Source organism: Leuresthes tenuis, unplaced genomic scaffold, assembly GCF_036924035.1.
Source record: "Leuresthes tenuis unplaced genomic scaffold, fLeuTen1.0.hap1 SCAF_5, whole genome shotgun sequence".
Classification (NCBI taxonomy): domain Eukaryota; kingdom Metazoa; phylum Chordata; class Actinopteri; order Atheriniformes; family Atherinopsidae; genus Leuresthes; species Leuresthes tenuis.
The window spans coordinates 17,823,792-18,052,337 of record NW_027325359.1 but is presented as its reverse complement, the minus strand read 5'-3'; the positions used below and the strand labels follow the sequence as shown (position 1 = coordinate 18,052,337).

The 228,546-nt window shown below is 41.8% G+C and overlaps 7 protein-coding genes, 1 non-coding gene and 1 pseudogene across 15 annotated transcripts; 3 read left to right on the top strand and 6 right to left on the bottom strand.

Annotated features, from left to right (window-relative positions):
• The first annotated feature begins 3,142 nt into the window (after positions 1-3,142).
• On the top strand, positions 3,143-12,110 carry LOC140307467 (NLR family CARD domain-containing protein 3-like; annotated as a pseudogene).
• A 1,484-nt stretch (positions 12,111-13,594) lies between these two features.
• On the bottom strand, positions 13,595-140,484 carry plekha7a (pleckstrin homology domain containing, family A member 7a). 7 transcript variants are annotated; one of them, XM_072386367.1, is made up of 28 exons: positions 140,316-140,484; positions 140,104-140,180; positions 139,883-139,940; positions 81,615-81,698; positions 62,749-62,866; positions 52,888-52,992; positions 50,986-51,058; positions 46,333-46,433; positions 34,620-34,801; positions 32,700-33,215; positions 31,737-32,304; positions 30,556-30,639; positions 29,910-30,152; positions 28,309-28,362; positions 25,826-25,891; positions 24,399-24,479; positions 23,967-24,116; positions 23,579-23,680; positions 23,162-23,273; positions 22,833-22,966; positions 22,434-22,628; positions 22,160-22,256; positions 21,387-21,469; positions 19,826-20,089; positions 16,282-16,455; positions 15,822-15,955; positions 15,438-15,571; positions 13,595-13,972 (listed from the first exon to the last, which is right to left on the bottom strand). In XM_072386367.1, the coding sequence occupies exons 1-28, from the start codon at positions 140,396-140,398 to the stop codon at positions 13,950-13,952; spliced, it is 4,095 nt and encodes a 1,364-aa protein (XP_072242468.1). In that variant the 5' UTR covers positions 140,399-140,484; the 3' UTR covers positions 13,595-13,949. The 7 variants fall into 7 exon arrangements, with proteins under 7 accessions (XP_072242468.1, XP_072242467.1, XP_072242466.1 ...); XM_072386366.1 differs by having other exon boundaries at positions 31,737-32,307; positions 140,316-140,483; XM_072386365.1 differs by having other exon boundaries at positions 22,833-22,963; positions 31,737-32,292; positions 140,316-140,417.
• A 15,466-nt stretch (positions 140,485-155,950) lies between these two features.
• LOC140307464 (uncharacterized) lies at positions 155,951-159,776 on the bottom strand. Its single transcript, XM_072386364.1, has 3 exons — positions 159,297-159,776; positions 157,521-158,815; positions 155,951-156,902 (listed from the first exon to the last, which is right to left on the bottom strand). The coding sequence occupies exons 1-3, from the start codon at positions 159,457-159,459 to the stop codon at positions 156,663-156,665; spliced, it is 1,698 nt and encodes a 565-aa protein (XP_072242465.1). The 5' UTR covers positions 159,460-159,776; the 3' UTR covers positions 155,951-156,662.
• Positions 159,777-160,154: 378 nt separating this feature from the next.
• rps13 (ribosomal protein S13) lies at positions 160,155-164,052 on the bottom strand. Its single transcript, XM_072386363.1, has 6 exons — positions 163,977-164,052; positions 163,394-163,442; positions 163,214-163,292; positions 160,985-161,154; positions 160,671-160,771; positions 160,155-160,229 (listed from the first exon to the last, which is right to left on the bottom strand). The coding sequence occupies exons 1-6, from the start codon at positions 163,997-163,999 to the stop codon at positions 160,196-160,198; spliced, it is 456 nt and encodes a 151-aa protein (XP_072242464.1). The 5' UTR covers positions 164,000-164,052; the 3' UTR covers positions 160,155-160,195.
• Positions 160,412-160,542, bottom strand: LOC140307842 (small nucleolar RNA SNORA19). The gene has a single exon (XR_011915871.1). It is a non-coding gene; the product is annotated as a small nucleolar RNA SNORA19 (small nucleolar RNA).
• Positions 164,053-165,085: 1,033 nt separating the features above from the next.
• Positions 165,086-204,540, bottom strand: pik3c2a (phosphatidylinositol-4-phosphate 3-kinase, catalytic subunit type 2 alpha). Its single transcript, XM_072386358.1, has 33 exons — positions 204,441-204,540; positions 199,832-201,081; positions 189,066-189,163; positions 187,973-188,133; positions 182,836-182,956; positions 181,624-181,735; positions 181,303-181,382; positions 180,600-180,663; positions 179,914-180,060; positions 179,804-179,837; positions 179,423-179,657; positions 177,185-177,307; positions 176,911-177,078; positions 176,547-176,664; positions 175,565-175,707; positions 173,949-174,140; positions 173,691-173,784; positions 173,455-173,549; positions 172,772-172,952; positions 172,570-172,674; positions 171,894-171,986; positions 171,479-171,608; positions 171,095-171,231; positions 170,363-170,532; positions 169,850-170,006; positions 169,416-169,525; positions 168,738-168,945; positions 168,511-168,635; positions 168,098-168,215; positions 167,923-168,004; positions 167,484-167,590; positions 167,240-167,365; positions 165,086-167,049 (listed from the first exon to the last, which is right to left on the bottom strand). The coding sequence occupies exons 2-33, from the start codon at positions 200,996-200,998 to the stop codon at positions 166,867-166,869; spliced, it is 5,184 nt and encodes a 1,727-aa protein (XP_072242459.1). The 5' UTR covers positions 200,999-201,081; positions 204,441-204,540; the 3' UTR covers positions 165,086-166,866.
• Positions 204,541-205,375: 835 nt separating this feature from the next.
• Positions 205,376-213,457, top strand: LOC140307460 (nucleobindin-2-like). 2 transcript variants are annotated; one of them, XM_072386359.1, is made up of 13 exons: positions 205,376-205,510; positions 206,054-206,191; positions 206,409-206,516; positions 206,598-206,730; positions 207,297-207,400; positions 208,270-208,455; positions 209,380-209,470; positions 209,686-209,744; positions 209,861-209,953; positions 210,313-210,402; positions 211,291-211,461; positions 211,660-211,714; positions 212,203-213,457. In XM_072386359.1, the coding sequence occupies exons 2-13, from the start codon at positions 206,054-206,056 to the stop codon at positions 212,298-212,300; spliced, it is 1,326 nt and encodes a 441-aa protein (XP_072242460.1). In that variant the 5' UTR covers positions 205,376-205,510; the 3' UTR covers positions 212,301-213,457. The 2 variants fall into 2 exon arrangements, with proteins under 2 accessions (XP_072242460.1, XP_072242462.1); XM_072386361.1 differs by having other exon boundaries at positions 205,378-205,492.
• Positions 213,077-217,357, bottom strand: LOC140307462 (uncharacterized). The gene is made up of 7 exons (XM_072386362.1): positions 217,099-217,357; positions 216,885-217,009; positions 216,730-216,796; positions 216,200-216,356; positions 215,646-215,788; positions 215,255-215,365; positions 213,077-213,821 (listed from the first exon to the last, which is right to left on the bottom strand). Exons 1-7 carry the CDS (start codon positions 217,249-217,251, stop codon positions 213,642-213,644), a joined length of 936 nt encoding a protein of 311 aa, XP_072242463.1. The 5' UTR covers positions 217,252-217,357; the 3' UTR covers positions 213,077-213,641.
• A 4,105-nt stretch (positions 217,358-221,462) lies between these two features.
• Positions 221,463-228,131, top strand: LOC140306662 (patatin-like phospholipase domain-containing protein 2). The gene is made up of 8 exons (XM_072385264.1): positions 221,463-221,649; positions 223,405-223,637; positions 223,909-223,974; positions 224,231-224,440; positions 227,013-227,073; positions 227,258-227,458; positions 227,580-227,703; positions 228,026-228,131. Exons 1-8 carry the CDS (start codon positions 221,463-221,465, stop codon positions 228,129-228,131), a joined length of 1,188 nt encoding a protein of 395 aa, XP_072241365.1.
• The last annotated feature ends 415 nt before the right edge of the window (positions 228,132-228,546 follow it).

The window sequence follows — 228,546 nt, the reverse complement described above, 5'->3', positions numbered from 1 at the left end:
TCTAGCAATGAAGCATTATTTTACTCTAAAGAGAACAATAGGTTCACACACTGAACATCAAATTGAACTGAACACCTGAAACAAACAAGGTTTTTTGCAATCAATCAGAGGTGGGGCCACCTATTGTTTTTTTTGTTTGTTTTTTTTCAAGAGTAAAGGCGCTTTCAGACTGGCTTTACTTTATATATCTGCAGTCATCTTCCAGCTTTTACACACAGCCTTGTTGTTTTTCGTGGTAGCTGAAGCTGGCAGCTCGTGAAGCCCCACTGTGGTGTGGGATTGTTTTGCCTAGATGGTTATCCCTGATAGGAGGTGTCTCCCCTATCCACGGGAGCGCACATCGATTCATTCACTATTAGTGGAGCCATACTCTTCAATTTCACCCATGTAAATGGAAAAAGATTTCGTTTTTTCAATTGTTTGAGGGTTTTTCTATCAGTGGGGATTTGCAAAGTCATTTCATGCTTGTTGCAAAATGCATGCAACCAGGCTGAGAACACCAACTGCAACAGTAAGATGCACTTTTAGCCTCCTGCATTGCATTTAAAGCACTTTTGAGGCGTCAGAGAGTTGCATACGGACATGCATTCGTGTAGTCTGTCGCATCCTCTCTTTATTAAGCCCAATCTGTTCAAACACCAAGTGGTTTATTATGACCACTGAACTTGGGCTTCGACAATGAAGCAAGTTCAACGAGGGCCCCTTTGGCTGATCTGGTTTAACTAACCCTAACAATGGAGATCTCGCTGAGCAGTGAGAATTCTTTCATATTTCAGTGATGATCTAAAGTCTAATCTTTAAAAGTCTGTTTTGATTCCAGTCACAGATGGACAGACTCATTTTCTAAGAGAAGTGATTGGCACTAAGAGAGGCAGTGATTTTATGTGCATCACTCTCTTATCCGCTCCAAGGCAGGTGTGGTTCCCAGATATAGTTACCATGACGATACAACCTGGTAAGAAGTAACCCAGCTCTCGGATACCTGTATTTACATTTTTTAGCCACTAATCCTGCTTCATAGTTCTGGTCCCAGTCTGGCATCATTCCTACCCCTTCTCTATAATGTGCAGTGTGTTTTTAAACACAAAATGTTTTATTTTGCACATAATCCAGATCATTTTTAATATACTTTATACATCTGTAGATTAATTAATCTCCTTTATGTATTAGGAAAAGCGTTTCTGGCTTTATTTTCTTTCTGTCAGAAATAGTGTCCTCCTAAAATTAACAATGTGTGTCAAAACATTGTGTATTTAATTTCATACGTGTCAGATCATCTTTCATTACTCTAATAAACATGGCGAAGATTGCTTTCTTTACTTTAGTTGAAGGGGGATACAACTATCTATCTATCTAATCTATCTTATCTATCTATCTATCTACATCTGTGTAGCCTAAATGACGTCCCCTGTTTTATTTCTTTTGCATATTTCAGATCGTGCCTAATAACTGTGGTGAACTCTTAATAAAGTTGGAAGGAGATACAGATACAGAATCCCCCCCCCATCTTAAGCAAAGAGAGAGAAAACTTCTCTATTATTAATGTGTGTGAAAGAATGTCTGACATAAACTGGCGATCAAAATTATTCTGCAAAAAATTGTCCAAATTGGTTATGTGAAGTGGTTTACCTTAAGAAGTCGCATAATAATAATATTATTAAATTGAAATAAGGTCCACCTGTGTGTAATCAAACTGTCACATGACCTCAGTATATGTACACCTTTTCTGAAAGGCCCCAGAGTCTGCAACACAACTAAGAAAGGGATACCATGAGGAACATGCATCTCTCCAAATAGGTCAGTGATGAAGCTGTAGAGAAATACAAACCAGGGTTCGGCTGTAAAAAATATTTCCAAAACTTTGATGATCCCATGGAGCACCATAAAAATCAAACAAAGAAAATAATACAGCGCCATGGTTAAAGAGGGTCATCCGCCAACACTCACAGACTGGGAAAGAATGACATTTAACAGAGAGACCAAATGCAATCCTGAAGATATGAGACCTGTCCCCAGGACCGCTATAAACCGTTACACCTCACAGAACTGGGCTTTACAGAAAAGCAGCCAGAAAAAACCTATTGCTTCCAGAAAAAATGCCAAAGTGAATGTGGGAGACTTGCCTCACATGTGGAAGAAGGTCCCCTGGTCAGATGAGAATAAATTTGAACGTTTTGGCCATCAACCCAAAGATTGCATCTGGTGCAAACCCAACACCTGTCATCATCCTAAGAACACCATCCCCACAGTGAAGCATGGGGGTGCTGGCACCATGCTGTGGTATGTTTTTCAGCGACAGGGACGGGGAAACTGGTCGGAATTGAATATTCCAATACTGACTGGAATATCCCTTTAAAAGTGCAGACCTCAATCCAACTGAGAAATTGTGGCATGACTTCAAAAATTTTTTGTGAACCAGCACAGCCCATCCAACCTGAGGGAGCTGGAACATATTGGTTTGGAAGAATGGGCAAAAATTCCCAGTGGCTACATGTGGCAAACTCACGGAGTCATACTCCAAGAGACTTGTAGCTGTAAATGCTGCAAAAGGTGTACATAACCCCACATTTTTACCGTACATCTTTACTTAACTATAGAAGGAGGTTATTATTTCTGGCAAAGGGATAATACAGCACCACACATATTCATTAAAGTGATGAAACATGATCTTACTGATGTGTAAAATGAAACACCTGACGTTTGATCAGGTGCATTTGATCATAAATAAGTAAGATGAACAGTTAGGAATTAAAGAGGGACTTTTGCACGACTAGGAATAGGTGCATGTAAGATTTATTTAGAAAACTAAGAAAAAAACATTGACTATATTATATATTATAGCATGGATAATACAATATATGATATATATTGAAAATATTAACTATTTAAAAAGCCTGCCTGTTGGAAACTGTTCAAATCAACAAGGATGGTTTTGCTTCTTTAGTCAATGCCAGCACAGGGAGAAAAAAAGTAACTGAATAATCGATGAATGCGAATAATTATGGTCTTTTAAAGTGCACGGGTCAAAAAGTAGTTTTTGCAATTGTTACTTAAGCCCAGTTCGGATCTTTGCGATCACCCGACAGGGCTGAATACCACAGAGTCACGTGCTTTCAGAATGTATCCCGATCCTGAGCAGACAAGCAGCGGAGTGTGAAGCGAAAGATGAACCAGGAAAAGCAGGTAGGACATGTTTTGATGTTCCTGCAAGATTATTTTATGCGAATACTGAATTAACTTACTGATGTCGTAGGAATAACTCATTTGCTTGATAGTTTTCAGCTTGTCAAATGCAGGACGCTTGAGAATGTGGCAGCCGTTGTGTTACTTTCGAAATCTTAATTGTATGCGCCAGAGAAATGATCACATTACGCATATTTCATACTAATGAAAGCATAAGCAAACACTGTGCCGAAGATACACGAGAATCAAAACAGAAATAAATAAGAAAAAAACAAAGTATGAGCGGGTTGTGTCGGGAAGTCATGAGCTGACAGCTCGATGTACAATATGTTAAACTGTTACTGTTCGAAGACATATTAGACGGAAACTCTTGTGGTTGATTATGTTTCCTGCCGTATGCACACACCGAGCTTCACAGGAAGAATTCAATTGCAAAAGCGTAAAAATGAATAAGTAAATGAATGAGTAAAAATCCCTCTTTAAAAGTGTTGCTTAAGTTGTAGTGGAGGCAGTGTCATCGGAGCTTTTGGTGTGTTGGCACGGATGGGAAGAGTATCTGAAAGACGTGGGATGGTGCCAGCTGGGAGTCTGAGTCTGGTGACTTGCCTCGTTCTGGCTTCAGTGACTTTGTGGCCACAGAAGATCTGAAGATGTACTCTGATGTACGCAGTGAATCTCAAAGTAACACCTCCCGAGGAGTCAGTTGTTTCCTGTAAAGATCAGGGGATGCGCCTTATACAGTAACAGCTCCTGACTTTTGTTTCTTAATCATAATATCTTTATTCTCCCTGTTCTGACCACTGCGGCAGTTTGTAGCCTTAATCCTCAATGCTACTTATTCTCGATTTGTTGGTTTCTGTTCTCTTGTGAAATCATTGTAGTCACACTATACGTTTGCTGTGACAACTGAATGCAGGGATTCTGCCACTTAGGGCTGTGACCGAATCTCCCTTAGCAAAATGTAGTATACTTGAAGTTCATTTTATTAAGTATGCTTGAGTATAAGTTTAAGTATAGCAAGTATACTACGGACCATGTACTTGTAGTGTACAAGAAAGTATACTAATTTAATAGTTCTGACTAAATTGGAACATTTTAAGTTTACAAAAGTACACTTTCAAGTATACAAGTACACTCAACTATATACTTCTAGTTATACTAGTTATAAACTTTCACTCCACATTTTAGTTTATTGAAGTATACTTTAAGCATACTTTTATGAACTTAGAGTTACTAAAACTAAAAAGATACTTTTTTTCTGCTAGTTACTTAGCATGCCGTTTATATTTATACATTTGGCAGACGCTTTTATCCAAAGCAACTTACACTGGTAGGATAAGGGGGTCTTGCCTATGGAATCCTGCTGGAGGTAGCGCCTGTCATGCATGGGATTTGAACACAGGTCACCCACAGTAAAGGTGGCAATGATACCACTGCAAAAAGACATTTCAAAAGCAAGATCTATGAAATCAAGTCCTTCTTTGCTGAGTCAACAACTTGACCTTATTCTGTACTTGGATCAGGATAAATTAAGTATTAGTACTTTGTGGCAGAAAGAAGCAAGAAGTATACTAAAGTACAAGTATAAGCTTTAGTATTAAAGTATAAGTGTAAGTCTTAGTATTAATGTACTTAGTCTTAGACTTTTCTTTATACTTTTTACGGTAAGCTAAGTATACTTCACTATACTATTCTTAAGTATATAAAAAGTAAACGTCAAGTATACTGCCTCAGTTCTAGTATAAAATAAGTATACTCGTAGTACACTTGGATAAACTACATTTTGCTAAGGGCTGTCTTATTTTGTGCTTTCTTTGGTTCAAAGTTCTTTGGTTGGGTCAGTTATTTCATGTTGAATCTATAGTTCCACGATAATATAAGTTTATCATTATTCACATTATTAAGCCAAGCAACACTTAACGGAAAAAGGGTAACGGTAAAGTCACAGTTTTTTGAAAAAGAAAGTACAGTCCTCTCTCAGTTGGAAGGTGTTATATATATTAAGACGTATTGCATGTTTTCCTAATGTCATGCAGCCCAACTTAAAACCTTAGAATTGAAAGAGTGTGTACTTTCTCTTTTGTATGACTACATATTGTTAGCCCAACAATACTGCTGCATGAAAGTGTAAAAAACAACCATTTTACCTTGTGAACTGGTTAAAGAGGAACTAATATTTCACTTATCTGTGTTGGATGCCCATTATCATGATTGCACTTATAATACAATTATGTGACTGTTTCTGTTTCACAGAAAATAAAACAGAAAATGGATGCTTCTGAAGAGATCCAAAAGAGTCTCGATAGGCAACAGTATCCTGCTTCATCCTGCATATCCTTGAAAAGCGAGGCCTCCATTGGGATTGGTCCCAACTTTTCCAAAGAAACAGCTGACAGGTACATAGGATCTGTATGGTTTTTAAACATAGTTGCACATTTAAAACACCTTGATTTAGATAGTGTCTGCACTGCGATGGTTGCATTGTTAGATGAATGCAGTGTAGCTGTATGTTTAAACTGAGCTAAGAACAAAACAGTATGTCATCTGCTCAGTGAAAACATGACACTTTATACAAAAACCTGTTCTTCCAAGACAGTGGTGTAGGAGAGTCACATGCTGTTATTTTTCTTTGTACAGTTCAGTTGATTTTGAAAACTCAAATATGTTTTCCTCTTGTTGGTCTATAGCAAACAATTCCTCTATGAAAGCTCAACAGGTGATGTGGTTGTAGAGTCCCGGGTCTATTTTGCGTTGCTTGATGCACCAAATATTTTCCATTGGACTTCTTCTGCTACACACTGTAATAGATGCAGTGTGTGTTTTAACATTGTTCTGCTGATAATATGCACGGCCTTCCCTTAAAAGAAGATGTCATCTGGGTGGGAACATATGTCGCTCCAAAACCTGTATATACCTGAAGTGCTCCTGAGCCCAAGCAGTGATTTCTATGACAGAATAATGCCTGTTTTTTCATACAGTGCTGCTTGATGGCATCCAGTGCTGATTTTCAACCGCGTCCCTTGCAGAGATGTCTCCAGATTCTCTGAATCTTTGATGATATTCAAAGTCCTCACAATTTTACATTGAGGAACATTATTCTGAAATTGCTCCACAGTTTGTGGATACAGTTTTTTTTTTAAACAGATTACTGACCTTCTGCCCGTCTTTACTTCTGCCTTTAAGGCGCTCTTTTTATACCCAGTCGTGTTACTGACCTGTTTCCAGTTAACCTGATTAGTTGCAACAACTTTTCTTCAGCTGTTATTTTAATACCGCTTACTTTTCCAGCCTTCTGTCGACCTGTCCCAGCTTTTTCTTTTCTTTTTGGATGTATAGATTTCATCAAGATGGGATACTGCATATCGTGAAATAGTCAAATTTCTCACTTTTAACATTTGATGTGTTTTCAAGTTTCTATTGTGAACAAAATATTGGTTTATGAGCTTTACAAATCATTGTATTCTGTTTTGTTTTAAATTTATCTTTTTACATTGTCCCAACAAATCATCACGTCAGCCTCTTTTCTTTATTGGAATGCTGAATAAATCGGTCAACCAATGATTTTCCTTCACAACACAATTAAACTAACCCTCATCTCAATATTGATTTCAGACACCAGTATGACTGTCTAGAATCAACAGAGCTGGATGGAAATGCCATATTCAAGGTGGGTTATGTATAATAGAGCAGCAAGAGATTTCCAAGTCCTTTTAAATAAGATACTCAAACATATGTTTGTATGAAAGCTGCGTTAATTCTGCTGTCGTCATTACAGTTGGCGGAGGCCCAAAGTGTGAACATTCTTATCAGGGAAATTAGACGGTATAAAGAGATGCTGTTTCCACTCCCATCACCATCTTCTGAGAGGGAATACCACGGTGCACACAATTTGACTACTGACGATGAAAGACTAGACGTGGGTGCCAGTGAGGGGGCTCTGAAGATCACACTGCATGTCTTAAATGAATTAGGTCACAGAGAGCTTGCCAACAAACTGGAGAAATGTAAGTATGAGAAACAGTACAAAAGTCCAAGATGAACAGTCATATGGAAAAAACTGAAAGGATCATAAAATTAGATGAATAAAAGCACAGATGAACAACAAAACATGGTGTATCTCAATATTTATCAAACAAAAACTAAGTCAAAAGCATTCAGGTGTGTGTAAACACTACGCCAAGGAGGAAAGACATGAGCAGTGGTCTTAGAGAAGCAATTATTGCTGCCCATCAATCTGGGAAGGGTTATGAGGCGATTTACTAAGTAAGTCAAGTTTGTCATTCTACAGCGAAAACGATTATTCACAAGGGGAAAACATTCAAGACAGTTGGTGATCTCCCCAGGAGTTCACCACATGGTCAGACCATGCTGCAAATGAAAAAAAACGAAGAATTACATCTCAGAATCTACTGTATTTGGAGACCTACATCTTTATTAGAAACATGCTAACAATGCAATGGTGAAACACTGAGAGTGGTACATGGCATTCACAGTAGCAAACAAGAGTGAGGAGAGGACTGGTGATGTGGAAAACGCAACTTATCCACACAGCTGCGTTTTTTCTGAATTACAGCATGTAGCCGTTCAGTGAACAAAGTAATGGTGTAATAGCTAGAGCAAGACAAGTAAATGTCTAAATAAATAATCCCTCAGATACGTACATTTCCTTCGTCTTAAATTCAGACACTGAGAGTTGGAACTAACCCCTCTGTGTGGCACAGTTTCTTCACAAGTCCATTATTGGATTGTATGAAGCTATTAAAACAGTTGCTGCTAACCTTTCCTGGATCATTACCCTGAAATATGTTTTATCCACTGGCCTCTCATATCATCTGAGGCTGGTGGTAGATGTCAGATGCATGATCCTCAGTACAGCTGACAACAGAACATTTCCAAGCCAGGCTGGATTCATCGGTTCAGCACATTGAATGTGAGTGGGCAGGGCTCAGAGGCTAAGGCTTAGCAGAAGAGGCGGTGTTAGCACAACACGTTACACATGTTTACACTGCAGATTTGAACAGCTTATCGAGCAAGGTATTTTTTAACCTCAAAATAAATGCCGGAGTTGCGTCTTTTCTGAGTCTTTTAGCTGGTAGTGACACCAAAGTATATGCTCTTGATCAAAGAAGACCTCAAATAAGTCTCTTTTAAGGCCATTTCTCACTCAACTGTAATGCATGATTTTGAGGTTTCATCACTGAAGATCACCAACATTATGTTCTTGTTTTTTTTTTTATAGCCATCTATGGTGAGCTCGATGTCTGTCAGCGTAAACTCAGACAGAGATTGAAAAAGTTTGAATACATTTACGAGGGTGCAGCACAGCATGGGCACCAGACGCTTCTCAGCAAGGTTTACACTGAGCTCTACATCACAGAGGGAGTCGGTGGAACTATCAATAATGAACATGAGATCAGACAGATTGAGGCAAAAGCCAGGGCCGCATCAATAGAGGACAAGCCAATCAAATGTGAAGACATCTTTAAGCCTCTTTGTGGACAAGACAGAGTTGTCAGAATCATCCTGACGAAAGGAATTTCCGGCATTGGAAAAACTATCTCTGTGCAGAAGTTTAATCTGGAATGGGCAGAAGGAAGAGCCAACCAGGATATACAACTCCTTATTAATCTTCCATTTCGGCAGCTAAATCTGATGGAGGGCCTCTACACACTGACACAGCTCCTTCATCATTTTCTTGCAGAGGCTAAAGAGTCTGGAATTTCCAGTTTTGGCAAGTACAAACTCGTTCTGATATTCGATGGTCTCGACGAGTGCCGGCTTCACCTGGATTTTGCCAGCAACAAGCCATGTTGCTGTGACTCAGAGCGAGCGTCCGTGGATGTTCTCCTGACAAATCTCTTCAGAGGGAACCTGCTCCCCTCTGCCCACATCTGGATTACCTCCAGACCAGCAGCTGCCAATCGCATTCCAGTTGAACTCGTCGATCGCGTGACAGAGATACGAGGCTTCAACGACACCCAGAAGGAAGAGTACTTCAGGAAAAAAATCTCGGACCAGAACATGGCCAGTAGAGTCATCTCGCATGTTAAGTCCACCAGGAGCCTGCATATCATGTGTCACATACCAGTCTTCAGCTGGATATCTGCCACTGTGCTGCAGAGGATTTTGATAGAAATAGAAAGAAAGAGTGGGGAGAAGAATGAGTGCAAAGGAGAAATGCCCAACACGCTGACACAAATGTACACTCACTTCTTGGTGTACAACTCAGTGATCAGTAGTCGAAAGTATTCAGCAGGAGAGGAGGCATCGGAAACAGAGTCCAAGGTCAAAATCGACGAAGAGATGATCTTGAAGCTTGGAAAACTGGCCTTTGAGCACCTGATGAAGGGCAACATGATCTTCTATGAGAAAGAATTGTACAAGTACAACATCAACATCAGTGATGCTGCCATATATTCAGGAATGTTCACACAGATGTCCAAGATGGATTTTGGATTGCATCTGGAGAAGGTCTACTGCTTTGTGCATCTCAGCATTCAGGAGTATTTAGCTGCGGTGTACGTTTTTCACACATTCGTCTCCTCAAATCAAAACCTCCTGAATCCTCAAGAAGCCTCAACAGTCCAGGAGGTGTGCAGCGAGGTAACCGGCCTTCTCAAGAGTGCAGTGGATGAGGCCCTGCAGAGCGAGAACGGCCACCTTGATCTTTTTCTCCGCTTCCTTATTGGCCTCTCACAGACTTCCTGTCAGACTTTGTTGAAAAGTGTTCTCATCACTATGGGGAGCAGTTCAGAAAGAAAGGAGGAAATTATTGATTACATCAAGGAGAAGATCAAGCTAAATCCCCCCCGTAGAAAGATGCATCAACCTCTTTCACTGCCTAACTGAGCTCAATGATCTGTCTCTTTTGGAGGAAATCCAAAGGTACATGAGCTCTGGCTGTTTGCCAGAGACCGAGCTGTCAGCATCACAGTGGTCTGCTCTGGTCTGTGTCCTGCTGACGTCAAAGGAACCGCTGGATGAGTTTGACCTGAGGAAATTCTCGCGATCAGAGGAGGGTCTTCTGAGGCTGTTACCAGTGATTAAAGAAGCCAAAGTAGTCTTGTAAGTAAAGAAGAGCAATATACTAATGGTGATGTGCAGTACACTTAACTTTATTAAGTGCTTTAACAAATTTTATTGAGATGACGTTGCAAAAAAATATTCTCATATTCTTCAAGATGTTCTTGTTGTCTTGAATCTACACAACCAGCCACCTGAAATACAATATGGCTAAATTTGTAGTCGCATTGTTTCTCATTTTTGAAGGCTTAAAGAATGCAACCTGACAGAGAAATGCTGTGAAGCACTTGGATCACTTCTGAGTAGTTGAAGTCTCAAAGAGCTGGACCTGAGTGACAACGATCTGCAAGATGCAGGAGTGAGACTGCTGTCCGCCGGGCTGGCAAGTCTGACGTGCCCGCTGGAAAAGCTGAGGTTTGTGAAGCCGTGCAGGATAAATATATGACCGTTTAACTTAACCTATATCTTTTGAAAGACAACATTTGGGATCGCAGTTGGTGAATTCGAATGTATTTGCTTTGATTTCAGGCTACAGTTCTGTGGAATCACAGAGACTGGTTGTGACGTTTTGGCTACAGCTCTGAAGACCAACCCTGCTAGCTTAAAGGAGCTGGACCTGAGTTACAATCACCCAGGCCAAGTCGGGATGGAGCTGCTGTCCACTCTACAGAAGAACAATGACCGCCTCTCTGTTAGGTATTAAACATCCAAAGTTAGTTCAAAGACTATTTCTCACTTTAAAAAAAGGGAAAAAAAAAACCCAAAAACATCTTTTTGATTTTCCTAGGTTGGACAGCAATGGAGAGTGCTACTTAAAATCAGCTTTAAAGAAATGTAAGTTGTTGACTATTTCGCTATCGCATGCAGTCAAGCTGTTGATCCTTAAATATGTTAACCTTAAAGTTTGTGAAAAAGAACATGTTTATGTCACTTCCTGCTGCCAGATGCACGCGAGCTGACTCTAGAGCTGAACACGGCCGATTCACCCTTGTCTTTTTCTGAAGACAACAAAAAAATCACACGAATGGAAACCGCTCAGCCGTACCCCGACAACCCGGACAGATTCACCGACTGGGGACAAGTGCTTTGTAGAGAGGGCCTGCAGGACCGCTGCTACTGGGAAGTGGAGTGGAGCGGGGACTGGATAGGCATAGGAGTAGCTTATAAAGGAATCAGCAGGAAGGGAAAAGGTAACGAACCTGTCCTCGGCTGCAATGAAAAGTCCTGGAGTCTGCGCTACTGTCACGGCAAATACACTGCCTGGTACAATAAGAGCAATGCCCCCATATCTGTCCCCTACTTCAACTCCAGGAGGGTTGGAGTGTTTTTAGACTGGGCAGCTGGTACTCTGTCCTTTTATGCTGTGTCGTCGCAGTCTATGACTCACCTGCACACTTTCAACACCAAATTCTCTGAGCCTCTGTATCCAGGCTTCAGGCTTGGGTTTGCCGGTTCTATGTTAACGTTGCGCACCCCGAAATACCCCTTAATGGCTACGACCATGGAATAAATCATGGCTGAGAAAAAAAGACAAATGTAATGGAGAAAATGAGGGGATTTCAGGGGGCTTTGTGTCCAAAACTGTATGCTATAAACCAACAGAAGGTATACTTCATATCAAATTCTGGAGGTCAGTTTGTGTAGTGTAGATACATCAGGCCTGGTTATGTTCATGCACTCACATAGTGCTTATCTCATCCTGTAACCAAAACTTATGTAAGTTATTCGAGAAATATGGGCTTACAGTTGAGACTGTCATCTTAAAAGTGAGCGTATTCACACTCAAAGTGGGGAAAGAGAAGGAATTACAGCTCTTCATTATGTAGAACCTTCTTTCCAGGGACTCGAACGTGAAGCTTCATTCAGTCCGAGCAGACAGCTGAATCTGAGCAGACAGCATATCCAAACTTATACAGCTCAGTCTTAGTTGCATCTGTTCAAAGAATGCTGTTTCACTACTGTTGGGCCTTTTTAAGAATCTTTTTTCCAAGAATCAACCAAACTCCGGCGCTAGTAAGCGTATTTTCATTCGTGCGAATCAGGGGGTTTTAATTCGAATTATGGCATTTCCATCATAATTTTCCGATGCGATACTTCTCGATGCGCATCTAAACAGGCTGATGGAAACGCACCTGTAGTCATCTTCTGTGACCACTCCTAATGTCCCAACTCTCTTTGACTGATTTGTTTGACTTTTGCAGCCTAAAGATGGCCCGATTCAACTCGCAACTGCTGCTTTGACCTCATGCCATGGCTTCACAGAAACAGCTTCCAAATCCAAATGTCCCATTTGAAATCAGCTCCAGAACTTTAACCTGGTCAGTTACTGATGAAAGAGTATTCCGCATGCTGTAGATTGATGATGAGCTGTCATTTCTAATCTGATGCGAGTACCCACAAATTAAAGCTTAGAGTCTGCAACCTAAGCCCACATTGCTGAAATAACCTGAATGTAAATATACTTTGGAAAAAAGCTAAAATAGTTTTGAGTATCCGAATACACCCATGACCATCTGCGTGTTGTTAAACCTTCTCCATAGGCAGCTAATCGTTTGCTGGCAGGCATAATTTTTTACGTGAACTCGACGAGTCCTCCTTTGTGTTTGAGATTATATCAGCGATTTATTTTCTTTCCAATATCTTTCCATTTCCATCAAACAAAGCAAAATAAACTTTAATGGCTCCTACACCCCCTTGTTTTTTCTTCTTATAAATCAGGGCAACTGAATCAAAACTAGGATGTAGTTGAGTTGTAAATCTAATTACTATTAGCAGGATTTTGACAAAAGTTGACTTATTATTATTTCAGAGGACCAAACATGGAACTGTAAGTGTACAGCATGTACTTAAATGGCTGCCTGCAACTGTGGAAGTCTACTAAATGATATAAAGTGTTGTAAATATCTCTGTCAGAAATTAATTAAAAATAAACAGATAATATGAGGTTGTCAAGTAATGTTCCTTTAACTGATGAGGAATTATTTTGTTTGGCTCTTTTTCTCATGCTATAGTAAGTATTAGAGTATTAGTAGTTCCTCCACAGGCAGAATGTCAGTGGAAGTAATTATGTGTGACCAGATTTTTCATTTTAAAAGTCTTTGTAAATGTAAACGTTCAGTTTTTGTGCAGTGAAATTATGTATATGATATGAAGTAGAGTGTCTGTGTAGAAATCACAGATCAAAGATATATTAATAAATGTTCACTTTGAAAAAAGACTGACCCAAACATTTCAAGGAAGCAGAAATCAAACAGCAGATGTTCTGTATTCTCCATTTTTTTTATTTCAGTCACTTCAGATGATTTCATGGATTTTCAGGTGCGCTCGAGTTAACTGGCAGCAAATCTGTTAATTGGATGGCAGTGTTGAGAAAAATGACAGACGCATCTCAAGCCAAACTGTGTAATAAATAAGCGATTCCTGTCAAAACATTTCCACAGCAATCTGAGCGTGTTGATTCTGGCTTTCATCTCAAAACTACAGACCTAACTGCAGAGCAGGTAAAGGTGGATTTATATAAAAAAGAATTAATTCCAACTCACTCGCGTTATAAATTATTACTCAACTGTGCAATGTAAGTGCAGAAGCAAGAAAACTGGGTAGTATTTCAAAGCTATGAATCAAAAACTCTTAAAAATTGTGTCATGTGCTCTTTCATTAAAAAAAACAATTAGTTTTAAGTTAATTTGCTGAAAAGTGTTGCGATCCTTCCAACTGACGCTTCCGTTGGTCGCTCCTGTGTTTCAGTGCTCTGCGGCTGCTTTGGCTGAGGAGAAGAAAACAAAGTCCCTGCATCAGTAGAACTTACATATACGTACAAAGAAGACATTTTTAGTTTGCAGCTGTGGTGCTGATACAGATTAAATGTTTCATCTGAAAAAGATGTGATTTTCCTGTTTGAGCTCACAAAAATGGACTTAGTAACAGTTCATTTGAGTAGTTTTAGCCAAAGGGATGTGTGGAACAGACTTAGTTTCATTATTATTTGATTAAATGCGTAATAAAATAAACGATGACAGTGATTTGCTACAATGGTCTGACTTAGGTCAAACATTAGGCTGCTTCACAGCAGAGAAATGTTAGATTCCCAAGTAAGAAATGAAGTGCACAAATCACTCTGCATGTGTCCAAGTACTTTTCTTTTTTTTTTTTAAACACAGAAAGCACACACACACACACACACACACACACACACACACACACACACACACACACACACACACACACACACACACACACACACACACACACACACACACACACACACACACACACACACACACACACACACACACACACACACACACAACCTGCACCAAAACACCAGAAGGCCACATTTCAATAAAACAGCCTTTTTTGATACCTCACCCACTCGCTGGAACTGGTCTCACAAAGACTTATCTGAGGCTCAGCTCGAACAAACTACCTGCAGTTAGACATCTTAATGCGCCTCTAACTTGTTTAGTTCTTGAATATCTTGCGTAGGACTAATTTGCAATGGATCCTGGGTAAATTACTCCATAATGTTTAGGCCCTACGCACTGGATCAGTTATACTGTATATGTAACAATACTAACAGATCAATAAAAGCCATTGTACAACTTATTATTTAAGTCTAAATTAACCTGGACAAATATGGTGGGTTGTCTCTTTATTTTCGTGTCATAGTCTAAATTACATCAGTAATTATCTTTCAGGTGTATCCCTTGCAAAAGACTCCAAAAAAGAAAGAAAAAAAAGCTTCAGTTTAGGGTTTGAGACCACCCACCTGTGCGCTTTCCTTGAACAAACACACACACACACACAAATGAATACAATAAATCCTCCCAACAAAGGAGGAAGGTCATGGAAGGTGTACCTGAACCAGACATGCTCACCACCTCTCCAGCCACTCAGTCCCTGCACACCAGGGACAACAATATGCTCACACATTGCCAGTCTGAGATGTAGTTCAGAGATTTATTTTTGCTAAACATTCACCTCGGTACCACAAAAACCTTCTTTTGTGTTTCCTTGTCGATTCACTGTGTGATTTTGCTCTACCTAATAGAGGTTTTTCCACATTTACAGTGGAGGTGCACAATGTCAAACAGTTTTAACAGCTTTACTTAGTTATGGGCTTGTTTGACAGCTGATGTTCTCTGAATCGGTCAGGATTGTAAAAGTGCATCCAGAAGGCTCGTGCTTTTAACGACTGAAGAATGTAAAGTTTGTGTGAGTAACCAACTGACCTGCGACCAGTTTGCTCTTGCGTGAGGCCTCTGAGGCCAGCGCGTGGGACACACTCCTGATCTTCTCCTGCTGCTGCAGGACTGAATCCAGTTCGCTGAAGTCCAGCTGCGCCGATGGTCGAATGTTCTGAACACTGAAAAGACAAACACAACAATTAGGCCGGGAATTAATTCAGAGTTCATTCCTAATGTCCTAAAATAATTCCTGTGAAACGGTTTCTAATGTATTATCATGGTTTATATGGTTTTTTTTTGGTTATTCAGTCTTAACTAAAATATTGGCCTGTTTTCCATGTTAGAGCAGAGACAGTTTTGTACATGGGCGCACCCCCAGTGGACAAAAAAACACAGAAAACCTCTCTGGTACAGTTGAGTGTTGTGTACCTGGACTTGGCCAGAAGGGTCTTGATTCGCTCGGCCCGACGGGAGCGTTCCTCCAGCTCCTCAGGACTCAGAGGTTCCTCTGGGTCAGACTCTACGTACCGCTCTGGGATGAGAACCTTTTGCGGTTTGGACAGCTGCACATTGGACAGACAGAAGACCCCCCCCCCGCCCTTTTTTTTTAAAGACTGATTTTGGGTTACAGGCAGATAGTCAGAAGGTTTATATTTACTGTCCGTTACTCTTATTTCATGTACTCTAAACCCTTTCTTTCGTGAGAAAAAATGGATTTGAGGGACAAAACAAGACTGAAACAAGAACTACAAGCTTCAGATTTAACCTGAAATATTAGAGCAGTGAAACGTTTCAGAAGAAGAATGTCTCATATGCTGCCAACTCTATCCACAAACTGCCCGAGCAGCACTGTCATCTGTTTTTCACCACTAACGAGATGCGCTTCTACCTCTCGGCTGATGTCCAGGTCATAGTCGAAAGGTTCCACGTCCACCTCTTGCACGCGTGTGGCCGTTGCTATCACCCACCCGTCTGACAGCATCCTCTCCCTCTGTTTCAACTGATGCAAACCTTCATCGCTCTGACCTTCTGCTCCAGGTCTCTCCTCCCGCCAGTCAAACACCTTGCGAGGAGAAGTCAGGATTACAGAGTTAGCAAAAAATACATTTGCCTGCATCATCTCTGTTTTTCAGGAAAACAATTTAATCAAACATCATCTGTATTTCTGCAGTTATATCTGAGTGGTTTTGCATGTTTAACATTAAGTATGAAATGTGGGATCTTATGTTTCCTCCTAACGCTGTCAGATATCCTAGAATTTCTTAAAGAGCGCATTAAAACATCATTAGTTGATAAACTAATGTGAGAAGCTAAGGCTTTATTAGTTAATTATTCAGTTATTCAACTCATAGCAAATTAATTGGCATCAATTCTGGTCGTTCATAAAGGCTGAGAATTCTTTTCAAGCAAAAATGTTGAAGAATCTACTGTTTCCAGCCGCTTGTTTGAAATCCTTGTCACTTTGTTAACAAGTCCATGGGATGCTCCGTGAGTGACAAAACATAGGCGAAAAAATACGCACTTTAAAAAAAACGCTCAATCAGGAGGAGCACGGATGAGTTTTTAGGGGATTGAAAAAAAAATGCTTGAGTGGGACTTTAACATAAGTGGTCTTTGGCGAAGCTCGAACATACGGGGAGCAGCGGATGGGAAAGGAAGTGGTGATCTCTTTATAAAACAGGTTTTTTTTAAGGACACTTGAAAACTCATCATGGTATGTAGGATGAACAGGGTCGCCTCCACCATGGTCTCACTCGTCTGCAAAATCTATTCCAAGATGTTCTGAACATCTCTGCAGCATGTATCGGTGTATAATACAAGAGGTGGAGTAAGCTCTCTGTTGAGCATGTGTCACTGCAGTGAGTTGTAAGGCAGCCAGAGGGAGACAAATATCAGCAGCTGTACTAAACTATGAATAATTACAGAAAGAAGTTCATCAAAGTATTTCAAAGGATAATGTTTGATGTTATTACCACAGGGTAATATGATTGGTTTGTGCTTCTAGAGGCTGTAATTATACATCTTTTTCTCGAATGTCCATCAGCACATTTGTAAAAACTTACTGTCTGAAAAGCTGTTGTGTATGCGTGTTTGTGTGGTGATCGATACTTGGGTAATCATCCAAGGAGCATCAAAGCCATGCATGCATCCTTCCCGCTCCAGTAGCCTGCAGCAGGTCTGATGTGTCGGTTTGCTCACATGCTCTGAGAAACACTGCATCCCATGCCTTGTTGTGCTCGGGACAATCAATCGTATACAGAAGGATACAAGGAGAGAGAAAACCATGCAGACACGCATTCATCAAACCTCCACCAGATTAGGAAGAAAACAGCCAAGAGGTTCAGAAGCAAGAAACTCTTTATTGTCGAGTGCAAATCTCTACATGATAGAAAAGAAAAGGGAAAAGAGTTGTGTGTTGCTTCTTAATTACACAGAATTAGGTGGTGATTAACATTTCACTTCTCTAAGTTCCCTACGATATAATCAACTGAGCAACCCTCCTGCTGCTATGTCTGTCACTGTTTCTCGTTTTCGTCTGATTTTCATCTGATATACTGTACTGTGGTAAAATGAAAGCAACATGGCGGAATAGCTTTGGAGACAAATACCTGTCGGCAAAGAAGGAGCGGACAGCGGCGCCATGTAAGAGCAAGACACACAAACTTTCATCTGCATGTAAAGATTTTTGATTCGTCGATAGAAGATTTGTTGCCATTTCAGTCACTTTTATGTCATTGACCTAAATATGTCTTGGTTTTGAACCGCTAACCTGATGCATAAATGTTACAGAAAAAGCTGAATGACGAAGTCAGATGTTGCCACATGACTTGCACCGTCCCTTTTAAGCCTTCCTCTCAGATCTCCCATAACAGAGTTGTCCGCTCCTTGTTCACACTCATTTCTTTATTGCATTTCAGCCCAGTTCCTCGAACCTGCCCGGTATATATTTATGATGCATAAAACAGCGCAGCATAGGCCACTTAAAAGTACTCAGGCCTGAGTACACCTTCATACTCCAAATTCAAATGTGGCAATACAATTATCAACTGCTGTCAAACGATATTAGTTTAAATGGTGTAAACACATTAGATGCTGGTGGAGTACAGTACAAAATAAATATACTCTGGTGTCATCCATATAAAGAGATGTGAAGTAGTAGCAGAACATGACAAACTATGTATTGCTTAGTGTAACAGGAATAGTTGATTTAAAGGATTTATGGTGAATGTAGTTTACAGAAATGTAACTCACAGCAGTCTGGTTACTTGTGTGTGTTAGTGTGTAATCACAATACCAATCTGGAAGTCATAATGTTTGAGTTTTAACTTCAAGGAAGAGTTTAAAAATTTGAACTTTAATATGTTTTTTCCACCCAAGCATGTTAGCACTGCTAGCATTCCTAACTCAAATCAACTGAAATCAAGGGGCTCAGCTAGCTGTAAACCAGATTTAGTCTGAATGTCAGATTACTCCCTTCTGGATTAAAAACTGCAAGGCCCCCCGAATCTCCCTGACTAAAATCTGCAATTACACGTAAAAGCAGCCTTAAAAGTGGCTCTTGCATTGTTCCTATATGATTCTGTAGTGTGGGGACACATGCTTCAAACAAACCATGACTGAAGAAAATTGTGATTCAGGAGGTAAATTTGGGACAAAGGCAAAACGATCGTCAACAGAACAAGGCACTTAGAATTCATTTGAAGAAAAGAAAGCAGAGAGGTGTGATCATGATTTGTGCCACTAGCATTGCCTCTTTCTTCATATCATCAACCTGAAAACTTTGTTTTTACTTTTCCCAACATTCTTCCCACTCTTTCTATAAGCTCTATATACCAAATCTCTACAAAATAGAACTGTACAGCTGTATACTGAAAATATCACTCAGTAAATAAATAAAAGTGTACAAGTACACAGTATGTAAATGTACATAAATGGGCTCTTCTCTCTACTTTCTGTTGATTGAAACAGAGAAGGGAAGGCAGAGCGATGCCTTCCACTTCCTCCTCTTCTCAGTGGATTTACATTCAGAATTGTGTCAGTGAGATCCCACCGGGGGAGGGGGGGCAGTGGTAATAAAGTTCTCCTAAACCTCCGAACCTTTAAAAAAAAATAAAATAAACAGGGAGCCACTTTGTTCTTGTCCAAATATAGCCAAGTATTCTCCCAAATCCCCTTTGCTCATTTTGTCTCCCACTGTTCTTAAAGCGTTAACCAAGCTAGCTAGCTAGCTGTTTGAGTCCTGCTTTAGTTTGTTAGTTGCTAGCAGCTACAATCAACAACCACTGGTTACACAAGGCAGAGAGTGCTAGTGTGTTAGCATTCTCGCAAGGTTGTTATGTGGTTGGGGGCTGGAAAGTGGCATAGCAGCACGGGTGGTGAAGTTGGTGTTCCCTGTGTCTGCTGCTGCTGCGCGGGGGTGGGGGGTAACGTACGGAGGCCGCAGGATCGGAGGTGCTGGAAGGCAGCCTTGAGGAGGAGGAGGAGCGCTGGGTTGTGTTAGTGGAGGAGGAGAGGCCTGTGCAGGAGCGGTCGCCCTGACTGAGGTTCCTCTTGCGCTCGCGAACCAGCGCCCTCTGGTGGCGCTTCATCCGCTCCAGCTGTTCCTCCGCAGTCATCCGGCCCCGAGAATGGCCGCTCTGAAGCTGAGAGGCCTCAGTAGGTGATGACAGACGCTCCAAGGCACTCTTGGGTCTCTCCTAGAGAGACAAGGGCAGAGAGAAGATACAGGAAGAATGGCAGTAAGGATGGGACGTGCATCAGAGGATGGATGGTCAATAGGATATGAGAAGATGAAAGAGGGCAGAAAGTAAGACAGAGATTAAAGAGAAAACAGTGAAATAGCAGCACTAATCAAAAGGACAGACACAACAAATGCAAATTCACCTGAGTACGGATACAAAGATCCCAGTCAGGCTTCACATTTCAAACCCAAACACTACCATAAAACATAAGACTGAAACATGATTTCTAATAAAAAACAGACATTTACAAAACTAAGATATCTGGAGTTAACGGATTAGCAAGAGAACAATAAACCTAGAGTCAGAGTTGTCAGCGGCTGCGTTTACACAGACAACAATATTCTAATAATAACCCGGCTAAGATCTTTCCCTGAATAAAACTGCGACGTAAACAGCATGTTCTGATTACCTTAACCAGAATGAAAATATTCAGAGGAAACAATAACTGAAATAATCTTTGTGGAATACGCCCACCTTATCAGCACTTGCGACACAGATTTGCCCGGTGCACTTATCATAAGTGGCTTTGGGCTTGTTGTTTCAAGAATAACAATTAGTCTTCGGCTTATTTTTATAGATGGAGTTGTTTGTATCTGTCACAACAGGAAGGCTGCTGTAAAAAAAAAAAAAGTGAGGGTGAAACTCTGGGCGCAAACGTTGCACCTGCACAGGGGGAGGTAACGTGGCACAAGCCATCACTCAAACTTTGCTCTGTGACATATGAATATATGAATAGAATATCTGCAACTCATGTGAACATCAGAATCAAAGTCTTATTTAGCTTAAGGTCAAATGTCTGAAAATTGCTGTTCATGGACAAATGGCCAATGTGACAAAGGTGGCTCTTTGATAGCCTCGCTATGTGGATCACCATGGTAACTTCCGCTGTACACCTAACCTGTTCCAGTGGAGGTTATGTTCAGTTTCACCCTGGCATTTAAGCAGATTTAAAAAAAGCACCACAGTTGGACTGATTCTTCACCTAAAAATGTTCTCTATGAGTGATATTCTGACCTGAGGGGAAAAATTCAACATGGACACTTTAACACTGTTGATACTGCAGCAAACAGACCACAGATTTAAACACTGATATTCTTCACATCATAACAATCTGTTCCTCGTCCCTCACCAAAGCGCTCAGCATGTGATCGATGCGCTCAGCAGGAAAAGTTAGTTCATGTTAAGCTTGATTGGCAGCCCACCTCTCAGCTGATCACCTGCAGATAACTGAAGCCTGGTTGTCTTGACTCACCTTCGTCGCAGAGCTCCCTGGAGCTCTCCTTAGGGTGACATAGGACGAGATGGAGCTGGACTGGTTCAGTCGAGATGAGATGCCTGACAGACAGAGTCGATGACAACAGGAGACGAATTAACACGTCTGGTTGTATTTGATCTGCACAGTGAAAGCGTCTCGCAGCCTGATCAATTAGTAAAAAAATAACTGAAATATACCTTTACTTAACTGCAAAACTTTCAAATTATTAGGAGAAATTTGGTTCATTTCAGACAAAAATATCACATGATTTAAAAAAAAATCTCAACATTCCAGATGGATGAGCACCTCCAAACATTAGGCTCCTCTTGTGCTAATGATAAATTTCATAACTGAAGGATGATTTACTGGAGAGATCGTTACAGAATTTTATACATTTTCACTTATGAATCCACAAGTCAAGAGTTATTAAATTTCTTATCAAAATATGCATGTTCCCGAACACATGTACACTCATAAAAGCAAAGTTCAGATATTAATGTATTGCTTGCAGAGAACACGTAATTAAGTAACTTCATGTTTAACATCACACTAAGTATTAAAATCAGAAACAATCATCACATCTTTTGCAACCAGCTAAACCAGAATAAAGGGTTCTACTTAGTATGGATCCATCATTTCCATTCAAGCTAAGCTGTGATTAGGCTGCTGTAGAAATCACTGGCTGTCATAAAATTGGATGCTTAAAGTACCAAAAACTATTTCCAGTCAAATGAGCTGCATATCCATTCAACATGTTCCTCCTCAGATACCTTTGTTTGGGTAATACTGGTAGTCAGTGTCAGAGCCGGCACTGTGGTGGCCGATTCCTGGCAGCTCTGGCTCACTCAAGTACGATCTCAAGTCAGTCTGAAACGGAGATTAAACAGGAAGTTGGACTGGTGGCTCAAGTCAGCGGGTGTTTTACATGATGCTGATCACTAAACAACAAACCAAAGAGACTCAACAGAACATCTCTAAACCACAAATGATTTCTAAACCTTTCCACTGAACAAACACATCGTGATGGAATATATTACAGTATACCTTACAGTCTCCGTTGGCAACATACTGCCCGCCCTCCCTGTCCCTCTTCCTCTCATCTGATTGGCGTTTGAGACCTCGCACCGACGTGTGACGGATGACTGACGCCTCTTTGGGTAAAGGTGGCACCACAGGCGGCGTCTCCTCGTAGTCATACAGTTGAGGCAGCGGTGGCCTGGGGGGGGCGCTGTCCTCTGCCTGTGCACCAATCAAGTGGAGAAGGAATTAGTATTTTACAACTACTGCCGTATTGTTGATGAGCTTTATTGGTGAGGGTTGCTGATATTAGAACTCTTCGGCCCAATCAGGCTTCAGGTCAGCAGCAGCTGCTGAAATTGAACATGAAGGCAGCTCTGAAGATTGCACAACAGTGAGGTGAGACAGCAGTGAGGTGGCACTCACCCACTTTGGCACGGTGCTGTGAGGCAAAGTGTGGGAGAGGGTGTTGGGGATGGAGCTGCGAGGAGGAGGCTGAACATCTGTGCTGTGAGAAGGCACTGCAGAGTCTGACACCGAAGGCACTAGTTTCCTCTCTGCTGGGGCGTGTGAACACAGAAAAATCAAAGTTTAACTTTTTATTCTAAGCACATTTCTAAGCACATTTACAACGATCCTTTTAATCTAGTATGCGTTGTTTCAATCACAGAGCAGCTGTTTCCAGCTTTATGGAGCATGTACAAAACTGAGATCATTCGCTGGTAGCATATGTCTGGTTGCTGCATTCTTCCCACCTGGGTTCTGAACAGAGTCAATTGTGATCTTGTAGTTGGCTTTGCTGGCACTAAGTCCAGCCATCACATCCTCAATCCTCCACAGCTCACGCTTCATCTCAGACTTTTCATGCTGCACGATAAGACACGGACACAAATGCATATAAAAATTCCACTCCTACCCTTCATTTGTCCTCTTTACAACTGGCCGGGTGTCATTTAGTTGTATTTGAAGCACACTGGACTATTTATACTTTGCCTGAACATAGTTCATGTAAAAATGCATGTAAAAAAAAAATCTAAATAGGACTTTTTAGCCTTTATTAGATATAAATGGCAGGAACAGCAAACTAAATACAGTTCTTAAGTGACAAGATACATAAATGAAAATGCTCATTTTGTGGTGAACCTGCTCTTAACTGCAGTACCAGGTCTCACCTGAGGGGTGGCGCTGTGGTCCATGTGTGCCTGCAGTGCCGTCCTCAGCTGCTCTACTGATTCCTCAAGCCTGTTATACTCCTCCCAGCCCTGTGCCATCTCCTGCAAAACCCAAACACACACAACACAAAGTCTGAGGATAGATGTAGTTTTAATGGAAACGCTAATTATACAGTAATCTAATGTAGTGTGTAAACACACTATTCTTTTTTTACATATTTTCTGACATTCTTTTGGCATAAACAATAAGAAACATCAAACATCTTTACACTCAAAGATACAGCACATACCATCATGTAAACACAATGACAGGCATTAAGGCAATAATTCCACACTTCAGTGCTAGCTTCAGCCGCATGAGCCGATGTGCTTAAACAGACAAAGATACCGTTGAGAGGCGGGATATTTGTGCCATGATGGTCACCAGATCCTCCTGCAGCAGCCTCTGCTGGTAGGCAATCTTGTGGGCGTGAGCCGGCTGCTCCTGGTACTGCTCCATCTGCCGGTGGGACACGTCCAATACTCTCTCCAGCTTGTCCTGAAAAGGCAAGCGGTCGAACAACAGGAGCCAGCTTTATTTGATGGTTGCTTAATAAATAAGCATTTGATTCATTGAAAAAGGCCTCCCGAGTGGCCTGAAAGAACTCCACTTTCTGAATCACCGTATAGATTACAAAACTCTGCTGTAGCTACACTTTATCCTGAACTATGGCACCGTCAGTTGATATTTCTTTCAGTTCTCTAAGCTTTCAGCCTGTAAACTTAACAGACTGACTGAAATTAGAATAAAATGAGCCGGTACAATTGGCTCAGTGTGCACCTTGTCATCCTTCAGAGAGCTGATCCTCGCCTCCAGATCCTTGAGAATCTTGTCCTGCTCACATAACCGACTCAACTTCACCTGCAGGGGGAGACACAGACTTGAGCAGGAGGGGAGAAAAAGGGAGGACTGAAACAACTGCATGCTCTCACAGATTAAACACTTCCCAAGTGCTGATCAGAGTGCGTGTCTGTGCATTGACCTTTGACAATTAAGTGGCTCATTTACTTAATTAAAACGTCCCGCTGTCTTTGCAGCTGCAGAGTGCATGCATGCAAGTCTTGAACACCTTGTATCCACAGACCTTTAGCTTCTCTGGCCTTGGGCAGGTGTAAACCTGTTTACTGTGAGTGAACCCATTTAACAAAGTGGGTGCAACCCACCTGACACTTTGGATTACTGTGTCAGAGCCTTGTTACAGTAACTGATTCCCAATTCACCCCAGCCAACTTGAAGGCAAAGGTGGGAACATTTTCTCATGCTGTGGTAAATTGGCAACACCACAACATCTATGAATAAAGGTTAACTAAACAGCCTGATGTGAATTAGCTCCGTATCCGTGTAAATGTATACGTTCAACACTTGTTTATAGATTCCATCAAATAAATTATTAATCCACTTGCGTTCTCCGTGATGATGCTGTTGTGGATCTAATCAAATATTTATTGCAAACATTGTGCTCATAAATTGTTCAGGCAGTTGTGTGTGCAGCAAACACCGAGAAATATTTCCATATAAGAAAACAAGACTCTAAGACGCTTCAGGGAACCGTTTGGATCATCCAACTGAAAGAGTAGCAGCATCTACTAATTAACACTCGCTGGATGCCGTTGTTACCTTAAAGCGAGGAGTAAAAACTTACAACATCCTCCCACACTCTTTTATAATCCATATTTTGTTTTGCCTTCAGTTCCCTCACTTTGAACCCAACTGAATCATGACAGTCAGGGCTGCCAGCTAGAATTTCATGCTCCCTTGTCTGGAGGGCAGAAAAAAAACGAACTCAGAGAATTCATTCCTAGTACTTAGTTGATTTAATTAGTGCAAATGTACATCTATTTAAACTGCTACTGAATATGTGTTTCCATCAAATTCAAATAAAATCCCTGCAAATGTGTTGTAACAGCTATATTAGCTGATTGATTAGACTCTTTTTCAATTGAGCTGTGTAACATTTGGTATGGATTCTAAATTTCAGCTCTGAATCAGCCACCAAACGCCAACACTGGTTGGGTTCTATTTTTTTCATCATTAAACTGCAGCAGAAAATAAGACAAAATCCAGCCTTGTTCACTTCTATGAATCAACATCATAGACCAAAACCTTTTTTAACAGAAAGCCACGCTCTTTAAAGCTGTTGAGAAAGCCAATTAACCGACAACCAGTCATAAGTGGAACTGGTTTGCAGTTATGAATCTTATACTTACATCCACATCACTTTCTGCAACCTTGACAGGTTTCCCTGACTCCTTCAGTGTCTGACTTCCAGCTACCTGGAAATTTCAGGATAAACATTTCCAGATGTTAACTATGTGCTGAAACAAAGCGTCTGACTCCACGGTACATTAGTGTTGAAAGAAAGGAAGTACGGAACACAGAGAGCAGCTGTAAACTATTACAAGGCAAACTATCTGCGACACATTCTCTTGCCCTTATGAACATGACAATATGAGCGACTTCTGGCACACAAAATCAACTCTTGCCATGAACAACACAGTGGCTATGGAGACTTTGAAGCCCTGCACGAAATGACTTGCCCATAAAACGTCTATGTCCTTTAAAAAAAAAAAAAAGCAAGGTTAAACAACTTTAAAAAAAGATGCAACTTTATAAAAATCTGTTGTATCTTTTTCTAAAGGCAAACATTTTTCGGGGAACAGACTCGACTGCCAGAGCACAGGTGCTCGCTCAGGTCTTTTATTGGGTTCCACTTGCTGGTTTAACAGGGTGAGAAAGAAAAAAACAGCACCTGCGATTTTGAAAACAAGATAAATGATAAAAATTCACCGACAACAGCTCTTTCTTATGCTTGGATGCGATTAGTTTAGTAGTATATGAGCTACTTTACTGGATCAGTGTCAAGAAGGTGCAGCGTTTCAGAGGCGATGGTAGAAGCAGCTGGCTTTTCAACCACCGGGCCACAGCCACGGCCACAGCCACAACACATGCACTGCCGAGCCATCCCATGCCCAGTATTCAACAGCGTCGTCATCATCGCCACATGTTGGGAAGGTGGTCTGCAGGAATCTACTAATGCCATTTTCAGAAAAGTTGAGAAGTTTTCTAAAGTGCAAAAAAAAAAAAAAAAAACTGAAATCTGTAATTTGTTAAATTGTTTGAACCTTTATTTGGCAGATACCAGTACAAAAAGAGTGTCTTCACCATCCATCCATGTTCTGTACCCGCTTAACCCAGTTCAGGGGCTGGAGCCTGTCCCTGCTCGTCACTAACCAGCTTCATTGTATTTAGAAAATACTAAACATTGAAACTTTGATGCCAGCAACAGACTCTAAAAATTGTGAGAAAGCCAAATAAATACAGAAAAGTTGAGAGAATAAGTAACACTGTGATGGAAGATTCTGGTGAGGGTGTCAGGATTGGGTATAAAAGGAGCTTCCACCAAATGTCTTTCCATTTCCACTTTTTCACTCTCACTACTTCATGCAAAACGCCATCGCAAATGCAGAAATCTTTTTTTTCTTTTTTCAAATTGCAAAATTTTAAAGAAATCTGTATCTTTCCAGAAGTCCAGAAACTCCTGTTGGAAACATACAACCTTGAAGCCCTGATGAGGCACTACACAAGAAACCGTTATGCTGTCATGCTCAATAGAGCCACATGGGCTCAGGAGATCTTTGGAAAACCAATTTTACCCAACAGAGTCTGTGGCTGCATCCAGAAATGTCACTTAAGACTGCAATATACAAGGAGGAAGTTGTATATCAGCTCTGCACAGAAACACCAGAGTTCTCTGGGAAAAAGCTCACGTGAAATGGACAGAAACCATGGAGAAAGGGCAATTGAAAGGAAAGTCGATATGACAAAATGATAAATTACGTATAATGATGTATTTTCAAAAAAAATTGAAACGGTCCATTAAGACACTGAAAAATCCTTTCCTTTGCACTTGTGTCTTTTAAACAAAGGTTCAAACAACTTACCAAATTACAGATTGAAGTTTTGTTGCATTTTAGAGAACTACCATCACCTGGAGATGAGACATCTGGTGCCGTTCAAGCTACGAACAGAGTGCTGTGAAGCGATGGGATGGTCTTCTAAAACACAGACTCTCTAAACATGGGAACGCACACTCGCACACACACACGCAGACTATGAGCGTGCGTCCCTACTCTGACCACCGTACGAACATGCACAAGCAGAAATGCACACATATACAGACACTACAGCTCATTTTATACCTTTCAATTCAGTACAAGTACTAGATACAGACACACATACGTACGCACACACACACACACATAGAGCTTACGTTCATTAGAGGCCTGAGAGGCCCAGCAGTGCAGTGCAGTAGTAAACTGTGAACTGCGAGGATCAGGGGCTCTAGAGCTCTGATCTGGGAGTCAAAAATCACAGAGACACAGAGCCGCAGTCACATAATGGTGGCTGCTTTTGTGAGATGCTTCTAAAACCACAAGAGTTAGAAGATCGCTGGAAGTATCTGGGGATGTTTAGTACCACACGGACGCCCTAACGTCTCCAGTTAGCCACAGCCTTTGTAGCTGTCTCGGTTGGACCGCTCAGCCTCGGCCAGAGTGATTAAAGAGGTTGTCAGTAAGAAGCACCAAGTGTGTTAATTTGAGCAGGAGACATTTCAAACCAGAAAAGGTGCAGCAGAAGGAGAATGCACAAAAATCAGGGAATCAACTCAGTCTGACATCATCTACCTCACCTTTAGGTCCAGATACTCCAAGTCCTTCTTCAGCTGCATGTAGGTGTCATCAGCCTGAAAGGTGACATGTGAGGGCGGATTACTGATGGGTGTAGACAAGAGTGACACCATTTATAAAATCTGAAACATCAGCCACAATTCTTCTGGTCACATGGAGTGAGATTTGCATATCAAGTATGACACGTGGACTGGTGTTATGTGTCTGCGCCAACATGCATGATGACGAAACATGTACATACAATTAAAAAGGTAGTCATTGAATCAATCTTTGGAGAAGTTAACCACATGGACAACAACAGACAAAAGAGCAGCACAAACCAGACCAATTAGAGGCAGCGGATTTAGAAACATCCCTGAATTCAGCTTTGAATCCATCTTACGTCATTCAACAACAACAAACCTCATCACAGCCAGAAACAAGAGTCACGGATCAAAGGACCAAACTGACCGACACACCCACAGTCTGCCAGTAAGCTAAGCATGGGATGGTTTTGGGACGTCGAAAAGATAGAAACACAACATGCTATGGAGGGTTCACAGTAAGTAGAAGCACGATATGGAAACTGATCAGCCAAGAGGTTCACATGGGAAAGAGGCGGATGGTTCTCGGCAGCCAGGCCAGCGTTCGCTGACGACAAAGCAAAGGAGCTTTTTCATGAGAAATTGCCACTAATATACTGACATTCGGCTATTGGGGCTGCCGTTGTTTTTGTTTATTAAGTATTTGCAGTTGGGAACTATTAAGCACTGGATGAGGTAGCGATCAGGTTGGGCCAAGAGTTTATCTGTGAAAAGAACCCTCATGTTGTAATATTTGTTTAGTGAGTAATAAGAAATATTATTATTATTATTTTATCACAGAATATTGGAGACGATGTGTTTGCAACAACTAGACTGAAAACCTGGAGGGTCCAAGCATTGTTTGATCAGATCCATTGGTGTTGGTGTTTGGGGGCTGTGATAATGGAGATCAGCATGGGGCACCATCACTCTACAGTGTAACTGGCATTTTAGTGCAATATCTTTTAAATATGATATAGCATGATCTCTGTTAGGTTGTTAGGTCAATTGGTGTTTCTTAATTGACAGTAGGCGTGTCAGTGTTGCATGGCTGTTTGGCTCTCTGTGGCCTTGTGATATAGAAAATGGATGTTTGGATGATTTTATAATAAGGGAGCAAAAATGTTTTTCTAATATGATTTCAGGATTGTTGTAGACAGAAGATGGTGGCGTAGAAGGAAGTTTAAAGAATTTATATCTTACATATTATCATTTTATAGTAATCCGTGGGCATGTTTTGAGGCATTTTATGAAATTATCTACTTTTACTGACAGTGGTTCTAGAGGAAATGTTCATCCCGAGAACTACCAGCAGGAAATTTCAAGTAAACTTGAAAAATCATCTCAATAATTCAATTATCAATGCAAAAAAACCCAAAAACAATTAATCCATAAGATTAATCAAATGGCAGAATATGGATAATTTAGAAATCTTAATATCATGTATGTTTTTAATGTAATGCAGCCATACACAATATTTAGTGGCAACTTCTACCAGCACCTGAAAAACATGAGGGGCAGACGGGCAGGCACGCCCCCACCTGGGTGTTGCAAGTGCCAAGAGGAGCCAAGAGGCCCACGTGTCCGAAGTGGGACACAGGAGAGGGGCCGGCGCTGAGGAGGGGACTGGTGCTAGTGGTGGTAGTAGTGAAGAGGCGATTTTGGTGGTAGGACTCTTTGGGACCATTGAGCCGTTGGAGTTGGGCTATCGCTTGCTGGCGTGCGGAGGCCATCTTGGCCTGATGGCGGCGCAGCTGAATGAGGAGCAGAGTGAGCTCCTCAGGCTGTCACAGGCACCAAAGGACATTCAGTCTGACAGAGCTTAACACTAACCACACATGCTCAATAACACTTCTCCACTCTGTTAATAAGCGACTTTGCTTTCACGCCACTAGAAACCAAATTTTCTGCTGGGGAAGCAGAAGTGCGGCTACATTTAGGATCAGTGAGGTTGAAACAAAAGGCAGGCTCACAGAAACTTTATTTGACAGGCAAATTGGTAGCTTTTCCTCAAAAATCAGCATCCAACTGGTCATAGCAGAAAATTAATCCACATTTTAATCTCTTGCGACACTGAAGACTACCTCGAAAATATTTTCTTTTCCTAAAATGTTTTCTGCTTTCAAATAACTGAAAATAAATGTCATTTCAATAAGTTGTATGCTTGTGTTTACCACTGAAACATACCGTTTTGCCGTGAAGGCTGGGTGCACTGACTGTGTGCGTGATGTAGCCAGATGGAGGCATCGAACGTCTCTCAATAGTAGCGGCCTGAAACACACGAATAAACACATTTACAGAAATGATCTGACGAAAAATTGGATCAAAACATCACATTGAGTATTATGTGGCTACACAGACTCAATGGGGTCTTGCTGTGAACACAGCTACTGCAGCATAACAACACCAAGGTCTAAATAACCAAAGGCTACAAACGCTATTTCAGAAGATACAATGTAAAATACATGAGCGCCGCTGGAAAAATTCTGTTTGTTATCTATGGGCAAGGTGCCAGTGATTGTGTGTATGTGTGTGGGAGACTGGGAGATACATTTGCATAGTGTACCTTAAAGTCAAAAGTACTGTATTCACACACAACGGACAGCTGCTGTCTTTAATAATTTTAGATAAATGGGGCTAATGTGCTGATGCAAAAAAGTTTATGCAGGTTATCTATATTCAACTGAGTATAATGTAATCAACTCAGCACATTTGTGGTTTATTTTTTTGCCTGACTTTGTGCTGACTGGATTTCTTCAAGATAAGTATGCCATCATAACCAAAGTCACTTTAACCACAAACGCTGTCTGAATGCACAATATCTGACATTGTTGTCAATGACAGTGTAAAAAAAGCAAGCAAGATAGAGTAAATTCTACCAAATCCATGCAATAGAACATTGTGATTATAGGAAAAGATATCTGATACGTCATAAATATACCAAAAAAGTCATTGAATGCCACTCCATCAGTGGCAGTTTGTTGCAGCAGGTGGTGCTGATTTGGATGCTGTGTTACTTCAGGGATTACTGGTGGTTTTTAACATTCAAGAAGGTCTTACCTAAAGCATACATGCTATTCTTACAGGACCTGGACATCATTGCTTTATCACTGTGGATTTGGGAATTTGGGTTTTCGAGCATGCATCACCATAAGATGACTTTGACATTAGTGCAAACGCAGGCTTTGTCCATTTACAGAGAAGTTTCACTTCCACACTTTTCTGCCGTGAGAAAGCTGGCACTCCACTGTATTTTCATCTGAAACTCATTACTAATACATGAGAGTGAACCTGGACCGTGATGGACTACAAAAAAATAACAAGATGAAGCAGAGAGTTGGTTCTTTTTCTACCAGACATTACTTTACCTTCAACATCTGAGACTTGGTCCTGCGGGGGGAAACACTGAAGGGAATGTCCAGCACCGACATATCCCCCACAGGCCTGACTGTCACTCGTTCAGCTGGCGTGTGCGGCCTCCGTGTGGGTGACAGGGTTCGGCTGGAGCCGGGTGGAGGCCCTGGTGGTGGGATGTCTGCAGATGAAGGTGGAACTGATACACAGCGAGGAGGCCCCTCTGATCTGGGTGCTGAGGAAGAGGGAGGCACAGTGGACGGGGGACGGGCACCAAATGGGTACTCTGGGGCTGGGGTATAAAGCGGCGCTGTGGGGCTGCCATGACGGAACTGGTGGCGCTGCTGCCATTCGTATAGTTGCAAAACAGTTTTGGACCCTGGGCCTCCTTGATCTGGGGTGAGGCGGAAGTGGCTGAGGCGGTCCTGGGCGTACTTGTACTCGCCAAGTCGGCCGGCCGGAGGGCTCTGGTGAAGAGTTTTTGGCAAGGTCTGGTAGGAGTCCACGGAGGTGTACTTGTGCTGGGTCGGTGGCGTGCGACGGGGGAGGGTATTCTCTCTAGATGGAGGGCTGTTGAGTAAGCTGCTGTTTTGTTACCCCAAATACAGAAAATATGTATACATTTCAGAAAGCAGAACTGAAGCCTTTTTCTTTTATGAGCTTGTTTCTTGATAAACCTGCACTGACAGACTTTTTTGGTCATTTTTTTAGGCTATACAAGGCAAAATGAACCTATCCCTCATTACATTTACCTGCCCAAGAGTTGCAAAGAAGCAAATGTAAAATTTCCAAGAAATCTGTCCTCTATGTAACTCAGGGGAAATAGATCAGGTTCTTGAGTTTACCAGCTAGTTTCTCATTGCTTGTCTGCCACGTGAAGCTGTCATTTCTTATTCTACAGTTTAAAATGATGTGTCTGAAATCATAAAATTCTATTTTGAATCTTTCAAATGAAACTTTCCATGATAGTCACGTACCCTCTGTGCTCAGACTTCTGAACTTTGACCCAGTGCTCCACCTGCTCCAGAGCACTTCTCCTCTGCACCTGCTTGACTGTGGCAGTTGCTGGTGGCTCCGGGGCTCGTTGGTACGTCCCTGCAGCGATGCCGTTGGGCTCCAGGATGGGGCTGGGTGTGGAGACGAGGCCGTTCCTCGTGCAAATGCTGGAGGGCAACGTCGAGGCGGCTCGCGATGGAGCCCGGGACGGCACCCTGGACACAGGCGCTGAAGCCGAGACGTGGTCCGACCGTGGGAGGGTGGTGGCGAGAGGGTGGGATGGAAGGGAGGTGTGGGTGTCCATTTCCATGATGGCGCTCGGGGAGTCTTTGTGAAAGCTGCAGCGCTCCTCTAAGTTTCGGTGTACAGGCTCCAGGAGAACCTCGTGGATGATGGGCTTTGTGGCCTCAGAGTCTGAGGCTTTGGCCTTGTGGTGGTTTACGTGATTTGTCTGTGGGACAGCCTGCTGCAGAAACTTCTCGAAATTATCAGCAGGTCTGCAAAGAGAGAAGAGCGAGGATGAAAGTTGGTGGTGAGAATTTCAGATGATTATGAACTAAGGTTCTCCTCATAACCGTTTTGGTTCTCAGACTTCCCAAAGAATCTGATTGCCTTTCATTCGACAGGACTGGAATCATTTCTGTTTCATTCAGTTACCTCACTGGTATCATTTGGACACCATTCTAAGATGTCTGGTCTTTGATCCCTTTTCCTGAGCTGAATTTAAACTAGATGACGACTGTTACATGAAAGAGAAACTTTTAGCCTTATTTCTAACTTTAAGAATGGGGCTTTAATACACCACAGAGAGCATTTTCAAGCAGAGCAGATAACAAGCAAAACCTTGAAACCGCAAACTTTTATTCAAACTCATTAATGAGCTCTCATATGACATAAAGCACTCAGCCATGGGAAATAGTCAGGTTTCTGATAGCAAATGAACCACACAAAGTTTAATTGGTAAAGATAAACAAGAAAGCCTCAGGTGGTGACTTTTTTCCACTAAAATCTCATGTCTGGTGAAAAAAAATCAATACACACTAAATTGGGACAGCTGTCACAGGTCTGCCCACATTAGATTTGGTGCATTATATTCTAATTTAAAAGGAATGTGTAACTGGCTTTGTATTCTACCATAAGCATTAGAATATAAATACAGTAAAAGTCAAAGGAAACACAAAAGAAGTTCAACAAGCCAGTTAATAGTAATACTGCTGTCATAGCTTTTACAAACGAAAACAATGCAGGAAAAGAGGGAGAGAAAGTGGTTTAGAAAACTCCCAACTGGAAGCTGTCTGCAGCTCGGCTTCCTTTCTGTCATTCACTAACAACTGGCGTCGTCTTGTGGGATTTCCCTGGGCAAAAGCATAGAAATGAAAATGAAGTGTTGCATGCAGGAGGTGTTTGAGGCTGCCGGTGAATGATGGCACATATTTGATCTGCGCTACCTCCCATCGTCAACACATTAATAATGCATGGAGGGAACCGCTGCTGGTTGAAAAATACCAGCACGTTGTACTCTTTCAAAGCAAGTATCGGTACAATTGAGTGGGACTGTGCTCCAGAAATGTGTGACGTATAAAGTCATGTAAGAGACAATTAAATGTCAGAAGGCATGTTTTAATAAGATATACACACATATGTACTGCTAGGACACACAAGGGGGAGCTCAAGGTACAAAGAGGAGAAATCAAATGTTTTGTCAGTAAAAGAGACTACGGCCCTAATAACAATTAAACAATGAATAATTTTTACTTTAAAAAAAAAGCTGCATGTTTAGAGACAGTATATCATACGCTCACAGACCTTCCGGTTATGCTGAAACTCCACAGCTGACTGGTTTAGGGTAATGACCACTGATCAGGTGAGCTGAGATGTAATTATGACGTGTGTATCCCTACCTGACGAGTGTGTCGGCGCGGTTCTGCATCAGCGCAGCCTGGTTCATGGCTCTCAGCCAGGTGTTCATGTCCTCTTGGGTATCAGCACTGAAGTAATACGTCCGCATCCCAGAGTGCTCTGCCTGCGAGCCAATCACAGAGCTCTGCTTGTAAATGTACGAGCGCATACCAGTGTGGCTAGCCTACAGGAAGAGAGAAGAGGCAAGGTCAAGAGGCGGTCAGAGAGATGCGAGGAGAGCATGTAAGAGACGGTTTGGTGGTCGAAGACACAGGGAGACATCATGCTGTCCATCCAGAGAAACAACATCAAGGGCAACATAAGCACTGACCAATGCAAAGAGAGCCAATGAGGGAAATCACACCGTAGAAATACACAGACATTAATGCCAGCCAGTTACAACCAACACAGCCACAACTTTTCACCAATGAGAGGAAAGAGAGACTTTGGCACAATGGAAAATAAAAAAAGGCGAATATCAGAAAAAAGAATCCTGAAACCAACAATTCTGAAATGAACATTTCTCCTTTTATTATTTCCACTTACAAATCTACTACGAGAATGAAAAGCAAATACCAGCGTACGAACACACTCAAAAGTAAAAGTAGACTTTTTTTTTAAACATCAGCAGAACATGTTTTCAAGCACATATCTCTCAGGGTTTGGGTAATAACAGGAACGCAAAAACAGTCTTTCAAACAGGCAGTGTGAAATGCAGCAAGCCTGATTGATAATTCTACTGTACTTAAACTCTATACTTACACAGGTTTCAAGCTTATGGCAGGCATATTCAGACTGGATGGATGGGCATTTCTTTGTTTGCATGTCAGAAAGGGTTGTAAATCATTTCTGTTATCAGTGGATGAAATTACCATGTCAACGTGAGAAGTCAAAGAGTCAAGCAGAACCAATCACCAACCATCTCTGCGGCTTTTAAGGATCATTTTAATGTCTTTCAGCTAATTATTAGTTTTCAACTCTGCAAAAACTCAGTGAGTGAGACAGAGTCTTACAGATGCCAAGCACTGGACAGTAAAGTCAGGAAGAAGTTGATGAACATGCCGCAGTGGTCTTTTCACCAGATATTTCTATCAAACATAAATGGAGAAGTAAATGTTAATGTTGCTTAAAGGGAGACTCCGGTATTTTTAAACCTAGACCTTATTTCGGGCATGAAATACGTTTATCTACTCACCGAGAACAGTTTGGCGAAAGTCGGCGTCCTTCGGAAGCTAATTAGATAATTCGCGATTGGCGTATATCCATATAACGGAGTGAGCGGGGCAAAAAACAATGCAGCCTCTAAATAAGACATTATCTGTCTTTATTTCACCAATACTTTAAGACGAATGAACGAACGAACATGTACTATAGCTCTGTTAGCTCATAGGTGCTGTTATGTGGCTACTTGCGGCTATAGGAGAGCTAACGGAGGGATTTCTACACAGGCACTCTATTGGGACCACTTCATCCACACGCCCCCCAGAGCACAGTTTATTTACTCCTTGCTCTGTGACAGTCGGCTAACTTCACAAAGAGTTTGCTACTGCTAGTTTTGTGCAAGATGGCAGGATATTTATCAAATTTTGACAATGTGAAAGATGACTTTGAGTAAGTTGTTCTTACTGGAGTGAATGAGCTGTGCTGCAGCCATGCGTGTCGATGAAGTGGTCCCAGTAGAGGTGTCTGTAGAATTCCCTTTCCTATAGCTGCAAGTAGCTACATAACAGTAGCTATGTGCTAACAGAGAAATAGTACGCGTTCGTTCATTCATTCGTCTTAAAGTATTGGTGAAATAAAGACAGATAATGCCTTATTTAGAGGCTGCATCATCATTGCCCCGTTCACTCCGTTATATGGATATACACCGATCGCAAGTTATCTAAATGGCTTCCGAAGGACGCCGACTTTCACCAAACTGTTCTCGGTGAGTAGATAAAAGTACTTCATACCAGAAATAAGGTCTAGTTTTAAAAATACCGGAATTCCCCTTTAATGTCTTGTAAATAAGCATCACTTCCCAACATGTTCACTGTAACAGCTTTTTAAGGAGATAAATTTGGAAGTTGTGTAATTATCTTTTTCCACTGTGGCCCCAAAAAGTTATCTAATGCAGCTTAGATGCTCACAGCTGTCTTTTTTATTTCCCAGAGAACAATTTTCTGCAATGCAAAGAACCCACAAGGGGTGGTAATGCTCAAAAAGCTATTCAGTTTGTGTAGACTGCTGTAATACCAGACAGCACGGATTTGGGGTTCACTGGGACTTGCATCAGTATCAAAGCTGTATATTCAAATATAGATGCACTGCAAAAGCTTGTCCAGATAAGGGCCTTAAGGCAGATATCAAAACTAATGGATAATTCACTGATAATTAATATTGGCTGAGAGGATTACTGCTACAGAGCAGAAAATTATGCCAGTGGCATGCACTACTAGGTGAAAAAGAAAGTAAATTCTCTCTCAATTGGAAGGTTTTATGTATCAGGACACAATTCTTTAATAATAAGGAAACAAAAAAAAAAAATCTAGTCTTACCGAGTCTTAAAATTAGAGCAGTGTCCAGAATTACAGCATGTCATTATTCACCCAATAACACCTAAAAGTGATGTATGGAAAACATCCCCTCCACCCTTACAGCTTCCATAGAAATGAAGAGGCCAAGTTAATGTGGACACCTCTATAAAAGATGACGTTTTGACAGTTTGTTGGAGTCTTCGGGTGTGTGTTATAACAAAGCCGAGGAGGAAAGAAACCAGCTGGACTCGTTCTACAGTGAGAGAGATTATTTCCAGTTGGAAACCTTTCAAGACAATTGTTCATCTTCCCAGGAGCGGACGTCCCAGCAAGTTCACCCCAATATCTGACCGTGCAAAGAAAATTAAAAATTTAAAAACAAGAGCTACATCTGAACTCTACAGGCCTCAGATAGCCTCAGATAGCATGTTAAAGTTAACATGTCATAAAAAAGACTGAAACAGTATGGATTGTTTGGAAGGGTTGCAGGAGACAGCCTCTTCTCTCTAAAAACAGCATGGCAACCCAGATAAGGTTAGAAAAGTTACATCTGAACAAACTACAACAAAAAAAACCCCACGTCAGCACAAACACCTCATGGCCATCTGTCAAGCACGGTGGTGGAGGGCTGATAATTTGGACTTGCTTAGCAGCCACAGACAATGTCCAGACCTCAACCTGATTGAAATGCAGTGATGGGACATCAACAGAGCTGTGCATGAACAAAGGCTCCCAAAACCTCAATGACCCGAAGCAGTGTGTAGAGAAGAGTGGGCCAAAATTCCTCCTCAACAACATGAGAGACTGAGAACATCATAAAGCAATTTCATTTAGTTAGAACAGCTAAAGGTGGTTTTACAAGCTAGAGAATCATGGAGTGTACCAAGTTTATTACACACTGCTTCTGCATTTTGGTTTAGTGTTTTTGTAAATAAATAATTACATGATTCAATATGTGATGTGTTGTTGTAAATCTGAAGCTGAATATTCCTCATATTTTTTATCATGTCCTTAGAAATCCTTGGAAATGAAAGTGGGTACGTATTCTTTTTCATATCACTGTTACGTTCTCGCTGTCCTTAGTGAAAGGAGAACACACCACGAAGGAACTGGACCGGTCTGAAATCCAAGCAACAGTACATCAGTACCAGCTGCTCTTTAATCAATAGCCTCCAAGTGTTTTGTATCCCTAATAGAGATGTCCTTGTCGTGAATGTGGGGTTATTAGATCCCCTTTGAACGAGAGCTGCCCTCCATTGAGCGCAGCTCTATAAATGTCCCACTTTTCCTTTTCCTTCCTTCAGTGCATCAGGAGTTGGAAGTAGAAGACAAATGAGAGCGCCCACTCGACAACAGATGCATGTAAATGAAAAGTAATTAAACGCTAAATCTCCCCCTACCCTAATTCCTTCTCCGACTAATGACAGCAGAATAGTGAGTGTGTACAGAGGGTCTGCTGGGATCCACTTGGCAGCAGCACAAACGTTTCTCTGTGATTTCTTTACTTGGTTTAGAAAAATCTGAAAATTAATTTAGTTTAGAGAATAAACGTGATCCCTCTGCGGCTTGGCTGTCTTGTCTTCGGCATGACAGGAACACACAAAACATTACACCCACTGAGGCCGTTTAATGTACACACTAAATGCATTCATGAATAAAACAGACTGTCACCCCTGCTGTTCTGGCAATGAAACCGTAAACTCTGAATAAACCCCGTCGAATGAATACAAACATGAACACAAACTACACGGTAATTCACCATCTCTTTGAAAAGTCCTGCTGTCTGGCTGCTCAAACAAACAACAAGCTCATTTCAGTATCTACAACTAAGCATTAACACACACAAAAAGTATGTTAAAGCATGTGCTTGACCCTGATGCTGCTGCACATTTTAAGATCTGGGAGATGATTGCAGCGCTCACTTGACTCAACCAGGCCTCAAAAAGCTGGCATCACATCAGCTTTGCACTGCGGGACTTAGACCGAGTGGGGGTGACCAAAGGCTGACAATGTCAGCAGCAACCGTCTTATCTGCATAAGGAGTAAAAAAAAGTTTCTATCCATGTCAGCAGAGATGTTTCTAATGAATCTTTTTAAGCAAATTCAGATTTTCTTTTTCTGACATAAACTGACTATGTAGGGTAATCCTAAACCAGGACTAAGCTGCTTTCTATTTTAGGCAAGTACTACAATGACTTCCCTGACAAAGTCATTTTAGAGCTCAAACGAGTTGTTGATTTATAAGTCGGCCTATCAGAAGATCAGCAGCAGTGTGGGCCAATGGGGTAATTCCAGCCTACAGGGTCTGAAGCTGCGGGCACTTTTTGGCACTTTAACCTGAGGGTCAATAAAACAACACGTTTATTACTATTTCTGAGACTAATAAAGTGATAAGAATTCAATTGTAGGCTGTGCAAAAAAACATTTATTATCAAACTAGTGCTGGGATCAGGCTAAATAAGTGTTCAAATGAAAACTGATTGCAAGCGTTGCGTCCCGTCTCGTTCCATCATTGCTCTTCTCTCTAATCTTAACCATCTTTAGAAACTACTCTGCACGACACACTGTGGGTATGATAACTGCCAGAGAGAAATATTGGAGACCACAAATTCACCTGATCTCATAGGGAAGCACGTGTCAAGAAAATGGAAACTGCTGCGTAACAACTTGTGGTGAAATTAGTGACAGTTTGAAGTGTGAGAATGGTAATGGGATGCAGTCAGCGCAGACTGCGTATTCTTCAATGACAACTCAAGGGGAAACTGTGACTGCTGGATTTAATATTTGTCAACAGGATCTGGCCAACATCAGCCTTGAAGGAGGTCTATTTTTCCCAGGCTGACACGATTTCCTGACATCTTAATGAAATGTGTGTGACGCGCTTTGGTCAAAAATAACACAGACACAGAGCAGCAGCTCTTTTTTTGTTCCATTGATTTACACTCGCATTCAAGCATTTCCACAGGGTCTGCCTCTTATCAACCCTTAGAACAGCCTAACAGCTTACATCTCACACCAAACTGAAAGATAGTAGCAATAACCGACTGGAATGTCCCTTGTCTGCAGTTGGTGCCGCAGGTAGGACACTGATCCCGGTTGTAGGCACTATCCTGACACGAGTCATGTGTTGAATGGGCCCAAGTCAGACGGTTAATGAACCACTGAGAACTCCCGCTCTAATTCCTCTGTCACTTCTTGGATCTATAAACTCTGAACTTCTCTGTTGCTCCGCTCCTCTGTGTTTTGTTAATGTTTTTGACAAGTAATATGAAATAATGTTGCTTATATGGGCTGCTATAGTGCTGCACTGATGGTGCATTAAGCAACAAATGGGAGATTGGAATTTCCAACTTTAAGTGGTTAAAAAAAAATATTAAAGAATGCCATTTAGGAATAGGATATTTTTTGTTGGGATAAAAAAAATAAAAGTGAAACAAATAATAGTAGAACTCATTATACTCTAATGAAATTTAACTATATAACTAATGATGAGATTTGATGATAATAGCAAGAGCAAAAGGGTTTCAACTTGCATGCATCATGTGTGGTTGAATTTAGGCAGAGATCACAGACAAAAGCGGCTGGTAACCTTACAGAGTGACATATATTCCCCCTGAAAATCACAGAATGTCACATTTTCAGACATTCTGTGAGCCCTAAAACAAAATGGTCATGACTTCAGACACCCAAATAAAATGCTATTTTCCCACAATGTGTCCCTCTTAAGGGCTAAAATGTTTAAATGTCTGGTCCAAAATTCCTGTCTTCTCAGCGACCAAGACAAAGTTACAACATGATATATTCTCAAAAGATACATGCTCAGAAAACTGCCTTACTTACAACATGTCATCCATGTATGAGAACTCCGCATGTTGTCTTAGCACTTAGCATTTTCAGGAGGTCATTTTAATCTTGACCCTCTCTCCTTAAAGGCTCTTGTGATGAGTACAATCTTTTGGGTTGTTTGGCTAAAACCAGCTTCTGCAAACACTTCTGTCAGGATGCTACCCAGATGAAAATCCCCATTATGAAGCGTACTCCGGCCTCGGCTAGCCTGTCAGAAATGGTGATGGGCTGAGGTAAAGCAGAAGCCAGGAAAGTGGCGGGGAAACTAGTTTGCAACTACTCACCTCAAAAAGCGAGTACCGGATGTGTCCAAAAAATATCTTGACGAAAGCAAAATAGCATCCTCAGGAAACAGCTATCTGAGGCAATGCCTGCACACTCACCATTAGTACACAGCCTCTTTCAGCTAGAATCAGACAAGCAGCTTGATGACGGACAGAGGATAGTGCTGGTGGTCAGGTTTTTATGCATGTGCAGGAAGAATGGACTGTGCCATCCACAAGTACAGTAATATGTTGCATAAACTGCATTCCAACTACAAGCTGAAAACACGAAACTTTTACCAAAGCCTAAATCCACTTTTATTCCAAATCCTACTCCCGTGGCGGTTTGGAACAAAAATGCACACCCATGCAACCTTCACCAGGGTGTACACACACGCTTAAAAGCTCTATAACCAGCACCAAATTTGACCAAATTTAGTTACAACAGAACACAGTGAGAAGCACGCAGTAACGACACAATGCAACACACAACACGAACAGTCTAAAATAAAACTGGGAGTCTCTGCATGTCTTTAGCAGGAATGCTGAGAGGGTCATTCAGCTCCGAGTGCATGACCAACACGCCTCCACTCTGAAACCACACACTGTTAAGCCTCTTTTTCTCTCGGTTGTTTGGGTCTGTGTGGGAGTTGGTGGCACTTTTAAGGGTGTTTCTGATTATCTGCTTCCTGCACTATGTTTTTCCATCATGTTTTATGAGGAAAAAAAAATAAAAAAATCTCTCTGTCCTCACTGTTTCACAGCAACCACTCGCTATCACTTTGTCCTCTCCATCCTTTCTATCGCTTCCTCTCTTTATTTGCTTTATATTTTCCACTCTGAATCACTTCCTGCCTTTTCTGTGTTCTGGCTCTTTCAGCCTGAAAATATCACTTACTTCTCACACTCAGTAACGCTTACAATAGTGCCCGTCCAATGCCTGCAGACGGCCCCTCACAAACGCATACTCTTTTTGTCCAAGCGCTATTTAAAGAGACATTGTGCTCATACAGATAAGCCAGCAGCACAAAGCTCCTGATAATGTATCTTCTTCCAAACTTGCTGCTGTAGAAGCTGAAGTTAAGCTGAAAAACAACAAAATGGAGTCAGCAATAGGTTGTGTTTGTCTCTGCTCTGGAAATGAAATCCTGTTGGTTCATTTAAAAGGTTTCTCTACTTCCAAGTTTACTTTTCAGCAGCTGTTTTGAGAGGAAACAAACACACACACACAAAAAATTTAATATTTGGTGGATCGACTGTTTCCTGTAGCTTTTAAACACCCCACCCTCCCCCATTCTTCTGCACTAAAACAGCAGTGTGAGGAGTTGTGAGTCCCAAACAACAAAGTTTTTCTCACCGCCATCAATAAATCGTATACTGGTACAGCAGATGGAGGAAACACCGAGAGGGGAACAGAGATGAACAATAAGCCCAAAACCAGAAAAGGCAAATACAAAGACTCATAGTGTGATAACGAAGAGAGAAGGACAGCAAAAAACAAGACAGGGGGAATTAAATAATTAAATAAGAGAGGGAACACTGATGGAAAAATAAAACATGTCAGCCAAACAAAAACCCAAAACAAAGCATGTTATTCCAAAGACATGCATCAAAGATTAAAGGAATATACGCAGCTGCTGTATATTCAGTCACGTTCGAACCAAAAAGCCACATAAACGCGAGACAACAAGGATAATAAAGGTACATTTTGGCAAAGTGAGAGCACATGAGAGCAAAGAGTACCTATTTTAGGGAGGGCTTGCACTGGACGGCGCGACACACTCACAGGGAGGGAGGGAAGTCCCAGTCAGGCAGCCAGCCAATGGGAGCAAGAGAGGGAAGAGGAGTCGGTAAATAGGGGAAGGAGAGGGGAAGGGTGGGATTCTGAGGGTTTAATGCGGAGATGACTGTGGTCTTGCTGGAGGTGGATACAGACCTGTACAGACCTGAGCGTTCATTTAAATCAAACAGGAGTTTGTTTTCTATCTGCTTTGACTCCAGCTGCAGAGGAAGTGAATAACTTTAATAATTCAAGTCGCATTTAACACCAGACTGAAAAGCAGCAGGCCGCTGACTCCTCTGGCTGACAGTCTGACGGCATCCTGCATCAGTGGTGGGTGTGTTTGGATGTTCCGTTGTTCTCGGTGGTCTATTGTAACCACACCCAACGGTGAGGTCATCCTGTTCTGACCACACCCTGGTGCACACTTCTCCATCACTGATGCAAGGACAGAAATCAAACCATGAAGGGAAACCAACACTGAAGGATTTTAACCTGCTTTTCGGCTACTGAAGGCTATAAAGTCAGAAATAAGGAGAACTACAATTAACAGCCATCATTCATCTCATTCACATTCTTGTGAGGCTTCTGCTAAAGTACTTCAGTGCATACATCGATCAACATTAACATCACACAAACATTGATCAACTTGCTGCGATGCAAATGCTTTAATAGGAAAATTTGTGGCATATTTGTTGGACCTGAATAGTCAAATAGTCATTTCTGCATGAGGAGGTTCCGACCTGAGCGACATGACCCAGAAGTATCACAGTGGCTGCTATAATATGAGCTGCTTGAACTCTCTAAATGCTTTAATGCTTAATTTAGTATATCCTTGAGTGCAGGAAACATCAGCCGGATACAGTCTGTGAATGGATGAAACCTTTGACCTTTTGCACAACATAACCATGAAAAAGCCTAAATGTGAGGGGAAGAGGCTGCTTAAGACTAATGCTTAAGAAAACAACTACAGTATACTGTTGTTTAAGGATCAAAGTAAGCCTTCTCCTGCCAATTCAAAGGAATTTCACATGAAATTCCTTTGAATTGGCATCTAGAACATGGGGGTCGACCAGATGCTACGAGGTGCTCCAAGATCCAAACACAAAATCAGAAGTCATCCTAATCACTGCAACAACTAACTGATGCACAAGAGATCTAAAACCTAAGAAGCTGTTCCGATTTAAGACCCACCTTCTTCCAACTGACATCCAATTTCAGCCGAGCCTTAAATTTATCCATCGTGTTTGATTGTGTTTTAAATGGAAAGTTATTGAACTTTTTAGTACTGCAATTTGGTTTAGCAGTAAATACGTTTTCTTAGGCACTTGATCTAGCTTTGTTTTAATTCCTAAGTGGACAAAAGATAAATGATCACTCTTTTCATATGGAGACTAAGCTAATGAGCATGCTCTGCAATATATAATATAGACTTTTCATAGTTAAAATATATGGTATCATAGAGTCTATTAAAACCCGGCTTTCAGCTAACGCCTTCACAAGGAAGGTGACCGATATACTCGCATTATCAAACACACATATGCCATCTGAGCCGTTTAAATTTCACTCTGGTATCATAAACAACCCGAGAGTTTGGGCGAAATAGCTTTCTGGAGTGGAAACGAATGAGAAATCGCAGCTTCAGACAGGATGAAACATTTAGGAAAACAGCTGAAAAAGCCAAACAAGTCTAAATGCACCACATAACCAGAGGAGTTTGGCTGCTTTTATGCTCTGTTTCTACAACACGTATCAATGTGCACGACTTTACAGGAAGCTGTCGTATAAGCTAAGCTTACCAGCCACTGGAGAGGGAGGCTGAATGGGGAAGTTCAAGGTGTCACAGGGTTGCAAATTGGATTTACTGCCACCATACTCAGGGTTCAATACAGCGGCCTTTTGTCCCCTCTTTTTTTTTTCTTTCTTTCTTTCATTTTTTTTAAAATCTCTTTTTAATTCTCCAAGTCGACGCTGAGTGACCCGAGTGGTTTGACTTACAATGACTGATTGAACCATTCTGAATGAACCATAATTGTAAGCAGTGATAAGTTCAGGAGGGGAACTGTTTTTTTCCTGAAGTATAACTCTAGAGCATGGATAGTGGGCGGTTCGCAAGGCGGCTGCTTTAAAAACTAGGCACACAAATTTGAAGAAATAAATGTTTTCGAATTGAATGTCGCCTGCCGACGTCCTGACTAGAAAGAGCGAACAAAACTCCCTCCATATGTAGCACTCACTTGCTTATGTGGAATGTGTTTACTGAGAACGCTCGTATGTGCTCCCTGTACAGTAAGCCTGCCACTCAACTTTACACGTATTGGGCTCAACGGAAATATCAGCGCCTCGGGGAACGGAGAGGCTTCATGCCATTCCAGATGAGCTTGTCTGTCTCAATAGAGACGCTGACAGACAATCAGGAAATAGACCTTAATGCAACAGGTGGCGAGTGCTGCAGAGCGCTGAGAGACGGTTGGGTGGCAAGGCAAGGTTACAATTGTACTGCTCTATATTGTCATTTGGAAAAAGAATATAGAAAAATTTACCAACAGCTGATAAAAGCAAACATTTTGGATGGGGAGGAATAAACAAAACTGGACTGAAATTGTATTTTTTGCTTACAACCACAACGTGTTCCAAGTGCTGTGAGCCCGCTTTATGAATCTGTGACAAACACAGATTCTCGGTGCCTGAGGATGTAAGTCATAAATAGATTTAATGGGGGTTAATAGTTGGGTAGGACCAAACCTGGTGGTTGACATTCAGCAGGTGTTACATCGGCCCTCTGCAGCACAGCAGTTTGTAGCTGGAAAGGAATGCCAGTTTAATCTAATGAACTTCTCTGCCAGCAACGATATAAACCACTCAGTGGAAACCGCTTAGCTTTAAATAGCATGAAGTGTATACATTTTATCTCAAGTGGCTCCGGCGAGAATAAAGCCCATTATCTATGTCTGTCAAGTTGGAAAGTCTAAAACAAGATGCTTCAGTCAGTGGTCGTATACGACCGAACCGGAAAAAGCGTCTTTCATCCTGAAGTGAAAGAGAAGCTAGTTTTTCAGTAGTTTTCTACTCAGTTTTAACTTTGAGTTTGCTCTGATGTAATCTGACATGAACTTTGAAACCCTGTTAAACCAACATGGCTACAAATCATCAGCTGAGACATCTTTGCTGCTCGTTTTCATTGTACATTTTTTTTCCAAACAGACCATTCCTGGTGGCCAGAGGTAGTCACCAAATATATCGCAAGAAAAAAGGAAGTGAGAAACATTTGACTGCACAGGAATAGTTTGTAGAACAAAGGGAGGCGTACCTTAAAGGCATACTTGCGGCTGATATGATCCTCGGGTCCCACGGGTGAAATGACATAGCTGGGCAGAGGAATACTGCCTAAGACCGACTCCTCTCTGCTGTCTGGGGAGAGAAAGATGGTGGGAGGAAAGGGAAAGGAAAAGTGAGGGAGGGTGTGGTGAGTGAGGGGAGGTGGGGGAGTAGATAATCAGGGCGAGGAGGGTGAGAAAAGGAGCGACAGAGATACAGAGGAGAGGAAGGGGCAATAGAATAAATGTCACTCATCACCCACTAATTTCATCCCTGCCTGCCACCAGTATCATAATACTGACGCATGCACACATTTATGTGCCGTCACTCGTGCCAAAGTGCTGTGCCAAACAGTAAATGACCACTCTGGTATCCCAGTGTCACAGAGGAAATGCTCCCCTACTCCAGCTGGCAGGCTGTAGCAGCCTTTCGCTGCTGAGATCCCCCACATACACACACACACTTGTTTTTCCATCTTTGTGGTGATTCACATTGGCATAATGTTTTCTCCAGCCCCTTACCATTCTCTAACCATAACCTAAATGTAACTCGAACCATTAAAACCAAGCTCTGACACTTAAAAACGCCTCAAACATGTGAAGCCACGCATTTGGTCCCTGCAAAGGTATAACAAGTCCTTCACAGGAACTACACAAAGCGAGTTCCTCATTTATTTTTTAACTTAGGAATATAGACAAACAAGTACACGCATGCACATTTCCCCTCTATAATAAGACCCTCACTGACAGAGTGCAACAGTAACCTTAACCCTCGAGCCCTTTGAAGAACAACGTCCTCACCCTCTCAGGACGTCCTCAGCTCTCACGCTTTTCTCCATAAAAACCTCCAGTATTTGTATTTGATTGTTGTCGCAGAATGTTAAGAGTGTGAGCTTGTGTGTGTAATAATTGCCACTTTGTAACATTCAGGAACAATGTGAAAATGTGTGTGCCGGGCACCTGCGCATGTCCATGAGTGTTTGGCTGAGAGGTGATAAGGCGGCGCTGTGGATTAAAGGGGTAATTGGTTAAAAATAATACAAGGGCCTTTGAAGGAGACATTCCCTAAATGGCGGGAGAGACGGTGAGGTCTTTTTATCTGCTGCTTTGCCCCGTCCAGTCTCACTCACACGCTGAACAGACCTGACCGTGGAAAAAAAACGTTGAATACATACAATCAGCACATGGACATGCATGGTGAGAGGGTGCCTCTTTGTACCGAAAGCCTGAGGATGAAGGGTGTCATTTTCCAAGCCGTTTTCCAAGAGTTTTGTTATTGAGCTATAAAAATAAAGACGACTGAAAACAAGTAGCAAAAGAAACAAGAGGGAGAAATAAAAAGCCCAATTTATCTGCTATGGGTATGCAGAGTTTACCCAGAGCACTGCTTGTCTCCCATGCGCAGAATGTGATTTATCGGCGAGATTGTGTGCGAGTGTAAATTAGGAGGCACTTCTGTCTGTCTGTGTGCAGATTCCCCTCATGAAGGAGGTAACTACAGTGAGAAGTGGAAAAACGCAGACTGTCCACTCAGCATAACTGTTGGAATTATTGCCGAAATCATTCCTGAAATCAACAAAGTCCTAACTAATCAAATAAAGGTAGAATAAACACAGCCAATAGTTCACACATCAAAATGAGTTCAGGCTCATTAAGAAAACAAAACCCACCTGTATATTATCAGAAATAATATGGACAGACGCCGAGCCTGCCAAGGGGGTGTTAGAAACTGACGTCTGCACAGAGATCGCCTTTATGAGGACTGCAGGGACGCTCTTACGAAGACGTGTGAGTTTTTGTGAGTCAAAGCCAAACTAAGGAACAGCGCCATGAACTCGCTCCCCTTTCAGAAAGAGGCCAACAAGTGGAACAAAAGCCATTCCGCTGCACATGCAAGGCTTGTTGATGCTGGGTCTTCAGTATTAAAAAAAAAAAAGGGTTTGTGATTCATTTGTCATAGCATATGCCCACGGATACATAAAGGAAACAAATCTGATTTATAACTGTAGCCACTGAACCTTTTAAAGGTAAGTGTTTCTGAATACGTGATTGATTCTAGTGCATTTTTAAAGATTAAATGCATGCATAGGGAAAGAAAGCCCAAGTAATGACTGGAATGAGACCCCAAATATAGATGTCTTGAAGATGAGACAACAGGATGCAGTGCAGGAACAAAATGAAGAGAAAGAAGGAGGACATTTAAAGTATTTCTTCCCTTGATTGTCACTGAAGATGAGAAGAATATAAGATAAGAAGAAATCTCCAAGCGGGAATATCGGGAAGGCAGTTTTATTTGTTTCACCGAGACACGGCTGCAGGAAGAGCGCCAACACCTCTTCTTTCTGGCTTTCAGACTATAAGGGCAAAAGACAGAGAGAGAACAGTAACAGGTACCAGCTTCGGTGCTCGTCACCGACAGATGGTGCAATCCCGGACACGTCACTGAGTCTTTGCACCCTGGATGTTCAGCTGTTGGCTGAGAGTTCGTCTCGATGTCGTTTACTGAGCGAGTTCACCGATGTTACCTGCCAACGCTGTCTGTGACATCATCAGCTAAGTTGTTGCCAAGCAACAAAAACAACACCCCGATCCAAAAGTCGAAAAGAAGAGGCCGCGCTTCAACCATGGCCTCTATACCAAAAAATAAAAAATCGGGGAGACGGAAGTACTGACATCTCAGTTGCTTGTTCAGCTCATATCACAATGAAAAGCCTTTCGGCCTCCATCAGAGCCCTCCGATCCATTCACGCCAATCTCTCTGTCACCACACCCTTCTTTCTTTCTGCTACATTTAGTCTGCTACAAAAGTTTGTCAACTGATTCTTAGTCTTTATATGCGGTTATCTATCCACAACGATAGTTTTTTTACTTCCTCGTGCAGAGACCAGGTGTACAAGCATAGAGTAGAGCGCTCGAGCGCATCACAAGACAATCTTGCTGGGCTTCGATCCATTTCTTTGTGGCTACAAACATTCTGAATGAACTTAATTCTATACTGGAAGCTGCAGACTATTTTTAGGTGCAACGACAATCATGAAAGGTGGCACATATTCACGTATGACTTTGACAGACAGATGCGTCACCCAGTCACACGCTGAGAATGTGTTTTTTTTCCTTTTTTAACTGCCTCCCCTTTCACAGAACCACCTGGCATCGTGACACTGATTATTGATCTATGCTTATCTATACTTCACTTCATTAACATCTTTTAATCTAAACAACAATAAGGTCAGTTACTAAAAAAGACTTGACTTGACCTCTCTTGACAAATAGATATGATAAAGGAAATGAAATGAAAGACAGAGAGAAAATAAAGGTTTGCCTGTTCTGATGTAGCAACATGAGATGAAGGCAGGAGCTGAGCGATTCTGAGTTCAAATCAAGTGTTTTCATGTTGAGAAAGGAACCTTTGAACTGAGCAACAAGACGGAGAAGAGAGAGAGAAAATGAAACGACACAGAATTGATTTCATCCGCCTGTTGAGGCGAGCGGAGTGAGCAGCGACTCCCAAAAGGTTCTGTTAAAAAGATTGAGATGAAAAAGGAAGGCGTGGAGAGGCAGATTAAGATGGCAGGGGATGGAGCCCAATGGCGATGGAGCGTGTGATGTATGTGTGCGCTTGTCAATATGTGTGCCCATGTGTTTCAGTTGGAACGCGCTCAGAAAGCTCAGACTGCTGTACTGGCTGTTCATCTGCTGCACTTCACAGTATCATCAGCATCCGGTTTCAGCTTTTCTCTTTTCCTTTTACTGATTTTGTCCTTTTAAGGCAGTTTATATATCTTATTTCACTATGTAATGGCATAGGCTGCACCACATTGTTACAGTAGCACCTCATAGCCAGGTTCCTGATTTGAATCTCAGCTGGGGTCCTTCTGTGTGGAGTTCTCCCTGTGGGTCATCACTTTTTACTCTGGCTCCCATCAGGGAGTTTGGGGAGACTTTGCCCTGTCTGTCTTGTCATCACGGGCATGACACTCTGGATCCTCACAACGCCGTTGCTCATCTACTCATCGCCTCGCTACCACTGGACTGCTCTTTACTCTTCACCTGATCATTGTTATCGCAAGCTGAGTAACATCACAAAACATTTTACAAAATGGAAAAGTGCAGTTAGTCGTTGCAGCCCAATGCATTGATGGGTGGGCCTAATGACTGGATGGCCAACCAGCTCCTCTTCCCATCTACCTTATTGAAAGCAGACAGCGCAGTAATGACAGAGAAAAAGAGGAGCAACTTATCCCTTCAAGCACCACTGCAGGAGGCATGTAAAGAAAGACTGTTTCAGAAAAAGTTACAACTAGAACCATGTTTAGACAAAGAAAGATGTCAAATCACAGCTTTTCCACATTAACTACAACTCTTGGAATCACAGGGCCTAAGAACTAACACCATGGTTCTGTCTTTCTGCCGCTCGGGTGATGATTTGGTTGGTTTTGTGGGGAATTTGCTGCTTTCATTGCTGCACAAGTCGTACACCTCTGTAGCTACACTGTGTGCGAGTCACTGACTGTATCTGTCTCTCACCGTATCTGTTGTTATGATTTGATCTGTTTTATGAGGTGGCTCTGTTATGTCATCCAACCCGGAATGTTTGATCGTAGTGACTGTGCTTTCCAAAGTCCAGTCAACCCACAAACACTCACCTTTGTAATAGAACAGACAGAAATCAGCCAAGACAAACCACTTCCTCTTCCAAAGGCGCATCCCAGAGCTGTCCTGCAGAGCAAAAGAGAAGCAAAGACTTTAAGTAAAGTATCCATGAAGTAAGATGGAGCATTTTGCACAATCTGGAGGAGGTAACAAGAACCTCAAGACAGAGATCCTCAGTAAGAAGAGAGAGGGAGTAGATGAGAGAGAAGGCTGAGAATTAAAGAGACAGAAAGGGGTAGCGAGGGACCACAGACACAGCAAGAACACTGACATGAAGAAAAGAGGAGTGTGATGAGCATGAGAAGAGATAAAAAGACTGAACAGGAAGGAGAGGGAGGAAGAGAGTGATCATTTTACTTGTTTGCTGGCTTGCTGTGCCAGCCACCACAGCTCTGCAGCACACTTTGTCTTTTATGTTCTCTGGCTGAAAATGGGGCCATTTAAAGCACAGATGAAGCGCAGAAGGGATGAAATCACCTCAAACACAGGTCTATATTCCCATCCTTTGGCTAAAGATGTATGAAGCTACGACAATGTGACACTCGTACGAGGATGGATGAAAGGGGGAAATCAAACCAAAAAAAAACCCTGTCCATTTGGTCACAAGCCTGCTCGGTCTCCATAGCATGTAAAAAGCAGTTTGTTTCTATGAGCCACTGTGCTGGCGTGCGACTCTGTGATGCCATCTGACTACAACAGCCTTCCAGTGACATCGCTCACTGTTTGTCTTGTACAGAAGCCAGGCTTCTTCCACTGAGATGATGCCAGCGAAAGTTATTTTAAGTGTGACTTAAAATAAGAGAATAGTCTCCAGTAATAGCCTGTCTGTGATCAACAGCAGGTGCTCTATATTGCCAATGCAAAACGAATAAATCAGAAGAATAAAACTGGGCCGGAGGAAGTTGAACCTTCACAGGCGTTACTAGTGAGGGGGAAAGCACAGTAACTGCTTTCTTTCAAGCCAATAATATCATGTATTACTCGTGTGTCATTCCTTCTTTGATGTGAGATGCCTGCAATTATCTGGCTTCCCACAATACAGACTTTTCTGAATATGACTGGATTTTAATTAAGGCTTTCTGCTGCTTCATTGTTGATAATGATATAAAAGTCCGATAAATGCGGAGGAACAAACCCGTCCAAGATCAGCATTCCTGACTGTTAAGGACTTTGTGTGTCTGATATGTTGGCACTGAAAACGTGGGTCTCGGCTCGCTTGCAAGTCAGTCTTGGTGCGGTTGGCTTACAGTGGGAGATGCAAACCAACCATCCAGAGAACCAAAGAGAGGAAGTGACGTAGTCCCTCACTCACTCCATCTTTTATCCTGCATTCTTCTCGTGTACAGAGCAACACGCCGGATCGCTCGCCCGCTGCTCACACTGGGCAGCCTCTTGTGGAAAAGCAATTCGAGTCGGACACCAAACTAAAAGCAGAAACCCCAAGACTGCAGAAACTTGGCGCTGCTCCGTTGCTTGTTTTTATTGCGAACAAGCCGGCTGAAGGATTTCCATTCTCGGTCCAGGCCGATTGATGAGCCGGATTTTCTTCTTCTTCAATTTTCCGCCATTCCCCGCCCAATCGAACCGAGTCTCCCGGTCCATCCTGGTGGGGAGGCGCCTTTAGGGAATGTCTTTTAGTTTGCTTCCAGAGGGCTTAGTCAGCGCTTTGTGGGTTAAGATAGTTATTTTTCTTTGTTATTTTGGCGTTATGAAGTTATAGCTTCAAAGTTTTGTTGGATTTCACTTGTTGTCGATAAATCGTAGTTGAGTGTCAGATAGTTGTCTGACTTTGATTTGAGGGCTGGGATGGGAAAAGCTTTTTCTCCCAGGACAGGACTCGATGAGACAGGCATGTCAGAACCAACGTTGCTCATTCGTCTGCAGGTGTCCTTTACCTGTTTGTAGAGCCATCCTCGGACCACCACGGGGACATTGGGATTCCTCTTGATGGATTGCTCCCGCTTCCCGAAGCTGTGAACTCTGCCACTTGATCGGGAGGCCTGCAATACAAACAAAGAAGAGCAGAGGGCTTCCATGTGATACAAGAAAAACAAAGGGTTCGCATCAACGACAGCTAGGATTTCTTCTCTTAAAATGATTGCATTTCAATTTAATGGGTGAATTACACGCGTTTTTAAATCAAATCAAATTTATTTGTATAGCACATTTCATGTACAAAACAATTCAAAGTGCTTTACATAAAATAAAAGCTGCCTGGAGCAGAAGAAGCATTAAAAAATACGTAAAAGAATATAAATAGAAGGAAATAAAATAATTCAAATGAATAAAAACAAGCAACAATCTGGATAAGTTAAAAGATACAATGCAGATTTCATGCATAGACACATGAGAAAAGAAATGTTTTTAACCTGGATTTAAAAATGTCAACTTTTGGTGACAGTTTAATCTCCACTGGCAGTTTGTTCCGCTTGTTTGCAGCATAACAGCTAAATGCTGCTTCTCCATGTTTAGTCTGAGCTCTGGACTGGACCAGCTGACCGGAGTCCTTGGATCTAAGAGCTCTGCTGGGTTTATATTCTCTGAACATATCACACATGTACTTTAGGCCAAAACCGTTCTGGGATTTGCAAACCATCAGTAGGCTTTTAAAATCTATTCAGTGGCTGACTGGAAGCCAGTGTAAAGATTTTAAAACTGGTGTGAGGTGTTCAGATCTCTTAGTCCTGGTTAAAATTATAGCAGCAGCGTTCTGGATGAGCTGCAGATGTTTAATGCTCAGTTTGGGAAGTCCAGTTAAAAAACTATTACAGTAATCGAGTCTACTGGAGATGAATGCATGGATGAGTTTCTCCTGGTCTTTTTGGGAGAGAAAACCTTTTATTCTGCTGATGTTTCTGAGTTGGTAAAAAGCTGCCTTGGTGACAGCTTTGATGTGGCTGCTGAAAGTCAGATCTGAGTCTATCAACACTCCAAGGCTACCAACTTGGTCAGTGATTGTAAGGGCCCGAGTCTCAAGATATTTACCAATGCTGACTCTCTTCTCTTTGCTACCAAACAGAATTATCTCAGTTCTGTCTTCATTTAATTGTGGAAAATTCTCTCTCATTCATCTCATCTCTCACTTTACAGCTACTGTGTAGTTTACTCAAAACAGTGTGGCAAGTTGTTGCACTTAAACATTGATCGACTGCCAAGTTCAACTAGTTTAGTTTATTAATCATGACAACAACACAGGCAATCAGGTATATTTTCATTAAAATTACATGATGTCAGATCAGTGGTTCACTCTTTAATGCCCCCACTAAGAAAGAAGCTCATTGTATGTTTGTTTTCTTGAGATTTGAGAGATAACCAAGGCGGATTTTCTTTCACAAATCTTCATAGGATACAGAATAAAGTTCGAAATCTATTTTCTATGAAACGGTGGAGCACAACATTAAAGGGTTAAAAAGGCTGAGATGAAAAGTGAGACATTCTCTGGGCCACGGAGTCGTATATTTGAAAATAGGCCGCCTGTGCCTCGTCAGACCATTCAATCTTACTCATAACAGCACCGAACAGACCCACACACATCATTATCTTTCTTTCCTTTTTTTTTTTAAGGTACCTCTTTTTCTGCCCCAGTAGTTACCTAATTACAGCCATTATTTGAGCACAGACAATTTTCCACCTGATCACTGTGACAGTGACAGCTAACGTTGCCATAGCATTTGTCAGACATTGACGAAGAATCTGTAGATTGGCAGACGGGAGGTAGCCTGCGACCCGCAGGTCAGTGGTTTGATTGCCAGACACACCTGTTTGGAAAGCCTGAGCACTGAACCTGAACAGCTCTCATCAAAGGCAGTGAGTCGGCATACTTCACTATCAGCAGGAACAGACTGTGGTGGTGTGAATGCGAGCTTTGTATGCTAGAGGCCCAGCATCGACGGTTAAGCCAACGCTTTCTGCATAAGAAAGATGTGAACTGATGGCAGAAAAAAGGGCAGAATTTCGGTCCCCTAAACAGCGAGTGTATGGTAAAATGTCATGAGAATCTTTGCTCTTTCAATTTACCCCCAAGAATCATCACTAACTTTGAAAGTTTAGCTTTCAAGCCAAGACACTAATCCCCCTGACTGACTTCTACTCATTAGTAACAGCCTCGTTTGTGCCGGGTCATGGGCGGCCCGTCCCAGGTCACACATTGCATCTGCATCATTAATTATAGGCGGGAATTTTTTCCTCGTTACAAGATTCAACTCAATTTTGATTTACAAAACAAACAAAAAAAGTCTACTGTGTGCGAAGAGAGATTTTAGATTTAAAAAAGTTATATCAACTGATTACAATCCCAATGCAGCTTAAATAAATTAGTAGGCTTCGGAGTGTATGTGCTGCTTCAATTATAAGAAGTTTTCAATAGTTTAGCTCCACAAATAGCTCCTTGGTGTGCAGGACTGATTTCCATCCGTGGGAATGATGTACCTGACTTTCATTTTGCAAAGCTTGAATATCACATTATTCATATCAAGCTCCTTCTTACCCCGAACACTGGAGAGTCCAAAGTATACCCAGATGCTTGCTTTCATAAAAGATGGGATAAGTTGTCATTTGTTGCTGCTCATTAATAATTAAACTATCAATTCTGAGAGCTAACCTGGAAGAAAGCCCAGTCCATGAAATCCCAACCTAAAAATGCAAGCACAGAACCGGGCGCTCCAGGACACCCCAGGACACCCACAGTTCTTTATTCACACCCCGACTGAACGGAGCTCTTCTGGTCACATGACAAGGAGGTGTGTGGGAAGTCAACTTTGCCAAATGCTCAAAATGTGTCCAAAAATATATTTTCCAAAGTTGTGAATCAATTCTGAAGCTTAGGAAATAACGATCAAGATTCTTAGCTGAAGTGATTTTCTTCTCCATAGCCTGTAATAAAGGACGCACTGACGTCAGCAGAGGCAACTGCTGCTTCCGCTGCGCCTTAAATTCTGTCCATGTGCCGATTGTTAAAAGGAGATGTAAGTCTAGGATGGAGATGAAATGAAGCATGTCATTCAGGCGTGCTTCCAAAAAAATAATAAAAAAAATCAAATCAATTATTTCACTGGATTAACAACTCATTATTTCACATTGCTGGTAAACAAAGAAAAATCAAGCATGAAAACAGTGTAGCAGGCGGGCTTATCGGTGTGGCTGCTGTGAAACTATGTCTCCGATTGCCTTCAGACATTTGTTCGGTTAATACAGGAGGAAAATGCATTCCATTCCATTCCAGCAAACATACAGTACACTGTGCATAGATTCACGTAATCTCATGACACCACATCTTCTGTTCTAATTCTAAATATGTATTTTATCCTGATTCACAGAAGAATGACTATTCCCTTGGCAGTGCATGCAAACAAATAAGCATAACATCTCACAGGCACAAACATCCCATCAAGAGCCCGTCACCCAGCCCCCCCCCTCCCTCCGAATGATATAATGAAACATTTGATGTGATGGGGCTGCATGTGTGTGTGTACGTCTGGCAGCAGCACAGGGAGGATTCCGCAGCTGGAAAACATCTAATTAGAGTGAGGCTGGTTGGCCAAGCACGATGAAAATAAATGGAGCAACTCCAATACTGTCACTTTGGAGTCCCTTATCTGTAAATATACAATATGCGTGCGTCTGTGCATGCTGAATATGTGTGGCTGTGTCCACAAACATGCATGTGTGTCTCCAATGCAGCGGTCTATTTTTAGGCCGAGGGTAATTTTGCGGAACGAGCCGCGGTCCCTGCTGCACAGTAGCACTATTGTCCTGTAGGTGAGTGACTGAGAGTCAAACCAGCCACTTATTATGTGAGTGGCACACAATTAGACGACCTAAAAGCCATCAGAGTGCAGCCTGAGACCCGAAGGCTGCCCGTTCAAACCCCCCGACAGACCAGAATTATCTGGGCGGTTGCAGTAATTAAGCAAAAGCAATGCTTTTCCCCTCACTTTACAAATCTGTTTGGGACGCACTTACATTAGCAGACACCTAATCTCGGTCTGTATAAGTGAATCTGATCAGGGGTTTAGGGCAGTTCCCAGGAGTGAGTCTGGGTTCCTTTAATTGCTAAAGTGACTGGCCAGCTAAAGGATTGAGTGATTAACAAGTTGATTTCAAAACTTATCTTTGAACCTTCTTTTTTGGGAGACTCTCACAGATAGTTTTACTATCAGCCGTACCAAAAACAATCAACGGTGAAAGCAGCTGCAGTCCTGCACATTTCTCTTTATACGATGAATTAAACATTTGACCAGCTGGTGATGCTCCGTGAAAAGTCTAAAGCTCATGTAAGTCATTTGAATTCATCCTTTGGGCACCACGGATTTCTGGGCTTTTGACTATGGCTGAAAAAAAGAATAAATTAAATGTTAGGTATTGTTAACTGTTAAGTAAATGTTAGTCTAAGCAGAGATCTCCCTCTCCCCAGCCAGATGTAATCCAGATTTATAATCTCTCCTGCAAATCCAAGCTGCACCTAGTGCCTGCTGGAGGTCTCTGTGAGATGAAGTCAACGGGACCTCATCCTCATCATTTGCATCAAGTAAAGATCCTGAAACGACCGATCTGAAAACCCTCCATCCCTTTGAAATTCCATCCATAGAGGTTATGACCAGAATCTATGTCAAAGGGCAGCCCTGGCACGGTCCAACATGCAGTGAAAGCAAGTCTGATTTACTGCCAGTAATGGAAACTCTGTCCGGCGGTACAGGGCTGGAATGGCCTGTAACAAAAGGCCCATACTCCACACTTCCAAAGCACCACAGAATCTGTCCCTGACCAACACGCGAGGTTGCTCTGGCGTGTCAACCAAGACGACCCAACAACATCCAAGAGATTGAGGAACAAGTTTTAACCAGCCTTGCAGCCTTGCCACCGCAAACGTGTTTTCAGTGCTTCAGTGACCTCATTCCCACTGATAAAGGAGTGCCCCCCCCCAAACTCCCCCGCCTCTGCTACCATTATAGAATCTCATTTATTTGATTTTCTATTTACTTTTTCTCACAAAACACAACATTTGTCCCCAGTGAATAACGTGCAGGGTTTGCATGTGCATTTCAACAAATGAAAAATGAAGACTAAAGAAAAACAACGACCTGTAGACACAAGTCAGTTCATTCACCTCACCAGATATCTACTAAATAGCTTTTGATCATTTCCGACTCGTGCTCCTTGTGGGTCACCTGTGTCTGAGATGAATCTAACGGCGACCTCAGTGATCCTCACATCTCTTCGCCTTGGCCATCTACATGGAAAAAGGGATGAGTGGACCCTTCCTCCCCATGTGCAGCCTCCCTGCACTCCAACCCACTTCCCTGTGATGAAGCCGGCTCCTCGTCCGCTTACGCAGGAGGCGCTCTGCACACCGCCCTCCCCAAAGCGACATCAATGAAGGAGATAGTTTCACTGCTTTCAAAGCAGGGATGTCAAACTCCGGTCCTCAAGGGCCGTTGTCCTGCAGGTTTTAGATATTTCCCTGCTCCAACACACCTGATTGAGATCAATGCCTCATTAGCTGGTTTGTGCAGAATGTAACAATCTTTTGAAGAGATTCATTTAATCTGAATCAGGTGCGTCGAAGCAGGGAAACACCTAAAACCTGCAGGACAGCGGCCCTCGAGGACCGGAGTTTGACATCCCTGTTTTAAAGGAACAATAATGATAGCCCCTTTAAAAAAAAGGACCGTCAACATTCGTGTATCACAGAGAAAAGGATGTTTTTTCCAACATCTTGCAGTCCATGTTTCGACTAACAGCTGGATGTTGGCCAGCCCAAAATAGTTGTACCATTAGTTTGGCTTTAAATCAACTCAGTTCAAGAATTTCAAGCCTTTTAAGAGAAATTAAAAAGTGGAAATGAATATCTTACAAAGTAAAGATTTTGACATATGTACTTCTTAGCACAGTCCCTTAAAGTTGGTCTCCACCAGCTTTTCATTTGATAATTTAACCTTTTGAAACCGCAGCTCTCCAACATGAATCAAAGTGAATGTCAAGTGTTGGCCACTCTTTCTTTTTCCATTACTCTCCTAATGAACACAGGATCAATTCCGGCCCTTACCACTACAACGCTGAGGCTTACGATTTGTTTTGCGCCATGTGTTGTTTTTAACATTCAATGTAGCCGTTGAAGAGCCGACTTATTTTCAGACAGGAAGGCAGGGAAGTGATGAGCACAGAAAGGCACAATAATCCATCAAAATCAAACTGGGAAAAGCGGAAGCTGGTCAAGAACAGAACACTAAACAAGCATCCAGCAACACAGAAGACAAGTGCTTAAAAAAGGAATTGTGACAGATAACTAGCAGGGGGGAAAGGGGTGATTTGGTCTCCCTTTCACGCTCTGATGTTCTGTCAGAATGGATATAACTTATTTAAACTGTTGATTCATTTTATGATGGCTGCCGAAGGGAATACATATGACTCAGCTTTCCTCTGAGACGTAATTCTTTTTTTAAGACTTGCTCTTGTCAGATTGGGGCTTCTGTGCTATTTTGCTACTGTTGGATGGCAGGGGTGATGATCCAGAGCACCTGGGAGGGCTGCGGGCCAGGAAAACGTCGGGCGTGCACACTGAGGGGTGTCATGATGGATGCCCTGTCATCCCTGCGCCGCACTCGATGACACATGTTCAATCTTAGTCCCTCGGCACCTGTTGATGGGGCAGGATGAGATTTCATGCGAGTACGGAGCCGTGTACACGCATGGGTGTGAAGGAGTGGAAGGAAAAGTAAGGTATCGAGTGACGGGAACAAAAAGCAACAGGGGCGTCTTTCTGATGTAAAGATCTGATGGCCCAGAATATATATATATATACATATAATTAAATATTTTTAATGGTTGAATATCTGATGATGAATTTCTCTTTACTTCATAGAAATTTTGGCTCATTCCAAACAACAGCTGTTACTTCGAGTAAACTGCCGCTAGATTACAGCTAAAATCCTAATCATGATTATTTAAATCAGTGTCATGCTCGTGATTATCTATCAAAATCATTCAGAAACTTTCAAAACAACATTCATTTATTGGTCTTTTTTCCATTTAAATTCGACTTCCCAACATCGGATTTTCTTTAACTTTGAATAAGATTAAATAAAACTGCAAAGCACCAGAAAAACAAAAGAGGCGCCGAGGTGCGTTGGTGAGGCTGATGGGGGACACGCCGGCGGCCGTCCGTTAGGAGTGGTACAGAAAGGACGACGGAGTGTTTGTGATCATAAAGCGTGTCTTGCAAACTTGTGCAGGTGCAGACAGGAGGCCCAGGTCTACCTCTTCAGACCTGCACTAACCCTCTCCATCCCAGGGAATAAAGGTACAGTTTTATTTCTCCTAAGCAGCTTGTTAACACACTTTTTCCGTCTGTCGTGTTGACTCAAGCTGAACTAAAAGAATTAAAGTTTGGGCTTTAATGACCAAAGTGTCCCACGGTGAAAGGGCAAAAAACGGGAGCACTGATTTTTTTTTTATTAACCTTTATTTATACAGGTAAAATCTCATTGAGACCCAGGGTCTCATTTGCAAGAGAGACCTGTTTTAGGTAGGCAGCCGCAAAACACAAAGTTGCAGATTAACTGAAAGTACAAGAGACAAAACAAAACAGGAACATATGATGATTAGTAATAATAAAATTAAAGAAAAAGGGAACTAGTTAAGTACAGTACATGTGCAGACCCCCACTGACTGTCTCACCAGCCTTCCTACAAGTAATTTGAAGTCCTCTAGTGAAATAAAACTGGACAGCTTCAGCTTCTGTTGGAGCCTGTTCCGTGTTACAGGCGCAGCATAGGAGAACGCCTTTTTGCCAAGTTCAGTACGGACTGAGGGGATGGCAAATGTGATGCAATCCAAGGACCGGAGGCTATGGTCAGACTGTTTCCGTGTCAAGTATGTGGACAAATAGGAGGGGAGTAGTCCAATGATGGATTTGTAGATAAATAGATACCAGTGGGTGGTTCTGCGCATGGAAAGTGAAGACCAGTCAGTGAGAGAGTACAGAGTGCAGTGATGTGTAAGGGGTTTACAACCAGTTATGAATCTCAAAGATCCGTGATATGCAGCATCCAGTAGATGTAGGGAGTGAGCAGAGGCATTCATATAAACGACATCACCATAATCCAGGAGTGGCAAGAAAGTGGCTGCAACAATACGTTTTGTTGCATTAAAAGAAAAAACAGGCTCTATTTCTAAAGAAAAACCCCAGTTTTAATTTAAGTTTCTCCAGTAATTGGTCAATATGGCATTTAAAAGAAAGGCTATCGTCCAATGTTATGCCAAGGTATTTATAAGTGGCCACAGGCTCAATATGGGTACCCTGAGCAGACATAATACAGGGTAAAACAGCAGGCACCTTCTTTTTATTTGAAAAGAACAGAGACTTAGTTTTACCTGCATTTAGAACTAGCCTGAGATGAGACAATTGTGCCTGAATGGTGTCAAAAGCAGATATGAGATAGAACGCAGCACAATAATCGTTTAATATCAAAGGCCATAGTTGTGTATTTAATAAAAAAAAACATTTTATCACTTATGCATAAATAAAGTGAAACATGACCAAAGGTGACAGCTTCAGCTTACTAACAATCTGCATTTGCTAGCCTATACAGTGTTACTCGAGTTAACACCAAGTTTGCTTTAAACACAATAAAATAAGAACAAAATTACAACTCCCAGGTAATCAACAATCGAACAAAACTCACTGTAATAAATACTTGCAATAAATGCTGCTGTATCGTGGTTTTGAGGCCAAGAATGATTTTTGAGATGTTTGTGCACAGCAGGAAGCAATTTTCCTTTTGCAAAGAGTGCAGAGTTCTGTTTTATCACGTCTTTGTTTGAAAAATTCCCACACGCTGGCGGCCTCTTGCCCTAAAACTGTGCCGGAGAGTAGGAGCTCATATCTTATAGCTTTTCCCTGAACGTCTGTGGTTTAGAACAGCTTTACTCACCGTTATCATGCTCAGAAATCAGCCATATTCTAAAGCGTGTCCACCATTTTCAGCTGACTCTGATTCCCACATTTAAATGTTCTCTCTGATCAACGGCTGCAATGCTTTCACTATGAAGTTATATAATGTGTTTATCACAGAGTTAGCAGAGCCTCATGAACCGTTCAAGTCAGCGACTTTAGAAACAAGGAAGAGAAGGAAGAAAGTTGCACAGAAATATCTAAAAATGATGGGATTTGAAAAAGGACAAGAGTATTTTAAAGTTGCGAGCATCAGACGTGTTTTCCCACAAATAAGTAGTCTGACAGCAGGAAGCACACCTGTCAGCTTTGTCAACTTTAGATCATAAAGACCGTAGGAGGTAACCGGAGATCTCAGGCTGCCATCGGCTCATGAGGAAGTCTGCTGGGTTTAACACGTTAACGTCAATCAGCACATTAGTCAAGCTGATTTCATCCATCAAAACCATTTGTGTTAGCGAACAAGAGCATAGAGCTCAGTTCTTTGCTTGTTCCTGTTTGCTTTTTGCATTAAAAAAAAAAAAAAACTGTGTGGAGGCCAGCCAAGTACAGTACAAAACCTAACAAATAAACAAACAAGGCAGATCTCTCACAAATGAGAATTAAGGCACTAGACATGCTGTGAGAAAGGATTGGATTCAAAAAGTTACATAATGGAACATGACAAGGCCTCTCTGAGAACAAAAATGGCATTTTACAGCCTACGGTTTCAATCACAGAAAAATAAAGAAATAAAGAGATTTCCAACCACCAGAACAACCGTAAAACCAGAGAAGCTGACACGCAAACAGACATGCGCACTGACCTTGGAGGCAGAGGTTGTGTCCACAGTGGAGGAGGTGACGGCGGTGGAGGCCTCGCTGACGGTGGTGCTGGAGAGCAGCTCACCTGCAGGTTTGGACATCATGCGAGGACCCTGCGGTCTGCACACACACACAAAGGAAATGCAGTCAACACACTGCGCTGCCGTGGCCAGGAGAAGGCAGAGCGCAGCAACACCTCTCACGTGGTTCTAACATGGATTCCTGGGTGTTTAGAGTTTGCTTTTCTTTAAAAAAAGAAAAAAGGAGCGTACTTAGGCCTTTTATGTTGCACGATAAATTTGAAGGCGATGCTAAAATACACTTTTTTTTCTTTTCAATTACTTGGTAAAGTGGCAAAAATCATCTCCACTCAGCAGACCGTTTATCAAGGAGCTGCAGAATTACAGAGAGCGAGCCGGCGAGGCTGCGGCTCTTAGTTTGATTTGCTTGGCGACTCAAATGTATCTGTAGGGTTGGAAAAAAACTTAATTCATTGCAGTCTTCATAGCTGCATTTCAAACACTCAAGCAAAGCATGTGGAACACAGTGTGTGTGTGTGTTAAGCCTGAAACACCTAAAGACAGCACTTCCTGCATTTTTCGCTGTCCTTACAGCACATAACTTGGAGGACATTGATAGAAATTCTTCCATTTTCCTTGAGAAATTAAGATTCTTATATATCAAAGAGGCAGAAACATAAAGCTCATGAGTTGATCCACCAGAACAGTCTCATTAACATGCGGTCCTGATTTCAAGGTGCGTGATAACACAGCGATAGTGGAAAGAAGATTATGACTTGAATGAACTATACATAATCCCTGAGTCAGCTTTCTTGTCTCCCACCCACTGCCACTCTGACGTTTAATTTCCTAGATGGATCATACAAAATGACTGTATTATAATCTAATCTGTGGGATTACAGTGGATTATTTTTAACCTTCCAAGGAAAGTGATGCCTTTACTGCCACATGTTAAATCAGACACACAGAAATCTGATGAATAAAGCAGCCATGAGGAAGAACCAAACAACAGTTTGGATGCTGAGAGTAACACTAAATAATGTAGTGTTATAAATCCTGGTGCTCGAGCCTCTGAAGCATCCTGTGCAGCGGCCTCACGGCAGAAACAGAATCCAAGAAAAAAAAAAACAGATGCCAACGAGTCATAAATGCGATACTGACACTGATCTGTTTTTAATTCCTTCAGTTCAAGATCTCGATTTTCAGCCAAAGACTCCTTGTTCTCGGAGAGATGCTTACCAAACACACTGTTTTATTCACAAAGCTCAACTCACCTCAAACAGATCTGCTAACCTGCTGCAATATAAACAACAAAAAAAAAAGAAAATATTATCATAAAAAACTCTTTTTTTTTCTCTCTCTCCCTCCCATTTTACTGGCTATCGTTCTTTTCTAATCACAGTCATTTTCAACCGGATAAAATGGAGCACTCCCTTGAGCTTATGTTACTTATTTGAAAGCCAGCAGGGATACCAGTGCATCATAAACGTTATCCTCAGCAGCTACAGACTGTTGCTTGTGTCTGTTATTAAACAGTAACTTTTTTTCTTCCCCTCTCGTATGCTGAAATTCATTTGGAAACGCATCATTCACACCGTCTGACCAAGGGTCCCTCAAAACACGTCTGAATGTTCAATATTAATTCATTTTTTGAGCTGCTCGACTAATTTGAATTTCCCCCACTGGGGGAAGAATAAAATATTTTTCTATTCTATTTCTAACATCTTGCCCCTGACTACGACCACCACTCAAAGACACTGAATCAGAAAGACAGACACCAGAGTGTACTTACTTACTTACTTTTCTTTATTAAAATCACTTTTAATGAGCAAACGCCTGATCTGCGTTGCGTCAGAAATATGTGGACAGTGCAACGGATCACTGGATCAGCATATCCTCATTGCTTCGTGCTGATATTCATAGTCCCTGAGAAGCTGAGGCTCCACCCACCACCCCTCAGCAGTCATCTTTCTCCAGTGGGTTTGAATTCACACACGCAAGTTTTGCATCAGCCGCGAAGGACTACAAAGGCATCACATCTGTAACTTGTAGGTTTATTTGTTCAGCTGAAGAAAAAAAAAAAGGAAAAAAAAGACACACACACAAACAGCTGTCAACAAATCCTCTGTGCGTGACGCCAGCTCCCGTTCCTGCCGCCGTCTTTTTGCACAGAGACGGATTAAGGCTTCTGCTTGTTTGCTTTTTGCTGTCAACATGCGCGCGGCAGGCTGCGCATGTCCGTAAGTCTGTCTGATTAGTTTCAAAACGAGGAAAACAAAAAGCCATGTGACGCATCAGAGGTTTCAGGATGATTACCCACTGTTACATTTCTCCTCAGACTTCCTCAAATCTCCATTACCGCTTTATTTCTCTGCCCAGATCAGCCTGTCTGGGAGGCTCTACTCTCGCTAAAACTCTTTGGAAGAAAAAATGATGCTCTAATTATGTCTGACCTGAAAATATTTCGGGGACTATAACCAAATATTGGTCTGTGCGTCGGTTAATCTAATAAAAGGGATTTTCTCTTGAGGCAGCAGATTCTCTACGTTTCCAGCCTCGTTCTACATGTAACAGAGTCAATTATAAAGCAGTAATATGTAGATTTATAATTACACAAAATCTGTGTAAATAGTTATTACCTCACATGTCTGACCTCCTGAGTCAATATATGTGGAACGTTTGAGACTCAGTTTTTGTACCTCAACGTTCACTTTCGAGGGTCCTTCCTATATATGTGTCTCACACTTTTGCCTCTCCCCTTTTTGCTGTTGTACTCCTTGGGAGAGGGAAGCGACACTGTGGTAACAGAAATTTCAGAGTTTTAGCCTCTGTTAACTTGCTAGTGCGCTAAAATAGTTCTGTGTCATTTAATTTGTAGTTGCTCACAATTGACCGGAGGATTTTGTTGTTTTTTTACACCTTTCGTCAGGTATGTTTTCTGTGGTTTCATGTGTCGAATGCCCCTTTTTGCTGTTGTACTCCTTGGGAAAGTTGCTCACAATTGACCAGAGGATTTTGTTGTTTTCTACACCTTTCGTCAGAATAAAAGGAGAAAGATATCCTGGTCTGGGCCTGTTCATGTTCATAAAAACACAACGCAGACAACACTAGAACCTAACCGGTTCCATACAGACGCTGAGTGTAAGCCTTCTGAATGTCGTGAGGAAGGGTTAGAAAGAGAGATTTATCAAGCATTCTCAGTCTGCTGTCAAGTGAACTCCATCAAACTCTTAAAAGGTCAAAACCTTGAAAAAAATATATGAATAACTTTTCAAAAATGTCTGGGAAGGTCATTTTAGCTCCATTAAGAGTTAATGCTGGGCACACTTTAAGCGCTTCCAGGACAAAAAACATAACCACTGAGGGAGATCAACAGCGTCAACGTATTCGGTTCAGAGAAACTGTGAAGTTAGGGGAAAGCAGGACAGCACAACAGCATTGAACATATCATACAAACAGTTTTAGCACTGAAGACGTAAGCGTGTGCTTTACAGTGTAAGCTCAGTTAAATACAGTCATCCCACCAGCTGACATAAACTGATGGGCGACCTGCATTGTCCCATCACTGGTATATAAGAAATATCATAAATTTAAGCTGCATGTTGTCAGAAAACCACTAAAATATGGTAGCTCGCCTACTATGTAGGTTGATCTGCTTCCGTCAATGTATCAACACTGATTAAAACATACATTTTACAGGTTACTCATTAACCAGGTGGGGAGCCTCACCACAGCACACTTTCTGTGGTCAGACGCTGCACTTCCTTCCTTTTGTCACCTGACGTGAGCCATGCGATGCACTGCAGCAGACTGCTGCCGGTGTGTTTAGGCCTTCATATTTTATCCAATGAGAACACACAGTAGATTTTTAAAAATGCAATCCCAGTGCGGCAGCTTTGATTGAAGTGCCTCTACGAGAGGAAGCTGATTGCAGCGGCTGATGGGAGGAAATTGTATTTGCTTAATTTGCACACTTACTGTTCTCTCATAACTGTGACCTTTGAGCTTTGCACGGCCACACGAGCAAAGCCCAACATAGTGTGGTTTTTGCCATGTCACGCTGCATTAGGGGGGGTCACACACCTTTTGTGGGTTTTTAGGGTGTCAAATTTCAGATTAGAAATCAGCAGCAGCTTGAAGACTTAGCAGATCTGCCATAGGAAAAAGAAATCAGAATAAGGGGCCATCGACAAACCCAGTCGAACACATCAGGGGTAATGAATGAAACATGCAATATTTGAGCTTGAATTCCCCTGCACAGAGACCATGTAAACAATGACATGGGATCTATTGCTTTTCAAGTGGCGGTGCTCCATCTTGCTTGAAATATACATTGTGATAAAAGTTAATCATGACCGTGTTGCAGGGGAGCTGTATGCAAACCACGCACACGAAAGGACTCTGAATGAGCCACACACTGCATCCTGTCACATTACAACTGATGCAATGAAGGGGATAAACTGCGGGTGGTACTGACCTACTTTTGTGTTTTAGAAGCCCGACCTACACTGAAGAATAAAAGTCAGGATATTTCTAAGCCTGCTGATTCTCTTTTTACCTTTTTGATTTATCCGTTTGTTGTCCCTGAGCCCCCTGAGCCCCCCCCCATATCAATTTCCAACAATTAGTTTTAACAGCTGAAAGGATGTGGTGCTGGGATGCAACCTAATGGGGCGAAAGGAATCAACTCATCCATCCAAAATGGCCGGAGCCTAAAACAATTCTTTGAAGTGACTTCAAAAGCAAGAGGTTTAAAAATAAACCAACAGCCCCACGCTCACAGTCCATCTTTAAAACGTGGAAATAAGATTTCGCACTAATGACGGCTCAAACACAAAAGAGTGCAAGCGCAATGATCGGCTTCTGTGAAATCTTTCAGGGAATGCAAATGTGCCATTTTCCTCATGACCTGGCTGGAAACATACCTCCTCTGAAGCGGAGAAACAGCCGGGTCAAGAAAAGGAGGAGACCACGTTCAAAGGACCAAAAGCCTCTCCTCAGAAACATCCCCAGCAGCACAGGGGCACTGATCTAAGGCATGCTGCGTGGAAATCTCACGCTGCAACATTTCCATGAATCAACAGGGAGGTGAGCGTTTACAGTGTGCTCACCAGAGGAGCAGTTTGTGTCCACTTCTTGGATCTGTGAGAGAAAAGGTTACGATGTGAGCAGGGAGGCCGCGATTGAGATTTAATCACACGGGAAAAGCAATTATCATAAAGTTTCTGACATTTCACAAGAAGACGTTTGCTGCAGTTTAATGATTCCACTCAAAAAGAAAAGCCGGAAAAAAAAAAAAGAAGTCACTCTGCAAACTCCCACAGCCTCGGCAGCACAGAGAACACACATCCAGCAGGAAACGGAACGCGTCGGAAATCAACAGCGGCCCACGCAGACACGGCTGACATTTAAATATAGTCTCCTTCAGCTTGCATTCTGCAGACCGAAACTTTCAGAGACGCGACAAGAAATTATCTGAGAGAACAAAACATTTGCCCTTCATCTTCCTCCCTTCCAAACAAAAGAGTGGTGATCATTATTTCTGCACCACCACACCGTTCAACTCTCCAAATCTGATGGCAGGACAAAAAAAACAAAAAAACAACCGTCTTCTGAATGTGTTCCATCGGCTGGTTTCAGAAGAATTGAGAATAATATTTGTAAAAACAAGTCACCATCTTCCACTTTAAATGTTGCTTCCCTGACACTTCTGTCTAAACAAATCACTCAACCCAATCTTCTTCTGTGGTGATAATGAGTGTAAATTGCTGGCTTTAGCTGCAGCTTACGTGTTTTTTTTTGGTACTTTAGAATAGTCTCTGGCCTGGAGTGGCACAGACTGTTGGGCTGAGGGCTTATAGGAATTTATGTATTCTCATATGGACGTAAACCTTTTTACAGATGTAGAGAAAAACATTTAATATATATTTTTGATTCCCACTCGCAGCTTCCTTTGAACATGGTTACATGGTTACCCAGTTACTAAAATCTACGTGTTTACAGCTTACACGTTTTACAATTTATAGTTCATGATTCCCATAATGTCAAATGAACACTTTCCCACAGCAAACAACAGCCTTGGGATACTTTATCCTCACAGTTTACAACTATGGAAGTCATTGCCAGACATCTTTATATCAGACAAATGTGCATTTAACGCTTTTTGCTGGTGAGACTACGCTATCTAGTGACTTTATGCTTTGGACGTACTTTAACAGTCTCCCTGTTAAGACCTTAGGACCTTTACAAACTCACATCCACGTGTTATGGCATTTTGTTGCCACATTTGGGCATTCTCAGACAAAGCTGAGGTCTGGGCTGCTCCTGGTACTGTTGGTCCTTTAGCTTTGCTCTGCTGGGAAAAAAAAAACAGAAAATCACAGCGGACAAAGATCTGCTCTGCAGCAGATTAAAGTTAAGTGTCTGTTGATCAGCTTTGAAAAAGGGAACCCATCATGGAGGTATAAAACGCCTCTTGATCTAACTTAGCATCAAAATAGCTAACCCAGCATGAAGCATTCGTTCAATACAAATCTTGGGTCACATAAAGAAATTAATAGAGATGGAAACAATTCTCAATAACAAAAGCAGTTATTTACTGTGTTTTATCAGTGACCAGTTAGTTAGTTGCTAAGAAAAAGGCTAAATAACAATTAATAATATAAATATATCAATAACCATATAACAACAGCTGTAGCTGCCAACCCTTCAGAAAGGCATGCAGCTAAATTAATGGAGCTCAAATTTAGTTACATTGTTTTCAAAACTCAGCAGATAGTCTCTGTCTGATGACACATTCCATCCATAACTGTATCCCCCTGTTTCGATTCAACACTGCTGCTATGGCAACAGTCAAACAAAGTGTTGCTATGCTGCACTCCTCGCCAAACACTGTGGCTGCACTCATCCCTCCTCTGGCGTAGCTCCGCTGAAATCACCATGTCCAATATCAGAGAACAGCAAAACACTCAAAGACAGAAAAATGTGTGCAACGAGAAGGAGAAATGAAAACAAGAGATCATGTCGACAGACTGAGGGACGTGAGACAATAAAACGGTACGAGACAGGCCAAATCGCAGCCAAGAATTCTGTTTATGGAACCCGATAGGAGGCAGAATAATCAACCCGTTCCACTCTGGTTCAAGCTTTCACCTGGCATGCATGCTCAAACTTTACCACAAAGAAGAAAAATGGCTATTTTTCACCTTCTATCACCCAACCTTTTAAATTAAATTTGCTGTTTTATTTCAAAGGGAAAAGCAACAAAGTGACGTATTGATTGTAGAGAGAAAATCAATATAAAGGTAAAATATGGTATGGTAAAAGAATCAAGACCTTTTAATCTCAACCAATTTCTTTTAACATTGTATTTCACTAAAATGTATATCTATCAAGAAGGCCCTTAAAATATATTCATATATATAAATTAATTGTGTTTGTCTTAGTTTAATTAGTCTCTGTCACCATTCCACTGTGAACACACTGTGTCTGTATCTGTCAGATTCACTGGAACATTCAACCAGGCTCTTGGATTTAGAGAACAGCAGCTCTCTCTTCACAATAGGTATTACATTTCATTGTCTTTTGGCTTTATTGTGCAGGCTGATCAGGAGATTCCTGCCTCCGAGAAGCAGCCCGCAGACACACTGAATGCCGTGCTTTCCAAGTGTTTCCCTTTGAAAGTTTGTGATCAAGGCAGCAAATGAGATTACTTGAAAACTAACACGACAACGCTGGTGTTTCTGACTGGGGCCCAGACTCAGTATCCCCCGCTAATTAGCGTGTCATCTCAAATCAGAAGAAACGCCTGTGGGAGTGTCCGGCTCGGCAGGTGATGTCCCAAAACTGTAATTAACGCAGGCGCAACCAGCTCATTTCAGTAATGAGCACAAAGAGCAGCCACATCAGCACGGAGTCCAACACAAACATACCTGTTGGTGATCACAAGCCTGTAGTTCACAAACAGCTCAGGCACAACTTGTTTCTTGTTGCAACCCACAACATCCAAGAATGGACCTGTTTGATTGGTTACAATATTTACAATGACCTCTTTAGCTCATTCCGTGTATTGGGTCCATTTTGATAAACTTCAACTTCCACATGAGTCTTAAAAGGCTTCACTTTTTTTAAGACAAAAATTGTTACTTTTCTGTTAAAGTTCAGGATTGAACAGCACAAACAGGTGAGGAAGAGTCATTAAAGCCTATTGTGTTGCCGAATAAATCTTTTGGACTTATTTTTTACTTATGATGGTTATCGGTGCAGCCTGCTGTACAGCTCTGGGACATCTGTAAACAACCATCACTCCAGAAAATGAAAGCTTCTGTCCACAAACCTTCTGTCCACAAACCATTCAAAAATGCAAAACATGACATCCCAGATACAATGCAGCGAGGAATTAAACAATGAAGAGCTAGAAAAAGTTTTGTTTATGTGTTTATGTTTATGCATTTAGCAGACACTTTTATCCAAAGCTACTTACAGACAGGCAGATAGGGTAAGGGGGTCTTGCCTAAGGACCCCTACTGGAGACATGCAGGGGATTTGAACCTAGATCTCCCACATGAAATCATACCACTACACTATCCAGTCCCTACATCACATCATACCACTACACTATCCAGTCCCTACTACACATCACACCACTACACTATCCAGTCCCTACTACACATCATACCACTACACTATCCAGTCCCTACTACACATCATACCACTACACTATCCAGTCCCTACTACACATCATACCACTACACTATCCAGTCCCTACTACACATCATACCACTACACTATCCAGTCCCTACTACACATCATACCACTACACTATCCAGTCCCTACTACACATCATACCACTACACTATCCAGTCCCTACTACACATCATACCACTACACTATCCAGTCCCTACTACACATCATACCACTACACTATCCAGTCCCTACTACACATCATACCACTACACTATCCAGTCCCTACTACACATCATACCACTACACTATCCAGTCCCTACTACACATCATACCACTACACTATCCAGTCCCTACTACACATCATACCACTACACTATCCAGTCCCTACTACACATCATACCACTACACTATCCAGTCCCTACTACACATCATACCACTACACTATCCAGTCCCTACTACACATCATACCACTACACTATCCAGTCCCTACTACACATCATACCACTACACTATCCAGTCCCTACTACACATCATACCACTACACTATCCAGTCCCTACTACACATCATACCACTACACTATCCAGTCCCTACTACACATCATACCACTACACTATCCAGTCCCTACTACACATCACACCACTACACTATCCAGTCCCTACTACACATCACACCACTACACTATCCAGTCCCTACTACACATCATACCACTACACTATCAAGTCCCTACTACACATCATACCACTACACTATCCAGTCCCTACTACACATCATACCACTACACTATCCAGTCCCTACTACACATCATACCACTACACTATCCAGTCCAGTTTCGGTGCAAAGGGATGCTGTGTGACTCCATCTAGTTAGAGATTCCAGGTCATCTTAGTTCGGAATAATAAGGCTTGGCAGTAGTTCTCATAACGACAGCCATGTCAAGCGTAAAACTTCACATGTGCTTTGTTTTTCTCAGCGGTAAATAATAGCCCAATCGACGGTGAATTCCTGCCAAAAACTGAGCTTTTGCCAAGCCCAAAACAACAGTACGTCAACCAAAGAAGCCCTGCCAATTCCTCGCTTTGTCCTCCCCAGATATTTGGGATTGCACTTTTTGAATGAGAGGTGTGAAGGATTCTTTATGAAATTATTCTTTTAGAAATTAACCAACAGTTCTGAGTTAGCTTTCAGAGACTCTTTGGTGCCACTAATTACAAACAGTACCGTCTTTACAAAGAAGGTTAACAGATTTAACTAAACAGTTGCAGTCTGGAATCCTGCACCTGAGGACCTGACAGGAAGAAAAACGGCTGGATGTGGCTCTAACAGAGCTTCAGTACACACACCACTAACGCTAACTGGGACGTTATAAGACTTTTGTGGGGTCTGTTGTCTGCAGATTAACATTTAACTGGCAATTTGTTATGACTGTGCAGACCTGTCTGCTTACCCAACTCATTGCACACATGCCTCTTTTTGTCTTCCATGCCTACACTAGAACTGGAGCAACCACAGATCAGTGGTGCCTACAGCTGTCTGTGCGGGTGTGTAACAGAATATAAACCTGCTCTGAGACCTCAGCAGCCAGGCAGGTCCCATACCTGCCACTGCCAGAGTAAATTCCAATAAAGATCTCCTAGAAGCTGCAAAGTCCTGACAGTTAAGCCACTTTAATACGTGACTTTAATGCCGATGTTGGCATCAAACCTGCAACCTCCTCCTAAAATAAAAAAAATAGTGTGGCTGGTGCAAGTAGAGCTGATGGTGACACATATAAAAGATACTATGAGCTCTTGCTCATCCACAACTAGTGTGCCAGCATGAGGCGTCGACAAGGGTGGCAGCTTCTAAAGCTTAGCCGGGCTACAGCTGAGAGCCTCACTGGCCAACGGTAAAAGGCATGAGTCGGTGTGTAAGTGGTGAAAGTCGAGCAGGGGGGGTGCTGTAATAGACCCGCTTTGTTTGGCCCGCTTCGGAAAAAAAATGCCTCAGCGTCACTGAAGATAGGGAGAGCTTCACACAAGCTCATCAAAGCCTCAAACAGCAGCACAGTTAATGTTGTGTGTAGTGTGGTAACGATGTGCCAATTATCTAATTGCCTCAGAGAAATTATAGCAGGGTGAGGGAGGAAAAAAATGACTTTATAGTACACACTTAATACGCTATTCTTTACTCCGTGGTAGCCTATTTAGCTGACTCTATTGAGTAGTGCCACCTTTGTGATCAAATTGACAAGTAGCTCTGTGCAGTTTGGCAACAGCAAATGGGTGATAAAGACATGTGGCTGTTTGTAATATCCTTATTATGTTTCCGTGATCATTCTGTAGCGTTTGTGCTGCCGAAAATAAACCTTGCATCAAACCACCTGTGGAGCAAAACACATTTGGGGAGACATGAAGACAAGACAACAAGACACTGAATTCAATGATTATTTAGCACTGACGTGCTGCGATTGTTGTGAACTGATTCAAGGCCCACATGAGTTCTCCGATTGCATCTGACCTGGACGAGCGTGAGCTCCGCCGTCTCTTGGCTTTCTGTGAGAACTTCCAATCATGGTAACAGCCTTATTTCCAGTAGAGTCTAACAGTTTAGTTAAACATTCTGGGAATGCCAGATGGCAAAGCAAGCAAACAAATAAACAAACCTGAGTTTCATTTACAGGCTGGAGGCACAGCAAAGTCTGCGAGCTCGTCCCACTCCAAATGTAACCTCTAAAGTTCACTCATTTACACATCTATTAAATTTGTTTAAACAAATATAAAGATTATAAGTCCTTTTGAACACTTTTACTTCCTTTTTTTTCTTTTTTCTTTTGGCAATCTCTCCACCTGTTGCCTAGCAACTGCAAGGTGACAATAAGACCCCAGGAAGTCACTGCTCCTAGCTGTGTTTCCACCAAAAAGTTTCAGCACATAAATTCTCTTAAAAACCAACAACCGTTCACATTTCCGTTCGAGGAACGCGTCGTGGAGGTGGCGGGGAGCACATTTCTGATTTCAGGGGGGAAGCAAGGCCAGGAATATCCTCCCTTTTCTCACCTTTAATGACCCCTGCGAGGTTGGAGTCATCAGAGTCGGTCAGATCAACCGACATGATGAGCTTTGACGACCCTTTTACTCACAGGAGCTGAGGATAAAATAAGGCATCTTTTCAGTTCACAGACTCTTTGATTTAGCAGCCCATCCATGAGAAATTATTAGAAAATACTGCGTACAAAAACTAAGTCATTTAATTTGAGAAAAGTGGGATTTATGAGTTGCTTTCAGGGTGACAAGGTGACTGGTTAACAATCGCTATTTTCTCGAATTTTGTTCTAGAAATTTCTCCCGACAGTAAATGTAGGTTTATCTCACCTTTCAAAGCTTCAGCGCATGACATTTCAGCTCTATTTTGTTCACTGCAGGTATAAAGATGGTGCAACAGCAATGACTGATGTGACATTAAATGCAACATTACATCAACACATAAATAAAGCTATTTTCCTAAGTATAGACAGTAAAATTCCATCAGAAATGTGGTCAAAATCTAGTTTCATGGCCACTCGTATACGTGTGTGTGTGTGTGTGTGTGTGTGTGTGTGTGTGTGTGTGTATTGCACTGACACATTATGATAATGTTTTGGACAGGCCTGCTTCACACCTACACAGCTGCTAACAAGACAGATCTAGCAGAACATAACAGGGGAAAATGGAACCCGGTACTTTGTCATCTAGGATGGAGAGACAGAAAAAAGGATGGAGATGAACAGACATCGAGTGAGAGTGGGAGGAGAGGGACAGAAAAAGGCAACAAAGAAGAGATAGGAAGAGGGGCGGAGAGGGAAAGGAGAGAATCAGATGACAGAAGATTCAAAACAGAGGAGGAGGTATAAAGGAGTGACCGAGGAGGTGTGTGTCTGTGGCCAGGCCAGACAAGCGAGGCTGGCGAGGATACACTTCTTACCCACATGGGAAAAAAAATAAATCCTACTGTCAATGTGAAAGAAATAAAGGGAGGGAAAGAGTCATATTAGTATCGATTCTCTGGCAGCCTCTCTTCGCAGAGTCTGACCAGTTTTCACATGTTTAATGTAATGTAAAATGTCTGCTGCTCGAGAACCATATGAATCAAAATGAGAAGAAATTCCAAGATAGTAAGTTAATTCTATGATATTAATAGTGAAGTTAATTGACATTAACTGACAAATAGTAAATCAATTTAAAAAAGAGAGTTCTGGGAAAAAAGCTTCGACAGAGACTATAAGGAAGGAAAGTGAAACGGCAGCAACAGTGATCGGGGGGGACAGATAGATACGGAAAGAAGAGGAAATGAAAGAGCGACTGGGTGGTGACGGAGGGGAAAATGAAAAGAGAAAATAGACTGGCTCGAAAAGTGTACCTGTGCAGTGATACTTCATTTCATTTCAATGTGCCCCTTCATCAGATGAGCAGCAGGAAGTGCCCTGTTAACTGGTCTTTAGTTCATCAACGACTGAATTTGGCTCAGTCGTGTCCAAAAAAACAAATGTGTCTGTATATATCCAATATAGCGTTAAAAGTACCAGTGCAACCCCTGCCAATTCAAACACGTTCTAAGCACTGGGCTCGATGACTTCAGTCACCACAACAAAAACACGGATGGAACACCCTTTGACTGCTGGAGGTAAACAACATATGAGAGTCAGAGCCGACGATAATTCAGGAAAAATAACGAAGCGCCATCAAACAGGGATGAATGGATCAACTATGGAGCTAATTCTTCTCCATTCAATTCCGTTGTGCATTTGCTTTAAATAGCAGAATCAATCAATAGAATACAAAGACAACAGCAATCCCGACTGTCTAAGTTAGTTGCATAGTTGTAATGGATAACTGCACTTATACCGGGTGTTTTAGCTTCAGGTGAAGGCCTGAGCTGCATCTCCACTTCTTAGGTCTTAAATTCATCCAAAAGTGAAAGCAAGCTGGAACAGAGTCACATTAGAGGCTCCTCTGCGCTTCTTTTAAGAGTTACTTTATCAGAGGATAGCTGTTTGTCTCTTATACTGACCACCGCCATACATGTGAACAAAACCATGAGACTGTAAGTTGTTCCGAGGCCACACACATGTAACAAGCAAAAATGTGTTAATTCAGCCTCAAAGACATCAATAGCCGTGGTGCCTCAGAGCAAACTACACATACACAACGCCACAGCACGACTCAGACACATAAAATATTCATCACACACTCGGAGGCAACGATTAAAACAATTACAGATCTTAAGAGCAAGGAAGCGAAACTTGCCGCTGTGATAATTGTATCCGATTCAGAGAGGAGGACGAGGGAGATCTACGTCATCTTTTGAGTTTTTGTTTGGTATTTTTACCATTTGTTACCTGCACCTTCAAGAAATATTTCAGTATTAACAACACCCCGCTATATCAATCAGATTCTCCACTCCAAGGACATGAAATAATAATCACTTATGACCTGCGTGTATTTTGTGGTTCTGGAAGTTAGTTGTTGAGAAAAGGGCTGGAGGTCACCATGAAAAATTCACTGAAAGCTGCAGAAAGCCTGCTTTGTAGTGGTGTCAGGAGAAATGATGGTGCCGAAGATGGTGTGAGAAAACTGCAATGTTAAACAACACATTATTATTTATAGAAGGCATTCTGTTGTGATTTCCGCCACTGTTGCCTGAGAAGCTTTGGCAGAAAGAAAATCCTAATTGTCTCCTAAAGAGCTGTGAGTACTTATCCTGACAAGCTAATTCCACAGAGACCTGCCCTCACCAATTGTCCTAAAGAATTATAACTCTAATCAGGATATTTTGGGGTTATCACTGATTATTATTTAAAGCTGTATAAAGCAATACCAAGGGTAGGGATGGGAATTGTTAAGAATTTAGCAATTCCATTTCCATTATCGATTCAGATCCAGTTATATATAGTACAAAATTGGCTTTGGTTGCAGTAACACTTTAATTTCAAGTATGCACCAACATTTTATCTATTTTCACCTGACTTTTCCCCGCCTCGATGAACGGGGTAGCTACAGGTATGCGGGACCCTGCCTCACTCATGCAGTCCTTGTCAACTAAATGTTAATATCAGATGGAAAATATTCACACAGTATGTCGCTAACATGACAAACGATGGAAACGCGTGACCGTCACGTTCAATGCGTGAAACTTTAGAGCCCTGCATTACCTGGGACTTCTGAGACGGGAGACGCTGTGCCACAGCTCCTCTGCAAGAGTTACCGCCATTGCTTAGCAGCGTGTCTTTAGACTTTACATTCGTGCAAAGTAATTGCATGCAGTGTGGTCAAATGTTTTAGCATGTTGGAGGTATTTCCCCCCTTTGATGTGATCATCACGTATTGCAAATGGCCCCATTATTGTCCTTTTCTGGTGAAATATAACCAAACTTTTAAGCGCTTCTGCCTCGATGCCATGTTGGAAACATTCTGAGACAAAATGCGAAGTGTGATGTCATCGCGCAAATGCGTCAGAAGTTAGCAGGACCTATACACGGAATCGTTAGGCAGGCGAATTAACGATTCCACAGAATCGGAATACTGGGAACCATTTCTCGATTCCCATCCCTATCAAAGGAAATCTCTGAAATCTTTTTATTCAACTGTTCTTAATATGGCGCTGTCTATTAAGTAGTAACTTCATAAATGTAAGAGTATAACACATTGACAACAGTTGATTTACTGGCTGCTGATCTGTGCAGCACACTATACTCTCATTCTAATAGACATTTAATAGATAATTAAACTTTTACTTAAAAAACGTACTCTTGATTCAGAAGTGTTAGGCTGGATTAGGCTGGTTTAAGTCATATTTATCTGATAGATTCCAGTTTGTTCTTGTAAATGAAGAATCTTCCTCACACACCAGAGTAAGTCATGGAGTTCCTCAGGGTTCTGTGCTTGGACCAATTCTTTTTACTTTATACGTGCTTCCATTAGGTAACATTATTAGACAGTATGGCATAAATTTCCATTGTTATGCTGATGATGCTCAGCTGTACTTATCTATGAAACCAGATGAAACCAACAGGTTGGTCAGACTGCAAGCATGTCTTAAAGACATAAAGACCTGGATGATTCAGAACTGTCTGCTTCTAAATTCAGACAAAACTGAAGTTGTTCTCTTTGGACCTGAGCGCTTCAGGGAGAAATGATCTAGTTATATAGTTATTCTAGATGGTCCTTGGCTTCTAGTGCTACAGTGAGGCACCTTAGAGTTATTTTTGACCAGAATTTATCATTTGACTCGCATGTAAAACAGGTTTCTAGAACTGCCTTCTTTCACCTTCATAATATATTGCCAAAATCAGGAACATCCTGTCTCAGGGTGATGCAGGAAAACTAGTTCATGCATTTGTTACTTCAAGATTGGACTACTGTAATTCTTTATTATTGGGCTGTCCCACATATTCTCTGAAAAGCCTCCATCTGATCCAAAATGCTGCAGCCAGAATTCTGATGAGAACTAACAGGAGAGATCATGTTTCTCCAGTTTTAGCTTCTCTTCATTGGCTCCCTGTTAAATTCAGAATAGAATTTAAGATTCTTCTCCTCACATATAAAGCTCTTAATGACCGAGCTCCATCATATCTTAAAGATCTCATTGTAAGATATTTTCCTAACAGAGCACTTTGCTCCCAAACTGCAGGTTTAGTTGTGGATCCCAGAGTTTCTAAAAGGTAGAGCCTTCAGTTAACAGGCCCCTCTCTTGTGGAATAAGCTGCCAGTAAATGTCCGGGAGGCAGACACCCTTTCCACTTTTAAGATTAGGCTTAAAACTTTCCTTTTTGATAAAGCTTATAGTTAGGGATGGCTCAGGTAATCCTGAAACATCCCATAGTTATAGGCTTAGACTGCTGGGGGGCCTCATCTGTCATACCTTTCCTCACTTTGCTCTCTTTTTCCCCCCCGTTTAAATTCTCAAACGATATTATGTACATGTACATCATTAACTTGTCTTTACCTGTTCCAACAGGTATCCTTTGAATGGTGTTATGGTGTTTTTCCCCCCTCTTTTCCCTCTTTTCTGTCTTCTCAAACCCCAGCTGGTCGAGGTGGATGGCCACCCTTCCTGAGTCTGGTTCTGCCAGAGGTTTCTTCCTGTTAAAAGGGAGTCGTTCCTTTCCACAGTCGCCACAGACATGCTCAGGACGGGAGATTGGACTGAAGAGAAGTATCGGTGTAATCTGTTGGTTTCCTTAGCTAGGATATTGTTTTTTGAATTGGCTCTATATGAATGAACTGGATTATTTTTAAATCAATTCATTGGATTTCATTGGATTATGATTACAATGAATTGAACTCCAATTGGCTTGAATTGGACTATAAATATTGAATATGATTTCAACCGCACCTGAACACGGTTACTTAAAGAACAAAAAAATCCCAACTAGACAAACCGAACACAGAAAAGTAATTAAATAATGGTGTTTTGAACACTGTCTGAACCTAATAGCTGCTTCACTAAATGCTCCACTTCACTCCCACAATCCAAAGACACGCATGTTAGGCTGACTCTAAATTGCCCGTAGGCGTGCGCCTGCATTGTTTTCCGTCTCACTGCTTTCTGTCCTCCAACAGCAGAGCTTTTAGCCACTTCCCCGCTGCTTAGTAATGCATATATTTTGGTCCGACTTTAGGGTATCTGGGGTAAGCATCCATCCATATTTGGTTCAGGACAGCTTGTTTAACAGCCACCTTCATTTCAGCTGTCTCCTCTCTGCTCTGCATCCACACACAGTGACACAGACAGCACTATTTTCTCTTCAGCTAATGATAATCCTGAATCCAGGCTCATAGTTGATTGCTTAATTACAAACAGCTCCCGGCGCTTGTCATTTTCAGCTGAGGGCAGTTTCTTGTTAATATGCTTCACGGCTGAATCGATCTGGACATGAAGTGTCGGTAGCACAAAATAATATGACATTTGTTTGTTAGGAAATGAGACAGAGCCTTCTACTCCTCTGTTTTGTCTTGTCCTCTCCTCTATTGTCAACTTGGTCTGGTCCCACAATTAACCTTTCCAGAGATGAGCAATCAAACAATATCAACAGCCAATGGATGGGGCACTCTAACTTACTATCCAGTGCACGTAAAGACAAATATGAGTGGGCTGGGGGCGAAGGTTTGGTTACACTACAGTTTCAGGAACACACTGAACACTCCAAACTGTGGCATTAGGCCAAGCTAACACAGGAACTTGGTCAAGTTTAGGAGTGACTATGTATTTCAACAGATTGGGGATTATACCTACTGCCAAGAGACAGATTAACAGGACAGGGGCTCTCTCATGATATATGACGCTGCAGACAACAGTTGATGAGCTTAGTTTAGCAAGCCTGACTCTGTCTGAGGTCAGCGAAATCTACTTCCAGGCCACCAGAGATTTCTTTTTTTTAACTTTGGAAAAAGCAAGGCCAAATATTTTCCACAGCCGGCCTCCAGCTTTTAGGCTGAACCAACCCAGATGCTGGGTCACATTTAAAGGATTCTGAAAAATGGTACAGTGCAACATCTGGCAAGAAATGAAAAAGATTGTATCAAACAAAGAGTGCACTTTTTGTGCCAACTACTGGTCCAAACAGGAGGGAGCCGTGTTCGACTCATTTCTGCTACAGCACCAGCAGACAGTGGAAGTACTCCAACAGCATTGCTAGTCCTTGAGAAATCCATCAGAATGTTCTTCTTTCATGTCTCTGTTAAAAATGCAGCCCAGAAATTAAAGGAACAAGCTGATATGAAAACAAGGGTGTGCTTTTTATAGATACTGCTGTCAACCCACGCAACGCAGAAGCACATCCGGCTAAACCTAAAAAAAACGATTTCAATAAATCTACGACATGAGCAACGTACTTTCAAAGTCACTGTTAAGTAGAAAGTCAGCCGATTGTAAAATAAATCTTTAAAAAAAGAAAAGCATGAAACATTCCGAACACAGAAGTAAAAAAAGAAAGAGTTTCTTTTGCCTTCTCAACTCATTTTAGCATTTTAAAGAAAAAGTTTAAAGCATATCATTCATCCCAGAGAAAAAATATATATAAACATATATATATACAGTCGGAGAAAGTACTTGAGGCCTAAATTATTTCAGTTTCCGCAGCAGAAGTTTTCAGAGTTTCTTCTTCTGTGGTTGAAGCCGCAGAAAAACAACAAAGTCAGTCACTCACTGTTCTTGCAGGAGGAAGTCCACGTTCTCTGGGGAAATCTGTCCGGTCACAGGATGGAGAAACGACGTGCTCCTCTGGTTATGACTGAAGTGACAGAGGGAGGAGAGAAACGAGACAGAATTAGCAACCTCTGCTGGCGCTGTAAACTCGGAAGGCGTCACACCGGACTGTCACCCCTTCTCTGTTCACAACAACACCCGAGGAGAGGAGAAGAGGGCTTCGGAGCTCTGTCCAACCTCACCACCCTGACGGGCATTCGTCCCTGACTTTCCCAGCTCTGTGTAGAATGTGAGGGGTGACTGCAGGACCCCCGTCCCACCCGCTCACCCCACCCAAACCATCCACAGCTGCATGTGTGGAGCAAAGTGTTGGGCTCAGCACAATTGCTGGACAGTGCAGGCGTGGGCCTCCATCAGTTATAGACTCAGTCAGTCAGTCATTCAAAGCCTCAACTAGAGTAAACAACACTGGGTGGCATTATGTGTGAGCGGGGGTGTGTATCTTAGACGGCACAAAGCGGTCAGGAAATGATGTCATCGCCATTTGTGACCCAACAGCTCTTCTGCCATCATCTTTACATGAGTTGCATGTCTTTGGCCTGAAAGCTTCCATTTCGGTCTTCAAACCGTCTTCAGACATTTATTCTTTGACACTCAAATGCGAACGCTATCTACCGCTGAAAGTTATCAGGGAAACATAACCCGAAGTGACCAATGGACGATAACAGCCTCATTAAATACAGTGCGTTGGGCCTCAGAGTCACTGTTGCAAAACGATGAACGACATGAAAAGTTCTTGCCCCCAAAAGGCCTCCAGAAGAGCCGCCTGGCGGTAAACAACAAAGGCGCAAACTTGGTGAGCCGCACCACACACACACTCACACACACTCAGCAGCACAAACAAATGTGTTCCGGGCTCCAAACACAATCAATGCGTAGTATTACTGTTTTCATTTCAGTAGCAGCTCACATGACTCATGCTGTACATCTGCCAGCTTGATGCCGCAGAGCAACAAATCCACCAAGAGAGCAAGGTTTCCTCACATGGCAGCAGCCCACCCCGGAACAAGAACTCGGTGTCATTCTTAGCTCACGACGCGAGACCTAAACACCTCTTGTCATGGGAACCAATAACCACTCTCCTCAGCTCAAAATGACCGTTTACCTTTGTGTCAGGTACCCTTTATACTGCTATCACTGGAGGAAAATGAAAAGAAGTCCCGGAAAAACAGTCACTTAAAGGACTATTTTCCCTTAAATGACTGGAGTTGCGGATCTTATTCGAATATGTAAAGTTTTCTTGATGCCATCGTTTGTGCAGCTCAGAAGCAGAGCAGAGTGTTCTCTGCATGAACAACAATACTAATATAAGACACTTTTTCCCTTCATTTTAAGAAACAGCAACCTGACAACAACAGCTGTCAGGCTCCCTAGGAGATGCTCCCTAATTTTAAGATTAGGCCCCTCATTTTTCTGATAAAAGCTTGTAGTCATTGCTGGGTCAGCTGAACACGAACCCCCACTTAACTGCGCGTTTTTAGTACAAGGCTACTGTGGCATTTCACATGACACACAGGGATTTAATATACAACCCAGCCTTCACGGGTTACATCGAACTTTTGTTAGATTTTACTTTAGAGAGGTTTGTTCTTTTCACCTCCTGCAGGCTATGTCTTTAAACAAGATTATTAAGAACATCGTGCGATGGATTTGAAGGTTTCAAAAACCCAACAGACGCACCGACAGTGACCTACGGAGCTCACATTTACACACACGTTTGGCAGCTGGCCATAAAAAAAATGTCTACAGACAGACAGACAGAGGAGGAAGGCTGCACATGACTGGAGATGCTGTTGGCCACGCTGCTGGCGTCTCAAAGGACAAAAACACACAGCGACGGAGATCGCACCTCACAGGGGGGGGGGGTATGCTCATTGTGTCACCATAACAAGGAACCCTGCAACCGAGTCAGATAGACTGACTGATCATGATTGTCCAAACAGGAAGGAATTATCATCAATCAGTCATGGCATGAAAAGAGAAGCTGATCGTGCTGACAGGCCTCTGAGGGGTGAGCTATAACTGAGACACCCTCCAGGCAGGGCTGCGACAAATCCGACAGCCGATGCTAAACGGTAGTCGCAGTGTGAGAACTCTTTCCCCGAATGGTGCATTTGATGTCATGTTTGAGCGTGCGGTTACAAATCCGAAAGATTTTGCAAACCGATGGACGTGAACTTTAGGGGTAAAATCTAATCGAACCGTTTATTCACACCATGTCATAGAAATAATTTCCCTAAGAATGCCCAAACTGATGATTAAAAAAAAAAAAGTACTAATAACTGAGAGGAAACTGGTTGAAAGAAGGAGTTCTCATGTCATCTCAATGAAAACAAACAGGATTTAAATAATGACGCAATTTTGCTGTGATGACAGCTGTAAGAATGTCTTTCATTCGCACTAAAGTGTAAAAACTGATAGGCGCATTCAGAATTCATAATGACCCTCTGAAATTAAAAGCTACATGTTAAACCCATTAACTCTGTTTCCAGTCCATAAAAGAGTGAAGAAGCTGAGGCCAAAGTCACGTCAAATCCTCTCCGTCAACTCGGCGGTATATTTGGCTATTGACCGAGCACATTCACACAGAGGCTCTTTTACCTGGGAACTGACATATGATGCACTTCTCCAGGGACACTGCTAAATTCATGTCAGATTGCACACAGAACGCAAACTGGAACAGCATGCAAGCTTCCCGAGAGGTTGTTTATCAGCGGCTGTGAATTCATTCTGCAGCGAGCTTCAAAATACTACAAGACGTTATAGATGGTGATGGTGTCATTTCAGACGAATGCTGGCAGCGATGACCTCAGGCGCAGAGAAAAGATGTCGAAACCAGTGCTAAAAGGCTTTATATAGCACCCTTTAACAATGCCCTTCATCAGTGGAAACGAAAAACCTGTTCACAAAGTGCCTCACATCCCCGTGTCCTTCTGCTGTTAAGTGTGTTTACAGCATTTTTCTTTATCACTCGCGGTACCCTGAATCCAGCCTCAATAGAGCTCTGTGGCATGAAAATATCACTGGTCAAAACTTTAATGGCAATCGTTACATTTTGTGTAATTTACCAAAAATCGAAGTCTAAAGGCTTCCATTTGGCTTCGCTACTAAAATGAAAACTTGGCAACGAGTCAAGTGCAGTTAGATGGAGTTAGAAAATTTGAACATATACAACTTGTAAGCCTCTCTGCTGTGCTTCAGCTCTTCTTCCATGGTCCATTCCTGCAGAGGAGGCTCTCATACAAGCAAGTAGCCATGACAACTGGGGAAGTGACTGAGACCAGACTCTTTCTGGCTCTAATTGGTTGGTTTTTTTTGCTCAAACATGGTGGATTCTTGCAAACCACATTAGAAGTTTCAAGAGACGCACATCGGGAGCTGATATATATTTTCTTTTTACAGACTGTTTCATGTGCGATTGCCAGAACAGAGCGACGATCTTGGGAAATATGGGGGGAAAAAATTATTAAAGTCACCAAATTCTGTCTTTAGCTGCTACATGTAAGGGCTCAGCTTTCAGACAAAAAGAGAATAATCAATGAGCTGAAAATCATCAGACCAAACAGTGTAGACACTAAATCTACTTTAACACGGTACTGTAATGCATGTAGGTCATCACTGTTGCTTTACACCCTGCAAATGCACCACTCTGCTTCAGTCTCAGCACCCCAATCAAGCCCGTTTCCAGCTGCAGCCGACAGCTGTTCTCAGGTTGCAAGAAGGACAACTCTGCATAAATGTCTGTTTAACAGGGTTCATTTTAATTTCATAGGGCCATAACGTTGCACATCAAAGCTATGTGAAACTGATTATTACAGCTTCAACAACAGCATGTGATCAAATGAAAACATGACAGGCAGTGATGTTATATGGAAAAGTTAAAAGAGACAAGAGACCAAAATACGAGTTTTTCTTGTTTAAATAAATCGCCCCTATGACCCTGAATAGGATGCGGCGGGTACGGACAATAAATAACTGAATGAATGTGCATTTCTACAATAAACAAAGCAAAGCTGGACCTTACACAACATGTGGAAAGGAGTGCATCTCTGAGGCAGATCGTTTTATGATACTCAGTAATACTGAAATCAAGCCTCGTCAAAACTAGAGTATGAAGCGTTTCTGCCATCTGATTACTTCCCCCTTTAATTAAACTCACTGTATGAAGCACTATTCTGACTCAAACATAAGGTTTTTATGGTCCATGTTTCTGTGTCGCTTACCTAGAAGTGTGCTCTTGAGCATTTTGGGTGATAAGTGCTAATACGGTACATTTCATTCATTTCAGACAGGGGGAGCTACAAGTGAAAAGGTTAAGATCAACTTCTTTTTAACTGCATTGGTTGGGAAAGAAAAAAAAAGTGTGAGGACACTGATGACAGCACGGGCCCTTGATGCCTTCACATTCTGAGCATCTGCTCTTTCGTAGCTCGTATCATTTCCCTGCCCCTCAGCTTAAGGGTGCCGCAAGCTTCCTGGGGACACAATATCAGCTGATAGCGTACGCTAAAGCTAACATTCAACGAATCTTAATGTTTCTGTTCTTCCATAAACTTTCCACAGTGTCTAAATCTAAAGCTTTACCTTAATTCTGGGAGCTTTAATGAGGATGGGTTGTTGGTTTTTTTTTTTCCTCAGTACAAACATCTGGTTCCGGTGTAAAGGCAAGACTTTTAAGATACTTTAAACAAGTTTTAAGCAAGTTTTTCTATTTGACAAAGGAAGTGATAACGGCTTAGAAATTTGATTAAAACAACCCCAGTTCTTGATTATGCTTACCGTAGGCACATTTTTTCATAATCTGCATTTGAGTATATTGCAGTTCAAGAGTTGTTCTCAATGTAACTTGCAAATTTTTTATTTTTTTTTAAAAACCCACTGATTTAACTCTATCAGATCGACTATCATTTCAAATCTGATCTCTGTACAGTGACTTTCTTTGTGACTGAAACAGCCCGTTTGTTCGGTCGCACAGCCAAACCGACACAGCTTTTCTGCTCCGTTTTTTTAGCTAAAGCAGCTGCTCGAGAAACCTGAGAAACTATGTTACGGCCGATACTCACACGTGTGGTAAACAGATCAGAGCCCAGAATGATTCCACGCTCGAGGATTACATGAACGACTTTGTGAATAATCACTTCAATCCGATGAGGTTTAACCACAGAAAATTTCAATTGCCCACTTCAATATTCTTAAGGTAGCATTCATCCCACCTCCTCCCATGAAAAATGCAAGATTTATAAATGCACAAACACCTTCAACAACTCATAAATATTCAGTGCAGTCAAAAAACAAGCAAGACAAGATGGTGAGAGTTTGCTAAGAAGGAAAAATGAGCAGCTGTAGACTCCAGAAGACTCCATAAATATATATTTTATGAAGTATAGAAATGCCCTCAGTCATTAATATTGAAACTTGAGCAATTAAATAAGTCTGGCATGAGATCCCACACAAATGTCAGAGCGACTGATCAGTCTGTCATCATCTCAAGAGTATTCGCCCTCAGACAGAATTTGAGGTTTTTAATCGTGAGACTAGAATAAAGAAGAGAGGTGATAACCAAAGTCTGTAAAATTCGACCAAACGCAGTCACTGGGATCATCTGTTCAGACAAAATGACTCATCGCGTTATTGTCTGAGAAGACCCACAGATTCAAGGACAACTTTGTCTTTAATCCATGTCAGGTACTTTAACTTTTTCCTTTTTTTTTTTTTGTCTTCTATTGATCTTCACTCATCAGAGCGGCTCCCCTGCAGATGAGGCAGCCGCAGGAAAAAGCCAGGCTTGACATCAAGGAACCACACTGAGCCTCCCTCCTACAAGACGGTCACATTCAGGAGGGACGGGTGGAAAAGCTGCAACTGAGTTCAGCTGAATTCTGCAACTCAAAGCCATTACATGTGATCATACACGCCACACATGATCTCCCTCTCACTGACAGGCTGCACACTGCACCTGCTGTGTCGGATGACGGAGCACACAGGACCTCGGCTCATACAGCATACAGTACCTTACAACTAAGTGGTGCTTTAATGATTAGAAGATTAGCTATCAGAACATTTAGCGGCATAATACGCTGACAAATTTCACTGTTTCAATAACACATCAGTTAATCGGGGGAAAATGATTCACTTAAAAAGTAACAATCATTAGTTCTAAAAACCAAATTAAAATCCATTTCGGTTCCTTCCTCTCTGTGCTCCTGCCAAAAGGAGTTGGCACGTCTTGCTAATCGATGTCCCCTCTGAGTGAAACCGTGCCAACGCCTTCATAGTCACACGTCAAACTGTGACCGATTCTTTTCAGATGTTCGATCACTTAAACGCGATCAATGCTACATATAATAGGTGTTGGGAGGGACAGAGAGCGTCTATTTGGAACAAAGCGAGAACAATTTGCACAACATTCAGAATTTTTAGCTAAATAGGGCTTATAAAGACTTTTTACTTGTCGAAACAGGTCTAAATGTGGCACCTTGGCACCTCTTTTCACTGACGATGGACAGGTCGATGTGTTGCTATGAACAGGAAAGCCACACCTCCACCGAACTGCGGCTGTTGCTTCAAATAGCAGAGCAGTTGGCTTTGACCGCCACTCGGATAAACACATTTGTCTTCGTATCTTTTGGATTTCGCACCCTGCCTTTGTTTTAACAGATGTGTAACAGACAGAGTGTTTCACAAATGATGTGGCGAGTGGGTGTTCGCTCAGTCAAAGGTCATTTCTATTTAAAGGGATTTTTCCAGATGAAATGTGTTTGAAGTGCAGGGGGGGTGGGGGGGGGGTGCTTGCCTGTGCAGAATGGGGAAACACAGCAAGGTCATTCCATTGGGATCACAGTATGCAAGAGTGTGTGCGCGAGGTGCGAGGAGAGAGAGAACTAACGTGGGTGAGAGTGTGTGTCAGTGAAAAAGCAAAAGCCACCGTCCACATGTTGGTGGGACTGTGTCATCATCAAGTGCAGTTAAACAATATTTACATCCATTTTCTAATGCTCGGTAAGCAGCAGTCTTCTCAGACAAAATGCACAAGCAGAACTTGGCAATGTGCTGTGAGGCCCAGCTCCTCCTTTGTCTCCTGTGACTCCCAGAAGAGAATCTGATTAGGATTGTATCGATGGGCTCGCAGACTGACAGCACTTTAAAAACACACTCATGCACAGGAATTCACCCAGAGCAATGAAAAGTCGCACACACACACACACACACCGAGCGCTGCCAAGAGCTAAATGACACTTCGGTACAAAGCCTGGAGTTTAAATAAACCTCCCATAACCGAGCTGCACAATGCCACAGCTGCAAGAGAGGGCCTACAAATATAGGTTAAAACAGTTTCACTGTCGATTACACAGAATGCAGAGTGGGCCGCTGGCACCGCAAATCTGATTACTTAACAACCGCTGAGTGCACAAAGAGCCCCCTGGTAATGCTTTTGGCCTCTAACTCTGACCAACTTAATTATCGAAAAATTACACACAAAAGGAAAAAATAAATGCTGTAATGGTGTGTTTATTTGGTAAGTTGTTAATTGCCAACACATGTTGTCCATCTATGATTATCACCACACAGCATGCCCCCCCCCCCCCCCCCCCCCCCCCCCGTCAGTGCAGTACTGTTTTGTTTCACATTTTTTGATCTAATGCAACATTAGCACCTTTGGTTTTCTTTTTCTTTTCTTTTTTTGAAGCAATTTAAATCATTTCAGCCATTTATGAATCTTAAACACTGGCTAAATGTGTGGATTTGCTGGTCTTCGCCAGCTCATTGAACAGCTTCGGATCTTTTCAACACTGTACCGTAAAACTGGCGCCTCCACACCAGACTCCCAGAAGCAGCCTGCTACAGTAGCTCCGGTTCGATTGTGTCTTTGTTCGCAGGTTAACATTTCCTAATGAGTTTTGCTTCCTGATAATTCAAATTCTTATCTAAGCCGGTTTAGAAGCCATTTTGATTTTAGCTGACACCATTTATCTCATGAGCCACAAAGCCAGCGGCAAAGCTGTTTCCGACTGGAAACGGATAATTGAGCTTTTCAAAGACCCAAATCATCTCGAGAATAAGACATCTAATCCAGACAAGCTGAAGAGGTGGCATTGTGGATGTAGGGCTGGAGAGCGGGTTGTTAGAAGTTCAAACCTTTTCTTCACTCGACTGTCACAGAGAATGTAAAATCACCGGCAAATTAAGTGAACAAACTTGAAACGCTGGCCAGAACAATACAGGGAATGTAGTCCTATGTGTTTCCTATTTAGAACTTCAGTTGAACTACACAAGCAGACAGAGACTGCACACAGAATGGCAGGAGTAAAGGAGGAGGGACTGCGGTACTTCTCAACAACAGAAGGTGTGATGCCGGGCAAGTTACTGAGAAAATCCATGTTATCAGCTCCGTTGTTGCCAAGCTACAAACACAACACCCGAATGCATTCAGAGTGATATTTGGAGATTTGAACAACGCCTCTCTCTCTGCCACACAAGCAACTTTTTTTTTTAAACAGCATGTTAACCCATTTTTTTCTTATATTTTTATTCACCTATTTACTTATTTATCCTCAATCATTGATATCGCAGCTGTAGAATTTCCATTCTGGGTATAGAAAAAGTCCCATTCAATTCAATTCAATAGCAAAACTGTGCATATTTAAGGCAAAAACAAAGCTTCCACTCGGACTGGCATTGGATGAAAGGTGTAAATCATAGCGGCATGGTAGAGTATTGTATGTGCAACAGTCCATGTATCAAAATAAAAAGAAACAGGCAAGTAGGAGCACAAACAATAATGTTTAAAATCATTAAACATTTTTCAGAGTGAAATGTGAACGTTTTCACTTCAACACCACGGGCCGTGCCAAACATAACAGCGGTGAAATGAAGAGCCCACTATAGCACCCTGTCCAGAAACTCATCACCCACAGCCACAGAGTTGAAACCTTAATCAGCAGAGCTATTAAGCATGCTCACTGAAACAGTCCAACCAACGTATGCAGACACTTTGCCCTCCTGTTGGCTGGCAGTAAAGACGAAGTCGCCCTGCCAGCAGCTCACTTCTGTTGCAGTAACATAAGAGCCAACTTTCACCTTGTTCTACCGCTGGAGCTGCAAAAATACAACTGAGACCATGCAAGAAGCTTTTTTAGCACAATGCAAAATCGCACTGAGAAAAAAAGCCCACAGTGCTACATTTGTTTGACGTTTTTACCCTCTTTCTCTTTTTTACCTGCATCCAAGGTCACAGCTTCGGCTTCGTGACTTTTGCTCCCCTCCAAACATGTGAATACCACCAAATGCTGCTTGCACCACGCACTTCTCCTGACTATAACAAGGAGGCGGGAGTGTCAGCGTGCAAGCATGGCCGAGGGGTAAAGAGATGGAATACAATCTGAGCACTACAAACACGCAAAGTCATGTGCACATACACACACATAGAGGCACCCGGCTGAATTCTTAGCAGGCCGATGCCACCAGTAAATTCCTCCCTTGGCCTGGTGAGCATGAGGCAGAGATGTGTTCGGTTCAGCTTCGTGCTGCTGCTGCACTCACGGGCTCAGGCCATCTACCACCATCAACCAACCCACGCATCGCAACCACAAACAGCCTTTTTAATTTCATTTTCAGTCAATCTCTTCCTCGTGCTATCTCCTTCGCTCCACCCCGCACTCCCACTCAGGCTGAGAAGCATTCCGAATCGCTCCCTCATTTGATTTAATAAAAGGTGCAGCGATATCCACAAAGTATTTGGAAGGCAAGCAGAGAGCAGACATATCTGCTGTGCAATCGTGTGACGTGAATGGCATGAAAAACACAGATTATTATCCAACTAGTCTGTCATTTGGCCATCCTGTTTTTTTTAAGAGACAAGGGATAGAACTCAAAGATACTTAACATACAGATCAATATCAACTTGTTAGTTGTCACAGAACTCCCCCGTCACTCAAAGAGGTCACCCAGTGAGTTTCATTCTTAATATTTAAATAAGAGGGTTCTATAAAAATGAATGGTCTACACAGCTGTCATGAAATCAGTCATTAAGTGTTTATCAACTGTAAAATGGAGGCGGCTGAAAGCAACATTTCCCACATGTTTAAGCTTGTTGAACAGTGTCATATTCCTGAGGGTTTAATGGCACTACTTTAACAGTGTCAAGCAAAATGTGATCGTTTGTTTCCACCGAAGGACACCAACTGTGCACAGTCCCTGAAGAAAAAGCTGCACCGACAGAGACAGTTTTGCAAGTGCTTCCAGTGTTAAAATGTCGTTTTGCCATGAAAATAGACTTCAGGTTAGCAAACATTGTGTTAAAAGCCCCGGTGAATGGGTGTGAACACTTTCTCGGTTTAAAACAACAGCTCAGTGCTGCAGCTAATAATCAAAAGTGAAACCATGGAGGAGGAAAGTTTGGACAGCGCTGTTATTTCTTCTTTTTCTTTTCTTTTCTTTTTTTTTAACATGATCTCAGCCTCCTCCGAACAGCAGTCAAATGAACCGACCCCTTCTGGTCATGTCTGTTCATGTGACTACGGCAGTTCACGCTTGTGCTGTTTTGACATTTCTACTGTACTTCCGTACACGTTACAAAGTCTGACCGAGTCAGACTGCCGTCTGAAAATGTCACGAAAGGCAATTCATTCGCGATAGTAGGAAGTTCAGTTGCAAAAAGAGCAAAGATAGCAGGACACCTTTGTATATGAAAGGGGCCAAAGATGATCAAACACAAGAGGGCAGACAACAAGCTGGGAGGATGGATGGAAGTAAGCGCATTGTGTAACATTATCTTTAGTGGCAGGTGGGACGGTGAGTAAAAGTCAGAATTAGAGAATCAGAATGTTGAGTAGATGTGCAGCTTGCAAAAAAAACAAAAAACAGGCTCAATATTTTCTTCAGACTATGTTGCAGAGGAAAAGACACGAATCTGGGTTGCGGTTCACTTCTCCTGGATTGAAGAAATTCAGGACCAAATGCTCCTCTCCAGAGGAGGCTTGTCGGTCTGTCCCCACATAAAACAGACACAGGAAGTGACTCTTAAGTGTGCCATCTAATTTTTTGACTGTGACTTGATATTTTAGTCGCTTGGTTGATCCACATCCACAAGGTCGACGCGGCTGGCTGACGAGCAGGACTTGAAAGGATTACAAAAGACAGTATTTTGTGCCCTGAAAGCGTTAGACGCATTTACTCCTAACTGGTGACAACTTAGCTCGAAAATGACATAAAACTGCTTTTTTTGGGGGTGCTTTAGGTTACGGTAAAAAGGAAAAAAAAAAGATGCATCGAACTGGATTTTCTCCTGTCTATATACAGCAGGAATACAAAGGGCACTACACCAAGATGAATCTGCAACTTGTATAACCTCATCTCTCATTTATCTCATCACAGACTCAACTCCTGCTTCGTCTTGCACACACCGGGACGTCTTTGTCACGAGCCGCTGCTCATTTTTTCAGACAGGAAACTGCTCCAAGTCAGCGTATGACCTCAGGGGCCCTGCACCTGATATACAAAGCATCATTTTGTTTATTATATCACAGTGCTTTTATGTTGCCAGGCAGTTTCACCATCTCTGGTTTCAGTGTGACCCAGTAAAATACAGAGCATCTCTAGCAGCGTGGGGGGGGGGGGGGGTATGGTGGGGTGAGATGGGACTGGCAGAGGCAGGCCAGTAGCTCAGCAGTGCTGGCAGACTAAAAACAACATGGTGCCAGCAATAACTGAGGCAGACATGGCCATCGCTGTCATTACTGATATTGACACCTGCTGCTGAATCCCAGACTAGTGCAAGGAAGTGACCGTCCGTTATTTTATGCAGCTTTGAAGGAAGCTTTACTATGCTTTTAAGTCAAAAAGAGACAACTGAAAGATTACAGATAGCGAAACCCAATGAGGAAGTAAATTTTAGGCTTTCTCACTGAAATGACTTTAGTTCAATCCCTCTTACAGTAATAATAATTGATGGGGTGAATACACAGAGTCCGGAACTCGTGCTTTCGTTCAGGCTTCATTAAACCCAAAAGATTTTAACCATAAATGTGAATAAGGTGACTGACAAAACACGTTGTTTGGGTTAATGGTTCCATATAGTGAGCAGTATATCACATGTGAGGACGTGTGCAGAGCGTCTCGAATAAAATCTTTAATCAGAAATCCCTTCAGCAGCATTGGATTTTTATTGCACTCGGTGCATTTGGGAAATGGACTCGCATCACAGCCACTAATAAAACCGCATTTCTAATTTTGTAGGCGCCTTTTTGGAGAGTTACTGGATGTTGCAAAGAAATTATTTAAAAAAAAAAAATAGAAGAAATAAGCCCAACCTTCACCTTCACAATCTTATCATCCAAAAGCATTGACACGAAATGAAAGAATTCAGGCACAAATCATGAGAGATCTTTTTAAAAAGAAAAAACCTCTCATCAGCTGTTCCTCACAGAATCATTTCAGAATCACTCAGTCTGTTGAAAAGTTAGTCAATGAATAAGTACAAACATTCATTGAGAAAGCCATCACTTAGGGTCAAATGAAGATATTCTCGGTAATAAAATCGGAAAACATCCCTGCCTGTAGTAGGGATGTTAACAGTAAGTGTATCTGTTGCAGTATTGGTCTTCAAACATTAACCAGTGGAACATTTTTGAACGCCTTCACAGAGCAGCTGATAAGAAGACCTGCCGGCTGATTACAACATACAAGTCCTGGTGCTGTACAGAGAGAGACAAGGGTGCTTGTAATGATGCTAAAAGTTGTAATGAGCTGAAGTGACGAGGGGTTTTGAAAACTGAACGTTCTTTCACGTGTTCAAAACATGTTCTTGGCTGCAAATCCCAGCATGCATTCTGAGTTAGAGCAGAATAATGTCGATGAACGCTAAAACAGAGCAGAAACGAACAGACTGGAACAGATGCATCCACCAATATTAGTATTTTTTTCATTAAAAACCTCTCAACCTACAGTGGGGCCAATGCGTAGCAAACTGATATAATTTTCATCACGCGGTTGGTGAAGGAAAACATGACGACAAGCCCCGAATATCAGGGATTCAGCGCTGCCCCGGCTGCCATTTTCTTTTATTTTGTTTGAGATTACATCAAAATCATTTTCTTCCTTTTTGCTTTTTTTTTTTAGTCATCAGTGGGGGCTAAGCAGATGTAGCCTTTATTGTCCACTGCGCTAAAAGATACCCTCGTTTTCTGTCCACACAGGAGAGAGCTGCACAGGCTGTTTGCCACATTAGTGGGGTGACAGAGGGAAGGGCAGCTCGATCCGCCACTCTGCTCCTGAATGAAAACTCTCTCCAATTCAGACATTTGTGGTTCCCAGAGGATGAATCCTGTCGACCAAAGCGATAACTTGACTTCTCATCCAGCATAACCTGACATTTGTGGCTGACATTTGTAGTAAAAAGGGAAATATGTGTACAGCTTTGGATAGGAAAGCTGTAGTTTTAGCCTGGGATGACTTGTGTTAAACTATTTGACTCCTCTGTCTTTGTCTAATGAAAACTTCAAAAAGTACCATCCAACCAGCTACTGAGAGCCGTTTTATGCCTTAGAGAACGCATCCATCTCAGGCCGCGCAGGCAGACATGCACGTGTCCATTTGCTCTCTCAAATGGGCTTTTCTTTCTTCGTTGTAATCATCTCTTTTTCACATATTTCACTGCTCGTGATAGACGGACGGGGCAAGAATATTGTTTTCCCAAATGTCCGTTTACCGGGTTTCTGCCCGTATGATTGGCTGTCTGACATAAAACCAGCTGTGAAGACAAAAACGCCTTTCAGGAAATTCCAGAGATTGTCGACCTGAAGCACTCAAAGCATCTGCACAAAAAAAAAAGGCAAAATGTGAAAACTTTTCCTCAAGGCGACTGTATGCTGCTATGTTTGCTCGCTCCCCACGAGGAGCCATCTAAAAAAGTGCTGGAATTTGAACAAAAGAGCATAAAACATTTTTTTCTTCCGTAAACGCACTATGGGTGCAGCTCTGAGAAATCAAATTGTTTTCATAGTCAGTGAACGCACCACTCAGGCAGCATCAACCACATGTTTGCTGGCCTGCAGTTAATGCTGAATTGTTTGCAGTTTACACATTGTTTCACAACTGAATATTTTGTTATTGATGGTCAATGTTTTCTTTTCAGCTGAATGTTAAATCAAAAGGCAAATTACAAAAATTTGGATGTCGTTGATCATAGAAAGAATTTCAGAATCGGCCAAAAAGAATCGTTGTGTCACATCTTTAAGAAAATCGTAAAATTGGAACTGGCCAAAGAAATTGAAATGAATGCATCTCTACACTAAAGCCTCATTTTGTCTGCTAAAACCAAAAAAAAAAAAAACTGGGACTACTATATCCATCATGTCTTGAGGCTCACCTTAAAAACACAACAATTTAGCATTCAAAATGAGGTCCGCACAAGCAAATCAGGATAAATACGAGTGTTTACAATGACTTCAACATGACGCAGCTCGTATCTCTGCTGCTGGTCTTCAGCGTTCATCATCCTATAAGATTGAATCCATAGTAATTACCCAGGCCACTTGCAGGAGCATTTCCTGATAGCTGCAAATCAGATCACTCTTTGTTCGACACTTGTCCACATTCAAATCAGCTGTGACGTTTGGCCCCCTGCCTCAGCGTCTGAGTCTAATAAGAGCCACTCTTCTCCGGGCTGAAGAGTGCCTATTAAATGTCTTATTGCAGAAATGATTAAAATAGTTTTCATGGCAGGGATGGCAGTAGAATGAAGCCCCCTGATTGGGGAAGAGTATTTAGATGAGCGAACGGTGCTTAGGCTCATTGCGACAGCGCCTGCACTGAATAAAAATGAGAGTTTGCACTGAAGTTTGTGCCTCCAAGACAAATAAAATTCACTGTGAGCACAGAGAGAAGCTGCTTGAGGGAAAGCTATTTAGGGGCCAGAAAAATGTTGCAAAAGAAGTCTTTTTTATGGATTTATACAGTAATTAGTTCCAAATGAACTGCTGTACAAGTCAAACATATTATCAGCTTTTTGAGACAAAGCCACGGCCGCGAGAGAATAATAACATGACCCGATGAAAAGAATGTGGGACACACACCGATTGCAACGTTAACATAATCAGCATAGTAATGAGGCCCCTCATCTACTGGCAGCTCTTCAGCTGTGGCTGGGCTACGTGGGCGCAGGTCAACATCAAGAGGTAAAGTGGAGGAAAAATGTGTCACCGGTGCCGTATCCATAGCTCGAGCGGCCGCCTGCAGCATGCCGTGCTCATAATCTGACGCATTACCTGCGAGAAAACTGGTGTTTTTGTTGTGCTCACCGTAAAGAACAACTCGGCTGCAGTGGGCTGGAATTCAAGGGCTCTTGAATGGCCATTCAATGGGTTTAATGTTTGAAATTCAATCCAAGTCCATCTGAATACGTTAAACAAACAAGTTTGAGTTTTTCTTTGCCCACTGACAGAAAGAGATCACATGTCCCACCTGTAAAATGATAGTTCGGACACCACAAATCAACGGCAGCACTCGTGCGTGTGCCTTTCCTCTGTGCCCCCCACATCTGTATCTGTGCAAACCTCAGAGCATCAGTGCAGGGCAGACTCATCAGCACAGACTCAAGTTTGGAAATCAAACGCTATAAATCAGGCGTAATGAGTAAGAAACCTGAAAGAGAAAGAGACGCCAGCCACACTTACCTTTCTGACACAACTTCCTTTACATTGGACTCCTCAGTCATTCGGTCTCTAAGGCAGAATGACTCCAATGTTTTCCCAGAAGATGAATTCTTGTTTCTGTGTCGACAGACTGATGCAGAATTTGACTGAGGACAGAACAAGACCTTCAGCGATGAGATCTAGTTCAAATCTTTCAAATGTTCCTTGCTTTCTGGCACATCTGGGACCGAAGGGTTGAGCTTCCCTCCAAGATTCCATGTCTGGTTTTCATGAGGGCAAATTTGAAGAATTATGACTGACACGTCTCTCCGTCAGTCTCCCTGATCTGTTCAACTATGAAAAATGCTAACATTGATTTATGAATTCACTTTTATATTCTTAAGACAGCTGTCTTATGAATAATATATCCTCGTCTCGTAAATTATTCCTAGAATTACAAATCAATCTTCATTTTTCAAAGTCAAAGGTTCCTCTTTTTGTGGAGTTACTCAATTACCAGATGCAGGCCGTCTCAACTTGGGCTGTTTTTTGCTGTTGTTGTCACATCTGCAGTAACTAGCTTGAGCACTCCTGTAGGGATCGTATAGAAGCCGCAAACCTACAGCAGAGCAGCAACCCGTGACGCTGCTGCCAACATTGTCAAGGAGGGCGATTACTTTTAAATCAAGCTCTTAGTTGTGGTTCAGCACTTTCAGGATGATCGACGTAAAGTGAAACCGCTTTTCAGTTATGATAACGCTAAGGTTGAAATGTGTCCCTTTCTCTGCTCCTCTCAGAAGCATTAAAAGGATTACAGACGAGGCCTTTGTCAGCCGCACAATAATCGGGTGGAAAAGCAGCAAAAGAAATGGACAACATCCTTTGGACAAGTATCCTTTCAAGACACATTAATTAAATCTCGTTCCACATGAGTCACTAATGTTGCCCTTCACTTTGATGTGATCATGTTTCCATTGATTCCATGAAAATCAACCTTTGTGCCCATCAAAAGTACACTGGCAGGACTGTATCCAGAGCATTTGATTGGTTTGACAGGATAAGCTATAAGCAGCCTCACTCCTCGTCGCTCTCTCATAAGTCTACTTCTTCCTCTTTTTCTCATAACCCTGAATTAAACAAACTTTGTAATCATTTCCTAAACATCCTGCTGTTATAAACAGGGTTTGTTAGATTTAAAATATATATATTTATGACCCACTGCTGCCATTGATTTCATTATCTCCATTTTTTCTCCTTTCCCAGCTCATTCCCAGTAATATTGCGAGTGCTGTCTCCTCAGATGAACCCACTGGTCATAAAGCAGCCCTGAGAGTTAATTGCAGCTCCATTAAGGAGTGGGATCGGGATTCTTGAGCCCTGATGAGCCATTCTATCTTGATTGTAGCTATATTTCAGGAGGGAGGGAAGGAGAGATGGTGGCGTGTGAAATTGAGACGTCCATCACAACCAATCGGAGACAGCAGACGGAGCGGCGTCCACCTCTGTTGCTAATGGTGATGCCGAGGTCGAGGCAATCCCTCCACCCCCGAGCACTCAAGAGAATGCTTTGAGACATTTTGTTGCCATGGCAATGTCGAGATGGGGCCATCTTTGGTTTTAGATTAGTTCCCACTCTTGTCTATAGCAGTAAATATTGCCAAATAGCAGTGACATTTTGCAGAAAAATCAAGAGATTACAATTTTTACTGCAAGGAAAACACCACTTCTGAAAGGGTTTGTGGACAACAGTGGAAAAGCTTTAAGATGGACAGAGAGGGAGTCAGCGAGGAGACTGACAGCCTGGCATGCTAATGGCTGAAAGGTCTGCACTGCATCCACATTGGAAACACTTCAGTGTCCTGGTGGGCCTGTCTAAAAACAGGAAGGTTTCTGTAGCGTGCGTGTGTGTGCATACAAGCATGTGCGTTAAAGTCTCCACGGAAGCCGAGTAAAAGAAAAAGGAAGGAAAGAAAGTATCCAACTATTTAAAGTAACACAAGAGAATCTGGCTTTTTTGGGGGAGGGGGCGCTTTGGCTCCCCCTACAGTTGAGAGGAGGTAAAAACAAACAGCTATGCACGTGAATTTGTTGTCATGTTGAAGAGGCTGTGAAGACGCTCACAAAAATGTCACAAGAAAACCTCCAGGCACTTCAGGGCAAAACAAAAGGTGAATGCACTTCAAAAGCTTCTTACATTCTGTGTGACGTGATGAAGTAAAAAGGTAAATTCAGTCTGTGATATCTTGGTGCCGAAGAATTATTGACCAAATGGTATTAAACGTGAATATTTACAGATAGAAAAACTAGTTTAGTTCCTTCTCAGGGATGTACACAAGCTTGCAAAAGTACTGCTGTGGAGAGTTTTCTGGCGACTCCATGACAATAGCTGTTCCTCGTTTTTTTCTCAAATGGGGCTGCACGAGATGAGGAAAACGTACCGGATGCATTAACAATACTGTGACGATATGCGATACCATGAACAAATATTTCAATGTATGTTGCTAATCTCACGTGTATTAATGGGACTGCATTCCACTTCTGGGCCTGTGCATGTTAATGAGTTGTTGAACGCTGCAAACGTTCCTCTATGTGGAACGCAGCCTTCAATAACACACCTGTGATTGTTCATGTTTCAAGTCCAAATGTCGTGCTTTTGTGCATGTTGACACTGACCCTTTTTTTTTAAATTTATAGTGCAATCCTCTTCTCAAATTCTATGTTACAGGTGACTCTAAAGAGTGAAACAACGTATCTGGTCATTAAGGCATATCCACTGACAAGGATTAGGGATGGGTATAGAGACCTGGAACTTAATTAGATAATCAAATCGTTTAATTTGGTCAGTGCCAAATTGATAAGCTGAGATAAAATGATGCCACGTGACACAGAAACAATGTAACACAATGTCTTTTTAATGTCTAAACTTTGATCTCTTTAATACCATACCCACACAAATGTTTTTTTAATCAGCTAGAGGCTGACAGATGGACAATTGACAGGTTCAGCTAATAACAAATGCCTCTAACTGCCATGCAGCAACACCAAATTACCCCCTGACCATCCATCGCAGCACCCTTTGATACTCAGCGTGACTGAGTCAAACCCCCGGCTCCCACGTTTAATTTAAGTAATGAACCGCATTAATCTTTGTGATTAAACATCTCTGAGCAAGACCAAATCAAATATAAAGTACGCTAAGACACAAGCCCAATGCTCAGTCCTTGATCATTGGTAAGCTTCCCCTTAGTCCCGGCATAAAAGACATTACTCTCCAACTTGCAGGAAGCAGATGGACTGTTACAATGTTAATATGAATGAGTTGTACATCCACTCCCAGCAGCATCAGGTTAAACCTTCAAAGAGCTGATAAATCCAGACCCCTTCAAGAGAAATTCCAATCTGAGAGAGGCTTGAGATAGAAGTTTGTAGCGATTACAGATGTGCAGGAGCAGCATAAAGCAGGCAGACACAACATGGATTTCACCTTTTAGTTTTAAACTATGTTTTTTGGTTGTTTTTTTTTTATAGTCAGGCCAAACCTCTGTCATTTCAGCACCTTGAGAGGGAAATCAATTGCCCAAATGATCAAAAATCCCACAACTGGGCAATCAGGTAGATTTCTTTCAATGCCCGACCTTTAAGGCCCTTTTCTGGAAATTTGAGTCATTCCAAAAAAAGAGAGAAAGATTCTTAGCTGAATGTACTGAAATACAGTAAAACTGAGTTTATTCTGACGGTTCAGCCTTAAAAAAAAACACTAAGACAAACAACAGGCCATAATCATGTCATTAAGATGTGAAAAAGAAAGCCAAAAGACAATGAGATATATCTTTCCATTAAAAGCTAACTTAAATACAGATCAGTGCATAGCTGGACTTGCAAATGCCACTGAGAGTGAAGCAGCGAGTCAAATTTGGCTTGACAGACGTGAACAATCCAGCCCCACAAGAGATGCACTGAAATATAACTACTTTTATTAATACCCACAATGTGGCTATTAATAAAAGTCAAACGTGCCCATGAAATAAAAACGCTTCAGAGCACAGCGGAAATATTCAGGCACTAAAAATAATGTCCGTCCTTCCTTTGATTCTCAAGTTGCACATGAGCTCCTTTTTAATTTTCTTGATGCACGAGCCAAAATCTATTTCAGAAGCAACTGCTGCTGAAATATTCAAAGTCTGGACCTCGGCGGCAAAACACAGGTATAAAATGGCACTTTAGGCCCCATTAGAGGGTGGAGGGAGAAAAGCAGTGTATCCACTGACACTAAAGGAGAATGATTCCCATTCTGCTGCAGCCTACGCATCCCTGGCTGAGTCCACTGAAACTGGAGTGAGACAGACTTTCTTCTTGTTTGGAGTTGCCAGGGTGGGAAGTGAAATATATGCACTGCAAATGTGTTGAGATTGGCCCATTTATACTTATTTATGGCGTGCCACAATTACTCTGCTGCGCTTCCCAAATAAAAGCGCAAGTATAAGTAAATATTACGTGGAGCATATCCACCCCACCAGAATTCAGCACCACCTTCAAAGTTTTAAATCTGTAAAACCTGTTTTCTGTGTCCCCTTCATCAACTCCGCCCCATAAAGCCCGATATCTTTTTATTTAAATGATAGGATTTTACTCTTAGAGAAATAATAAGCACGGCCGTATAGTTCCCCCCCACACACACACAGCTCCACCTCCTCATACATGTACAGTGGATTCTTTGAGTGCACACAAAGCTGTCTCAGATTAGGCAGGGATTAAAGCTCTGCTGCCCACATGGGCTCAACCAGCTGGGGCGTAATGTGAAACTTTAGAGACTGGCGAGCTCAGTGGGTCTCAGTGGCAAACAGATGGCGAAGGGGTCGCAGACTGGTAGAAAATAAACCTGCACATCCATCGCTGGAATTAAAGTACGGGGTTGGGACTTCTGCTGAACCGCATCTCACATTTAAGCGCCGCTTGAAACAAACTGAAAACTCCATCTCATGTCTCAACGTTTTTCCATTGAACACAATCTAGAATATTTAGAATATTTGGCACCGAATTGAACAAAGATTCAAACAATGCATTCCGTGACCTCACTGACTTTAGTAAAAGCACGAATGATACCACGAGTCACCATTCAAAAATGCTGTAATATCACTGTGCTGTTTCAGGTAAAGCTCCTGGATAGCCAGAAGGCTGGAAAAGCAAAAGAAAAAACGCCTTGTACCTTATAATATGAAAGTGGATTCACCGAAAACCCCAAAGCTCTGGGCAGTGATGTGAGCAGAGTTGCGTGGCTGCGGTTAGCTGATTAATCAGCCATGTTATCTGTCGCAACAGTGAGCCTGTAGAAGGCTATTTGTTTTAGTAGATGGCTACAAACACCTCGAATTTCACAAAGATTTTTGAGATGTGCTCCCGTAGATGTGAAATCATAAGCATTTCCTCCTCCCAGGCCTGTTGTTTTCAATCCAAAATATTTCCCAAACAGCAGACTCTGCTTATCTGCTTCTTTCTTTTTTTTTTTTTAAAATTCATTATGCAGTAGTTCTTTTCAGCAGGGGTTGTTTTCCTCCTTCAGCTGTCTCAAAGTCATAAAGAACAGCTCATAACGCAGTTCATTTTTCTCTTTTGTTGTTGCTGTTGTCGGTAAACCTTGAAACTGGAAATCGGCCCATCCCTAAAGACAATGTAGATGTTTGGCAGTTTGTTCGGCTTAAAAGGAGACAGGATAAAGGAGATTAAGGAGTTTGTCCTCTGATCCTCATGCAACTGATGCAGGTTTGGGACCCATCCCAAAGTTTCTCCGTGCTTCTCTACTTTGCCTCCACTCGCAAATGGTTCAGGTTAGGAAATACATGGTTACGGTGAGAATCTAAGTATATGGATATTAAGGGATACATATTCAGCCTTGGTGCTAGGTACTGCTCAAACTGAACACTGGAAAGATAAAGAGCACGCTTCTGATGGAGTGATGTGGCTCAATGACATGAGTGACTCTCATTCTTTCCACCTTCCAAAGAGCAGCCCAGCACAGAGCTCCACACTTCCCCAGCAAGTGCTCTCCATCTCTGCTTCTCTCCAGTTCAGCTGACACCAACAGTGGGGAGGCCTTTTAAGTTAGTGCAATTTTAGAGGCGCTCCAGGCTACCGTCCCTCCATCTGTATAGTACCTTTTGATCCTAATAAACCCATAACCAGCAGGATTTCAAACATAATGTTATGGTGTCGTAGAGATATCACCCCGTCCTACTGGAACGCATGCTGATCATTTTCCACAGCTGTTTTCTAACCTCGAAGCCCTGATCCTTTCAATTTATTTCCACAGAAGACACCGTATGAACGATTCCAACATACACAAAACATAAAAACAGATTACAGTCGCCACGAGCTGTTGTCTGTGAAGGACTTCCAGTGAAAGCTCAGTGGCCCGCCTGCTTTAAGAAGTAAACAAATAAGCCGTTGCTGTCTTTTGCTTTACTCAGGCCTCATGAATGCAGGTTGGAACAGGTGGAGAATCGTAAGAAGGGTGACATTTGCACTCCGGGTCGCACCTAAGAATGTGAAATGAGCTTGTAGGGGTTGAACTTCATGCTAATTTACCATCCTGTGCGAGGCGGAAAGTACAGCCGAGTTCATCAGGACAATGAAAGCGACTTTTTTTATTTGCTACATATTGCTCAACTGTATGAGGATGAAAACTTGTAGAATTTTCAGAAACAAATTGTCGAAAAGAAATGACAACAATCTGGGATTTAGACTTCAGTGAAATTAATTAAGATAAATAAATGCGAAGGCAAGGGAAAAGGCTCGTTCTTAAGATAAGCTTCGACAATGAGCCACATTACGAGACAATCCCACGCTAAAAGCCCCGCGATATGAATTCACTCGGATTATACACTGATCAAAATCTTCAGATGCTGTTTGATGTGCTTCTTGGTATCTGAGGCGTTTGCTGGGCATCAATAGCAAGCCTTTGATATTGTTTAAGATGTCGTTAGACTTCAGCAATGAAAAGTCTTGTTTGGGTTTTTTCTTTGCTTGATGCGTGACTTGAATATCAAAGTAATCTTATTAATCTTAAGTCTTTCGTAACGCAAACCGACTCAAACTTAAGACAAACAGAACCAACCTCTGATCCATTACAACACACCACTGTAACAGGGATGTTTGGCATCAGTTCAGCCACGGTCCCTTAACCACATCATCAATGCCACAGAACAAAGCCACGATATCAAAGACACGGCGGCAATGACAGCTCCCTCTTTGGTGCTGCCCCTTTCCGAGGCAGCTGCCGTGACAGCCCGACACTTTGTGACACGAGGCAGGCCCTCCCTGAGAGAGACTCGCCGGAAATTCATTCTGTCAAAACGTCGGCTTGCGTCGCGCATCCCGCCGAAGCAGCGTGTCACGACTCAGGAGGAGGGGACAGCAAGGTCCTCACACCAGAGGATCCCTCAAGCTGCACACCCACCAATTCAAGAAGTCATTTCAGACTGCATTTACCAGGATCACTGAGCAGCTTTTGCACATATCTAATCAGAGCTATGACTCTTTGGTCACCCCACCTCACTACATTCCCCTGCAGTGTGTTCAGTTGAAGCAGGTTAGAAATGAGAGGCCGACACCCTTTAGTGCCTGGATGCACTACACAAACATTCAAAGCTCCCCAGGCCATATATTCATATAATTAATATAATTACTAAGCCATCTCTCTTGACTGGTCACCTACTGTACTTTACAAGGGTATTTAAAAGAAGCAGTAACAATAATATCCAACAGTTCTGAGTAAAGAAAAAATCCAAAATGATCAGATATTATTGTTATCTTATAATCCAATGATGCATCATTAGGTTTTTGCCTCTGGCCATGTCTATACACTGGTCTTTTTTTGCTAAACACTCCCCTTAAAACCTCTGGCAGCATTCTAGAGTCTGATTCCCTGTCCATTCCACATTCCTAAAAGGAAGTGCTCCGATCAACTCGAACAGGAAAAGCTCGTCGTCATTTCTCCACCAGCGAGGGATTCTTGAATGCAAACGCATTTAGTGAGCTAAAGCGAAGATGACAGGGATAGCGGCCTGTAATAAAAGGTCCTCCTGCTGGCGCTCATTATTCCCGCCAACGTCTGCGATTAGAAGACAATCCTGATGCCGTGCAGAGGTTAGGGTTTGCTCTCAAGTTAAAACAGAGTCAATTCAGCAGTTGTTGGGAGATGCTGGTTGTAACAAGTGCAGGAGAGTCCATGTGTGTTCGTGTGCAGGATCAAGACCTGCAGACAATCTGCTCGGTTCACCTCCTGCTGGGCCACCAGCCCAAATCCATTTATATCTCTGAGCAGTGAGGCTGATAAATGCGCACAAACATACACTCACACACACGGAGCAGCAGAAAATCCTTACGAAGCAGACAAGTGCATAACTCTTGGGTTTTAGTAACTCAGCACGAGCAGGGTTTTGAGAGAGAATCTGCCACGACCTTTGCCACATGTCACACCCTGCGGTGTGGTGGGTTTTTTTTCCCTGCTCACGCCTGACAGACTCTCTGTAAACTCAGCAAAAAGACAAATACCGCCAAAGTCAGTTATCTCTGACATAACATCAGCCTGTAAAGTCTTCGCACTTATCAAAAAATAACTAGCTTATTGACTCCTTTTATGAACACACGTGGACTCGGAAAACACACAAATCAACACACACACGTGCGCACGCACACAACTGCAATCAATACTCTGAGGCAAACGCATGTAGATCCTCATTAAGCTTTCGAGCTCACCTCAAGCCTCCGTGGCTGACTGATGCCGCTGGCTTATGATGGATTAGTGGACCAAACAACAGAGTCTGGCTGAGGACTTTCTCAAACAGCGCATGAACACCTTGTCGTTCGAATGTAAACACGGTGGATTAAGTGACAGAATGGGGGAGGAGACAAGGCCGTGTCAATGATGAGCACGAGAGAATCATTAACTGGAGCAGCCTCAGCCAGAGACCACTGAACTTTTACTGAGTTCAGGCGACAAACTTTTCCAAACAGCTTCCCGATCCACGTCCCGTTATATTCATCGTATGTTTAGAAATTACTATTAAAGAAGCAGCTTGAGTTGCAAGAGAGGTCTGACGGATTCATGGAACAAAGCTCCCACAAAGAGCTGCTGGAGCCATATAATGTTATCGCCATGACAAATGGGAGTATTGACTCCTTATCAGTTCTTCCTTAATTTCAATGCACTCCCTTGATATCTAAAAAGTCCTCCCTTATACATTAACTGGAAACTTAAAAAAAAAAAAAAAAAAGGCTCATATCAATGCCTCGCTTAAGAGGCTAATCTTCCAGTTTGACGGCATTTGCGTGTGAATAGAGAATTCCTTCGAGAGCCGGAAATCCAAGAAGATGAAAACCCAAATGAGAAGATGGGAAGAAGGACGACGACAAGATATAAACAGGCAGTGAAAAAAAAAAAAGAGGGGAAATAAGTCTGGGAAAAGCGTTCGTCTCCCGCAGGTATTCGGCTTCTTTATCTTGTAGGCAAAGTGTGCTCGATGCTGCTTTTATTCAGCAAGATGTCAAATTTCGCTAAAATCCATGAGGTGATTATGATACAGGAGGAACATTCAGAGTGAGTCAGAGTGAAGAGACCAGGCAGAGAGTGAAGAGACCAGGCAGAGAGTGAATAGGGATGGTTAGTTTGTTTTGGAGCTACGGGCTATTTCCTGGATTCCTGTGTACTCTCTGTTTGCTGATAGCTGGATGATCCGACAGGTCACTAACCTGCCCTGTGGTCTGAGGTATGACTCACTCATCAGCAAACCCCCCCCCCCGTGAACCAGCACCGACAAATTCACATTAACTTATGTGCACCAAATGGACAGTTTAACACAGATATATATGCACATGTACCATGTTTCTACAGTATACTGTAGTTACATTTCCCCAGATACACACACGAGCACAGATGCACAAATCTAACACTGTATGTTTATCATTTCATTCCTTTTTAAAATAAATCAGCCCCGCAGTGATTTTGAAATAAAAACCAGTCATGGTGAGTCAGTATTCTGGTGGCTGTTCTGCAGCAGACTTTCGAGGTTAGAGGCTATTACAGAACCCAACAGAAACAGGGGTGTGGGCAGAGGTCTGTGCCTCCCTGAGGGAATGAGGATAGATGGTGTTCATTTGAGAGTGAGTCTGAAACCTAGTGATAAATGTAATGATGTAATTCCGGCTGCTGGACGGGTGGGAAGGGGAGCGAAAAGGAAAAAGAACCAAAGAAATCATGTGTACTGACCGGGTTTTGGCTAGAATTTAAATTAGGTTATTACTAATAAGCTTGAGAGCAAACAGTAACATGATAAGCTGCGCACTATAAACTGACCTTACTCCTTCCACTACTTTACTAATGACCAACAAGCCACAACAACTTCAATCATTCAGCACAGGCCAAACCTGTTTCCTGGTTCAGTTTAAACAACATTCCAGACGAACCAGTTCGTTGGAAAATCCTAAAAACCGTCTCACCTTGGCTCCGTCTACAATGAAATGAACTGAGCTATTCCAAATCACTGGATCAACAATTGTCCCCAACGGCAAAAAGAATTTGCCAAAACAAAATAATGGGCACAACAAACATGGTAAACACGAGTAAACATGAGTATTTTGTCTCTTTGCCGATATCGAAACACCTAAATGAGACACAGGTTATTAAAATCAGGCATCAAGTCACTTTGACATGTTACAGAGGGCTGAAAAGTAGAGACACACATTGGACTTGTGACACTGTACCTGCAGGGTGCGTGATAGAAAGGATATCCAGGGTGAGGGATGTGATTGCAGTAGCCGGACTGATTCCACATGGTGCTCCTCTTGTTCAAGTGTGATGTCAAGGCCGTTTCCTGTTTCTTTCTGCTTTCTATTTCGAGTGCTGAGGAATCAGACTGAGGCTTCTGGGAGTCGCATTAATCAGCGCCGCTTCACTCGCCTTTTGAGGGGCTCCATGGGGAGAGAAGGAGAAGCGGTGGGTTTCACGGCTGGGATTGCTGAGAAGACGAGGCGACAGGACGATGTGACGAGCCCAGTCCAAACAGGGATGAGATGATGTCAGGTGAGTCAGGTCTGCTGTGGTTTGCACACCTGGAAATGAAGTCTGCTCTCGCCGCCCACCTCGCCTCGACGGCGCTTGAAGTTCTCAGCAAAGTCTGAGTCGACAGCCCCAGGTGAAGTCTGACATTACAGGTCACTTCCTCCGTCCTGCCTCGAGCTAGTCATTTTCCTTCTGTCTCAATTGTAATCAGGGAAAACCAGCTGTCCTTGAGGTCAAACTTGCTCAGCTGTATCTTTAGCCTCTTTAACCATGTGATAAATCATGTGTCACCCCCGCCACATCTCAACAAATCGGAGCAATCCGTCAGGGTTTTCTACCAAACAGGTGCAAATCTACATCTGACAGCTTTTAAGGAAAGCAGAACACTTCAGAAAAAAGAGTTTATCTAACGGTCTATCTTGGCAAATAGGAGCAGTTTATGCCATCCGCCGATGCGAGACATTCTCTCCAAACTTCACAGGTACCACGAATCCGTCTCTTGATGATGGGATCGGGTTCAAATCCACAGCCCCGGCCGTCCTCTTCCACTGAATCTAGTTTGCCTCTGATGTAGCTGGCGCAGAAGCAAGGGCTTATTCCCCAAATCACAGGCTTCTCGCCAGCTCTCCAGCCTCACGAAGCAGCAGCGGTGCACAGAGCTGAATGACTGAGCATACACACAGTGAGAAAGGGAAAAAGAGAGAAAGGCGGGATGTGGCAGACTGAATCTATCAGGAGAGAGAGAGAGGGAGAGAGAGAGAGAGAACGAGGAAGAGGTTAACAGAGCAGAGCTGCATTCCTTTTCCCGCCTCGTGCTCATCTGTCGGTATACACACCGCTGGGGAGGAGGAGGAATGTGCGTAAGAGAGGACGAGCGAGAATGTTCAGGAGAAGGAAGAGGGACAGGATGTGACACTGTTTTAATGCACTCAAATGGGATTTGGTGTCATTCAAAACACAAGTGCACCCATTTCTATTAAAATCTTCCATTATATTTGCCTTTCAATAGATCCAGCCCAAAAACGTCTCAGCCAGAGCGTCGGGATCTTATTCATTATATTCCAAACCAGCAACTTTACTTAAACTATTTAAACTTAACCAAGTCTTATCGTTTCCTGAAACTAACCAAGTAGTCAATGAGACTAAAATAGAAAGATGAACGGTGACTTAATGTAGTGGCATCCATCCAACCTCCTGATGGATGTTTGATTTCTGCTAGATTAGACGATGGGGTACGCTCTTGGTGGAAACTATACATATGTGGGGTTTCTAAAAAGTCATGATCTTACTTTTACATCTGAGTAGCACAACCAGCAGAGACTACATCCTGCCAGGCTGGAGCTGTGTGTTAGTGGATGCTCACGACTACAGCTGGTTTGAGGTGTGATGACATGCAACAATGTGGCTCCTGAAGAGATTTTTGGAGACCCTGGCAGGATCAGATATGTTCTGAACCAAGAAGCCTTTTTTTTTTTAATGGAGCAGAGATTTAAGAACAACTGGCTGCCTTCATCTGGTCTACCTTCCAAAAACAACTCTGCAGACGGTTCCGTCAGATAAATCTTTGCCTAAAACGCAGGTAAAATGCATTTATCTTGATGCTGTATGGGTGAGTCGGATGCTTATTAGTGGTAGACTGATTCATTGGTTTGGCTGACTAATCAAATACTGTCTTTTTCCTGTTCCAAACTGTTATTGGCACAACATCAGCGATTAAAAATTCACTATCTATTGACTTCTAGTCTTCTAGAAAAGTATGGTCGCATCGTTGAGCCCATGTGAAAAATCAACCAGAGAGATTTCAGGTGAGCAAAGGCATTGAAAGTAGAAGCAGGTGACGACATCTTAAAAACGGATGCAGACCGTCTGTTTTTAGTCTAAAACAGTTTAGCCTGCAGGTGAGAGGTCACCTCTGTGGAGCTAAACAGAGAAGTGTTGTCTCCCTAGAGAGGGGGACAATTCCATTGCCCTCCTAAGCAGAGTACTGCCATGACCCTGCAGCAAGGACACCTCCCCTGCGCCTCAGGAAAAGCCGGCGGCACCGACACAAAGCTGGCCGCATGACAGTTCCACCTCCTGCGGGTCAAAGTCCAGACATGTCATCTGCTGTTAAAAAGGAGCTTGCAAAGGAGGGCGAGCCTTGACAAGCTGAGACTGTGCTGCCACCGGCCTCATGAATACTTGCTTCCTTTTTGCTCTCAATAAAAGCGAATTCTGACTTTCAGACTCCATTAACCTAATGACGAAAGCTGTCAAATGGTGCAAAAGCAGGACTTCATCAAAAAAGAAATGGAAAAGTTGACGTTTTCGTGCATACTCTTGTGCATTTATGAAATCTTGCTCCCTGTTTTCACATACTTACTCTCATATTGCATCACTGTCCTGTGTGTAGCTGAATTCCCTCAGCCAAATAGTTAATGTTAAAACACCTGTGGCATCCACAATTGGGGAAAAAAATTAAGTTTTCCACTAATGGAAAAACAGCAATCTGCTCATTTCAATCAGAACAGAGTGACTGACAATGCCCTGTTGTATTTGGAGCTTGTGTTTCACTTTCACGTCTAATGGAAGCTCACACAGGACAACGTAACAATCAATTTAACAAAGCCCAGAAAGTGTTTTAGTGTGTGTGTGCGTGGGGGGGGGGTTGACTTTTGACATCATTCGGTTTTAAATTTATTCATACACCCTGAAGGAGGATTATTATCATCATTATCATCAACTGTGGTGTAATTGGCCTGCAACAACATGTGTTTTTTGCAGAGGTCAGAGTGCAGAAAGAGGAAAGGAAACAAAAGGAAAAGGGGGTGGGGGAGGAAGGAAGAGAGGGAGGGAGGGAGGGGGGGGAAAAAAAGGAAAAAGAACAGAGGGGATGGGCCTGCCCGTCTCCTGCCGTTTGTTTTTGTTGTAAAATTTAATTCCAGCACAATCTAATCAGAGTAGGGAAACACAGGGGACCCTGCCGCTTCCTTGCTCCCATCCTCCTGTCTCCGTTGTTGCTATCCCTGTTTGAAGAGGCAGGTGGACACGGTCCGCCCACACACAACCGTACACAAACACGAGAAGCGCTCTACCTCGTCTGCAAAGCCTTGCGGATGATCAGATGTGGAGTAAACTTGAAAAGGCCCCGATAACACATGCGTGCGTGTATGCGCATGTCGGCAAATACGAACCTGAAATCTCGCAAGAGTGAAAATATCAAACCGCCTATACGTGCACACGGCCTACAGAGCGCATGCCGAGGATGCCGCCTTGCAAACATTTGACAGCTGTGTTGAATCATTATGTCAGTGGGAGTGATGGCAGGAGAGTGATTGGGCCTGCAGTTCAGCTTATCTGGCTTTTACAGCCTAAACCCCCGTATCACCACTTGCTTTAAAATGCACACACACACACACACACACAATCTCCAAACAAGCAAACACCTTCTCATGCTTGTTGTCAAGGTCACAGCTGAGCCCCTATTTCTGAAAATCCTTAAAAACAACAACACCTCTGCCCACCGTCCAGCGTGGCAAACATCTCAAACATTTATGTTGATCGATACGACTGATGGCAGGAGATTTTTCGCTTTAAAATCTGCCTCGACGGCTCATTTCTCTGATATTTTCACCTCAAAGATGATGCTGCGGACGTGCGTGCAGAAATCACACAATTCAAAGCATTTCTACCAGTGCGGAGCTGCAAATTCACAGACTTGCAGCAGAAGACGTGCACTCGTAAAATCTCCCCTTCATCTCCTCACCAGCGGCTCAGAACACTCAGAATATCAGTTTTTAGTTAGTCTCTGCAACATTTATGCCAGAATTACTCCTCCGGCCATTTTACGAAGCGGAGGAATACGAGGCAAATTTGTTTTGTTTTGTATTTTTTTAACCTGCACGACTTTGTCCTCATTCTGAAATGAGACTCAATCTCTTTCCCTTGCTCGGCTCCTGCACTTCGCCAGTGTTCACTCGCTCCTCGGTGGGGCTCCATATTAGTTTTCAACAGGCCTCATGGACAACCGGCTTGTGTACGAGTCCAGACAAACAGAAGATTGATTTTTTTGTGTGTTTACATGCGAATAAGGAGTTGGGTTCACGTGTTGTAGTTTATCTGGTTGATAAGATTCCAGAAGGTGCTTAAGAGGCCTTGGGAGAAGCCCCGTAAGCTTGAATGATGCAATAACTTTGGATGTGCTGTGTGTGTCAGTATCCCTGGGGATCTTTTGATCCAGATTCTTCAATCTTCAGTTACCGTACACATGAGCGTACACACACACACACCCTATTAATACACCTCTTTCTTTCATTTCATTTCATCGTGCCTTGACGCCTCACATGTCTCGAACTAGAATGTGACACCACAATGTTTTAATAAGCTGGAGCCGATCCAGAGTTTTGGGAGTAAAAAAAAAAAGAAAGAGAGAATGTCTCTTTAAAACTGGGGTCTCAAGCTCAGTTTACCTGGGGGCCGCTGGAGGTGGAGTCTAAGTGAGGCTGGGCCGCTCAGAACATGAACGGTTCTTCAGAACATAGGCTTCTCTAACCTACTCCTTGCTAAAAAATCTGTTAGTAAAAGTTTCACCGTGACAAGACAATCAACTTCCAGGACTTTTAGGAAAGCTTTAAAATAAAAGGCGTACTGCTAATAGTTTACCATCATTCATACCTACACTGCAGCCAGGTTTCAAGGATGGTTCCTGTCCGACACCGACTTGGCCGACATGGTCCATAAAGTTTCTCACCATGAGAAATAAAAATCAACTAGCAACAGCTGACTGCATCTGAAGAATATCTGGAAACTTTCACCAGCTCGTTAAAACACAATGGAAGTAGCTCCACACATCTACAAGTTTATTACAACATCAATTCAAAGACATATACTTTGGGCTAGGGCCAAATAAAATACAGCTGTTCAAAAGCCACGAAATGTTTCTGTATCACTTGATCATTTGGAAGCACAGGCTCCCCACTCAAATACAAACATCAAAAAGCGCTATCGGCATGCAAAGCATGCAAAATTCCACAAAGGGAATGAAATTTTAATTATCCTGTTGGGAACAGTGGGCTGCTGCGGCACTAAATTGTAATGAGACGCACAAAGAGAGGCAGAATATGAACATATCAACCTGAGCAGATACAGGATCATTTCATCATTAAGTTTAATTGTAAGAACGCGTGCGAGCGTTTGAATAGTTTTTAAATCCACACTTTATTCTTTTACTGAGACTTTAGAACACTAATCTAAGGAGCAGCACGGTTTCTTCTTCCTCCAAGAAAAACAAGAGTAAATAAGCTCAGCCTCAAACTTCAAAGAAGCAAAGACCGAATTCACATTAAAAAAAAAAAAAGCATCGCATAAGACTTTAAAAAGCAGAGAGATAACGCACATCAGTACAGAAAGAGTATGAGGCATCTTTTATCCGTTGCTGCTTGTTCTATAATGCAACTTTGACAGCTTTGGGCTGACATTGACTGTTAGCATTAACTATATCTGATGATATATAGGGGCCAGAAAACCAACCAGTTTCTCTCGTGACCACCAGAAGTCACACATTCCTCTAATCTACTTGTTGGTGGCTCCTGCCTCAACGTTTAAATGACCTATGGGCGCGTTTCGGGGAGGAAGACGGTCTCCAGATTCCACACATAAAGGCTCATCTCTAGGACGTTATAATCTAATCATAAACACGGCCAACAACTAATTTCGAAGGTTATTTCGGTCTATAGATCAACTATAGATCAAACCACTCTTAGTATGAAAAAACAGCAACTGTTTGCTCTAGGTGAGGTTTTACCGCCAGTGGTACGACAGCGAAAATGATGAAACCTCAGTTGGAGAGTTTGTCTGCCTGAGGTAACAAAAGGAGAAATCAGCGGTGCTCAGCTGAAAAAACACCAAGGAAACCTTGGACCCCTACTTCCAGGCTCAGACCTCTCTTTCAGATCTCATGTGCTGTTTTTGGACTCATACATTTCTATAATCCTGCAGTATCGGTTACAGCGTCACTTTCCTTCTTCCCCCACTAATAAATCATCTCCTCAAGCACCTCATATTACCCTGCGCCTCCGACATTATTTCGCTCCTCTATTACCTTTAATTTAATCTTTTCTTAGAGGGGGTGAAAAAAATAAATCTCCTCTATCATTTACTGTATCATAGAGCCGATTTTTAAGTCATATTTAGCCAACGTCTGGTTTGTATGATCATTTAAATCAAACTGTCAGAGCAATGTAGCTGTAATACTTGTAATTCTAGTGATATTACCTAATAAAACTGAGCTAAATGTTGATCAGTTACACGAGCCAGTTGCAACATAAGAAAAACCACACCCGACAATGTATTTGATGTGCTCCAGATAAGAAAATGATGTAATATCCTATGTATTAACTTCAGAACTCGTACTGTGAGGTGTCGTACTGTCCGTATCTCTTACTGCAATCTGAAAGTCTGACCACTCCCTTGCTGTTTCTCTGTGTCTGAGCAATAAAGAAGCTTATCCTCCCCGTGTTGAAGGTAGCCTTCAAAGGGCCTTAACAGCAAAAAAACCGTCAAGAACAGAGGAAGAGTTCACCGTCTGTATATCACGGGTGGTTACAAGGAAGGACGTTAAAGGTAACGCTTTACCGTTTCCGCTCATGTGAGCAAACATGCCACTGTAGGGGTCAAAGGCAGATGGGGGGGACAATTGAGATGATAGATGAGATGAGATGATCAAATGAAATCAAAGTCAAAAACATTCAAAAGTGAAGAACGCAATCCAAAGGCACCTCACACAAATGTGTTTCATTTCTGCTGATTGGAATGCATCTAGCATTCTTTAACCTGCATTTATAGTGTGTGCTTAAATGAGCCCGTTTTGGGGCTGCGGCTGCTGTAATGAGGCATCCGAGATTGCTTTGCTCTGAGAGGAGGCAGGGTGAATTACGCCTGTGCAAATTCAATGTGGAGTGTTTTCAGCAATATTTAGGCTAAGCTCAGCCTTTTTCCTTTGGAGGGAATGAGTGTAAACCGTCCACATGCTCGTTTTTCTGTCATCGCCTTCCCATTGTTTGGAAATGTCTCATAGTCGCACAGTGAAGGTCAATGGGTGGCTTTTAATCACAGGAAAATTGAAGGAGCACAACTGTAGAGGAGGAGAGGTTTTGGTTCACTGCTTTAAAAGGTCTTGAAGAGTCACCGCAAGAACAAATACAAAAAGTATGTTTGCGCTACTTTTAAAATGCCAAGAAATCGGGCCAAGTTCATATACAGTAATATCAATAATGATTCCTCTTCCTCACAGAATAAAGTTGGTAAATCAATCGTTTTACCAAAATCAATTGATTGTCCATCCAAATAAAAAAAATCGCACTCTTGATTAGGGCTGCCGCGATTTGTCGACTTGTCTTTGACTTCCACTGCTGCGTCTGCCTTTCTGTCCTTGACATACATGCGCAGTAGTGGTAACCGGGGGGGGGGGTCAGTCGTGATGTCACAGGAAGTTAAATCAGACGGGCTCTGGTATCATGGCTACCCGGCAGCGGAGCTCAAAAGTGTGGGAGCATTTTAAGAAAACTAAAGACAAATGTGTGCAATGCAATGTCTGTAAAGCAGAATTTGCCTTCCACAGCAGCACAACGACGATGCACAAGCACCTGAAAAGGAAGCATGTTGTTGTGGCTGATTGTGAAGAGGGACAATCATCTTGGTAAGCTAACTGGCTAGTTAGCTGCTAAAATTAGCGTAAACAGAGAGTTGTTAACTTGTTAAGTTATTTACTCATATTGGCCTTGATTCCCAGATTCGTTTCCCAGAAACGATATTGCGAATCTGGGAAACGCGGCCATTGATAGCTGTATTAGCTAGCTAGCATTAGCTATGACGATTTGATTAATTAGCCTTAGCACACATATTTCATGTGTTTTCTGTAACGTTATAACAGTGATGTGTTTGAATAGGAGCGCTAATGTTCTCTAACATTATATTTCAGTGCTAAAAAAGTATGTTCATCTTCAATGGACGGCTTTGTTACAAAGCTAGCGACATGCACACCTCAGCAAGCAAATGTCCTGACTGAGTCCATACTGAACATGTTGGTTATTGAGTTGGTGAGAACAAAACTTTTTGTGAATAATTCCTTAGTTTCAGGTGCCTACCTCACTTGATTTAAATGCAGCTGTGTTTGATGCCAGAGACAAATGAAGGAAAGAAAAACCTTGAAAAAAAAAACTATTTATTTTTGTGTGTTTGCTACACAGTTAAATAATTGTTTGTTGCAACAAGCTGCATATTTCCTCAAAGGCTTAATGAACTATGATATTAATTGTCTTTTTAGTTAGCATATACCTATAACACTCCAAGCTGAAAGATAATGATGGTTATATAAGAGCAGCTGCATCCTGGTGCGATAAGTTGTATGTTTTATATTCAATATACGTATGATCCGATTAGTCGACTAATCGAAAAAAAAAAAAACGGTGATTAGTTGACTATTACAATAATCGTTTGTGGCAGCCCTAGTCTTGATATATGTTCTAAATGCATGTTAAAAGGGGTATTTTTTAAATACTTACAGCAAACAAATCTGCTTGTTTAATGCAAATGCATTATATATTCACTCTTACAACCATCCAAAACAAATGGTCTCAACAAAAATACTGTCCAGAACATTCTTCAGCATTCTTAAAAGAACTAAAAGCTTATCATGCCAACTTCAAGCCTAATAAGCAGCAACAGAAGGGCACACTGAATTCAATGTAACATTCTTTCAAATGTGTAACATTCACACTTTAAGAAAAAACAACCTCACACATCGTAACTGTGTCTAACGTAGCGGCAGGTGGAGTTGTGCAGGTCTGCTGTTGGTGAGAGGGGCGTCGGGGTCTGTCTTATCAGCCGTGTGTTTGGAAAGAAGTGATACTTAAGACCAAATGTACTCCGGTGATGGTGCAATTCAAATCGACAGTAACAGATAGGCAGGTAACTTTGGTCTGGTCAAGGGTTTTAAGGATGAACTTGCCATTCAAAACACTCTTTTCTTTATCCATTTTTTCCATCCCTTCTTAATTTCTCGCTTTATGGGGCAGACCAATGGTTATATTCACAGAATGTGCCGACGTTAAGCTTCCCTCAAAAACATTTGTGGCATTCAGAGGAATGCCACAAATGCTATCAGCACATTAATTTTGACAGCCCTTGAGATCATATGCAAGCGTAAGTATCAGAGAGGTAATGTTTCCCCGCTCCACCCGGTATAAATCTGATTCTTTGAGCTGGTGTGTTACCAGATCTGCGGTGGTGCCTTATTTGAGTTTCACTGTTCACAAAATGAATCACTTTGGGTTTTTTTTACCTCAGTATTCCTCTGCAATTTCAGTACGCACACCAAGTTCTGAAACTTCCAGCAACTAAGAAAGAAACATGTTATGTTATAAGGGGAAAAGAGTTAGCTAGCTAGCTGTCATATACACAGCTAGATGCGATGATCGGCTGCTTTTGTTTAAAACATTGCTGTGTTAGGGGTGAGGTCAGCATCTGCTCACACCAAATATGGGATCCACTGCATCATTCATGCCTGACTTTAGACCTGCCCTAAAAACCCTGAACAGAAATACTATGAAAAAGGGTTAAACAGCCAGACTCCACAATTCAGTACAACACCAGTTCTCGGTCTTTCAACATGTTTTAAGTAGCTTTTGCCTACCACGTGATTTGTTTCCATTCACTTCTCTGACTTTGCTTTTCTAGGACTGTAATTAAAGCTTTATTATTATGCAAAGACACTTCATAGGATGAGAGCGATCTGCAGTCAATGCTACATCAATTGTTGTGGCACAAAGCTAAGGAGAGCCTTACACATGGAGGCATGATTTAAAAGTCAGTGGGTGATTTATCCCTTACACCTCCCAATGAGTCCAAACCTTTACTTGTGTATGTTAGTCTGATGTGTAAAAAAAAATGGGTTCTTTGCATCCAACAATACTTGTCTGTAGCTCCGTGTATACGGTACAAACAGCCTGCTCATGTGTAGTTCAGCATTTAAAAGGAGATCAGGGTTGTAGCCAGTCGTCTGTAAACTGTGTGAGCATTATTGCAGCATTCCAAAGCTTAGGGAACAATCAAAAGAACAAAGAACTGTGATAAAAGATGTGGCAAAATCAATCAATACCACCTTCTTCATGTTGCAGGTTTTCACATTACTGAGGGTTAAAGTGCTCCCCTGATGCGGGCAGGAGGGAAAATCATTCAACTCTGTGGACGATCCAACAGATTTTGAGATAAAAATAGATTTTTCTGTCTGACTGGCTCCTGCCACAATGTGTGGTTTACCATTACAATACCTCAGAGGACTGGGCAGAGGCAGTCCTGTTCCTAATGGACTGGGGTTTTTTTTTAACTGTGAAGTCAATTCAGTCAAACACATAGTGCTTGGAGGCAACCAAACAGCTGAATCACTACTTGAATACCAAACAGGCAGGCCAATGAGTGGACGGTCTGTCAGGCAAAAACACCAACAGAAATGAGTAACTGAACATATCCCAGAGGTTTTTTGAAACTTTTTAGCACAACATACAGTACATGAGCAGCAGTCCCATTTTTGGGACTTGCTGACAACTGTAGAAATGTCCCCTATTTCACGTCAATGCAGCAATAAATGTCCACTGCAGAAATGAGGGAAAATTAATTACAAGACGCTCACGATCTGTCAAACAGACAAATATTAACTTTTGAACTGAAACAGCAGCACACAAAATAAATAAAACTACTAGAGAACCGCTTTATCCCCACTAGCCTCACCAGAGCATTGCACAAGTCCTTGGGTGATGCATCATCCAAACTGTCTTTAATCAGCTGCAACGGTAAAGGTGATGCCTGAAGACATGCCAAATAGATTTGAACCCGAGTTGCTTTTTTGGTCATGAAATACCCTCGTCTTTACTCCAACTCTGTGTGAGCCTCCCCCAAATGGTTAGCACGTTGCTTAAGAAGTCTAAACTTAAGTCTAAAATTGCAAACTTTTTAGTTTACACTTTCTACTGTAAGTGCATAAGGGACATACAAGCGCAGCTACATGCAGTGCACTACGGTTTTGTGTATGGTTTAATCATACAGATGAAAAAGGGCTGGGGTACTAAACAGTTTATAACCAGAAGATTAAAGGCTCCATCGTTAGCGTCAGTGATACCAATGCTAGCTAGATAACGTCATTAGCGTGAACAGCAGTAATACCTTGCTAACATCATTAGCGTTAAATGTTGATGCCTACGCAAGCTGGTGAACACAATTAACTCCAATGGTGGTGATACCTTGTTAACATCATTAGCGTTAAATGTTGATGCCGACGCAAGCTGGTGAACACAATTAACTCCAATGGCGGTGATACCTTGTTAACATCATTAGCGTTAAATATTGATACCGACACCAGCTAGTGAACCCAATTAACTCCAATGGCGGTGATATCTTGTTAACATCAGTAACGTTAAATGTTGATGTTGACGCAAGCTGGCGAACACAATTAACTCCAATGGCGGTGATACCTTGTTAACATTATTAGCATTAAATATTGATGCCGACGCAAGCTGGTGAACACAATTAACTCCAATGGTGGTGATACCTTGTTAACATCATTAGCGTTAAATGTTGATGCCGACGCAAGCTGGTGAACACAATTAACTCCAATGGCGGTGATACCTTGTTAACATCATTAGCGTTAAATATTGATACCGACGCAAGCTGGTGAACCCAATTAACTCCAATGGCGGTGATATCTTGTTAACATCAGTAGCGTTAAATGTTGATGTGACGCAAGCTGGCGAACACAATTAACTCCAATGGCGGTGATACCTTGTTAACATCATTAGCATTAAATATTGATGCCGACGCAAGCTGGTGAACACAATTAACTCCAATGGCGGTGATACCTTGTTAACATCAGTAGCGTTAAATGTTGATGTTGACGCAAGCTGGCGAACACAATAAAATCCAATGGTAGTGATTTCCTGTTAACATCGTTAGCGTTAAATGTTGATGCCGACGCAAGCTGGTGAACACAATTACTTCCAATGGTGGTGATATCTTGTTAACATCCATAGTGTTAAATGTTAATGTTGACGCAAGCTGGCGAACACAATAAACTCCAATGGCAGTGACGTCCTGTTAACATCATTAGCGTTAAATGTCGATGCCGACGCAAGCTGGTGAACACAATTAACTCCAATGGTGGTGATACTTCGTAAACACAATTTGTGTCAGACGACAATATTAATGACAATACTAACTAAAAGGACATAACTTTATAACACAAAGGGTTTGCATGTTTTTCTGGGAAATTATAATTCTATTAGTGTAAAATACTTGTTTCAAACTGTAGAACAATTTCGTATTACATCAGAGAGAAAAATCTAAACAAAAGAAGGCGCATTTAAAACAGACAATATGAAGTTTTTCTTTATTTCTAAGGTACTTTACAACCGAGGCTGAAGAAAATAGAAGTTGTTGCAAATTATGCTGAGCACTGTTTAGTTCATTAATTTTTGGGGTTTTGGAGACTAGCCTGAAGCTCACGTTGGTGGCTCTAATGGTTCATTAAATTTAATCATGAAAATGTTGCATTTGTCTCAAGGGACATATATTTAATTTGCATAGGTCAGAGTATTACAATGGAACATTAATTACATTTCTGACATTTCGATTTTGGCAATATGCCAGCATTAAAGCACTTTACTTGTTACTTGAAGTATTATAGCCAATGAGCCACTGTTGACTAATGAGACCAAACATTTGATGTAGAGCATTTCTTTTGTTTTCTCTGTTATACAGAAAATGTACTGAACTGAAAAACAAACAATTATGCCAACCAATTCATTTAGCATTTATTCATTCCAATTAAAACCAAAAATATCAATCTGTAATGCTCGAGGGTCACCAAAGTCACAAAGACTCAACATCAACTGAGAAGTCCCCACTTTCATGGAATTCCTGACATTTATTAAGATATTTCCGTCTGGATCAAAGAGACCAACATTAGCAAGTACTCATCTTGAGTACAGACATTTTTAGTACTTAATTAAATAGAAAAAAATTAAATAATAGCAGAATCAGATGATTTATGGGAGCCCATCACTTCCATGTCTCCATGAAATCCCACCAGGGCAACTCTCTCAGGTCAGACAGGCGGCAGCTGTTACTGTAGAGGCCTAAATGTTAGTCTGATGTGTAAAGTTTCTGTATCAGAGAAAAGTCAAAAGTCAAAATTATTCTGGAGCTATGTATCATATGAACCATCTGAGGTCATAAAGTGATCTCCCACAACATTAAACCTCTGTCAAGTCAAGTGAATAGCATGTGTCATGACACTGCTGTAATGCAAAGCAATGCCCTACTCTGAAGCATTGTGTCCTGGCACGAGAAAGTGAACCCACAAAATGTTAGGGGGGAGTTCAAGCTAACAACCTGATCAGTACGTCAACAGTCTGCTGATATTTTTGACACCCAAAACACCAAAGAGCCACACACTTTATCGTAATAGCATTAAGAGCAACAAGTATTGAAAGGATAAAAGATTAGCATTTTTTAAGCAGATTAAAACCCAACATTCCACAAGACTTCTGACATGCAGCAGTGCGCAACGACCATTGCTTGCACCGTAATGCATTCTGCCCTAATCTATTTCTGTCAATTTGTCTTTTCTTTTTTTACAATATGCCTTCAATCTGTTTGGTCCTACTCCTCCACAAGATTTTACCAGAATAAAGAGGGGAATATATATATATATATATATATATATATATATATATATATATATATATATATATATATACATCTGACATCTAACCAGGGTAAAACCCTTCCAGGATACTTGTTGGAAAGCACTTCCCATTAATGTCAACATAATATCAATACAATCACTGTGGGTGAGTCAGAGAGTCACGAAAAAGACACCAAAATCGAAAAAGTTAGTCTCTCCCATTTAATTTTGTGACAATAATGAAAAGTGTCACATTAAGAGAGCATTAAGTAAACTAACCCTCTTTGTTAAATTATTCATTATATCGCCAGATACAAAAGCAACAGCAATCCACCCATAACACACATTCAAGCTGACAGCATTAGATGCCTCAAGAGAGCTACATCCAGTACAGGGAGAAACACACAAAGAACAAAGTGTTTCCAATGTCAAACATGAAGCCTTCTTGTTCTGTGGTGTCAGCTGTGGCAGCCTGATAATACAGTCGGTGCTGCTGATTTCCATACTCGTTCCAAAACTTCCATATTCATGCAATTTCTCAATGACATCTGAGGATTTAATTGCGCGGTGTCTTACAGACTTCTCAGACTTTCGGAGAAAAAGGAGAAAAAAAGAAAAAAAAAAAAGTTGGGATGCCGTGTCAAACATAAATAGAAACAGAATCCAATGATGTGCAAATCATCTATTTAACCGTAAGTATCAAAGGCTGCAACGTTTCAAATGTTGAAACCGAGAGAGCAAAACTGAGATGTTTTGAGTCTGATGTGAGCAAAAGCATTTCAGAAAAGCTGGGACAAGGACATGTTTCGAACTGTGTCCTCCTTTAACAAATCTCTGCAAGTGTGTAAATGGAAACCGAGGAGACCAGCTGCTGCATGCCTTTTGGACAGTGTCTCGTGCTTGACCTGTACAAACGGCCACAAGCAACAGTTTGGGAGACATAAGCTGCAGTAACGCCAACAGTCTCATCCCTCCGATTGATGGATGGACTTCAGGGCTACAGAGAGCTTGAGAGAAAGACGAGAGTATGGTTAGAGTACACAGTCGTGCGTACTGGATAACAGCTTGATAAAACAACAGAAACAATTTCCAGATGGCCTATCATAACATTTTGTAAAGCTTCAGATGTTTCGTTTCATTCCACAGCTTTTACCACACAGTATTTCACACACACGCAGCAGCGTTAGCAAAACAAGGGACTTCAACACAGGCGTTAACAGTTTATTTCCAACATCTTTCTTGTTTTTTTAAACCACAGACATTCTGTAAAGGTAACGAGGCGTTCATTCTTGTAACCGTGGCAACGGCGGTACAAATATCTTTACGTTGTTGCCACTTGAACCTAAACAGCATTTCGCCTTGTCTTAATCTTAATCCAAATTTTTTTCTTTGGGAGTTGATTCAACTGACAGTGACTTGTTTTAGAAAAGCGGAATTAGCCACGTACGTATTTATTTATTCAAAAAATGCCAAATGAACATTGTGAACATTTCTTTCAGTATCTAGTTCAATTAAATATATTCATTTGGCAGCAAATTGTGCTTTTAAATGGGGCACCGCTGTCTTTTTTTACAGATTTACAAATAGCTACCTTTCATATCTGAATAAACGCCAACATCTGTTGCTGCTGTGTACCAAAGCGTCAGCTGCAAGCTTCAGCCACTACGTCCGATTAAGAATACATAACGTGTCGTCTCGAGTTGAGTGATCGAGACTATCCAGAGCCTGCCTTCACCTTGCCCAGCTTGCCAAATGTAAGATGTCGGTCGCCGTATTCGGCCTCCGCAGCTCCATCCGGGAAGGATTCTCCTGCTCGCTTGTATTTTATAATTTGGCTGGCTTTGTGCCAAACTGACGACTGGCTCCATCTGGATTCAAGAATAAACTCAAAACGGTCTCAGATAATGGAAGAATAAAACCGTTCTAGTCAATAATTTTGAGTTGTTCTGACATCCCTGTTTTATCAGCCTTGTCCTCGTCCAACAGCAGGAGACAATCCACTTTTTTACGGTTTGACCAGATGAACGAGGCCAAGGAAAGGGCTGAGAGTGCCACTAAAGCTGTCATACACCTCTTGTCAAGCTAAATTAATCTGATGTTACTATTCAACTGGGGATAAGAATGCGAGTGCGTATGTGTGTGTGGACACAGCCACAGCTGAGTTGTATTGTCTGTATGTTTTCAGATGTGTGTATCTTCTGTTATGTTCATCTGGAGCTACGTCCAGCCCACTAACAGACACACACCCATGATTTGCACCTACTTTTATGTCTCTTACATCACATTACAACCCCATAAAATTGACAGAGTGCCCCACACACAACTTGTTTTATTATGTGCCAGCATGGCGACATACTGTACCAAGGGGAGCTGTGCTTTTCTCAGAAACAAAGAAGCTAATGAGCTATAATCCACTTCGCGTTCCTCGTGAACAGCGTAGAAAACATCCCGCACCATAAAGACTGTCCATATGTGGCAAGATCGACAACACCTCCTCAGAGGCTTCGCTCTGGCATGTGAAGGAACAGCGCTTTGCGATGGCCTTACCTTGCGTCACACGTGAGATCCCATGTGGAGAATTCATGGTCATCAACCTTAGTGACCATCTTAGGTCCTCTTGACCAGACGGGGTGACGTTTGATGGGAACGAGCTCGTGGCCGTCTTCCCGCGTGAGGTCACGACTGCAGCAGGTACCCATCTTTCCACGGCAGAACTGTGAAAAACGATCATGAACTCGGCCTTCACTGGATTTCGTTGGCGACTCTCGACCTGCTCTTCATTTCCAAAAATTCTCACCAGATTGTCATCCCACTTCTTTGTCTGCTGACACTGTTACTTCCAGCCCAGCAATAACACAGAGCGTATAGATTTCCTCTCAGTCCATTGCTCAGTCCGAGCCAGTGTCATCTCTCTTCCTGCCCTATTGCTGTCTCTGACCTTCTCACATGGTATCCCTCCCTCCAAGCCGCATTACTAATGTTTTGGTTGCCTGGCTCTGGCAGCCTGGACCTCCTTCCTATGCTGACAGAAGTGTTACTGTCTCCCACCACCAGCCAGATTTTAAGGGCCACAACATTGTATCAACCATCTTGTTGTTTCTCTCACTCGTTGTTTGTATCCGAGTCCTTCAATCCCTTCTTTGTGTCTCTCCTTCTTTGCGCAGTGTGGAGCACAGATGGAGGCCCCACACTTTCCCATCCCAAGCTTTTCTCGTGGTCCACAGACAACAGTCTTGTCGCGAGGAGCAAGGCACGCCAGTCCCACGCTGTAGCCATGTGTGGGCTTGTCATGTAGAAAAATACAACAAGCTGGCTCCATGTTTCCAACTGTGGGCTCCACATTGCAAGCATTTTTCCCCCCCATCTTACATTTAAATAGCAATGAGTGAGGAGACCTTTGATAAAAAACTGTAAGCTGTTAAATAACTCTATACAGCTGATATAAAGGCAGCTGCTCAGGTTTTCCTCTGTACGACTCTATTTGCTGCTAACCTGTAATAATAATTTAAAAAAGGGTCTACACCATTCAGATTCTTCCTTCCACTATAACTATAACTATAACTGACAGCATGCAAAGTCAGTTTTTAATTGTGAAAGTACGAATTTGGCTAAAGGCCCTTGCATTTTTGGCAAGAAAACATATCAAAGGATCAAATCAAACAATCAAATGTGCAGATATCAGCATACACACAACCGACACGCCCTTATCGTTGTAAAGAGTAATACGTATATTAGAGGATTAGGACTTACAGTGCAAACAGAAAGCTGCGACAAGTTTGTGTTCTCTGAAATGAAAAATACATAGCCGCTGATTTAGTACAATGACTGGAAATAACATGCATTTTCTGCTTCTTCCTTCATTATGGAGGAGACTTGAAGCAATTGTTACTTCTCTACCGAGAGACAAAAGGTAGCTAAGCTCAAAAATCTGCTTTTTTTTTTTGAGCATCTGACATTTAAATAGATGTGCGGGAAACCTTTTTGTATAGCAATGTGTGGCATTTATTTGAGGTACCATTTGCCACATTGTCATTGTCAAAACTGCAATGTATTATACCGTTGAATCAAACTGTGGAAAATTAACTTCTGAAGCTGTCAACTGTTCACACGCACTTGGTGAGGCTGTAAGGTAATCACTTTCTGATCAGTTTTTTGGATGCAGGGACTATTTGTCTTAGGGCTGTCACTTTTTCTTTGAAGTTCAAACATCCTGTCTAATACGGGGAAACTTTAAATCTCAATTACCATTCAAAGGAAAAATTTCAACCTGTATTGACGAGGGATGTCCCGATCCAGATTTTTTTGCCTACCGATACAATCCGATTTTTTTTAATGATTAGTCTTGCCGATACTGATCCGATATCGATACAGAAAAAATGCACGGAATTATGGTAACAAACCGTAAGTTTCATTGTGTGGAGAAGACTGGGATCATTCTTTTGTGAAAGGCAACATCAGACTTGACTTAAATATTTCTTTCCTATTTTTTTAAAAACAAATAAACATATAAATATACTGAGTTACTTATTCATTTAATAATTGTGCAACCAATCTTAACCATAAAAATATAACAAGTGTAACTGGTTCAGTCAGTGCAATTAGGAATTCAAAATCCAATGTAAAACAAAGTATTAAATAATAAAGGAGCTGAAATTGAGAAAAAAAAACAATAGCTTCACTAGCTTGGTTGGTAGACTTTCAAAATAAATAGCAATCAGCTCTTTATATAGTTTAGTGAAAATTGGAATTAAACATAGATTACAAAAGCATCTGAACAAAACAATATAGCTTCTCTGGCTTGGTAAAAACTAAAAAACTAAATAAAAAAATAAGAGGTAGTCCCCTAACTTAATTTTTTGACCACTAGAGGGGGCAGAAGGCCCTTGAATGAATGTAAATGCTGGACAGGACAAGGTTTTTTGGTTTTTTAATTATTTTTAAAAAACTTAATTAGTTAATTATAAAAAATAAAAAAATTGCCGATATGGATCAGCCCATTGTAACCGATACTTGATCTAGAATTTTCTTCGATATCGGTCCTGATATCCGATTCAAATATCGGATCGGTGCATCCCTAGTATTGACGAATGCACCAGACCTAAATAGTTTTCTTGTGATCCAGCAAAGGGCGATCTAGTATCAGCTATCAGCTATGTTTGCAAAGTTGCAACAAAAAAAATAAGAAACTAGCACGCAAAGTTGTTCGAAGAGAGTAATTTCACTATGTAAATGGTTTACAACAGCTTAGCACCCAAGTCAGGCAGAAAAGTCGCATATAAGCGAGTCAACTTCAGTTATTGAACATAGTCTGACTGCTTGCTGTTCAGCACAGTCAGCTATCACAGGTCTCTTGCAAGAGGCTCATAAAGTGCCATCACCAACAAGATAGCAAGATTTATATGCAAAGACATATGGTCGATTGATATAGCTAAAGAAGAAGTGTTTCTGGCACTTATGATGGGACTGGAGCTACAATACGCTTGGCAGTAATGTCCCATGTACTGAGAGGCTGTGAAGAAGTCCCAGGGACGATCAGCAGCAGCCTGGATGAATGTCATTTCTCACATTGTTTGTTTGAACGTGATTTATAGATGAAGTGACAGCCCCAATTTTTTTTGTCCCTGGCCATCTTCAGTGGCTCAGGTGTTAGAGTGGGTCGTCCAATAACCGGAAGGTTGGCGGTTCGATTCTCAAGTGAGAATTTGAGTGGCGAGGTGCCCTTGAGCAAGGCACCGTACCTCCGGTGCATGTGTGTGTCAACAGGTGCCAACATGGATGGGTTAAAAGCGGAAGAGAAATTTAGTATGCATGACAATAAATCTAATCTTAATCTTCTCTACTCATCTATTTGTTTACGAAGAAACGAGCACACAGGCAGCTGCTCAGATATGTTCCCCCGCGTGGGAAAAATCTGCTGTCCAGCTTTACTGCTGCTTCCAACCATTTACAGTATATTCCCAAGGAGCATGTTCACATATCACATAATCACCCTTCTGTGAGAGTAGGTGGACGAGTACTACAGCCTCGGGGGCGAGGTTAAACATTCAAGACATCCATTTTCCAACCATCTTCAAAGACGGAGCTGAACACACACATAGCCCGAAAAAGTGTGCATCTGTAACAGCGAAGAAGAAAAAGGTAGAAGGAGACAAGAGGGAGAGAGTCTCCAAAAATAATGCATCACTTTGAAGAGCATCAGGACAGAATATCAATGAGTGATGAAATATCAGCTACACAGAGGAGCACTGTGAGGACTAACACTTCTTCATGCATTTATGTCAGTGTGTGCCGAGGATGGGCAGAACAGCACTGATCTGCAGAGAGAGCAGCTTCTTAATGAGGGCCGTGAATTATGGCTGAGAGGAAAAGTCAATGACACAGACATCCACAATGAGACCCGAACCAACAAGGCAACAGCTCAATAATTACCCCATCTGCTCAGCATAAATTGTTCCAACGAGTCGAATGGACTCAAGAAAAAGGAAAATGGATAAAAGGCTGTGATGAAAGGTACAAAAGAAAATGGTAATGGTATTTACTTCTGTTCAAAGTATAATTGAGCATTTCTGAATATACAGTATGTTTGCTCTCCTGCAGAGAATTTGATAAAAGCTTCCCGTCACTGTAACAAACCAAATCCCAAACTCAAGATCTACAATTTATATTGCAGAGATTAATGACATTGGCCTTCACATTAAAAGCTCCATTCAAGATCGACAATCAAAGAGAGAAATAATCATTTTAGGAGATTTTCAGCCATGAAAGCTGACAAATATCTCCACCGTAAAGCTTTAATTGCCAAAAGTGTCAGATACAGTATGATACAAAGAGTTCTAATTTCATAAAACGCACAACGTAGAAGATGTGAGGCAGTGGCCCCAGAGGAAGGGTGAAGTCTTGTTGTCTTTATTCAATAAAGCAAACGCGGCTCGATTTGTTTCGCTGTGGTGGTCTTGTTTCACGGTTAGGTCAGTGTGCTACTGAACTAATATCAGTTGACACAGGACTGTTGCACGCAAATGAACCATCCCAGACTTTTTACACTGGTACCTTTGGCACAGATCACATCCCACATTTGAGTGGTCTTTGCACAGAGCCACACACATTGAGGGATCTCAAACAGTTCCCACCTACACGCGATCTTTTGACCTCCAGATCGAACGCGTGTCAAAGTGCACACACACAGCAACATCAAAGGGTCACAGAACTTTCTAGCATGCCCAAAATAACATCCTCCGCCTCTCTTTCTGAATATATGCACACTTAGTTAACTGCACTGTTAGTGTGTAAAACTGATATTTCGTTTCTATGATTTTTTTTCAGTTGATACATTTATTTATATTTAATGATCCGTTTTAAGGTTTCTTCAGACAGAATGCTGCCTACATTTGCTCTTTAGAGCTTTCAAAAAGGCAAGTTTGGTTAAAATTATTAATGTTGTAACATCAATAAGTTACAAATTCACAGTCCGGTTCCTTTAAGCCTGTTTTTCTTTCAGTTGAATGTGGTTCACTGATCCTTTTCCGAGTCAGTGAGTTTCATCTGAGTTTGTCCAGTATTTTGAATCTGTGAAAGAAAACCAGATAAAGCACACACACACACACAGAGTTAGAGATAAATCATTAGCCAGAGGAGATGTTAACTGAGTCCCCGTGGGGTTCCTGTATGAATATAGTGAGTCAGGCATAAACACTGACTCACTGGGCTCGTCCGGCCCCTTCTGCACTGAAACTGAAGCTGCGACTAACTGCTTCGAATTGAATATTTTCATCCCATTTTTAAGATTTTTCACATCAGGAACATTAAAAACAAGAAAATAGCTGTACGCTCTATCACCAACAACCTGATTCTCATTGATTTGATTTGACCTCTGAAACAACATTCTTAGAATCAATTTAGTCTGATTCTGAACCGTAATGGACATCCGACTGAATCACTTTTGTAGTTCATCTATTAAACGAAAAATCATCTGCAGGATCATAATAAAATGTAACACAGTTGGTCCGTGTGGTTACACATTCTCTTGAGCCCTCGGAGAGAAACAGAAATGTACAAAAGATGGAGAGGTGATGGGTAAAGATGCAGCAAGAGCAGTAAAACCGGAGAGGGTGAAACATGCCTGACCAACGCTGGCTTGAAACATCAAGAGAGCATGAAGGAGAGCCTCATAACACATGAAACAACAAACGGAAAAAGGAGGAGAGGCTGCCTCTGCAGATGCTATCTTGCGGGAAGGTGCTCACATTTCCTGAACTTTCTTGCGCCTTCTTAAGCGAGCAGCCATCAAACTTTTACTGGACTGAACAGCAAACATTCCTGCAGAAGTGGTCTTTGGCTGCGTGCAGACCAAAGTCTCATGAATTATCTGGTGCAGCTTTCCACCAGCCTGCTCCATAAAAGTCACCTGAAATGTTCACTTTTACATCCAAGTACTACACACTGCATTGTTTGGTCAGTTTGAAACAAGAAACTTTATTTATTTTATCTTTTTTTTTTTATATTATGAACTCTAAAACTGACACAGGACCAGAAGGAGAAAGGAAATTATTCCCCTCACACCTCAAGATGTTACTCATTTACCTGTGTAATAAACAATAAATCTGCAAAGTGACGGGTTAAGTATCATAGAGCAGCTGCTGAATGCAAATATCTGGAACACCATCAAGTGTAGAATAAGGGAAAGAAAATACTGGACGTGGACGCTGTCATTGCTGCCATTTCCCAGAAATAATCTCTTACTCTGCTGTTGTTCAGAGAGCAAACACAGAAACGGGTTTGCACCTTCCACCAGAGAAAAACAACAGAGGAGCTGTTGTCGACAAAGCTGTCTTTCCAGCCTTTATTTGTCTGCCAGGGAACTGCTGGTTCTTCGGTTTAGCCACAGCTCTGCAGCTAAACAAAGCCTCCGTTTCATTTATGAACAAAGAGCTTTAAGACTACAGGCACAGACCAACCCTATGTTGTTCAGACTTTAATACAATTCATCGGTTCCGTCAGTAGGTTGAAAAAGATTTTCCAACAATAAGGAAAACAATCCTGTTCCTGGGAATTATTACCTATAGCGTGCGGTTGTTCTTCCAGTCAGAGCAGATAGCGTCAGAGCAGCAGTTTGGGTGGTTTCACTCTGACGCATCATTGCTTCCTCTTCATATAACATCCACATTTAGTTCTATTCAGTCGGTGCAGTGTTCAGCTGGTGATGAAGCACCTTTCATCCAAAATCAAGATTTCAGAGGTGAGACATTAATAAATCCCCCAGCTTATATCTATCACACAGTAACCTAATAGTGACACAGAAATATTCTCTGCGATGTGTCATCAATTATCCTCCGACTCTTCCTGGTACTTGTTTGCAAGTTTCGTGATAGAATGATTCAAGGGTGCTCAACAGTGCAGAGAGAAAGAGTGGCAATCAGCTAATGGATTATCTTAATGGACATCCTCTTTTGTCTTTTCAAACACATCTACTCTCCTGTCGGACAGTCTGAAGGACCGTGACACCCCAGCGCAAACACCTGCTCCGCAAACGTTTTCGAGGTTTCAACCAAAGTCAACATATTCAGAAACAAACTACTCCGGCAGACTTGATGGGATCTCCAGCCAGAGCCTTGAAGGAGTTTAGGTCTTGCGAGGCCAAACTCCTGACATTACTATAAGCTGCTTTGAGATAAGCCTCTTTGTCATGGCTTCGTGATACTATCATTGTGCTTACGCTGCCAGTCAAGCGAATCACTGCAAAGGCAATTTCAGTTTTTCTGACAAGAACGTCACCTGTGCAAAAAACTGTGCTACTGTCCTTCACAAGAAGCCGAAATGAGCCGTGAGGACATTATCATCAAATGTGATAAGAGGTGGAAGCACGCTCACATACAATGAAGTACTCCAGCCAGCATTTTTCTGATTCCCTGTATATGCACCACTTATATTGTAGCCTGGATAATCATTTGGTCCTTGATCATTATCTTCATATTTCAGATAATTCCATTTAAAGTTCATTATGCAGTTTACATAAGTTACCTCCTGTGCATAACAAGGCAGTCACGTGGATGCAATCATATCTTGGAGAATTACTGACTTTAATATTCAGAATTTACCCTAAATACTACAAGTCAGAAGTTGACACATAGAGATGTCCAAGAGGAGCAAAGCAATAGGGGAAAGAGGTGTGTCAAGATCTCCGATCCGTCATTGAACACGTTGTGAGTCTGCCTGACGATGGATGAGCGAATGGCCCTGGTGAGGAATTCGAGGGGGGGGGGTCTTTGTAAGTGTGCTGTTATGTTTCATAAAACACAGCTAAAGGAATCCCTATGAAACCCACCGTGACCATAGATGGTTTTCAGATTGTTCAGGAATGAATCTGATTATTGAAAGGAGGTGGGTGGATGGATGGATTGCTTTTATCACCAACAAATGGCAGAATCCAAGTGACGTTACACTGACAGAGCGTTTCTGTTGCCCACATAGCACATAGCCATGTGCATCCACCCACCATACAGAGCTCATATATCACCTTGCTTATATTTTTCATCAATCTCCCTCCGATGACCAGGCAACCGCTTGGAATACCGTCTAACCTGTTGCAGCATGATACCAGACTTTGAACCTTGTTCCCAGAGCCTCGTTGTATCCTTGTGAGATTTCTTTACATTTCCGGCTCTGAGTAGCTGTGATTCTGCTCAGAGATTATTGATGTTGTTCTGCAGTCTAAAGTCTAAACTGAAGACGTCTCAGAACCAGTTACTTTGAACCACAGCGGCACTTTTGGAATCTCATTGCAAACACTGCTCGGTTGTCGTTTTAATCCAAGGTTTGGATTATGGCTAATTCAAAGTCACACATTTGTGTCTGTTTGCAAAGTGCTGTTAAGTACATACAATACCAAGGACTGCGGGAATTCAACCAGCAGGGAGACTAGCTTGTGTGCAGTCCTCCAACAAATCAACAGCAGAATGACCTTATATGCAGGACCGTTGCTGACTGGGTGGCGCAGAGTTGGGTGTAGCGTAGAGTGATAGAAACAACAAAGAAACAGAGTTAGGTATTAGGTTAAACACTCAGTTTCACTCAACCTACAAGCAGCTTTTTGATTAACTTGAATTATTCTCTGAGTAAAGCAAAAGAACAAAAAGTAAACACAGAAAACACAGAAAAATACTCAGATACCGAGCGATAGGGGTGGGCGATATGGCAAAAATATCATATCACGATTTTTTTTAAATAAAATCACGATTTCGATTTATCACAGTCTTAAATTGAAAGTTTAAAAAAAGACAGTGTTGCAGAAGTATTTTCGGCTGGGCAGCTCGAACCGTGGGTCAACTACTTGAAGCAGACGTTCAAACCCCTCCTTTTCTACTGTTCTGGTACCATATCTTTTGCAAGATAAAAGGTAACTGCTTCTGTTACCTCTTTCTATCACTTGCTTGACGTGTCATACGGAGTGCCTTTGTCAAATGCCTGTGTTAATGTTGTCTGTTTTGGTCTTACACGAGCTGCTGCCGCCTGCGGTGCCGGTGCCGCCGGGCCCCTCACTGTTTGGCTCTCAGCATAATGTTTAGGATGCTTCCTCTTTAAGTGATTGAACAGGTTCATCATGTGGAGTGCGAACCGTTTCTGTGCAAACTTTGCAAATTACATTTGCTTGCGCTTGATCAGTTGCAGAAAATCCAAACCAATTCCATATAATGGAGGTGGAATTTTTTTTTTAGCGACCAACTCCTCTGCTTGGCTTTCAGCCATGGCTCTCCATGCGGCTACTGCTGCTACACACAAACAAGGAGGCGGGTAAGAAAGCACGTCACGGCCCGTAATTCGCTGTGATTGGTCGGACGACGTAATACGGACGACGTAATACGTCTGGTGCGTCGGTGCATCAGCATAGAACTGCAGTTTATAGAATGTGCCCGAGACGATCCCACGATCTCTGCAGTTTGACAGATCGTCTTCACGTCGCAATCATTCACGATTTAATATCGCCATATCACCCACCCCTACCGAGCGATGCTAAAGATTTGTAACTAATTAGATACTCATTTGCTGTGGTATCGATGCTCGTTAGCTCCTCCAGTTAACACAGCGTAAAGCGTAGCGCTCACTCACAGCTGAGCGCTGTCGAGTTTACAGCACAAATCTGGCTGCTGTGACAGCATGCTACCAACTTCAGATTGTTTGTACTGCTCTAAGAGCTTCCGACTACGACCGCTTAGGCCCTTCACACACAAACACAGTTATTTCGATGACCACAGATTTTTCTACACATTTGCACCAGCACCAGTTTGGGATGCTGACAGCAAAAGTTTGGAAAACACCTTTGAGGGTAACACTTTGTAACGTTTGCGTGTGGACTGCAATGGTAGAAAGGAAAAGAAATGACCCATGTGAGCGTTTACTTAGTGCCTTTTTTTCCAAAATCAGCATCGTACATCGAATTAAACATAAGCGAGAATCTGTGTGTGAGTGTGCACGTCAGTCTGAAAGTCATCCTACCACAGGTGAGGACAAACAACTGTGCAGGTCATCGAACCTAAGCGTGCCCAATAAACAGCTTACCGTCGCTCTCACCTGGCTCGGTACTTTGAACTATGGCATATTTTTCAAAGGAAAAAGCGCACTCAGATGTGTGGCATGATAGCGGGTGAGAGTCCTCTCCGTCCAACATGAAACAGTCTTGCTGCTTATACAAGGTCAAGAAGAAACGCTGGGTTTTCGTGTGCTGCTGGTCCGACATTTGCGGAGATAACTACCACAAATGTATCCCTAACCCTATCCCTTGTGAGAAACTTGTGAAAAACTCTGCAGGAAGAAACTAACTCAACTCAATCCAATGGTATTTAAATTGAATCGGGCTACAGCAAAGAAAAATCACTCAAAACATTTAGTCGCTTTTCTTTCCATGGTGTCAAAAATCGTATTTTCCATTCTATCGATATCTAGTTTGAAATTCTAGTATCATAGGCCAGAATCAGAATAATCAGAAAAGCTGTGCGAAACTGCCGTGAAAGACAAAAGTACCATGCCAGGCACTTTGATCTTCAGCCATGCAATTCCAGGAGGCATACCGGTGTAGTGAAAACTTCTGTCTCCGTGCACAGATGGTCTCTGTAATCGGATGTGGACGAAGGGCCTGCTCCAATGAAGACCGTGACATGCTGTTTAAAAGCTTCAAAATCAGTTAATTCTGTTCAACATAAAGGGAGAAAGACTGGACTGCACTGTGCTAAAATAATCTGCGTTTGTCTGTCTGAATGACATTCGACAGATAAGTTTGTGAAACTCATTCGTTCCTTATTCAGGGACATCGTTAAAAAAAAGAGTTTTCATTAAACCAGGTTTAGTGGTCAGGAATTTAAATTGTGGTCTGAAGCTATTCTGAGACTTTTCATTCGTGCCCATGTATGACGGATCCTAAATGCGCAGCAGCTGTCCGTAACTTTACTTTCTGTGTTTATGGGGCATCTACAGAGCCTGAGAGGCATCAAAAACCACAAAACAACAAGTCTTCAGATTATGTTTGCTTATTACCTTTTAATCATTCAGTGTGATTCAGCCTCATCTGGCCACTAATGTTAAAGATTTCTTTTTAAAAAAGCAGGGAAAAGAGGTCTCTAGAACTGGACCAGCCGTCCTCTGCTGCCAGCAGGCGTCCCCAACGTCTCTCAGATCAGTCCCCCCCCCCCCCCCCCGTTTTATTTCCCTGTGTGCATATGCGTGAGTGTGTCCTAACCCCCACCCCCTGCCTTCCTTCAAGCTCCTTCAGTAAAGCTAAAGTCATGCAGACGTTCCTGCAGGTGGTTTATCCTTATCCAGACCTGATCGGCTCTGCACCCCCACCTCCCTGCACCGGGAGCCCCCCTGCTGGGAGGGACTGCAGAGAAGGGAGGAGGGAGAACACGTCCGTGGGCCCCTCAGAGGGAAGAGAGAATCTTTTCTGTGTGTTTGCATGCAGCTATGCGTATGAGCCGATATGAGACAGAAGCACAAATACTGAAAAGTTAAAACACACAGAGACCCTGGGACAGAGAGTTAAGCCCATAGAGGAGACATTTGTCATTACTTACATCCCACTTGACCATAAGGGAAACACAGGTGGGCGTTGTTAAACAAGTCCAGGCGAAGAACGACTGAATGCAGGTTTTGGAGACAGGAGAGGAACAAGGTGCCGAGCAAACAGCCACAGGCAGACAGACAGTCCAGCTGCAGATGCTGCTTCGACTTCTGCAAAGAGCTCATCTCCAGGTCTGGGAGTGTCCAAAGCTATCACTACCTCCGGTCTCTGTCCTGGAAAGAAACACTTTCATGCTGCGGCTCAATATTTATGCTCACGTCGCACCCTGAGGCGACCACGCCAAAAAAAAAACGGGCTTTACACAACAGACTCTGCCCAAAATGTGTGCAGCATATCATCACCGATAGAAAATTATTTATCTTACATAAGAGATGGCTGTCATTTCCAAAAGGACCTCTTACGTGGATCTGATGGCTTTGTTTTGATTTTAAACCAAAAAGAATCTTTCTCTCAACAACAATGAACACAAAATGAAAGGACAGTGCGAGTTTGTGGGACGTACTTAGGAGTAGTTAGTACTTTACCTGCAGCAGGGAGAGGTCAGAGCACTCTCTGTTCTGAGAAGAAGGGAGGAATTCTAATGGGGGAGCCAAGCTAACAGCTATTGAGAGCAGGCACAAAAGAAGAGCCCAGTTTCACCTTTTAAAACAAATCAAACCGCAAAACTTTAATAGCAAACCTTTCATTGTAGGTCGTTTTTTTGTTTTTTATGCAACAGGAAAGGTGCTAAATACTAACAAATATTTTTTTTTCTTAAAAACTATCCCTTTAAGAGCATATCCACCACTCTAAAACTGAACATCAAAGACACTTCCCTGCATTAGGTGCAGGAATGAAACCGAGCTTCTCTTCTCGGGAGAAGCTGTTGCCAATAACTCTGAGAGCGCCTGAATCTGATGCAAAGCACACAGAGAAAAAGAGGAGGCCGTGTTGTTCTTTTTGTGAAGTCGTAAGGACATGAAAAACATTTTTTGGGATAGAAGAGGCTCCGGCGGTGGAGCCCTGGAGGGCCGTTGCATAAACATGACCCCCAGATTTAAAAAAAAAAAAGTCCCCGTTTGACGTGAAAAGGATATTGGATGTCAAGGTTGTTATTACTTCACTTTGTTATTGTGGTTCAAGAAAGACCATCCATCAGACAATTCTAAGTTTGGATAGGAGGACGGGAAATAAACAGCTGTTCCGTGAAGGCAAGGGAAAGCGCTGTTTGTCCCTGCACCGTGAAGAGCTTTCACTGCAAAGCAAGGCGAGTGGATGTAAAAGACTCCCTGAAATACCTGAAGCTCACCCCCTGGACTTAAAAATCTCCCGCGCTTACTCTGAGCTCAACAGATATCCGAGCTTCACTGAGTAGAATCATGATTACAGCGCTGACACTGCAAGGCTGCTTTCCATTGGATCTGCTCAACTCGGGCGAAATCCGACGTCCAACTGCAAAGATGATCTTTTGTGGCTTCACAACCAGTTGAGAAGCAAACAAGCTTTTAAAAGCATCTGCTCATGAAACTCCTGTTTAACACAAGTAGGTAACAGTTGATAAATGTCTACGGCCCATTTTTGGGACAGCAAACTATCGAAAAGTGCCTCTATGGCCACAAATGTTACAGTTAAAGCACTCAAACCTTGAAAAAATGCTGCTTGAATTCAATAAGAAAAGACTAATCTGTTCTGTTGAAGTCTTTCATAAAAATTAACTGCTCGGGCTCATTAAAGCACATCATTTCAAACGCTGCATAAATGAACCATAAAAGCCAGCAGCTATCACAGTCACATCAAACGCAACGATGTAGGACCTGCTTCGCTTTGCCAGTAAATGATGGTGCAATCTGCAGAAACATCAGGAAATCACACTGTGAGGTTTATCTAAATATCCGCATCCTTAAATGTTGTGCTCTGAAAGGGAAACTCCTTTAGATACCGGTGCGGTACAGCGTAGTGGCAACACTCACACATTTCACAGCTGGGTTGTTGTTTTCTTTTTTCTTTTTAAAGCAAAAACAGGGTTCGGACCAGATGTGAACTGTTGATAAATCTGTCCCTCGGCTTTTCCAGCTCAAACAAAAAGTGCAAGCAGCTGGTTGTCGTCCCGATATGTTTTTTTTCCGACAAAGTCTCGTTTCCTGAACTTCCGTCTGATTGACAAAGACAACAAAGATCTGTGTAAGTTGGTAAAAAACAAAACAAAAAAAGAATACAGTGCGATTTTTCTAGTCTTGTAGATCTAAGTTTAACTTTACTTTTGCATCGAGCTCAAGTTAAACCAAGAGTGCCCGCCCAAAAGTCCGAAAACTTCAGTATTCTGATTGTTTTTTTTTAACATTCTCTATAAAATAAAATAAAAATGCTTTGTTCTTCTTTATGCATTCAAATTTAAAGTCACCAGATTAATGACTCAAGTCCACATGTCTGATTCCTTGCCAATTATATTTGCAAACAACAGACCAGGGTCCGCAACTGTGTGTAAAAAAAGCAGAAAGGTGCATATTTATAAAGCTGCGTTCTCTTTGGTTCTCTTTTATCAATCTGTATCAAACCAAATGCATGTGCACAGGCAGGAGTTTCACTCCCGTGAATGAATGCAGACAAACCCCAGCTTTCCCCCTTTGTTTTGTATAATCCATCAGTCTACTATTAGTTTAACTTCTTTATCCCCCAGCACCAAACAGAGGAGGCATGCAACGGTTGATCCTCTCACAACTCGGGTCTCACAGCAGTAAGGCAGAGAGAAGTCGTCCTATGGCACAATCCATCGCTGACAGCAGTACAATGAATATCCCAGAAGGAGACCAGTGACAGGTCTGCTCACAAGGGACAATTTAAAGTAGGGTTCATCTCAGGGGGTTCAGGTAGACTGTGCTCCTATGTCATCTGCTGTCACCTGACTGTTTAAAATGAACAGATAAATAGGTAAATAAAACTTTGTGAGGATGTCTTTCAGAGATTTTCAGCTTTGTGCGCTTGGAGTGGCGGCACAAAAAAAAATAAACTGTTCCAAAAATAAGGGGCTCCGAAAAAAGCTCTGTGTGAACGCCAGCCCCAAAGCAGCACATGAGCCAATCCTGTGCAAGAAAATCCAAACAATCCTTTCGCATGACCATACACGTGCCTGAGGTTATCCATAACACCCACAGTTAGAGAAAACTATAGCTGTGGGTGTTAATGCTTATTTCTCAACAGCAGAGAACATAAGAGCACATCCACCAGCTAACGCCACGACAGGATCACACACTGCAGCCTGCAATATGACAAAACGCCTCAGTTTCATCCAAACTGAGCAAAGAAAAAGGTCAATATTCTTCATAAAACTCATAGAATAAACATGTGACAGTTAAAGGCTGTGTTTTTGTGTTTATCACCCTAACATGGGGCTATTTCGAGTCAACATATATATACAATCAATCACAAATAAATGCAGCACAACAACAGCGAAACTTTTCTTTTCCAGAGTAGACAGCAAACATGTAGGCTCGCGACCAAAAATCAGAGCACGAGAGACGTGCAGTGACGTACACTGATTATTTACGTCTCATGCAGAGCAGTAAATAAAAGCAGTGAGGTCACCGGAGGGTCAGCAGGTTGGTCTCAGACGCACCTGATGTAAATCTACACTGTTCCCAGCTGATGATTAGTTCTACTAGTGGCGGGGAATTATAGGCAGCAGCCATATTAAGCTGTACGGCAACTTCAAGTAGCTGGTGCGCAGGTGACCGTAAGCGCTATCGGAGGCGGCAGAAGTACTCACTTTAAGAAGTAACTGGCCCCTTCGTTCGTAAAACCTTCCTCCCATCCCTGCGGCAGGTCTGAAATAAAACAAACAACAGACACGTTCGTGACACCGGAAAGTTTGCCTGGCCCAGAACGTACACTGAAGTCTACAGGGAGGAGAAGAGCTGTAAAGTGCACATAAGGTCGACACGAAAACAGGTGAAAGTGCTCCGTATGACTAGCTAAGCTACTAGCTACCTGAGCGGATCATGTGTCCGGAGTTTACAGGTTCACCGGAGCGGGGATGGAGCCAGGTGGTGGTCCGTTTCTCATCACTGCCGCACAGACAGAGAGCAGAGGGAAAAACACCTGTTACACCGCCGGGGAGGGAGGGGGGGCATTGACAGACCCCGCGAACTCCCGTTAAACCGGGTGAGACGGTGTCATAAAATGCTTTTTATCCCACTCACTTGATGAAGAAGACCCTGCCGTCCGTACAGACACCGTAAGACCAGTGTTCAGGTAAGGTGTCCCGCCCGAGAGGCGCCGCCATGATCCAGGCTGAAGTCCTATCTCATCTCAGTCCCTCTCCATGGAGTCTCCCGGGAGCTCAACGATCTCTGCTAGGGCCAGCGCTGCCTTCAGGAGCTCATCTGAAGCCCGTACATCCGAGTATCTAAAGCGGAACATTTTTGGGGGGCACCGTCAACGGTGTCTGTACTGTTTGGAAACCGGTTAATAGTTTTTGTGTTCGTGCGCTGGAGGTTTAAACATAATCTGTCACACAGAATGAAAACGAAACTGACTTAATTACATTACAAACAGGGCCTTGGATATTTTTAGGGCATTGTCGTGTGAATTTAGTGGTTTATAATGACTTAAAGTTGTTACTTCTTATTGTTGTTCTGTGTTTTTTTTTTTTTTTTTAGATTGATCTTGAGAGTTCTTGGAGTCCTTGTTTTGCCACTAAAAACAAGACTTGTGACACATGTAGGAGATCATATGATTTCTAAATCCTGGCAATAGAACTGATCAAGCGCTATAAATCGGAATGAGAGCCAGTCAACAGTTTGCAGTATCATGCATCTTGGTGTTTAAGAGTTAAGGACAATGACCATGTAGTCAATTTATCCTTCGCTCAAATCTGGTAATCTGGAACTCGATTAGTGTCACTATAATCTAAAAAGAGTCAGACTTCTGGAGAGCCAGTTGGGATACTGATGCGATCTAGTTATAATAGCTGTGCACTATATTGGTCCTTGTATTAGTGCAATCTGCAGGATTATCCACATGGAACTGAACCTCTATATTACTCTATATATATATATATAGTTGTACATTGCAAAACTGTCATACTGAGCTCTGATGGTTTCGAAATGCCAGGGGTTGTTTTTCACATTTCAGTTCAGGTAATTATTTTTGCTCATTGTTTTAAAACCTTTGACTGTTTTCCTATTAAATCAAATTTTAAAAAATGTTAAGTTGTCTGTGGTAAAACGCAGACATCTGAGCTAATGTTAAACTATACTACATTAGTGTCGCGTCTCAGCAACGGAAGTTTGAGTTCATCCGTCCAACTCTTACCATTGTACTCATAGTTACAATATTTTCATCTGTACTTTAAGGCATCACAACCACAGGTTTCCAACAGAAAAAAGCAGAGGAGAAGTGCCTCCTGGCAGTACTGTTTCCGGTTGTAACTGATGAGAGCGAATGAAAAATGTGTTCATTTGAAGATCTTTGGAATATTTGCCATCTTATTATTCAGGTCATTTAATGGGGAAAGGTGTAATTGTGCGATGAATGAGTTTAACAAATCAGGAACCTTGTTAAGAAACTATGATTTTACATTCTTGGCGCATAAATTGATTCCTCGTTTAGAAGCAGCATTTAGAGCAATGTGTTATTATGATTAAACCATTAATTTGAAAAAAAGAAATCTACGTCATATAACAATGTGAACCAAGTCAAATCTGTAGCATATTCTAGCCTCTCCAAAGTTACCACTTTTTTTGCCTCAAAATCATCAATTTATTTACCAGCTTCATGAGAAAGTGAAATGGCATTGGCAGCTACTGTACTGACCCAAATTAAGACAAGAACTTCTTCATAAAGTAAAAAGATGGCAACATGCAAGTCTAAAACAAGATGACATGCAAAAACTGCCCTCAGATAACAATATTAATCATATTTATTAAATCTTATATAATTCTTTCCATCAAAGTGCTGTACAACAAAAAGAAAAAGTCAACGCCGAACATTAAAACAAATCAGTAAAAATCTAAAAGTTCAATAGAATCAATCATCATGGTAAAACGGTTAAAACATCAACAGAGAATGCCTGCCTGAAGTCAAGAGGTAGACTGTTCCACAGTACCGGTGCATGAACAGAAAAGGCCCTCTCGCTAACTGTCTTATGGACTTTGGGGACAGACAAAAGACCAGAACCTCGGGAGCACAATGTAAGTCCAGGTAAATACGACTCAACCAGGTCAGACAAATATGATCAAATTTACTTCCTCCAGTTAAAAGATGAGCTGCTGCATTTTGAGCAATTTTGCAGCCCCTGGACACTTTATTTTTTATTTTTTTGCAACCTGGATAAAAGGTTCTCGATGTTACAAAAACATGTATTCAACTCTCGGCATGCTGTAATGATAAGACGGGTCAGATTTTAGCAATGCTTTTTGGATGAAAAAAGGTGACTGGTGATCTCTTTTGATATGAAGTTCAAAAGAAAGTGCCCTGTCAAAACCAACACCAAGATTTCTAACTGTCTCCGCAATGAATAGCACAGTAATCCAAAGACAGAATAAAGTTATCATAAAAATGACTTGGCCTTGCTGGTCCAATGATCGTCATTTCCATCTTGTCTGAGTTAAGGAGCCAGAAATTTGCTGATAACCTACTCTTAACAGCAGCTAAACAGGCCCCCGAGTTTATTGCTAGTGAGTCCATCAACGACCAACGGCAGGTACAGCTGCAGATCACCTGCATAACAATGAAAATTTATTTAATACGAGCGCAAAATCTGACCCAGTGGTGCCATGTACAATGAGAACAACAAGTGGTCCTAAAACAGAAGTTTGTGGAACCCCATCTTTCACAACACAGAGCTCAGAGAGCGTGTTATCAAACAGAACACAAAAAGATCTCTCCGATAAGTATGAATTTAACCACTGAAGAGCATGACCTGAGATGTCAAAAAAGTTCCCCAGTCTATCTAGCAGTATAGTATGATTCAGTGTCAAAAGCAGCGCTCGGGTCTACGAATAATGATGCAAAGGATGTGCCTGAGTCTGCAGGCAGTTACAGATCATTCACCACCTCCGTAATAGCTGTTTCAGTGGAGTAATTTGCTCTAAAAGTAGACTGAGATAAGATGAGTTGAGACTGCTTTCAAAAAACTTTGATAAAAAAGTAAGATTTGAGTCATTTGTCTGCTGGTTAGCATCCTCAGAAATCACCACTTCAAAGCATCTCAAGTCTGAGTCTATAGAATCATGTAAATATCAACTGAAGAGACTGCTTAAATCCGGCCCTCACTTGAAGAACCCTAAGGAACCACAAGAAATGGACCTAAAACCGGTAGATATGTGGACTTTGGTTTAAAGAGTCGAAACTGAGCTGCCACGTCTTTGTTAGGAGCAGAGATGGTGAAATAATGTTATCTACTATATGTGTGGATCTTATTGTGAATCATGGAGGAGGAGTTGTGTGGGGCTTCGATGGTTAAATCTACCATCCCTCAGTGGATTGTTGAGAAATTTCCAACCTAGTCCTCCTCTATGGTCGTGAACTCTTGGTGATGACCAAAAGAACTCGGCTGCATAATGATGCTACTGAAATTAGTTTTCTCATCAGGGTTACAGTGCTTAATCTGCAGGATTATATGAAAAGTTCATAAATCTGGGAGCGGCTCAGAGTAGGCCCCCCTTCTCCTTTACACTGAGACGACCCAATTGAGGTGATTCAGTCACCCGATAAGGATGCCCCCTGGGTGCCTACCTTTAAAGGTCTCCCAGGCTTGGCCCGCGGGGCAGATGGATTTATATCAACAAGCTGGCCTGGGAGCAGCAGGGGATCTGCCAAGAGGAGCTGGAGGAAGTTGCTGGGGATGCTCTCCCCTTGTTGCCATCACAACCCTGAAATGGGCTGCTTTGTCAGGGGGTGAATGATTTGGTAGTTTCGATGTCTCCAGTGTTGTTCTACAATGTCCGAAATGATCAATCAAGATAAAAATACTGAATTATGGTACAGCCAAACTTTAGACTGCCAAATGGAAAGCTAATGATGATTTCTAATAGCATTCTAAAATGTTTCTTAGAAAACACATTTATCATTTGATAATAAATATATATGAGCAATGAAGATAATGTTCTCTTATTGATTTACAATGGATACTTTCATTTATAAGTAGTTGTTGGTAGTCAGACAAATTTCCTTGGAGGACGTTTGTTTTATCTGCGCTCCAAAGAAGACCTACCTGTAAAACAAAGAGCATCCAGGAACTGCACTTTCTGCCTCTCAACACATGCGTCAATACTGTTATGACAGATAAGCTAACATCACATTGTCATACTGCCTCGCTTGCATGTCAGTCGGGCACTAATGTTTACTTTCAGCCAACATGCTATTGTCATCTGTCTTCAGTCGCTCATTAAGATAAATACCAGCCTCAGACAGCTGTCAGACATTGTGTGTTCTGAGTCACTTGTCGGGAACCCTGAGTTCATCGGAATTTTAAATCCAAAAGCGTCTTCAGGTCCATAAGGCTTGTTGGGGCATGCTGGATGCTTACATCAACAACATCCCATCACGCTTCCCATACCTGTTCCCAGACATGTTATTTAGGGTTGTTTTTGTTCCACACCCGGAAGAAAAAGACAGCTCATCTGAGGTGTTGTTGACCGGGAGGCTCCTCAACCAAAAACAGTCATTTTCTAAAGGATAGAATGCAGTGTTCAGGGTAGACGGGGCAATTCTTCAGAGTGGCTCTCATTTACCGTGCCTTGGAGGAAAGGGTTCTAGAGTTGCAGCGATGAATATTTTATATTAACAATAGACAGAATAACTATGTGAAAAGTAAAAGATGTTGTTATGAGCCAGCAGAGAATTACACGTTGGGGCTTCATCCAAACTATGCCTGTTCTTTTATCTTTGTTTTATGGCCAGTCTTTTACTGTTTGGTGATTCAGCTCTCTTGATGTTTGCAGCTGCAGCAGACGGACCAGCTGTGCATTAACTGCATTAACTGCACAGCAGAATCAGCACGACAATAGGGAGCGTCCCGGGTGAAATAATGAATGGCTTTACTTTAACTTTAATAGGATGATAATGCTGCTCTTTCTTTGCCAGATGTGTCGTTTAACTGCCTCCAAACAAATTCTCTTTAACAGCTTTGCGATGAAGTGATTAATTTTGTCAGAATTATTTGTACCCCTGCCTGATTCTGATTTGCACTACATTTCTATTCAACTGATATGTTTCTTACAAAAATGAGTGATGGTAAGAATTTGTGTGTTAATCATATCACAAAAGAACATAAAGTTGAAATACTTTTGATTAATTTCCCATTTATTGAAAATATGTCCTGTCTAAAATGATTCATACCCTTTTCTAATAACTTTTATTTGCTGCGACACAAACTGGAGTTTGGCTTTGACCTCTGAAGTTCAGAATATTAAGAAAGCAGGATGGCCAGAGGCTGATAAATAACATGTTAATGTTCATATTTCGCATTCTATAGTACACAACAATGGACTGATAAATGAAATTACAGGCAGAAAATGATTGCATCTGTAATTAAAACTGCCTCTGTCAGGTCTCCATGGAGCTTTTGGATCACTCCTCTGCAATGATCTCCAGGTTTCTTTGCTCTCATACTGATCTGTGGTTCAACTGACTCTAGATGGGAGATTCGGGTCTGGACTTTTGCCGGCCCACCCTGACGTCAGTGTTGTTCTATACTGACCGTTTCTTGACCACTTTGCCAGGTCGTCGTCTCTAAGGATTTTCCATGGTCCAAACTATACCACCAAGGCCATTCAGATTAGTTTGTAAATTCATGATTCCAAACCTATAAATCCCACGGAAGGCTGCACAAGGCTGTTTTTATGGGTGCTGACCGAGGAGATCGGACACACGAAGGCTCACCTGACTTTTGTAAAAACCTATGGTAAACAGCGTGATGATGTTTATTAGTATGGCGACGATGCATTTGAAGATAAAGCTCCTATAATTTTTGCATCATAGCAGCGTAATTTGTAACTTCACAAGAAATACATCTAACCCTATTAACCTGTGCTAGGCTGTGTCTTTGGTTTGATATTTGAACAGTTTGTATTCGCCATTCAGAACATGACTGGGATCCGAAAAAACAATGTTGGGTGGTCTTAACATGTTATTGCAATAAGATTATCCCTCGAGAGCAGGAATGCATTATGATTCTGGTATAAAGCATCAAGCAGTCTTTAGACAATCTTGGCCATGGGCCAGCATTAGACTTTCTAACAATATTGGCCAAATTTCGTCAAGAAATGATGAGATGAGAACCATATCCAACATGTCCAGACCTCAATCCAATCCAGAATCTCTGGAGGGAACAGAGAACCAAAGTGATGACAAGGAAACACTGCAACCTCAGGAAACCCAGTTGTCTAAATCCCTGCAAAAGCATGCAGATAGATTGTTAGTAATGAGAACCGTTGGGTTGCTGTGACAACAAATAAACGGTTCAAGAAATATCATGGAATTTATATTCGAGCACAATGCCTCAGCATCTTCCTCTCCTGTGTGTGTCAATTCCAGCCAGATGAAAGCTATCAGTCAATTAGATAATCCACTGTAAATCAAAATCTGGAGTGAATAATTTGGGGCCTAAATATGTGGCGTTTGCAGCTGGTTATGCTGCCCACAGGTGGGCAGAAATATAAATAAACGAGGCTTCGAGTGTCTTTTTTTCTCTTTTCTTTCTCTTTTATTGAAATACAATGAATAAATAAGTGGCATCTTTATAATAAAAAAAAAAAAACGTAATCGTGTAAATAAGAAATGAGTGAAAACACCTTTCAATTCCACATTACCCCAGTCTAGAATAGGTTGGGTGACTTCAAATTCTATTTACAATTTACAATTTACATAGTGTTATTACTCTGTTCCGATCCTGAACGCTTACACACACACACACACACACACATGCTGCAGCGCTGCTGTTTGCTACGATTTGGCGAAATGGCTCCAAAACTTTCCAGGGAAAGTCTCTCGTTGTTCTTTTTTCTGTGAGAACGCGTTATGTCGTCACACAAATACACTCCAAATGGTAGAGAAAGAAAAGAAAATCCCCTGAGCTCTCAGTGCACGCCAACCTCTACCTGCCCCGCAGCTCACTCTGCCCTGTCAGGGCTTTTGTTTCGTTGATGTTGAGATGCCTCCAAAAGAAAGTGCTGCTGAGGGAAACCAAAGCGGGTTAGAGAGAGGGCACCACACACATGCACACAAAAGTCCCCATCTGGGAAAAATAGGCTCACCTCTTTTAAAGTGAACATTTTTTGATAAGTGGCTCATTTAAAACAGTATGGAGGAAATTCACTGCTTGTAACAGGAATTAAGTTTAAATTTAAAAAAAAGAATTTGAATTATATTAAATCACATACAGGTTCATTAAACATGCCTCAATGTTCACAGCAAATGACAAAATTGCTGTTTTTGTCTTTGCGTTAAACAGTCGTGATATAGGTGCAGGGATAGGACCGCGCAGACTGTTAATGAAGGTTGACATCTTTTAACACTCAATCAGTTTATATCTGGGCCTGTCTGATGAACCAAAGTAATAGTAGTCCTTCATTCTGTATAATCTTGTTCTATCCCTCTGCCTCCTTCCTATCCATCCCTCTTCAACATAATAAGCATGACCGTTAATGCTCAAAGACACTCATACAGAAAAATACATTTGCTTCCTGATTGCTACACTCTCCCCTGAATGACTTTTTCCCCTGGATTAGGGCTTCCCCAATTACTTTGAGCTACCTTTTTCATTTCATGCTTTTTAGCATACAATTTTCCCGCTAATGACATTTTATTTTCCTTTAGAAGTCCTTGTTTTCTTGTGCTCCTTCAGAGTAAGCCAGGGGCAGTGGTTTGATTCCCTTCATGTTGGCTAAGGTAGGCATGTGGAGGAACAGACCAGTAGCTCTGACAAAGCAGATAGTAGCCAGCTGATGTGTTTATCAGTTTGTGCCGGTTTCATTCATGCTGCAGAAAAACAACACCCACCAGGACAGCTGCTGTCTACGTTGGTGTGTACGTGGGGAGCTGCTGAAGGACAGAAAATCCTCCAGAAAATCCCCCAAAACAACAGAAACAAGCTCCCCAACCAATCACTGTAAACACTACGGGTGTCTTTCCACACACAGCTGCCAGCTAAGGGACAAAAATGCAAGTTTATGTCAATGAATAAAACGGTTTCCCACTGTATAGACAGATTTAAGTGGAGCTGAACTGTAATCTTTGAAGAGGATCTTACATTGAAGATCTCCAGGATAAATTTTCATTTAGTCAGACCTAAAACTTGTAACCTCACTTGAGGAAAGAGAAAATACCTACATTTTTATGTTTTTATTATGTCTCTTTATGTCTGCTTTTATTTGATCCTTATAAGGAGACAAACAATCAGGTTGTCTCTTTTGCATTTTACCAACAACGACAGACCGAGTCAGTCAGTTAACTAGTAGAAGAAATGTAATTGTATGGCATCGGCAGTTTGGAGAATTTGCCATTTATAGGCAAAACAGGTAAGAGCAATTTGGACATCTGCAGGAAACTTGTGTTGGCTGCAGTTGGTTGATTCCACTTTTTTGAGGCTGAATTGTCATCCATCTTTCAGCTAAACCTGCTTTAAAGTGCGGAGGGTTGCAGGGGGCTGCAGCCTATCCCAGCTGACACAGGGCAAGAAACCGGATCACAGGCAACCAAAATCGTAGCCTGTGTGTAATGAGGTTGAGGAAACCGTTTGAATTTAGTTGTGACACTTTAAACAGTCACAACTTCTGCTACCTTTTGTCAGCCAGCCAAAATATGTAAATCAGTTGAAGACAGAAAGCAAGTCTTAGCACTTTTTGTCTGACTTATTTCCAAACCACAGGATGATTGAAAGATAAACAGTTCATATAGTCAATTATGCACCGTGTCACATCTAACTCCTCCATCATGGTGAAGGAATTCTAAAGCAGTACATGGGTAATCCAGCCTAAGTTTACTTAACAGAGCCGCAAAGTCTAGTTTGGCATCAATCCTTAGTAAACAGAGCCTTCAGGTTGAAAGATAAAGGCCCAAAGAAACAATATTGCTCTTCGTCTGCTCTCTCCACCTCAATGTTTCCCTTGTTATAATGTGTAACTAAGGCTTTCAAGGATGAGTGTCAGAGTCCTTGCTCTTGTCTACAGTGCACCAACATCCGCTGGCTAAGCAGCAAAAACCTCCTGTGGCAAAGAGTCAGCTCAGCCATACACATTCCTGGCACTATTCTCACTATTGTGCCTTGTGTAAATGTGTGGTGAATAATGCATACGATCTGCGTACGAGACCTGTTCAAACCCCACAGGCCTGACGGATCTTCACCCTTCGTGCACAAGAATGCTAGATTTAAAACCTACATTTATCACCTGGAGGAAACTGGGAAGTTCTGGAAGAAACTGGGAGCCGAGCCCCCACATTCCTGGAGTCTTTCATTGTTCTGTTATGCTAAGATGGTTGAAAGCTTGATCTCAATCTGTCTAAACACCTCCTAACCCAACAACTCCATATATAGTGTGAAAGTGTGGAAGCTGTTGTTGAGGCACACAAATTTAATTTTATGCGGGAAATTATATAGATTATATTGACAGTTTGCATAAGTGATGACATAATCATAAGAAAGTTGATCAAAACGTGCATCTTAATGTGTTTTCAGGTCCCAAAAAATTGGTTTAATTTATTTTAATAAGATCACCTTTTAATGATCAAAGATTCTTCTCTGAAGAATATAGTTATAGTCTCAAAGTTCACTGAAGATTTTGGTCCTTTTTTTCTGGAATTTTCTACCAACTGTGACAGCGCAATGACACGTGAGGCTTCAGTTTCCTTCAGTGAGGACGGCTCGCGGATGCAGTCCTGAGCTGAGTTCAGGACTACATTCAAAGACGCGCTTCATTTCAGGTGGATTCTCATTTGACTTGATATTTCTGGAAATGTTCGTGTTGAGTTTTTTCTGCGATACTCTGTCTTCCTCTGGTGGAGATCAGAGGAAACTGCGCACATACTGCCGTTGCCTGTTTCATCTGAAGCATTTTGAAAATGAACGAAATTAGTTTTGGTGAAAAGTACATTTTTCATGTCATCATTTTTTCCTGATGACAAAAAAAAAACAACAACAACAAAGAAACTAAATCAAACGGCTCAGATAACAGAAGTTTGTTAACTGAGCTTTTGGACAAAACAGCTTCTTTTTTATCTTACCCTCTCAGAGGTGTAAGCATTCAAACACTTTGAAAGTTGGTTTTGTTTTTTGTGTCACTGCTAACCTAACTGATACTGATTGCACTATGATGCAATCTCTTCCCTTGTTGTTACATCCTCCCTGCAGACTTAATAAACTTCACCAGGTCCCCAGGCCGTCACTGAAGAAGCTCCTGCAGGTTAGCATCGTGTCTGGGCTGATGGGTGAAAAGAAGAACAGCAAAGTTGTTTTAATAGAAGAGTGTTAATTAGTAAAAGTTAGGGTGTTGAAGGGGCAAAAATATAAATATTTTAAACCCTGTAACTAGCTGAGGATAGGTTATATTGAACTTATAATGTTCTGGTGATTCTCATAATCGCGTTAAGATTTAACTGCACTTATTGCAGCTTTCGTTGAAGCTTGAATGTTGTTCCTCACTTTAACAGTTGCTTTGGATGTGCTAAATGACTGAATGGAACTCTAGGATTACAGAAGAATAAAGTATCGCAAAAATTTAGCTTCCAGTGTCTGGACAGAAAAAAAACAACTCCCTTTATACGCACCCACAGCAACTTCTCACCTCTATGGATTCCAAACTATGTGTGTTTCTTGAAATCAAGGATGCTTTTTTGGTAGGTTGGGTCCTTCCAAGTCTCATTCTTCTAAGGCTAAGAAAGAGTCCTTCCTTGCATCTGAAAAGCACAAAATAGAACAGTCCTAACAAGTGGGCGATTGTCTCAATGTCACTTACACTCTGCACACAACAGTTAGAAAAATTGACCTGGCTGTAAATAGTCTAATCCATGTTGGTGATTTACATTTTGCTGTCCTTTCATGGAGCACATTACAAAGCCAACAGCTTTATGGTGACAACGAACAGATGAGACAAACTTGGTGACATTTAAACGCATGATGTGCTGACATCAATCCGTCTTCTTTCTGCAGCATCTTGGACACACGCAAAGGATCGTGGGTATTTTGAGAACACAGAGGATACACAGAAGCATCCATTAAATTTCATAAAACGAGGGACATAAGTCCTATGAGGGATCTTTGACATTAGAACAGTCCAGTGAGACTTCGACAGGCACCTTTTGTCTTTGTTTGAGAACGATTTTTAGCTTCTCATTTTGCTATGAAATACCTATGCTTTCATTTCAAGTTTTTATTGTAATGCCACACTGAAAAGCTTTTTTGGAACGATACAGGGGGATGACGTCGTTTTCAAAATAAGTACCAACTTCAGCTTCAGATTCTGAAAATATTGCTCTTGTAGGGCATGGAAAAAAGCTCAGCTTTTCAACAGCATTCACACCACTTTTTCGCTTTCTCTAGTTGTAGTTAGAATTCACTGACTGAAATTAGCTCCCAGCTAATTCTGAAATGACCAATCACCAACTCACATTAATTAATCCTGAGTCAGAGTATTTCTGGTGAGATAAAATGGGTATTTATTCATGGGTGTGGTATGTTTTGTAGAAGGATGTATGTTAGCCAAGGTATTAAATACAGAAACCAGAACAGCTATTTGATATAAGCATGTATTTACATGTGTGTGTGTTTCAGTATAGTCATGTTGCCATGGGGACGGTAAGTGCTGCGCTCTATCTGACTCAGACTCAAAAGCACTCAAATTTCTCTTTTTTTTTTTTTTTTTCATTTATTTATTTCTGTTTACAATATATAACATGTAATAGAGCTGAACCGGACCGGGGGACAAGGAAAGAAAAAGAGGAAAGAAGAGGAAACAGAACAAAAATAGAAACAAAAACCAGACAACCAGCTGCTACACCTGTAAAAAAACAAAACAGACAACAATCCATGGTCTCTGTTGCGAATCCAGCCTTAGAGCCACCAGGAGCACCTGAAAGCAGACAAGCAGAGAAAAAACAAACACACAAACAAACAAAAACAAGCACAAGAAGCAGCAATCGCATACAACACAACTGTGGATATAGATGACCTGAGACGACATGATAATACATCAACTGCTTAGCGACCATGCTACTGGACTAATGAATGTGTGTGTGTGTGTGTGTGTGTGTGTGTGTGTGAACATGCAATACACATGGCACAGGACTTACATGATAACCCCCCCCCCCCCCCCCCCCCCCCCCCCCCCCCCCCAAGCACTCAGCAGCCCCAACGGAGCACAGAACCCAGGAAGCCCACCCAGGAAAAAACCCAACTCTTATCAATACAGTTTTCCCAGCATCGGAATAATACCCGTTTGCTGAAAACGTTGGTTCACCATTTGCATTTCTGGAATAAACAGTGTCGAGATTACAGTGAAAAAACTCCTTATTTTGAAACATATTTAACCCTACAACAGTAATGTGTGGCATGGTCAAGGAAAGAAGGCAGCAGTATGCTTGAACTGGGAATCACATTGAATAACTGCCATGTTTGATCGGACAGATTCCCCCTCTGACCATTTTCCCAGACTATAAATATAAGTCCAAATTGCTCTTGGATTAGGTCTTAAAAAGAAAGGAGTTATGTCTTAAACAACATGATTATTTCTCCGAGTTCTTTTCCGAGGTAAGTGGGCAGGGATGTAATTAGTTCTACCACAAGGGGGCAGCAGAGTTCAAATATTGCTCTGTCTGGTTTTGTATGTCTGAGATACAGACTACATTGAATGTCTGTTGTAGTCGTCTGGATGTGGAAAGAAGCTCTAAAAACACGTTTTATAAGGAAACCTCGACGGGAGGAGAATTTTGATTTAGATTTTTTTTTTTAAAGTTCGTTGTTTTGACAGTGGCGTCTTTTGCTGACATTTTTGATTCCAGTACAGTCGCTCTAACTCAAATACAATCACTTGTATTGTGAAAAGAGAGTCAGAGAGAGAAAAAAACTGACACTGTGGTGGTTGTGGCACATTTTGTGGCCCTGTTCAGCTTCCGTCAATTATTAATTGCACGGAGGGTGTATGTGTGTTCTGGAACGTACCAGAGGGGATTCATGTGCCCCCCCTAGTGGTTCAAATAAAACATTGCATCCATTCCAGTCCTCCAGTCGAGCCACCCACAGTACAATCTGGGTGTTGGTCAGACACACTAATCCACAGGAGTATTATACTGGAACTGCGAAGTGTTTACCAGAAATGTTGATGTCTGACTGTGTCATGCTGTCTACCTCATATTCATTGTGTAGGAGAGATAATACTGTTGAAAATGATAATAATAATAGAGGGATTTTTAAAAAAAAAAGTGTTTTCCTGACAGTTTTAATTTGTTCTCTTCTTATTTTGCAACGTGCATCCGGAGCCGTTTGAAGAGCACAGAGGGAGTGAGAGTGTTATCTCCTGAGAATACTAAACCCAACAAACATCTGATATGATGTAATGAAATCTACAAAGAGGAAGTTGACATATTTTAAGTCCAAATTTGCCACAAAGAGCATGCCTAAGTACACAAATCTAGAGCATCAGAGCTGTGTGTTTTGCCGAAAAGTGTATATTCATGGGGTCATACTCTTGATTTGTCTTCACTGTGCCGTAAGTACACAAACCAAGTAGACTTGCTGTCTCCTCCATCTCATGCAGTCTGTCTGTATGAGTTGGTGTCAGACACAATAGCTGCTGGTAGGTTGCATCATCAGCTAATTGTGACCCCAGAGATACCCTTTTACAGGCAGGCGACTTAGAGGGGCAACCGCATGTGTGCGTTTGTTTGTGTGTGTGTGTGTTGGATGTGTAACTTGAAAACTCAACGCCCCTGCTGCTGATGATTCTGCTGCTGCTGCAATCACCTGCAATCCTTTCAACGCCTCGCCGCTTCAGCCGGTTGCCTAGAGACAGGGTCGCCTGGGCCACGCAGCTTATGATACTGGGAGAGGGTGAGGAGGGGAAAAGATGGAGACAAAGATACAAAGAGAGGAGTGGGTTCAAAAAGAGGGAGGAAAGAAGGGGAAGGGAAGCAATGGTATTCTCTCTCATCCTCTCGCTGGGAAGTCAGAGGTTCTGGCGCCGCCGTTTTGCTGCTGTGCCACTGAGCAGGACTCCGAGCCCCCAGTTGTTTACTCTCTGTGAGCTAACAGATAAAGGAGCCTTGTGGTGTTTTTCATTAACAGGAAAATCCAGTCAGGGAACGGCAGTCTGAGGAAGATTAAATGAACAAAAGAACCCCCACCGCAGTCTCAGTGTACACCACGAGCCCTCTGTATGCAAACACCACAGCAAAAGCAGACATGAGTTTGTTTCTCGGCTCACAGCAAATTTTATCAGGTTAACTTCAGACACCTCAGGGGGGGGGAAGCAGAGCATCTAGAAAACACACACTCTAAATGAAACACCCAGAGATCCTATTTAGAAGATTCCATTTTCAGTTTTTGCTCAGAGATATTTTGGGGAACTACTAGTTTCACAGGGGCTTAAGAAGAGAAAAACAAATTCCAATTAGTTGCTTTTATCTTTTGCAAACATTTGTACATTTAAAAAGAGATAGTAGTCAAAATGAACTCCTTTACAATCCGTGCACCATCTCTCCAACGCAAACCCTCTTTTATTCCAACAGTATGTTAATATTTCAACAATAAAATGCTCTTCATTTTCTTTCTCATTTGTGTTGGCTTGATTTATTAAATGTATACAGATGACGAGTCAACAAGTCCAGGCTTCCTTAATGAAGCAGGATTCTGGCTTAAGGATTCAACACATCCTTGAAGACCAGAGCGGATTAGTTTCTGCTTCAGGCCATTCATTTTGAAACACAACTCAGCTAGAGTCCCATGAAAAATTCAAAGGTGCGTTTTAGTTATTTTCGGCTCCAGCATTAAAAGCACCCCCCCCCCCCGACCTCTGAACAGGTAGGGTGGATGGTGGTGGGACGACATCAGCAGTCGCTGCTGAGCTGACACGGCTGATTGCTCACCTTTGCACCATGCTGTGTGTGTGTGTGTGTGTGTGTGTGTGTGTGTATGGGGAGAGGGGGGGGGGGGGGGGGGGGGGGGCGGCCTGCTAATTGATTTCATCCCTCGGGAAAGTCATTTCATCATACTTTGTGTTTTTTAACCCGTCTGACGACAGCCTTACAGCAGTCCGTCTGCACAGAGACTCGCAGCCCGCTGGGAAATTATCAGCTCCTGACTGAGTGTGTGTGAGGAGCAGAGAGGCTGTGCGAGGGGGAATATCACTTGAGAAGGAATTGATGAAGGAGACTTGTCCTTCGTGGGGAAAAAAAAAAAGAAATCTGATAGATTTTTTTTTTTACATTTGCACACACTGCAACAGCTGATGCACATTGGAGGTGGCAGCTTCCACTTTACTGTGGAATACAGTGAGACTCATTTGGAAAAGAGTTGGGATTTTCTCGTCTGTTTTGAATAAGAATGTCAATGGAGGTGGTTGAAATGGCTCGTGACCCCGTGAATGTGAAGCCACCAATGAAGAAACACGTACGTGAGAAATCCTGGTGGCACACAATTAAACCAGCGACATGTGGGGAGCTGTGGTATGCAGCAATTCAGCACTATCAGCAATTTACAGAATTTGTACCTTTTTGAAAGGGTATTTCAACACATTTACACATGCAGGGGCTTTTGTGTATTTCTCCACAGAGGAATCCCACCTCGTGCATTTAAGGATTTTGTCCAGTCTGTTGCACAATACAAAACGACGTCCCAGTGTATGAAAGTTTATTGATTCAACAGATTACTTTACAATCAATTTGCTACTGACAAATTCTTCTGGCTACATGATGTTACCATGAGAAGCTGAGTGAGTGACTTCAGTATCAAAGCTGCCTGTTTCCACACTTAGCACTAAAAAAAAAAAAAAAGGCTGTTAATATGTGCCGTGATGTGAAAAAAATAAATGAAGAAATCCAAATACGGGACAAAAACGTACATATCAAAGCTAAAAATGTTTCAACAGTGAGACCAGAATTGCACCAGAACTTGATATGTTTCCATCATGCTTAAATAAAACATTGTCAAAAACACTTTGTACCGTAAAGCTCTGCTTTCTTGTGACACCATCATTCACTACTTTAGACTCCAAAACCGACTACCGTGTTTTCTTCACACGCGTGAAAACAACATACAAACTGTTCAAACCAACGGTAGAAAATAAACGACAAGCTCCATAGGGCATAAATAAGTTACATTACTAGGTCAGTATATAAGGCATACAAAAACAACATTCCACACGTTAATGCTGAGGTTAATATGAGAAAGTGTCAGTCAGTGCAACAGGTACACAACGTATAAAACCTTTTGAGGTACAAGGTTGTTCAACTTGACACCAAACATTTAAAATGGCCTAACACAAACTTCTAATTGGCCTAAATCAAGAATCACTGTTGCATTGCAACCAATCACAGGTTCTCATCCAAAAAGGAAATTAAACATTCAGTGAGCAGGACCTTCTGCTTTTTTTCAAGGCACCGTCCAGGTACGCCCGGATCTTCTCTCTGTGGGACTGGCTCAGACAGTAGCCGATGGCCTGCTCCGTCTCCGAGACCCGCCGCCGGAAGCGGTCGCGGTCTCGCGCCATTTCTTCCCAGTGTCCTTTACGAGACGCCTGGCGAGCAAACGGCCAGGTCCGCATGACGTGGACTTGGACTTGAGGAGAAAACCGCACCTGAAGTCCAGAAGGAAGAAGAAAAAAATTTATAAATAAATAGAATTCAACACATTTTGTGAAGCAACTAGACTCCACAATGTCTGATATCTGAAATAAATAACCACAGAAGAAATAGCGCCATCGCAACAGCTGTGGTTACAGACCACATATATCTCCCCGTATCCATTTCTTTTTTTACATCAGGGTTTATATTTACAGCCTGATGTAACCACATGTTGTTTTTTTTGCCAAGCTTTTGTAAACTGATTTTGCAACACTGTTGCAACTTCACTCAAGTCTATGTGGGACTCAAATTCTCTGCTGACTCGGGTTTAGTCATGAGCGGTTTAGTCATGACGACCGGCAGCGTTGCTAAGCAACAACAAACAACCCAGCTGAACACACCCGCAGTTACAGCATGTGTCACTGAGACAGAAATTAACTCTTATCTCTGACGTTCTGTCACATGAGGCTTGGTGGGACAGCAGAAAAAGGCCCTTTTGAGGTGATTTAGCTTTAAAAACGTGATCACATGCTCCTCTGTAACAGGTTTAGGCAAACTAAACTGAGAAGTTTGGGTGATTAATGTAGTAAAAGCCTATTTGTGTCTGGCAGGTAAACTTAAAAGGTAATGACCTTTTTCTGCGTGGTGCTGGTCTTGCTTTCCTTCTTCTCCTCTGGGGGCGACTGCTCAGGTCTTTTCCAGGGCACCAGTGTTTTGTCTGGGTGGGAGTGCTGCTTTAGCTGCCGTTCTGAAAGAGCGGGCTTGGCAGCTCTGGATTTTCTGAATGCTTTTGTCTGCTTCTTGGTCTTTGCGGGAGGAATCTTAGTGTGCTGGTTATCAGGGACGTTTTTATCTTCTTTCTGCTGGAGCGCTGGAGCTGAAGAGCTCTGGAGGCAGGCCTTGAAATTCAGAGGGTGGTACGGGTCAGTCTTCTGGCAGAGAGAATTCCACAGAAGTTCTTCGTCATCGTCCTCTGACGGAGGGAAGCTGCTCTCCTTCTCCTCACTGTCTGTGTCAAACTTGGGGGGAGGTGCAGGAAGTGAGGCCTGCTTTTGAGAGACTGTGTTGGCGGACTTTTGGGATGTTGTGCAGCTCAGTGTGCTGGCAGTGAAGCACATGGGATTGTAGGGGTCTTCAGGACTGCTGAAGAAGTCCCAGAGCCTGTCGCTTTCCTCCTTGTCTATATCAGGGCTCGAGCCCTCTGAACTGGCCCAGCTGCTCCAACTGCTTTCACTGTCCGAGCGACAGACCAACATATTTAGCCCCGGAGAACCCAACATCTCCATGCTGGTCTTGTTCGCTGACACAAGGTCAGTTTCACTGTGGTCTCTCATTTCACTTTTACTTTTCCCCATGCCCGTGTTGGTTGAAATGCAGGCAGAGAAAAAGAAGGGGTTATATGGATCACTCGATTTAGACAGAGACTCCCAAAGCGCCTTGCTTTCCTCACTCTCAAATTCTACTATGTTCTGCTCGTCCTCACTGCTCCAAAAAGAACTTTTCTCCTCCTCCGACGTGTCCTGTTTGAAAACTCTCTCACTGCTTTTGTGACAGGTGTCGTTCGAACTCGAGCCTTCACTGCTTGACACAAAGATGTTCCAGTCACCGGGGAAGCCCATCTGCCAGGTGGATTGGTGTCCGAGAAAGATGCCCTCCTCTTTACCAGACGTCCTGGACACAAAGTCGTCTACAAGTCCGCAGCAGAGGTCGTCAGCACGCAGGCTGGACAGTAGGGCCTCGGCGGTGGATTTCCCAGAGAAAGAGTCACTCACGTCGGCACAGAAGTTCGAGAGGGGATTCGAGCCGCCGACCATGGAGGAGAACAGGAAGGATTCGGATGGGTTGGTCGCTGTGCTCATATGCTGGATGTGCTCTCCCGTTTCATCAGTGATTCTCACGTGAACCTCAAATCTGAACATCTGGAAAACTGTCAGGAAAAGAAAAGATTTAATAATGGATACAAATGAAACATTCCTTCATCTTTATTTTCTGTTATCATTTTCACTATAATCTGAGAATATTCTCTTCCCTCTACTGAATTTAGAGCGTTGTACCAAAGGGAATTTACAGGGGGGGAAAACACTGTGACAGATTGGTAATTACCGTAAATTACGAAAATCGAAAGAATGTAAATGCAACAGAAGTTAGCCTCTGCCACCAAAAAATATCAGCACATGGGACCTGAGACTGATAAAAGTGTCGTTCATTAAAGCCATTAGTGATTATATAAACGTAGACGAAGCTATGTATAGTAAAATAATAGTAATAAGAGTGCCGACACTGGACTTTCCAATGCCAATGAACACATCTAACCAGTTTAACTTTTTTTTTTTTTTTTTTAAAAAGAACGAGAGCTTTTAAAAGAATATATAGTAATACATTTAGTAATACATCTTAATTGTGCTTACCTGACATGCAAGTGTAGTAAATAACCTGAACCAGCAACCGAAGCTGTTCCCACAGCGCGGTGAGTAAGTGTTTAGTCCAAGGCAGAAGCGCCATTCCTCCGCCGCCAAAGCTCTCAATCGCCGTCCGCTCTGTGCCCTCCTCGGTAACAACACTCGTAGCCATTTTTACTTCTATTTGGAGTAGGACGATTTACACGGAAAAAAAAAATCCTCACGTATTCTGGTATTCCTCGACGAAAACCAACAAACTCCGCGTATGTGTCGGTGACAGATATGCGTCGGTGTGTTGTCGCTTCATTTTCAGACAAGTCTGCGCCATTTTTTGGTCTCCTTCGTCAAACGTACTCATACCGTTTCCCCATGTTTCTTTTTTTTTGTAGTCTTCGTTGTTGTAGTAAGGCTGAATGTCTCGACGTTTCACCACCACCCTATATATAAAACAAAGTGACGTCACGCGGGACTATGGGTGGCTGTCGCTCCTGTCACTCAACCGCATAACTCCCCATGCATTAATCCGACCCAGTGGTTACGCCTCCTTGTGCTTACGTGAGGTGTGACGCAGTGAAAGTGCTGGTGATTTCTTCAGCACTCAGGAAAATCCTGAACATGACACGACGTTAAAAAAAATACAACCCGAAATTGAGATCATGTAAGGCAATAGAAAGTCTTCTGAAAGCAAAAACAAGGCACAAAATTCTCTTAAATGTACCTTCATTTCATCACCAACACAACAGTTTCTTGCTTGGCTAAAATCTTAAATCACCACAAACAGAAAATATCAGAGCTATGACAAATTAAAACCCAACTATTTTAAACCTTTATTTCATCAGAAAGAAATAAAAAAAGGACAAGTAAGCATTTCCGAATTTAAACTGTTTTATTAATCCAAAAAGTGTAGTTTATGCCACCAGAGCAGAGGCTGTAGAGGACTCGCTGTAAACAGAAAGAGAAAAACCAAGTTAACTCCCAGTCACCTACAGTAAAATAAGTTGAACCCAATGACTAAACACAGATCTATTCAATGCCCTGACACAAAAGTGTAAACAAATATCAGAACGTACAACTATGAATGTATACAACTGAACATAAAGACCTGAGAACACCTTATATGATTTCATTGTGTGAAGGGGACTGGCAGAGAAGGCATTAACAAGCCATTCTGCTAATTTACCTCCATCTTTTCTCTAGCACAACAGAAATATCCCCACTCTTACAATAATGAAGGGTAGGACAATGATTTGTGCATTCATGTTGCAACTGTGGTGTCTGAACTTGGTCAGTTTGTCGATTTTTCAAAACAGGAAAATTTTTTTAAAAATCTGAATTTTTACAGTAAAATATGGCGAGCTTTTCTAATGGAGATGCAATACGTACTACTTCCAGTTGGGGGCCAGTACTCTCTTGGTCTTGTAGTAACGGGCCAGCCTGTGGATCCTACTCTCAATGAGAATCAGGCGGAACTTGGCGTCCTTGTCCTGCAAGTTTTAACAGCAATGTTATAAGCAGAACTACAACATATATTTAATGATAAAGTAAACACCCACCTGTATAAATTACGGGTTAGGTTAAAATGTTCTGTCATTACTGAATCAAATTAATTAAATTACAAAGAACGGTAATGGCCCACACTTAAACGGCTCTTTTTCAGTAAAACATTATGTAACCGTTATCTTATATCTAGGCTATACCTTTCTGTTTCTCTCCAAGTGCTTCCTGACTGCCACGGCCTTCTTGATGAGGTGGTAGAGATCCTCAGGCAGGTCAGGGGCCAGACCCTTGGACTTGAGGATCCTCAGGATCTTGTTGCCAGTGACAAAACGTACTTGGGCCACACCATGCGAGTCTCTCAGAATCACACCTAAATAAGATAACAAACATAAAACTGACAATGATGCTTGATACCGGGGCAACATATTCAATAAGTTACTCCAAAAACATTGCATGTTCTTTCATAGAAAAAAAGAAACCATTTCCTAGTAAATGCAACTGGTGTTACAAACTGTGGTAACGCTCTGATGGCTGCCCCCCCCCCCCCCCCCCCCCAAAAAACCTCATTAAAACTCAATGTAGCTCCGATACAAAATATGAGATCCAGTCGAATCAGACATAAAATGTCAGTGCCTATTGAGGTACAACAGTATTCATCCTGCAGTGAATACAGCTTCCAAACAAGTTTCCACCTGAAAAAGGGATTTTACTCAGTGTAGTAGGGCCTTTAAGCATGTTAATTAATGCAACTCAATTTAAAAATCTAAAAATACAGTACAACGGGAACTAATTTAACAGGAACAGATTATTTTGTCACGTAGAGCTTTGTGCCATCCAAGTATGCAGTGACCAGAGACTCACTGTCATTCTGACCCTTTTTCCACGATACCCATTGTTTTGTCATGTGGTGGAAACCTGCTGACCAAACAAGTGTCATGTCTGGACTGATCGGCTCAGTGGTTTAGTTTGCCAGTTGTAAAACTTGTTTGGAATCTTTTTAAACTAAAGTCCATCCAACAAGCATTCACTGCTTTCTATTTAGCTTACGGTCCCTGTATGCGTTTTGTATGAACATTCATTTTCCTCCCTCCCATCACTTTGTAACAATCTTATCAGGGCCCTGTATAGATAATGTATGACTATAAGATTTATGTATCAAATTCAATACCCCATAACTTGGAATTGCAGCATTCATGCTCAGTATGGTTATTTAATCAGACCACCTTTGTCCCAGTCGATAAATGCACAAGCGGAATGGAATTATTGACCCAAGTATGTTCCGAGGCATTCTGCCGTTTATCCTCCATGTTGGTATACCCAAATTCACAACAGACATTTCATTTGAGGTGTCTGAATGGTGATCTTGTAGAGCATCTAAGCTCATCTGTATCTTGTCGAGCATATATATGCTTGACCGATTCAATCCCCGACTACATTATCTTGGCGAATTAGTGCAGCTTTGAGAAGCCCGATTTGGTAGAATTTTAACTGGAAGAGCATGCTCTCACGAATTTATGAAGTCCAGACATGGTCTCAGTTTTCCATAGTGTTTATAACAAAATGAACGGAGAAAATCTTAGCTGAATAATCGTTCATATATTGGTCACGATGCAGTTTCTCCCACAAACACAAATCAGATGGCAGGGTCATTGTCCTCAGGTGAAGTAAGAATATCATTCTTCAGATGAAAATCGTTATGCTCAAAAATCTAACTGCAGTTAACACAGAAGTTAAAAATAAATAAATGAAAGAGTCCTACACAACCTAAAAACACCATCACCAACACTATTAGGGTGATATAACATGATGTGGTAACAAAACAACTGACTTAGCTTAGTCTTAGCCACACTGTTCAGTTTCAAATGGTTGGTTAACATCTCTCAACATGCCAATGGACCGTTACGGCTGAATGAAGCCATGACAAACATTAACCTAAATGCGACTAATGTCTGTATGAGTGTATGCTGCCGCTTTAAAAGACTGATGGAGCCATTAATGTTGCACATTTCATATCTGAAAAGGGCTATAGTCTTATAGGTATTACCAGTGTCCAGAGTAATGACAAAACAATAATGTGATACCTAAAATCTATATACTAAATTGATATTGTCACTTGTTAAAACAACTCCAGATAAGTGTGATTGTCCCTTTGAATTATTCTGTTTTAAAAAATTTACAATAACATATCTTTCAGTCCAATTAAACTCGCTGGTTTGTCAAATGCTTATGATTTGAAGGTCGGTCTGAGGGGCAATGTAATACTCCACAAAGCATGACCATTTATGGTCAGCGGTACTTGTCAATACCTCACATTTATCGTAATTTTAAGTCCAATGTCAGCATCTATGTCCATCCAGTGGGTGAGAAATCACCATTGAAACCGTTAAGTTTTTTCGATGTCTGAACTGCTTTCAATTATGAATACTCACCAATCTGAGAGGGGGTCAGGCCCTTTTTGGCCAGTTTGAAGATCTGCTCTTTAACATCATCAGATGTAAGCTTCAGCCACTGTTTTAAGACAAAAAAGGAAGAAAAAGAGGTTTGGATTATCAACTCGCATAGTGGCTCAAAAATAGTTCGCAACTGGGATACATGTCGTGTATACTCACAGTAGGAACGCTGCGCCTGTATGGCAAAGCTGACTGGGACAAGCCCTTTCTGTGAAATGGGAAAAAAAAAACATATGTGACGAGTTGAGAAAGCTGGACAGTTTGGTCGGAAAACGCAAAAGCAACCGTTGGCAATAACAAATGAAGAAAGGAAACCAGCTCCAGCATCTGTTAATGTGTGCATATAATGGTAAATAGGCCGGCTAACGTTAACTTTACACGCGTGAAAGCGGGACCGAGCGCGTGATAAAGCATACGTTACGCTTTAATTAAATTGTATCACTACATAAAAATGCGTTTGGTTAAAAACCATGTATTATAATTAAGTATAAGATTTAACTTAAAGTTAAGGAATAAGACCCTGGTAGACCGCAACTGTGCTAACTGGCTAACGCAGGCTAGCTGGAGATAGACATCCACTTGAAGGTGCGTTTTTCCAACTCCTTTTTTCGCTTTAGAACCAAATATTAAAAAGCTTTTTTTTGTCCTCGGTCAAGGATAACATGTTTATAAGCTGTGTTGTGCGACTAAAACCGCTGTAATATAATTTAAATCGAGCTTTTAACGAAAAAAGGGAGCTCACCCGGGAGCGTGCATGCGACCCATGATGGCGGTAGAGGAAGAGAGGCCGCACACGCGACAGAAAATGGTATTTTGCGCCTGCGTCGGAAATGACGTAATGACGCAGAGAGGCGCTTATTTCCTGTTTTAATTTTTTTTTTTTACGAACGATCAACCTGATGATTGCCATTACGTATACTGGTACATACGGGAATGGATTGTAATTAATTAATGCATTATAATGTCTTCACAGCAGATTTCTTTCCAACTTTATTATCATATTATGATTTATCCCATTATGACATGATTCAAGACATAAAAAATAAAATATGAATTATACTATCGCTGCTGAAAAGAATTATACCAATCTATAAAATTCTGGGTGGACAAAGGCCCAATCCCAATTCCTACTCTTAGCTTTACCAAAAGTATCTTGTATTTTTAAAGACCAAAGAGAAATGGTTATTAGCTCCCTAAAGGAGGCTTTGAGAGGCCATTTGGATTACTATTTCTAAACTAATTCTTTATTGTCCCTCAAAAGGGCCACTCTATCCCAAGTGGGGGAATTAGAATTGGACCAAAATATTAAATCTGTCATTAACTTTACACAGGAAAAACTATATGAAATTGTTGATTTATTTTTCTACAAGGCACACTTGTCTAGTCTTTAGAAAATGCCCTGTTTCGGGATCCTAATCCAATATAATTTTTAATATAGTAATGAGAATGTGCATGAGAGGAGCTAGCTATACATCGAGTGGTTTGACTTCCAGCTCCACATACCCAAGAGTCCTATGTATGTAAACTGAACCGTAGAATGTTTATAATTCAACAGTAATGTCCATTTCCAACACTAAAGTGAGCAAGAAGTTAAGCAATCAAGTTAAGTTATTGTACTGAGCTCAACACATATGGAGAGTCTAAACCCCTCCCCCCCCAAAAAAACACACACAACCATGATTTCAACAACAAAACATATCTTTATTTGTGGAGATGTTCCTCATCCAGCTGTACACCACATAGTTTAGTACAGAAAGATAAAAACAGAAGGCACACTAAAGTGAAATGTATGTTATTCAACTACAGCACATTCCACAAATTTCATACAAAGACACAAAGTGACACTTCAGGTTTGTTCAAAAAACATTTATTTTTGCTTTTAGGAAAAAGAGGGATTACAGTACACACGGATCCATTCGGGCTAGAGGGAACCAATTAAGAATAAATAACTGGCCGTGTTAATACACTCTCCTTGCTTTCTTTGTACAGTCACGAAAAGAGCAGATCAAGTCACTAATATTCATAGCGTGACATAACTGTTTTGTAGATCTTTAAAAACCTTTTTAGTAAATTCATTTTAATTTCTCCATTAAACATCAACTTTAGATTTATAGTTAGGTGGAGAGGAAAGCAGGTACCTCTTGCACAGGATCTTTTTTTTTTTCCCTTCTTGTGAAGATGTTTTACATCAAAGCTGACATCCGGAACATTTTCCCACCTAAATATCAAAGCTTACTGGTTCCGGACATCATTTGCAGTTATTGCTGACTTTGTGCCCAGTTATTCATCACGGCGTCATTACACCACTATCAGTGAGTGTGGTATTGCTGCCCGAGCTAAAACAGCCTCATGTCCAGACTCCAGGAGGGACTCGGTTCTTTAATCACGGTTTAGAACCACTGAATTGACATCTGATCAGCATTATTAGGCGAACATAATATTTATTTAGAACACAGACAAGAGTGTGTTCCAAAGCTTATGATACAATTTCCCCTTTAAGATGTCCTGTGTGAAAATCAGTCAAGTAATAACATGAAAGAAAGACCTAGTAGTGTGCATTTAGTGACATTCCACTGTTACAAAGAACCTTGATGGTTCCAGTCTGGCACCAGACCCACGCTGGAAGAACTACTGATATAGCTTTATAGAATATAATTTTTTTTCTTTAATTATGACATCGCACATTGTTAATAAAATATACATATAGCAATAAGGCCAAGTTGAGCTTTAAAAAGAGATTGTGAGAACAAACAAAGGCACGCCGATCTGCTCCCTACTAGGGAGAGTGGTTTGATTTTCGGTCCTTTTCATCAAGTTTGGCACATTTTGGGAGAATTGTAAGGTCACTATTGATTTCCTCGAATCTGGTGTGTCGGACTATTCTACCAAGAAGTGTTTACCGCAAAGCAGAAAAACCTGATGTTTCTTATTCGTCTATATAGAAAATAAACAAGGAAAATGTAAAAATGAGCCCCTTCTCTATCTGTTTTGGTCCTCTAATATCAAAATGTACAAAATATTACAGCTCTTTGTTATACTCGAAGAAAAAGAGACAGAAAATAGAGATTGTTTGTCACAAAAACAATCGTGATTAGCTTTAGAGGAAGGAAGAAAATGTGAAACTAGAGACCAGGATCCCCTTTTCTCGACTTGTAAGTTGGCCTGTTTTGTTGCCCTTAGAGGGTGCGTCTGGAGGAGAACATTCATTTCATATGGGAATAACCTGTGGATAAATAATAAGCAAACTAATGATAAAATTAATTAGGTCAACATGTACGTAATTTGTTACAATTAGTGACGTTTTCAGCCACAAGCACTTTCATTTCCTGCTGTGAGATCTTAATTATATCAAGTACAACAGGATTCAGGTGAAAGAAATGGTGAATTTGGTTTGTTAGAATTCAAAATCAAAAAAATAAAAATTCTGTTTATTCTTGAAACGTAAAGTCATAAATCCCTCATCAAAGCAAATCAGGGTCCATCTCCAAACCCTTAAGTTCCGGAGTGGCGTTTTTGTGAAGTGAAACAGACGTGACCAGTATTTTCAAGTAAGATCGCGTCTATCGCATTTCCCATATGATCTGAATGCATCTGTTGTTGTCCAGAGTGGCAGAGTCAGAGGCAGGCGGGGGTCAGAAGTAGGGAACGGCCGTTAGTTTGTACCACTTGACCGTCTCCTTGCTGAGGTCAAAGTCTTTGAGTCTGAGCGTGATGCCGCCCAGAAAGTAGTTCTCACGCAGCGACTCAGCGCTAAGCACACTCAGTTGCAGCTCCCGTAGACCAAGTGTTTCTTTGCTGTAGCCGCTGTACACCAGCTGAGGGAAAGAGAGGATGGAAGAGTGAGTGAGTTAATGCTCCTAACAATCAAATTCGTGGCCTACAACAGTCCAACTTACAGACTTTTTCATGAAAACCTCCTACTCAATCATTTTTAAATTTAGAAAACCAAAAATGCATTCAAAGTACCTAAACGTGGGCAACGTTCTCTGGGCAGCGTTCTCTTACCATCTCATTGAAAGTGGGGTTCCTGGTTTTCCTGGTGATCTTTGTCTTGCGTTTGGAAGTCTTGTGTGGATCTGGAAGCAGGTAGGTTTTCACATACGGGTTGGGATCTGTTCCATCTTCAGAAACCTTTAGCGTTGGACATGGTTTATTAGCGGGACAACAGATGATCAAACGAAGAATGAAACAGCATAAACCTGTGAAAAATTGCATCTCCGGATGTCTAGTTTATAATTGTTGAGTTTACCAGGTCTCTGATGTGCATAACCATGATGAAGAGAGTGCTATTCCTATAGGAAATCGAGAGCTTCACTTCTCCTTCAACCCGACCTGAAGTAGGACTCAGCGGAGGCTCTGAAACAGTCAGATACCACACATCACACTCAAGAGTAGACAAAGACATCTCACTCAAAATGTCTGCTAAGAAAAATCTACTATTGCTACAAGATGTTGCTTTTACAGTGAAATAAGGGCTTCAGTGTCTTGTCCAAGGACACTTCAACATGTAGACCAACAACATTCTGATTGAAAGACAACCCCCTCTATCGCTTGAGCGACAGCCAACCTCTTTAATAGTGTGTCTGTTGACAAAACCATTAGAGGAATACTACAATACGACAACTAAAAGCAGGTACAATGGAAGGCAAAACATCTGAAGAACGGAAATGAGAAGCTGAAGTATTTACCAGGTGCTTTGGGTGTGGTATCTAAACCCTCTGTCTTATCATCCCGTGCGATTGGATGAAAAAAGGTGTAGATCAGGTCACACTAGAATGCAACAACAGATGTTACTTAATCAACTAATCCCAATCGCTAACATTTCAGCATTCTTATACTGAGTGTGTGTGTTCGGGAGTGTACCTCAGTGACCTCTGTGGAGCTCCTCATCAGGTTGTGCACGTAGCTGTTGAGCTCCAGCTTCCTCTTGGCTGCCACTTCTTTAATGTGGGTGCGACCAAGCACCATTTTGTTTGGGAAACTACAGAGATATAGAAAGCAGAGGTATTTATTAGATCTATTTTGCATGATCTAATGTAAAATCTAATCTAAACTCTAGCTGCACACATGATTGATTATTTGAAAAAGAGCTCGATTGTAGTTTGGGAGAATGAGTTATAAAGCTAGCTGAGGATGAAAATTATTTTCCACCAAAACAAGAAGCTGACTTGTCAGTTTAAGTCCAAGTCACTTTGTTACAGTTTTCTATTAAGAGGATTAAGGATAATTAGAGGATTTAAACACATTGCGGTGTATAAATAAAGGTGATCTCCTACCCAGGCAGCTTCCAGAGAGGAAAAAGAATAGTTAGTTTATTGTGGAGCTCCTGAAACTCGTCAAAAGTGCGGAAGACAAACTGTGGCTCATTCTGACCTTCCCTGAGGATCCTCACCACATAGGTCTGCACAGAAAGAACGGGGAGACAATCTGGTTTAACACAATCCAGTTCAATTCAGATATGAGTCGGAACATTAAAATACAAAGACAAAAATCAAAGGCTCACATAGTGCTTGTCAGGGTTGTATCTCTTCTGGAAGGAGAAGATGGAGGCATGGAGGATGCGTCCCTCCTGCTTCAGAGTGTACGTCTTTGGGGAGAAAGACAGGATTGGCTCATCATTGGCCGGAAGGCCTGAAAATCGTAGCTGGGCGAGGTTGTGGATGAAGAAATTGAATTTGGTGGCCACACTTCCCAGACTGGACTCTATCAGCCTGTGACAGAAAGAAGAAACAGGAGAAAACATCGGGGAAATAAGAGAGATGAGGTGGAGGTAAAAAAAAACAAAAAACATCAGTATGACATATTTTCTGGTCAACAGGTGTAATTTTAGTCCAGTGTGATTGCGATTGGTGTTTTGAAAACCGTTAATGCCAGATACTCTTTGCTGTGTGTGTGTGTATTTTTTTTTGTTTCGTGCTGTAATGTGAGACAGCCCTTATTCCTTTCTCCCCTCCACACCTATTCTGCCATCTGGTGGATTTTTCAGCAGACAAAAAAGAATTCCCTTTTAACCATGACTGAAAACAGAGAATTTGTCCAAAATTTGTCCAAATTTGTCCAAAAAAAAACAGCCGCACATGTTGAACTATTTCAGAAAAGTTGCTTTTTTCCCCCTAACAAAGACAGGAGCAGAGAGGGATTTCTGTGTATCACTGCTGTGAGATCAGAGCAATGTATTCACCTTGTGAAGAAAATGGTAGCCTCAGCGTCTGTGTTGTGGGGCTGCAGGGCATCAAACACATACTTTAGATCCTGAGAACCTGTCAGTTCTGGGAGGCCCGATGACATCATCTACGACAAACAGACCACATACATTTAAAGCGATTAATGTACAAGCTAAAATAGATTTTCTTTAATTAATTATAATTGCCTACACACACCCCTTTGCAACTACGAGCAATTCTTTACTTATTTTTTCTTTTAATAATATCTAAAAGTCAGCTGCACTATAACATCATTTAGAAAAAGAGACAGCAGTGGAGCAGTGATTTATTATGTTTTGCTCCTTTGTAGTATAGTTGTTATTCTGGCTCTTGTAGATGCAAATGAAAAGAAAGTAGAAACTTTGTCTGTGTCTGTGTGTATGTGTGTGTGAGTGTGTGTGTTCTGTCTCACCAGAGACAGCAGGTTGAGGAAAAGCCCGGAATGCTTGCGGATGAGGTTGTAGGCCTGGCAGCACAGGTCTACAAACAGCTGGAAGCGACTGGTGGGACGCTCCCCTCCGTTAATGACGTACGCCATGTCAGAGGTCAACACGAACGGAGCTCGGTCTCTGATGGGGAAGAAGGAGGGAAGTTTTAATCGAGCTTCTAAAAAGTGGAGTGGCCAAAAAGTAACAGAAAAGGACTTGTGGATGGATCACTGGTTTTAAAATCTCTATCATGAACTTGAAACAATTTGAAGAGGACGTATCGTCATTTCCAAATGTGTAGCGCAATAGTATTTCCTGTTGCAATCAGCTGATACAGGACCTTTAAACTACACTCTGATAACAACACAGTGATAAAAAACAAAAGAGACGGCAATCGACATCCTGGTCCACGTTTATGGAAGACCTTTAAACCCGAACAGCACACCAAAGCATTTTCGATCTGACAAGCACATGTATAAATAAGATCTCGTCATCACCTTTTGAAACTGCCAAACATCTGGGCATGGCCCAGGAACTTCCCAAAGTCGATGTGAAACATGTGACCAGTGGAACGCAGCATGATGTTATCGTTATGACGATCACATATGCCAAGTACGTAGGTTGCAACGCAGCACCCAGCACAGGAGTAGATGAAGTTCTCTGATGCCTAGAAAGATTAAGATAAGATGAGATGAGATGAGATAAGAAGGTACCTTTAGACCCAGCTGCAAAGTAAGAACTGCAATAATGTTCTGTGATGATGGCTCGATATGTCAGGAAGGGCTAAAATAAAACGGCTTTAAATGTTTGGAACTAGAAAGAAAGTATATTGCTTTCTTCAGGGACTATCAAAAGCCTCTAGCCTTTAGCCAAAGTTCAGGGTCAAGTTATCTGTAATTACCATGTAATTACATGAAAATTCTACAGTAAATCTTTAGGGTCAGAGGTTGAGACGGCAGTGTAAGTTTTCACACTTATTAGGTCAAAGTTGACACGGTTTGACACAGTTTAACAGCATATCTAGTGTGAGCTTTTGTCAAAAGAAACAGAGAATGGCTTCCATATTCAAGCATTTTTCCACACCACAACATGTTTTGGAAAAAGAATCTGACATAAGAACACTATGAACACTTACACTTTAAACTTCACAAACTTTGGGCTTTACCTGTGGTAGTTTCACAACGATTCTCCTTTAAATGAGCAACTGCCTCCATATCCTTTGTGTTTACCTTCTCGTATTCGTCTTCAGCTGGGTTGTACTTGCGGAGCCACTCTGCCAGCGGTTTGTCCTTAAAGGATCCAGTGACGCCGTATTCCACCTGAATCTTTCTCAGTGTGTCAGAGGACGGCACCAGCTCCACCATACCTGAAAATAAAACATCTTTTACTGACACAAGCTAAGGATGATCAGAAAGTCAGAACCTGCCCATGACACTGAGCAACAAATGTTCGACAATCCCACTGATATAGATTAGAAAAACTGCTGTTTTAACAGTTTGGATACATGGTGGCTTTTGAAAGGTCGTGTTCTTCATCAAAATAACTATGCTTTGCTCATAAAGGTACATCAAATTTGACAGATGGGAACGTGACTGTGTGCGTTTGTCAGATACCTTTGTCCTTGCCAGTGGAGATGCATTTGAAGTTGACAATGCGGAGGTCCAGGCCCTCCTGCAGCCAGATGCGGTCCATGATGCGAATCATCTGAAGAGCCAGCATGTCCTGCCTCAGGTCTTCTCCCACCTGATACACAAACAGACGAGCACAGTGGCAGATAACGTACGCACCCCAAACTATTGTTGGGATTAGTTGGATTCTACCTCTGCCACCAGGGGGTGCAGTTCTTTAACGAGAGACAAGGAAAGAACTGTTTGTTACTACAGGCTGTGTATTTGATGACAACTCCCTGGCTTAAACTAGCAGAGCGTGTGTGTGTGACAGACACACCAAACCAGTTTGTAGGTATTGTTTGAATGACCGATTATTGGGTAAATTTGACCTTTCTTTTGCAGTGCTTATGTAGAGTACCTTAAACATGACATTGATCTCCTCTCCCAGTGGGTCAGTGTTGACCAGGGCCAGCTTGAGGGGAACCGCATTGGAGTTGAAGAAGGAACAGGCCTGCACACAAACACGAGCAATGTGATCTTATCTCTGAAAGGATGCATGAGTGTTATAGAAGTCTTTACCTAATTACCAATTAAAGTGTAGCTGCCTCCATAAAGCCTGCAGGTAGCTGAGCCACAAAGGAAGCTCGGTGTATTAACTACACACGATCCTCTGTGTCTAATTAGAAGATGTTTAACTCCCACAATTCATTTTGTGCCAAGTAAAGATGTAGCACACAAAGATGTTAGGAATCTACAACTCAAGACATTTCATGTCTGTGCTTAAAAGTAAAATGAGGAACACATGTGTGCATGGGCTTAATATTTCACTGAAACTGTTGCATAATGAGTTTATTTCCCTGGAGGCTTCTACCTCAAAGGTTCTATTAAAGTGGTTGTTCCATTTTTGCTGCATAAAAGTTAAGCTCAATCAAAGTTTTCTTCTTCTCCTCTTCGTCGATGCGTTTTTCTATTCAGTGCTAATATGAATAATCTACGACAGCCAACTCTTTGTGTACTTAATCATAAAGAACAAATGACTATAGCAAAAAAACATGCTTTTTTTCCCCATTAACGGTAGCGAGTGTGTGTCATACCTTGATGTTTAGCTCCTTGGCCACCAGACTGGGGCTCAGGGGCAGCCTGCAGCTGTTCCTCTGGAAGAAGTTCTGAATGTTTTCCAGGCCGTCTTGCAGCGCTACCTAAGCATAAAAATGTGAAACCCCGCACACAAAATTAGAACCAAATATAATATGGCCATTAACACAAAAGCACACACACACACACACACAGACTTACCTGTCGCGTAGATCCCCCAGCCTGTCTGACCCTCTCAGCCACGGCTCCCAGCAGAGTGACCAGGTGAGTCTGTTTCTCCAGCTCCGCCCTTAGTTTGGCTCCACACAGACACAGCAGGGCACCCAGCACCCGCTCATAGCGCCGTCCCCAGGTAGGATCCTGCACGGCATCCTTTAGCAACCTGCCGCCATTACATACATCACAACATTTAAGGGCCACTTTCATTCCATTTATCATCATGCTTTAAGACTTTATCAGTATTAAAATACTGTTCTACAGGTAAAAATAATGCTTTTTTGTTCACTCGGCCTCAACTCGGTTTGGTGTCTGGATTTGAACTCAACACTAAGCTTACAACTCTGATAGCCTCAGGCCTGCTAATATAAAAAGATGTTTGGAGAAGTTAAAGATTTTAAATGGGAAATAAGCCAAAGAATAAAGGCCCTAAAGAAAAACTCTGGTCTTAATTGGTTATTAAGATTAACAGGTTTGATAAATAAGGCTATAAAAAGCTATGTAAACACACCTACCATTACTGCATTCTTTAAGTGATTAAGAGCCAATTACTTCCTGAAAGAACTGATTCTGATTTTTTTTTTTCTTTTCAAATAAGTCCTGGAAGCCAGTCCATTCACTTAAGAATTTGTTGGTTGGTTGGTGTTTCAGTGCTGCTCCAGACTCACCAGTAGAGGTAGTGGGCTATGTTCATGTTGCCTTGTGCTCTGGATAGCAGGAACATGACGAGGGCGTTCTTTAGGTGACACTCAAACTTAAACGCCTGGAGGAGACAATAGAATGAAAAAGGATTTTTGATTTGAAGTTGTGGATGAAAATGAGAAGTTTTAGTTTAATTACATGGAAATGACAGATAACTTGAAGAGTGTATGCAATGTAGGTATTTTTGAACAGTTAATCATACCTGTACTAGCTGTGGCAGGTAGTCAGCCAGCTCATCATCACTGCTCTTCTCAATCCAACCAACAGCCACGTTCCTCACCTCAGTATCTGCAAACCTACACAAACACACAGTTAGACAGGCAAGTGTTTGTTTTGTTGCACTTAGAAAAAACGAACACAAACATCGCACAAATACCACACTGTACTACCATGTAATGCATTGCATGGTAAAAAAAAAACAGGATACTGTTTATGTGCAAGTACTGAGCACAGTACATACTTTGAGTCAAGCAGCTCCAGTGCAGTGACGGGAGGCAGGGCGGGCCAGTGGTGCAGCAGGGAGTGGATGTGAGCCATGCTGGCCCAGTCCCAGCTGGGCGCGCTGGCCAACGCCTTGGGGAGGCTGCTGGGGTGGTCCCTCCGACAGTGGAGCCGATGGTCCCACAGGAGCTGGTGATCGGATCGCTTCAGCCTGCAGGAATAAAGCAGAGAAGAGAAGGAAGATCATTTAGATGGCAGCCGCTAAAAGAAAAAGTTAAACATTTATTAGTTAAGCACAATTTAACTGGATTTCTTCCCAATCTTAAAAAAAATGAAAGTGTTCCAGCTTTTAAGGATAACTTTTCAAATTCAGAACTGTGAAAATAAACTAAAAGACTGTTAAAATGTATTTTGGACCACAGAGTTTATCAGGCAGGATCAACAATGTTGAATACTTATTCCCACATGTTACAAAGTGATGTGTTTGCAGTTTTAAATGAGAACCATTTTAAAAACAACCCCACTTCTTGTGAAGATCCCCAACAACAGACTAATTATTCAAGACAGTTTAACAACACGTGTATTTTTATACTATAAAAACTTTTTATAAGATCCGACATGCTCAGATAACCTTTTCTGATACCGTTTCAATAATACAATTATAATTGTTTTAACTGGAGTTCCTCAACATTGGCAACTGGCTGAACCAAAGAAAAAAAAACTGAATTTCTTTCCAACTGTTGAACAAATCCAAGTGCGTGTAATTTAATTCTGTGAGAACATCCCCAGGTCACTTTTTGGATAAAAAAAACCCCTCAGCGACTGAATTCCTACCTGAAACTGACCTGATCTTATGCTAGTGAATGAAAATGTCTGCTTCAAGGATCGAGACCCTACCAAAAAACATGTCACTTAAAGCTTCACAAATCGCGTGCCCACTGAAGCTGGAGAAATGAATGGACCGAACAGAGAACAGGCGGCGAGAGCCCAGTGAGTGAGAGCTCTGTGCTATTGAGTCTCATGGACATTGGCAGTGTGGAGAGGAGATTTGGCTGGCGGCAGGCATAAAAGAGCATTAAGCTGGGCTCAGAGCAGCTGGACGAAAGCAGACACACCAGAACAGACAACATACAGGCGTTGATGGGGAACTGAGGCTGGCAAAGTCAGCCACATCCTTTAAAATCTCTTCTCAGACCTAGTAAGTCCAGGGGATTTAGGCAAGAGAGAAAGCCAAAGAAAGCTGCCTTCTGGTAAATACATGGAAGTACATACAAATCTAATACTGCTAAGCACTAGAATTCAAGTACAAAACCAACCAAAATGTATGTTAAAAGGAAAAGTGCAAGCGTCGTTTCATTTTGGAGACATTTCAGTTGAAATTGGAGAAGTTTTACTATCCAGCAGTTGCTTCAAGTCGCTTGTATTCACAGAAGCTGCACATCTGTTTCGCACATCAGGCTGAGAATCACCGCTTCTAGCAGCATTAACTGATATCAGTGCTTAAACTTAAGTCATTCCTGCCAACCAAATTTGTCCTCACAAATATATAAAAATGATAACATAAAAGAGAGAAAAAGGAGCGTTAATCGCTACTTTTACACTTTCAAAAACATGGGTGATGGATGATTTCCTTACCCAAAATTGGAAGCTCGGCTGCAGATTTTCTCTAGCTTGCGTCGAAGGTCTGGGTCCAGCTCCTCCAGCGTGTGGGGCTCAGGGCTGGGGGCCTCCTTGGGTCCGACATATAAAACATCCACTGCTGAGTCGGGGAAATCCACCTGATAGGTACACAAATACCAGAACTGGGATCAGTTTAATCTTCTAACCAAAGTTTGAATCAAGAAAACACTACTTCCTTGGTGCACAACTAACAACAGATTCTTTGTTAACCCAAAGGCAAAAGTTATCCGAGTACAGGGACATTTCTTGAGGCTTTGGGCTCTTGTTCATTACAGAAATACGATAATTAAGAATTAATTTGGTTTACATCAGAAAGTGAGGGAGATATAAGGGTGGAGGAATGGGCTGAAAGTGAAGTGAGGATTTACTGAGCAGCAAAACAAACCTCTACCAAAATAAAGAAAAAAAAAACCCCAACATGCATGACCCAAAGCATAAAAACCTCATCGGTTCAGCTTAGAAACGGTTCTGCTACGGTGCACGCATGTGAAGCCGCCACTGGAAGCCACACACTGGCATTTATTGATGGTTTCAGCGTGAGATCAGACTAAAGGAGCAGAGAACCACAACTGCAGCAAAGGACTTTCAATAAAGTCTTGAACTTGATGACCGAGTTTGGCTTCATGTCCATCCAATTCCGTTCAAAGGCTTCACTGTAGGAATCATCTTTTAAAAGAACTACATCTAACGCACAACATTTACGATGCTGATGTAAACCCGCTTGAATTAAAGCAGAACCTTGGCGCTGTAATGTAGTAACCCATTATACTGATTCAAACAAACTGTTCTCCATTACGCAGCCTAAGGAACAAAAAAGGGTGTTGATGTCCAAGAGTGGACTGTATCTAAGACACAGTGATTCATGTTCTGAGCAGTTGCCACAATCCCTGCACATCACATCTCACGATATCAACAAAATTATACTGTTTATACCAACCTGTAGAACAATTCTCTCTGCAGATACCCTCTTGCGGCTGATTGAAGGACCAGCAGAAGCAGCTGCTCCCTGTGCAGATGTCCACAGACACAACAGCCTGGTGCCTCGTGCAAGCACTCTGTAAACACACTCAGCACTTAACAACATGGACAAGAACATTGAGTGCAAGCAGTATTTCTGTTTGTTATATTGTTAGAGTTGTTTTACATGCATGTAGATTCAAAAAGAATATGGATTCCTTACTTTTAGGGATAAGAAACTTGATTATGAAAAGCTTTATTATCCATTTATATTGCATAAAACAGGTGAAATACACAGCTCGAAGCACAGCACACACAATAACTGGCTGTTCCTCTGTCCTTACCCTCTGAAATCAAAAAGGGGCAAAGAGACTTTGCCCAGAAGCTCAGGAGCTTTCCGCTGTTTGTTGGAGTCGGGGGAGCCGCTGGCATTCTGGTTCAGTACTCCGAACAGAGTCAGGCTCAGTGTGGACTCCAGTGGGAGCACAGCTACTGCTATGGGGAAATTCATCCTTGGAGAGAAAAGGATAGCGTCAGCAGCACATAGGGACAGCAAACACTAGAAAAAAATGTTGAATGACAAATAGATTAAGAGGAAGGGAAATGAACAGGACATACAATTCGTCCCATTTGATGTGGTAGAAGAAGCTTTTGTATGTGCCCACTCTCTTGGACTGGACTGGTTTGAACAGGTTCTTCCCATTATGGGTAAGGGAACACACCAGGAAGTACTTCTCGTAACTGAAACAACACAATGAATGAGGCGTGCTTTATTATTTTGGATAAAAGAAGCCCATATACTGTAAACAGTTCAACAGATGGTGAAATGTATTGCTGAAAGACAACTCAGAGGTGATTATACAGGTTGGCTACTTCACATCTGCCCTGACAGAGCTGAAAAGAGGTCTAAGTCAGGCTGCACTAAACAAGTAATAGGTGCACCTTGACTTGACTTAGTCAGACAATTGCACAAGTTTAAACACTGAGGCATTCCTGCCAGGAAATCACACCTAAGATACCTATTTTTTCACAGCAAACAGTTCAGCAGAAAATACATTCATTGGTGGAATCAATTAGATTGCATCTCACTTCTATTTAAAAGCCACAGTTAGTCATGTCAGCGAACCAACATAAACAATACAGCAAGCCCCTTTAACAGCACATTTAAAAGGAATAACAATGACGGATGTTATTAGTTGCACCTGCTTTCTGCACATGAACTGCACTGTGCAGAAAATGTCTCAAGGCAAGCGTCATACACGTCACTGTGGGAGACGTCAGCCGAGTGGGTCCAAACACTCGAGACTAGAAAGCAGTAAATCAGGCAACAATTGAAAACATCTGTGTGACGGGGCCATCTATCAACACCAAATGATTCCAACTATACATAGTTCTTGGACTTAAACCAAGCCTATGTATTACTAATATACACAAATCCCTAATTAAAAAAAAACATTCCTGATGCATGTTTTGCTGTGTAGATTTAAAGAGTTTATATTTCCAGATGTGATGCCATAAAACCCAAGTTTTTAGTTCCATAAATCCAAAAGTAACCTTTGCTTTAATTAAGGCTAGACCCATATATGTGAGTAGAGAGTGAAAACAAAAGGACGGACACACATTTTACACCACAGCCTGCCCGATCCACCGCCCTGTGCCATCTGCGTTGGCAGCCCCACCACCGCTACTCCTGGTGTCTCATATGCTGGCAACGCTTAGGCATCTACTGAGGCTCCAGATGGATGACACACGAGCCACAGTAATGCCAAATGCTCAGACCTCAATAAGCCAGCATTATAGTACCAACAACACCACAACGCATATGCACAGCTACTCATCTGGGTAGGAAAATACTGAACTCCCTGCGTGCGTCCCTTCTGGCTTTGGGTCGAGAGGAGCTAAACATTTTTTTGAGGCGTTTTTGGTATGACATGTCACTGCAGCGGTATTTGTAGCTGGCTTAAAATAGCTGCTGGAAGAGGCTGTGCCAGAGTAAATAGGCCTACTATTAAGCAGTGCCTCTTATTACGAAGGCCTTAATGGCTGACCAGAAAATTGTCATGGAAGAAGGCAACAAAGCAATCCAACAAAGGCGGTTTTCCATCTCACAGCCAGGGCTACAATTTCTATATCTTTTTCTTTTTTAATTTCATACTGCTTAGTTTTAATCAGACCTTCGCATCTAAACAACAAAAGGTCTTATTTGGGCTTCATAATTGATGTAATGCACTTATCGATTATGGCTCAGCAATAAAACAAAACTCCTAGAAAACCGCAGCTAGGAAAACTTAATTCAGAGACTAAAATGGCTTTTGAACTTCATTTTCCAACAGTAAGACAATAAAAACTATTTTCTGCACAATGTTAGCATTTCTAAACCTATGACATGAGCCTTGTACTGATCCTAGTCACTGATGCGTAGCAAAGCTGGGAATGGAAAATTCGGCTCAGCTCTGCTTGAGACGCACACGGGAGATAAAGTCTGGGTGAAACTAGACACTGGCATGGAAAAACAAGAGCCGACACCACGGCCGTCTGTTTTGTGTGAGAAAACAGGGCTTACTGCTGTGACAGCACAGCTCTAGAAACCACACTGTTATAGAGTAGCATCACAGAAATACACTTCTTTGTACTACTAATGAATTGTCATTAAAACAAAACATTTTTCTTACACTTATTTCTTTGCTCTCTATAATAATGGTTGCTTGTGAGATGTGACCATTGTCGCATCACCATTATATGCTGGTCGTTGACAAATGTACAACAAACAAAAAAGTCATTTTCATAGGTTTTCTGCTCAAATACAATAATTTTCTATCGTCTATTGAACGATTTGGCATCATTTTGACTGTTTACCTGCTGACCCAGGCGCCCGGGATGCCGTGCAGGGCGAACAGAGTGAACTGAAGGTGGTCCGTGGTGCCAGAAGCTTCTCTGCTGCTCCTCCCCTCCCCTTCATCTGCAACCTGGGGCGACGGAGGGGAGCTGAAGGAGGGTGATGGAGGACAGAAGGAGCGCAGGTAGAGCTTGGCCAGGTTGTAGACAGCTTTTGTTAGCAAGGCCATGCTCTCCTCCACAGGACTGGAAACACCTGTTGGGATCAAGTGAGGATCAGTTTGAGGCCAGAGAGATATCACGACAAAAGCATCCGAGAACAACTTTTTTCTTTTTCTTTTCCTGCTTATAACAGGGACTGAGCGGAAGTTAAGTGTAACTTTTCATTTGCACAGAACTTACCATTTGATGACTGACCAGATGATGTGGACCCCATCTAGAGAACAATATGTGCTGGTTTTAGAAAGACATAATCAAACACTAAGGAAATGTTGAATGTGTCAAGAGCCCACCTTGGGTGAGCGTGTCCTGGGTAAATTGACAGAGTGGCGCAGTCTTTTGATTGCCTCTGTAACGGCCTGAGTCTCCACCTCATCCAGAGCACAGCAAAGGTTCTTGACAGTCTGCACCACCCGGTCCACTGTCTTGTACTGGGTACTCTGAATACGAAGATACAGAGCAGGTTGGTACAGCTTATCTCTCACATCTGTGCCTGTCTTGAGTACACCATTTATTGTGCATGACACGGTTATTGCAAGGTTATCCAAGCTGATCTTCGATGCAGTCATCGGGTTCAAAGTGGACTGACTGGTGGAGACTGACTCTCTGTTCTACCTTCAAGTTGTATTCAATGATCCCACAATAAGAAATATAGGTCAAAAACCAGATGTTTTATTTTCAAGAATGAGGTAGTCTGCTAACGTTTATAATGTTTTTCAGCTGACAGAAAAAACACTGAATAGATTAGGAAGCAATGTCTTGGCTATCATAGTATTCGATTGCATTTTTACTCAGTATACAGACAGTAGCTGGTCTAATACTGTTATATAGCTGCAGGGTACCCCAAAAGAAAAAAATAGCTTTCTATAAGACTACATCACACTGATTTATTTCCTCCTCCAAAACTAAAAGCCCTGGAAAACATCTTTATCACTTTCCATTCTTTTCATTTCCAGGCATGCACAGGGACCACATGTACCTCATTTTGTAAGCAGATGTTGACTTGATTGTGATAACCTTCCAAATAGTCGGCAAGGCCTTGTCTGCAAAAAGACACACACAGATATTTGACTTATTTCAGGAGATGATCAGGACAGAGCGCACAGAGGCTTTCTTTCAGTTAATGAAAAGACCAGCAGGACTGAAAATAAGTGACTAATAAATAAAAGTTGCTCAAACAAAGTATTTATTGTGGTCACAGGTAAAGAATGGCAGCGCTGGACTCAGAGTGACACAGCTCTCGCAGGAAACCCGGCAGCCTGAGCCACGATATCTGGAAATAGTTCATATTTATCTTCTTAGGCTGAGCCAGCCCCGTACAGAAGTTGGACTTACACGCAACCAAATGTAATTGGCCAGTTGTTAGTGATGTGAACAGGCCAACCGCTGTCCACGTCATGTTCTTGGGATGTGATAAACAACGTGTGTGTGTGTGTGTTGTTTTAAGTGTGTATCTAAAGTAACAGACCTATCTGACAAGATAGAGAAGCTTCATCTGTCCCAGTTATTTAGTCCAGTTATGCTATCTCAAAGTCTCGGACCATTTAAGGACATGCATTGTGTTGTATGAGCAGAGTGGGCAAGTACAAGATGGGAACATAGGCTCACTAGAGAAATGCACAATAAGAATACATAATGTCTAAGAACTAAGCCAATTCTAACAAAGTGAAGGACTTTCATACCTGGTGACATTCTCTTTAAAAGGCCTTTCCACTTGGCCAAGGTGCTTCTCTAAGTCTATTCGAGAGTTGTCATCTTCTGCCTAAAAAAACAAAGAAAGAAAGAAAGAAATCAATGACTTACGGGCCAAACACAGGCAAATTGATTTATTATCACATATAATTATGAACATCATTTCAACAAATAAGAAGTAAGCTTTTTCAGTGTCCAGCATTGGGACAAAGGTTAAAACCAAGTCTATAATCCTCAAATACCTTGAACGCCAGAATTTACTTAAATTCTCCTTCAAAAAGCTCACATGCTCACTTGATAGAGTGACTTACAGTGCGTGCCAAGTCCCTCCTCATAGTTGAGTGTGAGAGCAGTTGTAATGTGATCTCATTCTCCCACTTCCTGCAGTTCTGGACGTACTCGTGGCTGCCCAGGCTGTGTTTACTGTGGCCCAAAGTGACAGAGACACGAGGTTAAAAATATCACCATAAGTCAAGAATAATCAGGAAAAGTTAGTGGAAAGAGGCACAACAAAGAATTACGACTCCTCTGGTGGAGTGGATTTGCTTTCATGTTTAACTGTAGTTGGTGAGGATTATCCTTCTTAAGTCAGACATTTCTCCATAACAAAAAAGGTTATTTCATTATAATGGTGCATATCTTGGAGATAAACAAGGGGTTCTGAAACAAAGATTAAAACAATTCAAGCAATTCAAAAGTCATAGGCTGTGTCCCCGTCTTCCTAAGTCACATCTAAAGATCTTTTAGACACAAAATAAACTGGAAATGCCTCAGAATGACCAAAGGTTTATTTTAGTTCATGACTGAGCGATAATTCATGCGGAAAGTTCTCAATGGAACAACATGAAATGAACAGCCAAGAGCAAATCTGACCAATGTTTTGCATTTTACCGAAGATGCATGACTTCAAACCTCACAATGAGAGGGCTGTCCTTACTTTGAAAGATAAAACAAAGATGATTGTTGATGAATGGATCTGTAATAATCATGAGTTACATGTTGGTCCAACACATTGGTTCGTTGTGTGTGTTTAGAGCTCTAAAGAGTGTTTAAAAGTAATTGAAAATAAAATAAATCTCAACACCCTATTTACAAGAACATATTTTTGGACTTTGTGATGATTACACATTTAATATGAAGATTATACAAAGCATGGGCATTTAGGCGAGAACAAGGCTGTGAAGATTAGTTCCAGTATATGATTGCCAATTCATCTACTCAATAGTTCCTATCATGAAAGATTAAATAAGCAGCTTTGCACATTAGGTGTAATGGTGCCTTTAAGTGCTGGTTAGGAGGGAAGTCTTTCCCATGTATCCTAGATTAGAGGTAGTGGAGAAGGTTCAAGGGTGAGATATAAAAAACATCCACCAGTCCCATTTGTATGAGATGCTGAGAGGGTGCCAAGATAAGAGTGATAGACGAAGAAAAGGGCATAAAAACAAATGAAAGCCATTAAAAAAACGCATGGGAAAAGAGATTTCAGGAAGTTCCTGAAAGGGTAATGCTTTGGAAGTACTCACTTCTGCAGCACCTCCTCTCGACCACAGACTTTGAGCAAATAACTGGAGAAGTCCACCTGGTCCAAGTCATCGTGGACCCAGCAGAGAGTCTGACTGATCAACAGCTCCACTGGAGAGCTCACTGGAGGGGAGAGAAAGGGACGGGCATGATACAGGAACAGGGACAAATTCAAAGACAGTGATCAAGGAAAGTGGCAGGAGACAGAGGAGAGGGAAGGATCAACAGATGAAGAGACGGGGCAATGTCTTTTTAAAGATCAGTACAACTTGATGCTACGTGTAACGCATTTCTGCTGAAACAACAAAAAAAGAGGGCATATCAACAAGATAAACCTGAGACTTTCGACAGGCATTTGGAAGAACTTGGAACACCATATACTGTCGTAACATTTTACAAGTAATAGTTTGCTGAGTGAACAACCTGCATCGAAAAAGTAGCAGTTCAGAACCATTAAAAGTAATGTTCCTGAATAATAAGGTTTAGGCATTTAGTTGGACCTGCCTAAAGCAATCATTAACATTTCCAGTGGTTGTTAAAAGACCTGTTTTTGCAGGTGTAATACATCAGCCAAAGGTCTTATCAGAATTCCTCCCAAACCGTAAAACATCCTGTTGGGTTTTAAAAAAAAAACAACTTACGCTTCATATTCAAAATAAACCATATCTCAAATCAAAGGAATTACAGCGGAGTGCTGTATAATAATCTCAGCCGAGGGGGATGAGAGGGCAGCTCTTTGTGTGTTTGCGATCCTCCGATAACTGATGTGTCCAGCCAGGAGAAGACTGCGTAAGAGGGTGTAATCTGACACGAAGCAGGTTGCACTGCTGTTTATCTACTTTTTCCAGAGGGTTTAAGCACATTCTTAACATACACAAACACAGGCTGACTGACACAAAGACAGATACAGACTCTCCTCGCACAGAAACATCTTAGATTTGAACTAAGCACCTATGCTCAGGTTACTTCATGGGCAAACACAGAGGAGGCCACCCCTGACTCCAGCAATAACAGACCACCACCCTTTAGAGGAATGGAGTCTTTTCTTACTGCTTCGTCCTGTATGCCTGGATGCTTATGGTGGTGCTGCCGGTAAGACCAAACCAAATAATCAAACAGACCATGCCTCCCTTTGCGAGTGTTCTGAGATGGTAACAAAGATTTTAGGACATTTTGACCAGCAGTTAAAAGAGGAGAAAGTTCCTGGGTCTTATGTCCTCTTCACACAGGGATGGGGAATGGTTTCGGCAGGGTCACACGTGGTCAAAAATTGACGAAAATCTGGCATAAGCACATCCACACATGTATAAAGATTTGGGATTTAAGTAGGATGTTAGATAAATCCACCACAATAACTCTATATTATCATATGTAATAACTAATTTTTGATAAAGTTCAGAGGTCAGATCCAACTGCTGTCATGCAGGATTGGTTCAGCAGAGCTGACAAGAAGGGCTTGCAAAGCCAGAAGTCACTCAGCACTTGTTAAATCTACAAGACAAACATGGTAAAAATGTGAAAAGGATAGCAGTAATTCCCCAGTGACTCAGAGCAAACAGAGACTTCTGCTTCTGTAACAAGACCGACTGTCAAACACTGATCCACTGGCAAAAGGAGACAAGGAGAAGCAAACTATACTGTTACAGTACTGCACCAAAACCTGTAAGAAAACAACGTTTATTCTCACCTGCCCACTGATCATTGTTCTGGAAGAGTTTAGGTTCAGTTTTGGTCCCAAAGGTCAAGAAAAAAGATAAAGACTCACCTGTTTTCTACCATCTGTAGGTTTTAGTGTGTTTTATCCTCTTATGGGCTCTGAGGACTGATTTCTTTAAATCTTTCTCCACACAGATGTATTATTGCCTTTTTTGAAAGATTGTGAGAGACAGCGGGCCCCCTGACTATACAAAAACACAACAGTGGTGTCTTCTCTCTGAGCCCGACTTCCAGCATTTTCTCACATTCCTACTTCCTTCATCCATCCATGCAGCTTTGTCTCTTACATGCATTCCATTTGTACTTTTGTCAACACCTTCACCAACTTCTGTCTCCATATATTTCATTCTTTGGCTTTCTGTTTATATTTCACTTCTCCCACCTCTTCTCTTGTTTCATTTTTCTCTCTCCCACAATTTTGATCTCTGTTCCTACACTTTTCACATCCTCCCTCTCTCTGTGCATTCTTTCTCTCCCCCCCCCCCCCCCCCCCCCCCCCAAATCTCCCCACTTCAGCCACAGAATGCAAAGAATCCTTAGAAGAACATCAGCAGCTCACAGCCAGGCCCTAAGACTCAAGTCATCTTCCTTTCTGCTTAAACTCTTGAAGCTCATGGCATCTCAATACTGGTTAACATACATGAAATATTCATTAGTGACCGAATTCAAAGTGGATGGTAAAGCAGGGGAAGAGAGAAAAGGAAGGGACGGAGAGAAGGAATATGCATTTCATTTTACTCTGTAGTCTCTGAAAAGATGACAAAGAAAGAATCAAGAAACTTTGACAACAGAGCAGGACAGTGAGAAGTTACTATAAGGAAAACAAGAGCTGCACTGTAAAAGAAATGCAGAGCGGAAAAAAAAAGGTTGATCATGTGAAACACAAGCACCATTCCTATCCTCTCTCCCTTTCTCCTTCCATCCAACCAAGAACTGAGCCCTTTTGTTCTGGAGAACAGATTTGTGTTCAATCAAAGAAATCCAAACATCAACTATGTGGGTCACCACTCTGCCGACACAAGGAAATAACGAAATAGAAATCATGAAAGGAAAGGAAAGAAGGAAATGTGTCTGGGGAGTGACCTGAGCAGTAGGAATAAAGCAGGAATATCAGGTAAACCAAGAGTGAGGGCGTGAAGCCCGGAAAGTAAGTATTTAGTAAATATACTTAGACCAATAGATTGTTGCTGTTGTTGAATGGGCCGATCGGAGTGGAGTCTGGGTCAGAAGGACGCTTTTTACATAGTCATAAGAAACAGAATGTACGTTCCCTTTTCATTTTAAGGTTTTATATATCAGGACATGAGAAAATGGTTTGGTCTATACCAGCTCTTACAATGAGCTAAATATAACCTCTTATTTATCCAACAAAACTACGATAAAATGCAGTAGCAGCGTGTGAAAAACTAAAAACACTCCATGATTTGACAGCTTGGAGAATCCACCTTTAGCAACAATAAGTTGCAGTAATCTGCACGTTGTTATCAGGCTCTCAAATGTTGTGGAGGAACTTTGGCACACTCTTCTTAACAACGTTGCCTCAGTTCACTGATGTTTGCAGGTAACCTCTTCAGGTCCCACCTCAGCGTTTCAATCAGGCTGAACTACACTCTGATTGGGCCATTGTAAAACCTCAATTTTTTTCTTCGTCAGCTGTTTTGCTGTAAATTTACTGCTGCAGGACCAAATTTGGGCCAAACCTTAGCTGTCAGATAGATGGTCTTATAAGTGACTCCAGAATACTCCAGAATAGTCTATGGAGGAGCTCATGGTCGACTCAATGACTGCAAGGTGTCTTGGTCCTGTAGCTAAAAAAACTAAATAAAAAAGTAAGCCCAAATCATCAGCCCTCCACCACCGTGCTTGACACTTGGTATGAGGCCTATGTGCTGATATACCGTAGCTTGGATCAAACATGGTGATACGCATAATGACCAAGCATCTCCACTTTGGTCTCATTGTTCCAGATGTCTCGTGGATTGTTCAGACGTTATTTTTGAAAATTAAGCTGTGCTGTTATTTAGCAAAGAGGTTTTCTCTTACAACACTTCCAAACGATCCCTACTGGTTCAGTCTTTTTCTAATCGCACTGCCATGAACTTTATTAATTTACATGCTAACTGAGGCCTGTAGAGTCTGATGGTCTGTGAATAACCTTCTCATTGTAGAACGATGGACTCCAAATTGAGAGGAAATGGCCTTCCATCCCTTCCCTGGTTGATGGACAGCAACAATCGCTTCTCTAAGATCAATGCCGATGTCTTTCCTCCTCGGGAAATGTGTTAACCGGAATGCTCCTGAGCAGAAAACTGACAAAACTTCTGCTTCTACAGAAGTGCTCACACATGCCGATGATCAGTTAATCAAGTGGGTTTGATTAGCAGCGCCCAGCTGCTAATTACCCTCTTGATTTCAGTGGGTTTGTCACACACTGCTCATCTATAACCTCCTTAGTTTGTGTTAAAAACAAAATGACAGCGTAAAGTGTCGTGTGCCGTTGTTCAGCTGAGGTCGTTTTCGCCCAAATGAAGACCTTCAAAGGAGAAATTAATTTTTGGTCATCTTCTGATGTGTAAAGCCTTAGAATTGAAAGTGAGTGTTCTTTCTTTTTCGCATGACTGACACCGAGGGCTTGCTTATGTTTAAGGGAATAGGTATTTTACACACAAACACACTGACAGCAGAAATACTAACACAGACAGAGATCCACATATAAAGAGAGAGTGGGTTCATGCTGATCCTCAGGGACCCAGAGAGACAGCGGTGAACTTGTTACACAGTCGGGATAATATGTCTGACTAAAAAGCCGAGAGACTGGCTGAGGGCCCCCAGAGTGCTTGGCCACAGACATGTCAGTTTCAGCGGTTGTCGATATGTGAGTGAATATAGAATGGTCAGCCAAGCGCAGCTATCCAAACATCAAGGGAACCACCCCCCCACCTCCAAAAAAAAAAAAAAAAATTCTGATAAAATCCACTCGATTTTCCTCAAAATGGCCACTCAGTGGAGAGGGGACACACTTTCATTTGTGTGGAAAAAGAACAAAGTACACTTCCCATGACAGAAAAAAACAACAACAAGGTGGGGAGGGGGTGAAGAGTTTGGCAGCTGAATGCCATTTCCTCTTCCAGAGCTCTGTTATCTGAAATCTGAGCTGCCTTACTATTAAAAGGCAAAAGGCTGCATTCTTTTTTAGTTTTTGGCAGACTTACATGTGACAGTGCATCATCTCTGTTACGGATTCACTTAACTCGGTCCATTTCAGAACATTTTTCACTAGAACAGCTATGATAGTTTTCATGGCTCCTTCAAAAAGTCTTTCACCTCGGCATGTACTGTCCAGAAACACGCTAGCTAGATGCATTACATGAACGATTAGGCGCACACTGGTACATTTTCTTTTGTCCCTGGTCAGATGCTTACCGTCACAGGTGAAAGTCACAGGCTGCTGAGATTCAGAGATCTCAATGGAAACCTTGACAGAGCAGCTATTGTCACCTCCACCGTCTCTCTGGGTGATGACCGGGCTGAGGACAAAGCCAGGGTTCGTTGCAATGTCGCTATGGGGGAATTTGGAGCGCAAGCTGGAGGAGAAGAAAGAAAAAACAGTAGAAAGACTGTCAACATTTTTTCTTCCATATTTTGGTCTTTTTGGCCAGTGAAAACAAATGAGGGGAGGAAGCAAAGGCCAGCCAGGCATATGAATTAGATCTCTTGGATGAGACTATTGGATGCAGCAAGGGGTAAGAGGACATTTGGATAGAAGGGAGAAAACAAAAACGGAGGAATAGCAAAAAGTACTGGCACCTCTAAGAGGGTATAAAAAAAAACCCACTATGAAAATAATTTCTTTCTTCGTTTTTATCCCATATGCACTTTAAAGAGAGTTCAAATTGGTCTTGTGTTTGTTGAGCGACGAGCACACAGTGATTTTTCAGGGTGTTGAGTTGACTATTCTGAATTTAAGTGGATTCCTAGAGCGCAGCTTCATTGTCACTCTGCCCAAACTAACAACTGGAGTGAAAAATGGTGGACTGCTCCAAAAGATGGGTAAAAAAAACTGTAAAACACACAATAAGTATGGATACATGAACATTTGTAAGTGTGCAGTTACTCACACAAAAAAACAAATGATGATATATCTATTTGTCATATTTATTGTAAATTACACTCACTGTTATAAGTCTGTTAAGCTCTCCTGTCTGACAAAAAGCCCATTTCAAAGCCAAAAACTACACAGTATTTTAAGTCTAATGGAGGTTATTTAGATGCAATATTCTATTTAAATTAGAGCCTGACAGATAAACTGGTTAAGTAATATTACGCATTCATTTTGGCCAAAGATGGGTGTTGGTGTATGTGGTTGGATGCATGGTAACATTGAGTCTTATTTGCAAGTGAATTCAATTCTGAAAAGAAATTCTGCTATTGTTCATGATACTCTCAGCACTGCCTGATACGCATGTTTGACAGAGCATGCATCATGCAAAACCTCAAGCAGTCAATAGGATCTTACGTTTCTACGTCTTTACAGAAGGCGACAATCTCCAGGTTCTGAGCGTCCGGTTCCTCCAGGGCGACATTCTTCACCAAACCTTTTCCTTTTCCCTTATCCTACAGGAGCAAAAGAGTCGGACACAAACACAAAGGTAGTGACAGAACTAGAGCAATACTTGAGTGACCAGCTTGATTACTAGCCTGCCTTGAACAAAAGCAACCTAGTTGAAGATAGACAGGACAAAGAAAGTGACTGGCAGTGAACAGACTTGGTCAAAGTTCTTCATTCAAAGCCTCCTTACATCGGCCTAAGAGTGTTTAAGGGCTTTATAGTGATTTGTGCCATGGGGTTTGATTAAAAACACCTCAGTGCAATGAATTCTATTAGCTGAATAAACATGTCTGCATGTGTAAAGCCTGGACACAAAAACACTCATGTAAGTCTCCAGCTCTTTTATGCTGCTGTCTGATAGTGTGACAGAGTATTGGTTTAACATTTGATTAGGTTTAAATGTTTTATTCCTGCATTCTTATTGAAAACAACAGCTCTGGCACCTTCAATTGGCTGTCTTCTACAAACCACATTTCTGGAAAAACTAAACCTAAACTTGCTGTCAGTAACACACTCAAGCAAAAGTTGGGACAGAGGTGTGCTTACCATGTGTTGGATTATTTTTCTATGAACTAACACTCTTTAAAAGTTTGGGAACAGAGAACACCAGTTGTCAGAATCCTGCAAGAGGAACCCGAATATAAAGATTTAAGCCGCTGAATAGTCTGTGGTTGTTGTTGTTAGATTTTCCTCTTTATGAGGCGTGTACATTCTCAATAGGAGACAGATCTGGATGGCAGGCCGAGCCAGTCAAATACACACACACTGTGTGTCTCATGCAGTGCCACCTTGGGGGGGGGGGGTTTTAAAAGCCTCAGGCATCCGACAGCAACATTGTCCTTTGTGATTTCCCCAGACTCCCTCAATCTTTCTACAGTAAAATGCACTCAGGATGTTGGAAGACTAAAGCTCTTGGCATTCTTATATTGAGAAATAATTTATTTATTTAAATTTTTTTTAAAACAGACGAGTCTGACAAAGTCTGCCACAAAGTAGTGAGCTTCTATCCATACTTCCTTCGAAAGACGGTCTTTATTCGATGCTCCATGCATAATACTGCATGTACAAATCTCGACACACTCATATGTTATTAATCAATCTGCTAAATCAATAATATTCCAGAACTTTGTTACTTGTCTATTCTGCAAACTTTCATCTTTCTTCGTCTCCCTCACCACTTTCTTTGAGTTGCTGGCATTAAATCTAAAATGTCTTTATACAATATCAAAACAAAATGAAGTTGGTCAGTGAAGATGCTAAAACAAATAAAGGTTGAAGTGGATTCACAAATGACAGATTTCTGTATTTTTCCATTAAGACTTTTTTCTTTTCTTTTTTAAACTGCAAAAACATTTCAGGAGCCGAGTTGAAGCAGCTATAAATCGGTCTCTTTCCCCCTCTATCTCTCCCTTTGTCTCCCTGTCCTTCACCCACTCGCACACACATAAAAATAAATCCTGAGACAGCTCCCTTGGGAATTACTCTAAGAGATTCCTGGAGGCTGGCCTGCTGCCGGGAACTCACAGTTACGCTGTGCTTTTTTACTGCCGTCTGACTGCCAGTGACTGAGGAATGTGCTTCCTGTGGCACAGGAAATGAGAAGTGAAAGGGCCCCGCCCCTTCCTGCGGCAGCCTCTTGGACTGTCTGCAAAAGTGCTCAGTCATGGCTTAAAAATCTGTGCCTGACATCACTCCCAAACAGGGACAGAGGTGAGAGGACAATGAGGAATGGAAGAAAAAAAAAAATGCTTAGAATGCCGTAATAACAGCTTAATCTTCCACTTGGAGGAAAGAACAGACTTTTTTTGTGTCAGACAACAGAAAAACTTCAATACTTGCTTAAGCTTGTTAAGAGTCAGGTCGACTTAACTTCGACACTGCGTTTTAAAGGGCGGGGGGGAGGGAAGTAACTGTCTTAAACAATCAGTTCTTTAAAATGTGAAGAATTCACACAGATATAGTTTCAAATTGATCTTGGAATAATACTAGCAAGTTCAAAGGTATTCATGCCAAATTTTAGTTAATATGAATGACCAGGGTCTATATCAGATACCTTTCTGCAGAAAAAAAAATTTCAATCACTGACAGAACAGTTCAAATGATGCTGTGACTGAAGAACCAATGAATAGAGCATTTCTTTTCAGCTGGACACAAAATGCAGTCAGATTCGCTGGTTGTCACCATGGCCACGGCATAATTGTGCAAGCCTAAGCAGAGAAAGAACCTGCCCAAAGCACCAGGATGACCTCACATAACACCAAGGAACAACAATCTCAGGTCAGCATGGAGCTGGGAAAGAGGCCCAAAGCCTGAAACCAAACCACCTGCATCTCCCAGCAAGCTACAGATGACACTGGCTGTCAGCCTGAACCCGAACGGTCTCATTTTAGAGACATTGTTGGACTGTCTTCATGTTATGATTAGTGGTTGAATAGCGTAAATTGCCCTGTAGTTTTAAAGTAGCGTTCACAACAAATATCAACACAAGTAATCCGTATTTGTAGAAAACGAGAAAATGAACTGCTACTTCTTTTTGATAGAACATATCTATTCCATTTTCAACATTTATGCTTTACAGATATGAGCAAGAATCTTGTCTGGGATCAAGGAGGAGAGAGACAGAAAGAGAGCTCAGAAAACAAAAGAAGGAGGGTGAGAAACTATTCAGGGGACGAATAGGGCAAGAGAGAGCCTCGGCAAATGAAGAAAAAGAGGCAACGAGAGTAGCAGAGCACATTGACAGTGTGTTTATGTTTGAAGTCAGGCTGGCTTCAGCAAAAACAAACACGGGCAGATAATCCAGTGAGGGCTGTTTGACTAATCGTCACACTCAGACGCACACACAACAGGAAGAACAGCGCGACAGGCCCGTCTTTGTTCCACGCTATCGATTTCGTTGGACACGGACTGAGAACTCCTAGTCTCTAAAGTCATGGGAACAGCTCCATCCGATTCACACACTCCCTAATCTTTCATCCGTCCTTTGCACATACTGCGATGTGTCACAACGCCGGCGGTAATACCAGGAACACACTGTGCAATATAAAGGAAGATGACACAACAGCGAGTTCCGACCAAGTAATGCGATTGCACAGGATGAACTCTGTGACTGCTGATGGGCATGAATTAGTCACATTAAAACTGCCTTATATTGTCCACCTCTGACTCATGAGAGAGATGACAATGATGTTTTAACACAATTTGCGGATGGTCAGCTGGACGGGCATCTGCAAATCAACAAAAGGCACTTTGCTGCTCTCGCTGAGCCGTTCCTGTTCAGGCTTCTACTCTCAGGGAGCCAATGAGGGTGTTCAAAGTCTGCAGCAATGTTTAGCTGGATGGTACAAATACCTGAGTTCGATTCTGTCTGATGCAAAAGGGCCTCGAGCTGCACAGCAAACTGGTGCAAGCTGCAACACAGCTTCTCATATGCATATGCTGCATATATGGAAAGGAAGCAGTCACAGCATGTTATCCAATATGCGCAAAGACAACCACAGCCTGAGAGACGGTGCTTTGCAAGGCTTTGAGGTGAAGAGGATCAAGTCAGGGTTGTGCAAATGTGCAGGTGTTGCAGTGTCACTCCTTTGTTCTCAGTAATACTTCTGCTCCTGCTGAGCCAGAATGATGGCTGAAGTTTGACTTGATCTGATCTTAAATGATCTGAATAGGGTTTGGTCTTTGGGGTCGTCGAGAGTTTATCGTGGTACAAGCTTTGCCCTCTTCGATAAGCCCAGTCATGCCTCACATGCAGTGATTGCACTGATTGTGATTGGTTCAAATCAGGAAACAGACTCTTGTAATTGGAGCAGATTAACAGAAATGAATCTTCTAAACTCTCTCCTTCTAAAGAGAGTAATAATAACAATAATAATAATAGAATGGGAATGTAAAGCAGCACAGCACTTTTCAAATACTGGCATTTGTAGCTGTGATACATTTCTTCCCAAAGTTTGCTTTGCTGCATTTTCCAGACTTTTCGACAGACAAGAGACAAGAGACAGGAACTTCAGGAACGTCAAAAGTGTTTTCTACATTTTTCAAACCTGCAGAGAGCTCCGACATAAACCTCCAGACTAACGTCTCTATTGGCGAGATTCGTGTCTGGGGAGGAAGCTTTTTTTTCGTCCTGTGTGTCCGACATTGCTGAGTTTACCACAGTTCGCTCCAGAATGAGACATAATCAATTATTGACATGCGAGTCCTGCTTCTAAAGGATGACACAGATGGAAAACTATCCGTGCTATTTTTCTGGACTAACTTTTGGCTGTCAGAGGAAAACTATTACATAACTCTTTAGATATACCGAGAGATGACAAAACATTTTAAAAATCTGTTCTCCAGCTGTTGTTTGTTGCGACAGACTAAAGCCTCTGCAAATGAGGTTTTTTTTCTGTTGGGTACACTTAGAAATGGCCTGCGCCGGGACCAGTGTTTGCATATTTGCTTGCCAGCTTTGCTCGGTCATCTGAAAGGCTAAATGTTAAATCCAAGAAGGCAGTTTGGGACCAAAAACAGAGTCTATTCGAATGTCTCCAACTATTTTTTTTTTTTTTACACCATATAGCATAGTTAAATGCAAAAATATCACGGTCGTTGAGATCACTGCAGCAAAACAAATTCAGCCATTTTCAAAACTTTCCAACATTGTTTCTAACAAAGTGCAAGATTCCCCAAAAATCCGGGACACTTGATGTAGCTATTATGCTCATGTGGATTTGAAGTCAAAGGAATATGTGAGGATACACATGTGGTATCTGACACAGATATGTTTATGTATTTAGCAGACGCTTTTATCCAAAGCGACTTACAAATGAAGATATAACAAGCTATATAAAAAGCTAACAATAAACTACATAGAAGGAACCCACGAGTCCTACTCTGTCAGAGGTGACAGAGTAGAGATAGGTTGCTAGGCGACAATCCTGGGACGAAGGGAGGGACCGAGTTGTGACAAAAGCCTTTGCAAGAGCATTCAAGTAGATGGGAGCCGTTCCATTAAGCACTTTGTAGGCTAACATCAGTGTCTTGAATTTGATGCGAGCGGCTAAGGGCATGTTGGGTTAGGTATGGTCTGATCTTTCATATATATAGATATATATATCTATATGGGTCCAATTATGACTCAAATGGCTAAATTGGGGCAATAAGCCAATATATGGGACCATAGAATTGTACAATTCTATGTTCACTTACACTGTGTTAGATGGAGAGCGACAGCAACAATATACAGAGAGCCAGCAACCAAGGTATGATCACCAGCTGGATGGTTTTCAAGCTTTCTACACCAACTTGTTCCGTTTGCACTCGTTTAATCACTTAATCGTCACCATGCAAACATAATAGAAGAGTGACCAAAGGAGCTGACAATGACAAATTGATGGCACTTTTTGCAGTTGGCTTCTCTCTGTCTCTCCTTCACCATGTTGTGTTAGACAGATCCACTGCTGTCGCAAACAGTAAATCAACGAGCTGCCATCGCCATCATTCTCATTCGAATGAGACCGACTGCGCTTCATCTCGTTATTTGACAGAAATGTTGGCTGTTTGAAAACTTTTGTTTCAACTGAAGAACTTTCTCTGGAAACTAACAACAAGTAGCTCTGTGGAGCAATGTTTATGTGCGTTTACATATGTGTTTTGTCACATTTAAGCTACTTCGTTCCATTTTACAGCCCTCTGCCTACACAAGTCACATTTTGCAGTACATTCCTGTCAAGTATAACTTAAACTAAAATTATTAAGGTTTTTGGTAACTGCTGCTGAATAAAGAGAAAAAATAACTTCAGAGTTTAACAGAGGAGCCTGGTTGAACACAAAGGTAAAGGTAGAAGGCCTAGTATTGGTACTGAGCTACTGTCTACATCAATCTGGCTTTTAACTGATTACTGTTAAAATTTTGACTTTAAAACCTAAGATGCAACTGAGCAACTTCTAATCAGCTCACACTAAATAAATGGGGGGGGGGGGGGGGGGGGGGGGGGGGGGAAAGATCCACATCCTCATGGTGAGAAGTTTGTCAACCATTCAAGTTTTAGTTTACGTCTCACCGTCTGATCCAAAGTTAAATAAAAGCTTTTTGGAACACAGTGACATCACAGTGAAGTTGATCTTTGAGTTGTTTGGTTTAAGATGCAAGTTTATCCTATCGGAAATTTGTTTGAAAGTTTCTCAGAATTAGCAACTGAATATTGGACAAAATGGCCAGTGAATGTATTTAGGGAAGAACAGTGACCTTTGCCCTAAAACCCAAGCAGATCATTCGTGGATCCAAGTGAACTTTGGTGCCATATTTGGCTTTCCAGAGAAATCAGGTTTATGAGGGTCAAAAGGATGGACTACCCAAAACATTCTGCTTCCGCTGCTGAGGCTAAATATCAATGCATATTCGATTTTCTACTCTGTCTGAAAACGACCTGTGGCTCTCGACTGACTACAAGCAGAAAGCACCCCACTTAAGGTCTCTTTTTACCCTTTACTTCCATGTAGAAAATGCTGAGAGAAGCTGCTGCAGCCATTATTGACAGGACATTGGCTTTAATGGTTTGCAGATATGCAGCAGTTCCTGTCAGCAAAAAGTTTAGCCTGCTTACAGTAGCATGATTGTTTGCTTTTTTTTTTTTTTTTTTTTTTTTTTTTTAAACACTGATTGGACAAAGCGCCTCTGAGGAGCTCTGAAGTTTATATGAGGGGAAGCAACTGCTCTGAAAGAACATCCACTTCCTCTTTCAATAAGGAAGTAAGTGGCCAAGTGTCAAAGTGTCACTTTGTGTGATAAACTAAAATCTCCGGCTTCGAAAATATGTGGTGCAACGGATAAACTGATCATGAAACAGAGAGTGCGATACATTTCTGAACTTTATCCAAAAGGACTGACCAAGTCCCCTTGAGGTTTGTTTTATTGTGTGCGTTACAAATTGTGTGCATCTGGTTTCCATGTGCTGCGTCACCCAATCTCCCACAACACTTCTCCTGTTTTCTTTCAGTCCGTAAACATGGTCAGAGTTTAGGAGACACGAGCCGTTTGCCCAGTGAGTCACACATTTGACAGGAATTCACCCCACATCTGCGAACAGCAGCGTCTTCTAAACCCTGCCTTTGCCCAGTGGAAGAAAACTTAAGAGTGTGGCAGGTACGGTGTAGCATCTCACATCTCTGCTTAAGGTAGAATTAGACTGCGATTAAAAGACAATGACGCAGACTCTGGCGTGGGAGGGCGTGGAGGTGTGACATAAAATATCTTCAAGTCTGATGGGGGAAGAAAAGATCTGACTGTGTATTAGGTTCCAACAAAAAGTTAAATACACGCTGACATAGTGCAGGTGTAAGTTTCCCTTTCATATGCACAAACTTAAATGGCAGCACATGTTCAGATGACAAAGGCCACTTCAGATCAAAATCAGCCCACAGGTCCTTTGGAAGGAACACTGCAAGAGTAAACAGGTACACACACGCTCAACTAATCTGCATCAAACCTCAGTGTGTGCTCCAACACCGCTCCCCATACTCTTAAAAGTATTAACAGCATTCACTTATAAGGGTTACAGCACTAAAAACTAGGACACATTCATGTCTTCAACAGTAAAGATTTGATTCGGCACGCAGTTTGAAACCAATAAATTAGCTTTATTATGATTTTAAATATAGCTAAGGCTATATAGCTAGGCTAAACACTGTGGCTAGGTTCAGTCCGAGTGACTGATGGAGTCAAGGGGAAAAGGTAGAAAGTGTCACGAGTTACACACAGGAATAATCTAAAGACTGAGAAAGAAAGATGAGAAATACAGCGTAGACACTGAAAGAGAGGGGAGAACAAAGACTGAAGATCATTTTATAATCCTCTGCCCACACTACCACGTCTTACAATACATTCTTACGAGCCATATCTGGGTTTGGTAACCGCAGGCTAATTCATAGCCATCCAAACAGTCACAGCCAAAAAACTATTTTAAAAAGCAGTGAATAAGGGAAACCCTCAGGGGACATGTAACTGATGAAGTGCAACAACAACCGGGCAAAAACACAATCATGCCCAAGAGACTTCCTGGTAATTCATTACCTTTATTGGTACAAGCAGGGCACAAAAGGATATCAGGCTCAAATGAAACCTGAGAACTATTCTTTCTGTTTATGTTCTAATGGAGACATCTCTAGTAGAAAATTAATAAATACATGTTTTGTTTTATTAAATAGTTGCTTCAAATATATCACTTTACACTAATTAACTTGCTACCACAGAGCAGCTCCAATTAGTAAATATCTGCTGCGGAAAGCTTCATTAAGCTTTTAAAGTCCAGGTGAAGAGGTATCTGATGTCAACATCTGTACTGCATTTCAACACCGTGTTTGCTGCCAGAAAACAGATTCAGTGATTGGACATTATTACACAGAGTAAGTGATGAGAAGTCAAATGGTTACCAGAGTGCCAATTCTGTTGCACATTTATGGATGTGCTCTAAAAGTAGGTGATCAGGGTGTTGGGCAAAATACTCATTGAAAGGTAAAGGAAGGGGGCAATGCATCTACTTTACAATAAAACAAACGAACAAGCTAACAAAACCACTGGACTTGATTTTAATGGAGGAATCAAAGGAGGTTAATGTCAGGCCACAAGAGCATTTTCTCCAGTTCTCAGTTTTCAGCTCAGTGCTGTAGCAGCACCTGCATATTATGGTTTGAGGTCTAGTTTCATTCCAATGTTGTTGAACTTGTTGTTTCGAATCAATAAAACTTTGTAGGCGTAGAGTCGAGGAAAATGTTATCATGAAGCAGATACAGGAAGTACAGACAGTCTGCCTGTACCAGAGGATCGAGTCATCAGTGCTCAAAGTGCAGCAAGCCATGGATGTCAAAACCTCAACAAAAAATTACATTTCCCACATTTAAGCCTACTTTAGATTGTGGTTGGCATAGTAACTCATAACAGTGGCTTGTTAGGCTATTCGGTTACAGCTGTAGGGCACAGAGGACCTGTGCAGACTTGTTCTTGTTTATAACAACATGGACGCAGGCAGATGGAACAAGGGGAGGAACCAAAGACGCATACTATCAGGACCTCGCATACCCAAAGACTTCAGACAAAAAGTGAGAGTGCGACGAGGGACATTTCTGAACAACAAAGAACTATGACGGCTCAAATTACACAACACAGCAGTCTCAACATCAAAGACATGTTTGAATCTAGACATAACATACAGGCAAGAGTGAACAAGACCCTTTTATGGAAAGAAAAGACATTCCTCAACCCCGGCGGACGCAGTTGGGTGTACAGACTGGACCGACTATATACGTCTGCTGTCCCAAACAGGGACATGAGAGACCTGCTGTGACAGTCCTCTGAAAATGCACTCGTCTGTCCTCCTTTAGGACCTCTTTTAAACTTTAAAGCACCACAATAATTCCCAACGCCATCTTAAAATTCAGTTGCATTGTTTTGGTTTGCCACAGACATAAGGAACTCTGGAAACTGAGAGGTTGCACAGTATTGTAAGTATTGTAAGGCTAATTATCACCCTGGCGTGCAAAACATGCCACAGAGACCGAGTGTTTGGTCATGACAAATCTAAACACAATGAGCAGGAAGTAGGTGTACACAGAAATACCAAAAAAAACAAAAAAAAACAATGTCCAACGGAACTGCGTCTTGAGATCTTAAACTCAAGTGCAGGGTTCAAAGACAGGGGAGTTTTTGACAATATGTGGTAGAGTGTCATAACTTTTGGTTAATCTGACTGCCAGATACTGAGTAAAGGGAACGACATATGATAAATTACTACTTGGTCATTAGCTAGGTCTTAGAGGGACTGAAATGCTTTGTTTGTCTCATCGCAGCAGCTCAGAACTACCAGCCAAATGACAGATGGTTGCTCAGTTTTAGTGGGGAAAAAACAAAACAAAAAAGGCAACAATATCACATGCCACTTGCCCACAGCACAGTCCCAGATGAATGTTTTGAAATATTAATTTCAGGAATTTAGATCACTCATCTTGCGCGGCAGAATTAATTCATCAGAAGACGTGGAGGGAAAATTGTGTGGTGAAACAGCGGGTGGCAAACCACAGTGAAACACTTAATCCAAGGGAGCAGAAGAGGATGTTTTTTTTGTGACAGGGATTTACTGAGAAAAATGCAATACATCCATGAGTATTGTGGCTGAACCAGAGCGTCCGCCATCATCTGTTCCGACTAAACTTGACTCACACTAATCTTTTGAGAGCTGTGGTATTATTTCTTCACTATTCCGAGATGGATAACTGAGCGCAGGCTCTAAGCAGTGTGGGAGATAGCATGTTAAAGTCCTTGGCCTCAAAGAAATGCCTGGTTTGGAATGACGAATGACCAGCAAAGAATAACCAGGCTGGAAGTGAGCCCACTGCAATAGAACTGCTGTGTCTAACTGATCTGATTTAGAGCACAGTGAACAAGCTCACAACTTTCAACAGGTCCCGACCTAAATATTGCTTAAAATTTTGATCCTGAGTGGTGCAGAAATTAGGTGAAGTCATGCTTTTCTCAGCTGCCCTCGGCCCACTTTAAAACAGAAAACAATATGGTATCGAAAATGTGCATTTCGCTCTTTATTTGTCAGAAATAATGCGAGCATGTTCGTGTAGGAGACCTGTGTGCATAATAAAAGCTGCTATAACAGTTTTCCTACTTAGTGCGTTCTTACCTGATTGCTTGGTTTGTGCTGGGAGGAAGTCCCTGGGATGTTGAGCGAGTGACTCCTGGTGACAGGTGCCCCCGTCGAAGCTCTCCTGGGCTGGGATCGAACTGACAGTGAAACATTCTCCTCCAGAGCAGGACTGCTGCTGCTACTACTATTCCCTTCTGTCTCAAGAACTGCATCCCATGGATCCCCCGCAGGAGCTCCTGGTACAGTCTGTGCAGCACCTTCCGATGCCTGGGGGGCTTCCTCGTTTTCAGCTTTACGCTTTGTAAGAGGATCCAAGTCCAGCCAGTCGAAGCGGCTGATGTGAGAAGATTCCATCACTGCTGGCTGTTGGGGAGGTGGGTTGGGTGCCAGAGAGGCTGAGCCGGCTTGAGAAGAATCTAGGTCAGTGCTGGCTGATCTGCCATTCTTCAAGTATTCTGAGGTGCTGGCAATCTTGTCAAACAGTTTGGCCATCTCCGGATCTACGGATGGTTGTTGGAAGACCATGGCGGCAGCAGGCTGGATGGGAGTGAAAGCCATGAAGGATGGCTGCTGCGCCGACAAGGCCATGAAGGGTGACATGGCTGGAGTGAAACCGTTTTGAAATGTGCCCGGTTTGGGATATGGTGCCGAGGGGAACATTGGGCTGGGCTGATGGGTAGGAGTGGATACATTGGAACTCGATGGGGTAGACAGAACAGATCCCCACTGGCTGCTCTGGAAAGGAGAGGAGCTACAGGAATGGCCTCCGGGGTAAGAGGCACTGAGGTTAAACCTCAGCAGCGATGAGGGGAGGGACACTTTGCTGTTAGCCCCAAAGTTTTCATCAAGTAGGAGCTTTTCAAGCTCCTCATTGGTCAGCTTGTCCACATCAATATCCCTGAACTTGTCCTGCTCTGCCTGTTTCTTGGTCTCCGGGAAGACAATGAGGTCCTTGTCAGGTTTATTCATGAAGGGTGAAGGTTGAGGAGCAGTAGTGGTCGATTTAGGTGGTTTTGGTTTTGAGGAGGATGAGGATGCCCCAGAGGGAGAAATGGATGTTGAAGTTGATAGAGTGTGCCTCTTATCCCTTTGCAATTTAGCTAAAGCCTCTTCTTCCATGCGAAGAGCTTCCTCTTTACCCACAACCCCCTTTGGCTGGGGGACATCCAGCTTGAACCCATTACCACTTGATATCTGGGCCATTATGTCAAGTGGAAGGACCCATGAGTATGACAGCTATTAAGTCGGTGTAGCCCAAAGGGTTGTGGAGCATTAGCTTTAGACACCTAAAAAAGAAGAAAGGATAAAAAGGGGTCATTTTGGATAAATGACATCAAAAGACAGTCAAACAGAGTCAAAACAAGGAAGAGGAAATAGGAGATCCAAGTGCCAACCACACAATTAAAGAACAACTCAGTCTACCTGCTGAGCCACAGCAGCAGGACTTCAAATGAAAATAATCTAGCCTTTGTTGCTCAAAGCACACTGCGATTGCTTATTAATCAACTGCCATTTGCCACATATGCACAGTCAATTACTCTTGCTTGCTTTGAAGTTGGGAGCATCGTGTGGGTCAGATAACTGGCAGGAACTACAACGCCAGTGCATCTGTGCTAAACTGAAATGGGCTCAGCCACAGCAGGCTCTTCTGTACTGAGGTACTTCACTCTGACATCACAGGCTGCACAACATCGTTTACTCAAGCAGCCAGACTGACTGACTGCATGACAAAAAGACTAAATCAAATAATTACACAGGGAGATTAATAACAAGGAGTCATACATGACTCGCCATATTATTGATATGCAGTTAATTTGTAAACAGACAAGCTACTTTACAGGATATGAACGCATTTTTACTATTGATCAACATGCCTGTTCTTTTCTCCATTAATCAGTAATTCATTTTCTGAAGGTTTCTTATCTGAAAAAAAAAAAAAAAAAAAAAAACCAACAGTTTGCCAAGAAGAGGAATATTCTATTCTTGATAACCAAAAAAAAACAACAAAAAAACATTGCAGCAAAGACCTGTTTTGTTATTCTAAAATGACACAGCGCCTTCTCAAAGCAACCATTCATGGGACGATCACAGCCCCCAGGGTTGAGTGAGTTCCTTCTCTCCCCAGGCGTCACTGGCCTCTCCTGAGCTTTCCCTCCCATTGTGGTGGTGGAGAAGGCTGGCTGTGCTGGGGCTCAGGCTAGCCTAACACTATTGTGCAGCTGAGGAATTTGGCATTGCTAAACAGCCCAACAGGTCGCTCTCTTCCTCTGGCTTTCTCTCGCTCTGTTAGCATTATGTTAGCGCCATGGCCCAAGGTTGTCTTATCAGCTGCGCGAACACCAGCAGGCAGTGACAATGTGGCTGCATTCATTAAGCGTTTGACTAGGAGAGCTTGGTGCCGACTTCGCCAAGAACACAGTTTGGGGAAATCAATGCATGAAAAAAAGGTCATAGTCCTTTGGCCCATGCTGTCACTGATGGCTTAATTCTCCACAGAAATGCCATGTCATCTGACAAAAGTCCTGCATATTACTGCATGTGTGCACAGTAAGAATGCATGCTCTGACAGACTGGAGCTTAACATTTCAAGTCCCTGTTTATAAAGGATATAAAGTAAAAGCTCAAAGCCCCTGAACTGGCACGTCTTAACACACTGAACACAAAGCAGTTTCTAGCTCCTGATTCTGTATGTAAAAATCAGGCAAGAGGGACAAACCATTAATACGATTCAACCTTTTAAACATCACTCTTAAGATGTATTAAATGTTTTGCACTGCTAGTCATTGCAGATCGAGAAGATAAATCCATTATAGTTCAAATTCAAGAAAGTCTGAAATTGGACAAAGGATCCTTTGTAAGTACCCAAATGTTAGATACATATAAAAAATTTAAAATAATAATAAAAAAAGCAGATTAAGTTAGCCTTATGAAAAAAAAGCACTTATGGAGGAAAGCCAACAAAAGCCTGGATAGATACTGAAAAGTATTTCATCTCTCTGTAGCAAAGAGTGGTGTCCCCTTGTCCTTAAGACCCCAATGCAACATTTGAGCATGACGTAAGCACTTTCAACATCCTCGCAAATAAGAAAACAGCTACCATCATTGCATGCCTCGAGAGTAAATTAGGGACATGAAAGCCACAAAAAAAAAAAAAAGAATGCAACTCAAGGAATCCGGGGAATTTCCAGACAAAAACCCTGATATACAGTTTAGTTTGTCTCATTGTTTAATTCACTACTGTTACCGTTTCATAGTGTACATTCTTAAAAAGCTTCTCATTAACTACATGATTTATACACAGTGATACACATGACTGTCACTGCATTGAATGTAAAAATATCTACTTATTCAAACACTATGAAATTCAGAAATATTTGAATCTCAAGTAGCGTTTGGTGTGTACGGGGCAGAAAAGCTTGGCATTCTATTTTGTGTCCAGGCCTAATGAGACTGAAAAAGTTTTGTTCCCCATAACTGTCCAAAAGTGCAGATGTTAGCAATACAACGTCCAGCGGATCAAAGTGCAGAACAACTTTAAGGAGGAAAATATGTAACCAAGTCTTACAGTTTTTATTGATTTGTAACTTCTGCCTCTTTCTTGTGATCTGGCAGCCCTATGCCCTCACACAACAACTGCAAAGACATAGATAAGCAAAGCTGAAAAACAGACATTAACAAGGGAACAGAAACGGCACTGGGCCTGAATATCGCGGATTAATCCAAATGTGCTATTCACAAAATCACGAAAAGCACTAAAAATCTCATATCGATCCTTTCTTTTCGACTATAAACACTCAAATTAAACATCGAATTTCTCATTCACAAAGCAGCAGGAGGTAATGCAATCACTTATCAGTTTGAACTCGCTGTGTACTGAGTCGGGAAGAGCTTAAAGTATGTGTCAGTTCACTCCTTAACTAGTTCTCAACTTTAAAGGTCTCTTTAAAGAGTAGTTCTTCGGACTATATGATGTTCTATCCACTTTCAATCGACTGAACTATGTTTTTTCATGCAGCTGACGCTGCAAGCATTTACACCGAACAGTTTTATTTGGCTCAGGTACCTTACCAACCTGTCATCTGATGCTCACCTGACGCCAAATGAAGCGTTGTGTATTGTCAGTATATCACCAACGTTTGTTGTTTTCACGTCGGAGGAATCTTACGACGAGAGCTAAATTGCCGTTAACATGTGACAACAGTCTCCTTCAACAAATAATAAAACCGTTACGTTACAAACTCGACTGGTTAGCCCAAACAAACACCCACATTTAGCTACTTTTGATAGCGCTTTATCAGAACTTTAACTTCTGACTTTGTTGGATGCTAACTTAGCAGCTAAACCTGCTGAACCAGAACACAAATTCAGCAAACGTCTCGTGAAAGGAGCACAAATCCGACTGGCTTTAGTTAAACAACGACAACTTGTACGGCTGTTTCGTGCTTTAGGGAACACGGGTTTAATAATTTAAAAGTACTTCGGCAAATTGCTTGCTTGGGTCCTGCCAACTTAACCCAAAGAAGGAAGAAATGCGGGCTCCTCGGGAAACGCTCGGATACGACGAAGCGTAAAAAGCTGATTCCCGACATCAACGAGCTTAAACTTTTAAACGCGGACATGTGCTTCAAAAAGGTTTGTTTCTCACCTTTCAGCGGTGCGGTGTTTGGAGCCATTTTTCCTGCAGCTGCATTTTTCCATCCACTTGCACCGAGGAGACGTCAGTTCCTGTTGAGGTGTTTGGCGGAGTTTTGGTTGGACACAGTTGGATAGCAGTGTTTCTGCATGGCTGGGTCCCTCTTCGGGGGAAGGTTGAACGGTAAAGCTGCGCCACCGTGTGGACAAAACCCCGTCAGTGTCCAAATGCCAACACTTTATGTGAAGTTTATCTGCGCTAAAGCAGCATTAAAACACAGTTCATTCCAATGGAGTTAAGCGAATCAGCGATGCTAATCTAAAATATTGTCGATTACATATAATTCTAGTCAGTGACAGGTTGTGTTGGACTGCATGGCTTAATTTAAGTACATTCAACTTGATTTATTCATGGTAGATAATTAAGTGCTCTGTGTTTGTTTACGTTCTGCCATTGACACTGTTAATGAAAGACTTTAAATTGGTGGGTATTTGTACAAAACGGTTTTCTATGTTCATATTTAATTGCTGTAGCTTTAAACTCGTAAGTGAGATCATCTAGCAAACGCTGATACTCAATTAAATGAATATTTATGAATCTCCCTGAAATGTATAGGGTTAAAATGCTTCAACACAAGCAATAAAGAAGGTATATATCGCTCAGTACGAGTAATCGCGTATTAATCACTGAATGATACCATTTGTGGCGGTAAACGTTAAGTCCGCCTTCAGCTGCTCTTGTCTGAACGCCACGTACAGTTTGGCTCAACGCAGCTATAAGCCGCTAGTTGAGTTCGATACCCTTTGATTGGCAGGCACAGCACCCAATCAGCTCTCAACGCGACTGTTTTATAAAGAAATTGTACTTTCTCTGTCCAATAGGGGCGGGGGGAGGTGGGACGTTGCCATGGTGATTACAATCTTTTTAGCTGTAGGTTGTGGCTACCTGAGGCTTGTATTGGTGGTAGCCAGATGACAACTGTAAACAAGCTCCGCTGAGTCTCAGGCACTTCGAGCAGCACTTAACGGTGACAGCACTGCACGGAATAAAAAGAGGAGCTCAAAGTAAGCGCCATTTTGCGAGTAAGTCTTATTTTACATACATTTTGATTCATTGAGTTACTATATTTGATTCGCCTTGCTTAGTGGCTTTGTTTTTTTTAACCTCCCCGTGGGATAATGAATTAGCCACTACCATCATCATCACACCACGCTCATTCAACGACATTTTTGGTTAGCATATGTGTTTGTCATCGATTGTGATATACAGGTCTACAACTTTGAAGTTACACGGCTCCGATAGAGGTGTTGTTTTAAATAAAGCTCGCCTTGTCTCTATCCAGCAAACACATGTGTGTTCACAGTCCTTTTCTTGTGGTAGAGCGTTGTGTTTGAGATTAGGACTAACTTGCATAACCTTATCCCGATCTCGTCTCTGTTGTGGCTTTTACTGATTTGGCAATGATGTGGAAACTGAAGGTGTTGTCATAAAGATTAAGCAGTTTGTCCACTTCTGTATCCAGAGCCTAGACAAAAAAATTCACATACTATCATAAAATTGCAAAACTATAATGTTAACAACTAACTGATATATGTTTCTGTTATTTATGGGCTCTTCCTAACCAGATGATGGGGAATAAAGCCTTGGTCCACTGTGGGGTGGTTCTGCTGTGTTTGTGGTTGTGCATCCACTCAGTGCCTATCAATGTGGACAAGGCCAAAGGAAAACCTGTGATGGAGGAACTGGAGCCACCCAAGAGTACTGTGAGTCACAAGTGCATTGTCTAATACAGGGATGTCACATTTAGATGTGGGTTTTACAGAAAATGTAAAAATGTATGTGGATTTGCAGTATCAGAAAAGTACATCTGCCTGTGGGTAAAAGGTTGATGGAAAAACAAACAAAAGCAGTATCAGTTAAGTAGATGTTAATGCTCATTAGCAAGAGTTGGATCAACAAGAAGTTTGGTCTCTTTTTCAGGACACGGGGTTGCACTATGACCGCTACCTCAGGGAAGTCATTGAATTCCTCGAGAAAGACCCTCACTTTAGAGAAAAGCTAAAAAATGCCAATATGGATGACATCAAGGTACACACAATATCATTGTTTTGGTAAGCTGTTTAACAAACTATGCAATTCAACTGTGCCGTGTTGACTCTCGGCTTGCAGCAAGGCAAACTTTCCAAAGAGCTGGACTTTGTCCATCGGAATTTTCGGACTAAGCTGGACGAGTTGAAGAGGGAGGAGATGAGCAGGCTACGAATGCTCATCAAAGCCAAACATGACATCCAGGAAGGCAACGGTGAGAACTGGGTGTTTGTTGCTGACGTGTCAATGACACACTTGTGCTTCTTAAAATTGAACAAAGTCCTCCATAATACAAATCTGCAGTTGAGTCATCATCAAAGTAGGATGTGTCTCTCATGCATAAGAACGTGATGCAATATTGCTATCAGTCATTTTGTTCTTTACTGTAGGAACTCCTGAATGGAAGGTTAAAGTCATAGCTTACCACTGCTTAAAGCAGAAATACCAATATTCTTACAGTTTGTTTAAGTAAATTTGTTTTAAAGCTTAAATAGATCAAGCCGGTGACTGACACTGGCCTCTGGGTCAGTCATGTCTCTCACTCATGAAGCTTGAAATGTCCATGAAACTCCAAGGAAAGAATTTCTAGGACATTCTTCTTACCCTGGAAAGAGTTACCATGGTGTCAGTCCTCTAAATGACGCAGTCTCTCAGTTTTGTTTAATTGTGTCTGAATTAAGTAAAAGCTCTGCTTCATTGTGAAATTCCTGCAGGAGCAATTACACATGACCTAATTGTGTTCTGGTTAAATAAAAGCGGCTTTTATTCCCTCCCTCGTAGGTCATACTATGGACCACCAGGCTCTGCTGAGACAATTTGAGCACCTCAACCACATGAACTCAGAAACCTTCGAGGTGGAGGACCTCAACCGCCTCATCCAATCGGTATACATGCACAGCTGCAGCCACACTGTCAGAAGTGCAAGTGCTTCTGGGCCTTTCTGATTTTTTTTAGGGTACTGTAGTGCTGTTGCATGGATGTGACTGCATCTTATTCACAGCTGTAATCTCACTAAATGACACTGTGGCTCATATTATTTCTATAACTAGTGTTATTGAGCCTATCATTTCCCCTGGCTTTCTTTGATTTTTAGATGCAGTAACTCAAAGGCGTTGATAGCTTGATGTCCTTTGTTGTAAAGGGAGAGTGTGGGCTCACTCGAGATAACGTCATTGGTTTGTAGAGACCAACGTGTTTCCTGTGAACCAAGAATCATGGGGAAGTCGGCTCTCTGGGTTTGCAGTGGAGTTTAAAATCATGCAAACGTGTAGTTTTAGTTGTCTGTGGGGACCAGCTCAGTTCTGTAGACATTTGGTTATGAGTTACACCTTGAAAAGACATGAGAAATGCAAACAATGGTGGTGACAGAGTGTTTTCTTTGCCTGTGATACTTGTATTTGATGCATAACAGTACGCTTCTAAATATTGTCATACTTTATACTATGTAAATATATTAAATACTTGCAGGGCTGTAAACTGTGGACTTAACAGGAGGATGCTGCATAAGAAAAACTAGTTCCAAATACTACTTTAAGGTTCACAGGGTTGGTTTAAGCTTTAGGTTCAGTGTCTTGCCGAAGGCACTGATGATCAACCCTATACCAATCAGAGCCACCTGAGGCAGGGGTGTGCGGTGCATCCTAAATCCTGCCAGAAATATCTCTGTATCTGCTGCTCAGTCATCTGTACAGCAACAAATCTGTAAAATCTAGAAGAAAAATCTCTTGTTCAAGTTTTTTGTTTCTATTTGTAGGCAACCAAAGACCTGGAGAACTTTGACAAGGGCCGCCATGATGAGTTTAAGAGGTACGAGATGATGAAGGAGCATGAGAGGAGGGTGCGCCTGAAGAACATGAATGAGGAGGACCGCAAAAAGGAGGAGCAGCACTATGAGGAGATGAGGAAGAAACACGCCACCCATCCTAAAGTTAACCACCCTGTAAGACACCAACTTTAATCTGGGTCATAAGAAATATTGCAAGGCATTGCAATGTGCAGGTCAGTGGCTTTAGAGAGAATTGCCTGCGAGTGAACGGTGTATCTGTGATGCAAGGCTCTATCCAATCAGCTTTGTGGCATTTGAGCCAAACAGAGCAGACCGTATATCTCTAAACACCTCAGAATTAATCTGACTGTTTCTTTTCGCTGTCACATCAGCAACAAACACTCGTGACCCAGTTCAAGCCATGTACACCCATACTGTCAGATCATTAGCTGCTCAAACCCTTCCCCTTATTTTCTCATCTTTCTCATCCCTCATCTTTCAATAATGCTTTTCCAGAACTGCTCTATTCAAGATTTATTTTGGCCAAGACTTATCTGGCCTTGCTGTGCTTGAGTCTCGATTCTGTTATTCTTTAAATCCAGTTAAATCAATATGAATAAGCATTGGCAGCATAATGAGATCATCCTCATAGTGGCATCTCTGTATGGGAGGGGTTTTAGTTTAATCTGTCCAAGTGCTGCTGCAGACACACTTGCCTTTTTTGTTCTTGTGACTTAGGAAGTTTTTTTTTTCTCTTTGTGGTTGTTCTGTGAAGTCTTCTCTTCATTGTAGACTTGAGTAATGATATGTCTGTCTCATGGAGAGTGGTCCTCACTTGTCTGGATGGTATGAGGGGGGGTTTCTTGCCTTCTAAAGGATCCTTCATAGCACACCACTGTTGTACTCAGTGGATGTGAGGAGTGTTGCTTTGACCACTCCTATGATTGATCCGTTTGTTTTGTTGCCTGTTGTGGGTTCACAGCAACAAGCTCCTAAACGACACTTGGAATGTGCTCTAGGTCTTTTACCTGCCCAGCTGATGAGGAAATAATGAAGAAAAAGGTGTCTGTTGTCAGCTTTGTGTGTGTGTGTGTCCAGGGCAGTGAAGACCAGCTGAAGGAGGTGTGGCACGAGGCAGATGGTTTGGACCCAGAGGACTTTGATCCCAAAACGTTTTTCAAAATGCACGGTAACCTTAGACCATCTATTCTTCTCAAGGCCAAAAAAAACGACTGTAGCTTGAGTTTATTTCTGATTTAATCTCTGTTTAAAATACAACCAACTCTGAATCTAAAATGAAAATTCCTCCTTAGTCCAAAAGTCGGGCTTTGTGGCTACTCTTATTCTCATTTGTATTTTGGATCACATGATATTTTCATTCCTGTCATTTGTTTTGTGTCGCAGACAGCAATGGTGATGGCTTCTTCGATGAGAATGAGCTCGAAGCTCTCTTCACGAAAGAGGTATTCGTTCATTTTATGTCCACAATTTCTTGTCCTTTATGACCTCTGCTTTAGCAAATATTAGCATAACGCATGATGAAGATGATTTTGAGGCAACACTGGCATGTTTCTTCAAGCTGGAGAAGGTGTATAACCCTGAAAACGAAGAGGACGATATGGTTGCGATGGAGGAAGAGAGACTGAGGATGAGGGAGCATGTTATGAATGAGGTGAGCCCCCACAGTAGCAGAACATGCACGGACCTTCTGTCATGTTTATAATCGGTACCATAAAGTTTAGCTCTGACAAGGCTTAGCAAGGCATAAGGCCGTCCATGATCAAATACATTACAGGTTTTACATTATCCATCCATTATCAAGCAGTTCTGTGTCACATGCCATGAATGATTATTAGAGATGGAAAAGGTTTATACAAAACTGTGAGACAAATTGCACACAGACTCGTACACAGATTTTTGGGAAAGCAGGATGGGGAAAAACTGTAAAAGGCTTTTATTTGAGCCTGTGTGGCTAATGATTAATCACGGTGACAGATGTTGAATTAAGCTGCTTCCTGTCCTGATGTTCAGGTGGACACCAACAAAGACAGACTTGTGTCACTGAGTGAATTCATGGCAGCGACCAAGAAACAGGAGTTCTACGAAAAAGACGAGTGGGAGGTAAGAGCTAAAAATGTGAGAGTTTTGCATTTATAACCAGTATTAAATTCAGTTAAGTCATTTTAGAACATGCCTAATTTAAAACGGTTGGATAGCTGCTGTTTCCCTTTAGCATCGTAGATTTATCTTGTTATTCATTATCTCTGTTTCATTAAGAGGAATGAAAATAAAATGAGATTACCCAAATCATTCCTGAAAAAAAAAAAGTGGTTAGTGCTTCAGAGGAAATGACTCAGTTGTGTTACAACTGTTACTTCTGTTGTAAGGTCCTATTTTTGCATAATCATGAAGATGTGACAGTTTCCAACACAAGAAGGGTTTAAAAAAAATCCTGATGCTGAAGATAATAAGGCATGTCGTATGGATGAGATATCTGTTGGGCATTTAAGATTTGCCATTTGTTTTACTGGGTTTTTATTTCATGTCATTTTGCCTGATTCTTTTCAATCTGAAAGCTGGTGAAATAAATTGCAGGGATAATTACCAGCTTATGTATGTAACCTGTATTGCATCCAAGGCCTCGGAGAAGACTGAATGCTGAATACTGAATAGGCTGGAACAGTAAGTCCCGACCTGACACAGACATGTGATTTAGCTTTGAAGGGGATTATTATAACGGGTATAATTCCACTATTTTTGTGTGATTTATTGGTGCTTTAAAGCCTTTGAACCATGACCATGGACCATGTTATTTTACAAGTTACACAACAGATGGATTTCCCAAATCCCTGGTGAGAATTCTGTCTTTTTTGGTATGGTCATCAGACAATGTATTTTTGACTCATTTTATTTTTATCCTTACTCTTGCTGTTTGCTATGTGCCATAAATAAAGTTTAGGAAGAAAAAAAAAAGAATGAGTATATGCTTTAATTCCCTGCCCTCCACAGACTTTAGATCAAAACTCCCTTTACACTGAGGAGGAGCTGAGGCAGTACGAGCAGCAACTGGCCAACGAAGAAAATGACATCAACGTGAAGTCAGTCGAGCTGCAGAAGCAGCGAGAAGAGCTCGAAAAGAAACAGGAAGAACTGAATGCTCAGAAACAGGATCTAAAGCAGGTGAATTAACACAGGCTAAAGCAAACAAAACAATCATTGAGCTGTTTCACTTTTGTAAATCTTGCCTCTGTACATATAAATGCTTGTCAAACTGTAATGTCAGCGATGTGTAGTTGCATTTCAAGCACATTCTTTCATCATAACTTCCCCTTTTCTGTGGAGCTGTTTTAACATTTTCTGCTCGCTCTCTTTGACCAGGCAATGGAAGAAATGGGAAAGATTAAAGCACAAAACTTAATAGACGAGACAAAACGTAAGTATGACGTTGCAGTTAGTGTGTTCTGGTGCCTATTTATCCGAGGAGGGTTAACACGCAGGCTTCCACAGTAACTGGCTCAGTTATAGAATGACAATATCCTGTGTTGCTCTTCCAAAATGTAGATGGACTTGAAGGAGAAATGGAAACTTGTCATGCAATAGGAACACAGACCTCCCCATTTATTCCTTAGTGTGAGTTTAGCTGAAAAAATTGCTAAAGACAACAAATTCCATCTGTTGAACGAATCAAACTCTCCCTACCTCCTGAACCTTTTTAACACAAAACCATAAAGGTTTTTGACCGGAGTAAGAGTAGATTGAGCTATGAACAATGCACCCTTAACAGACGAAACAGTGGTGCAAGCAAATGGAGTGAGAATAGAAAGTCTAATTTTCCTTTTTAGCAGTCTGAGACGCGTAGCAAACACACCTCCAGCGACCTCAAACTAAACTAAACCGGGCACATGCGACTCTTTATTGCAGAGCCTGGATCTCCTGTCGCACCAGCTGTACCAGGAAACAGTCAACCACTGCCCCCTGGTCACCAGCAGCAAGACGTACCAGTGCCAGGACACTCTTAGCAGGCCTCGCCGCTCCGTGGTTATGAATGAACGCGTGCATGTCTGCGACTTTGTTTTTCGTGAGCCCAATTCTGTGTGATTAACATTATTCAAACCATCTGCTGAGGGGGCGTGGGGAGGGGGAGAGAAAAAAGCCTAAACATTAAAAACAAATATGAGAATCTGATACTGTGTGTCGGATTTAGTGCCAGTGCCAACGATGCCCTTCCCCTTACTGGCCAAATCAGCTGAATGAGCCAGACTTGAAATGTGGAGCTGCTCCAGTTTTCTATGTGGACAATAAACCCTTTTGTTTTTGTCTTTTTGTCATTTCAATCACAACAAGGACTCTGTTCTCCCATAGGAAATTCTTTGGGGTGACATGGGGAGGGCAGCGGCTGTATTAATTGAATGTTTTGTTCGTGCACACTGTAGTTTGTTGTGACTGAGGCCATCTCTTACAGGAAGTACCATGAAAATGTATTTTTCTTACGAGAATTACTAAAAGGAAAAAAAACAAACAGTATCAGCGAGTTAAATTGAAAGTTGAAAGCATCCGACTTCAATAGGTTTTCTACTCAGAATGCACATTTCTTACAAATCAGATTCATTTTTTGAGCTGTTGTGTCGTTTGGACCAGATTATTGCAGACCACATGAAGTTACACACTGTATTATGTTTCATTTTTTTAATTATAATTGTGCTGGTGTTAGTGACAGTTATATAAAGATGCTGAAGTGGTTGTTTGTGCTTTGGCATGTGTGTCAATACTCCAAAATGTTCGTAAATGTGTGTCATTTTTCACGATAAAGTACTTTATTTATTGTCTGAAACCACTGGAAAACAACCTGCAGCAGGCAGAATCTGAAAGCTGCTAAAACATAAACTGAAATGACTACATCACAGATTAACAACAGGAATGTGAAAGCAGTAATGTAGAGTTTATTCTCAGGGGAGCTGAGATACAGTTGACGGCTTTATCAGTTTATTTATTATTATTTTCACGTCTCGCATTTAAAAGAGAAAAAATACAAACTCTTTTGTTCTAAGAAGACGTGTGGCCAATCATATAATTAAAAAAAAAAACCCAGCTGCAATCTGTCCAGCATCCTGTGTAATAAGTTCATGTAAATACATGGTTTGAATGTTGATAATAAAATGAATGAGCTTGCAAGTGTGACTTGTATCTTTGCATCCCACACATTTGGGTAAACGAGTTCCTTAAAAACACAATCACATTCAAATCACCGTAAAAAAAAAAAAGTGAAATTATTTTGAAATCTTGAGCGACATTCTGTGAATTTTAAGCTCATAGTGGATCTTTTGATCATTTGTGGACTCCACCGGCTGGTGAGAGTGATGTCACATTTTTACGTATGTTTCGCTTAAGCGCTCCACGAGGTAGGCGCCTGATGTAACCGGTGGGTATTTGTTTGAGCCGTCGAAGCAGGTGATCAGAGCCTCATCGTCTGGGTGGACGAAGAAAGCCAGGGACTGACGCGTGCTGGAGTCTCCAACAGGGGGCAGCAAAACTCTGTGACGCTGAGGCACAGGAACCAACATCAGAAAACCAGAACTCTTTCTGTTTTTACATGTTAATTTGATAATCAAGCTGCAGTTGGTGGCATTTTTGCTATATGCTATTGCATCACAAATATTGCCCTAAAAAAGCTGAGATGGGCGTTGATTAAAGTACATTGAAACATCCGGGGCTGCATTTGAGCTCACTTTCTTCAATCATTTCCCAGCCTCACCATCAGAAATTAATTTCTACAAACATCTGCAATGACACAAATATTGTATCACTTTTTTTAACTCGAGCGCACAGCATTACTCGTCTCCCCAAGCCTCGCAGAGGAATGTCACAGGGAGTTTGGAATTTCAGCGAGCAGTTTATAGGGTTTATCAGTGGTGACTCCACCTCCATGCAACATCACTTGGATATCAAATGATGGAGCATTTGCTCTTAGAAACAAACAAAAACAAATAATACAGAGAAGATTTGAAAAAAAACATGCCCCAAAAGTGAGCAAGGAAAGACACAATTAGAGAAAACGCTTGGACATTGTGGTTTGGTCAGATGTAACTTATCGAACCTAAGCTGTGCTGACATGTTCTTTTTGGAGACAAGAGGCTTTCTCCTGCAACCCTTCCAAGCAAGCTGTACTTGTTCAGTCTTTTTCTAACTGTACTGTCGTGAACTTTTACATTTAACAAGTTAAGGTGAAAGAGGGTTCCTGGTTTGAATCCTGGCTGGGGCCTTTCTGTGTGGCGTTTGCATGTTTTCCCCCACGTGTGTGTGGTTCTCTCCGGGCTACCAGTGCCCAAAAACATGCATGTTAGGTTAAGAGGTGACTCTAAGATTGACCCTCGGAGTGAATGTGGATGGGGTCACAGTTCAGTCATCCAACCATCAGTAATTTTCCCATTAATCCTGCTTCTGCCCCGCTCAGCCTGTCAGCCACACACACCTCATCAGTTCACTCCACTCACCTGTGCACACAGCTGCCTCTCATCACATGCAATCAGCCCAGCATACAGTCACCAGCTCCACACTCAATCCTTTGCCAGATTGTTCTTTGTCATGCAAGTCTTTCCAGCGTTCTCCTGCCAGCCTTCCCGGTACCGACCTCGCCTGTCCCTGATTCGTCTGCCTCCTGGTAATTCGACCCAGCCTTCTGTCCCTGACCAAGAACTTTGCCTCTCCTGATTCCCGTTTGCCGGTTTCTAAACCGTTTGTCTGCCTGCCAGAGTCTCAGTAAAGCCTTGAACTTTTTACCACTGTCTTCTGAGTCCTTTGTACTGAAATTGGACCTAAACACCACCTGTTACAGATGGTCGTCTGTGTCGTTTGTCACTGTGTGGCCCCGTGATGGACTGACAACCAAATGTGGACATGCATTTATAAAAAGTCACAAAGAGGGTTAGGGTTAAAAAACACAAAGACATAAATAAAATTCATCTGTTCAAGTCACCACAGAGATTAACTGATCACTCGTCCAGCGCTGCATCAGGTCAGCAATGTTGACGAGGATGGCTCCGGGGATAGCGGGGGCAGAGATGAATTCACCTGAGCGATTACAGACCTAAAAGGTTGACAAGCGTCAGGTGGATTACATGACAGAAGATACAGTCTGACTCACTTTATGTTTAAGTCACACAATGTGTTAGATTAAACAAACAAAACGATCCAAAAAGCTTGAGTTGAGATTTACTCTTAAAAAGCAAATGATCATCGAAGTCCGGAGCATTAAAGTCAAGGTGGGACTGAATTGAAAACACACTGACAGATTATTTTTTTACTGAATTATCAAACGACACCTGTGCACGTGTCTCCTTTCCAGAGGAGCAGATGTAATTTGTTACCTGCAGACCCTCGGAGCTCTGGAACAGCAGAGTGATGCTGCCGTAGTCTGAATGCTCTCCACATCGCAGCTGACCTTCCTTTGCTTTCTCACAGTTCACTGGGGGATAGTAAAGCGAGCGGAGCGTTGTGCCATTCACATCAGCTGCAAAGAAAACAGCAGCATTGTCACAGTTTGCTTTTTTTTACCTTTTGGCCATGCATAAAAGTTTGGATGAGCGTCAAGATTTACTTCGGCACTGAGAGAACTTTTGGCTGCAGCTATAAAAACAAGCAGGCCTACGAAAGCTTGACTGACATGAGGTTGATCTTTTTTTTTTTTTTTTTAAGTTCTTAGATTTTTTTCTTTCTTCTTGTTAGAAATTTTGCTCCTATTATCTCCATCATTATTCTGTTCCTGCTTTTATAAGATTACATTTAGTCAGTTTGTTGTGTAAAGCAATCTTGTTCAGAAAGGTCCCCAACACTGATATAAGGTCAGTCCCTGCAACGTACAGCTGGAGCCCCAGCGGAGCTGATCTCGTGCTACTGCACAGAGTCAATATGGTGATCGTACTTCCAATTAAACTATGTGCACGCAGGAACACATCTGGGTCCAGAGCCAGACCGAGGGCCATCACCCTCAGCACCCGCAGACTCAGCTCTTTACAGTGCTGGAAAAAAGACGTGTGGATCTCCTGGAAACCTGATAAGGCACCTGATGATGGCCACTTCTACAGAATAGAAAAAGAACAGCCTTTGAAAAACAGGTTTAAAAGAACACTTTTATACTAACAATGTGCCCTGATGGGCAAAATGACCATCATATAAAAACGTATCACTGCGTTTTTCTGATATTCTGTTGCAATGTTAGTTTTTTTTGCGCCACTGTGGAACCATACCAATAGATTTGTGATAACTCACCCAGAACTAAAATGACAGAGAATAGTCTTTTTAAAAACAGATCATTGGTAAATTGACAGACACTGTTTTTTCTTGTACTTTAGCCTTTAAACTGATAAACCCTACCATGGGGTGAATCTAGAGACTTTGTACTATAACTGGAGGGCGGGGGAGTTCTGTAAACGTGCAAATATGAACCCTTACTATGTCAGGGTGAAGAGAAGTAATGTTGAATGACTCCTTCAGATCTCCAGGTCGACTGGGATTCAACCTAAAACAACAATCATCGAGTATTCAAAACCACTTAAATAAAAACTGTGCAGAAAACACGTAAAACGCAGGATTCCCCTGCTTCTAACCTCTCAGTCTCCATTGACACCCAGCCGTGATTAGGACTGTTAGCGAAACATTTCCTGCTAAAAGGCTGTTTCAGCTCATCTGGCTGCAGGAAGAACTTCTTGGATATGTCCATAACACGGTCCACCTATCCAAGACACACCACAGCGAGAGATTCGTTCCACTTTAAGCACTTTCGACACAACATATTTGGAGTTCTTCATAACTGTGCCTCACCTCCTCCCGAAGAATTCCCGAGTTCTTCAAAAAAACAAATCCAACTTCTGTAAAAGCACTTTTCAGCTCTTTGCTCAGGCTGTGCAGCTGCTCGTCAGTCACATCTTTCTCCGTCAGGCTGTAGGCGCCGAAGTCTACCACTGGAATGCTCATTTCTTTTTAAAAGAAATAATGACAAAGTATTTACACGCAGAACTGAAAGCAGAAATGAGACTGCGGGGATATTATTCGTATTCTTATTCGCGTTCTTCCTTCTTCCTTCTTCTTCTTCTTCTTCTTTGATTTTCCTTGGTGTTGCATATGCCGCCATCTACTGGACTAAATTTCTTTTTCCCCCCTATTTCTTCTTTTCTATATTCTTTTAATTATTCCAGTTGACCCCAGGAATCTTGAAATTAATTTTCTCCCTTCTTTAGCTTTACCAGCTTCTACTATGTTTTTTTCAGATTATATTCTCTTATTCCTGCCTTCTGCAGCTGTGATACCTTTTGGTCGAAGAGAGTAATTGGTTCATATTGTGAATAATTTACATACACAAGGTAATAAATAAGTTCATAGTTAATAAATAGGAAAAGTAATTTCATGCTAAAAACGGGTAAAATGTTTTGGGTAAAAAATCTATTCAGAGTGAGTCCTCTATCGCAAACGATCTTTGTTGTATTGTGCGTGCAGCTCCGCGAGCGCTCCATCATAGTACAATCTTTGGCGTATGTGCTACAGTAATGCGAAAAAGTGCTTCAGAAACAAGTGAACAAAGTTCATGTACATGTTAAAACGTTCGTCTTTGTGACTATTAATGTGTTAAGAAATCACTTGAATATGGGTTGAATTATTTGGTTGGTTCAAATGCGGTGCTAATGTGACGCACATGATGTTTAAACTAGGCTAATCAAGTGTGGTGTTAACATGTGTGTATTATATAGCAATTTGTTTTTGCTTTTCTGCATATTTCAGTTACAAAACATAAAGATCTTAAGCTAAAATCAGGAAAAGAAAGCCTTGTGTGGAGACCTGTTGTTCGCAAGCTGTCTAGCTTCATATAGTCACGTGTTGTGAGGGCAGCATAGCAGCCCTATCTTCATTCTTTCCCTCTCCCTTCCATATTTCGGACATGCTATCATCACATGTTCCACTGTCTCCCTCTCCTCACAGTAAGACTGCCCAGTTGGATGTTTCCCCATTATCTTAAGTGTATTATTCAGTTCAACAATGTCCTATTCTTATCCTGCTCATAATTGTTTGTTCTGTTCTGTCCATAACACCCTGCCTCTCCTGCTACACTCTGTAATTTATATAAATGTCTTCCTTTTTCCTGGTTCTTCCAATATTGATTCCACTATTTGATTATTTCTTTCCAAACTAAACTTTTCCCCTCTGTTTTTGATCATTTTACTTTCATTTCCACCACCTCTTTCTTCACTGCCTCCTTTGCAGCTTTGTCTGCTTTTTCATTTCCTTTTATTCCTACATGAGCTGGTACCCACATGAACACTATTTCCCTGCCCTGTAGCGTTAACCTGGATATTTTTAACTGAATTTCATATAAAATTTCCTGACGTGTTTTTGCTGTTCTGTTTTTAATACTTAAGAGTAATGAAAATGAATCGCTACATATAACTATTCTCCTATCCCTCACACCCTCCACCCAGTCTATTGCTAGCAATATTGCACATAATTCCACTGCATATACACTTAAATGATCCGATGTTCTTCTTGAAATTGTCATATTATAAATGAGAACCACCATTGCTGGTGCTGTTACTCCTGTTGCCTGTTCTTTGGACCCATCTATTCTTTATATTTTTCCTCCACGTAGTTATAAAATTCCTGTACTAGATCTACTGTTTTATTTAGTTCCTTGATGTTCCACATATTTAAGTCTACATTTGTTTCTTGTAACATCCATTTTGGTATCGTTGTCCAAAGAACTTTTGGGCTGAATTCCATGTGTTGTATCTGTAGTTGTTCTGCCAAACTCTCACTGACCATTAATCCCCCCTCACTTAAATGTTTGATCATAGTGTAACATATCGCATCTTTGCCTGGCGCACTCCTTCTTGTATTTTCTATTGCTCTTTTTCATTTCTTGTAAATGGTACATCTAATTCATTTTCTCTACTTTCCTTTCTTTTTATCACTTCCCTGTTTTCATCTCTATTTTTCTTCCTGCCATATCTTCCTTCCTCAGTTAAATTATTTGAACTGTGCACCGCAACAAAGGTTTTAACCATTAATTCCGCCTTTTCTTTATCAGTTATAGCCACTTCATCTCCAGAACTCAGAACTGGATAATTCCAGTCCTTCCTATCCCCATCCCTTTACCTCAACATTCCCCATACTTCTCCTATCTTCGTTTTGCTCCCAATCGAGCCACAAAACTTGTTTTCCTTACCATTGCTTGCGCTTGCTTATATTGAATCATATGTTGACAGTTATCTTTTAACTAACTTAAAACGCTTTATTTCTACTCTTTATAGCTTGTTTGCATTTTTCATCCCACCATGGTACTAACTAATTTTTCTTTCTCCCTGAACTTTTAGGTATATAGCTGTTTGCTGCTGATATGATCCCCTGCTTCATGTCCCTGTCCAGCATTTCCACCTCTATGTTTTCACTAATCCGAGCCAGATTTTTTTGTTTTCCTTTGTGAACTCTATCCAATTAGCTTTTTCTAAGATCCATCTTCCCCCTCCTCTCTCCGTGTCCTGCACTGTCGCTATATTTATTTTGTTATATACAGGGTCGTATGCAGGGCCCAAAAAATACTGAGGTCATGATTCAGAACTTCTGGGCGGGTTCGGGGTATGTTCCCCCGGAATTTTTTTAAATTCCGTTATTTAAATCTGTCCATTTTCAGAGTCTTAAGGAGCAAAAACAACATCATCTTGACTTTTAGGCTTATTTGCTTTGTTTGTTATCAGAGAACATCAGCCTCATCCTAAACGAGTTACATGTAAAACTGGAGAATGAATTTCATCAAGTCATGGATTAGGAATAAAGAGGAATTAACTGTCCTGGGACCGAGGGATAATATATACAAATTCTTCATATTTCCTTCAGTATTTACAATAGATACCGAAGCCCTATTACACTATCATGTTGATGATAGTGCCTTATCTGTTCACTCTTGTTAAGGAAAGCCAGCTTTTGAACACATTTCTATTATAATCTTACACAATACTTCAATTATCACGCATTATACTTTTAAAACGTATACAGTTATAATAGTCTCTTCCTTTAATAGTACCTGCTCTCCCTCTATCTCTCTCTTCACTGCTCCTCTTCTTGCTGCTTGGCCCAAAGATGAGCTTGGTTTGGCTCAGCCTTTTCCTCCCTGTCCTGTTTTCCCTTTAGTGACAAATATAAACACAGTCAAATAATAAACTGATAGAAATGAAAACAATACGCCATTTCAACATCATGTATTCAGAAATGTCAGAAATCTTAAAAAACCTTGAGGGCGGTGCAGAACTTTTGAAATTTGAGGCAAAAATGGGGCATTCTGTGTTTTAATAAACATTCAACCAGTCCGGCCCATGTATTTAACTTTGAAATCCCTGCTTTAGCGTATGTGACTTCTCCTACTTGCGCTCTGATTATTTTTGTAATTTTCAATGGGTCCATTTTTTTAAACTCCCCCTTCACCTTCAAATCTCACCACTCCATTAAAGTCTCCCTTCTTCCTGTACCTCTCCTCGTCTCCCTGTCCCTTCGAAGCAATCTTTATCTTCTTTCTCCCACTTTCCCCTTTCCTCCTCTCCCTACTTGCGCCCATTCACCACCCTCTTGATCAATCTCACACTCCTCTTCACTCATCTCCGTCCTGTTGCCACTATCTCTGTCCCACTCCTTTCCCTCCATTTTACACCCGCTTACAGAAAGTAGCGCTCGGATACCGCTACCGGACCTATACAGGCCGTCGGCCGATGCCCCCACTCTACTCTCCTTAAGTTACCTACCGACCTTTTACACTCTAGTGATGATGTTAAACACTTTCCTTAATTCACTTTTTACTCGTTTTTTTAATTTACCGCACTCCACCAAACTATCCGTCGCTTTAACTGCATGGTTTATAACCTGTAAAGATTCATTTGTGCTTCTGCGTCACGTCGACGGCGTAGGCGCGACCCTTGCCGTTTTGCGGGTCATGTGACATTCTCCAGCCAATGGGAAACATTTCCCATGAGACAGAATCACAGCAGCGGACTATCTCTCACCTTTGGATCCTGATTGCAGGTGTGTTGTGAAGGTGACAATTGGCCGTAACATGATTTAACATTTCTGCAGGCTGAAGATTGAAACAGTAGCTGAAGTGACGGATTTCCCCATTCTCGGCTTGTTGTTGTTAAAATATATTCGAGAACATGTTTGATCTGAAGAAAGACTGGAGCATCTCCTTGGCAGGATGCGGTTTCATGGGAATTTATTATGTCGGTGTCACCAGCTGCATCCTCGAACGGTTCCCTCGCTTCATTCGAGACGCCTCTAAGATCTATGGCGCTTCTGCAGGTTCTCTGATGGCTGCTGTTCTTACTTTGGGAATCCCTCTCGGTGAGCTGTTGGTCTACTTTCGGCCTCTTTCAAATATATTTACTTTATATCCACATCAGGTATCACCAATTCCGTAAGACAACAATATTGAAGATTTCCTTTTAACCTCTTGAGGTCTTTATACAATCCAGCTCAGATTTATGGGAAAAAAACTTTTTCTCTGCTTGAGAGCAAATATTTGGGGGAGTGACCACCAGCCCAAATCCTTGAGCCGTTCAGATTTGCAGTGCACTTTTACAGACCCATTTCCCTCATCTCTATCTTCATCAAACTCCACATCGGCTGCATTCGCTGTACCTGAAAATGGGAAATTAAATCTCTTTTTTTTTTTGTTTCAGCGGATTCTCATATGCATTGATGTACTTGGCTTTACTTAAGGAAGGAATGAGTTAAAAATATCATTGAATGCATCATCAGCACCAACAGCAGTTCAGTTATTATAAAAACAAACTTGTAACAATCTGTGAAACACTATTCATATAAGCAACAGTTCTTAACATTAGCCACTAAAAATTCAAAGAAAACACAGAGGAATGTATCGAGAATGAAGCCCAAGGTTTATGGAGCCAACATATGATGGAAGAATTAAAAGAGTGATTAATACCTGCTGTCTGTGGCTGAACTGCAAACAAGGGAAATGTTAGTAAAATATATATATATCAGTTTGATGTGTGGTAGTTTGAGCTTGTTTTCCTCTGTGTGTTGGTGTGAGCTTTGTGGCTATTTGATGTATGCTCTATTATAAGGTTATAACCGGTGTAGGAGTGATATATTGTTTTGCTCATCATTATTGGGGGTTTGATTTGTTTGGTCTGGTTGCCACGGTGATATGTGGGGTTTTGGGTCACATGGGCGTAGACAGCTGTAGGTTATAATAGGGGCTGAATCTCCAACTCTTGGGCAGGAGAGAGGCGAGTTAGGAAATTAGGAAGCTGTTATTTTTGTTGACCGCCTTTTGTTTAGTTTGATTGCTTTGATACATACGCAAACAGTGTACATGTTCTTCCATCTTAATTGCGCGTGTAGAAGCCACCAGTAACGTTTTGTGTTTCTTATTAAATATATTGAAACTTACCAGCGTGTCATACAAATATACAAGACCTATTCTCAGCCTCTCAAGCGACTTTAGAGGGATTGGAAAGCCGTCGTATATTACTTAGTGTAATTTATGTCCAAACCTATGGCATATTTGCACTGTACTACCTATCTCAGATAAGACACACCTCACAGAAGAGAGGGTTTTGCAATGGATTCAAGTAGCTCAGTCCACCCCAAAAACCCGCTGCTACAACCAAAGGTGCGGAGGTGTGAGGACATAGTTGAGAAGAGAACTGGGGTACTCTGTCTTTGTGGTATTTTGACCAAAGAATTTCATTTAGACTGTAAGAAATTGCGGCATCTTGTGAAAAATTGGCACGTGTCTCCTTTAGTTTCTTAATTTCATGGACATACTTGGAAGCTGCTGAAACATTCACCTGTGCAGTTGTCACCTGCTTTGGGGATCTCACTTTGTGAATCTGAGCATATCTCGCTGTATATTTAGCTTAGGAAAGTGGGTTATTTACTATGTTTGGTAGCAAAACCCAACAAAGACATCACATTTAACTATTTTAAAGAGTTAAAAAATGAAATGCTAACTTGGACTTGAATCATTTAAATTTCAAAAGTGTGTGCTCCGTTGTCAGTATTAGTATTGTGGTTCCATAGTTTCACCATGGAAAGTATCTGAATACTCTAACTCTGTCCTCTGTGCAGATAAATGCTGCGCTGATTTGATGTACATGGCCAAAGAAGCCAGGAAGCACAGACTTGGCCCCTTACATCCAGCTTACAACCTGCTACAGTTAGTACAGGAATCTCTGCTGGAAATGCTTCCACAGGACGCTCACATTCGAGCCTCTGGGAAGCTCTGCGTGTCCCTGACCAAAATGTCTGATGGGAAGAACATACTGGTCTCACAGTTTGACAGCAGAGATGAGCTCATTCAGGTAAACAGCTTGGGAGATAGGCTGGCACTTTGGATAGATTGAGCTCATCAGAAGCCAGGAGACGTAGTCATCATTGTCTTTCACAATTATTTAGATCCTTAAAAGCTGACTTGAGAGATTTTGTACTTGTGGGAGAAAAAATTCTTGAGAAAGTGATCTCTACCTGAAGAAGAGAAATTCTGCTGGAGTTATTGGGGCAGGGGTTAAATGCTAATTAATAAAAAAGTGCTTTTTGTTTTATGTTTGTGCTGCTGATATCTGTCTTTTCCAGGCCCTTGTATGCAGCTGCTTTGTCCCCCTCTACTGTGGTGTTATTCCACCTACCTACCGCGGAGTGGTGAGTGAACCACTTCTTAACTTCTTCGTTAAGCAGGCCAATATGAAATTCAAATCATGGAGGTTTAGCAAATGTACAGAATCTTGGATGAGGTTTTTCTTGCCACAGCATCTTGGTTTCTGTCAGAGTTCAACAGAAAGCAGTTACTGGATTAATCAAAACTGTGATAAGGTTTTGATATACCCGTTTGTCAACATTTGTCATTACGACATTCTACAGGTTTTCCTAACGATCAACACGTTCCCTTCCTATTCAGCACTATGTGGATGGTGCTGTCAGTGACAATCTGCCTCGCTGTCACCTGGGAAACACAATCACAGTGTCTCCGTATGCCGGTGAGAGTGACCTCTGTCCACGAGCGAGCACACTCACCTTCCATGAGGTGCGCTTCAACAATGTCAGCATCCAAGTCAACTCGGAGAACTTGTACAGAGTGACCAGCACTTTCTTCCCCCCAGATCCTGAGGTGAGATTCTGGTGGCTCCTGTTTCTGACAGCAAGCCACAGCAGTATGATGCCAGAGAAAATATAAATGTTTTAACAAGCAATTAGGATTATACCAGTGTTTAATTTTTTTTCTTTCAAATAATTCAGTATATAAAGCACAAGCTATGTCCTTTTTTTTCTTTTAGTTTGTTCTCTGCATTCTCACTGGATTGCAAGCAGGTTTGTGTCACATAACTATTTTGTTTTTGTGTTCATGTTGATCATCTGAACATAGACATATTTGGCTGATATGTTTGAGAGTTGAAAAAGAGACCTTAAAGTTGCAGTGTGCAACAACAACAGAGATCTATGACGGAAATAAAGGTCTAAAAGGCGCCCCATTAGTGGCAGCCTGCTGCAGTAGTTCTGTTCATGTTTCTCTGTATCTTGTCTCTGTATCCCATAATCTTGGAAATATTGGAATTTTTTTTGTTTGTTCTTTTTAAAAAAATTTCTCCACTGGTTTGGTTGTTGTGCATCTCGAATAATTTCTGACGATGACAATTCTGACATTTTCTTTTACATCTGTTATGATGCACAACCACGGCAACAGGAAAGTTGTTTGCATGTGGGAGCAGCTGACTGGGCTTTTCAAAGCACAAACAATGACTGAAATAAAATTCCAGCTGAAGAGGTGATGCCTAGGATGCAGAGCAGGAACAAAGTGGAGAGAAAGGAAGAGGAAGTTTAAACCATTTCTTCCCTTGATCATCATGGGCTCCAATCAATTGACAAGATTGGAGCCCTAACAGGGGCATAGTGGGCATATCAGTAAGGCAATATTATTTGTTTCACTGAGACATGGCTGCAGGAATGACTAACACCTCTCTAGTAGGCTTTTAGGCAATATATCCAGACAGAGACTGCAGACAGAGAGGTAACAGTAAAAGAGGAGCGCGTGCAGACCTAGTTAACAACAGATAGCATAATCCTAATCCTAGCATAATAATGTGTGGAGTTTGCATGTTCTCCCCATGTATGCGTGGGTTCTCTCCGGATACTCCGGCTTCCTCCCACCGTCCAAAAACATGCATGTTTGGTTAAGTGGTGTCTCTAAAATTGTCCTTAGGAGAGTGTGTGCGGTTGTTTGTCTCGTTTGTTTCTGTGTGGCTCTGTGATGGGCTGGCGACCTGTCCCCTGCCTCTCACCCGATGACCACTCGGATAGATACCCCCCCCCGCAACCCAACCGATGGATTAAGCGGGTATAGAAAATGGATGGATGGAAGTTTCTGTCAATGTTGTTACATGCTGATTGCAACATCAACGGCTAAATTGTTGCCAAGCCAAAAAAATAACAACCCCTATCTATTCATGGCGACCTCTGAAGATCCTCAGATTCTCATTTTTATTTCATTTATACGTAGTTTCTCTTTCACAATTAGTTTAGTATTATTGAGTTGAATTCATTGAGCTGAATCAAATCGAATTGAATTAAATGTAACAGAATTAAAAGAAAATGTAGAAGAAGATTACTGTTCAGAGGGCAACGAAGAAGAAGATACTGAAGGAATCAATGGTTGTGAATGCAGTTTTGGAAGAAGTTTGAAGGTACATATTTAAGAAATAGAGGATCGTGCTTATTAGATAATGCAGGACCAGGCATGGCGCATGAATCAACTTCTTCAAAGAAGCAAAAATGTAAAGAGGCAAAGCAAGTTTGAGATAGATGAAGGCAGAAAACAAGAATAAACATGGGTGTGGCTTTTTCCTAGATGTAATTCATTGATTAATGATAAAGGCCTCCTTGAGAGATAATTTAGTCTACACATATAGATGTAATTTGTTGCGAGACAATGGGTGCAAGAAATTTTAGTTGATTGCTATTTTTAACTTGACCAATCATTTTGCATTAAATGCCCTATCTATCTACTATATGGTAATCATGCATAAAGAAAAGAGACATCATACTGGATGTTCGATCATTATGGTAGATGATATAGGTCTGTTTTTGTGCATCTGGCATTGGAGGTATTAAATGTATCAAAGGTATGATGAAATGAGAAGATTACCAAGTCACTTTGATACAAAATGTAGTACCTAATGCAAGAAAACTAAGTAAGAGGCAAAGGTCTTCTGTCTCTCAGTAGGGCAAGAGACCAAAGCAAACATTTAACAACACAAAAAAGTGGTAAAAACAAAAAAAGGTGAACTGCTCTAAATAGGCCAGCAATGAGCAATGAGTCCTGGCCTAGATCCCTTTAAAACCTTTGGAAAAAAGTGGAAATGATCCATTACAATAATAACTCCTGTAAACTTAAGAGAGCTTGAATGTGTACCAGGGGTTAGAAAAAAAATGTTGCTTGCATATATTTCTGTGTTTAAAGTTCAGGGGTGCAATTCAGGGTTTTTTTTCTTTCCAGAGGAGATGAAAATCTGAATCTAACATTTGTTGTTGAAGTTGTGTTTGAACCAGCGTGTGGCTATGAGCTGACAAGGATAAACAGAATATAAAATGCTGTGTCTATCATGCTGCCACTGGACAGCTAGTGATATTGTATAGACTGAATAGCCAGAGCTTGCATATTCATCAAGCTTTCTTGGAACACACAGGCAATGGCTGAAATCTGCCAGAATGGCTACATGGATGCTCTTCGCTTCCTGCAAGAAAACAGTAAGGATGATTTGTCACGTCTGTAAAAATCACGTAAAAAGAAAGTTGAGAAGAAGAGTATTTAACCTATCCAGCAAAAGCATCTAATAGCCTAGAAAATCATTTCTATAAGAGCTCCACTATCAAATGTTGTGTTTGGGTGCTTGTAATTCCTGATCATTTATATTTTAATTGCTCACCACAGATCTGATCAGCAGCGATTTGCCCTTGAGGGGGTTGGAGGGTAATGCAACCAAGGATGTTTGTTGTGAGCAGGTCAAAGAGCCCAGTGAAGCTGTAAATTCAAATGAGAAAACAGAGCGGTGTGGACAGAAACAGCCTCAGACAGATCACTGGTGGTTGGATCCAAAGCTCAAAGAAAACCTTCCAGTTAACATTCAAAGGGGTAAGGACAGTCACTGATATGCTTGTGCTCAGCAGAGAAATCCTCCATTACTCTACAGCTCAGTCTGTATTATCAGTCTAAAGCACATAAAGAACCATGTTTTTAATTGTACTTGTGGCAGTCTTGTGTCAGGCCTGCAGAGAGACACACACTGCTGGTGGTCTGTTGACCCACATGACAGGCTACTTGCCAAAGAAAGTGACATCTTATCTGCCTTTTGAATCAGCTCGGTCTCTTGCTCAGAGGTAACATCCTGAATGAACTGCTATGCAATGTCCACCACATCAAATCAAATATTTATCTTCATGCCAAAAACAAGATAATAGGCTACCAAACTGGACAAACATGGGGCACAATTTTCTTTTTCTTGTACTATAAAATAAACATAAAAAGAACTTTAATTCTCAACACCTATGCACTGGTTAACTAGAATCTATTACATCATAAGAGGAAGATTCAATAGATTCTAAATAGATTTGTAGATTTGATTTACATTACAGTTTAGAGTCTTTTTCTGTGCTGTTATGCACAAATTTGACTCTCAGTGACTCTGATTTCTCCTTCTAGAGTAAAGCAATGGATCCCAGATGTACCAACAAACATTAACTGGCTCTTTAGCATGGTTAGAGACAAACAAGCCTTGGAAGGCAAGGTGGAGGACAGTATCAGGTAGGCAACACAAAGAGCATATCCTCTCCCCAGCTTTATAAATGATCAGTCTGTGTCTTGGCCTCACTTCGAACATGATATGCTATCTCAAAGTACAGATAAGGCAAGACTACTTTTGGAAGTATCTTCCCCTAAAGTGAAGCATGAAAACTTTGACCGTCTCATAGCCTTACATTGTAAATCAATAATCTTGATTACATTCTTTAGTACAGCAGCATGCAGCACAAATTGTTACAGCAAACCTTCCTGTAGTTCTTAAGATATGTCACTCTGGACCAAAGTATCACATGCACATAAAGCCAAACAGTCGAATGATCAAAAATGATAGATATAATCAAACATTCTGTTTTTCCAGTCAACCACCCATGCGTAGATGCACAAGCCTGCCGTCAGACCTGAACCTGTGGAAGGGAACAGAA

Coding starts and splice junctions, on each gene's coding strand:
- pik3c2a (XM_072386358.1), bottom strand. CDS start 200,998: ATGGCCCAGATATCAAGTGGTAATGGGTTCAAGCTGGATGTCCCCCAG. Junction 181,383..181,623: donor GGAGGGACTTGGCACGCACT/GTAAGTCACTCT, acceptor TTGTTTTTTTAG/GCAGAAGATGACAACTCTCG. Junction 171,232..171,478: donor CTCCACTGGCAAGGACAAAG/GTATCTGACAAA, acceptor TTTTATTTTCAG/GTATGGTGGAGCTGGTGCCG.
- LOC140307460 (XM_072386359.1), top strand. CDS start 206,054: ATGATGGGGAATAAAGCCTTGGTCCACTGTGGGGTGGTTCTGCTGTGT. Junction 208,456..209,379: donor ATCCTAAAGTTAACCACCCT/GTAAGACACCAA, acceptor GTGTGTGTCCAG/GGCAGTGAAGACCAGCTGAA. Junction 209,745..209,860: donor AAGCTCTCTTCACGAAAGAG/GTATTCGTTCAT, acceptor TGTTTCTTCAAG/CTGGAGAAGGTGTATAACCC.
- LOC140306662 (XM_072385264.1), top strand. CDS start 221,463: ATGTTTGATCTGAAGAAAGACTGGAGCATCTCCTTGGCAGGATGCGGT. Junction 223,975..224,230: donor CACCTACCTACCGCGGAGTG/GTGAGTGAACCA, acceptor CTTCCTATTCAG/CACTATGTGGATGGTGCTGT. Junction 227,074..227,257: donor TCGCTTCCTGCAAGAAAACA/GTAAGGATGATT, acceptor TGCTCACCACAG/ATCTGATCAGCAGCGATTTG.
- LOC140307462 (XM_072386362.1), bottom strand. CDS start 217,251: ATGAGCATTCCAGTGGTAGACTTCGGCGCCTACAGCCTGACGGAGAAA. Junction 217,010..217,098: donor CGGGAATTCTTCGGGAGGAG/GTGAGGCACAGT, acceptor TGTCTTGGATAG/GTGGACCGTGTTATGGACAT. Junction 213,822..215,254: donor GTGATCAGTTAATCTCTGTG/GTGACTTGAACA, acceptor CCTGTGCCTCAG/CGTCACAGAGTTTTGCTGCC.
- rps13 (XM_072386363.1), bottom strand. CDS start 163,999: ATGGGTCGCATGCACGCTCCCGG. Junction 163,443..163,976: donor GGTCGCATGCACGCTCCCGG/GTGAGCTCCCTT, acceptor CCCATTTCACAG/AAAGGGCTTGTCCCAGTCAG. Junction 161,155..163,213: donor CCTGACCCCCTCTCAGATTG/GTGAGTATTCAT, acceptor TATCTTATTTAG/GTGTGATTCTGAGAGACTCG.
- LOC140307464 (XM_072386364.1), bottom strand. CDS start 159,459: ATGGCTACGAGTGTTGTTACCGAGGAGGGCACAGAGCGGACGGCGATT. Junction 158,816..159,296: donor TTACTACACTTGCATGTCAG/GTAAGCACAATT, acceptor TTTTCCTGACAG/TTTTCCAGATGTTCAGATTT. Junction 156,903..157,520: donor CCAGCACCACGCAGAAAAAG/GTCATTACCTTT, acceptor TCTGGACTTCAG/GTGCGGTTTTCTCCTCAAGT.
- plekha7a (XM_072386366.1), bottom strand. CDS start 140,398: ATGGCGGCGCCTCTCGGGCGGGACACCTTACCTGAACACTGGTCTTAC. Junction 52,993..62,748: donor ACACAACCTCTGCCTCCAAG/GTCAGTGCGCAT, acceptor TTTGTATTGCAG/GCCTCCCGATCAAGTGGCAG. Junction 34,802..46,332: donor GCCGCAAGTATGCCTTTAAG/GTACGCCTCCCT, acceptor CTCTTCCTGTAG/GCTAGCCACACTGGTATGCG.